At 45.2% G+C, this 244,009-nt stretch overlaps 1 protein-coding gene, 1 non-coding gene and 1 pseudogene across 2 annotated transcripts; all 3 read left to right on the forward strand.

Annotated features, from left to right (window-relative positions):
* Positions 1-7,543: 7,543 nt before the first annotated feature.
* LOC144505512 (uncharacterized) lies at positions 7,544-8,662 on the forward strand (annotated as a pseudogene).
* A 76,005-nt stretch (positions 8,663-84,667) lies between these two features.
* On the forward strand, positions 84,668-225,938 carry LOC144505513 (shootin-1-like). Its single transcript, XM_078231636.1, has 17 exons — positions 84,668-84,751; positions 101,372-101,432; positions 168,668-168,762; positions 169,413-169,569; positions 170,799-170,896; positions 181,822-181,903; positions 185,142-185,236; positions 193,364-193,510; positions 196,025-196,178; positions 197,210-197,375; positions 198,391-198,461; positions 200,092-200,192; positions 201,434-201,451; positions 207,480-207,539; positions 213,683-213,803; positions 216,728-216,875; positions 225,761-225,938. Exons 1-17 carry the CDS (start codon positions 84,668-84,670, stop codon positions 225,936-225,938), a joined length of 1,836 nt encoding a protein of 611 aa, XP_078087762.1.
* A 16,654-nt stretch (positions 225,939-242,592) lies between these two features.
* Positions 242,593-242,665, forward strand: trnaa-agc (transfer RNA alanine (anticodon AGC)). The gene has a single exon. It is a non-coding gene; the product is annotated as a tRNA-Ala (tRNA).
* Positions 242,666-244,009: the final 1,344 nt, after the last annotated feature.

The raw sequence follows: 244,009 nt of genomic DNA on the forward strand, positions 1-244,009 counted from the left end.
GTTGACAGTGGAAGCAGCCCAGGTTTACTGACAGAGACCTTGTAATCCTAGTGCAGATGGTGAATGAGAACAAGGACAGTACCTTCCTGCCTGGCTGCAAGCCTTCCCCCATCGACACCAGGAGGGGGTGGATGGAGATTGTGAAGGTGGTCCGTGCCTTGGGGGAGAACTGGCATGAATGTGTGCAGTGGCACACCCAGTTCAATGACCTTCTGCATTCCGACAGGTTTGGTGACTGGATTATAGCCTGCAACATGCAAAGCATCTGAGGCACACATATAATATTCCTCAGCTTAGGAGGAGAGTGTGCCCAGGTCACTGATGCAGTGCCCAGTGCTAATGGGTAAGGCTGCCAAAGAGGTGATGCTCTTCCAGAGCAGGTGGAGGAGAATCCCTTTTGTGAAGCAGCACAGAACAGTCTCGCCGCCCTTGCCATAAGTCCTTGCAGGTGAAATGGGTGTACAACACTCAGTGGAGGGGAGCCAACTGGGGCGGGCGGTGGGAGGACACGACGAATCCTCCTGCTGAAGGCCATACCAGCTATGGAGGAGAGGGCCATAGATTTGCAAGGGCAAGTTCCATGGTGAATCCCACCTTCCATTTGCACAGGAGGTGGCATCCTCGGGTGTGCTGTCATGGTGGTTGCTAAGAGGGTGGATCTTTGTGAATGATGGTGCTGCATGGTATGGGGGAGGGGCTGTGTGGTGGTGAATTTTGATAATTAAGGGGTGGCACTCAATCCGCCAGGGGAGTTTAATCTGGCAGTATGCTGATCAGTGGGCGCAATGTGCTGAGATGACGGTAAGTCCGAATGAAGCTCTGCATGTCATCCTTTCAAACACTTCTCTGGTTCCTCCCACTGATCCCAGCGGTGTGGGCCCACCCCCTGAAGCTAGGCAGCACCTCGGATAACAGGAAGTGGAAGCATTGTTCAAGGAAGCAGTGTCACACCAGACTAGGCCATCAGGCACCAGGGCAGGCACATTCATCTTTGTGTGCACACTCTCAGAGCATTGTGAGACAAACACAGCACCAGTGTGCAGAGGGAGCTGTCTGACACAGAGACATCTGTGAACAAGGCCTCTTGGAGAGGGGAGAGCAGTCACAGGGACGCTCCACAAGGCAGTGAGCAAGGGTCTCAGCAGTCACATTTTGGCGACCTGCCAGTATTTGGACCTGCAGCAGCAGATGTGTGACCACGTGGAATAGTTCATTGAGACATTGTGAGCTCATGTTCTGTGAAGGAAGCAGTCCACTGTACAGAACGGCACGGTCATATTTCAGGGTTTTGAGCATGTGAGCTCCACCCATGAGCGGCGAGCCTCATGGAGAGGCACGTGCACGCAGGAGCATTGCCCTGTCAATCGCAGAGTGTGCGGCTCACTCTGTGGCCTGGACCGGTAAGTTAGGTCAGCGCCAGATTGCTGATGTCCATGGAGTAACGAGGAGCTGCTGTCACACGTGGTCCAAGGGTGGCTGGTGGAGATGCCAGCTGTGTCCCAGCAGCAGCCTCCTTCCAGTCAATGGGAGAGAGTGCAAAGTGCTGAGAATGATGCAAGGGAAGGGGTGAGGACTCCTCCCCTCTGGACAGAATCAACTCAAACTTGTCCCTTATTATTTCTATGCAGGGTTTTAGCATGAGGGCACCTGGGGTTAGAAGCCACCTTCTGAGAGGGGTGGAGAGGGTGAATGTTTGCTGTGGTGAATGGGGTACCATCAGAAAGTCCAACAGCTCCTCTTACCTTCCCATGGAGCATGACCCCACACCTTTCCATCAATCCATCATCTCTGGGACTGTCACCTTCCATTTGCACAGGAGGTGGCATCCTCGGGTGTGCTGTTATGGTGGTTGCCAAGAGGGTGGATCTTTGTGAATGATGGTGCTGCATGGTATGGGGATACCATGCAGGAACTCATCTCCTCTGGAGATCTTCCCTCCGTGGCTTCCCATCTCATAGTTCTTCAGCACTGAACAGGCCACTTCTACCTCCTTCCCAAAATCCACAGACAGGATAGTGAACGGTCATTGATCTGCAATGCTGGCTTTCTTTCTCTCTCCACAGATGTTGAATATCACTGGCATTTTCTGTTTTTAATTCAGATGCCCAGCATCTTTTTGAGCTTGGCTAGGTGAGAGAGGTAAAGAGCTGGAGCCACCAGCTGGGGGGACGGGTGGAATCAGAGGCAGGGTTTTATAGGCCAGAGGCATGGGACTGTCACCTGGGGACAGGGAGATCAGGGTCTGGGATCTAGGGGTCAGATGAGGGGTGGGTGGGATGGAGCCAAGTTTGGGGGGGAGATCAGAGGTTGGGGTTAGAGCTTGGAAGCCTGGGTTAGAGATAGCAGGACTGGAACCGGCAGCAAAATGCTGCTTCAGAGATAAGTAATGTCTGCTCTTCGTTGTGGGCATTCTGCCGGGTTGGTATCCTTGAATGCAGTAGCCTGCCTAAGGAGAGGCCAGTCTTGCAGTGGGGAGCAGATGTTGGGTCCTTTATTTGCCTTTGTAAAGAGCTTAACACCTGATTCAGAAAGGGGGGCAGGGATGGGGGGGTGTTGGTGAGGTTACTGAGGTGGCCAGTACTGCCTTAACTTTAGACAATACAAGACTCATGAAGCCAGTGACTCATGTTATAACGCAGAGGTTAATCCCCTTTTGAGAAGCCACGCCGGATCCCCCAAAGATGACTATCTCGCTTTGTGATCTGTTAAAAATGTTTGGGAATGTTTGGGAAGGTGTGAACTGTTCTTCATTAACATTTAGAGGTTCATTAACAGAAAGACCTGACACTCACTTTAAGTGAATAATTAACAAGTTATTTATTTAACCAACCGAGAATTTTAACTAGACAAGTAACACATCAATTAAAGTAAGGTTCTACTGGAATGCTGTTCAAATAAATGGAAGGACCATTCATAACCAAAATAATAATAATAATAATTTAGTCACTCTCAAAAATATACAAACAGGTTTTGTGCCTTTGGAAAAAACCTTTGGAGTTCTTCTGGTGATTTGATACCCTTTTGTTAGATAGATGGAGAATTCTTTAGCTGGTAGAGAGCTGCTCTTCCCTCTTTCAGTGTTGAGAGATGGTAGCCATTCAGCTGAACTGCCAGCAGGTGATTGAGTTCCTCTTTATAACTCTGATGACCTATCAATTTTCCTACACCAGGACTGGTCTGATTTTGTCAACAACAGAAAATTCAAATTTGATAGGTTCCTGATAGCTGAGTGACTTCTTTAAATTGATAGGCTGTCAAAATGCAAAAGCTTGCAAAGCCTGTTACCAAGGCAACCCCGATGCCTGTTCCTCATTACAAATGTTGCAATCTGTGTACCCTGTAGACATCTGCATTTTAAACATCCAAGCACTGACACAAAACCAGCTTTGAAAGGGACCACACTTCACAAACTCAACGTCACAACACTCAGTTTAAAGACATAACTTTATTTTGACCAGCGGCCACTAGGAAACAATCAAAAGGATCAGGGCAGCTCTGAGTTAGAGCAGCAAGACCTCTCCAGGGTAGGGGGGGGGGGTGCAGGGGGGGCAGGGGGGGTGGGGGGGAGGGCAGGAGGACGGGGGGGGCAGGGGGGGCAGGTGGGGGGGGGAGGTGGGGGAGGTGATATGGGCCCAATAATGAGATGCAAATATATTCAACTGAAGGTCCTCATGTTAAACGGTGGAAAATATGGCCTGCCACTGACGGGGCAAGGGGACGATCACAGCAAACTTTCATGCTGATGTAAAATGCGACTTTGGCCTTCTCACAAGATTATCCGTTCCATCGTGGAACCCACCCCGCGCTAATGGGAATTAAAAATCCCAGCCTATGGCTCTGTAATTCTACATTCAACTAGGCCAGTTCGACATGAGTTAAAGAAATTATCCTTTCAAAATCCATGCAGTCTTTCTCCAGGTGCTGAGTCACCCTGTCCACAACAACAGATTCTAGTAAAGCCCCTACAAAAATTTCAGCCTCGACTATCAATCGTTTCCTAGTTTCTCTCACCACCCTTCTGACACAATGGAGAGATATCGGCAATTTGTCTCTGTGAGAGGAATATTCCTGAATTAAGGAAAGAAGAATCCTCAATTTCCTCACTTGCTTCTCTCAGCACCCCAGAGGGGAAACCATCGGAAGTGGAGTTTTGTCAATTTTCAGTCTCACTATTTTCTCAATTTTCATTATTTTACTTATAAGCATTCAGTAGAAGCGAATTTGAGTATTGCTGGAAAAAGAGTTGTCAAAGCTTTTCATCTTGCACTCATTAGCACAATCTCAAGAATATCAATGTTACTGGAAACATATGTTTTTATATTAAATCTGGTATGGCCCTCCCTTAGTTTGTTTTTAGTTTTCATATCTCAGCTATCTTATCCTCTTCTTCTATTGATTGATACAAAGTATTTAAGTGAGCAATCCCCAACGCCTGTCCATCATCTACAGAACATAAGTCAAGCATGTGATGGAATACTCTCCACTTGTCTGGATGAATGCAGCTCCTACAACACTCAAGAAACTTGCCAGTATCCAGGGTAAAGCAGCCTGCTTGATTGGCACCTTATCCAAAGACTTAAACATTTATTCCCTTCACCAACCATGCAGAGTGGGAGCAGGATGTACCATCTACAAGAGGCACTTCAGCAACTCACCAAGACTCCTTCAACAGCATTCATAACCAAACAAACCTGTGATCTCTAGTACCTAGAAGTGGTATGGGAACAATGCCATTTGCAAGTTCCCCTCCAAAATTTAAGATCATTTCCGATATTTCCGCTCTGCTTATTGGCAACTGTGATAAATTGTTGCAAGAGTTGCGTACAATAAACTGTTCTCACCATTTTTGTAAAGACCTTCAAAATATGGATTCAAAAATGAGCAGCAATTATAAAAGGAAAAATCTACCCAGTATGGGTATGACCTGAGAGAATCAGGCTGATGTGCGGCCTGCATGTTAAGGCCCATTAAGTAGCTGTTGCTGGTGTGCCATCTTTGGATTCATTCAACGTTTTCTTTGAGTCCATACCATGCCCAGGATACCGGAACATCTCCACACCATTCTGACTTGGAATAATATCGCCGTTCCTTCTCTGTTGCTGGGTCAAAATACTGGAACACACTCACTATCAACACTGTGGGTGTACCTATACCACATGGACTGCAGTGATTCAAGAAGGCAGCTGACCTGCACCTTCTCAAGGGCATGGGCAATAAAGTTTGGACTAGCCAGTGACTCCCACATCCTGTGAACGAATGAATTTAAAAAGAACTGGTCTGTAATTCCTAGGTTTCCCTCTTAACCTTGCTTGAATAACAGAGTGACATGATCAATTTTCCAGCTTACAGTAACAGTTTCTGAGTGAGAGAAGATTGGAAGATTAAAATTGGGGAATCTGGAATGTTCTCACTGACTCCTTTTAAATGCCTGAGATGGAAACCACCTGATCCAGGGAGTTTGTCACTCTTTAGGTACCATTACTCTCGCCATTACTGCTGCTTGCCTTAATTTTGTTGATTCACTGTCCCTAATTCAATATTAGTCCCCTTGGGATGTCTGGCATACTGACCTCTTGTAAATACTGTTGAAAAGCAATTCTTTAATATTTAAATCATTTCCTTATTTCCTTATTTCCATTAACAGTATCACTACTTTCAATTCCCAAGAGACCCACATTGCCTCCAACCACACACTTTTTCCCAATGTAATTGTAATTTTTTTCCTGCTTTTTATGATATATGCAATTTCTGTTTGTATTCCTTTCTGTAGCTCCGATGATCTACTTTGTCACCCTTTGCTGCTCCATACCTTTCTCAATTGCTTGAATTTGTGCTTTTGTTTGCGTCTATGTCTGATTTTTTTCATTTGGTTTTGTGTTGTTCCATACCTCTTTAATTGTACAACCCTTTAGCTTCTGTTTCTGTATCAGATTAAATTCTTTTTTTGAACACCTACCAACCTTCTGTTATTTTACTGATTACAGATTTGCCCAGTATATTATTGTGAGTGTTTTTTGCCTCATCCCATTTGAAGTTAGCCTTACCCTAAATGTATCTTAGCTCAAAGCAAGTATGGAGTCATCCAGACTCGAAACATTACCTCTGTTCTCTCTCCATAGATTCTGTCAGACCTGCTGAGATTTTCCAGCATTTTCTGTTTTTGTCTATAAAATCATAGAATCCCTACGGTGCAGAAGGAGGCCATTCGGCCCATCGAGTTTGCACCGACTCCCTGTCAGGGTATCTTACCCAGGTCCTTTCCCGCCCTATCCCCGTAAACCCACACCTTTATTACAGCTAATCCATCTAACGCACACATCTTTGGACACAAAGAGACAACTTAGCAGGGCCATCAGCCTAACCTGCACATCTTTGGACTGTGGGAGGAAACCGGAGCACCCGGAGGAAACCCAAGCAGACACAGGGAGAACGTGCAAGCTCCACACAGTCACCCAAGGCTGGAATCGAACCCAGGTTACTGACGCTGTGAGGCAGCAGTATTAACTACTGTGCCACCGTGCCGTCCTTAGCATCTGTTTCACAATTCTCCCTTTTAAAAGTTACATTGAACCTGAGTTTATTGCAATCGCTTTGAAATATACATTCCTGCACCATTAATGCTGTCAGGTAAATCATTACTAAATTGAGGATGGCTTGTCTGTCTGACTGTCACTTTGCTCAGAATCAATCCTACTTTAAGAATGTCAGAGTTTAATGAAGTGGCAATGGATGTAGTGATAATCAAGCACATTGTCATTCTGACAGAATGTCTGGGGTCAGTCAGTAGCTATAATAGCCTAACACAGTTTGTTCGGGGTATTTGTGCTGTAATCAATCAATTGCAATCCTTATCTAACAGAAGTTTAAACACAAATCAATCAGTCAGCATTGACCTGGCTCGACACAGTGTGAGGTGGGATATAAGACAAATTCGGAATAGCAGATGGCATCAGATCAGTCAGGAACTGATGATCGGATGTGTTCAGAAGAGATCAATGAAGCGATCAATTCATCTTGTCTCACTTTTATTTGAATGTATTCAGAGTTAGATTGTGCTTAACAGGGTTTCACCCCGTCAGGCGATTCACGCATTCTTTGCAATGTGGGATTTTCTGTAAACTCTCGTTATTGACTTTAAAAGTTAACCATGTTGTGATGTGGAATAGATGATGCTGCAATCATAAATTCAAGTTGTGCCTTTCTGACATGTTAACTAGTTGTTACATTGTTCTGTCCAAACTCTTGCAGCCGTGGCATAGCTCATGAATGGAGTTGGCTGATAGGTAATACTTAAGTGGCTCATTTCCCTGATCATCTGGCTGCCCATTATGGCATCATCATCAGAGTAATAATCTGAGCGGTTTAACCCCCTCCCCCTTAAGCGATGACTGCACTGACTGCAGTTGCCTGTGCTGAGGAAGCAAATATTAATTGACAACCACACACCCACCCCCCCTCCCAAAGATTATAGAAATTTAAAATCAACCAGTGCCTTTTCTCAACGTGTTTTGCATATCATTGTGTGTCTGCAAACATGATCAAAATGATGTCTAACCCCGCTGTGATCATTGACAATGGATCTGGACTCTGCAAATCTGGAATAGTCGGCGACAGCATCCCTACATCAGTTATACCCTCCATTGTGGGCTGCTCCAAATCGACAAAGGGATCACGTAATGCCAACCTGAAAGACTATTATGTTGGAAAAGCCGCCCAAGCCAGAAGAGATGTCTTGTCTTTGAAGTATCCGATAGAACGTGGCATAGTGACTTCTTGGGAGGAGATGGAGATGTTGTGGAGATATATATATGGTTTTGAACTGCGTGTGAAATCCAAAGAGAGGCCAGTTTTATTGACTGCTGCCCCATTGACTCCTTTCTTCAATAGAGAAAGAATGGTTGAAATCATGTTTGAAGGATTTTCCGTGCCGGCTATGTTTATTGCCATCCCAGCTACATTAGCACTTTATACATCGGGCCGCACTCGAGGCATAGTCTTGGATAGCGGATATGGAACAACTGATGCCGTGCCCGTCTACGAGGGCTACTACCTTCCAGATGCTGTGCAAAGGCTTAACCTGGCAGGAAGCGACATCACCGAAAATCTTTGGAGGCTCATACTGGAAAATGGGCACTCGTTTTCTGAAAAACTGGAGAAAGAGACTGTCCAGGAAATCAAGGAAAAACTCTCCTATGTTGCCCTTGATCCTAAACGGGAGAACAGGAAGCCAGCTGAAGAACTCCAGCATGAGTACCAGATGCCAGATGGCACTCAGATTGTGCTGAAAAATGAACTGTTTGTTGCACCAGAGTTGCTTTTTATGCCTGAGAGTATGGGATTGAAGGAAACCGGAGCTCACAAGTTAATGCTAAGCAGTATCACAAAATGTGAGCAACGACTACACAAAGAACTCTTTAATAACATGCTGCTATGTGGTGGCTCGACCCTCTTCCCAGGAATGGAGGAACGCTTGCTCAGGGAGATCAAGCTGCACACTCCCAGTGGAGTGCAAGTCAAAATCATCGCTCCACCAGAGAGGAACTATTCTGCTTGGGTGGGAGCCTCAATTTTAACAAGTTTGGCATCCTTCAAACATATGTGGATCACCCTCAATGATTACAATGACTTTGGGCCATCTGTGGTGAACAAGAGGTGTTTTTAAAAACTGATTTCCCAAAATGTGACTATAGTGATCAAACTTTAAAATGTATGTGATCAAATATTGGTTCATAGCACACGATGCCTTGAGTGTTGGTCAAATCAACAAAAGATTTGGAATTAATATTTCTTGCGGGTAATTCTGTTTTGGTTGTATTTCTTGGCACCCTTTTCTTTGTAGAAATGGGACCAGTCCTGTTCGGTAGACAAAAGAAAATTGAGCTTATAAACTATCTGTAATAGAAGCCACTAGGTTGTAAAATGGACGTGCAAATTTGCTTTGGGCCTTTTCTTCATTGTCAGATTGTATGGTTAATAACCAAAGTGGTACAGGGGTCCCACAACTTTGCTTTTAACCCATTTCCTCCTCAGCTTCCTCAGTCAACCTCTTATTTGGTTACCATATACCATGGAGTACTCTGACAGGTCTTCACTATCATTGTTCTTGAACATTGAATGGGGAAGGGTCCATTGTGTAAAACTAATCAAATTCCAGATTTTCTGTGGAGCTGAATGACCCTAACTGCACAAGTAGGATGTCTCAGGTTTGATTTACATGTGGTGTTGGGTGATTGCAGCCAGGTCTTCACTTCAGCTGTTACTCCTGAGCAATGGAGGAGACAAACCAACACATTGTGCAGGATTTTCCAGCTGCGCTCACTGCCAAGTCCGGAAAATCCTGCCCAAGATCAATGGACCTTTGCATGGTCCATGTCCCACCCACTACGATTCTCGCAGCGGGCGGGATGGGAAAATTCCACCCATTGTTTCCACTTCTGATTGCAATCTGGTGACGCTTGCCAGAAAATGGGCCCATGGACAGAAACTACTTTGGGTGAGTAATAGATGAGTTTTAATTTTGATACTCTCCATTGCTCAAGGGTCTGCAAATGTATCTCACATTTGTAATATTGTTATTTGAGAAAGAACCTCGATGAGTTTGAAGATTTGGTGTAAAAATAGAGGTAAATATCTGTTTATAAGTTGATTAGGGATGTTTTAAGCAAAGGTTAAATGAGCGCTTTGTGTTTAGAAATGTAAAAAAGGGAACAGGATAAAATGAGGAGGAAGGATACTTTGGGTGTGGAGTTTTCAATCTTTTATCCTCCATGTCCCTGAAAATTCCAGCAATCTCCTCACAGCAGAGTTCGTGATTGATAGTGTCCTACATCCGAGAGATCTGATATTTCAGGGAAAGTAAAACCTCTGGTTTGAGCTCAGCTGATGACCTCGGGATTAGTCACATGTCTACATCATTCATGCTGTGATATCTTTGCCGGCCGTAAAGAGACTGGTGCCTCAAGCACCCAACTGAAACTAGTTTAATCCAGCTTTGGCTTATATACACCCATACACAAGAGGATGCTATTAAACTTCTCCCTCAATGAAAAAGTTGCACAACGTTTGCATCCCATATAACATATATAAATTTCTTATTTTTAATTCATTTACAGATCAAACTTAACCACTAGTTTTCTATTTTATAAAATTCTAACAGGGTTAGACAGGGTAGATTCAGAAAGAATGTTCCCAATGGTGGGGAGTCCAGAACTAGGGGTCATATTTTGAAGATAAGGGGTAAACCTTTTAGAACTGAGGTAAGGAAAACTTTCTTCACCCAGAGTGTGGTGAATGTGCGGAATTCACTACCACAGAATGTAGTTGAGGCTAAAACATTATCTGATTTCAAGAAAAAATTATATCTAGCTCTTGGGGTCAAAGGATATGGGAGGAAGGGGGAATCAGGATATTGAATTTGATGATCAGCCATGATCAACATGAATGGTGGAGCAGACTCGAAGGGCTAAATGGCCTACTCCTGCTTCTAGTTTCTATGTTTCTATGTTACCTCTAGGAGGATACCTCCTTTCTTGACCCAAACTTTCAGAACCTTGATTCATTTCAGCCTGAATCTGAGGAGACGTTTTCTTCAACAAAGGTTGATTTTTCCCTTGTCCTTCAACTAATTTTCCACTTCATCAGACATGTCTGATTGACTCTGACTCGGACCTGAACTGGTTTCAGGCATAACTTGCGATGGTGTTCTACTTGTATCCCAACTATCTAAATCATCACTCATTTGATTCTTCCCAACTCCCTTTGTGAACCTCTGATGGTAAAATATGATCGATATGTACGAACCTTTCCACTAACAAACACCTTGAGCAAATATGTGTGAGGACCACTTATTTTCATGAACTTTCCTGGTAGTCACTTCAAATAATAATGATCTTTCACCTCAAACTTTTGGTTCAACTTCAGGCTTCTTTCTCTCACTCTACCCCTATCGTGATTTTTTTCAGCCTGGATCTTCTACTAGCTGTGCTAAGTGTGCCTTCAGCAATGAAAATCTTATTCTAGACTGGTTTCTAAGAAACAATTCAGCTGCCACTCTGCTGGTAGTAGTGTGAGGTGTGTTATAAACAACAAAAATAATCACCAATTTGTGATTCAATGACAACAGGCATTTCTTCCAATTTGTGTCTAGAATTTATTTAACAAGAGCATGCTTAACAATTTGTACTGTGTGCTTGGCTGCTCCATTTGAATCAGTGGCATAGGGTGGAATTCTAATAGGTTTTATCCATTATACCTCTTAAGAACATAAGAACTAGGAGCAGGCATAGGCCATTCAGCCCCTCAAACTTGCTCCGCCATTCAATACGATCATGGCTGATCTCATCTCAGTCTCAACTCCTCTTTCCTGCCCGTTCACCATAGCCCTTTGTTAACTGAGACCCTTGCTCCACTTAATTGAAAAACTCTGGGTGGAATTTTCACAAACAAATTTTAAGTGTCACACAAGTCTGAAACGTCAACCCACCCCCTCCTCAGGCTCCACATCCCTGGCACCGCCCGGTGCCTGATGGGCAGCACCATGGTGCCCAATGGGCAGTGCTGGGTGCTAGGTTGGCACTGCCAGGGTGCTAGGCTGGCATTGCCCAGGGCCCACTGCCCACCCTTTTCCCCCGACAATCTGGGAGGGCTTCAATGGCCTCCGGTCCCACCGGTGAGGCCATCACATCAGGTCCCCATTGGTGGGGGCCATTTGCAATCCTCGCCCGTGAGGACCTGGGCGAGGTCGAATAGCTAAGTGAACCTGGTCTATCAAGCCCCAGTGTCATATTCAGATCTAAATAAGCCTATAAATTTCTGCCCATTCTGCTTCTTCCCGGGTGCAAGCCTGACTGCGTTGTCAAAAATGGCCTGTGAGGAGCAGGAACAACCCAACACCAGGCACATTTCATGTTTTTAGTTTCGTGCTTAAATTTCCCACCCTGTTATAGTAATCGACCAGCGCAGCAGGGCAGTAAGACTGCACCCTCTATCCTTAAATCAAATCACGTCCTTATTAGGAAATGGTAAAAAAAACATAAATACTTATGACTGCTACACGACTGTCTCTTACACTGTATCACAGTTAAATACTTCCATTCCCCTATAAATCTACAACAATAAGTTTACAAATTTAGATTTTAACTACTTAGCTAATGGACCTGTAGGGGTGTCTCGATCCACTCGTGCTGGGAGGGCATGGGGAGTGATCAGTTTCCATCAAGCTTACAGCTTGAGGTTCCTGTCTTCTTCTGTGTTTCTTCTCTTCTCTTCTGATTCTATTCTTCAAAACTTCAATATTTATTCGTTGAGACTGGCTGGAACACATGCAGCTCTGCACATAGGCATTGACCATAGGCATATCATCCACATTGCTTTATTGCAGGCTGCCTGGCCTTAGGGGGCAGTGTCCCCAATTATCTTAGTTACTTAAAACCAGCCTTCTGGCTCCATTTTTACCTGTGTCCTGTCCATTTGATCGATTAGAATGACTTTATTATCAGAAATCCTGCTGATTTGTCATCCTCAAACTTTCCCTTGAAAATGTCCAGTATCTTGCTGACTTTATCACCCATCATAAAACCAGAGACATTTGTCGCAAGTAAACAGAGAAATCCATACATTCAACTTGGAGTTAAAACCTTTAGTCCTGAATGACCTTTCCCATTAGGCTATAGAAGTGTCCTTTTCTTTGTTTGACCATTTTTAATTAGACAATAAATTGCGTGCTGGTTACACCTTCAACTCATTACTAATTAAAAATCTGTCTATCTCCTTCTTAAATTTACTCAATGCCCTGGCATCCATCACACTCTGGGGTAGTGAATTCCACAGATTCATGACTCTTTGAGAGAAGTAGTTTCTCCTCATCTCTGTTTTAAATCTGCTACCCCTTATTCCAAAACTATGACCTCTTGTTCCAGATTGCCCACAAGAGAATGTGTCCATTCTATGTCTTCTTTGTCAATACATTTATCATCTTACATACTTCAATTAGATCACCTCTCATTCTGCTAAATTCTAGAGAGTATAGGCTAAACTGCTCAATCTCTCTTCGTAAGACAAATCCCTCATCTCCGGAATCAATACAGTGAACCTCTTTTGAACTGCCTCTAATACCACTACATCCTTCCTCAAATAAGGGGATCAAAACTGCACACAGTACTCCAGGTGTTGTCTCGTCAACGTGTATAGTCACATCAATACTTCCTTACTTTTATATTCTATTCCTTTACCGATAAATGCCAACATTCCAGTTGCTTTCCTCATTACCTGCTGTACCTGCATATCAGTTTTCTGTGACTCATGCACTAGGACACCCAGATCTCTCTGCACCTAAGCACCCCGAAGTCACTCTCCATTTAGATAATAAGTTGCCTTTCTATTTTTCCGACCAAAATAAATAACCTCACACTCATTCACGTTAAACTCCATCCGCCACATTTTGGCCCACTCACCGAACCTACCATCCATTTGTAAATTTCTTATTTCCTCACTGCAACCTATTATTGCAACTATTTTAGTGCCATCTGCAAATTTGGCTATTGTACCTTCTATCCCTATATCTAAGTCATTTATATAGACTGTAAGTGGTTGGGGCCTGAGGACCGAACCCTATGACACCCCACTAGTTACAGAAAAAGACCCATTTATCCCAACTCTCTGCCTTCTGTCAGTTATGATGTGGAGATGCCGGCGTTGGACTGGGGTAAGCACAGTAAGAAGTCTGAGTTTGTGTCTGTACATGCCCTGTTTGTGAACACAAGTCCTCACTCACCTGATGAAGGAGCAGCGCTCCGGAAGCTTGTGCTGCCAAATAAACCTGTTGGACTTTAACCTGGTGTTGTGAGACTTCTTATTCTGTCAGTTAGCCAGTCTTCTATCCAAGCTAATAAATCATCCCTAACCCCATGTGATCTTACCTGTGTATCAACCTTCTGTGTGGTACCTTTTCAAATGCTTTCCTGAAGTCCAGATCTACAGGATCCCCATTATCCACTTGGTTTGTTACATCTTCAAAGAACTTTAGCAAATTGATCAAACATGATTTACCCTTCATAAAACCATGCTGACTCTGATGGATTGCGTTTTGACTTTCCAAATGTCCTGTTATTACTTCCTTAATAATGGATTCTAATTTCCCAACAACAGACATTAAACTAACTGGTCCTACTCTCTGCGTCCCTCCCTTTTTGAATAAGGGCATTTTTCCAATCCGCTGGAAACTTTCTCACACCCAGGGAATTTTAATAATAATTTTAATAACATTATAACTAATGGATCCACTGTCTCTGCTGCCCCTTTCTTTAATACCTTAGGATGTAGGTCATCAGACCCTGGGGACTTATCTGCCTTCAATCACAGTAGTTTGTTGGGTACCATTTCCCTATTGATGATGGTTGTTCTAAGTTCCTCCCTTACAATTTCCTCTGCATTACCTGTTACTAATGGGATGGCACTAGTGTCCTCCACCGTGAAAACTGAGACAAAATATTGATTTAGTGTCTCCGCTATTTCTGTGTTCCCTATTATTCCCCATGGTGTGGCATGGTGGCACAGTGGCTAGCACTGCTGCCTCACAGCGCCGGGGACCCAGGTCCGATTCCCAGCTCAGGTGACTGCCTGTGAGGAGACTGCACATTCTCCCCGTGTCTGCGTGGGTTTCCTCTGGGTGTTCTGGTTCCCTCCCACAAGTCTGAAAGATGTGCTGGTTAGGTGCATTGGCCAAGCTAAATTCTCCCTCAGTGTACCCAAACAGGTGCCGGAGTGTGGCAACTAGGGGATTTTCACAGTAACTTCATTGCAGTGTTAATGTAAGACTACTTGTGACACTAACATTTAAACAAACAAACATGTAAACTGTTAACTCCTTGGTCTCATCCTCCAAGGGACCAATTTCACTTTAGCTACTCTCTTCCCTTTTATATAGTTATAGAAGCTTTTGCTATCTTTTTTATATTATGTGTATTTATCTTTCATAATTTACCTTTGATATTTTTATTACTTTTTACTAACCCTTTGTTGATCTTTTAAAGTTTCTCAATCTTCCAGCTTGCCACTGGCCTTTGCAATATAGTATGCCTTGGTTTTTCTCTTTATGTTGTTTTTAACTTCTTTGCTTAGCTCTGGATGTCTTTTTCTCCTCTTACAATCTTCCTTCCTCGCTGGAATATATTTTAGTTGGAAGGAATTGAATATCTCCTTAAACAACTGCCGTTGCTCATCAACTGTCCTACCTTTTAGCCTTCCTGCCCAGTCCACCAGGACCAAGTCTGTCCTCATGCCTACGTAATTATCTTTGTTTAACTCCAAAATGCAGGTGTGGGACTCCAGTTTCTTGCACTCAAACTGAATTTTGAATTCTATCTCTCTTCCCTAGAGGATCCTTAACTATGAAGTCATTAATTAATCACTGCTCATTACACAATTTCAAACCCAGAATAGCCTGCTCTCTACTTGGTTCCACAATCTCTCATACATTCAATGAACTCCCCCACGAGGCTATCCTTGCCAATTTGATTAATCCAGTCTATATGCATATTAAAATCACCCATGTATCACCCATATAGGGGCGGCACGGTAGCACAGTGGTTAGCACTGCTGCTTCACAGCTCCAGGGTCCTGGGTTCGATTCCCGGCTCAGGTCACTGTCTGTGTGGAGTTTGCACATTCTCCTCGTGTCTGCGTGGGTTTCCTCCAGGTGCTCTGGTTTCCTCCCACAGTCCAAAGATGTGCGGGTTAGGTTGATTGGCCAGGTTAAAAATTGCCCCTGAGATTCGTAGGTTAGCGGGTAAACATGTTGGGGTAGGGCCTGGGTAGGGTTGTGGTCGGTGCAGACTCGATGGGCCGAATGGCCTCCTTCTGCACTGTAGGGTTTCTATGATTCTATTCTATGATTGTTGCCGTACTTTACTAATAAGCTGCCAGTATTTCCTGGTTTATACTGTGCCCACTGTGGAACTACTGTTTGGGGACCTATAGATTACTCCCACCAGGGACTTCTTTCCTTTGCTATCATTTCTACCCAGTCTGATTCCACATCTGGATCTCCAGTGCTTGATGAAGTTTGGCAATTCTTCTGAGCAAAACTGTTGTCTGTTGTCATGCCATTTCCTCTGGGACTGCAGAAGCCACTTCAAATGACTGCCCATCACAATGAATAGCTGTTGTCTTTCAAATCCTGAAAAATCTATGTCACACTCTAGCTGGTTATTTCCATAGTTGCAAAGGTACTGTTGATAGCTTCTTTTCTGTAGCTTGATACACACTTTCACTGTGCCTCCTGTGTCCTTATCAAACCCTGACCATCAAAGATAACTACTCGTTAGACTCTTTGTCAAGCTCATTCTTGAATGTTGAACATGGGGATTGCATAGCACTTTTCAGGGATTAACCACTCTGCCTCCTGACATAAACCAACCTTCATCAACTGATAACTCCATTACAAAGGAGGAAGTGTTAGGTTTGTTAGAGAATATAAAGACTGACAAATCCCCAGGGCCTGATGGAATCTATCCAAGGCTGCTCAGGGAGACGAGAGGTGAAATCGTTGGGCCTCTGACGCAAATCTTTGTCTCGTCACTGGACACAGGTGAGGTCCCAGAGGATTGGAGGATAGCCAATGTAGTCCCATTATTTAAGAAGGGTAGGAAGGATAACCCGGGTAATTATAGGCCGGTGAGCTTGACGTCCGTGGTGGGGAAGTTGTTGGAGAAGATTCTTAAAGATAGGATGTATGCGCATTTAGAAAGGAATAAACTCATTAACGATAGTCAACATGGTTTTGTGAGAGGGAGGTCATGCCTCACTAACCTGGTGGTGTTTTTTGAAGAAGTGACCAAAATGGTTGACGAAGGAAGGGCCGTGGATGTTGTCTATATGGACTTTAGTAAAGCGTTTGACAAAGTCCCTCATGGTAGGCTAGTGAAAAAGGTTGGATCCCATGGGATAAAGGGGGAGGTGGCTAGATGGGTGGAGAACTGGCTTGGTCATAGAAGACAGAGGGTGGTAGTGGAAGGGTCTTTTTCCGGCTGGAGGCCTGTGACTAGTGGTGTACCGCAGGGCTCTGTATTGGGACCTCTGCTGTTTGTGATTTATATAAATGATCTGGAAGAAGGAGTAACTGGGGTGATCAGTAAGTTTGCGGACGACACAAAACTGGCAGGACTTGCAGATAGTGAGGAACATTGTCAGAGGCTACAGAAGGATATAGATAGGCTGGAAATTTGGGCAAGGAAATGGCAGATGGAGTTCAATCCTGATAAATGCGAAGTGATGCATTTTGGTGGGAATAATGTAAGGAGGAGCTACACGATAAATGGAAGAACCATAAAGGGTGTAGAGACGCAGAGGGACCTGGGTGTGCAAGTCCACAGATCTTTGAAGGTGACGTCACAGGTGGAGAAGGTGGTGAAGAAGGCATATGGCATGCTTGCCTTTATAGGACGGGGCATAGAGTATAAAAGTTGGGGTCTGATGTTGCAGATGTATAGAACGTTGGTTCGGCCGCATTTGGAATACTGCGTCCAGTTCTGGTCGCCACACTACCAGAAGGACGTGGAGGCTTTGGAGAGAGTACAGAGGAGGTTTACCAGGATGTTGCCTGGTATGGAGGGGCTTGGTTATGAGGAGAGATTGGGGAAACTGGGGTTGTTCTCCTTGGAAAGACGGAGGATGAGGGGAGACTTAATAGAGGTGTATAAAATTATGAAAGGCATAGATAGGGTGAACGGTGGGAAGCTTTTCCCCGGGTCGGTGGTGACGTTCACGAGGGGTCATAGGTTCAAGGTGAAGGGGGGGAGGTTTAACACAGATATCAGAAGGACATATTTCACACAGAGGGTCGTGGGGGCCTGGAATGTGTTGCCGGGCAAGGTGGTGGAGGCGGACACACTGTTTCGATCGCCTCAGGGGGTCGGAGAGGAATTTCCCAGATTTTTTTTTCCCCATATTGGCCCTGGGGTTTTTCACTCTGGGTTTTCGCCTCTCCCTGGAGATCACATGGTCTGGAATGGGGGGGTGGGGGTGAGTTAATAGGTTGTAATGAACAAAGCATCGTAGCTGTGGGGGACAGCTCGGTGGATAGGATATTGGTATGTAGATAGGCTGGAAAATTGGGCAGGGATCCTGGATTCAGGATTCAATCCTGGACCGGGGAGCGGCGCGGGCTTGGAGGGCCGAAGGGCCTGTTCCTGTGCTGTATTGTTCTTTGTTCTTTGTTCTTTGTTCTTACTTATGAAACAATGGCATGATTTTTAAATTGATTGGCCATCCATTTGCGATATAATTGTATTTCCTTGCCAATCCAAGGTTCCTACAAGCTGTTCTACTTAATGTCATCTGCTGTGACTGCCAACTCATTATTGTGCTAAAAGAAAGAATACTCTTCCCTGTTGGGCTCTACCTCTGATAAGGACATCACATCACCATGGCAACGATCTTCCAATTGCCTGTATTTAATGTCATACTTATAAGCAGACAACATCAATGTCCATCTCTGCATTCAGACTGCAGCTAATGTGGGAGCCGGAGACATTAGGTTTAAAATAGCCATCAGTGGCTTATGATTTGATTATGAAACTATGACCATACAAGTATTGATGAAATATTCTTACTCCAAAAATCAAAGACAATGCTTCACGTTCTGTCTGCGCTTTTTCTTCTTAGGCAGTCTCTCAGAGTCGAGGATGATTGCTTCCATGCTAAAAATGAGTTCTCAGGTGATAAGGAGTCCAATACGTGACCTACAATCTGCGTCACATGTGGAGCAGACATTGGTTGGAGCAGCGGGTGGGCGGGGTGCCCGACTTGCCAAGTGCTCCTTTTGCTGAAGATGTTTGGCTTCATCTTGACAATGAAACACGGGGTGTTCAACTCCTTCCCAGATGCTTTTCCTCCGCCTCAGGTGGTCTTGGGCCAGGGATTCCCAGGTGTTGGTGGGGTGTTGCACTTTGTCAAGGAGGCTTTGAAGGTGTCCTTGAAGTATTTTACCTGACCACCTGGGGCTTGGTTGCCATGTTGAAGCTCCATGTGGAGTGCTTGTTTCGGAAATCTCGTGTCAAGCATGTGGACAACATGGCCTGCTCAGCGGAGCTGATCGAGTGTGGTCAATGCTTCACTGTTGGGAATATTGTCCTGAGCGAGAACACTGACTTAGTGTACCTATCCTGCCAATGCAGCATACATTCGTTCACTGACGGTGAGGATGCATGAAGCAGGTGCAATAAATCTCTCCTCACCATTTTCCAATACATCAGCAGGCACAGCACCTTCTCCATATTGAGAGGCATCGCATGCTAGCTTATTCTTTTTGGACAGATCGTAACGTACAAACATTGTACCATCTACCAATTTACTTTTACACAACTGGAGTGCCTTGTCACACTCCCTTGGCCAATTCTATGGAACACCTTCCTCAAGAGTTAGTTCAATAAATGCAATAATGTTGCCACATTTGGTATGAGTTTACCACAGTAAAGTTGGGTGAGTTATCTTATGAAGGAAGGTTGGACATGCAGGACCTGTATCCACTGAAGTTTAGAAAAATGAGAGGTGATCTTTTGAAACATACAAGATCCTGAGGGGACTTGACAAGGTGGATGCTAAGAGGATGTTTCCCCTTGTGGGAGAGACTAGAATAAGGGGACACAGTTTAAAAATAAAGGTCTCCTAGTTAAGATTGTCATCAGTCTTTTGAACTCTCTTTCCCAGAGAGTGGTGAAGGGAGGGTTATTGAATATTTTTATGGATGAGGGAGATAGATTCTTGACTAACAAAGGTATTGGGGGTAGAAACAATGTGGAATTGAGACAACAGCCAGATCAGCCATGATCTTACTGAATGGTAGAGCAGACCCTAGGGGCCAAATGGCCTACTCCCACTCCTAATTAGTATGTTCATACGTAAGTTCACTAAGCCACAAAACAGATCTGAGTCCAAGAGATATTTTGAGGGTGTGGATATTTATTATTGCTTGGGCATACTCTCTTCCACCTTCTTCCATCAGGAAAAAGATACAAAAGTCTGAGGACACATACCAACCCATTCAAGAACAGCTTCTTCCCTGCTGCCATCAGACTTTTGAATGGACCTATCTCACATTAAGTTGATCTTTTTCTACACCCTAAATATGACTGTGACACTACATTCTGCACCATCGCCTTTCCTTCTCTCCTATGTACTCTACGAACTGAATGTCTTGTCTGAATCGCACGCAAGGAACAATACTTTTCACTGTATCCCAATGCATGTGACAATAATAAATCAAACCAATAATACATCCAATCAAATCCTCTGGGTCACTGACACATATATTCTTGGTCCTTTTTTTCACTTCAGTTCAAACAGTTATGTACAGTGCATCTGCTTTAGTGAGGGAATCACAGAATAGTTACAATGCAGAAGAGAGCCATTCGGCCCATCATGTCTGGCCCAGCTCTCCAAGTGAACAATTCACTTGGTGCCACTGTCCTGCCTATTCCCTGTAACCCCACACATTCTTCCTTGTCGGATAAAGAATTGTCTCTAATGAGGTCAAGAAACTAATGTGCAAAGTATTAAGTTGCTAAAATGTTCTGTTCTCTATGTATGCTATGGTTTGTCTGTATAATGTGTTAAGAAACATTACTTTTCACTGTATACCGATACATGTGACAATAATAAATCAAATCAAATCAAATGAAATCTTGGTAGGATATAACCCATTTTGTCTACCCTGTGATCCAAATACTCTACAGAGTTTTGAAACATTTCATGTTTGTGGATCTTTGAACTCCAGGCTTTTTCAAATGTTGGAGCTCCTTATTCAGCCTGACATCATGGGTCTGCCTGTGTGGAGCTGAAATAAGTATGTCATTCCAATAGTACACTACTCCCAGGACTCTTTGCAAAATTTGGTTCAACACCCTCTGGAAAATTCCGGAGGCTGAAGAAACACCAAATGGCAGCCAATGAAACTGAGATAGTCCCACATGTGTATTAATAATAAAATGTGACTTAGGCCAACTGAAATTGCAGACAGGTGTTTGTCAGGCCCAATTTTGAAAAAGAAATATGACTTTCTGACAACATTATGAACAGATCGTCCAAGTTTAGCGAAGTATTGGGTGGGTTACGTTCCAGCATTTGATTTATGGTTAATTTCTAATACATCTACTACTGCCACCGGACTTTGATCCTACCATTATGGGAGTAGCCCAATTACTCTGTTCTACTTTAGAGGTAATGGCCCAAAAATTCCTGAGTGTGGTAACCTCCAGCAGATTGCCACTCTTGATGGACTTACCCATGTCAAGATTGCAAAGTCCCAGTCTTGCCCAACCTTCCTCACTCAGGTTGGGTGAGACCGGAGCAGTGAAGCGCACCCCCTGGCAGCATCAGTGAGGAGTAACTGGGTTGCAGGGAATAAAGGAACGTCCCTTTTTATACGGGACTAGCGGCCATAAAGGAGAGTTTAAAGGCACAATTTAAAAGGAGAAAGTAAGTTACAAAGGTAAGTGGTTCAGACAATTGGAGGGAGACTGGGAGGGAAGAGGGGTGGGCGGCAGAGCCATGGGGTTGAGGTGGGGGATTGGATTGACATGGTGGGGGCTGGGGCCAGACCACGGTGAGGTGGGGGGGGGGGGGGCGGGTGGGATGCGTTACGTCGGGGCCAGGTGGTGTCGGTGGATTGGTTGAGGGGGTCAGGTTGACAGGGGGTGAGGATGGGGGGGTGGATTTGGGCCTGAGGTTGGGGGTGAGCGAATTTGAAAGAGGGGGGGGGGGACAAGGTTGGATCAGACCAGGAGGGGGGGGGCTGGGGAGGGGACAGGGGTGGCTGGGCGTGGGTCTCGGGTTAGGGGTGGGGATGATGTGGGCATCCATTGGGTGGTTGTGTGTGTGCGGGGTGTCCTGTGTGAAGCTGACTCTGGGAGTTTAAATAGTTACTCTGGAGTGAGAAAGGATTTTTTTTTCCTGCTCTGTCAATGTTTACATTTTAAAAATAATAAAACAAAAAACAATCTTCCAGCTCTCACCTCTCATCTCCCTTACCATTCTCAGACACTCCCTATCACACCTAACTATGTCAAGCCACACTTCCTATCCAGCCCGCTAAGGACCCTCATTCCCCATCCCATTAGTGCCCCTCTAGCTGCCCTTTGCCCTAACCCCCTCTATGTCAGTTTGCCTAGTTTCCTTTGACACATTCTGGACAGTTTTCATACTTCCTGGACAGCTTGACAGTTCCTTGACAAATTGACACTTCTTGGACATTGTCACACTTCCTGGACAACTTGACATTTCCTGGATAGCTTGATAGTTCCATCGAGATTGTGCATAAAAAGTGCACAGTCATGTTTAATGCTTATAAGCCGCAAAGGTTCCTTATCTCTCTCAAAAGGTGTCTTACCTCATGGTAAAAATCCAGGCCTTGAACTACAATGCCCTGTGAATTTCCACTGAGCAACTTTGTGATTCAAGATCTCAACTGTCTCTTATCATCCTGGTGCTGGTTGACAACCACATGCAATGAGTGCCATTTCATCCGGCCAGCATTTTCTCCATTTACATTCTTTCGGCACGCCTTGGTAAGATGACCCTTCTTCTCACAGCTGTGTCCAGTGTTCATCTAAGCATCAGTAACAGGATTTTGTTGTACCTCTGCTGCTACTAACTGCTGTTGTTGGGGCCTTCTGCTTTCTCAGCTGTAACTTATTTACTTCAGCAGATGACTGGTGGTATTAGTCCTGACCTCTCTTGAGTCATGTTTCGCTATATCCATGGACAACACTTTTTGGCAAACTGTGTTAACAGCTAACTCTGGCAGGGTCAGCAACTTACTATGAACGCTTTCACATTTTAAACTTCACATAAGTCTGCCCCGCAATGCTCCCTCTTGAAATTCTCTATAATTACGATGAATGGACATTGTTTTCAACGCCACAGTCAACTCTCCAAAAATTCCTCTTGGGCAACTTATTTCTTGTTGCAACCAATTGTTTTCCCCAAGATCCAATGATATGGGAATATAGTGATGATCAAACTTACATAAAATATCTGACAGTGACATGTCTTTTGCAGGGGCGAACAAATTCTTGAATGTTTCATACTCTTGTGGACCTGTTTCAGTCCAAAGTATAATCCTTTTCCTTTACCCCAATTGCCTGATTTAGAGCTGGATTATCAGGAATATCAAGGATATTATTAGCAATGAAAAACACCTCTCACCAACCCACACACTCACGAAAAGACTCAACCATGAATACTTTCTCCCAGTCACCCAATAATACCTGTTGATGTAGCCATCTTCAAAAGTCAGTCCAGCCTTTTTCTCAAAAACCAGTTTAAGCCTATTTCTCAGCAAAGAAAAAAACACTTAGTTCATTTTCTGGTTTGCCGGTAACTTTTCCAAACAACTTTATTCAGCTTGAAAATTTGTTTCCTGTCCTTATTGCCAGACTGAGATATCTCTGCAGGACAAAAATAGGATGGTGGCTTGCATGTGGAGTTCAAGTACCCAACTGCGACTAGTTTAGTCTAGTTTTGGTTTATATACATATAAACAAGTTAAAATACAAATGGGAATTCTCCTAACAGTCCTCTTCTGCCCTGTGTACTTCTGGCCTGAGTATCCAGTCTATAGTCTGTTACAGACTAGCATTTCAAAACAAAGAGAGCCCTTTTTATGATTGCACCATCCTGTGGCTGGAGTCACTTGGGCTTGTCTCAGACGCTGTGGGGATGTTGCAGGGAGTCTGATGCAGGGACAGTTTCCTCTGCCTGCTAACATTGGGCGGGTTGGGATTTTCCAGTCTCGCTGTGGTGAGACCTGCTGGGGGGGAGGAGGGGCTGCGTGGATGGGGCGGCCTAATCATAAGTCCATTGATTTTCAGTGGGACCAAGTAATCCTGGAGGTGATCGAGGTTGGAAAATCCTGCCCGTGGTTTTGAATATATTATAAAGTTTGTAATCTGTGATATATAGGATAATACTATATAAACTACACAAGTGTAATACACTTTATTTCAGGGGAAATATTTTATATTATACATTGTAAACTTAATAGAGGCATTCCATTTCACAAGGGATTTTGATAGTTACTTCTGCAGTGCAATCATCATTGTCACATGAGCATCTAATGAGGCGATGACCAGTAAATCTGATTTTGGTCGTACTCATACCAAATAGTTCTGCATTCTCTTTGTAATGAAGTGGTTCTCTGAACCACATGATATAGCTCATGGAGAAATGTTCATATTAATTAAATAGATTCTTTCAAAGGTCTCATAAAAGTCACTAATACGTCTTGGTTATAAGTGACTGTTTTTCCAAATGGAGCTAAGAATAAATCATCCAAAATTGTAAATTGGTTTAACGTAACAAGTACTAAATATGATGGAATAAAGACCACTTTATGAAGGAGGAATGTTGTTCCAGTCACTGAGAAGTCCTTCCTCTTCTTTGAACAAACTAAAGTCATGTTGCCACACTTGCGAAATGTTTTATTTCTTTGCATTTCTTATGATTGACCCGCTGTTAAAATTTGTTGCTATTTATGATAGGACTTCAATTGTATGAATCAGTGCCAGCCTTACATCAAGAATTACCTACCAGTTGAAGTGATATCTTCAGACAAACACAGATCTCACATCTGTTATACAAAAATACTAGAAATAGGACCGGAGTAGATGAACTAGTCCAACAAGGCTGCTCCAACATTTAACACAGTTCTTGGTGTTCTTGAGTTTCAAATCCATTTTCCTGCCCTCTGCCCATATCTCTTAATTCCCTAAGGGACCAAAAATCTGTTTATCCCAACCTTAAATGTATTCAACAATGGAGCATCCACACAACCCTCTGGAGTAGAGAATTCCAAAGATTCACAACCCTTTGAGTGAAGTAATTTCTCCTCACCTCAGTCCGAAATGATCAGCCCTTTACCCTGTGTCTGTGCCCCAGTGTTTTAGATTCCCTGACCAGCGGAAACAATCTCTCAGTGTCAACCCTATCTAACCCTTCAGGATCTTGTGTGATCCTTACAGCACTCCACTATGTCTTGCTGCAATTATATAGCGCTTTGGTAAAACCACACCTGGAGTATAGTATACAGTTTTGGTCTCCTTATCTCAGGAGGGATATTCTTGCCATGAGGGAGTGCAATGGAGGTTCACTAGACTAATCCCTGGGATGGTGAGATTGTCTTATGAGGAGAGATTGAGGTAACTATTCTCTAGAGCTCCAAGAGGTGATCTCATTGAAATTTACAAAATTTGACCAGGATGTGGCAGGGTAGATGTAGGATGTTTCCTTGGTTAGGGTAGTCTATAACCAGGGAACACAGTCTCAAAATAAAGGGAAGGGCATTTAAGTCTGAGATGAGGAGGAATTTCTTCACTCAGAGGATTGCAAATCTTTGGGATTCTATCCCAGAGGGCTGTGGAAGCTCAATCATTGAGCTTGTTTAAAACAGAAATCGAGATATCGGAATACAAATGGCCTCAGGGGATACAGGATGCTGGGGGGAAATGGAGTAGAGGTAGATGATCAGTCATTATCTGTTTGAATGACAGAGCAGGCTTTACAAGAAATATAGCCTACTCCCATTCCTATGTTCCTATTTACTACCTGCCAACTTGAAAATGCCCCATTTATGCCCATTCTCTGCTTCCTGTCGATTAACCAATCCTCTATCCATGCTAATATATTACCCCCAATTCCATGAGTCTTTATCCTTTAACACTTTGTGAGGCACCTTATTGAATGCCTATTGGAAATCCAAGGTTTACAATATAGGTTTCCCTTTATCTACCCTACTAGTTAAACCCTCAGAAAATCCTAATTTGTCAAACAGGATTTCCCTTTCGCAAAACCTTATTGATTTGCTCTAATCAGACATTGCTTTTCACAGTGCATTGTGAAGACTTTCTTAATAGTAGAATCTAGCATTTTTCCAATGACTGATGTTAGGATAACATTAGATGGGATAGTGTGTTACACTGTAAAAAGGCATGTCGCACCATTGTTAATCGTTTACCTTAAATGGGTTGGTGTCTCCCTGGAAATGCTGGTCAAAATAATTTGATGCAACCATATCAGAGAAATTGAATTGGATACATTTTTAAAATAGGCCTGAGGATCTCAGTATTCAATTATAGCCCACACCTATTCATTGCATTGTGCATTGCTGGTGCTAAATTTGTGCATCAGCATTCATTTTCACATGTGATCCAATGACTGATCTATCTATCTCACTACCACTTCTCACAACTGTCTCTAAGTTGTCTGACTCCTTATTCGACATCCAGTATTGGATGGGCAGAAATTTCCTTCAGCTAAGTATCAGGGAGATAGATCAAAGTCATTGTCTTTGGTTACCATGGCAAACTGTTCCCTAGCCACCAACTCCTCCCTTTTCCTGCTACCTGTCTGAGGTGGAACCAGACTGATTCACAATCTTGGTGTTGTGTTTGATCCCAAGTTAAGCTCCATTCACATATCATGCCATCTCTAAGGCTGCCTATTTCCAGCTCTGTAACTGGACTGCTCCCCTGCCTCAACTCATCTGCTGCTGAAACTATCATCCATGCTTTTCCTACCTCTAGACTCGGTTTTTGCAATGCACTCCTGACTAGTCCCCCATATTTCACCCTCCCCACACATCCAAAACTCTGCTGCCCATGTCCTAATTGGTACCAAGAACCTTTCACCCCTCACCCCTGTGCTCACTCACCTACATTAGTTCCCGCTTGAGCAATGACTTCAATTTAAAATTCTCATCCTTGTTTCCAAATCCCTCCATGGTATTGCCTCCCTCCGTAACCTCGTTCAGCCATATAAATCTCTGAGCTAGCTTTACTCCTCCAATTCTGGCCTCTTGTGCATCATTGATTTTAAGTGATCCTTCACTGGTCGCCATGCCTTCAGTTGCCAAGGCCCCAAGCTCTGGAATTCCCTTCATTAACCCCTTCACCTCTTTACTTCTGTATGCCCCTTTACGAGGCTCATTAAAACCTACCTCCTTGGTCAAACATTTGATCATCTTCTGGAATAACTCTGTAGGTGGCTCGGTTTCAGATTTTGCTTTATAATACAGTTGATTGTGGTTTTTGCTGCCTGCTATTTGAAAAGTCTGTTACGTGCAGAGACTGCTACTTGTGCTATTTATTGGTCACATACATCAGTAGGGAGCCAGAAATCAGAGGTGACTCGTGCTGTTTAAAGGCAGTCCGCACTTCTTGAAGGGCAGATGCACTGTGGCTGCCAGATGTGATGAAACCCATTTCAAAACTGAATCTTGTGCGGTGAAGTTCAGCTGAACTTGCGGGACAGTGCGAATTGAGTTTATCTGAGAGTATTTTTAAGGTCTTGGTGCTAGATGTGGTGAGATGCAGGGAGCTGCTGGATTCAAATACCTCCACAGGCTTTCAGTCACCTTTCCCCCCCCTCTGATTCCCCCTGGCTTGATAACAAATAAATACCCACTGCCAGGAAAAATTAAGTAAGAGTTTTAACAACACCAGGTTAAAGCCCCTAGAAACGTGATGTCTGTGTCGATATGCGCGATCTTCTTGGAGATCCTCTCCACTTGGAACCGGCAGTTTGCGGTGTCGATGGTAGTCATGATGTGGAGATGCCGGCGTTGGACTGGGGTAAACACAGTAAAAACTTGTTAAAACTCTTACTGTGTTTACCCCAGTCCAACGCCGACGTCTCCACATCAGGAAAAATTAAAGCAGGGCGACCTGGCCAATTTTCTCCCTGTGTCTGTGTGGGTTTGCTCCGGGCGCTCTGGGATCCTCCGACAGTCCAAAGATGTGTGGGTTAGATTGGCCATGCTATTTTGCCCCTTAGTGTCAGGGGAGGACTAGCTAGGGTAAATGCATGGGTTTATGGGGATAGGGCTTGTGTGGGATTGTGTTCGGTGCAGACTCAATGGGCCGAATGGCCTCCTTCTGCACTATAGGACTCTATGATTCACCCCCAACATTTCTGCTGGGGGTTGCGAAGAGTCCAGCCTCAATGTACAATCCCATCCATAAGGTAGTATGACCGAGGATTGGAGGAGTTGAGAAATTAGTAGCGTTGATTAAAAAGGGGAAAAAATAGAATGTGGGAGTGAACTGGTCAGGAATAATAAAACAGATTATCAAGTATTTAAAAAGAAGAGCGGCTAAGATAATCATAGCTAAAGTAGAGTCAGAGACAGGAAAAATTATCATGGGGAATGAAGGGATGGGACTTCAAAGAGTTTAAGTTAATAAATATTAACAGTGAAATAGTATTATAGAACAGAGGGATGAATTTTACACTCCCCATTTGCTGGCAGCGGAGGGGGTGGGGGGGAGGGGGTCCTGTAATTCCCCAGATGACTTTTCCATCGTCTTCCCATCCAGCCAAGCCTGTCTGCAATTTTATACTCTATGGTGGAACAAGCAAAGGTTAGGCCAGCTCACTCACCTTGTGACCTTTAAGTGGTGCACTGTCACATTTATTTTGTGGGCGACAGGTTGGCATAATGCTTCCTCACAGCGCCAGAGATCTGGTTCATTTCCTGCCTCGGGTGACTATCTGTGTGGAGTTTGTAGGTTAGGTTGATTGACCATGCTAAATATGGTTATAGGGGTGAGGTGGGGGTTGGGGGGTACGCCTGGGTAAAATGCTGTCAGACTCAATGGGCCAACTGTTTTCCTTCTGCATTATAAGAGCTCTATGGTATTCTGTGGTATACGTTTTGTGCCTTCTTGTCACACTTCAGTTAGCATTACCGAATATACTGTGCCAGGTTATTGCCTTATCCTTTCTCTTTAGCTTTCCAAGTCCCCCCCCTCACGTGAACCCTCCCCCACATTATTTTGTTTAAAGCCCTCGATACAGCCGCAGTTATACAAGTCATCAGGACACTGGTCCCGGCATGGTCTAGGTGGTCCCAATGGTGCGACTTCCTCATTTTCCCCAGTGCTGGTGTCTAGGAATTGAAACCCAAAGTTAAATGTCCTGCAGGAAATACTGAACATAATCATTCACAGTTAAACTATTCTATAACAGCATTTCAATTATGGAAGGCCATTGAATGATTGTAGAAGCCTCAGATATCAGCTGGTAAAACCGCAATGGAAATCAGTAACTCTGTTTGAATGGCAGTAAGTCTCAATAAGACAGTCTCGAGTTAGTCAATTAGAATTTATGGTTGCCAGCACGTTACGCAGCACACCACAGCTCCAATTTTGGAGCAGAAATATATCTACATCTGTAGGCTGCTGCAGTTCAGTTCAGAATTGGAGTCACTGGTGCACAAAGTTAATTGGCACAGTTTATCTCTAAAATAAAGTAAATGAACCAAATTAATTACAGAAGTCTGTATGGGGACTAGAGCTATCAGACATTTTGAAATTCAGAAGTATGTAAAGCTGGGTGACTATGATATTGGTAAATGCTTCCAAAACAATTTACATTTGAAAAAAAGAAATAACCAGAGTCTATAATTATCTCCTGGATAGCACGATCAGACTCATCAAATACCATCTGTCAGCATATTTACAGCAGTTTGCACATGGTTAATCTATTCTTAACAGCAGCTGAGCTACCACAATAAAGATAAATCAATAAAAGGAACAGCTTAAAGGAAACAAAAATGATATCGTGACCAGGATGGGCACAGAAGCAACAGGACTCCACCATGGTGTTTGGCCGCCTCCCGCAGCTGCCTCCCCATTGTCACTCTTCCACTTTGCTTCTCCCATACTCAGTCCATTCACTTCAGCTTTGGACTTCCGGATCCTGCTTTCTCATTAAGATCCTCTCCTCTAAAGGTACGAGTGGTCACTTGTAAGCTATCCTTGACTTTTCCCAAAATTGTGACAAGTACAGGAATTCTGTCTTGTTCTGTTTGTAAATGTGCTTAAGGCTGCTATAACTTAATTCGAAACCTTTTTTTGAAATGTAAAAAAATAGGAATGATCGGTCTCTCTTACAGCCTCGTAACCTTTTGACCCAGGCATGGATTGGATTGTGCATCTGTATTTTACATGGGCTGGATTAGCTTTTCATCAGTAGTTGACACAATGGGCGGGATCCTCCAGTCTCATCTGTGGTGGGACCTGTTGTGAGGGAGAATGGAAAATTTGGCTAAGTTCCAGCCAAAACTCCATTCACCTTCTGAGATACCAGAAAATCCCAGCCACGAACAAGGACAGAATATTTCAGCCACTGTGTGAATGGGAAAATTGCCTTTAGATCCTTAAAATTGAAAGCCCCTCCTCCTCAATGTTTTCTGTCCTCTTAATTAGCAGATAGCATCATTCTCACATTTTGTTCCAATAGGATGCCTCTTTGCCTTCACAGAATTTGATTCTATCATTGTGATGGAGGAAAAACTGAATTGTGTACAGAAATATTGGACTTTAAGTAAGACCTGTGGATTTTAAAAGAAAAATGGAAATTAGAGCCAAAGATTCCAAGTTAGTCATTGGCTGAATTGCTGGTAGGTGATACTAAAAGAGAGACAATGGAGCCACAACCATCCACATGTGGGGGTAATTTATTAGCTCGGATAGAGGATTGGCTAACCAACTGAAAGCAGAGTTGGGATAAATGGGTCTTTTTCTGGTTGGCAAGATGTAACTGGTGGGATGGCACAGGGTCTGATCCTTGGGCCCCAACTATTTTTAGCCTATATTAGTGACATGGATGCAGGGATAGTAGGTACCATAGCCAAATTTGCAGATGACACTAAAATAGGTGGGATAGTAGTTTCGATAATGGATATGGATAGGTTAAGCAAAATTTGGTAGATGAAGTGTAACATAGATAAGTGGCGACTAGGGCGGCACGGTAGCACAGTGGTTAGCACTGCTGCTTCACAGCTCCAGGGACTTGGGTTCAATTCCCGGCTTGGATCACTGTCTGTGCGGAGTTTGCACATTCTCCTCGTGTCTGCGTGGGTTTCCTCCAGGTGCTCCGGTTTCCTCCCACAGTCCAAAGATGTGCGGGTTAGGTTGATTGGCCATGCTTAAAAAAAAAATTGCCCTTAGTGTCCTGAGATGCGTAGGTTCGAGGGATTAGTGGGTAAATATGTAGGGATAGGGCCTGGGTGGGATTGTGGTCGGTGCAGACTTGATGGGCCGAATGGCCTCTTTCTGTACTGTAGGGTTTCTATGATTTCTAGGGGATTTTCACACCGCAGTGTTAATGCAAGCCTACATGTGACAATAATAAATAAACTTTAAATTTTAACTTTATGAATCACAGAAACCTAGTATGCAGGTAATAGGGAGGACAAATGGAATCTTAGCATTTATTGTTAAAGGAATATTATAAAAAAGTAGTGAAGCATTGCCACTACTGGACAAAGCATTAGTGAGAACACACTTAGAATACTGTGTACAGTTTGGGTCCCCTTAATTGAGTAGGGATGTAGTTGCACTGGAGGTGGTTCAGAGGAGGTTCACTAGATTGATTCCAAAGATGGAGGGTTTGTCTTAGGAGGAGAAATTGGGCAATTTAGGCCTTTAATCCCAGAAGTTTAGAAGAATGAGAGGAGATTTAATTGAGGTACATCAGGTGATAAGGGGGACTGACAAAGTAGATGTGGAGAGGAGTGGTAAGGGGGGCAGGGGATTTGAAAGGTTTAGAATATTACAGAATAATTGTGATATTACCATTCCCAGCTGATTCCACATTACTGAAATGATGGTTAAAGCATTGAGTGATGGAGGACATAAACAGGTGGACGTTCCAAAGAAAGTCCTCTTTTAGGACAAACTAGAACAAGAGGTCTTAGTTTTAGGATAAGGCGTAGCAGATTTAAAACAGGTGAGGAGAAATTACTTCTCTCAAAGGGTCATGAGTCTGTGGAATTCACTACCCCTGGAGCATGGTGGATGCCAGGACATTGGGTATATTTAAGGAAGAGGTGGACAGATTTTTAATTAGTAATAAGTTGAAGGGCTATGGTGAATGGGTAGGAAAGTGGAGTTAAGGCCAAGATGAGATCAGCCGTGATTGTACTAAATGGTGGAGCAGGCTTGAGGGGATAAATGGCATACTCCTGCTCCTAGCTCATATGTTTACCCTGTTCCCAGACAAGGATGCCTACCTTAAGCTATGGAGCAAGCCATACAAAAACTGACGGCCATCTCCTGTGGAGATAATGGGAGCTAATTATCTTTTCAGCGAGAATGATTCAGTGAACCATGTCGCAGACAGGGTTGTGAAACTCACCTGCCAGGCATATAGAAAGGCTGGGACAAAAGTCAATTGCAAATCTTGATCAGATGTAGACTATTGCTGGGATTGTCAGAGTGTGTGTGACACGGAAGCAAAAAGCCTGCCAGGTGCAGACACCCCAGCATAAGTTTTTTTGCAGGCAACTCTCTCTCTCTGATTGCTGAGGGAAGAAAAGTCATCAAAGCCAAAGTTGAAAAGGAAACAAGGCAACTTCTCAATCAAAATGCAGAACGTTGGAATCCTGAAACCAACTATTCACCAGCTGAAGGCAGCACTACTGGAATCACGAATTGCAATGACCACAATTTTGCATCAGCTAACTCAGGGACAGGTCAAGGACTGTTTCATATAATTTTTTTTAATACCTACTATGGACTCAATTCTCATTTCTAATTTGTGTGAATGTATATGCGAGCGTTTTATAATTTCCTTGTGTTTGGTAGTTAATAAACTCACCCTATCTTTAACTCAAGAAAATCTGGTCAAATTGACCCCTTTTAAAACTAAATATATTGGACTGGGAAACCTTATAAACAAGGGAAGGGATCCTTTTAGATTAATCTTGTTGCGACCAACCAAGGGGGTTGAATAAAGAAAGAGGTCCAGTTCATCCCTCCTTCGTCTGTGAAATAACAATTTGGGGGTATCCCGGCCAGCTGTTAACAAATTTGGGGAATCTCACCTGGGGACTGGCGGTAACAACTCTCAACACCACACAGAAAACAAAAATGCTTGGCGTTAACCTCAAAAGTACGCTCTTATATATCCCCAAATGCAGTTTATCGTTGCCGGGGCGATTATTATATTCTGCCAGAAATACTTCCAGTTAGATCAATGCATCTCCTCGTTGGTTATAATCTTATATACCCTGCCAAGTAAATAAACTCATCATAGCTCCCCTCACCTCGCCATCAATGACCACCTCTTTAGTGTGCTTTCCTGCTCCTGGCACTTTTCCCATATCATGAGTATAATTTTTATCCTTGGAAACCCCACCTATTTATGCCCTCCACCACTGAATGCTTTAACCATCATCATTTCAGTAATGTGGAATCGGCTGGGAATGGTAACATCACAATTATTCTGTAATACCCTAAACCTTTCAAATCCCCCACTTACCACTTCCCAATGGTCCCAAATAATAGCAAAGTGGGTAATAAGATACAGACTTCATGCATTCAAAATCATTCTCCTCACAAACAGAATGGCAGGCAACTAAAATTCACCACAACATATGTGAATGCGTCACCATTATCCTGTTCATGGTTAGAATCATAGAATCATAGAAACCCTACAGTGCAGAAGGAGGCCATTCGGCCCATCGAGTCTGCACCGACCACAATCCCACCCAGGCCCTACCCCCACATATTTTACCCACTAATCCCTCTAACCTACGCATCCCAGGACTCTAAGGGGCAATTTTTTTAAACCTGGCCAATCAACCTAACCCGCACATCTTTTGATTTGATTTGATTTATTATTGTCACATATATTAGTACACAGTGAAAAGTATAGTTTCTTGCACGCTATACAGACAAAACATCCCATTCATAGAGAAGGAAAGGAGAGAGTGCAGAATGCAGTGTCACAGTCATAGCTAGGGTGTAGAGAAAGATTATCTTAATGCGAGGTAGGTCCATTCAAAAGCCTGATTTTAAAAAAAATTCACTTATGGGACATAGGCCTCACTGGCTGGCCAGCATTTATTGCCCATCCCTAGTTGCCCAAGGGCAGTTGAGAGTCAACCACATTGCTGTAGGCCTGACCAGGTAAGGATGGCAGATTTCCTTCCCTAAAGGACATTAGTGAACTAGATGGGTTTTTCTGACAATCGGCAATGGTTTCATGGTCATCAGTAGATTCTCAATTCCAGATTTTTAAATGTTTTTAATTGAATTCAAATTCCACCACCAGCCTTGGCAGGATTTGAACCCAGGGCCCCAGAACAATAGCGGAGTTTCTGGATTAATAGTCTAGCGATAATACCACCAGGGAGCAAGTGGCTGAGGCTTGAAGTGAGAATCAAGGACTTCACCATGTACTACACCACTCCCTGTAGTCATCACCATCTTTAAACAGCAGTACAGACCTCCAAACACCTCTACTAACTCAGCAACAGCCAGCAGAAATTAATCAACACCTAATCTGAAGTGGTTATTGATCACTTGAAATAGTGTTGCGGGGGCTTCATTCCTGCTGCTGAGTAGACAAGGTTAATTGGAATGCTAGCTTGAGAGATCTGCAGAAATGGCACCACTACAGGCGAATCACAATCTGCCGACTCTACATACTGATGGCACATGTGTCTTGTCCTGGAATAACCAGGCATTTGCTGCAGCCCACATCAGAACCATGCACACGTTATACAAACAGCATTTTGTACATGAATCATTCTGTAAATTAAAGCACTGTAAGTGTTAGTTATTTATATTCTGATGTCATCTCCCTCATGCCTTTATGTTGTTGGCTTCATTCTATCTAGATTGTAAGGAGTTAACTTGAAGTAGCTATATCAACTGTGCAGATCTGGTGACTTATGTGGTAACCATAGCAACTGCACTGTGGTCTCCTTGTTCCTTTGACTTGGAGGTGCCATCAGATTCAATTGCTGCTCTCACTGTGACTGGGTTAAGCTCAGAGACAGAGGCAGTCATGGCAGACCCAAGCTGATCTTTGAGGGACTTACTGATTGTGCACCTTCTAAACTCTGCTTTCTGGCAGCACCCCTCTCCGCTGTAAATATGCAACGGTCAACAGAATAAGCGTTATTAACAGGAAGGCACTCCCAAGCACAAGGCTGAAATCTTCCTTGCTGCCCCATTCCAAGGAAAGTAAGGTTAATAGCAGGTAAAAGTGTGAGGAGAAGCAAACCACTGTCACTTCATCCTGACTTTCCCCCCATGGTTCCCATTCCCCTTCTGTTCCTCCTCTTATTGTTGCCCCTGGGCCCAGCAGGTTAAAGGTGATAGATCCTAGTAATGGCTGCCTTTCCTTTACATCTGCCCCAGTTTTTACCCTCTAAACCTTCAGAGAAATATTTTCCCCGGTGTGTGAGTCTCTGTAGACCTTTGGGAGACATCTTCCAGATATTCCTGGACACCAAATTTAGGCATCTAATTTGTGGTGGGATCCCCTTTGGGAACCAGTCATGAATATATATATATAGCTTTTAAATTTATTTTTATGGGATATGGGTGTCGCTGGCTAGACCAGTATTTATTGTCCATCTCTAGTTGTCCTTGAGAAGGTGGTACTGAGCTGCCATCTTGAACCGCTGCAGTCCCTGAGGTGTAGGTACATTCACAGTGCTGTTAGGAGGGAATCCCAAGATTTTAACCCAGCGACAGTGATGGAACAGCGATATATATTTAAGTCAGGACAGTTAGTGAACCTCCAGTGTTGGTGTTCCCAGGCACCTACTGCTCTTGTCCTTCTAGGTGGTAGTGGTTGTGAGTTTGGAAGGTGCTGCCTAAGGAACCTTGGCGATTTCCTGTAGTGCATCTTGTAGATGATACACACTGCTGTTACTGTTCGTCAGTGGAGAAAGGATTGAATATTTGTGGAAGGGGTAACAATCAAGTGGGCTGCTTTGCCCTGGATAGTGTCAAGCTTCTGTTGCTGGAGCTGTACTCATCCACGCAAGGGGAGAGTATTCTATCACACTCCTGACCTGTGACGTGAAGATGGTGGACGGGCTCTGGGGAGTCAGGAGGTGAGTTACTCGCCACAGGACTCCTAGCCTTTGACCTACTCTGATAGCCACAGTATTTATATAGCTAGTCCAGTTCAATTTCTGGGCAATGGTAACCTCCAGGGCATTGATAATGGACGATTCAGCGATGGTAATGCCATTGAATGTCAAGGGGCGACAGTTAGATCCTCTCTTGTTGGAGATGGTCATTGCCTGCACTTGTGTGGCATGAATGTTACTTAGGCCCTTACACATGAAACAGGCTGAGGCTTCAGCAGTGTCAGGGGAGCAGGTGGAATCCTTGCTTCTCCTCTTCTTCCGGTTTATTCTCAGGGTATGAACATCACTGGCAAAGACGGCATTACCCAGCCTAGTTTCCCTTGAGAGGATGACGGTGGTCCCATGCATGTACTTTACTTGACAACCTGGGTTGAATCTAACTCAGATGAACAGGGGAAAGGTCTCCACCTTGCTTCTTTGTGACATACACCTGGGATATTTGCAGTGAGATTTCTCAGATCTGTAATTCAACACAAAGGGGGAGGAGTTTTCCCGTCCCATCCTCCATGGGAATTGTAGCAGGCGAGGTGGGGGGTGCAGACCTCGGGCACGATTTTCCGGTTTTAGGGAAAGCCGGGCTGGAAAATCCCTCCCAAAGTGGTGGAGGTAGGAATGGAAATATAGGCTAGGTGCTTCCCAGCCTCTTTCATCATAACTTTGTTAGAAGTGCAGTAGAAATATGCCTACATGCATAAACATCATGGGTGCAATCTTACTGGCCATTCATGCCTCACTTCCGCTGCAATTGGGGATGGAGAATTTGGTGCTCAGCCAAATATCTGTTCACTATAGCAGGACCAGAAATTCCCGCCGGCATGAACAGCCGGAAGATTGCCCCCCATGTATTTTTAGTGAGCTAGGACAGTGGGACTGGAGCACTAATGAAGTGGAAATGCTATTCTGACTGGGACTCATTGTTGTATGGGTTTTATCTTACTTCTTACCTGTCCCTCCAGCAACCCTGGTCTAGAAATGGACTTTGGGATGGTGCAGAGGGAATATTTACTGTATAACTAACGCAATGTGAAAACACTTGACACTAACACTGGAAATCAACCAGTTGAAGATTTCACACTTACAGCATTGGCATTGCTTTTAATTGCTCCAACCAATTACTTCTTAAATGCTTTTCTTCCATGGCTAATTTGAGCACAGCAAGGTGTCTTAAACAACAAAGAAGAAGAATGTAAATCATCTGCATTTTGTCAGTGTTGGTTAAATGTTGGCCACGTAGTGTCATCAGTTCTTTTATACCTACTTAATGACCAGACCCAGCTGATAGGGCTTCAGTTTAACATTTCATCTAAAAGCCGGCGCCTCTGATCATGCAGCCGTTCCTCACTATGGCTTTGTAGAGAAATAAACTTTCATGGGGATTGATTTATTGTGATATTATCTTGTTTAGCAAAATACAAGGTTCCCGTTCAACTGGCTGTGGATTTAACTTCAACGTGGCGTGAGGTTAGAAGCAGTCAAAGCTTTTGTCCTTCATGTTGTACAAATCCAGTCTTTTCTCTTGCACAGTAACGTGATCTACCTCTGTCTCTAATGCTATCTGCGTTTGTCTCAATCTCACTAATTGATTTTTGACTGACAAGCTGCCCTCTACCCCCTAGGACTCATTACTTACCTGACAGTATTACAGTGACTATATTACAACTCTGAATACACTCCTTCATCTTGCATTTAGAAAGACAACCAATTTATAACGGTTGCTTAACCATACTTAGATTGTTTAGTCTGCAGGCAATTCAAAAACATATATTAGACTACCGTCACTTAGCTGCTGGGATATTGGCCTCAATACAAACTAAAGTAATAAATATATTGGGATGGATACTCTTTGTAGATTTGTGGGTTTACCAATAAAATCGTTTAACATTTGCAGAGAACCAGCTTTCCTTGGTGCACCCTCATTAAATGTTCATGGCTGACTCCCAGGACTATTAGTTCATTCCAAAGGGAATCTGACTGGGAGGAGCAATTCGGTGTTGCTCCAGCAACAGAAAGAGCTAAGGCAGCCATTTTGAACCTGTAGCAATCGAGCCGAGTGCAATGTCCAAGGCTAGCTTATAGGGCAGCGGACATTTGAAACCTCTTCAATTGAGCTGTTAATGTCTATAAACTGGTAAAGGAGTATCCAGCTTTTTGTTGTGAGGGGTCAGTGCCAAATAGGAGAACGATCCAAGCCCACAGAAGGAGGAATGAATGATTTCCACTTCTAAAATTCATTCCCTCCTGGCTCCTCAAGGGCAATGATATGAGATGGTCATGTCTAGTGCACTGTAAGAAGCACATTTCCTAATTACAGCCACCTTGCTTTCTGTTTGGAACACCATCTGGGACTGGTCACCCAGATTCACATGATGCAACAATATCCTTCATCCCTTCTTAAGCAAGCATTTCTTTATTCACAGCAGCTGAGTGTGTAGAAAAGCAGCGGGAGGCTCACATGATTGGCACTTCATTGTCAGAGAGTTCCATGTGATAACGCATAGAACACCTTCATTACCTCTTAGTTCTTGTTAAAGGATAAAGTGCCCATATTCAAAGGAAATGTCACTTCAATCTCCCAAAGCTACTATTTCAAGTTATCAGGCAGTCAACCCAGAACCTCTTGCTATTGTAATAGAAGCAGTAGGATACTATTAAAGGGCAGACAAACATTGGGTTGTTACTTGTGCAGCCTGGATGGGTTTAATGTATAATAACGCTGACATATTGGGTCGGAATTTTACCATCCCGCCCGCCACAGGAATCAGAGCGGGTGAGCGGCGGACCACGGGAAGGTCTGTTGACCTCGGGTGGGATTTTCCGGACTTGAGGCGAGCGCAGCTGGAAAATCCCGCCCATTAAATTTGTTTTTTTTTCAGTAGTAACATAACATGAAATTCAAGCACCCAAATTGTCAAAAGGTTGAAAAAACACAAATCCTTTCTTCCATTCGTATCAAATCTTTATAAACATTAATGAAAAAGTGGAAGGATGGAGCATTTATGTTTGGGATTGAGATGCAGCCATTTAATAAAGGTCCTACCTGGCTTGTGGTCATGTGACCTCTGCCATGAGGCACAGGCTTGGGGCAGCCATGTTACATTCAGTTCGAATGAAGACATTGTACTAGAAACAATATACTCATTGAACCTGTAATAATGTACAATGTATATTACTGATCGACATTTCAGATCCACTAGGAGAATGTTGCAAGCTTAACTCCTCATCTCTAATCAACCGGGTAGCAGAGTTTAGTTGGTGAAGCTTCTATCACTAGTTTCCTGTGATTAAATGAGCCAGGTTACCTCGTCTGCCAAACATGAAAGGAACCTTCCTCTCTGTGGGGTTTCTCGGACTCAGGGGTGTTGCCCAGTTAGTCTGACTAGGTCTCCAGCAGCTATATCCATTCCACTTCCCGGTTCTCTAGCCATCATCAGAAGTTTCGAGCTGCCCTATTCATGGCCTTGGCTCTTACCACATGCAACTCAAGTCTTGGAGCTTCTTGCTGCTAGCTCCCACACATCATGGCATTTTGGCTCCACCCTCTCAGCCTGCCAAGGACACAGCTCCCTGCACAGAGGAACCCACAGGGACCAGGCCAGATCCCCTGCTCGGTGCTCTACCCACATAGAATCATAAAATGGTTACAGCACCGCAGGAGACCGTTTGCCCTCTTGTGTCTGTGCTAGCTCTCTATAAAAGCTATTTAGCAAGTCCCACTCTTTCCCCTTAACCCTACATTCTTTAAGTTTATGAAGATCTTCTTGTAATTTGTATCTATCACCCTGACTATCGCAATCGTCTGCTGCAAATTTAGAAATTATGTTTTTGATTTCAAGGTCTAAATTGTTAACAGAAGTTGTGAGCAAGAGTGGTCCCAGCAATGGTACTTGTAGGATTCCCGCTCTCTCTTTCTACCACACTGAATAGATATCCTTTACTCTGATGCTCTATTTTCTGTCTTGTAACCTGTTGTGACCAGTCCTCACCTGGATCTCCAGGTGAGATCACTCAAGTTGTTACCATCCGGCTGGGATATCCCAGACTTTTATGCCCAGGGTGAGGAGGGATGAACCGGCTTTCTTTTTTTATTCAACCCCCTCTGCTGGTCACAACAAGATTAATTTAACAAAGGACCCCCCCCCTCTCCCCCCCACCCCCTGCCCCACAAACACACACACCAGGCCCCCTTTTCCCAGCCCCAATATTTATGATTTAAAAGGAACCAGTTTAACCAGGCTTTCTTGAGTTAACAAGAAGGTGATCTGATTAGCTACTAAAAGTAACAACATGATGAAACACATGCCACATGCATATACATTTGCAAACAAGTGAGAATTGGTCCGAAGTAAGTTTAAAAAGAAGGTATATTGTCCAGTCCTTGACTCATGGGGAATAGATGATTGCATGTTGCAGCCATTGCGATTTGAGATTTCAGTAGTGCATCCAGCAGGCAAATAGTCGGTTTCGAGATTCCAGCATTCCTCAGCTTGGCGGAGAAGCATTCCTGTTTCCATTTCAGCTGTGGTCTTTACTGGCTTGGCTTACCTCAACAATCAGAAGCAGTGATAAAGATATACCTGTAAAACACTTTTTCAGGTGCTGCTGGCTGACGTTTTGCTTCTTTGTCACATACCCTCACCACCCCAGCATACACACATGAGGCTATGTTTCAGCTGGCTTTTATCCTAGTATTTGTATATTCCTGGAAGGCAAAATCCACAAATCCGGCTGGACATTATGCACAGAATAGCTCTTGATGAGATGATATTCATCTCCCATTATGTCCCATTGTCTCCACTGGAGATGACAATGAATTTAGAAGTACTTTGTCTGGAAACGGGATGGTCCCATTGCCTCTCAGAGTAATATCCACCAGCAATTCAGCCAATGACTGACTTTACATTCTCAGCCATCTTTAGCTTGTATGTCCATTAAAAAAAACACACAGATCTTATTTAAAGTTCAATACTTTTAACATAATTTCGTATTTTTTCTTATGACAAACCAGATAGTTATCCAGATCACCACTGTCTCCTGACTCTGCATGCACTGCATGTTACACAGACCCACTGCAAACAAAATATTTATTTAATGGGAATTTAGATAAACACATGAGAGAGGAACATAAGAACATAAGAACTAGGAGCAGGAGTAGGCCATCTGGCCCCTCAAGCCTGCTCCACCATTCAGTAAGATCATGGCTCAGCTTCACTTACCCGCCCGCTCACCATAACCCTTAATTCCTTTACTGTTCAAAAATCTATCATAGACTTAAAAGCATTCAATGAGGTAGCCTCAACTGCTTCACTGGGCAGGGAATTCCACAGATTCACAACCCTTTGGGTGAAGAAGTTCCTCCTCAACTCAGTTGTAAATCTGCTCCCCCTTATCTTGAGGCCATGCCTCCTAGTTTTAGGTTCACCCACAAGTGGAAACAACCTCCCTGCTTCTATCTTATCTATTCCCTTCATAATCTTATATGTTTCTATAAGATCCTCCCTCATTCTTCTAAATTCCAATGAGTATAGCCCCAGTCTACTCAGTCACTCCTCATAAGTCAACTCTCTCAACTCCGGAATCAACCTAGTGAATCTCCTCTGCACCCCCTCCAGTGCTAGTATATCCTTTCTCAAGTAAGGAGACCAAAACTGTACACAGTACCCCAGGTGTGGCCTCACAAGCACCTTATACAGCTGCAGCATAACCTCACTGTTTTTAAACTCCATCCCACTCGCAATGCAGGACAAAATTCCATTTGCCGCCTTAATTACCTGCTGCACCTGAAAACCAACTTTTTATAATTCTTGCACAAGGACACCCGGGTCCCGCTGCACAGCAGCATGCTGCAATTCTTTTACTACTTAAATAATAGTCCATTTTGCTGTTATTCCTACCAAAATGGATGACTTCACATTTACCAACATTATACTCCATCTGCCAGACCCTCACCCACTCACTTAGACTATCTATATTTCTTTGCAGACTTTCAGTGTCCTCTGCACACTTTGCTCTACCACTCATCTCAGTGTCATCTGCAAACTTTGACTCATTACGCTTGGTCCCCAACTCCAAAACATCTACATAAATTGTAAACAGTTGCAGTCCCAACACTGATCCCTGAGGCACACTACTAGTAACTGATCACCAACCAGAAAAACAACCATTTACCCCTACTCTTTGCATTCCGTTAGTTAACCGGTCCTCTATCCATGCTAATACATTATCCGTAAAGTCAGGTACCTTTACCTTATACAGCAGCCTTTTGTGTGGCACCTTGTCGAATGCCTCCTGGAAATCCAGATACATCTTATCTGAAGAAGGCTATCCTTGCTATAGAGAGAGTACAGTGAAGGTTTACCTGGGATTCCTGGGATGGCAGGTCCATCATATGAGGACAGACTAAATTGGTTAGGATTATATTCATTGGAGTTTAGAAGAGTGAGAGGGTATCTCTTGGAACTTATAAAATTCTAACAGGGTTAGATAGGGTATATTCAGAAGGAATATTCCCAATGGTGGGGGAGTCCAGAACTAGCGGTCATAGTTTGAGGATAAGAGGTAAACCTTTTAGAACTGAGCTGAGGAGAAATTTCTTCACGGAAAGGGTGGTGAATGTGTGGAATTCACTACCACAGAATGTAGTTGAGGCCAAAATATTGCCTGATTTCAAGAAGAAATTGAATATAGCTCTTGGGGCTAAAGGGATCAAGGGATATGGGGGGATGGGGTGATCAAGATATTGAATACGATGATCAGTGATGATCAAAATGAATGGCGGAGCAGGCTTGAAGGGCCGAATATCCTACTCCTGCTTCTAGTTTCGATGTTTACCACATCCACCAGTTCCCTGTTGTCCACCACGCTCGTAACGTCCTCAAAGAATTCTAGTAAATTTGTTAAACCATGACCTGCCTTTCATGAACCCATTTGCTTCTTCTCAATGGGGCAATTTCAATCCAGATGCCTTGCTATTTCTTCCTTGATGATAGATTTAAGCATTTTTCCCACTACAGAAGTTAAGCTAACTGGCTTATCGTTACCTGAATAAAAATTGAATTTAAATTTCACCACCTGCCATGATTAGATTTGAACCTGGGTGCTTGGATCTTACCCAGAGTTATTGGATTACTAGCCCAGTGAGAATACCATTACAGCACTGCCTCCCCAGAAGTTATCAAGTGAAATGCCCACAAAGTCACCCCTGAGATTTGAACTCAGGATCTCTTGTGTACTAGGCAGGCACTTTAACCAACTAACCCATGGCACCTCATGCAGAGTTATGCTAACAGGGTTAGATAAGAAGCTGTTGTCATAGATTTCAGGAAGGGAGCCATGCTCCCTGACTGGATTGATAATTCCCAGACGTATACTAGATGGCAGAATTAATATGCATCTTGGTGCAAAACCTGGGACCCCTTGCAGACCGCGATTTAACTTGGAGATGTTAAAAGAAAAGTTGGGCTGCTTTAAAATACAAACAGGTATGCAAGAGAGAAATAGAATAAGCATCTATGTATTTGAACACAATCAGAGTTGACTTGAAACTCGGGGTGCTGGGAGGGGTTATAGTTATGGGACAGGGAAGTGTATATAAATTGACAATGGATGCACATTAATATTTAGTGGATCTTGTCTCTGTATGTTAGCAGCTGATCGGGAACTATTAACATGTAGCCTAGACCTATTGAAACTGGAATTCTGCTCTGTAACATCACTGAATATGTAGAGGTAAATGATCTCCGAGCATTGTGCACGACCTCCTGGAAGATATGTTTCAATGGGACAGTTGCACTATAAGAACTCGATAACGGCCTCCCTCTGCAGAGGTGGCTCTCTCTGAGAGTTCATGTCTCTCATTGCAATATTAAAATCTACAATAATTCTGCATCCAGTCAGGGTCTCATCGTTGTTCCTCTGTTTTTCTAGGTCACCCTCAATTCAGCAAGTTGTAGCCCTCTCTAAATTATAGACCCTAATAGATTTTCCCCATAATAGAGCGATGTGAGGACATTTGAGTGGAGCATAAACACTGGTGCATGGACCCGTTGGGTTGAATTTAGGCTGGGTCTCTGTGTTATCATTCCATGTAATTCTATGTAATTATTCCCCAAAGGCCCAATCGGAGGACTTCAGATTTATGTGGGTTTCCTCCGGGTGCTCTGGTTTCCCACAGTCTAAAAATGTGCAGGTCAGGTTGAGTGGCTGTGCAAAATTGCTCCTTAGTGTCAGGGTAAATACTTGGGGTTACATGAATAGGGTCTGGGTGGGATTGTTGTTGGTGCAGGCTTGATGGGCTGAATAGCCTCCTTTGACACTGTAGGGATTCTATGATTCTATGTGTTGATATTAAGATCTATCCATAGCTACTTCTATCTTTTGGAGAGTAATGTTGTGGGAGTTGGATTCAGCCATTAGCAGGTGAAAGGTGTGGATCTACATGATCAAGCATAAGTAAGTATTGAGACGCATTTCTGGGTGCGGTTTGTGGTTAGGGAAAATAAGGATGTTTACTGAACATTGCATGCTAAAATGTCAAGAACTCTGTATATAGCGATAAATATGCAAACTAAGGATTGAAAAGATGCTGAATTGTATTGGTTGAAAGTGCACACCAAATTATAATGCTATTGCTGTTTTAATTGGCGTGTATTGGCTGCAGAATGCTATGATTGAAACTGTTTTACAGAATCTGGTCAGAACATCATAGTGACACCCATTGTTTTGTTCTCCTTGTGCACAATCAATAAAGGCGTAGTTTTTAAGTACTCCCGTGCATTGTCTGGTTAATTCTCAACAATATCACTGCATCACTCTCCCACTTTCACATTTGAACTCAGGCATTGCTCTCAATACATGCAGTGTGATTTGCTTTCATACAGATGTCTGCAGGCAGGAACCATTGGGACTGATTGCCTGCTATATATTTATGGCCATTGGTGAATACATTGTTCTCAGGAAAAAGGAATCAGCCTTATTCATATTATGAGCTGCAGTGGTCAGTTGTGACCTGGTCTACACTCACATATAAAAACTTATTTTACAAATACATACAGGAAATCACAACCGCTGAACTTGTATACAAGTTCATGACTTTTCAGCCAAGGCAGTCCATAGTTTTCTAAACCCCACTCTATGGTAGATAAGTACAATGTGGTTTTATTAATTTTAATCCAGCTTGCCTACACTGCCAGACTGACTATAGCTCCTCCTGACTGTGTTAACCCTGTGGTGTTCTCCCCATGCAGATGCCGTCAGCTGAGTTTTACAGCATCCTTTGTTCTTGTTTCAGATTCCAGCATCCGCAATATTTTGCTTATTCCTGTGTTAATTACCATCATTTCCAGACCTGAGAGTGTAAAATGGTTCATGAATGAGGAAACTATCTTCTGTCTCTCAAGCGCTCTCGTTCATCACCTCGCTGATTACAGGGGGACAGATTCAGGGATGTTCGCAGGGAAAGATCTGCATTCGTTTCATGGAATTGTTCCATTTGTGTGTTGTCTCATGCTTTAAGCTGGCCGGTGTTGTGTGAAAAGCTTTGGCTGCTCAATAATAATGGATGATTGTGTCAATAGCCTGTAATCTAGCAACATACATCTGTCTGCTGTCCACAAACATTACCTTGCCCTATTTCCTGGCATCAGAACAGATTTCCTTATTAGGTAGGCCAGTTTCATTCATTGTGCCAAACCGATACAATTTCCCTGATTGAAGGTTGCTTACCTTCTTTGTGACCCACTAAACACAAACATTATCAGTACAAGCTAATTATAGAATCTTACTGCCTGGAAGGAGGCCAGTTGTCTCTTTGTGCTTTGTAACAGAGCTATTCAGTCAGTGCCCCATTCCTGCTTCTTCTCAATTAGCCCTGCAATTGCATCTGTTTTGAGTATATATCCATGTTGCTTCGCATACATGGAAACTGCTCGCCAGTTGGTGTGGCGTTTGTCTCAGTTCCCCACTGACCCTGCCATCCGAGTAAAGGACATTCTGCCTTGGTTTGTAAGGGGTGGACAGAGGATCAATTAATGACTGGAGGTAAAGGCAGTGACCCACTGTAACTGGCTCTCCCTCATCTCATTAAGGGTTCTATTAATCGCCTGCTGGAGTAACGGCGGGAGGCTGTCAAAATCCCTACATAATTGTAGAACATTTAATTGTGAAAAATCCTGTTCGGTGGTTAATCTTAAGAAAATACTGGGCATGACTGACATTAACCAACTGTGAATTTATGTTCGGGTGCAGTAGAAACTCTACATCTAAAATGTCCTTTAGGGAGGGAAAGCTGTCATTCATACCTGATGTGATCGATATTGGATTCCAGACCCACAATAGTTGGTTAAAGCTCAATTGCTTTCTGAAATGACCGAGCAAGCCACTCAGTTGCAATAAAAAAATAATGAGAATAAAACTGGACCGACATTGACCTGGGCACCAGAAATGACTAAGGCACATATGCTGGAATTTTACCGTCTCAAGGTTCATAAGATCCCGCCCAAAGCCATTGGAGAATGCTGTTCTGCAAGTCGGAATCAGGACAGGCGTGGTAGTAAAATTCCAGCCATACTGTCCAGTCTTTCCGGCAAAATCCTCGTCATTAACGGCTGGGATTTGTATCCAAACTTGCGAGAGTTGTCCCATAGACTGGTTAAGCAACTGCAGAATTATACCTGTCAGTCAATGCCCCAGATTCCTCTATCTCACCGGCAGGACAGACCCACTAGAAGTGGAGACACAGCGATATTCAGTTGGGAGGGAGAGCTGTGTTGACATTGATATAACTGTCTGACTGGAGTTTGCACGCTCTTCCCATGTCTGCGTGGGTTTCCTCCGGGTGCTCCGGTTTCCTCCCACAGTCCAAAGCTGTGCAGGTTAGGTGGATTGGCCATGCTAAATTGTCCCTTAGTGTCCAAAGATGTGTAGGTTAGATGGATTAGCCATGGTAAACACGCAGGGTTATGGGGACAGGGCAAGGGAGCCTGTGTAAGATGCTGTTTTGGAGAATCAGGTGTAGACTTGAAGGGCTAAATGGCTTCCTTCTGCACTGTAGGGATCCTATGGATTCTATGACACTTTACCCCATGAAATCTTGTGACATAAGTTCAAACACAGGCAAAGAAACCTCCTGCTAACAGTCATCTACTGTTAATTGTACATTAACTAGATTTAATTATAGGCAGGTGTTGGTGTTGCCACCACCCCCAGGTGAGGTTCCCCAATTTGTTGATCTGAGTGAGACCCCTCAATTTGTCATTGTCTGGCTGAGATACCACCAGATTGTTACAAACACGTGTGAGGAAGGGTGAACAGGTTCCATGTGTTTTTTTAACCCCCACTGCTGCTAGCAGCAAGCTTAAATCTAACAAGGTTCCAATTCCCTTGGATACCACTCCCAGTCCCAATAGTTACGTTTTTAAAAATGAGTCAATTTAGAACATAGAACAGTACAGCACAGAACAGGCCCTTCGGCCCACAATGTTGTGCCGAGCTTTGTCTGAAACCCAGATCAAGCTATTTCCTCCCTATCATCCCGAAGTACTCCATGTGCCTATCCAATAACTTCTTAAATGTTCCTAAAGTTTCTGACTCCACTATCCCTGCAGGCAGTCCATTCCACACCCCAACCACTCTCTGAGTAAAAAACCTACCTCGGACATCCTTCCTATATCTCCCACCATGAACCCTATAGTTATGCCCCCTAGTTACCGCTCCATTCACCCGAGGAAATAGTCTTTGAACGTTCACTCTATCTATCCCCCTCATCATCTTATAAACCTCTATCAAGTCTCCTCTCAACCTCCTCCGCTCCAAAGAGAAAAGCCCAAGTTCCCTCAACCTTTCCTCATAAGACCTACCCTCCAAACCAGGCAGCATCCTGGTAAATCTCCTCTGCACTCTTTCCAATGTCTCCACATCCTTCTTGTAGTGAGGTGACCAGAATATTCCAAATGTGGTCTCACCAAGGTCCGGTACAGTTGCAGCATAATCCCATGGCTCTTAAACTCAAACCCCCTGTTAATGTACGCCAACACACTATAGGCCTTCTTCATGGCTCTTTCCACTTGAGTGGCAACCTTCAGAGATCTATGGATATGAACCCCAAGATCTCTCTGTTCCTCCACATTCTTCCGAACCCTACCTTTGACCCTGTAATCCACATTTAAATTTGTCCTACCAAAATGAATCACCTCGCATTTGTCAGGGTTAAACTCCATTTGCCATTTTTCAGCCCAGCTTTGCATCCTATCTATATCTCTTTGCAGCCTACAACAGCCCTCCACCTCATCCACTACTCCACCAATCTTGGTGTCATCAGCAAATTTACTGATCCACCCTTCAGCCCCCTCCTCCAAGTCATTTATAAAAATTACAAATAGCAGAGGACCAAGCAGTGATCCCTGTGGCACTCCGCTGGTAACCGGTTTCCAGTCCGAAAATTTTGCATCCACCACCACCCTCTGTCTTCTGTTAGATAGCCAGTTACCTATCCAATCGGCCAAACTTCCCTCTATCCCACACATTCTTACTTTCCTCATAAGCTGACCGTGGGGGACGTTATCAAACGCCTTACTAAAATCCATGTATATGACATCAACTGCACTACCTTCATCTACACACTTAGTTACCTCCTCAAAAAATTCTATCAAATTTGTGAGGCAAGACTTGCCCTTCACAAATCCGTGCTGACTATCCCGGATTAAGCTGCATCTTTCTAAATGGTCGTAAATCCTATCCCTAAGGACCTTTTCCATCAACTTACCGACCATCGAAGTAAGACTAACCGGCCTATAATTACCAGGGTCATTTCTATTCCCTTTCTTAAACAGAGGAACCACATTCGCCACTCTCCAGTCCTCTGGCACCACCCCTGTGGACAGTGAGGACGCAAAGATCAAAGCCAAAGGCTCTGCTATCTCATCCCTTGCCTCCCAAAGAATCCTAGGATATATTTCATCAGGCCCAGGGGACTTATCAACCTTCAGTTTATTCAAAATTGCTAGTACATCTTCCCTCCGAACATCTACTTCCTCCAGCCTATCAGCTTGTGACACCCTCTCTTCCTCAACAACATGGCCCCTCTCCTTGGTGAACACCGAAGAAAAGTATTCATTCATCACCTCTCCTATCTCTTCTGACTCCATGCACAAATTCCCACTGCCGTCCTTGACCGGCCCCAGCCTCACCCTGGTCATTCTTTTATTCCTCACATAAAAGTAAAAAGCCTTGGGGTTTTCCTTGATCCGACCCGCCAAGGACTTCTCATGCCCCCTCCTAGCTCTCCTAAGGCCCTTTTTCAGCTCATTTCTTGCTAACTTGTAACCCTCCATCGAGCCAACTGAACCTTGTTTTCTCACCCTAACATACGCTTCCTTCTTCCTCTTGACAAGACATTCCACCTCTTTTGTGAACCATGGTTCCCTCACTCGGCCATTTCCTCTCTGCCTGGCAGGGACATACCTATCAAGGACACGCAGTATTTGTTCCTTGAAAAAGTTCCACTTATCATTAGTGCCTTTGCCTGACAATTTTTGTTCCCATCCTATGCTTCCTAATTCCCGCCTGATTGCATCATAATTACCTCTCCCCCAATTGTAAACTATGCCCTGCCGTATGGCCCTCTCCCTCTCCATTGCAATAACAAAAGACACCGAATTGTGGTCACTATCTCCAAAGTGCTCTCCCACAACCAAATCTAACACTTGGCCCGGTTCATTTCCCATTATCAAATCCAATGTGGCCCCACCTCTTGTCGGCTTATCCACATATTGTGTCAAGAACCCCTCCTGCACACACTGCACAAAAACTGCCCCATCCGAACTATTCGACCTATAAAGGTTCCAATCAATATTCGGAAGGTTAAAGTCCCCCATGACAACTACCCTGTGACCTCCACACCTATCCATAATCTGCTTAGCAATTTCTTGCTCCATATCTCTATTACTATTTGGTGGCCTATAGTAAACTCCTAACAATGTGACTGCTCCTTTCCTATTCCTAACCTCAGCCCATATTACCTCTGTAGGCAGATCCCCTTCGAAATGCCTTTCTGCAGCCGTTACACTCTCCTTGATTAACAGTGCCACTCCTCCACCTCTTTTACCAGCTTCCCTACACTTACTGAAACATCTATACCCCGGAACTTCCAACAACCATTCCTGTCCTTGTTCTACCCATGTCTCCGTAATGGCCACAACATCGTAGTCCCAAGTGCCAATCCACGCCTCAAGTTCACCTACCTTATTTCGGATGCTCCTTGCATTGAAGTAGACACACTTCAACCCACCTTCTTGTCTGCTGGTACCCACCTTTGACCATGATACCCTCCCCAGTACCTCACTACACTCACTGACCTCCGGACTACAACTCCTTTTCCCATTCCCCTGACAAATTAGTTTAAACCCCCCCGAAGAGCCGTAGCAAATTTCCCTCCCAGGATATTGGTGCCCCTCTGGTTCAGGTGCACCCCGTCCTGTTGGTACAGGTCCCACCTTCCCCAGAAAGTGTTCCAATTATCCACATAGCTGAAACCCTCCCTCCTACACCATCCCTGCATCCATGTGTTTAACTGCACTCTCTCCCTGTTCCTCAACTCGCTATCCCGTGGCACCGGCAACATACCAGAGATGACAACCTATTTTGTCCTGGCTCTCAGCTTCCACCCAAGCTCCCTGAATTCCTGTTTTAAATCCCCGTCCCCTCTCTTACCTATGTCTTTGGTGCCGACATGCACCACGACTTGTGACTGTTCCCCCTCCCCCTTTAGAATCCTGAAGACACGGTCGGAGATGTCACGGACCCTGGCATCCGGGAGGCAACATACCATCCGTGAGTCTCTATTGTTGCCACAGAAAATTTAACCAGGCTTTCATGAGTTAAAGATAGAGTAAGTTTATTAACTACTAAAATGGCAAGACAAAAAATGGTAAAACACATGTATATACATTCCTAGAGATTAGAAGTGAGAATTGAGTCCAATAATAAATATAAAAAAGAATATACAGAACAGCCCTTGACTCATGAGGAGTAGATGATGAAGTGTGAAGTTATGATTTGATTCCAGTGGAGTTGACTTCTGGATATGAATAGTTGGTTCTTTGATTCCAGTGTTCTGTGGTTTGGCAGAGAAATTTCAGTTCTCTTTCCAGTTGCAAGTTCGTAGCCGGCAGGGTTGACTTCCACTGTCACAGAGAGAGAGATTCGAGTCATATCTGCAAAAAAATGGTTATCTTCGCAATGGCATTGCTGGTTGCTTCTGTTAATAGTGCCCCACGCATTCAGTGTGAAAACTTCCAGCTGTTCGTCCTCACAGAGCAGAGATAATGTTATGGTGCGAGATCAGAAACCCTAAGATATATTATGAAGTTAGACTACATGCCAACTATTTGCTATTTTGGCATTAATGTGAGGATAGCATGTTTCACTCCAGTACAATTCTATTGACACACTAGAAATCTTTTATCAAAACAAACTTTATTTAAAAACATAGTTTAACTATAACAAATTAATTAGCTTAACATTTAAAACTTGAACAATACTTAAACATAACAAGATACAATTCATAACTGTGAACCTATCTCTATTAGTTCCAATTCAAGCAATATTCCTCATACAGACTCAAAACCCCTCTTCAAAATCAGGTAGCAAACACAGGCTTACATGCTTGTAATTAGGTTACCAGTCCTAGAGTTCTCAGGGCAATCCTGGAGAGAGAGACAGAGAGACACGTTTTGCTTTTTTTAGAACCAGGCACTAACTGACTGTTTTAAAACACTGCCTCTCCTGCAAGCTTAGCTTCACCCATTAACACATTACTCTGTCTCCATCAATCAACCTAATCAAAACCCTACTCTGAAACTCCAAGTGAAGCCTAGGTAAACACAAATGCATTAACTATGTTCTTATGTTCTATGTTAAGACAACCACACCGTTAGCTAAAGTCAGTCATTATCCTGCATTCCTAACATGGAGTTGCATGTTTTCCCAGACAAATTGGCACCTTGTAAAACAGAGCTTTTAAAATATTCCCCTTACAAGAAACATGATGAAAAATTCATTTCTTAAAGGCACAGTATCATCCCAATAACAAGGTGCAAGTTTCTTCAAAACAGCCAGATAGTTTCTTTTACTCAAGGGTCACAGATAAACATAGATTTTGCCATTTTAAAAGATTCTTTTCCAATTTTTAAAATCTTAGAAATAGCCAAGAGGATATCTACATCTATTTTATAACAAATATATAGGGTGGGGTCTTAGTTCCCTCACATTTTCTAGAACATGTCAACTACTGCCCTCCCTCAGCTGTTGAATCAGTGATCCTCCTTATTAACCACTGCTTGGAAGAAGCACTGAGGGTGGCAAGGACACAGAGCGCACTCTGGCTGGGGGGCTTCAATGTTACTGGCAGTGTTATTGAGAGTCACTCAGTAACACCATTACTGACTGGGCTGTCCAAGTCCTGAAGCACATATCTGCCAGATTGGGCCTGTTGTATCTGTGAAGAAACCCAACATGAGGGAAAAATCTACGTGACCTCTTTCTAACTAATCTGCCCATTGCAGATACATCTGTCCATGACAGTACTAGTCGGAGTTACCACCACAAAGTCTTACGGAGGCAAAGTCCCATTTTCACACAGAGGGTTCCCTCCTTTCTGTGAAATGGAATAGATTCAGAGAAAATCTTGCAGCTCACACGAGGCAAAGTGGACCATCAGCAGCAGCAGAATTGCATTCATTCAGAATCTGTAACTTCACTACCAGAATAACCCTCACCTTTCCATTATCATCAAGCCAAGGGATCAAGCTTGAGGAGTGCAGGAAGGCATTCCAGGAGCAACAGTAGGCATTCCTAAAAATAAGGTGCCAACTGGTGCAGCTACAGCACAGGACATCATGCATGCTGAAGAGTAGAAGCACCACACAATAGAGAGAGTTAAGCAAGCCCACCATCAATGGATCACGTCAACACTCTGCATTCCTGTCACCTCAAGTTGTTGATGGTTGTGAAAAATTAAACAGGAAGCATCTGAAAAGGAGGTTCCATGACCACCCCTATACTCAAAACCTGGCCTGAGTGCCAGAGACAAGCATTTGTAACCATCTTCACCCAGATATGCCAAGGGGATGATTTATTTCAATGTCCTCCTGAGTCCCACCATGACAGAATCCAGTCTTCACTCCATGTGATGCCAAGTTATAACGGAGCACATCGGATGCAGCAATGGCTATGGGAGCCAACAGCATCCCAACTGGAATGCTAAATGCTTATGCACTAGTACTGGTGCCTCTAACCAAGCTGTTCTCTGGTGCAGCTACAAAACTGGAATCCAGCAGTCAAATTGGAAAATTGCCCAGGTATGTCCTGCCTTTAAAAGCAGGACAAATCCACTCCATCCAATTATCGCCATCAGTCTGCACTTAATCATCAGCAAAGTGCTAGAAGGTGCAATAACAGTGATATCAAGTGGCACTTACACAGCAATAACCTGCTCACCGATGCTCAGTTTGGGTTCTGCCAGGATCACTCAAATCCAGACCTCAGACATGAAGAAAAGAGTTGAGTTCCAGAATGTTGCATTCTAGAAAGCCAGTTGGTGAAGGATGATACATTATTTGCCCAGTCTTACATTTATTTACAAAATGAATCAATACAAGCATAATACTTCCTAACTTAACCGCACCATTTTCAGTAGGTTTCTTTTTATATGTGCGCAAGTAAAACTCCAATTAATGCTCTCCACCCGCATATAATTAAACACAATTAATATACAATTCACACAGAGAGTGACTGTTCTTGGCATCAGGCAGTTGACGAAGTCTGACATGAAGGAGTCTGAACAAAACTGACATAAATAGGATTGTGTAGATACTCTCTGGAACCAAACTCAGTTCAAAGGAAGTGATCATGGTTGTTAGAGGACAATAATCGCAGGCCAGATATTATGTTTTCATCATTTCCAATCTAGCAGACCCTATACATGTGTTACTAAGATAACAAATGATCTTTTATTGTTGTTCCTCGCTGGTCTCCATTACTCATCCCATAATACATTGGCTTGAGATTTTCTCATTCCCATCTTCAAAGCCCTCCATTGGCTTGTTCCACTCTACTTATTTAATACTAAGACCATCCCACACCACCCATTGCTCCAGTCCTGGTTAGCCGTGCATTACCCACTCCCTCCACCATAATCCTGGTGGTGCAGCCTTCCAGATACGTTGGGAACAGAGGAAATCTATTAAAATCATGACAGGAATTCAATGTCAATCCAAACTGTAAGTTTCAGACACCTTAAACAAAAACAGAAGATGCTTAAGATCTGGTGCCTCCAACTTCAAAGTTCAGCAACATTTCAGCATCTTTAATAAATCAAAATGTTTCAGCGCACTTTACAGTTCAACAACAGACAAGAGCAGGAATCTAAGAAATGATGGAAGATGTGCAAGATAGAATAGAATCTAGAATCATAGAATCTCTACAGTGCAGAAGGAGGCCATTTGGCCCATTAAGTCGGCACCGACCACAATCCCACCCAGTCCCTATCCCCATAAACCCACTTACTTACCCTGCTAGTTCTCCTGACACTAAGGTACAACTTAGCATGGCCAGTCAACCTAACCTGCACATCTTTGGACTGTGGGGGGAAACCGGAGCACCCGGAGGAAACCCACGCAGACACGGGGAGAATGTACAAACTTCACACAGACAGTGACCCGGGGCCAGAATTGAACCCGGGTCCCTGCAGCAATGCTAACCACTGTGCCACCTGTGGGGGAGATTGTGGGGGGAAGGCAGAGGAATGGCGAAAGGTAAATTTCTCATTTTGAGAGTCGGTGTGGAGAAGATGAGCTGAATGGTCTCCTGTGCAGTAACGATTCTGTGTTTTGATTCTGTGACAGGATGAAATTCTGTTGGAAGAGTCAGGTTTAAGGATTCCTTTGAAGGTGGTGATGGATGTAGGAAGCTGAAGGAATCTAGAGACAGAATGGACTGTGACTGGAAGGCTCCACAACCAGGATTATGGTGGAGGGAGTGGATACTGCACAACAAACCAGGACTGGAGCATTGAGTGGTGTGGGATGGTCATAGTGTTAAATAAATAGAGTGGAACGAGCCAATGGAGGGATTTGAAGATGGGAATGAGGAAATCTCAAGGCAATGTACTATACGGGATGAGGATCAGCGGAGGCCAGCGAGGAACAGGGACCGAGGCAAGCAGAATAGCTTTGTCAGCAATGGAGTTCTATTTGAGTAAGGGGTTTATGGAGAATGGGGTTCATGATGGCATTGGAAGATTCTAACCTGGTTATAAAGGAATGAATATGCACCGGCAGTAGGAACATGCAACGTTGCAGGAAAGCAGTGTGTCATTGCCAGAGTATTACATCCAGGTTGCCTACCCACACTCTTGGTTGAGGATAGATACAGTATGGAGAGGGAGGGGGAAGAGTAGTACAGTTCCATTTCCAAAGTTTGAATTAAGCTTCTTTACCGGACTGATATTCCTATGGGAATGGGGTTGAAAAGGTGGTGTGTGCACACATCTCGTCTTTATCAAGTTTGCACACTTTCTTGGGTCATGAATGGCATTTGCAGACAGAGGATGAAGCATAATTTTGTACACTCAGAATGCAGCGTGTTGAGATAGTGGAGCTTGAGTCATTTCTAAGAGTGTGAATGCAGTCCAAATCAGCTGATTTTTATAGCTTTCCATTGTTGCCTTTCTCAGCCATGATGATTAATATCAAGTCAATTAAAAAGGACTGTCGAGCATTATATATATATAGAATAATCTCAAAGTTTGCAAATGATACAAAACTCCTAATGGTAATAAATAATGCAGATGATAGTTAGAGACTTGAGAAGGACATTGGTGTGCTGGAGAAGAGAAAACACTTTTTTACACAGTGAGCTGTGACCTCCCATCCATTGCCTGAAAGGGTGATGGGAGCAAATTCAATGGAAAGAAATTACCGCTGAAATCTTGCTACCATTCACACAGGTGGGATCTTACAGTCCCACGGACGGTGCACCCTGTCATTGGTTTCCTGGCAGTGAGGGATGCGTTCAATGTAAAACTCCGTTGATAACGGCACGATCTCGTCGCCATCTCCTGCTGCCGGGAAACACGTCATAAAGTGGGAGAAGAATCCTGCCCTTGAGATCTTGAGGAAAGAGCAGGGCAGTGGGAATAATCAGATAGCTTTAGTAAAAAGAGCTGGCACAGGCATGGAAGGGGTAAACGACCTCATTCTATATTGTGCCATTCCATAACTCTGTGAAGCCTTCACGATGAACAGAAATGTACATAATGTTCTCATTACTGAACTGAGAACCTCAGGTTAGCAGGGTGGCACAGTGGTTAGCATTGCTGCCTCACAGCACTAGGAACCCGTGTTCAATTCCAGCCATGGATGACTGTCTGTGTGGTGTTGGCACATTCTCCCTGTCTCTATGTGCTTTTCCTCCTGGTGCTCTGATTTCCTCCAACAGTCCAAAGATCTGCAGGTTAGATTAATTGGCCATGCTAAATTGCCCCTTTGTGTCAGAGGGATTAGCAGGGTAAATACTTGGGGTTACGGGGACAGGGCCTGGGTGGGATTGTTGTCGGTGCAGGCTCGAATGGCTGAATGGCCTCGATCTGCACTGTAGGGATTCTCTGATCTTGATCTCTGGAGAAAGTGTGAATATTTAAGTTTAATAAGTTTATTTATTAGTGTCACAAGTAGGCTTACATTAACACTGCGATGAAGTTACTGTGAAAATCCTCTAGTCGCCACGCTCCAGCGCCTTTTCGGGTACACCTAGCAGCCAATGCACCTAACCAGCACGTCTTTCAGACTGTGGGAGGAAAACAGAGCCCCTGGAGGAAATCCACGCAGATACAGGGAGACTGTGCGGACTCCGGACAGTCAGTGACCCAAGCCAGGAATCGAACTCGAGTCTCTGGCGCTGTGATTTGATTTGATTTATTATTGTCACATGAATGATTGTACAAATAAAAGTATTGTTTCTTGCACACTATACAGACAAAGCATACCATTCACAGAGAACGAAAGGAGAGAGTGCAGAATGTAGTGCTACAGTCATAACTAGGGTGTAGAGAAAGATCAACTTAAAGCGAGGTAGGTCCATTCAAAAGGCTGATGGCAGCAGGGAAGAAGCTGTTCTTGAGTCAGTTGGTATGTGTCCTCAGACTTTTGTATCTTTTTCCCGACAGAAGAAGGTGGAAGAGAGTATGTCCGGGGTGCATCGGGTCCTTAATTATGTTGGCTGCTGTTCCGACGCAGCAGGAAGTATAGACAGAGTCAATGGATGGGAGGCTGGTTTGAGCGATGGACTGGGCTTCGTTCACGACCCTCTGTAGTTTCTTACGGCCTTGGACAGAGCAGGAGCCCAGACCAAGCTGTGATACAACCAGAAATGATGCTTTCCATGGTGCATCTGTAAATGTTGGTGAGAGTCATAGTGGACATGCCAAATTTCCTTAGTCTTCTGAGAAAGTAGAGGTGTTGTGGGGCTTTCTTACTATAGTGTCGGCATGGGGGGACCAGGACAGCTAGCAGTGAGGCAGCAGTGCTAAACACTGTACCATCCGCCCTGCCCCATATCATTGCACTTTAACTATTATTTCAATTTGAAATGTTTTGTCATTTGTTTTTCTGGTTTTACATGAATAAAGTGTAATTATGCAAGAAAGAAAAATATTTGTCTTAAATGCACAAATCTGGCTGCTGGCATTCTCAACCCTGCCTCGTGAGTGCCTGTGAGGACAGGCAGTCGTGTTGCTGCCAGCCCAGCAATAATGAACAGTCTTCGCTGACATTATTAGCGCAGTGACGGGCTAAGTGGACTCTGGCATCAAGCCACTAATTAGAGAATGGTTTTTAAGGTCACTGGCTGCTTCTGTTACTTTGTTGAGGTGGAAAGGAAGAATACATGAGACTTGTGAATTTCCACTTATTATTATTTCCTATCGACTGGTTAGATGTAAATTCGGCTCTTAGGATATCGGACTAGCCCGAGATGTGAAACCCCCCCAAACCTACAAAAACCGTCCACAAATAATCGGATTTTATATTTCATTTGTATAGGCTGAATACAAATCTAGCTGTCAGAATTGATTTTATTGCTTTTTATATAAATCTTGCCTTCTGACAACAGGATGTTGCAGCACACAATGGATTACACTGTCTCTTCCCTCTCTAGAAACAGCAGGCAGTGTTTGCCATTCCATTTGAAGCTTTTTCCCCCCTTGGGAAGCAGGGAGGGTACCAACGAGATGGGCATAATACCTGTGATCTTGCAAAATGCTGCAGCTTCACAAAACTGTGCCAGCAGGCAGAATATCAGTAAGCTGGTAGAATATTGGCGTGCTGGGAGAAAGAGTGCAAAATAAACAATGCAAGCGCAGAATCATATCTAAGTGAAGAGGTGAATATTAACTCAGCCACACAATGCTGCCTGTGAGATTCAGTGTAATCAGCCTGCTTCCAAACTCCACGACTTCACTTGTATGAAAGAACCAGATGTCTGGAATGAGAGAAGGAGAAACAATTTAGAGTAAGAGGCAGAACAAAACATTAAAGAAAGAGAGAGAATTTTTGCATCCCCTTCAGAACATTGAGTAGGAGCGGCACTGCAGCTTTCACCTGCTTGGAAGGGTACATTTTAAATTCACTTTATGAGATGTGGCGTTCCTGGTCTAGACCAGCATTTATCACCCATCCCTAGTTGCGCTTGAGAATCATAGAATCCTTACAGTGCAGGAGAGGCCATTCAGCCCATTGGGTCTGCACCGACTCTCTGACAGAACCAGCACTAACCAATCCATCAGCACCATCAGAACCAGCACTAATCGATCCATCACCGTCAGAACCAGCACTAACCGATCCATCAGCACAATCAGAACCAGCACTAACCAATCCATCAGCACCATCAGAACCAGCACTAATCGATCCATCACCGTCAGAACCAGCACTAACCGATCCATCAGCACAATCAGAACCAGCACTAATCGATCCATCAGCACCATCAGAACCAGCACTAACCGATCCATCAGCACCATCAGAACCAGCACTAACCGATCCATCCCCACCATAACCAGCACTAACCAATCCATAAGCACAATCAGAACCAGCACTAACCGATCCATCAGCACCAACAGAACCAGCACTAACCGATCCATCAGCACCATCAGAACCAGCACTAACCGATCCATCACCATCAGAACCAGCACTAACCGATCCTTCACTGTCAGAACCAGCACTAACCGACTCATCAGCACCAGAACCAGCTCCAACTGACCCATCACCATCAGCACCAGCACTAACTGGTCCACCACCATCAGAACCAGCACTAACCGGCCCATCACCATCAAAACCAGCACTAACCGACCAATCAGCACCATCAGAACCAGCACGAACCAACCCATCAGCACCAGAACCAGCTCCAACCGACCCATCACCATCAGCACCAGCACCAACCGACACATCACCATCGGAACCAGCGCTAACCAATCCATCACCATCAGAACCAGCACTAACCAATCCATCAGCACCATCAGAGCCAGCACTAACTGATCCATCACCATCCGAACCAGCACTAACCGACCGATCAGCACCATCAGAACCAGCACTAACCGACCGATCAGCACCATCAGAACCAGCACTAACTGATCCATTACCATCAGAACCAGCACTAACTGACTGATCAGCACCATCAGAACAAGCAATAACCGATCCATTACCATCAGAAGCAGCACTAACTGACTGATCAGCACCATCAGAACAAGCAATAACCGATCCATTACCATCAGAAGCAGCACTAACCGACCGATCAGCACCATCAGAACCAGCACTAACCGATCCATTACCATCAGAAGCAGCACTAACTGACCGATCAGCACCATCAGAACCAGCACTAACCGACCGATCCGCACCATCAGAACCAGCACTAACCGATCCATCACCATCAGAACCAGCATTAACTGACCCATCACCATCTGAACCAGCACTAACCGACCCATCAGCACCATCAGAACCAGCACTAACTGGCCCATCACCATCAGAACCAGCACTAACCGACCCATCAGCACCATCAGAACCAGCACTAACTGGCCCATCACCATCAGAACCAGCACTAACCCACCCATCACCATCAGAACCAGCACTAACCGACCCATCACCATCAGAACCAGCACTAACCGACCCATCAGCACCATCAGAACCAGCACTAACCGACCCATTAGCACCATCAGAACCAGCACTAACCAATCCATCAGCACCATCAGAACCAGCACTAACCGACCCATCACCATCAGAACCAGCACTAACCGATCCATCAGCACCATCAGAACCAGCACTAACCGATCCATCACCATCAGAACCAGCACTAACCGACCCATCACCATCAGAACCAGCACTAACCGACCCATCACCATCAGAACCAGCACTAACCGACCCATTAGCACCGTCAGAACTAGCACTAACCGATCCATCAGCACCATCAGAACCAGCACTAACTGACCCATCACCATCAGAACCAGCACTAACCGACCCATCAGCACCATCAGAACCAGCACTAACCGATCCATCAGCACCATCAGAACCAGCACTAACCGATCCATCAGCACCATCAGAACCAGCACTAACCGATCAATCAGCACCATCAGAACCAGCACTAACCGACCCATTAGCACCATCAGTAGCAGTAGCAAGAACAGCATTGCCCATCACCACAACCAACTGCCACTCCACAGGACACAAAACTCTGGCTCATAGGAGGCAATAGCTTCAACACAGGGCGCACAGGAAGCGGAACAGCTCACACAATGTGAAGGAGCAAAGTGCCTCAGGAGGCTCAGACTCTCACAGCAGTCATTGCTGACATCAGCAGCCGCCTGGCACAAGGCCTCCTTCGAAGTGGACCAAGTTCACTCACATGCTAGTGACTCTTAAGGTCACCATAGTCTGGAACCTCTTCACCTCCAGCTCCTTCCAGGGGTCTGCTGGTGCCATCTGCAGGATTTTACAATCTGCTGTGTACAGGTGCCTCACGCAGGTGACCAGTACCATGGTTTTGCCAGTGCCACCAATGATGTCCACCTTGTAACAGAGCAGTCAGATAAAAGTGCCTTTGGGTTTATTGCCGCAGGCACAGGGAGGCTTTGATGATATTCATGTGGTAGCCAAGGTGTCCTCAGGTCAATCAGGACTGTTAACTGAAAGGGATTCTACTCCATCAGTGTTTAGCTGCTGTGTAGCCCCTGGGCCCATCGGAGGCACTCCCCTCGCAGGTTTTTCTTACTTTAACCCTTCCCATGTTTCTGCAAATCCACGACCCCATCCACACTACCGGCCCCCTCCCTCCTCCTCCAACCCCATCAAAACCCAGATCCCGGATTTCTCTGGGCTCTTCGGTACGGGGAGACTGCCTGTAACCTCAGCAGTGGCCATTGCTCCCTTCTGGAGCTGCTGGGACTACAGAGTTTCTGACCATCCGATTGGCCAGCAGCTCCCTAAGACTTCCTCCCAAGGAAGGGGCAGAAGTTTCTTGTAGGGAAATTAACCCTGATCCAAGTTTAAATCGCAGTGAGGCAGCCGTCTGGATTGTGGCCGTGCTCCCTCCTGAGGTTTTAGTCAGTTGTTGCGAGGCCATAGTGCTTGTAACATCCAGCCCCAGCTATCTGGGAGACCTCCACCCATCCTTCCATCGCCAACAGCCAGGCTTTTCACCAGCCTGCTGATCTCCAAGGTTCCTCCTTCACTGTGGTCAGGCTGGCGACAACAGGAGGGCGACCCCACCCGATTTTTTGTTCCTCCCTGGAGTTCTGCACTCTTTTCTCCTGCAAGGAGAGAAAGCAGGGAGTTCTGAGTGTGAGGAATGAATGCTTTGAGAGGATGGAAGGACAACACTTGAGGAGGGTCACCATGAGGGACGTGTGTCAGGTGGCTATGAGATTGAGTGTCAGTGTTGTCTGTTCAGATGGGGAAATGAGGAAGGAGCTTCAGAAAGAGGAATGGATAGGCTTGTTGGTCTGAGGTAGGCTGTATAATGGAATGATGGGGGAGTCAGAGTGAGGGACACGGCACTCGTCCTGGTGAGGTAAATGAATCTCTTTTGGTGCTGGATTTATGAAGACGGGCATTATCCTCTGCCTCATCTCTTCAACCACTTCCAACCATGTCCGGTCTCAAAGGCTGGCCTCCTCCCCCTGTCCGCTGAGAGGAATATTTTGCTGCAGGCCCTTACAGCTCACAACATTACCTCCAGGGATGCCTCAGAGAACCCGAGGGCAGCATTCTTGAGGCACCATTAGTAGTTACTGCCTCATCCTGATCATTATCGAATCCATCCGTCTTGACTCACTGCCAGGATCTTTTTAAGGAACGAGGCTTGAGGAGTGAGATTTGGGTCATTACCTCACCAGCCCACACTAATTGGTTGGGGAAACTGGAAGTCGGGGTGGCAGGGGCACAGTGGTTAGCACTGCTGCCTCACAGCACCAGGGACCAGTGACTGGGTGGAATTTGCACATTCTCCCCATATCTGTGTGGGTTTCCTCCGGGTGTTCCGGTTTCCTCCCACACTCCAAAGATGTGCAGGATTAGGTGGACTGGCCATGCTAAATTGCCCTTAGTGTTCCAAGACATGTAAGTTAGGGGGATTAGTGGGGTAAATACTTGGGGTTACAGGGAACAGGTCTGGGTGGGATTTCCCCTTACGTGGGGTTACAAGGATAGGGCCTGGGTGGGATTGTGGTCGGTGCAGACTGGATGGGCCGAATGGCCTCCTTCTGTACTGTAGGGATTCTATGATTCTATGAATGCCATCGCTGGGTTTAAATGTGGAGACAAAGCGCACTCCATGATACCATGGGTTCCTGACCAACCTGCAGCCGCTCCCTCAGATCTCAAGGCTAAAATCCTGCCCATTTTCCTGATTTCAGCAGCTTTCCAGAGTCTGATATGTTCAGTCTCTGTTCAGGCTGGCTAACTCCAGGGTACATGTTGTAGGTGATTTTGAAAGTGGTCTTCAGATTGGACCTTTCCAGGCTGCTGTGTGTACTAGAAAGATGTTCCTGATTGACTTCTGTCCACTTCAGAACTTAGGGTGGAATTTAATGGTACTGGTCCACCGCCTGTCCATTAGTTGGAGAGCTGGTGGCAATCCAGCACGGACATTTCCAGGAACCCGACTGGGATTATGACTCAGTTGAGATTCACCGTTCCATCAGAAGCAACTTCTTGCCGGTCTTACTCGTGAAGGGCAGATGTCCCGCCTCTGAGTGCTGCCTGCCAATCAGAGACAGGCAGATCTCTAGTAACAGCAGCACCACATGGAGCGGTGGGCAGTGCCAGTACTGCAGGAGGCACAGGGCTGTGGATCACCGTTGGAGCAGTCAGGAAGGCTCTCGTTGGGGTGGGAGGGGATCGGTATAAAGGACAGTGGGGGGAGAAGTCTTCCACTTGATCCCTCATTTGTGGGCCTGCATCCTCTCTCCCATGAGGTCACAAGTATACCTGCCAGGATTTACCTAGCATGACCTGGACTTAATTAGGAGGAGTCAGAAAGATGGCGAAGTCTCCATCTCACAACTTTCTGCCTCATTTTGCAGAATTCCTCCTCAATCCCCATCTCCCAGTAGCTTTTACTGTGTCCAGTAAATCCAGACACTTCTCAATGTCACCTGGAGTGAACCAAATTCACTGGACATGGACCAGTATGATGGTGACTTGTGATTCAGACTTAACCTTCCACTCAGCAATTTTTGGCTCAAGACACTTGCAAACACAAGGATAGCCAGTGGCATATTGGTAATGTCATTGACTAGTAATCCAGAAGCCCAGGCTAATGTTCTGGGACATGGGTTCAAATCCCACTATGGCTGGTGAAATGTGGATTTAATTAATAAATCTGGAATTAAAAGCAGTAATGGTGACTATGCATTCACTAATGCCCTTCAGGAAAGTAAATCTGTCATCCTTAATTTGTCTACATGTGACTCCAGAATCACACTAACATGGTTGATTTGCACTGCTGCCTCACAGCGCCAGGGACCCCGATTCGATTCCCGTCTTGGGACTCTGTCTGTGTGGAGTTTGCACATTCTTTCCGTGTCTGCGTGGGTTTCCTCCGGGCGCTTTGGTTTCCTTCCACAGTCCGAAAGACGTACTAGTTAGGTGCATTGGCCATGCTAAATTCTCCCTTAGTGTACCCGAACAGGCGCCAGAGTGTGGCAAATAGGGGATTTTCACAGTAACTTAATTGCAGTGTTAATGTAAGCTTACTTGTAACTAATAAATAAAATTTAACTTTAACTACTTTAAGATTCTTAAATGCCCTCTGCCACTCCAGTTGTATCAAACAACTACAAAGTCTAAAAGAAATGAAACTGGATGGATCACCTAGCATTAACCTAGACACTGGAAACCGGAAATGACAACGGCAAACACAGCTCTCTCAACCCTGAAGGGTCTAACATCTGAGGGCTTGTGCCAAAATTGGTAGAGTTTTCTCACAGAATAGTCAAGTCATACTCACGGAGTTGTACCTTACAGATAATGGCCCAGATGCCACCATCACCATTCCTAGGTGAGTTCTCTTCCAGTGGCAGGGCAGACCTGGCAAAGGTGGTGGCACAGTGAAATACGGTTGGGAGGGAGTTGCCCTGGGAGTCCTCAACATTGACCATAGACCTCATGAAGTCTTGTGGCATCAACTCAAACATGTGCAAGGAAACCTACTGCTGATTACCACAGACCATTCCCCTCAGCTGGTGAATCAGTACTCCTCCATGCTGAACACCAATTTGAAGAAGCAATGAGGATGGCAAGGGTGCAGAATGTACTCTGCCCATCACCAAGCGTGGCTCAGGAGCACCACTGCTAACCAAGCTGGTCAGGTTCGAAAGGACAGAGCTGTTAGACTGGGTCCGCAGCAGGTGAGGAGGGAACAAATCAAAGGGAAAAACCTACTTGACCTCTTCTTCACCAACCTGCCTGCCACAGTGATGGTATTGGTGACCACCCACAGTTTTTGTGGTGACAAAGTCCTGTCTTCATATTAAGGATACCCTTCATCATGTTGTGTTGCACTACCACCGTGCTAAATGGGATAGATTTCAAACAGATGTAACGACTCAAAATTGGGCATCCACGAGGCACTGTGGACTATCAGCAGCAGCAGAATTGTACTCAACCACAATCTGTGACCTCATGGCCTGGCTTGTCACCCACTCTGCCATTACTATTGGGCATGATGTGGAGATGCCGGCGTTGGACTGGGGTGAACACAGTAAGAAGTTTAACAACACCAGGTTAAAGTCCAACAGGTTTATTTGGTAGCAAAAGCCACACAAGCTTTCGGAGCTGCAAGCCCCTTCTTCAGGTGAGTGGGAATTGTGTTCACAAACAGAGCATATAAAGACACAAACTCAATTTACATGAATAATGGTTGGAATGCGAATACTTACAACTAATCAAGTCTTTAAGAAACGAAACAATGTGAGTGGAGAGAGCATCAAGACAGGCTAAAAAGATGTGTATTGTCTCCAGACAAGACAGCCAGTGAAACTCTGTGGGGGTTACAAATAGTGTGACATGAACCCAATATCCCGGTTGAGGCCGTCCTCGTGTGTGTGGAACTTCGCTATCAGTTTCTGCTCAGCGACTCTGCGCCGTCGTGTGTCGCGACGACGCAATAGAATTACTATTGGGCCCAGGGATCGACCCTGGTACAATGGAGGGCAGATTTAGGCACGCCTAAAACTGAGGAGGTGTCAACCTGATGAAGCTACAATACAGGACTACTTTGCATGGCAAAAATGTAGAAGCAGCATGGGATAGGCAGAGCTAAGCAATCCCACAAGCAACACATCAGATCTAAGCTCTGCAGCCCTGCCACATCTAGTCATGAATGGTGGTGGACAATTAAACAACTAACATGAGGTGGATGCTCCATAAATATCCCCATCCTTAATGATGGAGGAGTCCAGCACATCAATCCAAAGGATAAGGCTGAACCATTTGCAACCATCTTCAGGCAGGAGTACTGAGTGGATGGTCCATCTCAGCCTTCTCTGGAGGTCCCCAGCATCACAGATACCAGATAGCCAATTCAATTCACTCCACTTGATATCAAGAAATGGCTGAAGGCACTGGACATTGCAAAGGTTATGGGCCCTGGCAACATTCCGGTAATAGTCCTGAAGATTTATGCTCTTGAACAAGTCACACCCCGAGCCAAGCTGTTCCAGTACAGCTATAACACTGGCATCTACCTGACAATGTGAAAATCTGACCAGGTATGCCCATAAAAGCTGGACAATCCAACCTGGCCAATTATCGCCCCATCAGACTTCACTGACTAGGCCAGCATTTATAGCCCATCCCTAATTGGCCTTGAGGAGGTGTTGGTATGCTGGCCTCTTGAACTGCTACAGTCCCTGTCCACTCTCAATCATCAACGTCACTAACAAGTAACCCAAAGCCACATGGTGAGTTAGGGATGGCCGGCTATACCCACATCCCATGAATGAATATTTTTAAAAACCTGCTCACTGATGCTCAGTTTGTGTTCTGCCAGGGCCAAAGAATAAAGAACAAAGAAAAGAACAGCACAGGAACAGCTCCTCGGCCCTCCGAGCCTGTGCCGATCATGATTCCCTAACTAAACTAAAAAAAAACCTTCTGCCTTTACTCGATCCGTCTCCCTCCAATCCCTCCCTATTCATATACCCATCCAGGTGCCTCTTAAACGTTGCTAATGTGCCTGCTTCCATCATCTCCTCTGGCAGCACGTTGCAGGCACCCACCACTCTCTGCGTGAAAAACTTCCCCCACACATCTCCCTTAAACTTTCCCCCTCTCACCTCATCACTCACTCCTAGCCTTATCATAGCCTTGATCCAGACATGGACAAAAAAAGCCGAACATGTGAAGTGTGAGTGGCTGCCCTTGACACCAAGGCAGCTATTGATCAAGTGTGGCATTAAGGAGCCTGAGCAAAAGTAAAGTCAGTGGGAATCAGGGGGAAAGATCTCCACTCCAGGTATGGAGTCATAGCTAACACAAAGGAAGTTGTAGTCAGTCCCAGGAAATCACTGCATTTTTTCCTCAGTGTAGCCTCCTAGGCCCAACCTTCTTCAGCTGTGTCATCAAAGATCTTCCCCCTAATAGAATGGGGGATGTTTGCTGATGATCGCATAATATTCAGAACAAGCTGCAACTCCTCAGATACTGAAACAGTCTGTGCAGCTAGACTTGGACAATATCCAGGCTTGCACTGATAAATGGTAAATAACATTCACGCCACACAAGTACCAGGCAATGAATATCACCAACAACAGAGCATCTAACCATCCACCCTTGACATTAAATTATATTTCCATCACTGGATCCCCACTATCACCATCTTGGAGTTACCTTAACCAGAAACTAAACTGGACCAGCCACTGTGACTATAAGAGCAGATGATGTGGAGATGCTGGCGTTGGACTGGGGTAAGCACAGTAAGAAGTCTCACAACACGGCGGCACAGTAGCACAGTGGTTAGCACTGCTGCTTCACAGCTCCAGGGACCTGGGTTCGATTCCCAGCTTGGGTCACTGTCTGTGTGGAGTTTGCACATTCTCCTCGTGTCTGCGTGGGTTTCCTCCGGGTGCTCCGGTTTCCTCCCACAGTCCAAAGATGTGCGGGTTAGGTTGATTGGCCATGCTAAAAAAAAAAAAATTGCCCTTAGTGTCCTGAGATGTGTAGGTTAGAGGGATTAGTGGGTAGATATATAGGGATATGGGGGTAGGGCCTGGGTGGGATTGTGGTCGGTGCAGACTTGATGGGCCGGATGGCCTCTTTCTGTACTGTAGGGTTTCTATGATTTCTATGATTTCTATGAACACCAGGTTAAAGTCCAACAGGTTTATTTGGTAGCACAAGCTTTCAGAGTGTTGCTCCTTCTTCAGGTGAGTGAAGAGTTGTATTCACAAGCAGGGCATACATAGACACAGACTCAATTTACAAGACAATGATTGGAATGTGAGTCTTTACAGGTAATCAAGTCTTTACAGGTACAAACAATGTGAGTGAAGAAAGGGTTAAGCACAGGTTAAAGAGGTGTGAATTGTCTCCAGCCAGGACAGTTAGTGAGATTTTGCAAGCCCAGGCAAGTCGTGGGAATTACAGATAGTGCGACATGAACCCAAGATCCCGGTTGAGGCCGTCCTCATGTGTGCGGAACTTGGCTATCAGTTTCTGCTCAGCGATTCTGCGTTGTCGTGTGTCGTGAAGGCCGCTTTGTTGAATGCTTACCCAAAGATCAGAGGCTGAATGCCCGTGACTGCTGAAGTTTTCCCCGACAGGAAGGGAACACTCCTGCCTGGTGATTGTCGAGTGTTGTTCATTCATCCGTTGTCGTAGCGTCTGCATGGTCTCCTCAATGTACCATGCCTCGGGACATCCTTTCCTGCAGAGTATCAGGTAGAAAATGTTGGCCGAGTCACAACAGTATGTACCGTGTACCTGGTGGATGGTGTTCTCACGTGAGATGATGGCCTCCATGTCAATGATCCGGCACATCTTGCAGAGGTTGCTGTGGCAGGGTTGTGTGGTGTCCTGGTCACTGTTTTCCTGAAGGCTGGGTAGTTTGCTGCGGACAATGGTCTGTTTGAGGTTGTGTGGTTGTTTGAAGGCAAGAAGTGGGGGTGTGGGGATGGCCTTGGCGAGATGTTCGCCTTCATCAGTGACATGTTAAAGGCTCCGGAGAAAATGTCGTAGCTTCTCCGCTCCGGGGAAGTACTGGACAACGAAGGGTACTCTGTGCACCGTGTCCCGTGTTGGTCTTCTGAGGAGGTTGGTGCGGTTTTTCACTGTGGTGCGTCGGAACTGTTGATCGATGAGTCGAGTTCTTCCACAAATCCCAAGAGGCCAACAGCGAACACAATGAGACAGCCAATGAAATGGAACAGCCGACATAGAGATCTGCGGTGCAGCAACTGAAGAGGAAAGAGTCGAATTGGAGTCCTCCAGACACCCTCTGCCTTCGACTCGACATGTATGCCCAAGCCGTCAGGAGGTGCGTCAATGCCAGATTTATCAGCCGCGCTCACAAGAACGTCCCTGAACGTCACCCAAGCACAACGCAACGACATCCATGCTCTCAAGACCAACCGCAACATTGTCTTCAGACCATCAGACAAAGGACAAAGCAGAGCCACTGTCATACTGAACAGAATGGATTACTGCAAAGAAGTGTACCGACAACTGAACAACCAGGAACCAGGACAACCAGGATAGTTACGCGCAGATCCGACCAAAGAACACACCCGTCAACTCAACAGACTGATCAAAACCTTTGATCCAGACCTTCTGAGCACCCTCTGTGCTCTCATCCCACATACTCCCCGCTTTGGAGATCACTACTGCCTCCCATCGTATCAGGCAATGGGACCCTGTGTGAGAACCTCTCCGGCTATGTTGAAGGCATCCTGAAACAAATTATACAAAGAACCCCCAGCTTCTGTCGTGACATTACGGACTTCCTACAGAAACTCAGCGCACATGGAGCAGGAGCACTCCTCGTCACAATGGATGTCTTGGCACTCTACACCAGCATCCCCCACAACGACGGCATTGCTGTAACTGCCTCAGCACTCAACACCGACAACTGCCAATCTCCAGATGCATTTCTACAACTCATCCGCTTCATCTTGGACCACAACGTCTTCACCTTCAACAACCAGTTCTTCATCCAAACACATGGAACAGCCATGGGGACCAAATTCGCACCTCAATATGCCAACATCTTCATGCACAGGTTCGAACAAGACCTCTTCACCGCATAGGATCTTCAACCGATGCTATACACTAGATACATCGATGACATTTTCTTCCTTTGGACTCAATGGTGAACAATTACTGAAACAACTATATGATGACAACAAGTTCCATCCCACCATCAGACTCACCATAGACTACTCTCTGGAATTGGTTGCATTCTTGGACACTCGCATCTCCATTAAGGACAGTCACCTCAGCACCTCACTGTACCGCAAGCCCACGGATAACCTCACGATGCTCCACTTCTCCAGCTTCCACCCTAAACACCTTAAAGAAGCCATCCCCTATAGACAAGCCCTCCGTATACATGGGATTTGCTCAGATGAGGAGGATCGCAACAGATACCTACAGAAGCTGAAAGACGCCCTCATAATAACAGGATATGGCGCTGGACTCATCGATCGACAGTCCCAATGCACCACAGCGAAAAACCGCACCGACATCCTCAGAAGACAAACATGGGACACGACGGACAGAGTACCCTTCGTCATCCAGTATTTTCCTGGAGCGGAGAAGCTATGACATCTTCTCTGGAGCCTTCAACATGTCATTGATGAAGACGAACATCTCGCCAAGGCCATCCCCACACCCCCACTTCTTGCCTTCAAACGACTGCACAACCTCAAACAGACCATTGTCCGCAGCAAACTACCCAGCCTTCAGGAGAACAGTGACCACGACACTACACCACCCTGCCACAGCAACCTCTGCAAGACGTGCCGGATCATCGACACGGATGCCATCATCTCACGTGAGAACACCATCCACCAGGTACACAGTACATACTCTTGCGACTCGGCCAACGTTGTCTACCTGGTACGCTGCAGGAAAGGATGTCCCAAGGCATGAGGCCATGCAGACGCTACGACAACGGATGAATGAACACCGTTCGATAATCACCAGGCAGGAGTGTTCTCTTCCTGTCGGGGAGCACTTCAGCAGTCACGGGCATTCATCCTCTGATCTTCGGGTAAGCATTCTCCAAGGCGGCCTTCATGACACATGACAGCGCAGAATCGCTGAGCAAAATCTGAAAGCCAAGTTCCGCACAAATGAGGACGGCCTCAACCGGGACCTTGGGTTCATGTCACACTATCTGTAACCCTCACGACTTGCCTGGTCTTGCAAAATCTCACTAACTGTCCTGGCTGGAGACAATACACATCTCTTTAAACTGTGCTTAACCCTTTCTCCACTTACATTGTTTGTACCTGTAAAGACTTGATTACCTGTAAAGACTCACATTCCAACCATTATCTTGTAAATTGAGTCTGTGTCTATGTATGCCCTGTTTGTGAACACAACTCTTCACTCACCTGAAGAAGGAGCAACACTCCGAAAGCTTGTGCTACCAAATAAACCTGTTGGACTTTAACCTGGTGTTGTGAGACTTCTTACTGTACTATAAAAACAGGTCAGAGATATGGAATTCTGTAGAAAGTAGCTCATCTTCTGACTCCCAAAGCCTGTCCATCATCTACAAGGTGCAAGTCAGTTGTGTCCTGGAATACTCTCCACTTGTCTCTTAACACTCAAGAATCTTGACACTATCCAGAACAAAGCAGACTGGTGCCACATCTACTATCTGAAACATTCATCTCTCCACCGACACACAGTGGCAACAATATATATCTACAAGATTTGTTTTTCTTCATTCGTGGGACATGGGCGTCGCTGGCTGGCCAGCATTTATTGCCTATCGGTAGTTGCCCTTGAGAAGGTGGTGGTGAGCTGCCTTCTTGAATCACTGCAGTCCATGTTCTGTGGGTTGACCCACAATGCCATTAGGGAGGGAATTCCAGAATTTTGACCCAGCGACTGCGATATATTTCCAAGTCAGGATGGTGAGTGGCTTGAAGGGGAACTTGCAGGTGGTGGTGTTCCCATGTATCTGCTGCCCTTGTCCTTCTAGATGGAAGTGGTCGTGGGTTTGGAAGGTGCTGTCTAAGGATCTTCAGTGAATTGCTGCAGTGCATCTTGTAGATATTACACATTGCTGCTACTGAGCATTGGTGGTGGAGGGAGTGGATGTTTGTGGATGTGGTGCCAATCAAGCAGGCTACTTTGTCCTGGATGGTGTCAAGCTTCTTGAGTGTTGTTGGAGCTGCACCCATCCAGGCAAGTGGGGAGTATTCCATCACACTCCTGACTTCTGCCTTGTAGATGGTGGACAGGCTCTGGGGAGTCAGGAGCTGAGTTACTCGCTGCAGTATTCATAGCCTCTGACCTGCTCTTGTAGCCACTGTGTTTATGTGGCGAGCCCAGATGAGTTTCTGGTCAATGGTAAACCCAAGGATGTTGACAGTGCAGGTTTAATGATGGTTACACCATTGAATGTCAAGGGGGGGTGGTCAGAGTGTCTCTTATTGGTGATGGTCATTGCCTGGCATTTGTGTGGCGCGAATATTACTTGCCACTTGTCAGCCCAAGCCTGGATATTGTCCAGATCTTGTTGCATTTGAACATGGACTGCTTCAGTACCTGAGGAATTGCGCTGCATCAACTCAGCAAGACTCCTTCGACAGCACCATCCAAACCCATGATCTCTGGCATCTAGAAAGCCAAAGTTAGCAGATGCATGGGAATGCCCCCATCTGCAAGTTCCCCACCAACGCATCTGCCATCCTGACTTGGAAATATTTTGCTGTTCCTTCAATATTGCTGGGTCAAAATCCTGGAACTCCCTTCCTTAACAGCGCTGTGGGTGTTTCTATACCACTGCAGTGGCTCAAGAAGTTGGCTTACCAAGACCTTCTCAAGGGAAATTAAAGACAGGCAATAAATGCTGGCTTAGCCAGTGGTGCCAACATCCTGTGAGTGAATAAACTTTTTTAAAAAGCCGTGTCTCTTGCACTCATGTATTGATCTTTCCCATGATTGAGAATGGGAATGCTTGTGGAGACGGAACCTCCTACTGATTAGTTGTTCACTGCAAGGAGTCTAACAACACCAGGTTAAAGTCCAACAGGTTTATTTGGTAGCAAATACCACTAGCTTTCGGAGCGCTGCTCCTTCGTCAGGTGAGTGGGAGATCACTGTTGTTCACTGCCATTCTCTGGCTAGGATGTGTTTGGGCTACAGAGCTTTGCACTGATCAGTTGACTGTGGGGTTTAGTTTGTGCTTTTATAATTATAAATAGGCACCAATCACTCATAAGGTATTGAGCAAACACGCTGTGGATTCATTTGTTGAGACTTGGCACATGAACACGGTAGAAAGCTTGAAGACATCAGCAGCAGAGTTGGGTGTGCTGTTTCTACTCACAGACCAAAGTGAAACTGAAATTGGGTTCCGTGACACACTTCCCTTCCTGTGATGGCATACTGCTATCTCTTAAAGACACATTACAACAGTGTGCAGGTTGTCCGATGTTGAGTTTCACTAGCTTTGAACTTCTACACCTTTCTACACTCCATTTACTCATGAGATTTACCGCATGAGATTAAATCATGAGATTAACTCATAAGGTAAATCCTGCAGTGCACTTCACACCAAAAGTCTTCTTGTGAAACGAAGCTGAGAACAGAATTTATAAAAATTAAATTTTATAAAAATTAGACTGTAAAAATACAGTCATTATCATGGAGATTACAACACTGGTGTTTCACACAAGGACTTTGAAGTTTTGGGGTTTAAAATATATATTGTTATGTCAGACTTTGAAGAGGCTGTCATGATAAAAGATCTGAGACTAAAACTTAACAGGTCACATTCAGGGCAGCCAAGATGCTGGTGAAACCTGTGTAAATTAATAGTGATGTGTTTGAACAGTGACAGCGGTACAGTGACACATAGGCTGATTATGAGATTGCACACTCCAGATCTATTAGATTGGTCGCAAATCCCTCAAGAGCAGGAACAACTATGATGTGAGTTGCAGCCTGGAGCAATGAACCTAACGTTGCCTAGGCAACAGAAACTCTTCATGAACTTCAGAAGAGAAAGTGAGACAACATGGGAGCCATAGCCCGATGATAAAACTAACATCTCCATGGCTATCAACACTCTGTACAAATTTGATTTTAAAGAAGTGATAACTGTTCTCCAAGTATATTTCCTTTCATTGGTTTAAACAGCTGTAAACACACAGGAAGGGAGGCACACTAATATTTTGCATGATTCTACATCCGTACTGCACCGTACTATAATTGGCATTGAAGAAATGTTCCAACATTAGAATGCCGGTAGTGTAAGGGTTGGATGAGTTATGTACATGAAAACTCAAAGGCTGGAGTGAATAATGCATGGCTGCATCATAGAGTGTTACAGCTGAAGGTAATAAATGGGCTGGAGTGTTGTGGATTGAGTGTGCAACTTTATGGATGGCTGCAGGCAGAGTTTGATAAGCCCCTCACAAGGCAGCAGAGAGGCTGGGTACGAAGTATTACATTGGATAAGGACTGGTTTGTGCAGTAATGCACACAGAAGGAAGTTGCAAGCTGGAGTTAGATTGGGTTCAGTTGCAGCACAGTGACACATCTCGGGGTTTCAATGACATGATAATCCATGAAGATTAGCCTTTCCGGTTAGCCAAATTAGCCACAAATTTTTAATCCTCGATTGGGCAATTCCTATTGAAAGCGTACTATAGTGAGCCTCAAACATTTAAATCTACAAAATGATGGGCCATGGCATGTTGCAGCAGAGCAATGAATGATTTGCACCATTAGCTCGGTATGTCCATGCCCATATAATTGCCAAGGTCCTTTATGCCACGAGTCGATGAAAGTGTGAATGGGATAACGTGGCTGCAAGAGAAACAGGAATCGGGAGCTTAAGTGTACAGGGCAAGTATCGTGTGTCCTTAACCAATGAGAAGGAGGTGGGTGAATTCAATGTCAAATTAGGTACAAAAAGAGAAACAAAAAAGGGGGCAAGAAAGATTGAGAGGCAAGAGTAGAAGAACCTGCAAAATATTCTCAATGGGGCATATTTTATGGAGGTGAGGGAACATGCCACTACTGATGCCAAATTGTCTCTCCTTCTTATTCTGAGGATAGACATACAGGTATATGTGGTGCAGTCGAAGGTGCCCCAATACCACCGGGAATCTCATTTTCCTGGCAAAGCTATGTGCCTTCTTACCCTGCTTGTAGCATCTGAATGAGAAGGTCATAAACTCCCCTCACCTGATAAAGTTAAAGTTTATTTATTAGTCACAAGTGTGCTTACATTAACACTGCAATGAAGTTACAGTGAAAATCCCCTAGTCTCCACACTCCGACACCTGTTCAGGTACACTGAGGGAGAATTTAGCGTGGCATAAATGGCCTCTGTGACTTCCTGGGCGATGAACTGGGAAATGTTAGCAATGTCTCCAAACCTTGCCTGGAAGGGCTCGGAGACATAAAGATCGAGGGTGACATTGACCATGGTAGAGCTGTTCTTGCCCAGGTCAGATTAAAGGAAACGACACAGCTCAGCAACCACCTGCCTGTTCAACCTGAATCACATCAAGCATTGCTCCTGGGTCAGATAAAGTTAGGAGAGCAGCTCTCTCGAAAACCTTTGGTTGGTTGGGCCTTCCATAGAGAGTATTCTTCTTCCTCCCTCTTTGCAGAGCTCCACCTCTCTACATCCTCTACTCCACATGCTGGTCATATTGTAGACCCAGAGGCACTGGAATGATTTCCCCCATACCTCTATTATCTGTAACTGCAAAAAACAAAATTCTATAAAAAGCAGAACAATACTGAGACAAAGTCAGCCTACAACTTGTTGAATGGCTTTTTAAATAGGCACTGGTGCAGAGTCCACCTTGCAGTTGAATCCTTGACCTTTGTGGACCTGTGAGCTCCACATTTAGTAGATAGAATCATAGAAAAGTAGATAGAATCATAGAAACCCTACAGTACAGAAAGAGGCCATTCAGCCCATCGAGTCTGCACCGACCACAATCCCTACCCCCATATCCCTACATATTTTACCCGCTAATCCCTCTAATCTACGCATCCCAGGACACTAAGGGGCAATTTTAGCATAGCCAATCAACCTAATCCGCACATCTTTGGACTGTGGGAGGAAACCGGAGCACCCGGAGGAAACCCACGCAGACACGAGGAGAATGTGCAAACTCCACACAGACAGTGACCCAAGCCGGGAATCGAACCCAGGTCCCTGGAGCTGTGAAGCAGCAGTGCTAACCACTGTGCTACCGTGCCGCCGAAGGTGGGCCGAAAGGTTGTGTGATGTCAGGATAGCGCCGAGTCAATTGCACTTGATGCAGGCAGAGGAAACTGGCACTTGAATCCTTCTCAAGGAGCTGCGGGTCACTCTCAGAAGCAGCTGGCAGCACAGGGGATCCCAGCAAAAGGTCACTTGGCATCTGTAGCACCATCTCGAGCAGCTCTGCACAAGCCAAATTTGCACCCACTGACTTCAATGATTATTGCATACAGAAACTGATGCCCAAACAGAAAACAATACTTATCAGCATGGAGAATAATTAACAACTTAATCTTACTAATTAGTGGGAACGGATTGAACAGCCAGAGCATCCCTGCAAACTAGTCTTATTGTGACATTGTTGAAAACAGTGAATAGAAGAAAATGTGTCAGCCTCGGCTCAGTGGTAGCACTCTCTGCTCTGTCGGTTCTGGGTTCAAGTCCCATTCCAGCAAGTGAACTTGGCTACATGTCAGTGCAGTATTGTGGGTGTGTTATATTGTTGGAGGTGCCAGATTTTGAATAGGGCATTAAACAGATGGATGTAAATGACCCTGTGGCATTATTTGACAAAGAGGTTGGGAGTTCTTCCTGGGTTCCTGGACAATATTTGGCGGCACAATGGCACAGTGGTGCCATCTTCCACCTTCTTCCTTCGGGAAAAAGATACAAAAGTCTGAGGTCACATACCAACCGACTCAAGAACAGCTTCGTCCCTGCTGCTGTCAGACTTTTGAATGGACTTACCTCTCAGTAAGTTGATCTTTCTCTACACTCTAGCTATGACTGTAACACTACATTCTGCACACTCTCATTTCCTTCTCTATGAACAGTATGTTTTGACTGTATAGCGCGCAAGAAACAATACTTTTCACTGTATGCTAATACATGTGACAATAATAAATCAAATCAAACAAAATTAAATCAAAAAACTATTTAATAGGCTCTCAAGCATTTTGGCATATCCTGGGGCCAAGAAAGGCGTTATCTAAATGAGAGTCAGACTTCATTTCTTTCTACCATGGAACCATAGAACCATAGAAAATTACAGCTCAGAAACAGGCCTTTTGGCCCTTCTTGTCTGTGCCGAACCATTTTATGCCTAGTCCCACTGACCTGCACTTGGACCATATCCCTCCACACCCCTCTCATCCATGAACCCGTCCAAGTTTTTCTTAAATGTTAAAAGTGACCCCGCATTTACCACTTTATCCGGCAGCTCATTCCACACTCCCACCACTCTCTGCGTGAAGAAGCCCCCCTTAATATTCCCTTTAAACTTTTCTCCTTTCACCCTTAACCCATGCCCTCTGGTTTTTTTCTCCCCTAGCCCCAGCGGAAAAAGCCTGCTTGCATTCACTTTTCCTGTTCCACGTATATTTTAAGATGCACGAGTTGGTGAACCAAGGGTGCAATGTTGTGTCCCAGTCATAGCTTCCCTACACGGAGCATGGGCTCAGTGAAGTTATTCTGTAATAAATAACTATCATTCAAAAATCAGTGGAACTGCTTTGTTTTCTAGGAAACAATGTGAATTATGGGACTTTAATAATGAGAATGATTTATGATTCTTGCCATTTACTTTGCTCGTTTATTACAATTTTCAAAGTAATTGGGGTGTGAATAGTTTTTCTCTGATCAGTTGCGTTAGTTTCTTTGCTCCTGGCTTCACTTGCTTGAAGGCTGAGTGGCTTCATATCATAGATTCTACATTCAGTACCATCAACACTGATTTAATTAGACCAGGATCAGATCTGTGCTTCACACAACTTCAATCTTATTTCTATTTGTGCCTTCATTTGCACAGTAAACATAGAATGGTGGTTCAGCTGTAATTCACTTAGAAGGCAATTAAACATATCAGACACATCAAATGAGGTTCACAGTCGACGTTGCCTTACTTACAATGCACAAAATTTTAAACTGAATATGAAATGTTGACTCTAGGTGGAACAGCACTGAGTTGATAAGTTTCTCCAAACTAGTCCTAAATCTAAGCTGCATGCTTAGATGAGACATAATGCAGACTTTCTCAGAACAAAGAACAAAGAACAAAGAACAGTACAGCACAGGAAACAGGCCCTTCGGCCCTCCAAGCCTGTGCCGCTCCTTGGTCCAACTAGACCAATCGTTTGTATCCCTCCATTCCCAGGCTGCTCATGTGACTATCTAGGTAAGTCTTAAACAATGTCAGCGTGCCTGCCTCCACCACCCTACTTGGCAGCGCATTCCAGGCCCCCACCACCCTCTGTGTAAAAAACGTCCCTCTGATATCTGAGTTATACTTCACCCCTCTCACCTTGAGCCCGTGACCCCTCGTGATCAGGACAATGCATTATTATTTCTTTGAACACAAACTATTTTTCCCGCTTGTGGTTTCACAAAAAGGGTTTATTAATTTCTTTGCATCCTTGCAGTGCTATCATTTGAATATTTGCCTAATCCAGATTTGCGCTCCTTACAGTCTCAATTCCAGCCTCACCATGGCTGCTTCCCACTGCCGCCAAATGTTGCAAAGATCTGTTCAGATCCGTGTAAAACCGGAATGCAAGTAAGAAAACAGGATGGTTTCCAGATCTCGTGCTGTAACAATTGTATCATCGCCTTCACCCCACACCCTCCCCTCAACCTTGGAACATGAGTGTTCTCGATCCTTGGGCGGAATTTTCCGGCCGCGCTCCCCCCCCCCGAAACCGGAAAATCCCACCTGAGGACAACGGACCTTTCCATAGTCCGCCCCTCGCCTGCTACGGTTCCCATGGTGGACGGAACAGGAAATTTGCCCCATAATTAACACAAGTTGCAACTTAGATGTGAAGATTTTGAAATTGCCACATGTCCCAGCGAGGTTTCAATGGATTATATTGGGCAGATGTGGAGTGGACAGTATGTCACAAGCTGCTTGGACCTATAACCATGAATTTCTCAAATCCATCCCCTTCGCTCAATCTACAGCATGATACTTCATCAAGCAAACATCTCCTTGCTACCATATAGCCTTGCTTCTAGTTATGAACCATCTTCTCTAGTTCCACTTTCCCTGACGAATTTGCAGGTTCTTTGGCAATAGAGAAGTCAGAGGGTGATTGAGGATGCAGCATTATTCACTCTCACCTCACTCTGAAATTTGCTCTCATGACCTTTAGATGGTGACCTGGTGCACTGCTCAGGGCTGATGTCAAAGTGTAAGTGTGCAGCAGCAAGGACAGAGGGAGAGGGTAGCCGGGGACCATCTGGTGAACTCACACCCTGCAATAACTTGAGGATGACTCATTGTGACTTCAAGAAGGATAAATATATATACACAAGCAATGGAGAAGTTACAACTACACTCTCTGCTCCCCAGCTGAGATTCCTCACCAGCCCCAGACACGCAGCCTTGCTGCCCACTTGTTCGTCTTCCTGCGCTGGTTCTCCAAAGGGTCCGGCCCAATCATGTGACCCTCAGGGATTGCCCCCTTAATGTTTCCACATTCCTTTCCTCTTAACATCAAAGTTTACATATGAACAAAACAGAAAGAACATCATTAAACATAAGCAAGCACAATTCAACAAGACAAGAGAGGGAACCATCAGGGAAAACCCATCACAGATTCTATCTGTCTGGAGTTTTCCTGATTCTGGAGAAACATTTTGATTCAGTATTCCGATCTCCAGTGAGTAAGGGATCTGGGCAAGCTGTTGCTAACGGTAAACTCATTAGTTTAGGGTCGAGCCCTTCTTCAGTAGCTGCTGTCTCCTCATTTTCAGTAATCGCTGAGTGTCCCGGCTCCAAACCTATCACAGCAACCCCTGTATCAGCAACTGCTGAATATGTGATCCCACAGGAGAAGCCTGTTAATCCTCAGTATCGACACAAACGCTTCCTCAAATGACCTACATGTTTTTTAGACCTTGATCTTGTACCTCTACAACCGGTCCAGTTCGTTCCACTATTTTCCCAGGTACCCAGGTCGGCCGGTCTTGCTGCAAAGTTCCTGGCTAAAACTAGATCATCAACTTGGAAAACTATCCTTCTTCCTCGAATCATGGTTTGGCTTCTGGGAAGCTTGTGTAGCCTCCATCCACCCCGCCAAATCCGGAAATACTAAATCCAACTGGTGACATTCCATCAGTAGTTCAGCTGGCGTGACCCCTGTGGCTGCATTTGGCGTGGTGTTGTATGACAGTAGGAAAATTGCTAAACATAAAGGCAATGGCCTATGCGCTTGCTTCCTCATTGATGATTTGAACGTTTGTACAGCTCGTTCTACTAACCCATTAGAAGCATAGAATCGTAGAATCATACAGTGCAGAAGGAGGCCATTTCATAGAATTATAGAATTCCTACAGTTCAGAAAGAGACCATTCGGCCCATCATGTCTGCACCGACCACAATCCCACCCAGGCCCTATCCCCATAGCCCCATGTATTTACCCTAGCTAGTCCACCGACACTAAGGGCAATTTATCATGGCCAATCAACCCGAGTCGCACATCTTTGAAGAGTGGGAAGAAACCAGAGCACCCAGAGGAAACCCACGCAGACACGGGGAGAACGTGCAAACTCCACACAGACAATGACCCAAGCTGGGAATTGAACCCGGGTTCCTGGCACTGTGAAGCGGCAGTGCTAACCACTATGCCACCGTGCCGCTCCACGGGTGGGTGATATAGTGCTGAGCGAACATGGCGAATACCATTTGACTTTACAAATTTCTGAAATTCGTCCACTGTAAATGTGATTGGGATCTGGATGGCTCTGTCTGAGAGTGTGGTAGAGGTAGCTCCAATCGAGGCATTCAAGAGGAAAGAGGATTATGAACTGAAAAGGAAAAAATTTCAAAGCTATGGGGAAAGACAGGGGAGAGGCACTAGGTGAATTGCACCTTCAGAGAGCCAGCACAGTCATGATGGGTCTAATGGCCTTCTTGTGTCCTGTCAGCATTCTATCATTCTAATGAATTAACCCCTCTGTATGCCAAAGACATATAGCATACAGCAGACAATGATGATCCTCAAGACTCTCTGGGTAATGCTGCAGGACACCTCCAGACCCTTCCAGGCAGCAAATAGGTCTCCTCTACAGACTGTTCTATCTGGGTTTGATTGAAGTCATGGCACTGAGTATACCTCATGTCTGTGTGGTGCTCGAGTGTGCAGGTCCCCACAGGATAGCCTTTCTCCCGGAGCAGTAGGCTGGCACAGAATGATGGATGGCTACAGCTCCAGCAACACTCAAGCAAATTGACACCATCCAGGAGAAAGCAGCCCACTTGATTGGTGCCCCATCGACAGAAATCCAGTCCCTCCACCAATGATGCACAGTGGCAGCCGTGTATACCATCTACATGATGCACTGAAGAAACTCACCAAGTTTCCTTAGGCAGCACCTTCCAAGCCTATGACCACTACCATCTAGAAGGACAAGGGCAGCAGATGTGAGAACATGGCCACTGGAAACTCCCCTCCAAGCCACACACCATCCTGACTTGGAAATATATCACCATTCCTTTGCTGTCATTGAGTCAAAATCCTGGAACATCCTCCCTAACAATATTATGGGTGAACCTACACTACATGGACCATAGTGGTTCATGTAACAAGCTCACCACCATCTACTCAAGGGCAATTAAGGATGGGCAATAAATGCTGGCCTAGCCACTGACACTTGTATCCCATGAATGAGTGGACCTGGTAAGGGTATAATTTGAAAATATCAGTCCTGGAGGTCTTCTCATCCCGATGCATTTGGGATAGTTTGCAATTTTCAAAGGGTTGGCGGGGGAGGGGGGGGGGGGGGGGGGTGATGGTGGCGGTGGTTTGCGGGAGGGAGGGGTGGAGAATGGGAAACTTACTTTCTGCCAATTCATTGTCTATTAAAGGAGCTTGTTAAAGGGCCCACTCAGTTGGAAATGTGGGGGGCAATTCTCCCATTGTGACCCGCAAATTTTCTGGCAGGTTTGGTCTGGAGAATTGCGTGTCGGCCATTTTGCGGGATTTGCGCACGTATTCCCAATGCATGCACGTCTCCCAGAGCCAGGAAACAGGTGCAGTCGGGACCACGCTGGAAACCGGCCGGAAGAGAGATAAGTGATTTAAATTTTTAAAAATGTATTTTAAATCTATTTTACATGTGATTATCGGGCCCGGCACGGAACTTGCCAGGCCCGATAGCATCTCCCACTCCGCCAGCAGTACTTCATACAGGCAGAGTTTAGATAGCTCCCCACGTTGGGGGAACTAGAGGGAGACCCCGCCAGAGTCAAGGGGGGACAATAGGGGCTCTCCATGGGGATCGGGTGGCGGGAGGGTGGTGCCACCTGGATATGGGCACTCTGGCAGTGCCAGCCTGTGTCCCCTGGCACTGCCCAAGGGGCAAAGTGCCCATGTCCAGGGGGCACCTTGGCACTGCCCAATGGGCATCAGGCAGGGCCAAGGGGGCAGGGCCTATTGTGGGCGGGGCCTAGGGGCAATTGGTGGGAATGGGGGATCCCGCTGCCACTCTGCATGGGGATCGGTGTGTGCTGGCGGGAGGCCAGCGATCGGGGTGTGCTGGGGGTGGGTGCGGGTGTGGGGTCTGCCGGGGTGGGGGGGGGGGCGGTGGGCCCTGCCTCCCGGGGAGGTTCTGCCTCCCATCGGGGGGGGGGGGTCTGATCCCGGGGGGGTGGGGGGGGAGCGGTCAGCGAGGGAGGGAGTCTGCTGGGGTGAGGGGGTGGGGGAATCGCCACTGCTGGGTGCGGAGTGCTGGACATCGGGGCGCTCTGGGAGAGGGGGGGGTTGAGGCTGGCCCGGGAATTGTCGTGGGGGCCACGATTGGGCGTGGGGAGGGGCTGGAGGGGCAGCATTGCGGGGGTCCCAGGCTGGCGAGCGATCGAGCTGGCCAGCAAACGAGGAGACTGACAGATCGGGGCCATTGCACATGCGCACAGTTCCAGAACTGTCAAACTCCAGCGCGAATAGGCCCCGCCCCCCCCGGGTTTTTAATGATATTCATGATTGTGACCTCTGCATTGCACAGAGTGGGGAGATTCGGCTCTGAAGTTGCACTGAAAAAACAGTCATGATCTAGACTAGTTTTCTTGCCAATTCAGCACTTTTGGGAGAATCGCCCCAGCAATTTTTAATCTTTGTTTCACTGAACCTGAGCAGTACTGTGTATGCTAGTGTCCATGTGTGAGGTTCATTACAGGGCCATTGGAACGTTCATTTGAATTTGTGTAAAACCAAAGTGTAGTGGACCAATTAATGCTGGGCCCAGTGCTGTGCTTTTTCTGTGTCTGCATGGCTATTCTCCCCCAGCTCCCTGCCTCCTTAGACAGTGATAGCAGCAGCAGGCCCCAACATGGCTGCCACCTGCTTTTGCGCCTGCCTCACGAGCGTGCTCGGTAATTCTAATTGGACACCAAACTCGCCTCCTGTCCAATTAAAGCATTGGAATTTAAAGATAGTGCCATGAAAGAGATGGCATGGGGTTGGAACCTGGAATTCATAATTTAACAACCCTGATCCCTGGGCTGCAGGGATTGCCTGATTCCTAGAGCAAGCACCCTGCAGTCCAACAACCAGCAATAACTTTCCCTGCTAAACCTTAATCTGCTGGACAAAGAGTGCAAGTTTCACCCCACTGAATGAACAGGCGTTCTTTATGGCAAAGCAACAATTACTGTGATGAGCACTGTTGGGGTTACCTTTTAAATAGGTTTCCTTTTTATTAGGAATGATTGACGGGGTAGTATTAATTGTCACTTCAGTGGCACATGTATGGTCAGGGATCACAGAATACAAAAAATATTGACCTCATTATAATGCAGTTTTCAAACTTCCTTGTCAGCTTATCATTGTTGAATGATATTTAGTATGACAAACATCATTAGCTTTGGTATTTAACCGCCTCCATTTGCACCTTATTCTCAATGGAAAATTGCTGAGATTTTCAGAATCTGTCTCCACCCGCAGAATAATGCCTCTGTCAGGGATTTTCGGAGCTCTCCAAGGTCCGATTATAGTGCAATCTTTAAGATACCCCTGAATCCACAATGTTATAAAGTCAGGGTCAGAAACAATTTGCAGAATTATTGCCCAGTATCCTTTTTTTTTAATTCTTGCTAATATTGAGAATAACAAAAGAACCAGAAGTCTGCCTGTAACAGGAATGGGAATTTTGAACAGTGGGAGAGAATGCAAGTCTATAATTTCACAAGGCAAACAGTATCCTTGAAGCGGCAATGAATTAAATATCTGTAGAATGAATGAACATGCCAGCGGCCGTTCCCTCTTTGCAACTGAGCCAGGTTTTATTTAGGTGGGAGGATCTGTCCTGCGAGGACGCATCATGGTACCCCGAGCAGCTGTTGAGTAAATTATATAATGTATCAGTTGTACAATGCGGGAGAGAGACTGATTAATGCCGCTGAATGTGCTCATTAATAGAAATGAGGGAGGGAGCTCCTGTTCAGAATGCGTCAACGTGCAATCCATAAGGAATCCCAAGAGATGACATTGGGTGTGTGTGTGTGTGTGTGTGTGTGTGTGTTGTGGGTGGGGTGGGGTGGGGTGGGGGGTGGTGGTGGGGGGGGTGTGGGGGGGGGTTAGTGGGAGGGAGCCATTCTCTCCGATAGGGGCCAGCTATTATCAAATGGCAGAGTAGAAGAAAGTGCTGATGCACCACACATGCTCAGTGTGCTCTCTGCTGTCTCATGCAGCTGCCGGCTGCAGTCTGTTCTGGTCGTGGCTCGCTATCATGCTGCCTTGTCCGTCTACCCCAGCAATCAGAGAGGAACAGGAGGAGGAAGAACAGAATGAAACTGGCAAAATGAAAGTGGAGGTAGGTTAAAATGAGATTATGTAGTCTGCCTTGTCCCGTCTCTTAACAATAGGATTACACATTGTTTGAGACCTTGGGAGACCTCAGCCTAGTATTGAATGAAAATAATCTTTTATGACAATAAGATCATTACTATATGTAGCAGTGATTCAGTAAAATGATGGTATCTGATCTGCTTGCATGTTAAACACAGAACGTATCAATATTTCTTGTTTTACCTGGGTCCATATATTCTGTCAATGAACGAAAGGCAGCTCATCTTATATACTTTCAGCTAACACTGCATTTAATGTCTATAATTTTTAACATATTTTGTAAGCATAATGCATATTAAAAATCAAAATTATTTGGGAAATGTTCATATTCCGAAGCATTGAGTGTTTTTTTCCCCCCCCATTTGAGTAACAAGGACAGATTGAGTTACTACTGAAGGTTGATTAAGGTGTGTACCAGGGAGTCGCCTGCCTGCCTGCCTGCCTGCCTGGCTGGCTGGTCAGTCTCCCTCTGGCAAGTGCTGGACACAACACCTTAATCAGGACAGGCTGGCTGCTTTACAGCGACTCTGCAAGCACCCTGGGACACAATCTACAGATCACTATTCGAGGGTGGGGTGAGGAGGAGAGTGTGTATGAGGGAGAATATGTGAATAGGGAAAGGGCAGGCAGCTAAGCAAAATTACTATTCACAAAAAAAAAGCAAGACACCGGATCTATGAGTAAATCTTGGTCAAATGGAAACGTTTTCATGAAATCACTAGTCAGAATAAAAGATTTCTTTTAATGGGTAGGGGCTCTGTTACTTTTGTTCTCTTGATCCCTGTAATAGGAGAAAGATCGGCAGCCATATAAACTGCACAATGAGAATCTGTGAAATAATTATTAGGAGAAGACATTAATACCTGTAAAAGGAAGGGGAGGAAAATGCATCCTCTGTCTACACAAATTCTAATTTAGGGAGCGGAGGGGTTCCCCTTCACCGCCCGCACTATTGTAATAAATGCACTCTATAGAGATGAATTTTTTTCTCTTCGTTAAGAGGTGTTTCTTTTCCAAGTTTATGGTCAGTCTTACAGGTTACAATACAAAGGAAGCAGCTTTGATCCCAGCTGCTGCATTAGCTGGAGGCTGGGCAACCAGTGTGATGGAACAGTCACATTCAGACTCCTGTATTTAGGTGCTGGGAGCAATGAGGCCACGTTTTAATGGTTTGTTATTCGGGGTTGTGTGTGTGTGTGTGGGGGGGGGGTGGGGGGGGGGGGGGATGGTGGTGGGGGGGAATGCTTACTGAACAACAATGAACATTCTGCCTATTGCATTTTTTTATATTTTGGAATAATATAAACATATGGGGACAAAGCTAGGGACCTTTTCTCACTGTAAACCTTTTGACTCCTTAATTCGGAATCTTTTTTATAGCTTTCAAATCATTGCAAAGAATTACATAGATTTTACCGAATAGAAACAGGTCATTCAGTTCTATAATCCTTGCCCGTGTCAAAACACCCCACAAGCCTTCTGCCACCCTACTTCATCCAGCCTATCAGCATAAATCTCTATTCCTTTCTTCCTCATGCACTTATCGATGTTCCACTTAAAGCCATCTATGCTATTTACCGTACCGACTCCATATACTCGGGAGCTACACACTCTGTCCATTCAGGTTTTGTCTGAATTTGCTATTAAATTTATTCGGGACTGTCTTGTGTTTCTGAACTGATCACACCAATCCGACAAAACCCTTTCATTATCTTAAAAATCTCTATCACGTTACCCTTGAGCGCTATTTTCAGGCCTTTCTGCAGCTTGTTTTTCAGCAACGGATCTTCCAGACCTGCCAATGTCCATGGCGTTTTGCGGGTTCGCCTGTCCTACCAGAGGGGAACCCACTGTCTGAGGGGAAGGGTGAGGGGGGTGAGGTTGGGGGGGAGGCTGGGCTGCCTTTAGTGGGACCAGAAGATCCTGTCAGCAGAAGGACCAGGAAATCCCACACTTTGGGGGCAATTTTAGCATCTCGCCCTGCTGGCCAATGGGCAGTGCAAGCCAGTAAGATCACGAGAGAGCCGAGAAATCAAGTCCGTGCCCGATTTCTCGCCTCTTGTGATCTTATCACCACCGAATATCTGGCGCGATCAGCCTCCTGCCCTTTTTGGACACGAGACTGATTGTAATATTTACATTCTATCCAAAATAGAATTTAAATATTACAAGTGAGCCTGGGATGGAATCGCCTGGACTCACTTGCCTCTGCGGCCTTGCCGGTGAAGATCCACATCGGCGAGGATCACGTATGGTCTGTGATCTATCGTGATGGCCTCACTGGAGGGACTGGGTCCATGGCTCCAGTGTCAGTCTCTGACACCCTGGCACTGTCATCCTGGCACACTGGCAGTACCCACTTGGCACTGGGCAGTGCGAAGGGGGGGCCAACTCAGAGGGCTTGGCCTGAAGCGCTGGGCCGATTGGGGGGTGGCGGATTCTGTGCACTCTGCAACCACGATTAGGGTGGGCGGGGGGGGGGACACACTGAGTGCCCAGCAACCAGTGATTGGCCAGTCCGAGCATGATGGGGGGAGGGGGGATGCAGTGTGCGGTGATCAGTCCATGCGGGAGGGGGATTGGTCATGGAGCTCCGCAGTAGCCGGGGGGGGGGGTGATTAGCCATGGACACCAGTGGTAGCCGGGAGGGGAGGCAGTGACAGACAGATCTCTGTGCTCATAGCATGCATAGATCCGACCACACGCGATTGCGCCCTCTGTTGTAACCTGCCAGCTTTCGCCAAGCTTAAGCCCCACCCCTGGTCCTGCTGGCAGGAAACAGATCTTGCATTATTTTTTTCACAGAGTGAGGTAAGATTTTTAACTCGCCCAAAAAACAGTGTGATTCCCTCTCGTTTTCACACTCGTTCGGCACTTAGAATTTTTTTGGTAAGATTGCCCCCTTTGTTTTTTTGGAAGAAAGGATCCGCAGCATGTTCAGTCCTTCCCGAAAGTTATAACCTCTCCTCTCAGTTCTGGTATTATACTGATAAATCTTTTTTTGCAATTTCTCCAGTGCCTCGATAAACTTTTTGTCACATCAATATCGGAACTAAGCAGAACATTTCTGTCAGTCTTTAAGAGTCTTTATGTTGTTCCTTTAATTGAGATTCCAGAAACCTGTGATATGCCACCTAAGTCCCAACATTTGTTTTGTTAAATTGGGTTACTGTAGATTAGATGAAACTTTCACACTGCTTCATCGAGGTCTGCCTCAGTTGTGGCCACCTGGCCTAATGGATCAATTGTCTGACTTTGGCATACATTGTGATGCTATCGGAAGGTTGTAGGATTGAGTCCTGTTCAGTGCCATTTGAGAGAGCATGTGAGATAAACTTGAATGGTACTGCTGTAGGTCATTCTACAAAGAAATTGACTCTAGGTATGCCTCTGGTCAGCTTTAACAACATAACCATCAAGTATGCTGGGCTCCAGCTATCTAGGGTTGGTAAGGAGCTGTTCAAGGGGATTGGGTATGAGGTAAAGAGAATCTTTCACCAATAAGACCTCAAGCTCTTCCCCCGCCAGTAGCAACCCTAGTCTCAAGTTACCAGTGGACATGATCTCACAACACTAGCCGACCCATAACTCGCAATCTGACTGAGAAACATTCTGTTAGTTTGCTACAGGTTTGTCCAACCTTTCTGAGCGAGGAGCCACGTTTCACATTTTTTCTCACTCAAGGGGCCACCGAGCAAACTTGCGAAAAGATAAATTTTGGCATTGCTCAACCTAGCTCGAAACAACAATGGTACACATCTTTTTCCTAACTTGTGACATTAGATTTTGGAAGTCAGTTACAACTCCATCATGAGTTGTCATCTTCCGCTTTCAAGCATCTCAATGGTTTAGTTACAATCAACATTGTAACTTTGAAAGATAGATTTCATTATCTAAGAAATACTGGCTTGAGACAATTCACACCTCTTTAACCTGTGCATAACCCTCTCTCCATTTGTATTGTCTGTATCTGTAAAGACTTGATTACCTGTTAAGACTCGCATTCCAACCATTATCTTGTAATTGAGTTTGTGTCTATATATGCCCTGTTTGTGAACCAAATCCTGCACTCGCCTGACAAAGGAGCAGCGCCCCGAAAGCTCGTGCCACCAAATAAACCTGTTGGACTTTAACCTGGTGTTGTGAAACTTCTTACTGTGCTTACTCCAGTCCAACGCCGGCATCTCCACATCATGAGAAATACTTGACTGCATGGATACCATTTCATTTCAGTGTCTCCAGGATACTTTCTTTGGATATATTTCTACCCATCAAATATTAACAAAAGACACACAGAGCATTTAGTGAAGGCACAAAAGGAACCAGACTTAATTTGCTTCAAGTTTATCTCACATGCTCTCTCAAATGGTACTGAGATTCTTACTGTGCTCTGCTATGGTAACTTAACATTTCTTGCCAGCACTTTAGCAATAAAATGTCTTTTACTCCTAGAAGACCCTCAAGAGACTGAAACATCTGATGTTGCTACTTCTTTAAACTCAGGGCAATTGCAGAAGACATGATCAGTCACTTTTAAAACTTTCAGATGTTAAAGGTCATCAAGAAACTTGAAGATTTGTCCTGTTTAATTTGCCAGAACCCAACTTTGGCATCAAGCAGCGAAAGTTTGGCAATAAAATTGTTGGTGGTGGGTAGGGAGACCTCCTAATTGCTCAGCTGAAATCTTGAGGATTGCACAGCTTATTCCACTTCACAACTGTCATCATATTTATATTGTCTTTCCGATGCTCCAGGTATAGTAGCTTCCTACCTCTGTGACAATGCCCGAGTCTGCCCCTGTCTCCGCTACCATCATTCATGCCTTTGTTACCTCGAGACTTGACTTTCTGACATGCTCCTGGCTGACCTCCCGCATTCTATCCTATGTAAACTTGAAGTCGTCCAGAACTTTGCTGCCCATGTCTTAACTCACAACAAATCCCATTCCCCTATCACCCCTGTGCTCACTGACCTACATTACACTGACCTACACTGACCTATAAGCAACATCTCGATTTTAAAAATCTCATTCATGTCTTCAGATCCCTCCATGGCCTTGTCCTCCCTACCTCTGGAATCTCATCCAGCTTCACAACCCGCTGACGTATCTGCATTTCTTTAATCCTGGTCTCTTGCGCATTCTCGATTTTAATTATTCCATCATTAGTTGCAGTCCCAAGCTCTGGAGGCTCCTCCCTGCACTTCTCTGCCTCTTCACCTCATGTCCTCCTTTCAGACACTTCTTAAAATCTACCTCTTTAGTCAAGTTTGGTCACCTGACCTAATAACTCGTTATGTGGCTCAGTGTCATACTTTGTTTTATAATGATAGGCAGTGCTAAGGTGCCCCCTGGGCATTTGCACTTTGCCCCTTAAGCAGTGCCAGTTGGCACAGGCTGGCACTGCCAGGGTGCCAATGCCCAGGGGCAGCCCTCCCCCCCCACCCCCCACACCGCCTGACCCTCTGGGGGAGCCCCGAATGCTCGCCCTTCACCCCAGCAGGGTCGGGCCATTAGTTCCCCGTCAGTGGGGAACCACTGTAATCACCACTGGAGTGAAATACTCTAGCAGGGTGGGAGATACTTGTAGGCCTGGAGACTTCAGTCCCAGGCCCGCTAATCATATTTAAATTAGATTACAATGATCATGTAAATGGTCTTTGCACCTCCCCGCCGACTTCTGGCACGGAGCAGACGCCACCAGAAATCCGACACCAGGAGATGCAAATGGGGCGTGAACATTCACACAAACCCTGCGAATCGGCCGACGCGAGGATCTCCCAGTCTGCTGCACTAAAAAAGTAGCACAGCGGGGTGGGAGAATCGCGGCCAATATGCTTGGTTAAAAAATGGGCTAGCAGCAGGAAAAAATGATTTGGAAAGTTGAATTCTTGTTTTAAAAAAACTCAATTGGTTCACCAATGTGTTTCAGGGAAGGGAACCCACTACCTGTAACTGTTCCAACCTGTGCATGACTCCAATTCCAAACTATGTGATTGGATTCTTTATGCATTCAGGCTATTAGAAGTGGGTCATAAATTTTACCTTGCACAGGGTGCAGAGAAGATCTGTGTGAATGCTACCAGACATGAGATAATTCAGTTGCATGGAGAGACAAGAGAAGCTTGGATTATTTTCCTCAGAGCAAAGAATGTAGGTTATGAAGGGCTTTGATAAGTAGACGGGAGGAAACTGTTTCCACTAGCAAGACAAATAGCAATCAGAGGACACAAGCTGTGTCACTATTATGATGCAATTTTAAAATGTAAATTATTTAATTAACCTCCATGGATGGGAGCTGCCTGCTTGCCAACAATCGCAAAGGTTGGCAGTGGCCATATTCAGTTGCCTTACCAATTGAAACTGGTAGCTCAGGGGGATGGTATGGAGTTGTTTGGAATTCCATAGTATGGAATTAGAGTCATGCACAGGTCGGAACAGTTACAGGTAGTGGGTTCCCTTCCCTGAAATACATTGGTGAACCAATTGAGTTTTTTTTTAAACAAGAATTCAACTTTCCAAATAATTTTTTTCTGCTGCTAGCCCATTTTTTAACCAGACATATTGTCCATAATTCTCCCATCTCCCATCCAGGAGATTCTCGCGTCAGCCGATTTGCGGGGTTTGCGTGAGTGTTCACGCCCCGTTTGCGTCTCCCGGTGCCGGATTTCCAGTGGCGTCTGCTCCGTGCCAGAAATCGGCAGGGAGATGCAAAGATCATTTACATGGTCATTGTAATCTAATTTAAATATGACGAGTGGGCCAGCGGCCTTGCAGAAGGTGGTAAAGGCTAGCACTCAGGATTTAAAACAATTGGCAAAAAAAAGAAAAAATTGTTTGCACAGAAAGTTGTATGATCTGGAATCTACTGACAGAAAGGATGGCGAAAGCAGATACAGATAGAGTACCTCAAACCCAACAACCTCAAATAAGTCCATGCCAGACTTTGCAACTTGCCAGTTTTCCGAACCACCCGCTGCCCGTCCCCCACCCCAGAAATCCTGTGACTGCTGAAGTGTTCCCCAACAGGAAGAGAGGCATTCAGCCACTGATCTTCGGGTAAGCGTTCTCCAAGGTGGCCTTCATGACACACGACAACGACAGCAGAGACTGATAGCCAAGTTCCGCACACATGAGGACGGTCTCAACCAGGATCTTGGGTTCATGTCACACTATCTGCAACCCCCACGACTTGCCTGGGCTTGCAAAATCTCACTAACTGTCCTGGCTGAAGACAATACACATCTCTTTAACCTGTGCTTAACCCTCTCTCCACTTACATTGTCTGTACCTTTAAGACTTGATTATCTGTAAAGACTCGCATTCCAACCATTATCTTGTAAATTGAGTTTGTGTCTTTATATGCCCTGTCTGCGAACATGACACCCACTCACCTTACGAAGGAGCAGCGCTCTGAAAGCTTGTGGCTTGTGCTACTAAATAAACCTGTCAGACTTTAACCTGGTGTTGTGAGACTTCTTACTGTGTTCACCCCAGTCCAACGCCGGCATCTCCACATCATGGCAAAAAGGGTAATCAGGGATGGGCAAGAAACATTGGCTTAGACAGCAATGCTCACATCCCATGAAAGAATTTTTAAAATTTGCCTGTGGAACCTAATGGCTTTTGGGAATTATGTGCAATGTTTGAATTTAAGCCTGTGGGCTTCTATTCGAGTGGCCTTAATGAGGTCAAGATTCAAAACAAATACCCTGTACTGTATGAAGAATAGACATATGTACTGATCCCAAGTAGAATACATAGCTAAATATTCTACCTCATTGGGTTATTTTGTTCTTCTTGGGTGAGATGAACTGTCTCTGCCCCAACCGCAGGTGGGGCCAAGGTTTTAGCTTTTTTAGTTTTCTCTTCACTTTTTTTTCCCATAAAATCCTTACAGTGCAGAAAGAGGCCACTCAGCCCATCGAGTCTGCGCTGACTCTCCGAAAGAGCATCCCACCTCGGTCCTACCCTCTACCCTATCCCCCACACATTTACATTGCTAATCCCCCCAATCTACACATCTTGGGGTACGGTACTAAGGGGGAATTTAACATGGCCAAGCCACCTAACCAGCACATCTTTGGACTGTGGGAGGAAACCAGAACACGCAGAGGAAACACGCTGACATGGGAGAATGTGCAAACTCCACAAAGACAGGGAGGAAACTGGAGCACCTGGAGGAAACCCACACAGACTCAGGGAAAATGTGCAAACCCCACACAGTCACCCAAGTTCAGAATTGATCCCGGATCCCTGGCACTGTGAGGCAATGGTGCCAACCACTGTATCGCCCCTGGAGTATTGGAAACATCAGGTGCGTGAAGCAAATCTATTCTCAGCAGCTCCCCGGATGTTTGCAAGCTGGGTTGGGTGGGATCAAAGTTCACTGGCGAGTCGGAAAAGGAATGTCTGGTCATCAGTCACTGCTGGTTTGCGGTTGGCTGGATTTGCAAAACTCCCCCTGTAAAATAGTACTTTTCAAAAGAGAGGTAGATATTTAAAAAGGGGGAATGACATGGCCATGGGCAAGATCAGAGGAAAGAGACTAAGTGGTTAAGTCTTTCAAAGAGCTAGCATGGCACGATGACCCTTCTGAGCTGCCAGACCTGCCCGCTATATGGACTTACTCACAGGAGGTCCACCTCTGTTCCAACAACTCTGCGACTGGATCCTGAACTTCCCAACTCACAGACCACAATCAGTAAGGATAGGCAACAACACCTCCTCCACGATCATCCTCAACACCGGTGCCCCACAAGGCTGTGTTCTCAGCTCCCTACTATATTCCTTATACACCTATGACTGTGCGGCCAAATTCCCCTCCAATTCGATTTTCAAATTTGTTGATGACACCACCGTAGTGGGTCAGGTCTCAAACAATGACGAGACAGAGTACAGGAATGAGGTAGAGAATCTGGTGAACTGGTGCGGCAACAATAATCTCTCCCTCAATGTCAACAAAACCAAAGAAATTGTCATTGACTTCAGGAAGTGTAAAGGAGAACATGCCCCTGTCTACATCAATGGGGATGAAGTAGAAATGGTCAAGAGCTTCAAGTTTTTAGGTGTCCAGATCACCAACAACCTGTCCTGGTCCCCCCATGACGACACTATAGTTAAGAAAGCCCACCAAACCCTCTACTTTCTCAGAAGACTAAGGAAATTTGGCATGTCCGCTATGACTCTCACCAACCTTTACAGATGCACCATAGAAAGCATTCTTTCTGGTTGTATCACAGCTTGGTATGGCTCCTGCTGTGCCCAAAACTGCAAGGAACTACAAAAGGCCGTGAATGTAGCCCAATCCATCATGCAAACCAGCCTCCCATCCATTGACTCTGTCTACACTTCCTGCTGCCTCAGCAAAGCAGCCAGCATAATTAAGGACCCCACGCAACCCGGACATTCTCTCTTCCACCTTCTTCCTTTGGGAAAAAGATACAAAAGTCTGAGGTCACGTACCAACCGACTCAAGAACAGCTTCTTCCCTGCTGCTGTCAGACTTTTGAATGGCCTTACCTTGCATTAAGTTGATCTTTCTCTACATCCTAGCTATGACTGTAACACTACATTCTGCACTCTCTCGTTTCCTTCTCTATGAAGGTATGTTTTGTCTATATAGCGCGCAAGAAACAATACTTTTCACTGTAAATACATGTGACAATAATAAATCAAATCAAATCAAAAATTCTATACAACCACTGGTTTCTCCATTCAATCTGTTTCAAGTCAATGCTTCATCAAATAGTTTATTGCTAATGGTATTGTACATATTGTAGTGTTGCTGTAGTGGTATTGTCACTGGGCTAGTAATCCAGAGACCCAGGATAACATTCTGGGGACCCGGGTTTGAATCCCAGCACGACAGATGGTGGCATTTGAATTCAATGAAAAATAATCTGGAATTGAAGGTCTAATGATGATCATGAAACCATTGTCAATTGTTGTAAAAACCCATCTGGTTCATTAATATTCTTTAGGGATATTACAAAGGGAAGGAAATCTGTCACCCTTACCTGGTCTGGTCTACATGTAACTCCAGACCCTCAGCAATGTGGTTGACTCTTAAATACCCTCTGAAATGGCCCAGCAAGCCACTCAGTTCAGGGGCAACTAGAAATGGGCAATAAATACTGGCCCAGCCAGCGACGCCCACATCCCCTGAATGAATCAATAAAAAAGATAACAGTATATCAGCTCCTGGCAGATTTCAATTATGACCCAGTTCTGAACTCAACAATGTTGGAATATCTTTATCTACAAGTTGAAACCCATGATTGGATCTAACTCCTTCTCTGGTGATTCAGTCTGCATTGCAAATTGTGAAATAAATTTGACTTAGTTTAGCCAATGGAGATGGAAATTTCCCACAGCATTGATTCGGTCTTTGAAAGATTGCAAACAGCAATGCAACCTAACCGAACAGCTTCATTATCATTGTTCTGTATTGCCATTTAGAGTTTTAAATAGTTTTTCATGTTCACCACTGCTTCAACTGACATGCATTCTTATAATCTATTAATCTGGTCCATAAACACAGCTAATAATGGATTAATAACTGCATTTATATTACATAGCATGATGCTGTGGCATCTTAATCTACAGCAGTCACTCTGAAATCAGCAATGTCACATAAACAGCAAGAATTACCACACATAGAATCATAGAAACCCTACAGTGCAGAAGGAGACCATTCGGCCCAATGAGCCTGCACCATCAACAATCCCACCCAGGCCCTATCCTGTAACCCCATGTATTTACCGTGCTAAGCCGCAGACACTAAGGGGCAATTTATCATGGCCAATCAACTTAACCTGCGCATATTTGGACTGTGAGAGGAAACCAAAGCACCCGGAGGAAACCCACGCAGACACGGGAAGAATGTGTAAACTCCACACGGACAGTGACTCAAGGCCAGAATTGAACCCTTGCGCTGTGAGGCAGCAGTGCGAACCATTGTGCCAGTGTGCTGCAGACATGGTGACACTGAGAGTCACGCTTGACACTGAGTGTCCAGTGATTGTGAAAAATGACCTAACCAGGAATCACATGTCTTTTCAGAGAGGAAGAGAGAAAACTGGCTGAGAAAATCAGGAACTTAAACAAAGGAGCAGTGCGATGTGCTTTAAAAAAAACTCAATGAATACAGTTTCACGCTTTATTGGAGAACCTCTGCTATTTTCTTAAGGGAAGGCTCGAACGTCTGTATGTCGAATCCTGACTTTAGAGCTGCTTCCATGAGATTTACTCCAGTGGGAGTGAGGCAGATAGTGCTTAATTACACTGCCTGCATGCCTCGTAGGAGCAGTTCAGGAGCAGACTATTGTCTGGCTGTTAATCTCAGTGAAGCAATATTGTTAGGCTGGTGGTTGTTATTGACAATTCTCAGGAGAAAAACTCTAGGGATTGGCCTTGGGGGAAGGGATGTGGGGGGTGGGTGGGGCCAAGTGTTGACTTGCTCCACCGAACGCACACCTGAGCCATATTCTTCCCCTCGCTGTCTAACAGCGCATGATACACGACCCAGTTTCTCCACTGTTTTTTTTTCGCGTCCAGTGGAGCTGGGTTTTCCTGTAACAAAGATGCCTTTCTGTGTGGACGGATCATTAGCATGGCCAGGGGGACTAGGTGTGATGGAGAGGTCACCATTCCACTCGCATCAGGCGCAAGTGCCCCGGTGGATGTCAACCCAATATTAAGAGGCCAGAACTCTGGTCTATGGTCTTTGATTGCACTCAGCAGGCAGCCCGCTTGTGCCAGAGCTGTTTCCCCCCTCCAAACAGAGGCAAACAATCCAGCAACAATAGAAATATCACCAGAATTCCCGTCCCCAAAAAAAAAAATTTCAACTGGTTCGGATCCAAAGAAATTGTTTGGGGTCAAGGGTGTAAGACTAAGCTTGGATGACAGGAAATTTTACTCTGCGGAGAAATACATTAAATTTACTCTCTGTTTTTCATATCCTTAATGCCATCTTAAACACTTCACAGCCAGTTAAATAATTCTGAATTGTGGCCACTGTTGCAGGGAAATGTTGCAAGCAATTCCCACAAATAACCATGATAAATGACCAAAATATCTGTCTTTCCTGATGTCGGATAAGAAATGGTTTGCCAAAACACTGGAAAAATCCCACTGCTCTTCTTTGAATATTGCCATCTTTTAAATCTCTGTGAGAGGGCAAACAAACCCTTGTTTAGCGTCTCATCAAAAAGATGGCGCCTGTGACAGTGTAGTACTCCCTCAGTAGAATCATAGAATCATAGAAACCCTACAGTGCAGAAGGAGGCCATTCGGCCCACCGAGTCTGCACCGACCGCAATCCCACCCAGGCCCTACCCCCACATATTTTACCCGCTAATCCCTCTAACCTACGCATCCCAGGACTCTAAGGGGCAATTTTTTTTTTTTAAACCTGGCCAATCAACCTAACCCGCACATCTTTGGAAGGAAACCGGAGCACCCGGAGGAAACCCACGCAGACACGAGGAGAATGTGCAAACTCCACACAGACAGTGACCCGAGCCGGGAATCGAACCCGGGACCCTGGAGCTGTGAAGCAGCAGTGCTAACCACTGTGCTACCGTGCCGCCCCAGACAGAGCAGTACCAGAGTGAATGCCCATCTAGATTACGTGCTCAAGTCCTAGATCGGGCTTGACTCTGTGACCTTCTGACATGAAGGGCTAAGCTCCCACTGAACCAAGTCGGACACCTCCCGAGTTCCTTTGTCCTGATTGGCACGGGAGAAAAGACAAAGTGAAAGGCTGCCTGTGGAGACAATGGTTGTCATGGTGGGGGCCTGGAGGGCGTGTGGGGGGTTGGGGGGAGTTGGTGTGGTGGAGGATATGGAGAAGGAACCAGTCATAGATGGTATTACTCTCCAAACTCACAGGCTAATGAGGTCAAGTTGGCTCGACCTCCCCTGCGAGAAAATGTTAATGCACTGTCAGGACTTATTGTAAATTCCGACATGCATTTCAGATGACTTTCTCACCATGAGGGACAATGATATTTGGAATATCATGCCTATGCCTAGATCTTAGATGTGTGCACCAGGCGGGCAAGCTTCTCCAACAGAGCAGAACATTGGAACTGCTCCATACAGGTAAACATTCAGACAGCTGAAAGCTTTCATCTTTCATGGAATCCCTATCCATTGTATCTGCACCAACTCTCTCACTCAGGCCCTCCCCTCCACCTTATCTCCGGAACCCTGCGCATTTACCATGTTCAATCCATCTAACTTGCACATCTTTGGACTGTGGGAGGAAACCAGAGCACCCGGAGAAAACCCATGCAGACACGGGGAGAACGTGCAAACTCCACACAGAGGCTGGAATTGAACGCGGATCCTTGCCGCTGTGAGGCCTGACTGAGATCATTTCACCAAAGCAGTGTTCCTGAAATTTCTAGCTTTGTTTGATTTTGATACTCACTGAATAAACTTGCTAATCTATCAGAAAAGTTACCGTATTATTTAAATGGTAAAAATTGCAGCATGCTGCTGTGCAGAGGGACCTGGGTGTCCTTGTGCAGGAATCTCAAGGAGTTGGTTTGCAGGTGCGGCAGGTAATTAAGAAGACAAATGGAATTTTGTCTTTCATTACTAGAGGGATGGAGTTTAAAAGCAACGAGGTTATGTTGCAGCTGTATAAGGTGCTGGTGAGGCCACACCTGGAGTACTGTGTACAGTTTTGGTCTCCTTACTTGAGAAAGGATATACTAGCACTGGAGGGGGTGCAGAGGAGGTTCATTAGATTGATTCCGGAGTTGAGAGGGTTGGCTTATGAGGAGAGACTGAGTAGACTCGGGCTATACTCATTGGAATTCAGAAGAATGAGGGGAGATCTTATAGAAACATATAAGATTATGAAGGAAATAGATAAGATAGAAGCAGGGAAGTTGTTTCCACTGGCGGGTGAAACTAGAACTAGGGGGCATGGCCTCAAAATACAGGGAAGCAGATTTAGGACTGAGTTGAGGAAGAACTTCTTCACACGAAGGGTTGTGAATCTGTGGAATTCCCTGCCCAGTGAAGCAGTTGAGGCTACCTCATTGAATGTTTTTAAGGCAAGGATAGATAAATCTTTGAACAGTAAAGGAATTAAGGGTTATGGTGAGCGGGCGGGTAAGTGGAGCTGAGTCCATGAAAAGATCAGCCATGATCTTATTGAATGGCAGAGCAGGCTCGAGGGGCCAGATGGCCTACTCCTGCTCCTAGTTCTTATGTTCATGAAAGAAAGTGAATGGAGATTAGCAGCAATAGCTTGATCGAGTGCGAACAGTTCCTGCTCCTTCCACAACAAGGTAAGTAAAATGCCTTGGGCGGCACGGTGGCACAGTGGTTAGCACTGCTGCTTCACAGCTCCATGGACCTAGGTTCGATTCCCGGCTTGGGTCACTGTCTGTGTGGAGTTTGCACATTCTCCTCGTGTCTGCGTGGGTTTCCTCCGGGTGCTCCGGTTTCCTCCCACAGTCCAAAGATGTGCGGGTTAGGTTGATTGGCCATGCTCAAAATTGCCCATAGTGTCCTGAGATGCGTAGGTTAGAGGGATTAGTGGGTAAATATGTAGGGATATGGGGGTAGGGCCTGGGTGGGATTGTGGTCGGTGTAGACTCGATGGGCCGAATGGCCTCTTTCTGTACTGTAGGGTTTCTATGATTCTATGATTTCTATAAAATAGTTGAAACTAAATCCATCAGTGGCAACTTATGGCACTCCCTTGAAGGCTGACGGTTTGGTTGCCAAGTACCTGATGAAACTGGTGGTTGCATAAACTGATTGTATAGTTGTTAAACCTTTATCTGCATCTGCAAGGAGATAACACTTGTTTCAAGTGTATGTCATGGACATCTAAAAAGGAGTCTTTACAAAATGGCAGACAGTACTTCCATTGCAGAATGAGTGAGCCTTTGACATGGGTGCAGCATGTTTCAATATCTAGGCCGGTTAATCAGCATCCGATAATACTGATCATGATGGATCTTCTGCAGTTTCTAATCTGTTACTTTCAGGAGTCCTAGAGAAACTTTACTTTGGATTTTTTCTTCAGGCGATTATATAAACTGGTGAATGTCACCTCATTGAAAAATGGTCAGATATAAACTGAATGGCAACCATTCAGTTGGCTATATCTCTAAGCTAAACCAGTGGCTGAGGTTAAAGCCACCAGGTTGAGTATCCTGAGGCAGTGCAGAGATCAGGGGATGGAAGCTCTGAACAATCCCAAGGATTAAAGCCACCAGATCCCATCTGTAAAGATTTTGGATGACAATTTACACAAAGGCCAGAATTTTATGTTGCCACCCGAAAGTGTGTGAGAAAGCTTGATAAGACACCAGCGTGCATCTGGTCTTCATCGCGCACTCACGCAATATTTTGGTCGGTGAGCGTGTGTGTGATTCAAAAGTGCACCCACTGACAATCAAGCGGGTGATTTAGCCCATTAAGGGGCCAATTGAATGCAATTTTACATGGCCCATCTGCCTTTACGGTTGCCAAGCGGGTCGATTGGCCAGGCGGCCTTGAAATTTTAGCAGCAACTTCAATCTTTGAAGGGTGAACTATCCAGGCCAAAGTAAAATTTCAAAAGGTGCCTGCTGACTGAGGTTTGTATTTGAATGTGCTGCCTAGACACACTTTGCATAGTTTTTCTATTGCAATTTATCTTTACAGGTCAGCGGCTCCCTGAGACAGCTCCCCCAGTGCAATTTGTAGTATTTCACCACCAGGAAACACTCAACAAAGTGTTGGAGTAACAAAACTTAGGTCAGAATTTTTCATCCGTTAGGTACATCCATTGGATAGCCTGGAAGCAGCCGCAGTGGCTGTCCCCCTGAGGGAAGCACCAGCCCATTTCTTGGCATATACCCTCTTCCCATCCTCCCTTACAGTGCTGAGCCTTTCCAAGTGCGTGTTTCACATTGGCTGCCCGTTAACTGGCCAACCAGTGCGAAATGGTGTTCTGGGGCCAAAAGCGCATTTTGTGGCTGTTTCCGGCCTATCCAATGGATGTACCCAACGGATGAAAAATCCTGACCTAAATTTTGTTACTCCAACACTCCGTCGAGTGTCTCCTGGTGGTGAAATACTACAAATTGCACACACAGTTACAGCATGGCCAAGGGGAAAATTGGTGGGCAGATAACCTCAACCAGCATGTACACAGAGCATGCATATTCACCACAAACACATGACGCATTTAGTCCAACACATGTGTTTTCACACACACACTCACACACACACACTCAGAATGTCAAGTATGCAAACACAAAGAAGAGAGCAATAGCACTATAGAAGTGTGTCCGTGCCACAGTAAGAACCCTGATAAATAGATCAGGATTAGCATTTTCCCTGCTGGAAAGATTATAAACTGAGTAAACTTCAATTCCGATCACTGCCTGCATAACTCATCCTGCCTGTGCTTGAGCAGACTGATTTTCAGAGATATATTGTGGCCCAGCTGCTTGAGTAAAGCCAGGGCTGTCAAAAGCAAGATGATGCTTACTATCAATTTAATTAGTCAATACACGACCGGGTCACTGAAGCACTACCCTATTTGTGTTTGTTTTCCTACTTTAGTGCAAGCGACTGGCTCGTGAACGAGATGAGGCTGAGAGGCAGCTGAAACAGATCAAGCGAGGTAGGTCTATTCCTCTTCCCCTATCCATCATTCTTTAATTTAATTGCTGCAGATGAAAATGTTACAGCGAGCAGCCAGTCTGTCATGGTTTTTTTTTTAAATCCAGCATTCGGGACAGCAAGACAATCTATTCTGAGGGAATCTTCATTTTTCAGCTCCCGATGACAGTGCTACGTCATTACTTTGTGATAAGCTGCCTATTTACAATCCATGCAGGGCTGCTGAGAAGAAGGCTCATTGATTGGGGTTGTACAGGTGGATAGATATTCTACTCATGAGTAAAGGCTCTGTTTAGTCATTACCAACTGTTCACCCATGTCCTCTAGAGCTCTGCATATAAAGAGGCACACAGTCCCATCAACAGCAACGAGTTTGAAGTCTTCAGTACAACGTCAGCATTGATCTGTTCAGTGTTGGCATGTTTCATTGTTGATATCATGAGAGCCATTGATGGTACAGAGTTTAAGATTATTTATAATCTTTCCTGGCAATGAACATCCGTGATCACTTTGGATTTAAAGATTTAGAATATTCCAAAATGGCCCAGTTGTTAACATTACGATGCTGAAGGTTTAAAACATGAATTCCATTTATTTACCTTGCATTTTATCACCAAATATTAATGCTTCTTCGCTATTGACTATTGTCTATTTTGAAGAAAATGTTGGTTTAATTCCTTTGCTATGCTACCAGTCATCAAGGACATCTCAATCACTCACAGCCCACCAGTTCTGTCTACATTTCAAAACTGAACAAAGACATTGAGGCTGAGTTCCTGTAGGAGCTTTCCCAATAATATGCTGTTTCTTTGGATTTTTCATAGCTTTTCTGCAAAAATCATAAAAACATAGAAAATAGGAGCAGGAGTAGGCTGTTCAACATATTAATGGCTGATCCTCTATCCCAACACCAAATGCCCACACTCTTCCCATATCCCTTGACATCTTTAGAGTCAAGAAACCTATCTATTTCCTTCTTAAATATATTCAGTGACTTGGTTGCCACAGCTTTCTGTGATAAAGAATTCCATAGGTTCACCATCCTCTGAGTGAATAAGTTTCTCCTCATCTCAGTCCTAAATAGCCTACCCCGTACCTTGATACTGTGACACCCCTTGTTCTAAATACCCCAGTCAGAAAAAACAACATCCCTGTATCCAGTCTTTCCAGACTTATCAGAATTGTATGTGTTTCAATTAGATTCCTTCTGATTCTTCTAAATTCCAGTGAATGTAGGCATAGTCAACCGAATCTCTCCTCGTATGACAATCCTGCCAGCCCAGGAATCAGTTTGGTGAAGCTTCACTGTGCTTCATTTACGACCAGTGTACTCTTGCTTTGGAGACCAAAACTATACATAATACACCAGGTGTGGTCTCAGCAAGGCCCTGTACAGCTGTAATAAGACAACATTGCTCCTGTACTCAAATCCTCTTGCAATGAAGGTCAACAAACCATTTGCCTTCCTAACTGCTTTCTGTACGCGCATGCTTGCTTTCAGTAACTGCTGTACTAGGACACCCAGCTCCCTTTGTACATCAACATTTCCTAATCTATCACCAGCTAAATAATACTCTGTCATTTTGTTTCCCAGTCTGAAGTGGATAACTTCACATTTATCCACATTATACTGCATCTGCCATGTATTTACCCACTCACTCAACTTGTCTAAATCACCTTGAAGCCTCTTTACATCCTCCTCACCAGTTACATTCCTCCCTGGTTTTGTGTCATCAGCAAACTTGGAAATATTACTTTTGGTTTGAGGCAGACAATGAGGAAAACTCTTGCAAAAAATAATTCTCAATAGTATCATAGAATACTATATTTAAAAATAATTCATGCCATCAAGTCTGCACCAGCATTCTTCTTCACATGAACTGTTTAATCTAATCCTACTCTCCCATACATTCCCCTTTCCCTTGAACATTCCTCTTTCTCATTGCATTGTTACTTTTCAAATGGCGAATGAATTGTCAGTATGTGCAGTATTATAAAAACAGAACAAAAGTTATCATCCAGAACAATGTTCAGATGCCATGGGGTACAAGTTCGATGCTTATCTGGTGTTGACTACCTCTCAGTTGTGCTGGTATTAAAAAAACTGAACCAAAGCCATGCTTGCTCATGGAGAAAGGAAATTTTTCACATATAAATGGTTTGCTCCATTGGAATTCCAATCTATGGAATTGGATTGATTCACTGAGATTCTGTACAATGGGCATTATCGAGAAGAGATGTGGTCTACTTCTGTTTCATGCAATGGGAATTTTGTCCGTGGGAATTTCACACAATGGAAGGGAACAAGAGGAAGTGTATTCCACTAGAGTGTTGGCTGAAAGATTGATTTCGCGTTTCATCAATAGAGATGGAGAGCAGAAGGAAAACGGAATAAATGTTAGTCAGATTTTCTTACAACATTTTGATGTATAGACTGTCTCCAAGTATTGTGCCAAGTCCATATGTGAATCTAAGAAATTTCCTCCACGTCTCAGGATAATTTCTGCAGGACGGTTGTATTTAGGTGTTTTAATATTATTTCTCAAGTGTTTCAATTTGGGTTATGAAAAATAGGGTGAACCTCTCAGGAAATTCTTCGCCCTTGTTACCGTGTGTAAATTGCCCGAGTGGAGTATTGGCACATTACTGCAACAATGCTCGGTACAGATTTTAATGAAGTGTCGGCGTCAAAACTGTACTTCAGGAGCTGCATAAATGCTGTCCTGTCCCCTTGGTGGCACGTCGTTAACAGCATCCGCTGCTACTAATGGAGTGGGATGAATAAGTTACATTGTTTGTGCACTGTGCGATTGCATTAATGCAGTGAAGCACAGAACAGACGTAAGTGTATTCTGGTACGATGAGAATAGACTGGAGGTCAATTTATCCTTGTAGAAGGCAGTGGTGAGAGATTCCACATAAATCAGAAATTATATTCTGACGAAACCAGAACAAAAAAAAGGGACTGAAACAGAAATTCTCTACATCTAATTGGATTAGCAAATTTGGGTTATCAAACTCAGGTTAAATTATATCAGATTCAGTCTCCGAGTTCATAAATAAATTATTTGCACAGCTTTTGTAATAACAGAGTAACTGTATTAGAGAAGGGAGTGTTTCATTATTTTAGTGAATAATTCAGTCTGAATGTCAATAATTCAGTACTGGATGCTTTGACAGGAGTGTCTTGTGTTACCCACAGACATTTGCAGCTTTTTATTCATTTTGTTTTGGAAATGCACACACTTGAGAAAATATATTTTTATTACCTTTTATTTAAGTTACATTCTTTCCTCTTTTTCTTGGGGCTTCTCCAACCCACTAGTTACATGCCATGCAAACATTCTGTAACCTCCATCTAACTCACTAAACTGTGGTGTGGGTTCTGTTACTGGGCTGTGCCCCTTTATTTTTGAAAATATGATTTTTCGATGGACTGGTCATTTTGGAATTGGAACCGAGACGCAGCAAACTACTTAAAAATGCAAGGCCACTTCCCAAGGTGAAGGTGAGAAACAACTAAATCACTCTCAAGGGAATGTGAAAAGAGAAACATTTCCTATAACCCAGACACCCATTGAAAGTCATAACTGTCTGGGGAATAGATATTAAAATGTGAAGTACTCGATGTTGAAACAAGAGCTGCAACAGATAGATGCCCTCAAAACCTCTTGAAATACTTCATCCATTGTGTCTTTCCAAGGCAAAGCTGCTAGCCACTAGAGAGAAAGATTGCAAGTGACACAGGTGGTGTCAAGAAAGCATTCAGCGGATGAAACAAGCTGAGGACTTTCACTCTTTCCTGCGCTCTCTTTTGAAATAAGTGTGTCACCAGGTTTGAGAAGCCAACCCTACCATAATCCTACCAGAGAACTTGTAATAACTGCAACATCTTCTATATCTGACATAATAAGAATATAAGAATATAAGAAATAGGAGCAGGAGTAGGCCATCTAGCCCCTCAAGCCTGCTCCGCCATTCAATAAGATCATGGCTGATCTGAAGTGAATCAGTTCCACTTACCTGCCTGCTCCCCATAACCTTTAATTCCCTTATCGATCAGAAATCCATCTATCCGTAACTTAAACATATTCAATGAGGTAGCCTCCACCACTTCAGTGGGCAGAGAATTCCAGAGATTCACCACCCTCTGAGAGAAGAAGTTCCTCCTCAACTCTGTCCTAAACTGACACCCCTTTATTTTGAGGCTGTGCCCTCTAGTTCTGGTTTCCTTTCTAAGTGGAAAGAATCTCTCCGCTTCCACCCTATCCAGCCCCTTCATTATCTTATATGCCTCTATAAGATCACCCCTCAGCCTTCTAACCTCCAACGAGTACAAACCTAATCTGCTCAATCTCTCCTCATAATCTACACCCCTCATCTCCGGTATCAACCTGGTGAACCTTCTCTGCACTCCCTCCAAGGCCAATACATCCTTTCGCAAATAAGGGGACCAAAACTGCACACAGTATTCCAGCCAAGACCACAGCCAAGAAACCAGTTAACCTAAATCAACTGCAACATGTGCATGTGTGCATGTATGTGCGTATGTACATGCATGTGCCCTAAGGCCTGCTTGAGGGCTGAATGCTTGGTGTCACATTTTTATTATTTCCCTCAGGTTTAGTGTTTAATAGGTTAGCTCTTTCTGTGGCGCAAGAAAACCTAGTTTGATGCCTTCTTATTGATCAAAGCATAAATAGTTACATAACTTGCTATTTGAAAAAGGGATTTCCTTGTTAAAAAAACCCTGACCAACCGAGGAGATTGAATAGAGGGGAGTCAATTCATCCCTTCGCACCTTGTTGGAACTGTGCCCAGTAATGACTCTCCTGCCCTCAAAATGAGGAGATATCTATCCTCTGCATTTAAATGAACCCAGAGAGGCATAGTTGTAATTAACCCCTCAGCATGTGGATGCTCTATCTTATCTCTCCGTAGCGCAGGTAAATTGGTGCTCTAGATTTTACAATATGTTCAGACAAATGTTAGTAGAAATTTTGTGCAGTCTTTCTCCAGAGGCTGTATGTAGATGTTGGGTCACTTGATGTTTTCAGGACTGAAATCTATAGATTGTTGTTAGGTAATGGGAGTGATCCACTCCTGTTCCTGAGTTCTCCAGTCTTCCTCCCTAGGATAAGTGGGAAGAGGAGCAAAAAGTCTTCCTTCCTGGGATAGGTGGAAAGAGGAGCAAAAAGACTTCCTTCCTGGGATGTGGGAAGAGGAGCAAAACGTCTTCCTTCCTGGGATAAATGGGAAGAGGAGCAAAAAGTCTTCCTTCCTGGGATAGGTGGAAAGAGGAGCAAAAAGACTTCCTTCCTGGGATATGGGAAGAGGAGCAAAATGTCTTCCTTCCTGGGATAAGTGAGAAGAGGAGCAAAAAGTCTTCCTTCCTGGGATAGGTGGAAAGAGGAGCAAAACGTCTTCCTTCCTGGGATAAGTGGGAAGAGGAGCAAAACGTCTTCCTTCCTGGGATAAGTGGGAAGAGGAGCAAAAAGACTTCCTTCCTGGGATAAGTGGGAAGAGGAGCAAATTTAATGTAAAGTTATCAGGAGACACAAGCTGAACCAATTAAGCTGAACCCAATCCTCCTTCAGGCAACATGGCACCTTTATTGAATTAAGTCGAAACGAATGAAATCATACAGCTGTACATTTTGATTATGGATGAAAATACTTTCTGGCAATTTAATATTGCCTAGCCAATAAATAATATTGTGATAATGCATTCTGCTGCTGATAAATTATTCTGTCTACTGGGAAATTAATTGAAATGATCCTGAATTAACTGCTTTAATAATCAGGGAGTTCATCTGAGCAAATCAACAGAACTTAATAGCAAGCTGGTGGTTTAAGGCAGAAACCGATTTCTACTGCAAAGTTACACGAGCAGACTACATTTTGACAATGATGAATTTATTGATATACAGCAATTACATACTAGAAAAATGGAGGATGTCAAAAGATCTGCCTTATCACTGTACAAAAAAGGTAATACGGTTTCTGGAGCTCAGTGTAGGGCTGCAAGATATTGAGTAGTAATTTGATAGTAGCGTGGCCCCTTTAAGGGGAAGTTTGTGGGTCACATGACCCTCCTGAAACCGATGGTAGTTATGATGTGGAGATGCCGGCGTTGGACTGGGGTAAACACAGTAAGAAGTCTCACAACACCAGGTTAAAGTCCAACAGGTTTATTTGGTAGCAAAATCCACTAGCTTTCGGAGCACTTGCTGCTCCTTCGTCAGGTGAGTGGGAGTTCTGTTCACAAACAGGGCATATAATGTGCCCTGTTTGTGAATAGAACTCCCACTCACCTGACGAAGGAGCAGCGAGCGCTCCGAAAGCTAGTAGATTTTGCTACCAAATAAACCTGTTGGACTTTAACCTGGTGTTGTGAGACTTCTTCCTGAGGCCTACCAGGAAGAAGTGCACAAACAGTCACTTATTGGGTGTGGGTCCTCGTGAGAGGGAACTTCATTGTGAGCCCAGGAGTTTGTAGGACTAGACCTGTATCTGTACTGAGCTTTTTGTATTTTGGCAAAAATAGGAAGGCAGATTATTATTTGAATGGGTGTAAATTGAGAGAGGTGGATACTCAACAAGACCTTGGTGCTCTTGTGCATCAGTCGCTGAAAATAAGCACAAAGGTACAGCAGTAAAGGCGGCAAATGGTATGTTGGCCTTCATAGTGAGAGGATTTGAGTATAGGGATGGGGATGTTTTACTGAAATTGCATAGGGCATTGGTGAGGCCACACCTGGAGTATTGTGTGCAGTGTTGGTGTCCTTATTTGAGGAAGGATGTCCCTGCTACAGACGGAGTGCAGTGAAGGTTTACCAGGCTGATTCCTGGGATGGTAGGTCTGTCATATGAGATATGACTACATCGGTCAAGATTATATTCATTGGAGTTTAGAAGAGCGAGAAGGAATCTCAAAACAACTTAAAATTCCAACAGGATTAGACAGGGTGGATTCAGAAAGAATGTTCCCAATGGTGGGGGAGTTCAGAACTAGGGGTCATTGTTTTGAGGATAAGGGGTAAACCTTTTAGTACTGAGGTGAGGAGAAATCTCTTCACCCAGAGGGTGGTGAATGTGTGGAATTCACTACCACAGAAAGTATTTGAGGCCAAAATGTTATGTGATTTCAAGAAGAAATTAGATATAGCTTATGGGGCTAAAGGGATCAAAGGATATGGGGAGGAGGTGGGATCAGGGTATTGAGTTTGATGATCAGCCATGATCGTAATGAGTGGCGAAGCAGGCTTGAAGGGCCAAATGTCTACTACTGCTTCTATTTTCTGGGTATGCTTCTATGTATATGGTTTTATCTTTTCTTCAATAAATCATTGTTGTGATTCAAGGCTTCCTCATTGTGATACCTGCACTAAAATAAGTTTAATGCAAAATATAATAAAAATAGGACCAGTCTGCAGTGGTAGTATTCCACTCGACTACCAGCTACCAGCTATAGACCTGGGACATATGCTTCAGGGCTTCCCGAAACTCATCCGTCATTTCACTGGTGTAATTGGTCTTTGTGTAGATTGCTTGAGAAATCATCAGTTGTATTCTTCGAAAATGTCTCTCTCATCTCCTATTGTACATGTTGTATTTTTATAAATTTTCTGTTACAGCAGCAGCTTTTTTAAATCCTCTTTTCACTCCTATTTCTGCATTGATAGATTAAAGTGATTCAGTTCCTGCTGGTGCAAAAATGTTACAATTGCCAAGTTTCCTCAAGTGCCCATTCACAACACTGAAGTAATGTGCAAGAGAACGTGGATAGGATTGGATACATATTGCACTGAGCAGTCAGTGTGGGCGATGATTAAAAGAACCACGACGCTCTCCATGTTGTTTATACATTAAATTTGAAGGGTTTAGTTCTCACCGCTTAAGCGCTTTCTCACTTGCTGCATCAAGCAGCTATTCCCCTTCCTCATGTCTTAGATTCTGTCTGGCTATTCTGCTTAGTTCAAGCTTTTTTATAACCACAGAAGCTAGTGTGTCTGAATTCACAACCTCTGGACCTGGCCCTGCTGCCTACATCTATGACTCCTATATCTGTTCAGAACTTTCCTCCAACAAGGTCTCCTGCTTTTTCTTTCTCAGTCTCTCTCCCTCCCATTCCCTGACTCGCTATCAGTCTTTGTAGAATAGTCAGAGTGCAAGGAATGGGATATAAAGTGATTGGAGCTTGGAAAGAAAAGTACGGAACACCCTTTTCCTTGAAAGGAAATGACCCAAAGTCACCCAAAAAATTGGTTGTTAAGAATAAAATTGAACATTTAGGCCTGGATTCTCACTTCTTCATTATGAAAATTATGAGATCTGGAAGTCCCACATCTGAACACGGCACCTACCATTTTCCTGGGGGCAAGAACTGGACCAAGTCAGGATTTGCGCACAAGCGTTTCATGGAGGCAGCTTCCTATATAAAACAGCATCTGCCTCCAGCTATGTTTGATTTACATTAACCAGGAATGGGACACACAAGGTAGGCATATTAAATCTGGTGGGAGCATGTCTAAACTGTGCAATTCTTTGGAGAGGTGAGGCATCCTTTCAGAGGGGTAAGGTACCTCTTTGGATTTGGTTCCAGGACGTCTTTGAGGGAGGTCAGGTGCTATTTAGAATCATTAAAAGTGGACATGAATGTGCATAAAAAATGCATAAACTCATTGAAACCATCAATAGAGCTGGCAAGAGGAACTGTCAAAAGTGTCAAAAGCAGCTGTAAAGGGCTATGGGAGTGTGTAGAGGGCATAGATTGGCATGGGGATGAGGGACCAGGGAGTTGGGTGGAGGGCATGATGTGACTGACATGGGTTGGCAGGGATAGGAGAGTCTGTAGTGGGGAGGAGAGAGGGTGAGGATTGGAGGGCTAGCTTTTTTGCTTTAGCCCAGGAAATTACCAACCGGTGAGTCTACCCTGAGTGGTTGGTAAGCTGATGGAGAAGATCCTGAGGGACAGGATTTATGAGCATTTAGAGAGGTTTAGTATGCTCAAGAATACTCAGCACGGCTTTGTCAAAGGCAGATCGTGCCTTACGAGCCTGGTGGAGTTCTTCAAAAATGTGACTAAACACATTGTCGAAGGGAAAGCGGTAGATGTGGTTTATATGGATTTTAGCAAGGCGTTCGATAAGGTCTCTGTGGTGAACCATCGTTGGTTACCACTGTGGGGTTATTCCAATGTTACTGTTGGGTTAGGGTGTTGCCACTGTGGGGGTTGTTATAATGTTGTTGGGTTAGGGTGTTTACCTGTGGTAGATGTTGTTATGGCACATCCCGGTCGGGCCCCGCCTCCTGGGGAGAGGTATAAGACCCTCTGCTCAGGCGGGACCCCTCCAGTCTGAATTGGTGTACTCGTGTTAGTTAGTTCCATTGTTTGCTAATAAAAGCCTTCAATAGCTGAAGCCTTGTACCTCGTGCTTGATTGTCGCGCATCAATTTTATTAGCAAACATAAAACTCTCGACAGTAAAGGGAGTATGGAACAAATATTAAAACCAGAGCGTCTGACGTTGGACCCACGTGCGGTCGGTGCCTCTAACACCTTTGACCACTGGTGGAAGTGTTTCGAGGACTACCTGGCAGCCTCTGCAGCTGTTACTACGGACGACGACAAACTCCAGGTCCTCCACGCGAGGGTAAGCGACACGGTCTATCTTGCCATTCGTGCGGCCACCACTTACCCGAGGGCCATCGAGCTCTTGAAGAAACGATACACGAGACCACCCAACGAGATCCATGCTCGTTACCTCCTCGCTACACGACGTCGGCAGTCGGGCGAAACCATGGAGGACTACGCCAATGAGCTCTTGCAGCTTGCCAGGGGCTGCGACTGCAAAGATGTGTCGGCTGAGCAATATATGTACGACCTCGCCCGAGATGCGTTCGTAGCAGGGGTAGGGTCCTCGTACATCCGGCTTAAGCTATTAGAGAGAGGGAACCTCAACTTGACCCAAGCGATGGAGATGGCTGAGATGCTGGAGGCAGCGTCGAAAAGCTTGGCTCTGTACCCCGAAGACCACGCGGAGACAACGTGGCAGGAGCAAGCACAAATCCCTCCTCGCCCCACGGGCTCGCGCTCCCATATCGATCCGACGACGGCGGCAGCTCCAGGCGGCCAGCGATGCTATTTTTGCGGCGGAGCCAAGCATCCATGGCAACAGTGTCCTGCAAAAACGGCGATCTGCAGTCAGTGCGGTAAAAAGGGGCACTATGCTAAAGTTTGCAGGTCGAAGCCCAAGAACGGCAGTGCAGCCTGTGACCCTCCAGAGCGGAGACAATCTCCTTCGACGTCGTGGTACCCGCGAGGCCCGACCACGTGCGAATCCAGGACGGCGCCATCGTGGCTGACGGAGGAGGAGGAAGACCACCAGGAGTCGCTACGCTTGGCGCCCTCACCCACGTGCGATTCATGGGGGCGGCCATCATGGTCGATGACGACCAGGAGCGACCAGCAGGGGTCCTCAGTATCAACCTCGGCTGCATGCAGTGATGCCCAGGGGCCAACGGTGGCGTCGATCTCTCTGGACCAGACGAAGCATCACAGACTTGACTGTTCCATGATGAACATCAAGGTAAATGGTCGTACTGTGTATTGTCTGTTTGACAGTGGGAGCACCGAGAGTTTTATTCACCCTGACACTGCAAAAAGGTGTGGACTCCGGGTTCTACCTGCCAAGCAGACAATTTCCATGGCATCACGGTCCCGGTCTGTACCGATCCAAGGACGTTGTATGGTAACCCTAGAGGTGCAGGGCACAATTTACGAGCGATACAGGCTCCTTGTGTTACCGCACCTTTGTGCGCCAATTCTCCTCGGACTAAACTTTATGGTCCACATGAAGAGTGTGATCCTACAGTACGGTGGGCCACTCCCTTCACTGGCAGTAGGGAATCAGCCGCAGCCTCCAAATTGACCAAAGCGCCCCGCATGCAATCTTTCCACACTAAAGATCACCACACCTTCTTTATTTAAGAATCTGGTACCAGGCTGCAAGCCCATCGCTACTAAGAGTAGGCGTTACAGCGCTGAAGACCGGATCTTTATCAGATCTGAGGTTCAGCGGCTCCTCAAAGAAGGGATCATACAGGCCAGTGCTAGTCCGTGGAGAGCGCAGGTCGTGGTGGTTAAAAGCGGGAACAAACCTCGGATGGTCATCGACTACAGTCAGACCATTAACCGTTATACGCAGCTGGATGCGTATCCTCTCCCGCGCATATCTGATATGGTCAATCAGATTGCGCAGTACCGGGTGTTCTCCACCATAGACCTTAAGTCCGCCTACCATCAACTCCCCATCCGCCCAGAGGACCGACAATACACGGCTTTTGAGGCGGATGGTCGTCTATACCAGTTTCTTAGGGTTCCATTTGGTGTCACCAATGGGGTCTCGGTCTTCCAGCATGCTATGGACCGAATGGTGGACCAGAACGGGTTGCGGGCTACCTTCCCGTACCTGGATAACGTCACCATCTGTGGCCATGACCAGCAGGACCATGACACGAATCTCCAAAACTTTCTGCGCACTGCATCTCGCCTGAATCTGACCTATAACAGGGAGAAGTGCGTATTCCGTACGCGCAGGTTAGCTATCCTTGGATACGTGGTGGAAAACGGGGTCATCGGCCCTGATCCAGACCGTATGCGCCCCCTTACTGAACTTCCCTTGCCCGCTAGCACAAAAGCACTGAGGAGATGCCTCGGCTTCTTTTCGTATTATGCGCAGTGGGTCCCCAACTACGCGGACAAAGCCCGTCCACTCATCAAGTCCACGACCTTCCCACTCACGCCGGAGGCCCAATTGGCCTTCAAGGCTTTGAAAAGCGACATTGCGAAAGCCACGATGCACGCGGTGGATGAATCCATCCCTTTTCAGGTGGAAAGTGATGCATCGGATTTCGCCCTGGCCGCCACACTAAACCAGGCAGGCAGGCCCGTCGCGTTTTTTTCCCACACCCTTCAAGGTCCCGAAATTCGGCACTCAGCGGTGGAGAAGGAGGCTCAGGCCATTGTGGAGGCCATCAGACACTGGCGCCATTACCTGGCGGGGAAGCGGTTCACCCTGATCACGGATCAACGATCCGTGGCGTTTATGTTCAGTAATACGCAGAGGGGCAAGATCAAGAATGATAAGATCTTGCGGTGGAGAATTGAGCTCTCCACCTATAATTACGATATTATGTATTGTCCAGGGAAGCTCAATGAGCCCTCGGATGCCCTCTCACGCGGAACATGCGCTATCATGCAGGAGGACCGCTTGAAGGCCCTCCACAATGACCTGTGCCATCCTGGAGTCACCCGACTCTACCACTTCGTAAAAGCCCGCAACCTGCCCTACTCGGTGGAGGATGTCAGGTCAGTAACAAGAAGCTGTCGGATTTGCGCGGAATGCAAACCGCACTTTTATCGACCGGACCGGGCACAATTGGTCAAGGCCACTCGCCCCTTCGAGAGGCTGAGTGTGGATTTTAAGGGCCCCCTTCCCTCAACGGACCGGAATGTCTATTTTCTCAATATAATAGATGAATACTCCCGGTTCCCGTTTGTTGTCCCCTGTGCGGACACGTCGACTGCCACAGTGATTAAGGCATTCAGTGATCTTTTTACCCTGTTCGGGTACCCCTGCTACATAAATAGCGACAGGGGCTCGTCGTTCATGAGTAACGACTTGAGGCAATTCCTGCTCTCATACGAGATTGCCTCTAGTAGAACCACGAGCTACAACCCTAGGGGTAACGGACAGGTGGAGAGGGAGAATGCTACAGTCTGGAAGGCTGTCCTACTGGCGCTGAAATCCAGGGGCCTTCCAGTCTCCCGTTGGCAGGAGGTCCTTCCAAATGCGCTTCATTCCATTCGCTCCCTCCTGTGTACGGCAAGCAATGCTACTCCCCACGAGAGGATGTTCTCATTCCCTCGGAAGTCGTCCTCGGGGATCTCCTTACCAGCCTGGTTGAAGTACCCAGGACCCGTCCTTCTGCGGCGACATGTGAGGGCCCGCAAGTCCGACCCCTTGGTCGAACCGGTCCAACTCCTCCACGCCAACCCTCAGTATGCCTATGTGGCATATCCTGACGGGCGAGAGGACACAGTCTCGATTCGAGACCTGGCGCCCGCAGGGGACGTAGCAACTCCTGTCGCTCCCATACCCCCTGTCACGAATCCCCTATCACTTATTTCTTCCCCAGACGTGGCGCGGTCAGCACCGGGACCAGTGCATAACAGTTATACTCCCATGTACAGCTTGCCTGAGACTCGGAGATCAGCGCCACCACAGAAGGTTCCAGGATCCCCTGCACCATTGCCTCACCAGGGTCAACCGGCCCGGGAGTCCTCGAGGGGACAGCCGGACGCTGTTTTGGAGAGAACGCCACCGCAAGCACCTGCTCCGGTGTCGCAACCGGTGTTGAGGAGATCACAGCGACGGTGCGGTCCTCCAGACCGTCTGGACTTGTGAATTTTGTATATATGTGACCTGTTTTCGCACCCCGCCGGCCTTTGTTTTTAAAGGAGGGGTGAATGTGGTGAACCATCGTTGGTTACCACTGTGGGGTTATTCCAATGTTACTGTTGGGTTAGGGTATTGCCACTGTGGGGGTTGTTATAATGTTGTTGGGTTAGGGTGTTTACCTGTGGTAGATGTTGTTATGGCACATCCCGGTCGGGCCCCGCCTCCTGGGGAGAGGTATAAGACCCTCTGCTCAGGCGGGACCCCTCCAGTCTGAATTGGTGTACTCGTGTTAGTTAGTTCCATTGTTTGCTAATAAAAGCCTTCAATAGCTGAAGCCTTGTACCTCATGCTTGATTGTCGCGCATCAGTCTCCCATGCAAGGCTTCTAGAAAAAGTGAGAGGGCATGGGATCCAAGGTGCTGCTGCCCTGTGGATCCAGAACTGGCTTGCCCAAAGGAGGCAGAGAGTGTGTATAGATGGATCTTTTTCTAAATGGAGGTCGGTCACCAGTGGTGAGCCCCAGGGATCTGTTCGGGGACCCTCGCTGTTTGTCATTTTCATAAATGACCTGGAAGAGGAAGTGGAGGGATGGGTTGGTAATTTTGCCAACGACACGAAGGTTGGTGGGGTTGTGGATAGTTTGGAGGGATGCCAGAAGTTACAGAGGGACTTAGATAGGATGCAAGACTGGGCGGAGAAGTGGCAGATGGACTTCAACCCAGATAAATGCGTAGTGGTCCATTTTGGCAGGTCAAATGGGATGAAGAAGTACAATATTAAGGGAAAGACTCTTAATACTGTAGAGGATCCGGGTCCATAGGACTCTAAAATCGGCCCCGCAGGTGGAGGAGGTGGTTAAGAAGGCGTATGGTGTGCTGGCCTTTATCAATCGATGGATTGAGTTTAGGAGTCCGGGGATAATGATGCAGCTATATAAGACCCTCGTCAGACCCCACTTGGAGGACTGTGCTCAGTTCTGGTCGCCTCATTACAGGAAGGATGTGGAAAAGATTGAAAGGGTGCAGAGGAGATTTACAAGGATGTTGCCTGGATTGAGTGGCATGCCTTATGAGGATAGGCTGAGGGAGCTCGGTCGTTACTCCTTGGAGAGACATAGGATGAGAGGAGACCTAGTAGAGGTATATAAGATGTTGAGAGGCATTGATCGGGTGGACTCTCAGAGGCTTTTTCCCAGGGTGGAAATGGCTGCTACGAGAGGACACAGGTTTAAGGTGCTGGGGGGTAGGTACAGGGGAAATGTTAGGGGGAAGATTTTCACACAGAGGGTGGTGGGCGAGTGGAATCGGCTGCCGTCAGTGGTGGTGGAGGCAAATTTAATAGGGACTTTTAAGAGACTCCTGGATGAGTACATGGGACTTAATAGGATGGAGGGTTATAGGTAGGCCTAGAAGGTAGGGATATGTTTGGCACAACTTGTGGGGCTGAAGGGCCTGTTTGTGCTGTAGCTTTTCTATGTTTCTATGTTTAATGGCTTTTAAAAAAATCTTTGACAAACTGCTGGTGCACTGAGGCCGGTCTTTTGACCAGCCTGTCTCTACAGCTGGCAGCCCCCAAACATATTCTGGAGTCTCCCGGCCTGATTCTCCGAGAACCCCACTACTCCAGAATGATCCCAACTCCAGGAGCACTTCCCTTGGGTCAGGTTTGCAGACTGAGTGATGACCGCACTCTGTGCTCCCATCCTAGGAGCTAATATTCGGGCCAATAAAGTTTTACACTTATAAAATAATACCAAAATGGTACAGAGATTTGATTTATTATTGTCACATGTATTAACATACAATGAAAAGTATTGTTTCTTGTGCGCTATACAGACAAAACATACCGTTCATAGAGAAGGAAACGAGAGAGTGTAGAGTGTAGTGCTACAGTCATAGCTAGGGTGTAGAGAAAGATCAACTTAATGCAAGATAAGTCCATTCAGAAGTCTGACAGCAACAGGGAAGAAGCTGTTCTTGAGTCAGTTGGTAAGTGACCTCAGACTTTTGTATCTTTTTCCCGATGGAAGAAGGTGGAAGGGAGAATGTCCAGGTACGTGGGGTCCTTAATTATGCTGGCTGCTTTGGTCAATGGATGGGAGGCTGATTTGTGTGATAGATTGGGCTACATTCACAACCTTTTGTAGTTCCTTGTGATCTTGGGCAAAGCAGAGCCGAATCAAGCTGTGATACAACCAGAAAGAATGCTTTCTATGGTGCTTCTATAAAAGTTTGTGAGAGTCGTAGCTGACATGCCAAATTTCCTTAGTCTTCTGAGAAAGTAGAGGTGTTGGTGGGCTTTCTTAACTATAGTGTCGGCATGGGGGGACCAGGACAGGTTGAAGCTTTCGACCATTTCTACTTAATCCCCGTTGATGTAGACAGGGGCATGTTCTCCTTTATGCTTCCTGAAGTTGATGACAATCTCCTTTGTTTTGTTGACATTGAGGGAGAGATTACTGTTGCCGCACCAATTCACCAGATTCTCTGTCTCTTTCCTGTACTCTGTCTCATCATAATGTAAAGATACTTAAAGATTCTGCTTTAACGAATCTAGTTTGAAATGGTGGGCCCTAATATATAAAACTTGTAGGTAGCAGCAAAAATACTGCCACTAAACACCTGGACAGAATGGCACAGTCAAATTACCAACAGAATTCCACGTCTTGTCTAAAATTACAGTCATACCTCCGGATTCTCCAGCTGCGTTCACCAGAAAACTGGAGATTCCGTCCCGACTTCAATGGACCTTTACATGGCCTGCATACCGACCCCCCCCACCACCCCCACCACCACCCCCCCCCACTCCCCCCCCACTCCCCCTCACCCCCCCCCACTCCCCCCCCACCCCCACTCCCCGCCCCCGCCCCCCCCACTCCCCGCCCCCACCCCCCGCCCCCCCCCACTCCCCCCCCCACCCCGCCCCCCACCCCCACTCCCCGCCCCCACTCCCCGCCCCCCCCCACCCCGCCCCCCCACCCCGCCCCCCCATCCCCACTCCCCCCCCCACTCCCCCCCCCCACTCCCCCCACTCCCCCCCCCCCCCCACCCCCCACCCCCCACCCCCCACCCCCACTCCCCCAGAATTCCAGTAGCGGGCGGGATGGGAGATTTCCGGCTATAGAGTTATTGTGCACTTAGACACTTCAACAACTCCACAGTGGTATATAATTATGTACTGTTGATGGAATCCTGTTAAGATTATAAAGTGTTGGCTAATTAAACAAAGATAGAGAAATGGCAGGACCTAGAATAAAACCACTGTGCCCAGGATTTAGTGTCATATAGCTGAGTTGAGTAGAAGATAATTGGCTCCCCTGCTTTGAAATAGAACATGAGAAACACTTTATTTTTATTTGTTCATGGGATGTGAGTGTCGCTGACTGGACCAGCGTTTGTTGCACATCCCTTAGGGCATTTAAGAGTCAATCGCAATTCCGTGGATCTGAAGTCACATGTTAGCCAGACCAGGTAAGGACAGCAGATTTACTTCCCTAAAGAACTTGGATAAGGAAGTATCTAAGAGTTCACATCACCTGATGGGGTCATGGTTTTCATTGATTAGATGCAGCCAATATTTCCTGTACAGTTTTCCCTAATATAACAAAGTGAATGGAGACTGTGCATATTGATGAGAATGGAACTTGACAATGTCACATCGGGGTATAAATAGGTACTCCAGCTTGAAATTTGTTGTCTCTGGGTTAATTGTTTATTAATTGGTCACTATCAATATGTCAGTGTGAATTATTTAAACAATTTCTAATCATTGTATATAATTTATCAGCCATGGATAATGTTTAGATAGTTTTACGTTCCAGCAAAGTATAACAGAATTAGTTGTCTGTGTGCCTCTGCATAAATTACACACTCAGATGAAGAGGAGTTTGTGAGCTTACAGTAGGTAAAGAGCCATTAACAATTTCAGAATTGTCCAGAGTCATGGATATCTGTTCTCGGCACCAATTAAAAACTGAAGGATATTCAGTTAGAAAGTCTGCGCATTGACCTCTAAATAGCTGTCATTATTATAGGTTGTAAGAGGAATTTTCTGAGGTGTCCCACTGGAGTGCCCTGTATTTAGTTGACCTCACTCAGCCAATGCATACACTACGAAGATAATATATAGTTAAAAAATGAAAAGGAATTTATTTGCTAATGCATGCATCAGGAGGGAGGCACAGTCAGAGGGTTGACTGTCCTCCCGAGCAATTACAAAATTATTATATTATTCTGAACATTTCAATAACCTGCCCAGCCTCGTCAATCAGACTGGAGGGTCCAATTAAAATATTACACATTATTACCTTAGCCAATAACATTCCACCTGTCAACAGGAATAGGAGATCATAAGCACATTGTCCCTGTATGTTCCTCCCCTGTTACCTAGGAAATCTAACACATGTCAATTCCGGTAACGAAGGCCAGCACTTGCAGCTACGAATCTTAGTTGGCAAAAGGAGTCATTCTCTGCCCAAATCTGGCCTCTTCTTATCAGCTTGCGAGACTTCTCCAGCCTTGCTACCCATGAACGAATTCATTCCCTTACATACCAGGTCTATTAAACATGCTTTTGCATATCCAAAAACAGATCAGAGAAGCTGCCTTTCCATGCTCCATTGTATTAAAATAAGTCGGTCTGTCTACCACTGTGGGCCCTATTTTACCACTTTGATTCTAAGTGCTGGGCGGACTTGAAACTGGGAGTGTTTCAGATGTGACTTTTAGACCCGTTCTCAGGTGCCCCCATACGCGCTCTGTCTGCAAAAATATCAGCGAGTCCAAATCGCACTGCACAAGCTTGTGGGTGGGGCTTAATGCGCCCAAAACCCTGCAGCTCCGATTGGCGCCTCCAACTGCACATGCGCAGAAATAAAATGATAGAATGCTGCTCCCCTGCCACATATCTCCCGGGCCGGATAATGCTCCCCTCTTCCCCCGGTCCCACAGACATTGCCCCACCCGCCCAACATTACTGACCACCTCATTCCCCCCACCCCCTCCGCCACCCAGACCGATCGCAGGCCCCTTCCCCCTCCTTCCTCCCCCACCTTTCTCAGGCAGAGTGGCACCGGACCCCCCTTCCCCCCCCACCGATCTCAAGCAGAGTGGCAGCGGACCCACTTTTCCCTCTCCCCTATCACTCCCCACCGATCTCAAGCAGAGAGCCATTGGATGCTAGGCACTTACCTCCTAACTAAGCCTCACTAATGAAGTGCCCGAATCGGACTTCTGTGGAGCATGTCTGTTTCGCGCCGATTCCGGATGGGCAAACGCGGTGGTAAAGGGGGGAGTGCCGATAAAGTTGAGCGTGCAGCCCATTAAGTCAATTTAAATGCATTTAAATGGCTGTTGCGCCCGATTCGGGCGCGGTCCCGATCACGGCCATTTTCGGGCCTTGGTAAAGGAGGAACCGACGCAGAGGTGGGTGCGGAGCGTGCTACTCGCCTCATGCCCGACTTGACCAAGTTTTTGCACCCAAAAACAGGCACAACGCAATGGTAAAATTAGGCCCTGTGTTTCCCATCATGCTGCATTCAGAATGAAGTTGGCCAAGGCACAGAATATGTATATATTGAAAATACAGTTTAACTTTATAATACTTGGTTAATTTGTGGTTATACAATTTATAATACCATTGCAGTTTATAATACCTTAGCATATTTTGTTCCAGGCACATTGTGAATTCTCACTGTATATAAGGCACTTTATAATTACCTTAACCTAGTCTACTTATATAAAACTAAAATGAACAGGCCTCATACTAAGAATTCTATACAACCCTCCATCATAGGTACTGGAACTGAATGTTACTTGTAGATTAAGGTTGGTTTGCATTGTCGTTTGAGCATCTGTCTCTGCGCTGATAGAATTCAAAACTGGTTTCTCAAAGCAAGTGGTGTTCTAATGCAGGAGTCTGTCACTGTGTGCATCTTATAGATTACATTGAGGCCTTGTTTATTAGATCCTATTTACGCTGCAATAATTGAGATTAATTTGCCAGAAACCAACTTTGGCTTATGAGCGAACTGCTGCTTAACATTCCTAGGCAAATGCTTAATTACATAAAGCATAACCTGCTTCAACCCATTTGCTAAGGAACACTAAGACAAATCATTTTACATGTGTATTCCCAGGAGTTAATTACGCAGCATTATAACAATACTCGTGGCATTCTCCATGGACTCGTGCTTTTTAAAAATTAGGCCAAGGGGAAGTGCTGAGGCTTGTACAGTGGCATTGAGAAGTCCAGCTATGGAAGAGTGGGATATGGTTCTAAACTGGGACACTAATGCTTCATCATCAGTGTCATAGGGGAAGCTCTTTTAAAGTCTCCTTGTTCTTCTTGCTGCTTTCTTTTCTGGTTTTAATTCCTCTTTTTGAGTATTAGCTTTTCTCTGTCTGATCTTTACTTCAAAATATTGGATCCACAGACACCGCAACAAGCAAATGCATGTATATCTAATACTGAAGGGTAGATGCATGAGAGGCACTGAGCTAGTAGGCCATGTGTGCCTGGGAGCATGAGCGACATTGTGACCCAAGACCCAGTCCAAAGACCAAACACCTGGAACAGAGCAGAAGGCAAACCCTGAGAACTACTATTATTTTCCCTATAGGGTCTCTCTATCGCAGACCATTTAATCGTCCTACCAGAATACCAACCCATACTATCTTCCCATTCAGATGCCCATTTGAACAGACCTTGGTTGAATGTCTCATCCAAAGTATGTCAGTTTAACATGAGACATCATTGATTCTCTTTGTTTCATATCGCGTTTGTGAAGCTTATATAAACACTGAGCAATTAGTCTGTGATGCACTATCAATTACGACACGAAGACTCCAGTGAGTGAGGGAAACTAATAGGCTTTTATTCACAGAGAACAGGAGCACACCCTTGTAGCTGACCTGGTCTAGACTGAGGCGAGGAGGAGGGACCATTACCTTTATACCCCACTCTGGGTGGAAAGGGAGGAGTCTCAGGTAGAAAGGGAGGAGTCTCGGGCCAGGTGCAGCATGGGTGTGTCCAGGCATATACATGTAGTAACAGTGGTTCACCACAGTCTGCTCTTTGCATTACTCTATTCTAAAAAGAACCAATACCTGGTGGCATCCAGGAATATTAGTGCCATACATTGCATTGATATGGTGGTCTCATCTGGATCTGAGATAGGAGGTTGGATTCTCCAACCTCACTCGCAGCTGGGATTCTCCAGTCCCGCTGCTGGGAACGGAGATTTGGCTGAGCGCCAAATTCTCTGTTCACCCTGGCAGCAGTAGTGGGGAGTATGAGACCAGAGAATTCTGGCCAGACCTTTGGATATCCATCTTCATATAGTACAGTCTGGGGATCCCTTCAATATCATCTTTTCTCTCAATGTCCAACAGTTGTTCCCATAACTGAATGTTTTGAAATGTTCATCATTATCATAAATCCATTGCATGAATTATTGTATATAATATAATTTCTAATCAGGCAACCAAATTCTCTTCAACATGATGTTTCCTCCTCTTAACGTGAATTATCAGTTAACTAAAAAAAAAGCTACCAAACATTGATGTGTTATTTGCTTAATTCAAATGTTTGGAGAATAATTACATGCAAAGTTTTATTCCTATTGAGACCAGAGTTTTACAGACTAAAGCCACAAATTACAATAGTTGCAACGAAATTGCAAAATAAAGCACCAGAGTCTGCAAATGTTAAAAATGTAACATAAGTAGAACAAAATCATTAAGACAATAGGAGATGGACATAGCTAATAACTTACAAGAAAGGTTCCTTATTTAGTTCAACGGACCCAGTTAATTCAGCAGGCAAAGATTTGATGGTTTTATAGAGAATTTAGCTGTTTTGACTGCCAGCATCTTTCTCCCCAATCTGGAATGTATTTCTGGGCTCTTCCCCACTCATTCTAGCAGCTTTTGAGAGACTCCTATGCAGTGTCAGAGCCTGTATTTTTTTTTATTCATTCATGGGACATGGGCATCACTGGCTGGCCAGCATTTATTGTCCATCCTTAGTTGTCTGAGAGCAGTTGAGAGTCAACCACATAGCTGTGGCTCTGGAGTCACATATAGGCGAGACCAGGTAAGGCAAATTTTCTTCCCTAAAGGACATTAGTGAACTAGATGGGTTTTTCCGACAATTGACAATGGTTTCATGGTCATCAGTAGATTCTTAATTCCAGATTTGTTTTAAAAATTCAAATTCCACCATGGTGGGATTCAAACCCAGGTCCCCAGAATATTAGCTGAGTTTCTGGATTAATAGTCTAGCGATAATACCACTAGGCCATTGCTTCCCCGTAAGGTATTTTGAATACCTCATGTGCCAAGAATACCACCGCCAGAAATTCCCAAATGTATAAATTCTGAGATGAATCAAAGATAGTTCATGTGGCTTCTTGCCATCCAGAACAGGCAGTTTTGCAAACAAATCAATGTTCTGTGTACGAATCCAATTAAATTGTACAAATTCTTACAATATGCAAGGTTTGAGATTAATCTATTTGTACATACTAAATAGGATTGTTAGGTAACCACTTAAAACTCTTCCAATAAACTAAGTATTCTTAATATATCTGTTAATTAAATTAATGAGGCTCTGCTGAAAGCAGTTTCCAGGCTCTGCCAAAGGGAAGGGGAGTCCTGTGCTTTCTTTCAAATGACTTTAGATGGAGGTTTAAAAATATGCTTGTGAATTGTGCATCTTGAAAATATTCCCTTTTTGCTTTTGTGTCAGAGGAGAGGTTAATACATAAATCAATTCTCATTCATCCACATTTTCAATGTGAATAGGCTGGCCTCCTCTGTTGCTGTTATTTGCCTTATTCAGAAGTGACATGGGTATGAAATTTTAATGTTGAATGTTTGCTGGCTGGGAAAATTGATTAATTTATTGGCTTTCGTGTAACAGGGGATTATCTTTGCAGGAAGACGGTTAATGTCTCAACATTAACATTCTATGAAACAAAATCCTTCGCTTCACATGAACATCAGTCCATAACTGCTCGTCTTTAGGCCAACTTCACATCCTTTCTGGTCTCAGTTTTAGTTTCTAAAAGTAACCTTTCCCACTGAGTGGGAATATCGTCTCGTTCATGTGTAAATCACAAATGGGGAAAGCCTACAAAAGGACAAATTTTTTGTTTGTGTTCGATAATATTTTGGCTTCTTTATGAGGTTTTAAACTAAAAGGGAGACTGCGCTAAATCTATGGGAACATTTTCCCATGGAAGCAGTGAGCGACCATGTTGCGAGGATCAGTGACATGTTGAAACATAAAGCAGAGGAAGCATCTTTGGTTTCTTTAGTGCTGGTCATGGTGGGCACATAGGGTTAATGTTGTCTGTTGCTACCTGTTGCAGGAGTATATGCTACAGTCTGGGATGCATTATTCCTTAAGGTCAATGCTTAACAATGTTGTCAACTTAATACCTTGGTATGATCAAGCTGAAGAAATATCATTACATTGGAATGGGAGATTTAACAGTAATGGCTTTAATAGGTTCATATTTTAGAATAACTGAACTATTTAATTCAAATCTATTACCACGCAAAACGTCCAAGCTTTGAATTATAGAATCCCTACAGTGCAGGAGGAGGCTATTCGGCCCATCGAGTCTGCACCGACCACAATCCCATCCTGGCCCTATCCCCATAACCCCATGCATTTACCCTAGCTAGTCCGCCTAACATTAAGGGACAATTTAGCATGGCCAATCCACCTAAACCGCACATCTTTGGACTGTGGGAGGAAACTGGAGCGCCCGGAGGAAACCCACGCAGACACAGGGAAGAATGTGCAAACTCCACACACAGACAGTGACCCAAGCCGGGAATCGAACCCAGGGTCCCTGGGCGCTGTGAGGCAGCAGTGCTAACCACTGTGCTGCCTATGTTTGCCTGCATTTGAACATAGAGAGCAGCAATTAATCTGGTATCCTTGTGAGAGAGTCTCTGTCTTTACAAGGCTTGGTTCTGATATATCTTCATAGGATTGGCAATGGTGTCTTTGTGGCTGATGCGATTTCAGTTGGCAGTCAGCCAGTAAATTTCAAGGCAAGAGGGACTGAGCGAGATCTGTCTCAGGGGGTAGTGTTCCACAGTGGAAGAAATGAGAGACCGCGTTGGAAGGATCAATGAAATGTTGAAAAGTAGAAGGGAAAATGACTTTATTGTTTGGACATTTCAAGCAGATTAGTAAAGTTTGTAACTGCTGTAAATATACAGTTTGTGCCAAACTGTTCATTCATCTCTCTAATGTTAAGCACATTTATCTGTTGGTTGATGCCTCGTCTTTTGAAGTGTAAATTTATCTTTGAAGTGACGACAAACACTAATTATATTGCTGCAGGTCCGGAGCAAGGTATTGTTGTTATTCCACATTGGGAGTCACACTACACTCCTAATGCTAAGCAGCCGAGTATAGTATCAGATTGTTCAGGGCTAACAGAATTGGTATGTGGGACTGGAAAAACAGTTCCACCCAAATGATGACGAGTCACATGACTAAGAGTCTAGAGGAGAAAGCCCATGGCTGAGACTGAGTAATAGCTGTAGTCTTGTACATCTGTAAATTATTTTCTTACAAGAAACCAGTCATTGTCCAAACATCCCTATATCTCCACCACTATTCCTTTCACCAGTCAAAACCAGCATGCAACAAGGAGGACACGATCTGGTTCATAGGGGATATGAGGTTCATTTACAAGCGTGGTTGCTAAGGCTCAACCCAAAAGGAGGATTTCACATTAAAACATAACAAATCGTTTTAACTTCAAGATTGTTGGAATGTGTAGGAAATAGTTATGGAGGGGATATTTTGATCTCTTATATTGATCATGTTCTAGTATCAAGAATTGAAGGAGTAAAAGTTGCAGGGGTATGGGATAGAGTGGGGGGGAGGAGGAGGTGGGATTAACTGAATTGCTCTTTGAAAGAGTCACTCAGACTCACTGATTCAAATCACCTTCTTCTGCGCTGTATTGTTCTATGGTTCTATTTATACTAGTGGTGACTTGCTGTGTATTTCTCCTTCTGTATAATCATCTTACATGAAAAAAGTGTGACTGTTAGTCTTAGCCTGATTGTAATGGCACTTAGCAATGTTCAGTGTAAAGAGGAGAACATATAAAGCATACTTTATGGTCTTCAGTGCATTCTAGTATAATTCAAAGGCAACTGTTGGTGCTGAGAGATGCTAACAGTACATTCTGAGATATGGGTTTTGGTTCACAGATACATGAGGGAGGATAATTGTTTCGGGGTTGGGTTCCTAACTTCGGGATCAAATGTGGGTCCTGACCCTGTCCCCTGTTGGAAATAGTTAGCTGACACAATTTTCGAAGGAACAACCACATGGCCAAATGGAACACCCACCATACAATTCAGATTGGCAAGTGGGCTTTCAATGCTGGGGGCCCAATAGGTGGCCCTCCAGCATTAAGTGAGCAGTACCCTGTTGATGCAGGTAAAGGGGAGATTGGGAGAGACTCAAGGTGGACATACATTCTCAGCTTTTTTAAAGGTTCAAAAGTAAAATTGGCCAGAAATGCCAATTCATCATCGTGGAGAGGATTCCTCGACAGCTATGACCGTTTTCTTTTTGCACCCACAGCAGGTGGAATGCTGGCTCCTTTAGCTGGTCTACCACTGGGAGGCCGCCTCCTTTCACTGCCCATGTTTTGGCCACTGGTGGAGGGGTGTTGGCTGTTTGGTGCAGGAGGGTGATGGGAGGGAGTGAGGCCTGTCTGTGACTGGAAAATTCTAGTCAAAGCAAAAGAGGCTCCACTATAGTCCTCTTAAAGGTGGGTAGCTGCGGAACTGGCTGCATTGAAAATGGCCCAGAGGATGCTTGTAAACTGACACGCCACTCTTCCATAGCAACTGTTCTTCGGTCAGTATCTGGTCTTGTCTCTCATGGTCATTTGAAAATCCAGTCGTTGGTTTGTTGTAAACACGAGTTAAAATATTGGGAGAAAGCGCAAACTACAGGAGATGCTTCCTGCTATTGAGTCAAGCTGGCAAACAATTCAAATGTCTTATAATAGATGTCAAAACAATCAAAAACCTGCCAACATTCTGAGATTGGAAGAATATCTATTTTTAAATGTAATCTGTAAACAGAAAAGCTTATCTGGCGAATATGGATTGGTCCCCAGAGTGGGTGCTGAAGGTTTCAGAATTTTAGTTCTGTGCTGGTTTTCACTGTGATGTGAATGCCTGTCACTATTCTGAATGTCAGTGCAAGAGCCCCAAGGCTGCTTGAGATTAAACATTGCAGCAAACGAACATGCTGTCTCTTCACCTCTGAGACCTATGTTCCAGTTCTGCCCCGACTGATGGGATAAAAGTTTCATCTCTGCAGTGACTGCAAAATTCTTATGTAACATGAATCAGAATTTTGTCAGCCTAACTCTCGTGCATTGTGCAAGAATCATTCTCACATTAACAAAAATTGGAATTAATATGATTTAATGTGCTCGGCAGATAGTATATTTACACTAAAGACCCACGAGGGAATATTAACCGTGACATCCTTGTACTTGGAATGAGCATTCTGGCCTCAGGTTCCATTCAAAATTGGTCAGTGCCAGGGCGGCACAGTGGTTAGCACTGCCTCACAGCTCCAGGGACCTGGGTTCAATTCCAGCCTCAGGTTACTGCCTGCGTGGAGTTTGCATGTTCTCCCCGTGTCTGCGTGGGTTTCCTCCAGGTGCTCCGGTTTCCTCCCACAGTCCAAAGATGTGCGGGTTAGGTTGATTGGCCATGCTAAATTGCCCCTTTGTATCAGGGGAGTAGCAGGGTAAATATGTGGAGTTATGGGGATAGGGCCTGGTTGGGATTGTGGTCGGTGCAGTCTTGATGAGCCAAATGGCTTCCTTCTGCATGGTAGGGATTCTATGATTCTTTTTCAAGAGTTTGTCTGGGCCAATCTTTGGATCCATTCAGCCAAATCCAAATGAGAGTTTGGTTTAGTCAACTGCTCCATTTGTGTTGAAAGTGAAGGATGAGTAAGCAGCTTGGCCTAGAGGGAGGAAACGCATGGGTTTCAGCGATTATGGAATTAAGGTCACGGTAAAGGTATTTTGGAGGCATAAATTAGAACTCTTGATGTACAAGAGATAGGATTTTACAGTTTAGTTTAGGGTTAGTGCAAACATTCAGCATCATGATCAAACAACAAAGAGAGGAGGATGGAATTTTTGGCAGGGGCTGAACAAGATGGTTATTGTCTTGGCGGAATTGTTAAATTCTTCTCATCTCTGATTGCTGGACAAGTCAGTTGCCAGTACAGTGATAATTACGGAGTTGATAATGCTGACAGAAATGGTATCAGTGGAAATAATGCCGAAGTCGCCTTATTTTCCTGAGATGACTGAAGGGTAACAAAGGAGGGAGGTGATGCTAGGGCAATGGATTCACTGAGATCACTATACAGAGGCACAAATAGGAGACATTCCTAATCCCAGATGACTAAAGTGGGACAGATAGGACTGGAACCAAATAAGGGTGGACCCACAGAACTAATCATTCTCCAACATACTCAATTGCAATTGGAATTTTCTGGAATATAATGTTCTCCCTTCTTCCACACTACATTGTCAAACTTATCCAAAATTCTGTCTCCTGTATCCTAGCTCAACCAGTATAAGTAGCATTTTCTACAAGGACATGTATGTACTATTGATGAAACTGGATTTGTCAAAATTAAGAAACAAGTGAAGCTAAGCAAGGATTTGAAGACTGAGGAGGTAATTTGTTTATTGAACCTGCGCATAGCCAAAGAGCCAACTTTGTCAGTGGCTAGATGGAGTTATTTAATCCCACCTTCAAGTTTAACCAGCAAAGACTCCTCAACAGTGTTTAATCATTGTTTGGGGCTACCAGCGATCAAGTGGCGGAAATTGGTTTGACTGGATTATTTCGCAGAAGGCCAGCATGGACTCATTGGGCTGAATGGCCTCTTTCCGTTTTGTAAATGTCATAGAATCACTACAGTACACAGGGAGGCCATTCAGCCCATCAAGTCTGTACCAACCACAATCCCACCACCTATTCCTGTAACCCCACACACTTATCCTGCTAATCCCCCTGACACTAGGGTCAATTTAGCACGGCTAATCAACCTAACCCACACATCTTTGGACTGTGGGAGGAAACTGGAGCACCCGGAGAAAACCCACGCAGACACAAGGAGATGATACAGACTCCACACAGACAGTGACCTGAGGCCAGAATTGAACACGGGTCCCTGGCGCTGTGAGGCAACAGTGCTAACCACTGTGCCGCCCTCTGTCTCTGTCTCGCTGTGGTTGCACCATAGCTGCAGCCTGGATGTCTGCGGCGACCCAACTGCTGTGGCTGCACAGAGGAGCTTGGGAAATATGAACAGTTCCTCCCTTCTCAGGACAGCTGCAGTGGGAAGATCTTGACAGATCAGAAGCAGATGAAGGAGAATATGTTGTGGCACTAAATATGTTAATTGTTACTCTCCAGCTTAATTAGTCTCCATCTTTATGGAAAAGAATATTGTCAAGGCCATTTGCTAAGGTAGCTGTTAAAGTGTCTTATCGCGTGGATGTGATGTCAGTGCTATGGAGAATACACTGAATCACACAGCTGCTCTTCCTTTCAAGGCCACTGCCTTTGTAAACTCTGACCACCATTATCAGGCCTGTGACTAATCGGGGACAATGAGAAGGGAAGGAAGCAGTTGTCTGTGTTTAATGGGAGACTTCTAAAGCTCCAGTGAACCGGAAAATTAGTGTCTGTAAAAATGGAGATAGATTAGAAAATTACAGAAAATGTTAACAGCATGAATTTATTCACACAGTATTGAGAGTGGATTTAGATTAATGCGGGGTTTAAGTAGCTTACTCTTTCCCTAAACCAAGCAGCTCAGATTTGATTGATTCTGAATGGATCTTTGTGATGGTAATTGTTTGATAATGTTAGTTACATCGTTTGGTACTGGCATGAATATGGTTAACTAGCCTCCGCACTGTTCACAGAAACACACAGCAATATTAAAAATGTGCTGATGCATCGGCAGAGCATTTGTGGCAGTTTTGATACATCTTACCAGCTTTTACATTGAAACTGACCACTACTTCAGGATTTAGCACAGGGACAGATGAGTGCAGTTAGGGTCTGTCATTCACTCTACAACTCCCACCTCAGCCCAGCATGCGCAAGCTGTCAGTGAAATTAATTGGTATGGTAAGACCACCCCCCTTTCCTACATACATGTCACAGATAGAAACCCCATCAAGCATTACGCCTGGTTTATTGAGATGTAACTGGGTTTTTAATGGTGATCTGACCAAACAGAATTGGCTCTGAAAAAGTAATTTTATATTGTGGAATGTTGCTAAATGTCTCTCTCCATCATGATTTTACTAGTCCATTTAGATTATATTTTTTAAATAGTTATATATTTTTAAATTTCAGCTTTATGTATGTCCTAATCTCTATAGGGACTCTATTATTAGTACTTGTAATTTCCTGGTGGGCTGTCTGTGAGAATTCTTTAATGTGATTGGCTGCTTGGACAGCTTGATCACATCACTGCAGCTTGACACTTGTGGTGTAATTTTACCGGCATGACCGCCCGAGGCCAATGGAGAATGCCGTTCTCTGAGGCTCGCCCACCCCGATTCCGGTAAAATTCCGGCCTTGGAATCCCCATTAAGGAATCAATTGCACTGTGAGAGAGTTATAGTTCACATCACAGAGATCACTATATCTTCAAGGCAAGCATTGTAGCTGCTTCACCACTGACAACAAAATCTGGACCATTATGATTCCGCTTTCATTATATTTAAATAATGCCTTTAACACAGCAAAATGTCTCAATGTGCTTTACAACCAGGGTGTTAGGGCAGATGATCAATAGCTTGATTGAAGGGGTAGGTATTAAGAATCATCTTAAAGGAGGAAAGACAAATAAAGAGTCAGAGAGAGAATTTCAAGGCCTTGCAGCTCAAGGTATGACATCCAGTGGTGGAGTGGTTAAAATCAGAGGCCAGGGTAGGAGAGAAGGAGGATTTTAAATGGGAATTGAGAACATGTTGAACTGCTCGAAGGAGAAAACAGTGCCAGAGGATAACAGGGACAGATCAAGGTGTGATTTGGTGATAAGAACTGCACAGATGTGACAGTCTGGGTATAACCAGGTGTAGCCAGGCCTGGAAGCTTTGTTTAGGGGCAAGTGTCATCAGCCCTCAATCAGATTTCCCTCAAGGCGATCGATGCCAAGGCTATCGCCCACATTAAGCTCATGAAGGGCCTTGCTTATGAGTGCATGGACATTCTGAAGGGAAATGCAGAGAGGAGCAGTGGAAGCTGATCCAATGGCAGAGTCTATTGAAGCAAAGTGTCAGCTGTGGTTAGGTCTCACATTTGTCAGCCTTGGTTTAGTGGCTGCAGTCTCAGCTCTGAATCAAGCAGCTGTAGGTTCAAGTCCCACTGTGCAATTAAGATGCCAGAATCAGGATTGTTACTCCAATTAAATTTTAAGTTTATTTATTAGTGTCACAAGTTGGCTTACATTCACACTGCAATGAAGTTAGTGTGAAAATCCTCTAGCCGCCACACTCCGGCGCCTGTTCAGGTACACTGAGGGAGAATTTAGCATGGCCAATGCATCTAACCAGCACGTCTTTTGGACTGTGGGAGGAAACCCACGCAGACACGAGGAGAACGGGCAGACTCCGCACAGACAGTGACCCAAGCTGGGAATCGAACCGCGGTCCCTGGCACTGTGAGGCAACAGTGCTAATCACTGTGCTATCGTGCCGCCCAGGGAATGCAACAGTGTTGGACGTTCTGTCTTTTAATGAGACACTGAACAGAAGCATGTCTGTTCATCAGAGACCCTATGATGGAGTTCAACATAGAGCAGGGGAGTTATTTTGGTGTCATTATTAATATTTATCTCTAAACCAATAACCCAAACAGATGAATCTGATCATTAACACGTTGTTATCTGTGGGAGCTTGCTATGCGTAAATTGGCTGCATTGTTTCCCACATCACAACAGTGACCACTTCAAAAGTACTTCATTACCTGTGAAATATTTTAGGATGTCCGAATAATAACATTGCATAACACCTCATGAATGGTGTTTTACAAATGTAAGTTTTTTTCTTAGCTTGGGAAGAACTGAGGGCACAAACAAAGGGCTGAATTTGATGTACCGCGGGCAGGCATGTTTCCCATGGTGGGGGGCGGGTTAGGTGTGGGACAACATGTAAAATGGAATGGGCGCCCATCCCAACACCTTCCTGCCCAGCCCTGAGCTCACCCCCATTTAAAAAGAAGGGGGCGGGCGGGAGGTGGGTGCTCAAATCGGCAGCCCACCCACCATGTTTAATGAATAATCAAGGGTCACTGAGGCTTTTTATCAAGCCAACTGGCCCTCATAATAGACAGCCCACACCATAACATGTTTGGCATGGGCAGCGGGGCAGGAGCAGGAAGTCCATATTTAAATGTAAGGGCGGGAAGGAAGAGGGAGGTCGCTCTTCGGGGACTGCCCCTGGCTAGTTGAAGGGCTGCCCCTTTAGGTCGAACTACGCCTTCTTTCTACCCCTCCATTCCTTAAACCCCCCCCCGTCCTCACCACTCCTGCCCCTCTGCCTAACCTACCAAATCCTCCCAACCCAAGACCCTAGACTTAGCTGCTTTGAGGGGTCCAAAAGTCTGATGTTCGGTTCCGGCAATGTCCACTGATGTCTTGCTGGCCAAGCTGGGACTGATGGGGGGGCGGGGGGAGAGTCCCACTTGGCCCTCGTTAATCAGTCCCGTAGCACTTTGTGTCCCCATCCCGCAAACCCAGCATGTTCCACCCAGCAGCGTCTCTGTGAGCTATACGAAGAGGGGATGAGCTTCCATTTCAGGCAGCATTGTCCTGTCAGGACCAAGGTGGAAATGTCGTAATTTGAATAAAAATGAATTTTCTTTATTCTTTCAATCAGGCAACAAGGTTATAACCAGCAAGTCTAACCTGCAAGTGCTTCATTTTGTGATTTGGTTTTCTAATCGGATTGATTTTTGCTAAGTGATTGCTGAACCTGGCCAAAGCGCACGGTCACAACTGACCGGACTCCACTGTCAGAACTGACTAACCAGAAATCCAGCAAGAAGCCTGAATTTAGTCATAATTTTCAAAGGATGTAAAACTTGTGACAAATTGGGTGGAATTTCCAACTAGTGGAATTAGTTGGGGGCAACCCCATTCATTCATATCACCAACTATTAGAGAGATAAAACCTCCATCCTATCATTCGGTGTGGCATTTGAAAGCAGGTGTGCTGAGCAACACTCCATTCCAAGTCATCCTGAATTTTATTAATTCCCCAGTGTCGCTCGTGGGTATTTGGCCCGGTCTGAATGGAACTGGGAACGAGTTACTCAAGTTGTGATAATCCCAGTGACTGGGTACAGGTTGAGGATTGTGATGGTTATGAATAAACAAAGGAAGTTGCAGGAGTGGCAGGAACGGCAAGAGCACCTGATCTCTGATTGTAGAGCCACTTTCCCAGACTCCCAGCTGGTTTGTTACCTCAGTGGATTTGTATAGCAGGAAGGATGTGAAACTTACTGTAATGAGAGCTGCCAGTCACAGCACACAGTATAAATCTGTAAAAAAAAGATTCGTGAAATAGATTTAAAAATGCAGAAAATTGGAGTGTTTAAAATGTGTGTGTGTGTGATTGTGGAAAAGGAGAGAAAATTATCACAAGAGATGGAGTATTAATGAAAGATTCACATTTATGGCGTGCTTTTCACCACCTCAAAACACTTTAAAGCCAATGGAATTGTTTTGAAGTGTAGTCATTGTGGTAATGTAGTAAACATTACCCTTACGAAAGGAGACTGCTGGCAATGGTATTTCATAACGATACGTGGGGGTAAACTCTGCACAAATTGTCTGCTCCCAGCATATCCCACCTGGAGATGCACCAGTAAATGTATGTGATGTCAAGATTATTGGAATAAGCAAAATACTGCAGATGCTACAATCTGAAACAAGAACAGAGGATGCTGGAAAAAGCTCAGCAGATCTGGCACTGACAAGTCCAAAAGGGACTCGAAACATTAGCTCTGTCTTCTCTCCTTCTAGATGTGGCCAGACTTGCTGAGATTTTCCAGGATCCTTTGTTCTTGCCCGCTTTGACACATTGCCATGGCCTCCTAAGCAATGTTCCCTATTAACTGTGCGTTGTGATGACCTATCAATTTTCCTACAACGGGGTTGGTCTGATGTTGTCAACAAATTCAAATTTGATAGTTTCCTGATAGCTGAGTGTCTTCTTTAAACTGATAGGCTGAATTTAAAAGCCTGCAAAGCCTGTTACCAAGGCAACTCTGATGCTTGGTCTTGGCTATAAATGTTGCAGTCTGTGTACCCTGTATGCACCTGCATTTAAACCTCCAAGCATTGACACAAAACCAGCTTTTAAAACTTTGCAACAGTGTGCACGGTGCCAAGCAGTAATTCGGAAGGCATTGTTGCAGGCCACTCATTAGATAGATGGACAATTGATTTATTGAAACATCATCTTGGCTGCAGGTACTGAATTGTGGTGATGATAAAACAAGTAATGATAATTCATAACACATTACAGGCAATCATTAAAATTAAAGAATAGGATGGACTGGAATCTCTGACCTCACCCACAGCTGGGGTTCTCCAGTCCCGCTGCTGTGAAGGGAGATTTGGCTGAGTGCCAAATTCTCCATTCTTGCTGGCAGTAGTGACAGAGTGTGGACGGCCAGAGAATTCCGGACCATATGTCCCTATAGGATGTGGGGAGAAAGCGAGAACAGGTTACTGAGTTGGACGATCAGCTATGATCATAATGATTGGCAGAGCTGGCTCGAAGGGCTGAATGGCCTCCTCCTCCTCCTCTTTTCTATGCTTCGATTGAAGGATTGCACAATTATCATCATTTCAGTATACAAATAATTGTAATACTTACAGAATACTGAGAGACTTAGATAGAGTGGATGTGGAGAGCATGTTTCCACTAGTGGGAGAGACTAGAACTCGAGGGCACAACCTCAGAGTGAAGGGACACTCCTTTAAAACTGAGATGAGGAGGTATTTCTTCAGCCAGAAGGCGGTGAATCTGTGGAATTTATTGCCGCAGAAGGCTGTGGAGGCCAGGTCATTGAGTGTCTTTAAGACAGAGAAGGTTCTTGATCAATAAGGGGATCAAGGGTTATGGGGAGAAGGCAGGAGAATGGGGTTGAGAATCATATCAGCCATGATTGAATGGCGGTGCAGACTCAATGGGTTGAATGGCCTAATTCTGCCCCAAATCTTATGGTCTTATGGTAATGTGTTGCAAAATGTTTACAATGGTTTCAGGGATGAGAAACTTCAGTCACGAGGATAGATTGGAGAGGTTGGGACTTTTCTCCTTGGAGAGAAGAAGTCTAAGAGGAGAATGAATAGAGATGTTCAAAATCATGAGAGGGCTGGACAGAGTAGATAGAAAGAACGTGTTCCCATTTGTAAGAGGATTGAGAATGAGAGGGCACAGATTTAAAGTGATTTGGAAAAGAAGAAAATGTGGCGTGAGAAACTTTTTTCACACAGCGAGTGGCTCAAATCTGGGATTCACTGTCTGGAAGTGCAGTGGAGGCAGGTTCAATTGAGACATTCAAGAGGGCAATAGATGACTAGTTAAACAGAAACAATGTGCAGGGGTACAGGACAAAGTCAGGGGAATGGCACTAAGTAATGATGCTCATTTGGAGACCCGATGCAGACATGATGGACCAATTCTGTGCCATAGCAATTCTGTGAAAATACAGAATGGAAATGGAATGCTTACTATACTCTGCATTTTGGAGTACCGTCCAGTGATCATATGTTGTCAGGTTGAGTTCATAAATTCTCAATGCTTTATGAAGTAGGGGACTGACCTGTCTCAAAGTCTGTTTATTTGATATCTTACTCCTGGATTGGTGTCTTTTCTCCTTTTTGCCAGCGCATATTTACTTTAATGTGGTTGTGACAAAACAAAATAGAAGATGGGATTCAAGAGTTTTCTTGTGAAGTCTGAACAGCATTCTTAGCAAAGGAACACATCCAGTTATTCGATTGTCAGAGAAGCTTTGGTACATGTTACCTGGGACCAGTTTCTGTGCTCATTACTAAAGCGCTTTCGAGTTTGCTCTCAGGCTCTCTGGCAATTCCAACATTCCAAACTAGTAGCCTCTTTAAGATATTGCACGTGTGAGTCTGTGCAAAAATGTTTCAAGGTACCACATATTCGAATGAACAGATTACACACAGCAAAGAAAATTGACTTAGAGGGGACATTGCCCACAAGTAGCATGCCTGCTTGCTGTTGAGACAACATTTAGCCAAACTTAGCATTCAAGAGGGCGGCATGGTGGGACAATGGATAGCACTGCTGCCTCACAGCTCCAGGGGCCCGGGTTCAATTCCGGCCTTGGGTCACTGTCTGTGTGGAGCTTGCACATTCTCCCTGTGTCTGCACGGGTTTCCTCCGAGTGCTCCGTTTTCCTCCCACAGTCCAAAGGTTAGGTTAATTGGCCATGGTAAGTTGCCCCTTAGTGTCAGGGGGATTAGCAGGGTAAATATATGGGGTTACAGGGATAGGGCCTGGGTGGGACTTTTGTCGGTGCAGGTTCAATGGGCCGAATGGCCTCTTTCTGCACTATAGGGATTCTATGATCCATTTTAGTGTTAAAAATGAGCACAATGCCACACATTTCGATGAATTTGCAACGAACCACACTTTTTTTTTATTATGAATCTCACTTCAAATATCTCCCATGGTAAAAAAGCTGTGGGTTTATTTAGCTGGCGCACAATACCAAATGGGTCGTGTCTGTTTAAGCAGAAAATGAAAGCAAAACTGAGCTGGAACAGAGCGCAAAGTGTTGACAATTTTAGTCTAATTACACCCCTTCACACCAAAACGTCACAACAGACTGCCACCAGATTGCAGGATAAAGACTGCAAAGGTCACCTATGTTTTCCTGTTTGCCTGCCCTTATTCTTGGCATGCTGCCAGGGAACTTCCGCTCTCACAAATAAGGGATTCAGCTGCCATATGCGAGTGGAAGATACAAATTACATTCAAGATGAACGAAGAATGATGATCTGGTCCCTCCCTTTCAGCCAATGACACAAATGTTCAAATTGTGGGTACATTAGACCATTTTCTGTTGCTGCTTAAGTGTGGTGTGGAGTTCAGTGCATCTGACTTGTATTCCACGAAGTTTTCTGTCTCTCTAGCTTTATCTGACGAAGCTCTGACAGAGGTTTTAAAATTTGCCTCATATATGGATCTCTGGGCCTTATTGAACATTTGAAGTCTGCAATACAATCTGAGCAACGTTAAGTCCCAGATTGTATTTGTGTTCCATTTTCTGTTAACTCACACCGGGCAGAATCCTCCCATCGTTTCTCAGTCTCAGGTTCTGACTGAAAACTGGAATGTTTCTCTCCAGATGCACTTTCCAGACCAGTTTTTCTGGCACTCAGTGCACAGAGAATCTGGGGCCATGGTTTAACGCTGTCGGTCTGGCGGAGTGGGGCCTGATGGAGCTGGCAAGACCGGCGCTAAAGAGAGCCGGGCACCAACTTTAAAGGGTGCCCCGATCTGCACTGAAAATAAACGTCCCCCTCATGGACAGGGAGGACCCCCACCAACAAGCATCGGGGTGAACCCCCCTCCACCACACAAGTGTTGGGGACACTCTACTCCCCCCAACCCCTCGGAGGCATCAACCCCCCCCAACACACATAAGGGGAACCCCCTCCCTCCACTATAGGGCTCCCCAGAGGACCCACCCCTGGCACTGCCAGGGTAACAGGGCCAACCTGTGCTAGGGGGCAATGGCAGGGCACTGTTTGGGCATGTGTCCCCCCCCCAGGGCTATACTTATCTTGGTGCCTCTGGCAGCTTTCCTTCAACTGATTCCCATTTTTATATAGTTATTCTAAACATTGACATCACGTTGGCGAGGTATAAATATTCAGTGAGGGGGATCATGTGGCTAGGAAGTCCTCTAATTGGACTGAAATTTGTTAAAGTGTATGGAATTGAAAGGGCGGGAACCTCGATACGTCACCTGCAGGGGTCAGGGCAAAGCAGGAAACAAGATGTCGCCAGCGAGAATCTCATTTCCTGACTTTTGCGGGATTTTGCACCCACGTCACTGTTTGCATTTCTATCGCTTCACTGAGAATATCTTTGAGAAGTCATTACAACCACCCCCCCCTCCCCCGCTGCCCCGATGTCCTGAACCCCCACACCAAAGGCCAGCCCCGATCGCTAGCCTCCCTCCCTCTGTCACTTATCCCAAAGTGCAGAGCGGCAGCGGGACCCACTAGACCCCATTGATCGCCTCCTCCATAGGCCCTGCCCCCTTGGCATTGCCCAATGCCCAGTAGGTAGTGCCAAGGTGCCCCCTGGGCATTGCCACTTTACCCCTTGGGCAGTGCCAGGGGGCCCAAATTGACACTGCCCAGCTGACAATGCCCAGGGGGAACCCTCCCCCCCTTACCCCTGGCCCTCTGGGGGTCTCCATGGCCTCCCTTCACTCCAGCGGGTTCGAGCTGCCAGCTTCCCGCTAGTGGGGAGCAGTTGTAAACCCTACTGGAGTGAAACATTCCTGGTGGGTTGGGGGGGGGGGGGGGGGAGGCTTCAGTCCTGGGCCCGCTAATGATATTTAAATGAGCATTAACATAATTTATTCACCTGTGCCCCGATTTCAGGCGCAGAGCTGACAACGGTGGAATTCCGTCAGTTGGAGACATGCAAAGGCAGTGGTGCCCAGCGGGAAGCCCACTACACGGCCTCCGCTCGAGTCTCCCGGCCCACTGCACTGCTCTAGCAGCACAGCGGGCTGGGAGAATCACCCCCAAAGTCTTTCTTTCAACGCTATTTAGTAGATGCATTAACTCATTTCTTTTATATGGCATGGACATGGGAAGAAGAGGTGGTGATGGAGGCAGGTTGCCTCACATCCTTCATGAAATATCTAGATGAGCACTTGGCACATCATAACATTCAGGGCTGTGGGCCAAGTGCTGGCAGATGGAATTAGGTGGGAGTTCAGGTGCTTCTAATGTGTGGGTGCAGACTCGATGGGCTGAAGGGCCTCTTCCGTGCTGTATGATTCTATGATTCTAAGATTGTTCAGAATAACTTGCACCCTTAAATCTTGATGTTACGGAAGAAAAGTTGTTCCTATAACTCTCATCTCTCCAGTTCTACTATCACCCCACCCCCACACTGTGACTCTGACCTGTTGGTACCACTCTTCCCCCTACACCCATCCCCCACACCTGTCCCCCCCCCCAATCCTTAGCCCCTGTTTTAAGTGGTCATGCCTTCAATTGCTTTGACCCATAAGTTGGAATTCTCATCCTAAGCCTCAATCATTTTCAGACCTTCCTTAAACATCATCTCCTTGATTTTACATTTGATCAGACCTCCAAAGCTCCTTTTTAGCAGTTTTGGTTTGGTTGTGTCTCTATGAAGTATCTTATTAGGTGGGGTGCTTTTCTGCACTAAAGGAGCTATATAATGCAGTTTAGTGCTGTTTTAGCCACTTGCTGCTTGAATTATATCTCCATGCATTAAACGTCTTTTCAAGGGTCACTCTGAGGGGTGGCATGATGGCGCAGTGGTTAGCACTGCTGCCTCACAGCACCAGGGACCTGGGTTCGATTCCCGGCTTGGGTCACTGTCTGTGTGGAGTTTGCACACTCTCCCTGTCTCTGGGTGCTCTGGTTTCCTCTGGGTGCTCTGGTTTCCTCTGGGTGCTCCGGTTTCCTCCCACAGTCCAAAGATGTACAGGTTAGATGCATTTGTCATGCTAAATTCTTCCTCAGTGTATCCGAACAGGTGCTGTGGTGACTAGGGGATTTTCACAGGAACTTCATTGCAGTGTTAATGTAAGCCTACTTGTAACTAATAAATAACTTTAACTTTGAAGTGTAATAGTAGGTTAGAACTGTCAGGGAGATAGCAGCTGAGATTGGGAACTCACTGTGGTTGGAACACAGAAGTGAGCTCCATTTTATGGTGTGACATTGCACAGTTCCTTGACACTGTGTGTAATCGATAGGATAACATATGGCACTATCTTTACTGTGTTCAATAATTTTTAAAAGCAATGATATTACCAAGGGTCAATGTAAAGTCATTTTTTTCAGTTGCCTTAAAACTGGCTAATATGTTTACAAGCAGGGATTTCTGGATTGCAAGTATTCAATTCCTTAATATAATGCACTTTGCATGTTGCAGTTGGGTCCAGTTAACCTCATTTAGATTTTTCTTAGTCAGACAGTTGCCATAATGACCATAATTGAGTTAGAGCATTCTACTGTGCAGACTCCTTGCTGCTTCTCAGTGAAAGATTGTTACTTTTATTTGCTGTAATTTCGCTGCTTTTGAAAACAGCAGATGTCATGAAAAGATATGGGGGACAGTTTTGGCTGAACACTTTAGTCACTAAAGAGGTGGCCAATAGAATCTTAAGGAACAATGTCAGTTTACCTTAGTGTAAGATCCTGTCTTGGTAATGCAGTTGAAACCAGTACTAGAAACAGCCAGGAGATTCATTAAGGGACTGGCAATTAAATTAGTGCATTTTAAAGGGGCTGCGTACCATTTGGTGGATGTTTAACAATCTCCTCAGTAACAACCACCTGAATAGGAGTAAGCAAGTTATTGCTTGGAATTAGAACTACGTGAAGGTGTATCGCCTCCCCCACAATCATGCCTGATACTTTCTTTCCCCCTTTCAAGATTCACTAATTACAGAAACGCCCTGCATCTTTTAAGTGATCCCACTCTGACTATTAAACAAACCAGAGAATACAAATATTACTTCATCAGCATCGTACAATATTGTTACCCATGATGTGGAGATGCCGGCTTTGGACTGGGGTGGGCGCAGTAAGAAGTCTCACAACACCAGGTTAAAGTCCAACAGGTTTATTTGGAATCACGAGCTTTCGGAGCGCTGCTCCTTCACCAGATGGGTCACCTGATGAAGGAGCAGCGCTCCGAAAGCTCTTGATTCCAAATAAACCCGTTGGACTTTAACCTGGTGTTGTGAGACTTCTTAATATTGTTAACATGACTGGAAAATATCCTATTGGTCACTTATAACACTGTACAGGTGATATCACTGACTTCCATGACTGCCTCAACCTTCATTAACATATTCTGTGCATTATCTTATTGAATGACCGTATTGAATGGCGGGCCAGGCTTGAAAGGCCTGGTGGCCTATTTCTGCTTCTATTTCTTGTGTTGTACCATATCAACATGGTCAGTGGAATTTTCCACGCTATGGCAGGGATCTGGGAATGTTTTCTGCCACAGAGGCCAGTGGGAATTTGTGCTGTATTGAGGGATGTTGGCCTAATTAATTATGCAGTTGGAGGTTTCTTGACATTTCACATGGCAGGACAGGCTGGATGGTACACGCCCTGCTGTCATATCCAGGCGCCAAATTTAAACAGCACCCAGACTTCAACTTACCCATGGTTGAAGGAAGATTTGGGACACCATTCCGAGCAAGCTCTGGGCTCCAGATTCATTGTTGCATCCCTCAAAGCGCTTTCACGATTTGTTCCTGATCTCATGCTCTCAGGCACTGATAGAATAATTGTTTCAAATGTGAACACACAGTTTAGAATGGCAGCAACCATTATACGTTCACAGGTGAGGCAGTCACAGCTCAGGGAGTGAGACACTAAAACCCGCTGCACTCCTTGGCTTAATTCTTTCACTATTTCATTCAATTATCTATGGTGATTCAGAACTTGGAAAATGAGCGGCGTTATGTGAAGCCAATCTGATCTCCATGTTGATAGGCATGAGAAAGATCACCTGAAACTTTCTGCATAGAGGAAGAAGCATCTGGAATGGTTCTGACAACTTTAAAAACACAAAGTTTGTGGGAATACTAACGTGCCCCAGTCCAACTGAAAGACAATGATCCTTCATTGGAGAACGGAACTGCTTTGATGTTTATCAACAGAGGTTACGGATGTGACTCCTCAAATTCATCAATATGTAGCTGAAAGCCAAACAGCAACACAATACTCACAAGAAGAGCCACTGGATCCAATTCCCATCTCTTCTGGCAGTAAGCAGGACACCTGTGCTAGTCACATGACAGGACTAATGGACACTTGAGAGCAGTGTGCAAGTCACTGAAAGGGCAGCTACTCCTGAGTAATTTTGGGGAAGTTGAAAGGTCATTTGCAATTATGAAGAGTAATATCTGGGCAGAAAAGCCTCCTATCTGCATAAAGCTGTCAAAGGGATTGAAATGGCATTATACATTTTGATCCACTTTCCAGCTTAAATTTCAGTGCTAATGATGTCTATTTATTAAAATGTAGATTAAATCCAATAACCACAGTTCAGTCAGTCTAATGTCTGTGGTGGGGATACTTTTAGCATGCTGGGACAAAATTCATTGCCACTTTGAAAGATGTGGGCTGATAAATGACAGCTAGCATGGAGGTTTTTAAAGGCAAATTGTGTCTGACGAGCCTTTGATGAAACAGAAGCTTTGATATGGGGTAGCAGAATTGATGTTGAGTGTCTGTTGTTCAAAAAGAGTTTGATAACACATAATAGACCTAATAGCAAGATTGAAGCCCATAGGATTAAAGGAACAATGACAGCATAGATCTAAAATTGGTGACGGGACGGACAGTAGTGATGAATGGTTGTTTTTCAGACTCCAAGGGTTGTGCAGAGACCTCCCGCTGGGATTGGTATCAGCACAACAGTTCTCTTTTATACATATTAATGACCTGGACTTAGGTATAGGCAAGGCATAGTTTCAAAGCTTGCAGCTGACACAAAACTTGCAAGTGTAGTAAATGGTGAGGAGGGCTTACATGAGGACTTAGGACAGAATAGGCATGCAATTGAAATTGAACATGAAGAAGCGTGTAGTAGTACATTTTAGAATGAGGAGAGGTATCATAAATTAAGTGTTACAAGATTAAAGTGGATGCCGGAACCGAAGATGTTGCATAATTTGTTTGCATAGAGTACCCACTTTTTCATCACAATGACTGCCATTCTTGCTGCAAAACAGTATCGGCACCATACCCGTACACATCTGGTGTGGCCTGGGTAAGATGCTCTTTTGGAGAGTCGGTGCAGACTTGATGGGCTGAATGGCCTCCTCCTCCTGTACTGCAGGGATTCTATGAAATGACCACGTCAAACCCAGTCCTGTCGACTCTGCAAAGTCCTCCTTACAAACATCTGGTGGCTTGTACCAAAATTGGGAGAGCTGTCTCACAGACTAGCCAAACAGCCTAACATAGTCATTATCACGGAATCATACCTAACAGATAATGCCCGAGACACCACCATCACCATTCCTGGATGAGTCCTTTCTGAGTGGCAAGGTCGACCTGGCAGATGTGATGGCACAGCGGTATACAGTCAGGGGGGAGTTGCCCTGGAAATCCTGAACATCAGCCTCTGGGCCCCATGAAGTCTCATGGCATCAGGTCAAACATGGACAAAGAAACCCCCTGCTGAATACCGCATACCTCTCAGTTGATGAATCAGTACTCCTCCATGTTGAAGACCACTTGAAGGAAGCACTGGGGTGGCAAGGGCGCAGAATATATTCTGAGTGGGGGACTTCAATGTCTATCACCAATAGTGGCTCGGTATTACCATGAAAGACCAAAATGGCCAGGTCCTAAAGGACATAGCTGCTAGACTAGGTCTACACCTGGGGTGAGGGAACCAGCAAGAGAAAAAACATACAACCTCATCCTCATCAACCTGCCTGCCACAGATGAATATATCCATCTTCGGTAGGAGTGCTCAGCACACAGTCCTTGTGGAGACAAATTCCTGTCTTCACATTGAGAATACCCCCATTGTGTTGTGTGGCACTACCACCATTCGAAATGGGATAGATTGAGAACAGATCCAGCAACTCAAGACTAGGCATCCATGAGGCGCTGTGGGCCATCAGCAGCAGCAGAGTCAGACTCTATCAATCTGTAACCTTATGGCCTGACATATCCCCCACTCTACCATTACCGTCAAGCCAGGGGATCAATCCTGGTTCAATGAAGAGTGCAGGAGGGCATGCCAGGAGCAACACCAGACATACCTAAAAATGAGGTGTCAACCTCAGCTCCAGGAAATCACTACAGGAGTCTCTCAGGGCAGTATCTTAGGCCCAACCATCTTCAACTGTTTCATCAACGACCTTTCTGCCATTATGTCAGAACTGGAGATGTTTGCTGTTGACTACACAATGTTCACCATTATTCGCGACTTCTCAGATGCTGAAACAGTCCATGTCCAAATGCAGCAAGACCTGGACAATACCCAGACTTGGGCTGACAAGTGCAAGTAACATTCATGCCACACTAATGCCAGGCATTGACCACTTTCCACAAGAGAGCATCTAACCATTACCCCCTGGCAATCAATGAAACTGATAGCCAAGTTCCGCACACATGAGGACGGCCTCAACCGGGATGTTGGATTTATGTCACATTATCAGTAACCCCCACAGCTTGCCTCCTGGGCTTGTAGAATCTCACTAGCTGTTCTGTCTGGAGACAATACACATCTCTTTAACCTGTGTTGAATGCTCCCTCCACCCACGTTGTCTGTACCTTTAAGACCTGGCTGGCTGTAGAGATACGCATTCTAATTAGCATTTTGTAACTTGATTTCTGTGTCTGTGCACTGTTTGAGAGCAGATATCCACTCCATCTGACGAAGGAGCAGTGCTCCGAAAGCTTATGGTATTTGCTACCAAATAAACCTGTTGGACTTTAACCTGGTGTTGTGAGACTTCTTACAATCAATGACATTACCATCCTGAATCCCCCTCAATCTACATCCTGGTAGTTACCATTGACCAGAAATTGAACTGGTCTAGCCACATAAATACTGCGGCTACAAGAGCAGGTAAGAGGTTAAGAATCCTGTGGCGAGTAACTCACTGCCTGACTTCCCAAAGAGCCTGTCCCCCATCTACAAGGCACAAGTCAGAAATGTGATGGAATACTCTCCACCTACCTGGATCAGCGTGTGCGTGTATGTGATGGAGAGGGTGTGTGTGTGTGTGTCTGTGTGTGTGTGTGTCTGCATTACTCCATGTCTCAAGTTCTCACTCACCCTTAGCCCCACACACCAATTCTCACAGTGGGTGAGGGTGAGTGAGTGAGCTGGACACACACATACACTCCCTTTCACCATTTTATTGGTCAATTTTATTAATTATTTTTCTAATTTTAATTTATTGCTATGACATTACTTTGCTTTTGCTCAGCAAGTAGTTTTTTTTCTTCATATCTCAACTCTTTTGGAATTCAGTTTAATGTTATGTCAAACCTTATCTTCCTGGAATTTGCTCATTGGCCACCTGAGTGAGAATAAAATGGAACTGTGGGGCCCCGAGCAACATGGTTGGACACCTGTTCTACTTGAATCACAGTGCAAAACTGTGGGCCTGATTTTACCATCAAGTTGTGCCTGTTTTCAGGTGTGAAAACATGGTAAAGTCAGGCGCGAGGCGAGTGGCGATTGCCTCCGTGGCTGTTTCCCCATTACCAATGGCTGAAAATGGCGGCGATCGGGACCGTGTCCAAAACGGGCGCGACGGCAATTTAAATGCATTTAAATTTAATTAATGTTCTGGACGCCCAACTTTACCAGGACCTCCCCCTTTACCACGGCGTTCGCCCATCCGGATTCGGCATTAAACAGACATGATTCGCAAAGGTCCGATTCGGGCGCTCCAGCTTCTGAGGAGGTAAATTCAGAGCTTCTGGCAGCTCTCTGACTCAGATCGGTGGTGGGGGGGGGAGGAAGGCTGGTCAGATCGCTCTCTGGTGGGGGGGGGAGGCGGGTCAGATCGCTCTCTGGTGGGGGTGGGGGAGGCGGGTCAGATCGCTCCCTGGTGGGGGAGGCGGGTCAGATCGCTCCCTGGTGGGGGTGGGGAGTTGGGTCAGATCACTCTCTGGTGGGGGTGGGGGAGGCGGGTCAGATCGCTCTCTGGTGGGGGTGGGGGAGGCGGGTCAGATCACTCTCTGGTGGGGGTGGGAGGGCGGGTCAGATCGGTCTGGCGGGGGTGGGGGAGGCGGGTCAGATCGCTCTGGTGGGGGTGGGGGAGGCGGGTCAGATCGCTCTGGTGGGGGTGGGGGAGGCGGGTCAGATCGCTCTCTGGTGGGGGTGGGGGTGGCGGGTCAGATCACTCTCTGGTGGGGGTGGGGGAGGCGGGTCAGATCGCTCTCTGGTGGGGGTGGGGGAGGCTGGTCAGATCGCTCTCTGGTGGGGGTGGGGGAGTGGGTCAGATTGCTCCCTGGTGGGGGTGGGGGAGGCGGGCCAGATCGCTCTCTGGTGGGGGTGGGGGAGGCGGGTGAGATCGTCTCTGGTGGGGGTAGGGAGGCGGGTCAGATCGCTCTCTGGTTGCGGGGGGGGAGGGAGGTGGGTCAGATGGCTCTCTGGTAAGGGGGATGGGGGGGGTCTGCTGCCACCCTGCGTGCGAATAATGTGGGGTCTGCTGCCACTCTGTGTGCGATCGGTGGGAGGGAAAGGGGAGTCTGATGCCACTCTGCGTGCGATCGGTTTGGGGGGCAGGGGGCAGGGGGCCGTGATCAGCCTGGGTGGGGGGAGGGGGGAGGTGGGGGTGTGGGGGGATAAGGGGGACAGTAATGTTGTGGGGATGGGGCAATGTCCTGGGCCGGGGGGAGGCATTATGCGGCCCGGGAGCGATGTGGCAGGGGAGCATTTTTCTATTTGTTTTTTACTGTGCATGTGCAGTTGAAGGCTCCAATTGGAGCTGCAGTGTTTTGGGTGTGATATGCCCCACCCACAGGCTTCTGCAGTGCAATTCGGAATCGCTGATTTTTTTTTCAGGCAGAGTGTGTATGGGAGCGCCTGAGAACAGGTCTGAAAGTCGGATCTGAAACAATCCCAGTTTCAAGTCCGCCCGGCACTAAGAATCAAAATGGTAAAATCGGGCCCTGTGTGTCAGACATTTCCAATACACAAAGTGGCACTCATTGAAACCTGCCACCTGTTGCTGCCATAACTGGCCTCAGACCAGGGCAAAGATGGCATTGCCAGAAGATACAAAAGTGACTGTGCGCATCATTCTTTATGTGTCGGGTTCCATCCACCTGGTGCAGGTGGTATTTACACCTCCCTGCTTTCCATCCACAGTCACATAAGAGAGATCAGCGAGGCTGTGTAATACACTTCATTCTCTCTTGCCAGAAAGAAGCAGATGGAGCGGGCACACAGCAACATGAGGATAGCAGACTTCCTCATAGTGCAGGCTGCCATTAACTGCTTCGTCGATGCCACATATCAAATCGGAGATCCAGTATTACCAGAAGGGAATCTATCCTCTGAGTGCAGCTCGAATGTGACCATACTCAGCACATTGTGCTAATCAATGCACTATATCCTGGCAGCAGTCATGGGTGCGGCAGTCTGCTGTACCATCTGCATTGGAGCCACCATGACAGACCAGAGGTTGGTAACTGGGCATCAAGTCACCATATAGCTCATTATCCCATTGCACAATGCATGCGTGTGTGGGCCTTTTGTGTATAATGTGAGGCACGTCACTTTACAAAATGCGATCAGGAAGAGCACTGCTGTGCTCAAACAATACTGCTGCTGCCTGGACTGCACAGGACGGGCCCTGCAGTACTGAGTGAAGCGTATGTTAAGACAGGTCATGGTCCTTAGCTTGCTGCACTACCTCACCATCATCAGGGACAGCCTTCACCTGCAGTGACCAGCTGAGGATGGTGGGAGGAAGAGCTCGGATGGAGGACGAGGAGAAAGAGAGGAGGCACCCAACACATCCCCTTTCTGGCTGGGCTGTTGGAGATCAATTCATCTGTTTGCAGAACTATTCTCCATTCGCCAACAATCCCATACTTGCTATCCCTCTGTTTCCATCATCAGAGCATCCTCCTGGCTAAAATAAAAACCACCCCAAAACATCATTCCAAACCAAATTTATAAATTAAACCATCTGATATCCATCTATCTATAAATCAACCAAACACCCTGTGCATTCCCTCAGTGCCTCTTCTGTTTGTATTTGCCTGTCTGAGTGTGGTTATGATGTGGAGATGCCGGCGTTGGACTGGGGATTAGTGTGGTTATACAGTCCTGCCCCAGTGGCTGTAGCATTGCTGGTGAAAGTAGGCTGACTATTTGTGACAGAGACTGCAGATAGCTTTGGAATATGACCTTCAGCAGCTCTGCCCTTAGGCCCGGCTTTGTTCAGCACCATGCCAGTCTGGACGAGCTGGCTGACAGGCAACAACAAGGGCACTGCTGCAGTGACGGTGGTGGGAGGACATGCTGTCATCCTGACAAACTTTAGCAGGTTCACACTCCTTGGAGACACTGCCACGCCCAAGGGTCTGCGTCGTGAGTTAGAGGGAAAATCGCTGGACAGCTATTAGACTCTTTGAACACTGATATCCATAGCCATGATGGCAGCAAACGGAGCTTATTTAACTTCAGTCTGAGCTTCCGCTATTGCACCCGCGTGCTGTGTGGTTTCTGCTCCAGTAGAAGCCCAGACACTGCATCATAGATTATGGACCAGGCCACAAGTTCTACACTGGAGAGACGGGCTTCAAGCTTTGCACAAAGTCTTGCACCAAGTTGATGTTGGACTCCTCCATATTCCTTGACATTGATCACAGGATTTCTGACAAGCCAATGTACTAAGCATTTCATTGTGCATACCCGTCAGCCTTTTACTGTAGGCCACTACATCAAAGTCCTCACCCGGGTTCTCTGCTGTAGAGTTCACGTGTGACCTTGACCTCCGGCAGGTTGTCACTTGTTCGATCCTTTTCCCCTGCCCTGACTGTAGTCCATTCATGCCAGGCATCTCGCCACATGCAGATCCTGTCTCCAAACAACCCTCTCAAAGTCTCTGCAGTAACAGGATCTGAGCACAGGTGGCTGTGAGTGTGAGAATGAGTGACAGTGTTGCTTCCTTATCATTGGCTGGAATTTTACATGGAGGCAGTGGCCCCACCCCCTGGCTCGGCCATGACAGGGCCGAGCCCCTTTCCAGTTGGCCGGGAAGCCCTGGACCGGTTTTACAACCAAAACTGACAGATCTTTGAGCTCCAAAGGAAATCCAAGGGTTTCACCATGAGGTGGCAAAGTGGAATTGATGGAGAAGATCAGCTCTGAATGGTGGAGCAGGTGCAAGGGGCTGTATGTACTGTTCCTGCTCCTGTTTCTCATCATCTTCTTTGTGAGAGTTTGCTCTGTGTTTGAATCAGAGTTAATAATTGTACTGTGGAAGAGAGATTCTGGGCGCGATTTTACCATTTTCATTCTTAGTACTGGGCGGACTTGAAACTGGGAGAGTTTCAGACCCGACTTTTAGACCTGTTTTTAGTCCTTCCCCCATACACTCTGCCTACAAAATTTTGAGCCCGTCAGATTCGCGCTGCAGAAGACAATGGGTGTCCGAAAGCCTGCAGAGGGAGGTAGAGCGCATGTGCAGGCTACTGATGCTGCACATGCGCATTAGTAGTAGCAGGGGCCTGACAGACAAGAGAGAGCTAACAGTCCCTTGCTATTGCAGGCTGTCTGAAGCAGCTCCCTACCCAGCAATCACAGGGGCCTGCGGCCTGAGATGCAGCCCCTGCTGACCCACTGGCCAGACTGATCGCGGACCTCAATCCCTCACCAATTGTGGACCCGCAGCCCTCCCCCACTGATTGCTGCAGAGTGGCAGCGAGCCCCCTCTCCCTCCCTCCCCCCCCCCCCCCCCCGATCCCTCTAGAGTGGCAGTGGGACCCCTCCTCTCATTAGCCCCTCCCCATTGGTCCTGCCTCCTGGCACTGCCTCATGGGCATGGCCCAGGTGCCAGACTAGTATTGCCTGAGTGGTACTGCCAGTCTGGCACTGCCCAAGGGGCACTCCCCTCTTGCCCTCGGCATCCTCGGGGGGGGGCTTCAATGGCATCTGGTTCCATCGACAAGGCCAAGCCGAATGCTCCCCGTTCATGGGGAGCATATCTATTCCTCGCCGGCATGAACCTTTCCTGGAGAGGTCATAAAGGGAGGCGGAGCCCGGACAATTGAGTGCCGGGCTCGCTAAAGCAGATGCAAATGTCCATTTTAATAGATTTAAATATATTAAGCTGCCTCTCGCCCATTTCCAGCGAGAGACTGACCGCATCAGATATCCGGCGCTCGTAAAATGGTGCAGGTCGTGAAAACCGGTGCTGATCATGCTCAGTGTTTTACGGCCCACTTTACCACTGCCTGAAAACGGGTGCAATGCGATTGTAAAATCATCCCCAATGTGCACTGTTTTGTCTCAGTTATGCTGTTACATCTATTACAAGACACAGTGACATTGCATATTAGTAATGAGCATGTTAATGTGTTTACATGAAGTTCATTCTCTGTGATGTTAACAGTGGCATTTGCTGAGGAGGGTAGCACCTCATTTAAAATAGCGAAATGGCAGGTGGAGGAATTTCACAGGAATGGATCACCATGTCCCTCAGTAATATCACACAGTCATGCCATCACATTCCAGTCAAGCGGAATGCTGCAGAACCATTCATTTCAATTCAATAAAAAAACATAGTTTCAAGCAGAGAAACATCAGGAAACTTGGGTGGCAATAAATTTTTGCCATAGTAAATATATCCTCGGTGCCCATTTTACACCTCCATAAACTTGAGAGCGTCCAAAACTCAATTAAAAACAAAATATCTGCCCTTGAAATAGAATCTGACCTGTGGCTCCAATTACTGCCCGCTATACACAGCACCATCATTATCCACTAGCAGCTAAGTTATTCCTGCAGATAAATAGTGAGGATGTGGGGTTGGCTGTTCATTTACACTTTTGAGTAAAGAGCAACTTCTTACACTCAACTTCATGGATGGCAAGGTGGCACAGTGGTTAGCTCTGCAGCCTCACAGTGCCAAAGACCCAGGTTCGATTCCTGGCTCGGGTCACTGTCTGTGTGGAGTCGACACGTTCTCCACACGTCTGCGTGGGTTTCCTCCGGGTGCTCCAGTTTCCTCCCACAGTCTGAAAGACGTGCTGGTACGTGCATTGGCCATGCTAAATTCTCCCTCAGTGTACCCGAACAGGTGCCGGAGTGTGGCGACTGGGGGATTTTCACAGTAACTTCATTGCTGTGTTACAATTTTGGGCCTCGGCAGAACTCATTATTTAAAACTTTGATCAGCTAGCACTGTAGTTCCTGTTCAGGTGGGTTCGATCTGCAATGTCTTCCATTTGGGAGATGAAGGCTGGATTGTCATGCTGGAAGTGGGGAATTTCCCGGCTCCATGCGCCCCTCTGTAGGGAAAAGATAAAGATAGGATTTTCATTGTGGGGGTGAGGGAGGTGGGGACGCAGGCTCCAGTTGAGCTAGCCAATCCCAAAAATTGCTCATACACCAAGGCTGTTGTATGCTGAGGTGGAATGTGCTTTTGTGCTGCAGGACTTCGTCCCAGTTATAATATAAACAGTCAGGCCCTCACCACGCACCTCCACATACTCCAGTGCACCATCCATGCCACCTCATGCTCCTCCACCCAGCCCCATGGCCCCCTCTTACCCCCCCAGCCAAGCTATGGCGCTGTTATGCTCATGCACCTACTGTACAGAACCCATAAAACCTGTAGTGACAATAGGATATGTTAAAAACACAGTCATTCATAACATCCCATTTTCATAACACAAAACTCCTTTCACGACACGTCAATGAAAGTGTCAATCATCTGGACCCGTTAAAGTATCAATAACTGAAACTGCAAGTACTTGAAACCTCTTTATCTTGCATTATACAATTGACAGAAAAATCAGAGAGGCAGAGCTGTCGATCATGAAGTGTTTTTCCTGGGCTCAGTTGTTTGGACAACCTGATGGATATCTGGCCCAAGAATGCATAATGCGTTAGATATTGGGGGCGACCTCACCAGAATTTGGCAGAGTGTTGGATCCGGCAAGAAAAAATGGTGTGTTTCTCCCCAGAGAAGCAGGTCAGTTTTCTCTCCAGATCTTATCCCACTCTGTCAAAAAAGACCAGTTTCATGTCGTCATGCGGGGGATGGGGTGAGGCCTAAACACACTGGCAAAGCCTGGCTGCACTGAGATCAGGATGCCATGTTCAAAGGACACCATGATCAGAACATGAATTCGGCATTAACCCTCCCTTCGAGTCAGCACTTCTCTCCCCCAACCCCACTGATTGGAGTGGCGCAGTGTGGGTATACGGCAAGTGGTTGGTATTTGGAGGGGGAATCATATTGAAATTCATTCAAACGTAGGTAAATCATTTTCATGCCCACTGTAGGGGTGAACCTGATTACATTGCCGGCGAAAGTCACGAAATCGCCCGCGAGATCTGCGACTTCCAGGTTTCACCGTCTCTTGAACCCATGCGGGCAATCTTGTGGACGGTGAGAGTGGGCTCAAGATCTCACCCATTGTCTGCAATTGATGAAGGAACTATGTACCAAGTTGGAATGTGAAGCAAAGTCAGTGAAGAAAGTTTTCCTCTGATATATCTAGCTGTGTGTGTGGAGAGGACATGTAATGTTGGTCCCAGTCTGACAAGTGCCTCAGATATTGATAAATTATTATAGTTGTACCTGTTAGTTCTTTCATGACATCCTCTTCCCATACCCACATATCTTCTTTGGAATTCTCAAAAGAAATAATAATCGTACCACTTTTTCTGGTGTAATTTAAGTGACAGCAGCAAAGAAGGACAATGAAGGAAAGTATAGTCAGAATCAAAACCCCAAAAAACTGTGGACTACCAACAATGCATTGAGCAAGTTACAGCAAAAAGTCTTTTAAAACCCATAACAAAACCACCAATGTGTACACAGCAACCATCATTTCACTTTAAACAGCCTACTTAGCACTGCTGCCTCACATCGCCAGTTCTCCCTGTGTCTGTGTGGGTTTCCTGCGGGTGCGCTGGTTTCCACCCAGTCTGAAAGACGTGCTGGTTAGGTGCATTGACCCGAACAGCCACCGGAGTGTGGCGACTAGGGGAATTTCACAGTGACTTCATTTCAGTGTTAATGTAAGGCTAACTTGTGACTGATAAATAAATAAACTTTATACTTCAGCAGCAAGGTCCCAGGGTTCCTACACTTCAATTTATCTGGTGGAAGTGCATCATGTGAATGTTCCCTAATCTGAAGCCTGGTAGTTTAGTTTTAAACAATTGATATATTTAAATGGAGCAAATTGATACTTTCCCCATCAGGTGAACACGGATGCTGACTCAATTTTAAACCTCACACATACTGAAGAGAGACGTTCATTTATATAGCACCTTTTACAGCCGCAGAATGTCCCAATGCACTTTACAGCCAATGAAATACTTTTGAAATGTCATCATTGGGGCCTCAAGAAAATGGCCTCATAGAAACTCTACAGTGCAGTAGGAGGCCATTCGGCCCATCAAGTCTGCACTGACTCTCCAAGAACACCCCACCCTATCCCCGAACACCATGTATTTACCTCACTTAACTCCCTAACCTACACATTTCTGGACACTAAGGGGCAATTTAGCATGGCCAATCCACCTAACCTGCATATCCTTGGACTGTGGGAAGAAACTGGAGCACCCAGAGGAAACCCATGCAGACACAGAGAGAACGTGCAAACTCCACACAATCACGCAAGGCCGGAATCAAACCCGGGTCCCTGGTGCTACAAGGCACCAGTGCTAACCACTTTGCCACCCATGGAGTGAAATTTTCTCCAACACTGTTGCCATTCCTTCTTTGTGTGTGTGCCCTGAATATCTGCCCCTGACTGTAAGATTATAGAAGTGGCTGTGCCCTAATACGTTCTATCTGTCAAACACTGTGACATTGATGTTACTTCGTCAGGAGCACAGGAAAGGACAGTGGTAATAACCAGTGTGGTGGCGCTTGGTCTCTGTAGAGTACACAACATTAATTCCCTCTCCAGAATTCTCTCTCTGCAAAGGTTAAGACTTTGAACCTGTTAGGTGTGCAGTATGCATTTGAGGTCCCTGCCACTTTGCTCCAGAACTTCCAGACATTCCGATTCTAATAATAGATTTTTCTGGGATCAATAAATAGTTAAAGTTAAATATGTGCATATTTTAAAATAATTACATTTAACCAAGCCAACTGAGACAAGAGCAGATGTAGTAATTGCATCAAATTTGATGCAGTGGGATTTGTTTTAATAGCGTATGACCATAAAAGCAATGAAATATGACTGGGCTGCAGGGTTTGAATTCAGATTGCACAACTCAGTGAAATTGCTGTATAGTCTGAATTAGGCCGTATCGCTTCTCGGCCTTCTGGCTAAGATGAGGCGTCTGATCAAGCCCAAGCTAGGGTGCAGTGCCTCATCTTGTCACCTTGGATTTTGTTTGTCTCTCTTGTCAGGACCATGAACTGGATTTTGAATTTGGTTTTTGGAGCAGGCAGGGAATGGATTTGAGTTTTCCCAGACCACTCGAAGTAAGCATTGGTTTTGTAACTTTAAGGATGGAATAATTTTTTTTAAAAATACCACATGAAGTCAAGGCTTCAGTTCAGAAACAAGAAGTGTAATGGTGTGGGCATTCTCCTCAATGGCCCCAATGAGTTATTGAATTGGATTGTGGAGAATGAAGAAAAATTCAGACGATTGAGTCCACCACTGCCTCACCATTCTGACCCAGATTCCCCCCACCATCTCTTTCTCCATTGCCCCTGGCCTCCCCTGCCTCTCTGCAGCACCCTTGGGATTTTCCACCTTGGCACTGACATGTAGCCACAATGGATTGTACTGCCCAAATTTATTTTCTATACCAGTGATGGACAACCTAGGCTAAGTGAGTGGGTCTCATGTGTGACCCTCCTTCATCTCAGTGGGCTGAAAGATTCAAAGAACAAAGAACAAAGAACAAAGAACAGTACAGCACAGGAAACAGGCCCTTCGGCCCTCCAAGCCTGTGCCGCTCCTTGGTCCAACTAGACCAATCGTTTGTATCCCTCCATTCCCAGGCTGCTCATGTGACTATCCAGGTAAGTCTTAAACGATGTCAGCATGCCTGCCTCCACCACCCTACTTGGCAGCGCATTCCAGGCCCCCACCACCCTCTGTGTAAAAAACGTCCCTCTGATGTCTGAGTTATACTTCGCCCCTCTCAGCTTGAGCCCGTGACCCCTCGTGATCGTCACCTCCGACCTGGGAAAAAGCTTCTCACTGTTCACCCTATCTATACACTTCATAATTTTGTACACCTCTATTAGGTCTCCCTTCATTCTCCGTCTTTCCAGGGAGAACAACCCCAGTTTACCCAATCTCTCCTCATAGCTAAGACCCTCCATACCAGGCAACATCCTGGTAAACCTTCTCTGCACGCTCTCCAATGCCTCCACGTCCTTCTGGTAGTGCGGCGACCAGAACTGGACGCAGTACTCCAAATGCGGCCTAACCAGCGTTCTATACAGCTGCATCATCAGACTCCAGCTTTTATACTCTATACCCCGTCCTATAAAGGCAAGCATACCATATGCCTTCTTCACCACCTTCTCCACCTGTGTTGCCACCTTCAAGGATTTGTGGACTTGCACACCTAGGTCCCTCTGTGTTTCTATACGCCTGATGACTCTGCCATTTATTGTATAACTCCTCCCTACATTATTTCTTCCAAAATGCATCACTTCGCATTTATCCGGATTAAATTCCATCTGCCACCTCTCCGCCCAATTTTCCAGCCTATCTATATCTTGCTGTATTGCCTGACAATGCTCTTCGCTATCCGCAATTCCAGCCATCTTTGTGTCATCCGCAAACTTGCTGATTACACCAGTTACACCTTCTTCCAAATCATTTATATATATCACAAATAGCAGAGGTCTCAGTACAGAGCCCTGCGGAACACCACTGGTCACAGACCTCCAGCCGGAAAAAGACCCTTCGACCACTACCCTCTGTCTCCTATGGCCAAGCCAGTTCTCCACCCATCGAGCCACTTCTCCTTGTATCCCATGAGCCTTAACCTTCTTAACCAACCTGCCATGTGGGACTTTGTCAAATGCCTTACTGAAATCCATATAGACGACATCCACGGCCCTTCCTTCATCAACCGTTTTTGTCACTTCCTCAAAAAACTCCACCAAATTTGTAAGGCACGACCTCCCTCTTACAAAACCATGCTGTCTGTCACGAATGAGATTGTTCCGTTCTAAATGCACATACATCCTGTCTCTAAGAATCCTCTCCAACAACTTCCCTACCACGGACGTCAAGCTCACCGGTCTATAATTTCCTGGGTTATCCCTGCTACCCTTCTTAAACAACGGGACCACATTCGCTATCCTCCAATCCTCAGGGACCTCACCCGTGTCCAAAGAAGCGACAAAGATTTCCGTCAGAGGCCCAGCAATTTCACCTCTCGTCTCCCTGAGCAGTCGAGGATAGATGCCATCAGGCCCTGGGGCTTTGTCAGGCATGTTCAATAACCATGACCCTATGAATAAGATTAGATACATTTAATACATACTGAATATTTCATAACAGTAATAATAGAAAATGTGGGCGGCACAGTGGTTAGCACTGCTGCCTCGCAGTACCAGGGACCCGGGTTCAATTCCTGGCTTGGGCCATTATCTTTGCGGAATCTGCATGTTCTCCCCCTGGCTGCGTGGGTTTCCTCCGGGTGCTCTGGTTTCCTCCCACGGTCTGAAAGACGTGCTGGTTAGGTGCATTGGCCATGCTAAATTCTCCCTCAATGTACCCGAACAGGCATCGGAGTGTTGCAACAAGGGGATTTTCACAGTAACTTCATTGCAGTGTTAACTTGTGACACAAATAAATAAATTTAAACTTAAAAATGTAATCGTTTCTATATTCATGGAACTATCATCAACTTCAAATGGTAAAACAAAATAAATATTTATACTTTGGATGCAGAGGGAGCGCACGGCTCTCACAGTCAATGTTGTGAGCAATCAGTATGCACCTCACTTCACTTGCCCTTGCTTTACATGCTTATCACTTCAGTCATAGTGGTGGGAGAAAAGCTATGCGGATGGAAATCAGTGGGGCGTGGCAACACTGCACATGGGCAACAACCAACAAAATGTCTTGTGGAACACACTCAGAACCCAGATCCGTATGTGGCCCCTGGGCCACAGTTTGCCCACCACTGATCTATACAGTCCCGACAGCCAACGCAGTCAAAAAACTACAATTGTTTCTGGCAAAGATCAGGTTCAAGGAACTATGTATCGGCTCTGCTCACCCAAAATCAACAGGCACTGACCTTTCGCAGTTTAATTGCTGGAGTCTCAGGTGGCCAGTAAGCAATGTGTGATTATTCAAGGCAGGAAACAGGTCACCTTGCATGCCCTTGAATATCTCAGCAGTCACTTCACTGACAGATATGAATCATACAGTCACAGCGACTGGCATTTTAATTGAAGCTGCAACAGTGAGTGCTCAGCACCTGAATAATAATAACGTGAACTTCTCAGTCCAGCAGCTTGATTCATGTGCTTCAGTGCTCCTGGTAACGTTGCAAAGCTAATGAGGAGGATGGTTACCACCTTACCACTGCATGTTCCAAATCTTCAACAACAGCACTTTGTATTTGCATAGCACCTTACCATAGCGACAAATTCCAAGGTGATTTGCAAAAGCATAATCAGACCAAAATTGGCACTGAAGCAAAAAGGAGACATTAGGACAGGTGATGGAGGGAGGTTTTTACAGCAGGGAGAGAGATAGGGAGTAGGGAGAGAGGGATAGAGAAACCAAGAGGGTCAGGGGCGGAATTTCAGAGCTTAGGGCTCAGATGGCTGAAGGCATTGCAGCCAGTGGTGAGTCAATAGAAGCAGTGGAAGCACAAGACATCAGAGTTTGAGGAGCGCCAAGTTCATAGTGTGGCTGGAGGAGGTTACGGAGATAGGAAAGAGAGAGGCCATGAAGGAATTTGAACTTCAGGATGAGAATTTTAACATTGTGGTGTTGGTGGACCAGGAGCCAGTGAAGGTTAGTGAACGCAGGGTTGAATTGTGATCAAGATTTGGTGTGAGCAGTCATGATGTGGAGATGTTGGCGTTGGACTGGGGTGGGGACAATAGGAAGTCTCACAACATCAAGTTAAAGTACAACAGGTTTATTTGAAATCACCTGATGAAGGAGTAGCGCTCTGAAAGCTCATGATTTCAAATAAACCTGTTGGACTTTAACCTGGTCTGGTGTGAGTAAGGACATGGGCAGCTAGGCTTTGAATTAACCCATGCTTATGGAGGATGGACAGTTTGATTCCGGCCAGGATATTGGATGCTAGCCCAGTCGAGGGTAATAAAAGCATTGTGACAATCGCTGGGATATGTCAAATGCATACTGCATGAGACTGCGGAGGTCCAGCTGCTATTAATAACATTCATATGAAATCTTGTGAATTTGGAAGATTGAGCAATGAATTGGAGTGAGTAATGCCAGGGTATTTATGCTCCGGTTGGTAGCATTCCATTGCCATGACACCTCTCAGACTTTCTACGTGGATCATAACACATCAAATAACATTTCTTTTCAAAAAAATTAATTCTCTCATTCAATTTATAAAGAGTTTTAAAAAAACAATGATGCACGAAGGCACTGGCCACCAGTAGATTGCCGTAAGCTAACCCTCTGCCTCTCACCATATCCAGAAGTGTAGAAAACAGTGCAGCTGAGTGCTCTCACTGTACTGTGCATCTTCTTGTCTTGATCACTCAGGGTTGAAGTGATGACTTGCAATACAGAACAAGATAACATATGCAGTACACTGAATCACTCAGCCAAGTGATACATGCAGCCAATGATAGATGAAGAGCAGACAGACTTTATTAATATTTCCTTGAAAAGAACAGAAACAGATTTATTAGTATGCAAGCTGCAGACATGCTGTCGTTTGCAGAATGGCTCAACTTTGCTGTGCTTTCTTTGTTACTTGCAACAGAATTGAGGGATGAAAGCTTCCCTGGGATGAAATAATTTTCTATTCTACATCGTGGACCTCTGTGGACCTCTGCTGTGTGAAGAATGGCACAGAATGTTCCTCCCTCGGGCATCAACTGCTATGTTTCAATTCATGCTTTCCCTCATTTCCTGCAGCATGATTTCAAATGGCCAAAATATTCATTTCTCTGACTGTCTGACAACTTGCATTTAAAATAACTCGCGAATGTGCAAACACACTCCCTCGCTAAGACTCTGCTGGTTGTCAGACTGTTCTTGCAACTGAATTACTCGCGCTTTCCCGAAGAGGCGTGAGAGACATCAGATCTATTTGGCATGTTCTCCTGAACAAACAGCCAGATTCTGCCTTACTCTGTCACAGGGCAGGAACAGCACAAACAAGATGGGGAGTAAAGCTCATTTTATTCTGTCTCCACAATGACTTCACTCCTTCCCCACTCAACTTCAGAGGAGTTCCCAATGCCGCACCAATATGATATTATTGTTTTACCCAACATTAACTCCCATGGCTTCTTGGAGTGAAAATACCCGATTTCTTGAATTTATAGGCAGAACAATCAATCAAATTCAATTCAGGTTATCCCACAATGATCTTACCTGGGAAGAAGTCCTTTCAGAGAGAGGAGAGGTTTGAGATTAGTGCCCACTTTCTTTGTTCTTTTCTAGGAATGTAGGCTTCTTCGGCAAAGCCAGTGTTTATTGTCCATACCTAATTGCCCTTGAGAAGGTGGTGGTGATCTACCTTCTTGAATCACTGCAGTCCCTGAGGTGTAGGTACACCCACAGTGCTGTTAGTGAGAGAGTTCCAGGGATAAATCGAGCGACAGAGAAGGAACAGTGATATATTTCCAAGTCAGGATGTTGAATAGCTTGGAGGGGAACTCGCTAGTGATGATGTTCCCGTGCATCTGCCACCTTTATCCTAATTATGTGAGAGAGGTCATGGGTGGAACTTTACGAGAATGATTCGAAGTGTCCAGCTAGCGTGAAAATGGGGAAGTTGCAGATCTGTTTTTTGAGTGAGTTTTCACTCCCGACCCTATGAGCTTAGACATTGAAAATATAGACTAGACCATTTCTAGCTGCAACAGGCAGTGGGCGGGGTTTAATTCACCAGCCAACCTGCCGAGGGAGCTATTGCTCTTGTGCAGACCTCTGCACATGCGCAATAGCAACAGCAGAGGGAGTTATTGTGCATGTGCAGACCTCTGACTCTGTACTTGTGCAATAGCAGAGGTCTGACAGAGAGAGAGCTATCAGGCCTCTGCTGTTGCAGGCAGCCTGAACACAGCCTCCCAGCCCCCGGGAGCTGCAGCCAATCACAAACCCCAGAGCACCCAGAAATGCAGCCCCCGCTGCCCACACAGCTGCCCAGACTGATCGTGGGCTCCCCTCCCACCCCATACCGATCGGACTTGCAGAGTGGCAGCAGGTCTCCTCCCTCCCTCCCTGATTTGGTTGCCCTCATAGACCCCGCCCCAGGGCACTGCCCAGTGTGCATTAGAGTTGCCAGGCTGGCAGTGTCCTCTTGCACTTGGCCTCCCCAGGGGGCCTCAATGGCCTCCGGTCCTACCGACAAGGCCAACACGACTGCTCCACATTTATAGGGAGCAGGTTTTTTCCTCGCCAGAGAGAACCTCTCCCAGTGAGACCACAATGGCACGTGAGCCCGGACGATTGAGCGCCGGGCTTGTTAATGCCATGTAAATCCTCATAAATATATTTAAATAATTTATTCAGCACCTTGCCCATTTCCGGCGAGAGGCTGATCTCGCCAGAAAAGCAGCTCTCGTAAAATCGCGAGAGCTGAGAAACTGGGCGTGATCCTGATTTCTCAGCTCTTGCGTGATTTTACCGGCAACATTCTAAATCCCAATTTTACATTTTGTCAGCTGCAAAATAAATGCAAGATTAAAAATGTTTGAATGTAAAATGTCTCTGCTAATGGCTGTACAACATGATGAAGCAGAGTTTAAACTAGAAAAGATGGCCAGAGAGTAAATTAAAATCCAAGACGATTATTTGGGGCGGCATGGCGACACAATGATTAGCACTGCTGCCTCACATCGCCAGGGTCTCAGGTTCAATTCCAGCCTCGGGTCACTGTCTATGTGGAATTTATGTGTCTGCATGGATTTCCTCCGGGTGCTCCGGTTTCCTCCCATAGTCCAAATGTGTGACGATTAGGTTGATTGGCTGTGCTAAATTGCCCCTTAGTGTCAGGAGCATTATCAGGGTAAATACATGGGGTTAGATGAATAGGACCTGGGGGGGAATAGTTGTCTTGATGGCACTCTTGATGGGCTGAATGGCTTCCTTCTACACAGTAGAGATTCTATGATTTTAGATTTCATTGGTTCATTTCTCCCAGTATAATTTTCTGTCAATATATATCTTGCATTCTCCTCATTCATTGTGCTGCATCCCAAAAATGAAAGGAGCAATATGGTGCAATGGCTTTTCTCCTCAAATAGTGGGCATGAACAGCCAGGGTTTCCATTTCTGAGTTATACCGCGAGGCTTTGCTGGAAAGTGATGTGGGTTGGATGACTGGTAGGCTGTCATCACTAACAATAGCGAGCCAACACGTGCTAATTTGTTAACTATTCTGTGGATTGTTTTAATGCAGATGATTTACTGGGATAGGAAAGAGAAATATTTTTTGTTTAATCTCTTAAAGTGAATTAGGTTCATGACCAACAAATTATTAATTAAATCATAAAATGTTGGCATTTATAGGCTTTGTTCCGACTGGTCCCCTGTCAAGATCCCTCAGTTTGTTATGATTCCGCATGGCCTACCACCAAATGTTTATACTCCCAGGTCAGAAGGGGGGGAAGCATACCAATCTTTATTTACCACCCTTTATAAGTTACGACAAGAATAATTTTGGTCCCTCCCTCGTGCATACATTTTCCCAGTCCAAATATATTTATGCTTAAGGAGCCAATTTAACCAGGCTTTTTTGAGTTTAAGGAAAGAGTTATTTATTAGTAAAATGCAAGAAGAAAATAATAAAATGCAACAGACATACACATAGATTAGAAATGAGACGAGAGTCCAGAATTAAAAGTTCTCTAAAAAAAATACGAAACAATCTTTGGCTTGTCCATGAGGAGTAGATGGTGAAATGTTGTGGCTGTTAAGTTGGGTGATTCTGGTAGCATTAACTTTGGCAGTTGAACAGTTGGTTTGGAAATTCTTCATTCTGCAGGTTAGTTGAAAGGATTTGTCCGGTTTCCTTTCCGACTGTGGCTTGTTCCAGCAATCAAAGAGAGAGAGGGACTTTACCAGTAAGCAACAGTCAATGCTCTTCAGCTGTGACTGTCACAGCACACACTAGCACAGTGGAACTTGGCCAGAGACTAGAGTTACAGTTAGTTTTGAAATCTTTTTCTTGTCTATTTATGGAAGGGGAAAACCGCAAACATGTGTGGGATATGACTCACCCGCTGGTAGTAGTTTCTGCTGAGATGATAATCAGCTTTCATTATCTCCATAGGGGATTACAGTTCAGTTTCTGCATTACCTCTTTCTTTGAAATGTATCTCTCTTAAAAAAAAAAGCTGCGACATTCTGTTGTCTCTTTTAGGACTGAATATAATCCACATAGGAATTCCAGCATGTGGTTACTTGCAGTCTAGTTTTTGTTTGTATGTCCTTAAAAGAAAACCACATGTCTTATAAATAAGCTCAATATCTCTGTACGGAATTTGGAGTTATGATCCATCATCATGACAGCTTGCACATGAAGTCTGAACTGGCATCAAAGTGAGCTAGTACAGATGCTGCTCCAGTTCTTGTTTTATTGCATGACGATGGCACTGGTTCTTCATTTTATCACTCCTTCACCTTCCCTATCCTCCTCCTCTACCATTCCAGCCATCCTCCTCACCTTTCCTACTCTCCTCCCTCCCCTCCAATCACTTCCTCATCTTCCCAAAACTCATCTTCACCTTCCCATCCCTCCTTCTTGAATATTCCTAAAGCTGCTTGATATTCCAGTCAGTTTCGGTTTTCTGTAAAATGTGAGTCTCATTCTGGTTCATTCAAATCAGTAGTGACGAGGGCAAATTATGATGACAGACAGAATTACCTCAGGAGTTAACAGTACTGAGACCAAAGCAGTTTCTTTCTGCTCCAATTTACCAGCCACTCTTGGGATGTGTTACCTGGCTTTGTAGTTAGCCAAGTAGCCTGAGAGTAGCCAGACATTCATGAGCACTCTGGCTTTTCCTTCTTATCATCCCCTATTCTCTATGGAGAAGAAAAAAGGAAATGTTTCAGTTTCATTACCGATAGAATGAATATTACAAAAATCTTCAAGTAACAAGTATCAACAATGAAGAAAATCAGGACAGTTCAATGGAAAGTGTATAATCCACCTAGCTAATTCCAGTAAGGTCTTTATGACTGCCAGGCCATTGTACCATTGTGCATGTAACATATTTTTTGTATTTGATTACTCCATTTTATATTGCTTCACAAATTAGTTACTATCTCTACATCCACATTCAATTTGTTGCACTGAGTGGGTCATAACAGAAGAAAGATTTTCACTCCTCAGATGGAATCAGAAACTGGAATTGGGAAAAAGTGCCCAGACAGTCGGATTTTCATTCCAGTGATAACTAGAGTCAGGCCCCCAGCCTGTGATGGTCACGGAGCTGCAGGCTATCTTAAAGAGTTGTGAATCTGTGGAATTCACCGCCCAGTGAAGCAGTTGAGGCTACCTTGTTGAATGTTTTTAAGACAAAGATAGATAGATTTTTGAACAGTAAAGGAATTAAGGGTTATGGTGGACGGGCGGGTAAATGGAGCTGAGTCCACAAAAAGATCAGCCATGATCTTATTGAATGGCGGAGCAGGCTTGAAGGACGAAATGGCCTACTCCTGCTCCTCGTTCTTATGTTTTCATATCACCAATTTGATAATGGAGATAGAAGACGCACATGGGAGGGTAGTAAAAGATGTTTAAACTCACCTGATGAAGGAGTAGCACCCCGAAAGCTCATGATTCCAAATAAACCTGTTGGACTTTAACCTGGTGTTGTGAGACTTCTTACTGTTCCCACCCTAGTCCAACGCCGGCATCTCCACATCAATGATAAATCAAATCAAATAAAAGAATTGAAAGGGCCAGGTAAAGTGGTAGGGACAGATGGCAAAGTAGTAATACTACAACATGGTAACCAGACAGTGTGAGCCCACTCTTCGAGAGTAGTGGCGATTGATTATGCATTTGGAGCATCTGAACAAGATGTAGAAATACAGGAAGCACCTTGAGCAACTATGATGATCAGACAGCTTTAGACGAGAGGGAATCTGATGATCAGCTAAGTAACAGTGAGGCATGGAATGAAGCTGTTACTTCAAAGGTTTAATTACCCAAAGTGGGCACAGGGTATCATACATACCCAAAGGGTCAAGTGAGTGGAGGGATGCCACTATAATCGGAAGAGCAGGAAAACCCTCAGGAAAATATAAACACTGGATTAATGTCCAAGAGCAAGGGCAAAAAGCGAAAGCTTTGGGAAAGATTGGGAAACTAGGGTGACAGGATGGAAGCCGAAAAAGCAAGATTTACGTTCTGAGGATGAGTCAATGAGCACTTGTGAATCCATGAACACAGGAAAAAGTCACGAATCTGTGACTGAAGTTGTGTTAACATGGAACAGAGGTCTGAGAGTAGCAGCCCTTACAGGGACAGACATGGCAGTAGAGGCCGGAGTTTAATGAGGAAGGCTAGGAATCAAACCGATGACGGTAATAGGAGTAGAAGTCCCCATGATAGGGAAGTGTTGGTGGTTGCCAATAAAATGAAGTTTATTGAATTAAGAGAGGCCAAACAAAGAGAATTGGACAGTTGGAAAGATTTTGGGGTGTACACCGAGGTACCAGTTGAAGGGCAGCCTGCTCTGTCCCAATGGTGGGTTTCCACAGAGGAAGTTTTTGCAAGATGGGACTTATAAAGCAAAATCCGGATTAGTAGCCAGTGGGTATGAAGAACACTTGGAGCGGAGAGACATTAGGGTTGTTTCACTCACAGTGGGGAAAGTAAGACTGAAATTCTTTTCGCTGTCCTAGCATCTAATAATTGGGAATGAAATTCGATAGATATCAAAACAGCATTTCTGCAGGGCGAAACATTTCAGAGAAATTTAGTTTGAAGCTACCCAAAGAAGCAGGTAATACACAGGGACAGTGGTGGAAACTCAACAAATGTGTATACGGATTGAGTGGTGCATCAAGGGTTTGGTATTTTTCTGTACGATCTGTATTGCTGAAGGCTGGCTGTGTCCAGTTAAAAGCAGATCTTGCAATGTTCTATTGGAAGTCTAAAGGAAAATTGGCTAGAGTTTGAAGAGAGGGTAATTATTAATAGCTAAAAACAGAATTTAAAGTAGGGAGTCAAGCAGCCGGTGCTTTTCGATATCTCGGTCTTGATATCCGACAAACCAAATCTGGGATAACGATGAATCAACAGGGCTACCTAGACAGCAGTGACCCTATTCCCATAACCAGAGAGAGGTTGATGGAAAACGAGAAACAGAACCGTTGAGGAGTATGATAGGACAGTTCAATTGGCTATGCACACGGACAAGACCAGATGGGAGCTACAATGTCTTAAAGCTCAGTAATATGCTGAAGTGTGCTTCAGTCAGAGACCTTACAGGCAAATAAAACTTTAAAAAAGCTAAAATTAAAGGAGTGTGTAATTAAATTCCCAGCACTGGGAGAACTGGAAGACATGAAGTTAGTTGTGTTTAGTGATGCTTCACATGCTAATCTACCAGATGGATATTCGAGCTGTGCCAGATTCATAATATTCTTGGTAAGTAAGGAAGGAAAACGTTGCCCCTTGGTCTGAGAAGCAAAGAAAATATTAAGGGTAGTCAAAAGTACATTGGCGGCTGAAATCCTAGCATTAGTGAAGGTGATAGAGACGGGGATATATCTGTTTGACAGTATAACAGTTATTTCTCATGGCAATGTCGAGAAAGAAGGTACCAATTGAGTGTTGTGTGGATAATTGATCTTTATGTGGACAATGTTCACTCGACAAAAAGTGTAACAGATAAACAACTGAGAATTGTTTTGGCCAGCATTTAACAAATGCCGGAAAACAAGGAGGTTTCAAAGCTCAACTGGATTGGTGCAATTCTACGGTTATCCAACACCTTTACCAAAAGGGATGCAGGTACTGGAAAGTTGTTAAGAATACTGGAGGATGGTTACCTTAATTTGGGGAAAAAAAAGATAAAAGGGGAATCTGTTATAATGTAACCAATGGTAAGATGCTGTGAGGGTCAGCTGACCTGGTAGACAATGTAACCAATGGCAAAATGATATGGTGGTCAGCTGACCCAGTATAAATAGGAAGCAGATGGGAATTGTGGGGAAGCCTGTATGGCCCCAGGTGTTGGAGTAATTAAGTTTCTTTATTAAACCTTTTTCTTTGATTTACTTTCTGAAGTTAGTTCTTTTATTACATGCAACTGAATTACCCCTACTGCCGGATGAACAATAACCTTCCCCTTTCTACAAAAGATAGCCGTGGGGTTAGTGGGTGAGGTGGAGGGCTGTTATAGGCTGCAAAGAGACATTGATAGGATGCAGAACTGGGCTGCTTCAATTCAACTTCAATATCTTTCCCAATAATAAAATTCCACAACAATATAATAAACAAAGAGTTATTTTAAAATTTGACACAGTAAACACTGACCAGCATTAGAGCTTTCTTCATTATAATGATCTGTGGTCACTTCTCTCTTTCTCTATCTCAACCTTTCCCTCACAAATTTGTCATTCTGTTTCTTTCCCTTACCAATTTCCCTTTGACTTTTCTCATTTTACCGGAATAGAACATAGAACAGTACAGCACAGTACAGGCCCTTTGGCCCTCAATGTTATGTCAAGATCAAGCTATCCCACTCCCTATCACTCTGGTGTGCTCCATGTGCCTATCCAATAACCACTTGAAAGTTCCTAAAGTGTCCGACTCCACTATCAAAACAGGCAGTCCATTTCACACCCCAACCACTCTCTGAGTAAAGAACCTACCTCAGACATCCCTCCTATATCTTCCACCATGAACCTTATAGTTATGCCCCCTAGTAACAGCTACATCCACCCGAGGAAATAGTCTCTGAACGTCCACTCTATCTATCCCTCTCATCATCTTATAAACCTCTATTAAGTCACCTCTCAACCTCCTCTGCTCTAAAGAGAAAAGCCCTAGCTCCCTCAACCTTTCCTCATAAGACCTACCCTCCAAAACAGGCAGCATCCTGGTAAATCTCCTTTGCACCCTCTCCAATGCTTCCACATCCTTCTTATAGTGAGGTGACCAGAACTGCACATAATATTCCAAATGTGGTCTCACCAAGGTCCTGTACAGTTGCAGCATAACCCCACGGCTCTTAAACTCAAACCCCCTGTTACTAAACGCTAACACACTATAGGCCTTCTTCACGGCTCTATCCACCTGAGCGGCAACTTTCAGAGATCTGTGGATATGAACCCCAAGATCTCTCTGTTCCTCCACATTCCTCAGAACCCTGCCGTTGACCCTGTAATCTGCATTCAAATTTGTCCTACCAAAATGAATCACCTCACACTTATCAGGGTTAAACTCCATCTGCCATTTTTCAGCCCAGTTCCGCATCCTATCAATGTCTCTTTGCAGCCTACAACAGCCCTCCACCTCACCCACTACTCCACCAATCTTGGTGTCATCAGCAAATTTACTGATCCACCCTTCAGCCCCCTCCTCCAAATCATTTATAAAAATCACAAAAAGCAGAGGACCCAGCACTGATCCCTTGATGCTTTGAGTGGTAAGGAGAGGTTGGATAGACTGGGACTTTTTCCCCTGCAGCATAGGATGCTTGGGGGTGATCTTATAGAGGTCTATAAAATAATGAGGGGCATAGATAAGGTAGATTGTCAACATCTTTTCCCATAGGTAGGGGAGTCTAAAACTAGAGGGCATAGGTTTAAGGTGGGAAGGGAGAGATATAAAAGGGTCCAGGGGGCATTCTTTTCACGCAGAGGGTGGTGAGTGTCTGGAACAAGCTGCCAGAGGTGGTAGAGGCGGGTACAATTTTGTCTTTTAAAAAGCATTTAGACAGTTACATGGGTAAGATGGGTATAGAGGGATATGGGCCAAATGTGGGCAATTGGAACTAGCTTAGTGGTTTAAAAAAAAAGGACGGCATGGACAAGTTGGGCCGAAAAGTCTGCTTCCATGCTGTAAACCTCTATGATTTTATGATTCTATCTTCATGACTTTGAATCTCTTTCTCACCTGTTTTCATATCTGTGACATTTTGACTCTTGCTTTTGTTTTCTCTTCCCTGTCTTCCTCTGATTTCTATCTCTCCCTATTTACCTCACCAACCAAACAGAAAAATAAGTTAGTTATGGAAATGAAAGATTCTCATATCAGTCCCAATAATTGATTGTATTTCTGCACCATGTGAGAGCAGTTCTGCAGGACACGTACCATTGCCTGGATAATACACTGTGATGGAGAACAAGCACATCAGTGTATTTCAGAGATAGGTGACATCAGGACTGATGCCAGTCACTGTTACTAATGGACAGTGGACAGCATAAGGTAGACTCCAGTCAAGATTTCACTAAGAAGAGATGGAGTGCATGTATGATTTTGATGAGTTGATCTTTCCTTTCTCCCAGTTTCACAGATGGTTATCGAAGAAGTGAATGCTTTGCACACGCAGCTGGAGATTGAGAAATCTTGTCGGGAGAATGCGGAAGTCTTAGCCACCAAGGTAACAATGCCTCTCAGAATGCCTGGTGCTTCTGTGGGGGCCTGGTAGCACAATGCAGACAATATTCACTCAACTCCAATTATGATCAAGAGTCCCAACTAGGGCTAACTGGCTCTCAGATCCTCCAGGCACATCGGGATGAGTTGGACTGTTCTCCTGATAACCAGGAAACGAGAACTGGGCCATAATGTACCATTCAAATGAACATGAATGTACACCATTGAAATGGTGTCAGTGTCCACATTCCGCACCACCAGTCGGGATCATTGAGGTGAATTATACACTCTTACTCAGACATTAACCCTTTTCTCTTCAACGAGGAAGATAGTGCTACTGAAAAAGACACTGTTAACGACAGCAAATTTCAGATTCACTAGAATGTCACTGAATTTACCATACAAGGTTTGAACAGTCTTTGTGCACTGTTAGCTGGACATGGGTAGAAAATTGGCATTAAATGCCATTTATTTATCAATTTCACATTCACAGTCTATGACGACAGGGAGTATGGGGAACTATTTTTAGTGATTCATTGAAGTATACGAATAGTGGGGTATAAGGTGAAATCTTGCTTCTTTGACTGGGGGTGCTTTGTCTTGTCAGAACTTTCATACAAAGATTGGCTGAATCTCCTTTACTTCTCGTCACAGCTCAGTCATGAAAACAAGAAGCTGAAGTACCTCAGTCTAACATCCCGGGTTTGTCTTGATGACTTGCTTCCCAGTATTTCGGATTGTGGAGCTGCAGATGAGGAGCCACAGGACACCAGCCCTGACCCCTGCATTCAATATCAGCAGCAGGTCAAAGGTGAACATTTAATGGCTTGCATAAGTGAACTCTGACCCTGAACCTGCATGCCTCAATTACTGGTGCCCACAGTGTCAGAATCTGCAACATCATTATAGTCATCACACAGTGTATTGCAAAGTAGGGATAAAGGTACACTTAACTAGTCGGCACAGTGGCACAGTGATAAGCACTGCTGCCTCACAGGGACCTGGGTTCAATTCCAGCCTTGGGTGACTGTGTGGAGTTTGCACATTCTTCCCGTGTCTGCGTGGGTTTTCTCCGGGTGCTCATGTTTCTTCCCACAGTCCAAACATGTGCAGGTTAGGTGGATTAGCCATGCCAAATTCCCCTTTCATGTCCAAAGATGTGTAAATTAGAGATTAGCTATGGTAAATGCACAATGTTACAGGGATATGGCTGGTTGCGTGGGTAGGAACCGGACAAAATGCTCTTTTGGAGAGTCGGTGTATACTCAGTGGTCAAATGGCCGCCTTCTGCACAGCAGGGATTCAATGTTTAATTTGACCACAGGAGGAAACTTTCAACCTGGCAGAATAAGAACTAACAGCATTAGTTATTGTATCATCCATGTTGGAATCCAGTGTCAATTATCTTGTAACACAATGCAGCAAGGAAAATCAGGTTCCATTTTCTAGTAATCTTATAGCGGACACATTACAGGATGAGGTGTTAGTGTCATAAATGAAAGCTTTAAAATGAGGACAAGGTGTGTAACAAAGATAGTATTACAACTGAGAGCCTCAATGTCTCCCTTGCACAGCCCGCTCCATACTATAAGGTTCACAATATTCTTTGTTCCACAGCATAAATGGAAAGGGACCCCAAAAGCTAATGGTGGAGTTACGTCCTGACTGTTTTTTCTATTTGTTCAGAAAGATGGGCGTCACTGTCCTGTCTAGACCAGCATTTATTGTCCATCCCTAATTGCCCTTGAGAAAGTTGCGGTGAGCTTTCTTCTTGAACCGTTGCAGTTCATGTGGTGTATGTACACCCACAGTGCTGTTAGGGAGGGTGTTTCATGACTTTGTTGAAGAACATTAACAATCCATGGTGCTTGCAGTCGAGTCTTTTCCTGACCCAAGCAAGATCTTTTGGGTCTTGGTTTTCAAGGTTGCTGAATAAACCAGGGGGGGGTCTTGTGATGAGTTCGCAGTGAGTGGGTGGGTGACGTTTGGCTGAAAGGGAAGTTTGCTTGTTTTTGCAGCTTAATCCCTATGTGTCCACAGATCTGCAGGAGACAGTAACACAGCTGTTGGAGGAAAAGAAACAGTTTGCTGGCCAAGTGCAAGAATTACAGAGCAACATTGAGGAATTAACCACCAGAGTAAGTGTCTGTTCTATTTGCCCGACAGTGAGAGGGCTCTACAACCACAAAAAAACATAGTGAAATTTCTCCCATTGTGCATGGAAGATTATCACATCCCAGGGTTATGAAAAACCAACTAATGAAAGAACTAAGGTTAGCAGGGTTGGATAATTGAATGACTTGAAGTTTTCAAACTATGAGTTGTGTGGGTATTAATGAGGTGTCAACTGGCCTCCGAGCTGCCAGTGTTCTGCTGAGCTCTGCACCATGTTCTACATGTTTAGAGTACTAATAATGGATCTTGTAAGAATGCTGTGAACAGTGATCACTGTCAGGAATATCAATCAGATAGATCTATAATCCCTTCGCAGCAACTCATTATCAAAGGACTGGCTGGAGATTTATTATCTATCTTCAAACATTGCTTTCATAGCACGTTTATGATAATGTGGTTAGCAGCATCTGAAAATGAAACTTGAAAGAATGCTCGAGACAGATGCTAATAACTAGCAGAATTGAAAAACTTCAATGCATCTCACACACTCAACATCAGCCAGGGTTCTATCTAATAACAAAATGAAATTACTTTCAAATGTCCAAAATTAGCAGAAGGTTCGCAAAGGTAATTTATGTTTAGAAGTAAAAACAGAAAATGTTGGATAAAATCAGCGAGTCCAGCAGCATCTGTGGAGAGAAACAGAGGTAACATGTGGAATTCTCTCCTTCCTCCCCAGCGGCATGTTTCTCGGCAACAGGGGGCAGCTTGCTGTTGGCCAGTGGTGGGATCTTCTGATCCCACAGTCAATGGGGGTTTCCCATTGAATCCATCCCCACCCCATCCCCCAACTGGGAAACCTAAGGTGGGGATGTGCTGTCGGTGGGACCTGGAGATCTTGCTGGTATGAAGAGCCAGAAGATCTCATCCAACGTTTCAATCTAAGTTACCCTTCTACATAAGAAGGATCAGTTAAACGTGAAACATTAACTCGGTTTCTCTCTCCAGAGATACTGCTTTTCCTGTTCAAATTTCAGATTTTCAGCATCGCAGTAAAGATGCGAGTAATGATGGTAAGCAATGGTTGAGATTCAGTGGCACATTCATCAATAAATATGCTCGTGAAAGATCAGTCTTGCTGAATTTATGTTAACCTGATAATCCAGCAAACCAATCTTCAGCTAATGGAAGCGGATATTGAACAGTACAGAACATTGGATTTATGGTTGTTTTGAAATCACCACAAATACAAACTGAACTATTTGGTTTCATGATAGGTACTATGAGAAGTAGCCCAGTCACTTGTTGTAACTGGTTCTAACACACCAGCATTAACAAGTCGTATTAATTCTTCTTTGACCTTGGGACGATTGCATAGTCTCCTGCTCTGAGACTTTTAGTTGACAATTAGGTTTTATCTTGAGTTTCACTTGAACTCCCTTCGTTGAGCCAAGTCTCTCTTTGAATACACTCTTGTGCTTATCCAGAGGGTGCTCTAGGTCAGTTTTGACATCAACCAATCTGTTGACAACACTCCAGTTAAGCTTTATCTTCTCCAATCATGATCTCCCAAATAGAGCTGGAAAATTACCGTAAAGCACATAGAGAGGCAGTTCTACTGTTTGTCCACTCAACTCAACAATTACCATAATATAACCTTTTAATGGCACAGCACCAGTATCACTCTCCATCCTAATAGATTGTCCATTTAACTTTGGAATCACCCAGAATCTGAGATTCACTCTATGGATAAGATGTTCAGTTGACGCTCTTCATAATATTTCTGGATATTCTCTTCTTCACAGTCATTATTCTTTTCTTCCATGGTGTAAATTATTTTTGTAGAATACAGTTTGTTCTTCTTCTTGAATGTACACAGATTGTTCTTCTGAATATTTTTCTCAGTGGAAGTTGGTCTTGTGCAACAAGTTTTTACAATGTGACCCATTTTGGCACAATTCTTGTGTTGACTACCCTTGCTCCAGCATTTACTTGCTGAATGGCCCATTTTGGCACATCTATGACATGCTTGTTGCTGTTTGACTTCTTATGGGCAGCTCCCAATTTGTCTTCATTCTTGCGTGAAATTGTGAAGTAACTTTAGCAGCCAGTTCAATCAACACTGCGATTTCTACTGCTGTCTTTAAAATCAAAGCGCATTCAGTAAGCAATCTTCTTTGGACAGCCTCATTTTGGAGACCACAAACTAGACGATCTTGAAGAGTATCTTCTAAGGGCTCACGAAACTCAAAATGTTGTGCCAGCCTTTTTAAGGTTGTCACAAATTGAGCAATGCTTTTGCCTTCCATTGATTCCTTTGGTGGAAACTGAACTGAAGGTTTTAATTCCTATTATACTGAGAAAAGCGAGTACGAGCAACTTGTGTGCAATTTTATTTCCTTGTACAAAATGCCGGAAATGCTTGGCATAGGAACTCCAGGATTCGTCTTCTTAATTGAAAGGGCCTATGGATCCTAATTGACCTGCCATTTTTCTTGCAGGCACTAGTGACTTGAGACTGCTCAGAATATCTTTTTTTTTTACTGTCTTCCCAGTATCTTACCCATGTAACTCTCTAAATGCTTTTTAAAAGTCACAATTGTACCCACTTCTACTACTACCTTTGGCAGCTTGTTCCAGACTCACCTTCTGAGTGAAAAAAATGCCCTTCTGGATCCTTTTGTATCTCTCCCCTCTCACCTTAAATCTATGCCCTCTAGTTTTAGACTCCCCTGCCTTTGGGAAAAGATGCTAACTATCTACCTTATCTATGCCCCTCACCTCTATAAGATCCCCCTAAGCCTCCTGTGCTCCAGGAAAAAAAATCCCAGTCTATCCAGCCTCTCCTTATAACTCAAACCATCAAGTCCCAGTAGCATCCTAGTAAATCTTTTCTGCACTCTTTCTTGTTTAATAATATCCTTTCTATAATAGGGTGACCAGAATTGTACACAGTATTCCAAGTGTGGTCTTACCAATGTCTTGTACAACTTCAACAAGATGACCCAACTCCTGTATTCAATGTTCTGACCAATGAAACCAAGCATGCCGAATGCCTTTCTTCACCATCCTGTCCACCCGTGACTCCACTTTCAAGAAGCTGGTTTGATCTACCAAAATCATCACCTCACATTTATCTAAATTAAACTCCATCTGCCATTCGATTCGTATCTGCCAGATACAATAGTGGCTTTTAAGGGGTGTTTGGACAAATACATGAATAGGATGGGAATGGAGGGATATGGTCCCCGGAAGGGTAGGAGGTTTTAGTTAAGTCGGGCAGTGTGGTGAACCATCGTTGGTTCCCACTGGATAGTACTGGGCCAGGGCTGGCCAGCATTATAGGAATGTATATAGGTTACTGTGGGATTGTACTAATGTTGTTGTTGGGCTAGGGTGGGATTGATACACCTGTGGTTGCTACTGTTGTGGCACATCCCAGTCGGGCTCTGCCTCTTGGGAGAGGTATAAGACCCCCTGCTCGGACGGGACCCCTTCAGTCTGGGATAGTGTGTTAAAGTTCTGATAGTTCCATTGTTAGTTAATAAAAGCCTTCTTTTACCGAAGCTTTGAGCCTCGTGTCCAATTGATGCGCATCAATTTTATTAACTAAAATTAAACTCTCGACGGAAGAAAAAAAAGAAAGGAGAGTATGGAGCAAATCCTCAAGCCAGAACGGCTGACGCTAGATCCACGTGCGGTGGGCGCTTCTAACACCTTCGACCACTGGCTGAAGTGTTTTGAAGATTACCTAGCAGCCTCCGCAGCGGTCACCACAGATGATGACAGACTCCGGGTCCTCCATGCGAGGGTAAGCGACACAGTCTACCTCGTGATCCGTGCGGCCACCACTTACCCGAGGGCCCTCGAGCTTCTAAAAAAGCGCTATACGAAACCTCCTAACGAGATCCACACTCGTTACCTCCTCGCTACACGACGTCGGCAGTCGGGCGAAACCATGGAGGACTACGCCAATGAGCTCTTACAGCTAGCCAGGGGCTGTGACTGCAAAGCTGTGTCGGCTGAGCAGAGCATGTACGACCTCGCCCGAGATGCGTTTGTGGCCGGGGTCGGGTCTTCATACATCCATCTCAAGCTGCTAGAAAAGGGTAATCTCAACCTGACCCAAGCCATGGAATTAGCTGAAATGCTCGAGGCGGCTTTGAAGAGCTTAGTCCTGTATCCAGAGGACCACGTGGAGACAACGTAGCAGGAGCAGTCGCAAATCCCTCCTCGCCCCTCGGGCTTGAAGTGCAGTGTTATGGCGTGCTCCCATGTGGGCCAGACGACGGCTGCAGCCCCATGCGGCCCGCGGTGCTACTTCTGCGGAGGAGCCAAACATACCCAACAAAAGTGTCCCGCTAAAGCGGTAGTCTGTACCGCATGCGGTAAAAAGGGGCATTATGCGAAGGTGTGCAGATCGAAGCCCAGGAACGGCAGTGCGGCCTCTGACCCTTCGGAACGGGGATCATCACCATCGTCGTCGAAGTACTCACGGGGTTCGTCCACGTGCGAGTCCAGGACGACGCCATTGCGGTCGATGGAGTCGGAGGAGGATGACCACCAGGGGTCGCTAAGTTTGGCGCCCTCACCCATGTGCGATTCATGGGGGCGGCCATTTTGGTCGACGATGACCATGAGCGACCAGCAGGGGTCCTCAGCATCGACCTCAGCTGCCTGCAGTGACGTTCACGGACCAACGGTGGCGTCGATCACCCTGGACCAGGCTAAGCCTCACAGGCTTGATTGTTCGATGATGGATATCCAGGTAAACAATCATGCGATTTATTGTCTGTTTGACAGCGGGAGCACTGAGAGTTTTATCCACCCTGACACTGTGAAGAGGTGTGGACTCCAGATTCAACCTGCCAAACAGACAATCTCTATGGCATCAAGGTCCCGGTCTGTCGCTGTTCTAGGACGTTGTGTGGTAATTTTGAAAGTACAGGGCACAATTTACGAGCGTTTCAGGCTCCTTGTGTTGCTGTATCTTTGCGCAACAATTCTCCTCGGACTAAACTTTATGGTCCACATGAAGAGCGTGATCCTACAGTATGGTGGGCCACTCCCTTCGCTGACAGTGGGAGAACAGCTGCAGTCTCCAAATTGTCCAAAGCGCCCCGCCTGCAATCTTTCTACGTTAAAGATCACCACACGCTCTTTATTTCAGAATCTGGTACCAGGCTGCAAGCCCATCGCTACTAAAAGTAGGCGTTACAGCACTGAGGATCGGATCTTCATCAGATCTGAGGTTCAGCGACTCCTCAAAGAAGGGATCATACAGCCCAGTGTTAGTCTGTGGAGAGCACAGGTTGTGGTGGTCAAGAGCGGGAACAAACCCCGGATGGTCATTGATTACAGTCAGACCATTAACCGATATACGCAGCTGGATGCGTATCCTCTCCCGCACATATCTGATATGGTCAATCAGATTGCGCAGTACCGGGTGTTCTCCACCATAGACCTTAAGTCCGCCTACCACCAACTCCCCATTCGCCCAGAGGACCGACAATACACGGCCTTTGAGGCGGATGGTCGTCTGTATCATTTCCTTAGGGTTCCATTTGGTGTCACCAATGGGGTCTCGGTCTTCCAGCGTGCTATGGACCGAATGGTGGACCAGAACAGGCTGTGGGCTACCTTCCCGTACCTGGATAATGTCACCATCTGCGGCCGTGACCAGCAGGACCATGACACAAATCTCCAGAACTTCTTACGCACTGCATCTCGCCTGAATTTGACCTACAACAGGGAGAAGTGTGTATTCCGTACGCGCCGGTTAGCCATCCTGGGATACGTGGTGGAAAACGGGGTCATTGGCCCTGATCCAGACCGTATGCGCCCCCTTGCTGAACTTCCCTTGCCCGCTAGCGCAAAAGCACTGAGAAGATGCCTAGGCTTCTTCTCCTATTATGCGCAGTGGGTCCCCAACTACGCGGACAAAGCCCGTCCGCTTATTAAGTCCACAACTTTTCCACTCACACCAGAGACCCAATTGGCCTTCAAGGAATTGAAACACGACATCGCGAAAGCCACGATGCACGCGGTGGACGAATCCATCCCTTTTCAGGTGGAAAGCGATGCATCTGATTTCGCCCTGGCCGCCACATTTAACCAGGCAGGCAGGCCCGTCGCGTTTTTTTCCCGCACCCTCCAAGGCCCCGAAATTCGGCATTCAGCAGTGGAAAAGGAGGCCCAGGCCATTGTGGAGGCCGTTAGACACTGGCGCCATTACCTGGCGGGAAAACGGTTCACCCTGATCACGGACCAGCGGTCCGTGGCGTTCATGTTCAACAACTCGCAGAGGGGCAAGATCAAGAATGACAAGATCTTGCGGTGGAGAATTGAACTCTCCACCTATAACTACGATATCATGTATCGTCCAGGGAAACTCAATGAGCCCTCGGATGCCCTCTCGCGCGGAACATGCACTAGTACTCAGGAGGATCGCTTGAACGCCCTCCATAATGACCTGTGCCATCCTGGGGTCACTCGGCTCTACCACTTTGTCAAAGCCCGCAACCTGCCTTACTCGGTGGAGGACGTCAGGTCGGTGACAAGGAGCTGTCGGATTTGCGCGGAATGCAAACCGCACTTTTACCGACCAGACCGGGCACATTTGGTCAAGGCCACTCGCCCCTTCGAGAGGCTGAGTGTTGATTTTAAGGGCCCCCTTCCCTCAACAGATCGGAACGTGTACTTTCTCAACATCATCGATGAGTACTCCCGGTTCCCGTTTGTTGTCCCCTGCGCGGACACATCGGCTGTCACGGTGATCAAGGCATTCCGTGATCTTTTTACCCTGTTCGGGTACCCCAGCTATATCCATAGCGACAGGGGCTCGTCGTTCATGAGCAATAACCTGAGGCAATTCCTGCTCTCATACGGGATTGCCTCTAGTAGGACCACGAGTTACAACCCTAGGGGTAATGGACAGGTGGAGCGAGAGAATGCTACAGTCTGGAAGGCTGTCCTATTGGCGTTGAGGTCCAAAGGCCTTCCAGTCTCCCGTTGGCAGGAGGTCCTCCCTGATGCGCTTCACTCTGTTCGCTCCCTCCTGTGTACGGCAACCAATGCTACTCCCCACGAGAGGATGTTCTCATTCCCTCGGAAGTCTTCCTCGGGGATATCTTTACCAGCCTGGTTGCCGTACCCAGGACCCGTCCTCCTGCGGCGACATGTAAGGGCCCGCAAGTCCGACCCCTTGGTCGAACAGGTCCACCTCCTCCACGCCACCCCTCAGTATGCCAATGTGGCATATCCTGACGGGCGAGAGGACACAGTCTCGATCCGAGACCTGGCGCCCGCAGGGGACGTAGCAACTCCTGTCGCTCCCATACCCTCAGTGACGAATCCCTTATCCCTTATTTCTCCCCCGGACGTAGCGCGGACAGCATCGGGACCAGTGCTTAACAGTTTTACTCCAATGCACAGCTTGCCTGAGCCCCGAAGATCGTCGCCACCGCAGAATGTATTGGGATCCCCTGCACTACCGTTTCATCAGGGTCAACCGGCCTGTGAGTCCGTGGGAGAACAGCTGGACGCCGTTTTGGGGAGAACGCCACCGCAAGTGCCTACTCCGGTGTCACCGCCGGTATTGAGGAGGTCACAACGACGGTGCGGTCCTCCAGACTGTCTGAACTTATAATCTGTTGACATTTTAGTCTGTTTTCGTACCCCGCCGGCCTTTGTTCTCAAAGGAGGGGTGAATGTGGTGAACCATCGTTGGTTCCCACTGGATAGTACTGGGCCAGGGCTGGCCAGCACTATAGGAATGTATATAGGTTACTGTGGGATTGTACTAATGTTGTTGTTGGGCTAGGGTGGGATTGAAACACCTGTGGTTGCTACTGTTGTGGCACATCCCAGTCGGGCTCCGCCTCTTGGGAGAGGTATAAGACCCCCTGCTCGGATGGGACCCCTTCAGTCTGGGATAGTGTATTAAAGTTCTGATAGTTCCATTGTTAGTTAATAAAAGCCTTCTTTTACCGAAGCTTTGAGCCTCGTGTCCAATTGATGCGCATCAGGCAGCATGGTTGATGCAGGCTTGGAGGCTGAAGGACCTGTTCCTGTGCTGTAATTTTCTTAGTTTGTACTCCCCTTTATGCCCCGGAGACCGTTGACTTTGTTTTTTGTTTCAAACCACCCCAGCCGTACAGCAAGCATTCCTCCTTTTACATATGCCAGATACTGCCTGGAATGTCACCCTTCACCCCTCTCTTTTAAAACAACACAGGGAGCTTTTTTAAAAAAACTTGTCTTCCTGCACTGGCGCTTCAATCTTCAATCCTGTTGTTGCTTCTCCCCAGCCTTCTAATATTCAAAGTGTGAGGACCCACAATGTTTTTCTTCTACTTAGGATCTTTTCTTGGTGTTTTTGATGAAACAATATCCTGACTCATTGCCAATTTTCTTTTGGTAATGGTCTAACTACGTTAGAGGTTGTGGGTTTTAACAAAAAGATAAGAATGTGGTTTGCACACATAGCTTCAAAATAATAACAGATTTATTCTAGGAGTTTTCTTGTACAGAGGACAAACTGACAGTAAAACAGCAGCCTCTGCAACAACCTAATGATATAGCCATGAAATCATGTCACTGGCTCTTAAAGCAACCATGCAACCATTTAAATACACAACAAAACTTGAGGCCATTCAAACCCCTGCTGCCCGCATCCTAACTCGCATCAAATCCAGTTCACCATCATTCCAATTTTAATTGTCATGCTTATTTTCAAATCCCTCCATGGTCTTGCTCATCCCTCTCTCTGTCATCTCTTTCAATCTTTCAACCCCACATGGTACTTCTGCTCCTCCAATTATGTTCTCTTGAGCATTCCTGATTTAAATTGTTTCACCACTGGTGCCCATGCCTTCATCCAGCATTTCACAGCACCTTCTGCCGGGTGGAACATTATGGTCCTGCCAAACTGAACAGAGACTTAAATGGCCCACCACATTCGCCTGGGAAAGACACATCGCAGCGGGGCTGTAAAATCCTGGTCCTGGAAATCCCTCCTCGCATCTTTCCACCTCCTTACCTCACTTTCTTCTTTTAAGATGCTCTATAAAACCTAAGGCTGGGATTTACATCCCATCCCACCCCACAGTGAGCCATGGAAAGCACCATCCCCTTCGGTGGGATGGGAAAATAGTGCAATTGGAGGGCTGGAAAATCCTGACCTAAGTCTTTGATTAGGCTTTTGGCCATCTGTGTAGGCCTTTTGGATGTTGGATTTTGCTTTCGAACAGTCCTGTGAAGAGCCTTGGATATCTTATTATATTCAAGGCGCTGTACAATGCAACTTATTGGTGTAAAGTCCAATTCAGAGTATAGTTGATGCATTTGGAGCTTCAACAACATAAGTGGGGCGGCACGGTAGCACAGTGGTTAGCACTGCTGCTTCACAGCTCCAGGGACCTGGGTTCGATTCCCGGCTTGGGTCACTGTCTGTGTGGAGTTTGCACATTCTCCTCGTGTCTGTGTGGGTTTTCTCCGGGTGCTCCAGTTTCCTCCCACAGTCCAAAGGTGTGCGGGTTAGGTTGATTGGCCATGATAAAATTGCCCCTTAGTTTCCTGAGATGTGTAGGTTAGAGGGATTAGTGGATAAAATATGTAGGGATATGGGGGTAGGGCCTGGGTGGGATTGTGGTCGGTGCAGACTCGATGGGCCGAATGGCCTCTTTCTGCACTGTAGGATTCTATTCTATTCTATTCTAAGTCCTTGATCTCTGAAAGCCCATTCTACCAAGTCAGTGTAGTGCAGTTGGATGTCTCGCTGCCCTCTGGTCATTTGTATGTCTCTGGGGGTGTCAGCATGATAATTCTCTGTCTGCCAATGCGGTATCCATTTCCCAGTGGATGCTCAGCACCTTCCAGGTGAGACTAATCTTATCTTCTCAAGTTCAGAAACATAACTCTCTGAAGCTGTGAACCTCCACTCCCTCTGACTGTCTTGGGTCTTCTATATGAAAACTGGGTAGCATGGAGAAGGCAGTAAAGATGATGGACTTACCCATTTTATTCTTGTCATTATCTGCCAGCAAGAATACAGACCAGAAACCTTTGGGGCTTTTATAAATATGGTCTCCAATTATTACTTTTACTGTCGCCTGAGTGGGGCAGTATGGTATCTTTCTCACCAAGTCAGCCTGATTGGGAATAGGAACGAGAGCTTCGGAGAGGCCCAGTAAGGAGAGTTTTAACAAACATTGTAAGGTTCCCTGTAAGTTGGGGGAGAAATGACAATCAGGAAAGATGCATAACTGGTGAAATGTTATCATCCATTTCATAAAACAACAAAAGATTAAAATGGTTATCCCTGGTTGTTGAGACAAAATACCCTCCCATACAACTGTTTGGTGGGTAAACTTGCATCTTTCTAACTGAATGTCAATTCCCAAAGGTAGGAGAGTCTAAAACTAGAGGGCATAGGTTTAAGGTGAGAGTGGAGAGATACAAAAGTGTCCAGAGGGGCAATTTTTTCACACAAAGGGTGGTGAGTGTCTGGAACAAACTGCCAGAGGTAGTAGTAGAGGCGGGTACAATATTGTCTTTTAAAAAGCATTTGGATAGTTACATGGGTATGATGGATATAGAGGGATATGGGCCTAATGCGGGCAATTGGGATTAGCTTAGGGGTTTCAAAAAGAAAGGGCGGCATGGACAAGTTGGGCTGAAGGGCCTGTTTCCATGCTGTAAACCTCGAAGACTATGACTCTATGACTATAAAAACAAACGAGAATTTGGAGTATTAAGATTGGATGCTTGTCATTCAGAGTGACATCATGTCACTCTGTGTACCAATATGCATCAATGCATTAATGATCTGTATCAGGACCTGGTTCATGGTAGCTCAATGCTGTCGGGATAGGACATCTACAAACTCTGGAGATGGGTAATTCAAAACTAATGTTGTGACCTTTTTCTGTGTGTGCAATGTTTTCAGCTGGAGAGGGAACAGGCTGAAATGACTGAACTACAGAAAGTGCTCGACAAACAAACAAACACCATAAAAAGTTTCAACAGAGGTGAGTTCAAACATAATTGTCGCTGTTCTAGAGAATGGCCTTCATATTTAAATGAACCTGTTTGTAACACTCATCTGTCATTGTATTGGTAAACTACCCGACTTCCTTGATGCAATTTGTAGCTCCTAGTATCCATAGTTTGCTAGATAGGGAATGGATGAATTATTTAAGATGACTTGCTCCAGGATTTAAAAAATAAAATGAAGTGATCCTTCTCAGAAGCACGTGGAATAAGAAAAGGAATAGCAGTCAGGCTTTAAGAGGTTGAAGCAAGGTCCCTTTGCTGTTTCTTGACAATCTCATAGCTTCGGGGCTCTGAACTGTGCACAAAAACTAAAGGTTCCCCATATCCTTTTGCAGACTGACGTTGGGGTTCGGGTGGTGGGGGGTGGGGGGGGGGTGGGGGGAGTGGTGGGGGATGGAGTTCAGGGCGTGAATGGTGAATGGTTGGCAGAGCAAATCTCACATGTGACTTGAAAGGCAAAGCATACTGCAAGAGTGAGTTCAGGGGCTGTGGACAAAGGCAGCAGGGAAAGAAAGCCAATCTGTGAGGAAAATGTAAGAAGGGCAATTAGCAAACACGTGACAGACAAGCAGCCTCAATTGCACTATTAAAGTCCAAATCATAAACCATGTCATCTGGCCGACTGCTATATGTCCCCTGACAAATTTGCTCTTAAGAATGGATAGAGATTTTGACACTTACTGGTCATGTTCTGGGAATAGCGCCATTATCCAGGGAAATCTACCGATTCCTCCATCTGGACTCTGCTGGGAAACCAGCAGACTCCTTGTGGAAATCTCAGCCCTTGAACAAATACAGAATGTGGAATTGAAATATCTTTTTTCGATGATTCTTCATTTCTATGAAGTTTTAATCTAAAACAAGTCCAGATAAAATGAACGATTGAAACATTTGCAGTGTTTTAAAAAGATAGTGAAATATTACCTAATCGCAGCAATACCCTGATCTAGGGCGGCACGGTGACACAGTGATTAGCACTGCTGCCTCTCAGTGCCAGGGATCTGGGTTCGATTCCCGGCTTGGGTGACTGCCTGTGCGGAGTCTGCATGTTTTCCCCGTGTCTGTATGGGTTTCCTCCAGGTGCTCCAGTTTCTTCCCACAGTCCGAAAGATATGCTGGTTAGGTGTGTTGGCCTTGCTAAATTCTCCCTCAGTGTACCCAAACAGTATGGCAACTAGGGGATTTTCACAGTAACTTCATTGCAGTGTGAATGTAAGCCTACTTGTGACTAATAAATAAACTTTAACTTTTTACCTTGGTACCAGGCACTGTTGGGGACTGACTGCTATCCACGCAGTCAGTGAACAGTCCTAGTAGCGCTGCTGAGACTAAACCCAAACCCATGACCTCTACCATCTAGAAGGACAAAAAAGCAGAAACCTGGGAACACCACCACCTGGAGGTTCCCCTCCAAGTCACTCACCATCCTGACTTAGAAACATATCGCCATTGCTTCACTGTCGCTGGGTCAAAATCCTGGAACTTGCTCCCTAACACCAAGGACTGCAGTGGTTCAAGAAGACAGCTCACCACCACCTTCTGAAGGGAAGCTAGGGCAATAAATGCTGGCCCTGCCAGTGATGCCCACGACCCATAAATGAATAAAACAAAATTAAAGTACTCTGTCGGCCATTTGAAGATCTCGGAGATGGAACTTCTTCTAAATTGGAGAGTGGGGTGGGATTGCAGTGGTGGCAGAGGTCTCCCCTCAAGCCAACTAACAGGCTGATGACCATAAAATCACTGCAGGGCAATCCAGCCAAGTAGAGGTGAGCTCGCCCCTGCTTTTCATCCTGGAACCGAGGCTACTGTCTCCGCATAAAAGTCAAAACGATTGCGTGTACTTGCATTGCAAAGAGGTGAACTGGAAGCTGTGCTAGTTAATAAATTAGTATGAGCATTTGGTTCGAGTTCTGATTACTAAGCTGAATGCTCACATACTATTCTGTATTCTTTGAATGAAATACCTGGGGCAATATTCTATTTTTTATGGGGCTCTGGAGGCCTAATAAATTTATTTACCAGTTAGTGAGAAAAGGGCATAAATTATTTTAACAAGGTTGGTCTGGTAAATCCATGATCAGACACTGGCATTATTGTCCTAATTGTCCAAGCAAAGCATTTTCTTTCAATACAACAATCACTACACTTCAGAAGTACTTCATTGCCTGTGAAGTGCTTTTCACTGTCCTGAGGTTATGAAAGATGCTTTGTAAATGTAAGATTTGCTTCCTCCTTTAATTGTGTCTATGGGTTGCAAGCCCACTTCTACCATTGCAACTCTTAATATTTTATTCATGGTCAAGTGGCAACAAGAAAATTGTCAAAGAATTTCTTACATTATTTTTTCTAAAAGCTACATGAAACTAAAACAAATCTCAGAATATGGGGTAGGTCATTTATGACTGAGAATAGGAGGAATTTCTTTACTCCCAGAGTGGTAAATCTTTGGAATTTTCTACCCCTGAGGGCTGTGAAAGGAAGATAGCGATAGTATAGTAGAGTGTGGGATCTGTCAAGACAGCACAGCAGAATAGAGTTACCTGGCCTTAGGGACAAATCATACCAGAGGATGGAGTCCTCTCTCATGCAAAATCATCGAACAGCCAGGTAGTAAGTATGTAGGAACTGGGGATCTGCCCCAAGACAGCCTTGGCTGCTATTCCCTGTACCTCATTTCTCTTTATCAATAAATACCTTTAATTCCTAATGAAGCCCAAAGTGTCTTGACATCGCTGAGAGGTGCCACACTATTACAGATAGGTTTCTAGATAGTAAAGACATCAAGGGATATGTGGATAGTGCGGGGAAATGGCACTGAGGAAAAAGAACAGGCATGATCCAACTGAATGTTGAAGCAGGCTCAAGGGGCCAAATGGTTTCCTCCTGCTCCTATTTTCTATGCTCCTGGGGAACACATTAAATTAAATTTTAAAAAGCTGTGAAAATTATTTTAATATCAATCCAAATTTTCAATGTAAAATTCAAAACTTTCCAGGTAAGGGAGGAATGTGCACCCACCCCTCCTGGAAAGCACAACGCAGACTGGAGCAGAATTTGGAAGGAGTATGTGCAATTTTAGAATTGACTTTTAATGATCCATAAGGATTTGCTTCCTTCCGTGCAAACCTCTGCCTTCCTGTCCCAAACCCCCACCTTACACTTAGAATTTTGTTAACAATCTATAAGTGACTGTAATATTTCCTGACCTAGTTTCCATGATGGCAACTCAGGAGTATGAGGATCTTAGACAACAGCTAGACTTGGAACAGAGCCTAAGGCAGAAGGCCGAATCCTTTGCTCATGAGGTACGTGTACGAGGGCACTCTGTAAGTAGTCTGCACCAGGGAAGGTTAAGTGACTTTTGTTGAAACATTGCTATTGCGAGTGTTATTCTTTTATTAAATATTCTTGCCTGAACCCATTTAAACATTAAGTATTTATCATATATCTGATCAGAGAATATTGATGTTGTTGGTTCTCCAGCTGCACAATGTTTGAATCACCAGTATAGCACTGTTCTACTGAATGAATGTGCCATCGCTGACCCTTTCAGTAATGGAGATTGCAGTCAATTCCACTTCAACTCATAACTGAAATATTATTGCAACAGTTATTATAGCATATTTCCACATACACTATCTGTAACTATTGGAGAGTGCAAGAAGACACCGATAGTATTTAAAACATATACACACAGCAAAGTGTGGGCGGTTCTGTACTCAGTCCCACATTAACCCACTATATACACAAGACCCTGATACTACACCTCCCCCCAGCGTTTTATCCCATGGATGTAGAGTTACTTTAGTTAACTTAAAGTTTTGCATTGTTATAAGTCTTACCTTATTGTTACAATCTTGATGTTATTCCAGTAGTAATATTAACAACATTTTCATTACCTCATCATACATTTTCAAGTCCTTGAAGTTAGAGGTTTAGGTTGTCCGGAGGCCTTATAACACTTCCAGATCTCATTCGCTGTTCTGTTGAAAGAGTGGCAGGCTCTGTTGGTTCCGGTTCTTGTTATTGGCTCAGAGGTTGGACTGGCACCTGGGTGTCCTCTCATTCTTTTCTTCCATTGCTTTATGCTGAACCAGGCCTGGTCAGTTTGGCTGTTGTGTTATCTATGGTTGCTGTTACTCTTGATCATTTCTTGTGGGGTGGACGAACATGATATTCGTTTCCTTGGAGCTGCTTTTTCCTCTTCCATCTCTGTGTGGGCCGTCTCAAAACCTCTGAGGTTGAGGAAGAGCATTTCTGTGGTGAGGAGATGGTTTATTGGTATGCTCACTTCTCCTTTTTGCTGTCGATGACGAGAGCTGGCTCCATGTTCCAGCATCTATTGTGGTTGTGGCATGCTGTCTGGAAGTTGCAGTGTGGGCACAGTGGCTACTGTCTCAACCAGTATTGGAGTTAGGGTAGAGGCTTCTCAGACTGCTGATCAATCTCTGCTACCACTTCCATCTTGTGGGCAGTATGTTCGTCTGACCATTTGGGCTTTCCAGAACCTGGAATGATAATGGACAAACCTGCTCCACAAAGGGAGAACAGAGCTCGAAGGTGAACTCCGAGTCTGAATATCTTTCAGGGTGGAATTCTCTGTTTTTGAGACTAAGCAAGGTGGCAGGTGGCTCTGGTGATGTCTTCCCATTGGCTACAATGGCAGGATCCCACTCCAGATTCTGCACTTGGAACATTATTAATTATACACAGGCGAATTCCCCTCCGAATCTCCTGGTGGGCCAGCAGCTGATTCGTCCGTCTGCTAGTCCAGCACACTCATTTCACTCTCTCCAGCCCACCTGTCTTCCCCAGACCGTGCAGGATGTCCAGAACCCAAAGGAAAAAGGCAAGGAGCCTCAGGAAGAAATCTGTTCCTTGATTCAACCACTCACCTTGAGCCCTCCACCTGCGAGGCCTCCATGCCCCACCCACTGAATTTGGAGTCTTTATGCATCCCCTTCCAGTAATACATGTGCTATCCCTTTGACTCCCTTGTTTGCGAGCTTTTCATGCAGCCTTGTTGGGGTCCTGCCTCTGTCACCCCAGTCTTCCCTCTGTCTTCCATTGTTCATCATCTTCATCCACCTCCTTGCCCCTCTGCCTGACATCGTGAACCCCCGCCATTCCCCCCACCTCCTTGCACAGCCCTCCTTCCACATTGCCCCCCTTTGTCTTTGTCATGCTAACTGTTTTAATGAGCATTCATAAGATGCAAATGGCCGTCACACCACCAGCCAATGGGAAGGCTGACCTTCTATTAACCTATCATTAGGAACATTGCAATGCGATTTTATGGCGCAGGTTTCTGACTTGTCCAATGTCTAGGCAGCATATTCAAACACACATCTTAGTCCCCACACATCTTTTTGAACTTTACTTCAGCCCTGACATTTCATCTGCCCTGGATCATAGAAACCCTACAGTGCAGAAGGGGAGGCCATTCGGCCCATCGAGTCTGCACCGACCACAATCCCACCCATACCCTACCCCCATATCCCTACATATTTACCCGCTAATCCCTCAAACCTACGCATCTCGGGACTCTAAGGGGCAATTTTTAGCATGACCAATCAACCTAACCCGCACATCTTTGGATCAATGGTTGCAGCTCAAAGGTAAAAGGCACCTGGCCAAGGGGCCTGCCTGCCCACCAAAAAACTAGATGGGCGATGTAAAGTTCGATTGGCCCTTTAATGGGCTAAATTGCTTGCTTGATTGTCGGTGGGCGTGCTTGCTCTTTTCATGCCCACCAATTGAAACATCGCGCAAGTGCTTGATGATGTCAGGACGCGTGACTGACGTCTTCTCGCACAATTTCATGCGCTTCTGGGCTGGGCATGTGTCCACCTGAGCAACATAAAAATTCAGACTATCAGCTCTGAAGCTGGGAGGAAGTGGGTTGTTTAATAGGAAAGAACTGTATCATAAAGGCCTAGTTTCGGGAGCAGTTCGGAGGAGGAGGAGCAGTCTCTGGGTGAGTATAAAAACCTAACGGTAACTTCCTGTTTTCCACTTTTTCTTTCTTCAAAAGTGACGTCAGAGGGAAGCTGTGATCTGATTGGTTGATAGCAAATCTGCCCCAAATTTAAAAAAAACACAGCTAAACTCATAAACTTAAATTAAACTAATTAATTAATTAGAGATGGCTGGTCAGGTGATGTGCTTGAGCTGCTTGATGTGGGAGCTGGCAGATCCCATTGCGAGCAACAGCGACCACATCCGCAGTAAGTGTTGGCTGCTTGAAAAACTCCGGCTCAGAGTTGATGAGCTGGAGTCTGAGCTTCAAACACTGAGGCACATCCGGGAGGGGGAGACTTACCTGGACACTGTGTTTCAGGAGGCAGTCACACCTGTCAGAGTAAATAGTTTAAATCCTGCCAGTGGCCAGGGACAGCAGGGTGTGACTGCAAGTCAGGCGGGTAAAGGGAACCAGCAGTCAGGAACTCAGGAGCCTCAGCCCTTGACCCTGTCCAACAGGTACGAGGCACTTGCTCCCTGTGTGGATGGCAAACAGGGCTGCAGGAAGGATGAGTCAGCTGACCAAGGCACCATGGTTCAGCAGGCCATTCAAGGGGAGGAAGTAAATAGGCAAGTTGTAGTTGTAGGGGATTCTATTATCAGGGGGATAGATAGGATCCTTTGTGAGCAGGATAGAGTGTCCCGCATGGTATGTTGCCTGCCCGGTGCTAGGGTGCGGGACATCTCTGACCGGCTTGAAAGGATACTGGAGAGGGAGGGGGAGGATCCAGTTGTTGTGGTCCATGTTGGTACCAACAACATAGGCAAGTCTAGGAAAGAGGACCTGTTTAGAGATTATAAAGAGCTAGGATTCAAATTAAAAAACAGGTCCTCAAGGGTCATAATCTCCGGATTACTGCCCGAGCCACGTGCAAATTGGCATAGGGAGGCAAGAATAAGGGAAGTTAACACGTGGCTGAAAGAGTGGTGTGGGAAAGAAGGGTTCTTTTTCATGGGACACTGGCATCAGTTTTGGGGCAGGGGGGACCTATACCGTTGGGATGGTCTCCACCTGGACCGAGCTGGGATCAGTGTTCTGGCGAAGAGAGTAAATGGGGTGGTCAATAGGACTTTAAACTAGAGATTGGGGGGGAAGGGAAAGTCAGGGAACCAAGAGGTGAAGGAATCAGTGGGAAGCGTAGCTGCTTAGGATTACAAAAAATCACGAAAAGACAGCACTCAGGAGAGGTTACGATAGTCCCCATCTCACAAAATATGACACAGTGTCTGGAAAGGCTCAGTAGACCAAGGTCCACCACACTACGAAAACAAAAAGGGACGGTCAATAGGGAATTAAAGGTGCTATATTTAAATGCCCGCAGTGTCCGGAACAAGATAGATGAGCTTGTGGCCCAGATTGTGACTGGCAGGTATGATGTGGTAGGCATCACAGAGACGTGGTTGCAGGGGGTTCAGGACTGGCAGTTAAACATCCAGGGATTCACAACCTATCGAAAAGACAGAGGGGTGGGTAGAGGGGGCGGGGTTGCCTTGTTAATTAGAAATGAAATTAAATCAATAGCACTAAACGACATAGGGTCAGACGATGTGGAGTCTGTGTGGGTAGAGTTGAGGAACCACAAAGGCAAAAAAACCATAATGGGAGTTATGTACAGGCCTCCTGACAGTGGTCAGGACCAGGGGCACAAAATGCACCACGAAATAGAAAGGGCATGTCAGAAAGGCAAGGTCACAGTGATCATGGGGGATTTCAATATGCAGGTGGACTGGGTAAATAATGTTGCCAGTGGACCCAAAGAAAGGGAATTCATTGAATGTTTACAGGATGGCTTTTTGGAACAGCTTGTGATGGAGCCCACGAGGGAACAGGCTATTCTGGACTTAGTGTTATGTAATGAGCCAGACGTGATAAAAGATCTTAAAGTAAGGGAACACTTAGGAAGCAGTGATCATAATATGGTAGAATTCAGTCTGCAATTTGAAAGAAGGAAGGCAGAATCAGATGTGAAGGTTCTACAGTTAAATAAAGGTAATTACAGGCGCATGAGGGAGGAACTGACAAAAATCGACTGGAAGCAGAGCCTAATGGGAAAGACAGTAGAACAGCAATGGCAGGAGTTTCTGGGAGTAATTGAGGACACAGTGCAGAGGTTCATCCCAAACAAAAGAAAGGTTATCAGAGGGGGGATTAGGCAGCCATGGCTGACAAAGGAAGTCAGGGAATGCATCAAGGCAAAAGAGAGAGCCTATAATGTGGCAAAGAGTAGTGGGAAGTCAGAAGATTGGGAAGGCTATAAAAACAAACAGAGGATAACAAAGAGAGAAATAAGGAAGGAGAGGATCAAATATGAAGGTAGGCTAGCCAGTAACATTAGGATTGATAGTAAAAGTTTCTTTAAATACATTAAAAACAAACGGGAGGCAAAAGTAGACATTGGGCCGCTCCAAAATGACGCTGGTAATCTAGTGATGGGAGACAAGGAAATAGCTGAGGAACTTAATAAGTACTTTGCGTCAGTCTTCACAGTAGAAGACATGAGTAATATCCCAACAATTCAGGAAAGTCAGGGGGCAGAGTTGAATATGGTTGCCATCACAAAGGAGAAAGTGCTAGAGAAACTAAAAGGTCTGAAAATTGATAAATCTCCGGGCCCAGATGGGCTACATCCTAGAGTTCTAAAGGAGATAGCTGAAGAAATAGTGGAGGCGTTAGTTATGATCTTTCAAAAGTCACTGGAGTCAGGGAAAGTCCCAGAGGATTGGAAAATCGCTGTTGTAACCCCACTGTTCAAGAAGGGAACAAGAAAAAAGATGGAAAATTATAGGCCAATTAGCCTAACCTCAGTTGTTGGCAAAATTCTAGAATCCATCGTTAAGGATGAGATTTCTAAATTCTTGGAAGTGCAGGGTCGGATTAAGACAAGTCAGCATGGATTTAGTAAGGGGAGGTCGTGCCTGACAAACCTGTTAGAGTTCTTTGAAGAGATAACAAATAGGTTAGACCAAGGAGAGCCAATGGATGTTATCTATCTTGACTTCCAAAAGGCCTTTGACAAGGTGCCTCACGGGAGACTGCTGAGTAAAATAAGGGCCCATGGTATTCGAGGCAAGGTACTAACATGGATTGACGATTGGCTGTCAGACAGAAGGCAGAGAGTTGGGATAAAAGGTTCTTTCTCAGAATGGCAACCGGTGACAAGTGGTGTCCCGCAGGGTTCAGTGTTGGGGCCACAGCTGTTCTCTTTATATATTAACGATCTAGATGACGGGACTGGGAGCATTCTGGCCAAGTTTGCCGATGATACAAAGATAGGTGGAGGGGCAGGTAGTATTGAGGAGGTGGGGAGGCTGCAGAAAGATTTAGACAGTTTAGGAGAGTGGTCCAAGAAGTGGCTGATGAAATTCAACGTGGGCAAGTGCGAGGTCGTACACTTTGGAAAAAAGAATAGGGGCATGGACTATTTTCTAAACGGTGACAAAATTCATAATGCTAAAGTGCAAAGGGACTTGGGAGTCCTAGTCCAGGATTCTCTAAAGGTAAACTTGCAGGTTGAGTCCGTAATTAAGAAAGCAAATGTAATGTTGTCATTTATCTCAAGAGGCTTGGAATACAAAAGCAGGGATGTACTTCTGAGGCTTTATAAAGCACTGGTTAGGCCCCATTTGGAGTACTGTGAGCAATTTTGGGCCCCACACCTCAGGAAGGACATACTGGCACTGGAGCGGGTCCAGCGGAGATTCACACGGATGATCCCAGGAATGGTAGGCCTGACATACGATGAACGTCTGAGGATCGCGGGATTATATTCATTGGAGTTTAGGAGGTTGAGGGGAGATCTGATAGAAACTTACAAGATAATGAACGGCTTAGATAGGATGGACGTAGGGAAGTTGTTTCCATTAACAGGGGAGACTAGGACGCGGGGGCACAGCCTTAGAATAAAAGGGAGTCACTTTAGAACAGAGATGAGGAGAAATTTCTTCAGCCAGAGAGTGGTGGGTCTGTGGAATTCATTGCCACAGAGGGCTGTGGAGGCCGAGACGTTGAGCGTCTTCAAGACAGAAATTGATAAATTCTTGATTTCTCGAGGAATTAAGGGCTATGGGGAGAGAGCGGGTAAATGGAGTTGAAATCAACCATGATTGAATGGTGGAGTGGACTCGATGGGCCGAATGGCCTTACTTCCGCTCCTATGTCTTATGGTCTTATGGTCTTATAATAAAAATTGTAGTGTTAATTATTTACTATCTCTCAAAGATGTTATGTGTCCATTGTATTCCATTTTGTGGTTGCCTTTACTTGTATAGAACGTTGAGAGAAGTGGTATCTTTTACAGGTTAAGTAAAGATTTGAATAATGTGTTCTATCTGGAAATGTTTGCTTTGCATCAGGAAAGAGTTCAGGGCACAAGACACTGGACTGTACCAGTTGATTCAGGTTTTTCATTTCTTTATTGTCCCGAAGTACACAGGGGACTGACTCCCTGTGTACCCAACTATACACTCTTGGACTAGTTAGTGGGTAATGGGTAATGACAGTTTATCTCAAGTGCAAGGTCTCCTCTGCTGAACAACCTCATCTTCATCTCGATGTTGTCACTCTGTGGTTTTCTACGAATCATCTGTTTCCGGGACAGTAAGAGGCGAAAGAATGAAGGTATGGCTCAAGGATGGATGTCCCGTTGATTATGGGTTAATATCCACTGCAGAATTCTTTCCTTTGTATTGAAATCCTATGATAGGAAGAGGGAATGATGCAAGTACTGAGTCCTCCACAATCATCCTTAATCCTTCATCACCTTCTATATTGGAAATCTTTGACTCACCATCACCTCATACGGAATTTCTACATTTCCCCCATTGCTGAAACTGTTTCCAAGGAGTCTGTTTTCCTCTTGTGTATTAAACATTTACTTTTCTTTCAACAGTTATAAACTTTAGGATTTACATCTGAAGGCTTATCGAACACAACTTACACATTGCTGGACAAGATAGCAAATGGTTATCATCTGATAGAAGCTCTTTCTTTCATCTATTGCTTCCTTTGTATTTCTGTGTGCCACCATCTTTCTGTTTTATTCTTCCTGCTTTGATTATTGCTCTGTATCGTTACTCCTCCCTGTGTCCTTGAAAACTCATCAACAATTTCCTACTTTAAATCCTTCTTTCCAAAGTCTCCAGGCTTGCAGGTCCCCCTACTTTTCTCTTCCTCTCATTTACTGCAAGCTTTTAAAGCAAAGCTTAGTGATTTAGTGCTTTCCTGGCTTACTTCTCCTTGGCCTTCACCCAGGTTTCTCAGTGAAGACAAATGTTAAGGCTGAAAGTGGGGTTGGGCTGGGCTGGGAGGGGAGCAGTGGGGGAGCAGTGGGGAGGGGGAGGGGGGGTGCGGGGGGTGGTGATGAAGACTCACTGACCAGTTTTACTATTGTTGTATTTTGACTCTGTTGCAGATGCTGATTAAGCAGAAAGAGGTGAACCGGCAGAGTGCAATCCTACTGCAGCAGGTAGATCCCAACATACAGCTGCTCAAAGCACTGGAGGAGGTCGCCACCATCACCAAGACCCTGGAGGAAGAAAGGCTCCAGCATCAAATAAAGGTAATGATGAAGGTTCCGATCGTAATGTCGCTGTTTTCTTTAGTGTGGCTGGTGGGCAGGGGGAGTTTGGGGAGAGGTGGTGGGCGGAGTGGGGTACTCTGATCTGCAGCTAAGGAAATTCCCTCATCATTAAGTGATATCAGAATTGGAAAGCAACTTCAGGAGCACCCTATTCATTCCATATTGTTATCCTGCTGGCTAAATGACCGGACTCACTCACACTGTTTACATGGTCTTGTGTAGCAACATACATCAAAATTTGTGGAGTTATTTGTGTTTCCATAAATAAAAATGAGCGATGGAAGCTCCTTCAACGGGCACGACTAGTGAGGGCATCAAGGATGGTTCAAGACCATGCCCCCACCAGCCCTTCCCCCATCCAAACAGAGCAATGTTATAACAACCAGACAATCTGCTTTGGCAATGTTAGCTGAGGGATGAACATTGGTCAAAGTGCCAGAACAAACTTCTGTACTTTTCTTGAACGTGGCGCCATGGGATCTTTTACATTTACCAAGGGAGGGCCAATGAGTCTTCAGTTTAACATCACTTCCAAAAGACTGCACCCCTGACAAATCCACTAAGTACACTAGATGGAATTCTAGCCCTACACCCCCCACCCCTCCTCCCACCCCTTCACCCAAACCCTCTGCCCATACCCAGGGCAGTTCTGGTTTTAACAGATGTAGATTGGAGAAGTGGCAAACAGCTCTCACAAGCTGTGTCGGTCTTTAAAATACTTTAAGGAGCTTCCATGTATTTAATGTATTTTTAACATCCGGAGATCGGTTTCCTGGACCTCTGGAAAGCCGGCAGATAAAAGGAGGCATTAAATGCCAGATCAATCAGGTAAGTGCCTTCTTAGCACTGCTTATAGACTAGATGGAACAAGAATGTTTATTCTAGCCCGACAAGCCAATATGTAAATTGGCACAACACTCTGCAGCCCTCCCCCTGCCACATGATTGTCTAAATCCCCTGTAATGTGTCCAACTTCTCCCTTGTCATCTGTCTGCCTTCTTCTTCACCATGATTACCCCACATCCCCTACCCTGACCGCGATCTGTCCAACTCCCACCCTGTGACTGCTCTGATTCCCTCACAAAAACCCACTTCCTCATGGTCATTTACCCCATCCGACGGCCTGGTTTCACAGACCTACCCGTACGACAGATAGCCTTCAATCTGTCTGGCTGCATCTGAAAAGTAGTCTTTTCAAAACAAAATCAGTCAAAAAATGTTTGAAATCTCCTTTAAATTTAGTTCTTCTGTTAAATTCGGCTGGATTCTAGAAAATCAGATTTCCCAGCTGCTAAACCACTCCTCCTCCTACCCCTTGGCTATCTAAAGCTCATCCTGCTATTCTGAGATGATATATTTTAATTCTTGCAGGTCGGAGTTGGTTGTAATGCATGTGATTTAAACATAGACATAGGGGACAATTCTCTGACCTTGCCACGCCTGAGGCAAATCGTGCCGATTCTGGAGAAAAGTGTGTGGGCCTAAAAATTGGTTTTGAACCTGGCGCAAGGGCGATTCGCATATTTAAAGTAGTATTTAAATATGCATAGCCTATTTAAATCCCCACACACGGAATTCTGTGGTCTTCCGGCATGGCATGAGAATGGTGGGAATAGCTACTGGTCTTCACCAGCGGAGACCTGGTGCAATGGTCATGCCAGGAGGCTCAGGGACCATTGGAGCCCCTGGGTGGTTGGGGGCATGGCTGGGCAGTGCCCACCTGACATCACCCACCTGGCGCACCAGCAGTGCCCACTGGACTGTCCCGCAGTGGTCACTGAACAGCCTGGCGATGCCAGTTGGATGATGTGGCAGTGCCAGTCAGGCACCACTGATGTGTCAGGGACAGTGTTGAAGGATTAGGGCCTATATGGGGGCCATGGCAGGGCGAGGGGTGGTGGGTGGCTGTGATGGGGGGTAGGGGGGGGTTCTGAAAGGGGCTGTTGTGCAGGGGTGGACTATGAAGGTGGTCATGATGGGGGGGTGTGTTGGGGGGTCAGGCAGGGACACTCATTGGGAGGTCCCTGATACCAGCAGGGAAGCAGTGGTGGTACATCCTTCCAATAAATGGAGGGGTCGGTCTTGATGTGTGTGGGGGAGAGAGTCTCACAGTGCACTGACAGATCGGGGCGCCCTTGTGAAAGGCACTTGGGCGCTCTGAAGCCAGGCTGACTGGCATGTTTAGCCACCCCTCCCCTACACTGGTGCGAAACTCCCAATTCTCCAAAAAAGTGACTGAGTGTGGGAGGATTGCGGTGCAGAGCGCACCTGAGGGACTGGCGTGGATCACTCCAGTTTTCTTGCTGTTATGATACTTAGAAAATTTTTGGGAGAATTCTGCTCATAGCTGTGGTGCTATAACTCAGCTGAACACCATTATGTACCATCTGGTTCTGAGCTAGTGGTCTGTACAGCACCAGCTGAAGGCAAACTGAGGCACCAAGAGCCTCCATGTCATAAATAAGTAATAATTTCCAAGCCCTTCCTCCATAGATTCAAGAGCTAGAGTCACGTCTGGATGAATCGGCACTGCAGAAGGAACTGGGTACGCTACAGAGACAGCTGGAGATGGTTGAGGAGGAGAGACGGGAGTCAGAACAACGGGTGCAAGAGGTGGAGCAGAGCAACTGTGAGCTGGAGGAGCAAGGTGTGAACTCAATGTAAAGAAGGAATAAACTTCCATTCATATAGTGCCTCAACCACAGGATGTCCCAAAGTGCTTGTGCTACTTCCAAGTATAAGCAATGTTGTAATGTAGGAAATGGGGCAGACACATTGGCTGAAATTTTTACAGCCTTCCTTCCAGCAGGATTTTCCTGTCCCGCCAAAGTCAATGAACAATTGAATTGCTCGCTGCATATGGCAGAGGGAATCTGCCGCGGTGGAGACAGAAAATTCCGGCCATTGTTTATAATGGACATCCCCAACAAAGAACCGCAAATAACTGAGAAACCTTTTTTTCCGATTGCAGAATATCGTGAGGCTTGGGCATTATTCCAACCGTAAAACCGTACAAGCTTAAAATTACTACTAGTGATATTAACAGAGGGTTCAAATGCTCATAAACCAAGCTTTTTGTTACTATCCCAATACCTTCTTATGTAATTTGGTGTCAATTTTTGTTTGGTAACACTTCAGTGAGTGGCACGGTGGCACAGTGGTTAGCACTGCTGCCTCACAGCGCCAGACACCCGGGTTCGATTCTCAGCTTGGGTCATTGTCTGTGTGGAGTTTGCACGTTCTCCCCGTGTCTGCGTGGGTTCCCTCCGGGTGCTCCGGTCTCCTCCCACAGTCCGAAAGACATGCTGGTTAGATGCATTATCCATGCTAAATTCTCCCTCAGTGTACCCGAACAGGCGCCGGAGTGTGGCGACTAGGGGATTTTCACAGTAACTTCATTGCAGTGTTAATGTGAGCCTACGTGTGACACTAACAAATAAACTTTAAAACTTAAACTATGAACCTTGGGACATTTAACTATGTTAAAGGTGCTATATGAATGCACTTTGTCGTTGCTGTAGCACAATTTCTCCTTCCAGTTCCAGACGGAATGTCTATGCTTAACCTGAGAAAACACATTTCTTTGATGAAAACCAGATTTCAGAATGAAAGCACTACATATGGAGAGCAGCGGGAATTATTCTGAGCACTAAAATGCATCTTGTCATCTTTTTGCAGTGAAGGAACTGAAGGAGAAGATAAAATTTCAAGTGATTGAATCAGCTCCTGCCATAGCACCACCTCCACCACCTCCACCTACTCCACCCCCTCCTCCCCCTCCTCCTCCTCCACCCCCTCCTCCCCCTCCCCCTCCACTCCCATCCACACGTTGCAACCCAATTAGGTATGTACCCAGAATCCTCCACAAGTTAGCCATGAGGAGGAGGTTGAAGGAGCAGGCGATTGGTCTGATGGATGAGGAGGGTACAGGGGGAACGAAATGAGAGAAAGATGGAGGTTCGAGGGAGAGGACAGGGAGAGTGGCAGGGGAAGGATTAGCTTGGTGCACAAGGGTAGAATGGAAAGCAATAAAAAATAGCTGAATGAGTGCACTTCATGGGCAGCAAGGTGGCACAGTGGTTAGCACTGCTGCCTCACAGCACCAGGAACCCGGGTTCGATTCCTGGCTTGGGTTACTGTCTGTGTGGAGTTTGCACATTCTCCCCATGTCTGTGTGGGTTTCCGCCGGGTGCTCCAGTTTCCTCCCACAGTCCAAAGATTGCGGGTGAGGTTGATTGGCCATGTTAAATTGCCCCTTAGTATCCCGGGATGTGTAGGTTAGAGGGGTTTGTGGGGTAAATACATGGGGTGACGGGGATATGGTCTGGGTGGGATTGTTGTTGGTGCAGACTTGATGGGCCGAATGGCCTCCTTCTGTACTGTAGGGTTTCTATGGTTTCATCTTAATGCCAAGATCCATGAATACTTGTGGTAAGGGGTGATGGCGAACAGTAGAGAGGGTAAGGAGTTAGCAGAGTAAAGGAGGCTGGGGTTATCTTTGTCACTAAGATGAGCCTCGCGTATTGAGAGAACATGGAGACGCGTTGCAGCTGAGCTTGATGTGGTCCACTCAGATATGGTGGACAGGCTGCTAAACTAGTTGTGAGTCACTTCAGTTGGACTCAAGACAGCAAAGATATGCACCACACCACAGGAATTGCAGAGGTGGGAGATCAAAACGGTTTTATTGGGCATCAGAAGAGACGAGGGTCAGTGGTTGAACAAATTAGCAGCTGCAGAGTTATTGCGGCAAATGGACAACCAAAGATTAGACAGTTGGGGTTTAGAAAGTTTTGATTGCAGCTGTGAAGAGGTGGTTTGTTTTGTCTCTGTTGGGACTCATGTTGTATCTCTTACAGTTCCCTCATTGCGATAGTGCGGAGATCGTCCAAGAACTCCAAGACACAGCCAAAACCTGAACCTACCAACAGTAAGTACTCAGTCTCATGTTCTGTCAGAAGTGGGTTTCAATCATCAACGTCACAGGCAAAGTCTGTTGGGATGAAGTTTTCAGCACCTTTCCAAAACAGAGAAGATATCACCAACCCCGCCCCGCAGCTGACACCCATCCGATTTTAGCTCCCATTAGCATTAGGCAAGTTCAGTTCAAATTGGCACCAGACATATAGGCCTCATTTCTTTTCTTGTTGGGCGCATGCACTGGGCAGGCCCAGAAGCAGGAGTGACATTCCCTGTATGACCGTGATCACGATTTCATGCTGGCTGGCCAATCAACAGGCTGGAGAGGGCTGAGCGCTGTCAGGGAGGGCGGGCACTGAGAAAAGGGAGGGTGCAGGCTGATGTTTCTATTGTGGTCCCTCAGGGAGACGGCCGCTCCAGAGTGTGAGGGAGCTGCAGCCCTGTGAAAAATAAACAGCAATGGGTAAACGCTGCACAGAGGGTCTGGGCAGCACAATCAAACATGAATCTCAGTCCACAGACAAATTTAAAATTTTATTTTAGCCCTGACATTTCATCCCACCCTGGATAGAGGTTGAAGCTAAAAGGCGGGAATTTCACAGTAACTTCATTGCAGTGTTAATCTAAGCCTTACTTGTGACTCATGAGTAAACTTTAAAGGCTGCCTGGCCAATCGGCCCACTCACTAAGCCTAAAAGCAGATGGGCCATGTAAAATCGTGTTCAATTGGCCCCTCATTGAGTTCAATCACCCGCTTGATTGTTGGCAGGCACACTTCAGACCCTCGTGTGTGCCTACCAACCGTGATATTGCTTAAGTGCCCAATGACGTCAGGACGCATGCATGATGTCTCATGTAATTTCATGTGTTTCCGGGTCAGGTGCGTACCCACCTGAGCAACACAAAATTCTGGCCATAAACTAAATTTTCTGTGGTTTGACTCGCAGCTGCTCCATTCTGCAGAGTTTTACTCCTTGCAAGAAATATTGAAAAGACAGCAAAACCCCTATGAGGTTTGCAAGCTGAACATGAGAGCCCCTCCCCCTTACCAATATAACCCTCACTGATCAAGCTGAGCTCTCCACAGTTGCATTCTTCTTTCAGTGGATCTGAAATGGGAAGAAAGATTCTGGGGTCGTGATTCTGGGATCCTGTGGGTCTCAGACTGAGCAAGGAGACATTCTCACACATTTGTCTGCTGGAGGAGTTGGAACCTGAGTATCTCACTGTTACAGGTTCAGTACTGGAGTGCAGTAGTTAGTGAATCCAGCCCTGGTTCAGTGTGGTTTTTGAGTAGGATTGATGTTGGACGGCACGGTGGCACAGTGTTAGCACTGCTGCCTCACAGCGCCAGGGACCCGGGTTCGATTCCTGGTTTGGGTCAATGGCGTGCGTCCTGACGTCATTGGGCACTCACTTTGTATGGAGTTTGCACATTCTCCCCGTGTCTGCGTGGGTTTCCTCTGCGTGCTCCGGTTTCCTTCCACTTTCAGAAAGGTTAGGTGCATTGACCCGAACAGGTGCTGGACTGTGGCAACCAGGGGAATTTTGCAGTAATTCCATTGCAGTGTTAATGTAAGCCTACTTGTGACTAATAAATAAATAAACTTATTGTTTTTTCTCTCTCTTATTTGCTCTAGACCAGACTGGCATTGATGATGTGAAAGTGAAAGCTGTGAATGAAATGATGGAACGGATAAAGCATGGTGTCATGTTGCGGCCTGTGGCCCAGGTCTCAAAGGTAAGATCCCTGAGAGTTTCATGCATACAATACCCCTGCCACCCATAGAGTAGATATCTACATCCTTCGGCCTTGCCTGTGGCTACGATTCTCCAGTCTCACTGCAGTGAATGGAGATTTTGACTCAGCGTCAAATTCTCCATTCTTGCTGGCTGCAGTCGTGGGGCATTCGAGATCGGAGAATTCCGCCCTCTGTCCTGGCTGAGGTCCACTCCCAAGACCCCACCAAGAGAGAGATGACAACAATGTTTCATTGCTCTGTTGGATCACCGATACAAATATGGTAAAAATAATGAACAAAGTAAAAAACTGACATAACGGCCGGGATTTTATGGCCTCGCTCGGGCGAGGCTGAGGCCAATGGAGAATTCCGTTCTGCGAGCCGCCCCCGCCCTGATTCCGGGGCGGACATGGTGTTAAAATTCCCCAAACCTCTCCAAACAACTGAAAAATCTAAATCCTCCCAATGACATGTGAACAATAGAAGCACCAAAATCCAACATACAATTTGAATTTGAATTGGTTTTTGGAGCAAGTAAGATGCATTAAGGGCTTGCCCTGGCCACTCTGTGCATTGACTTTGTAACTCTGGGAAAGGAATATAATGCCCCAGGCAACTGTAGTCAACATGGAAAGCATATTATACATTCCCTGTCAGGGCAGTCAGAAAATCTGAAGGGCACCAGGAGTTGGTGGAATGGCTCCCCACCCAATTTTCTGACCCTGCCAGCTCCAATTTTACTGGGAAGCCGACTTACCTCAGCAAGCAAGGAAAAGTTAGAAAGCCTTGGACTCTTTCAAAAGGAGTGACAGAGAAGACTTATTTGGTGAGTATCAGATATCATCTGGGATTGAAAAGATTGACCCTAAGCACTGTTTCCAAGTTAAACAATTAAACTACATTAAAAGTGAAGACAGATACAAACTGGTTAAAAAGAGGCAAGATTAATATCAGAAAACATGGGTTTCTGGGTATGGTATTGGAGGTAAAGACTCAAATCATGCAAGAGGCAGCTAGATGCCTTGATGGTGGTTACCAAAGAACTGAATGACCCTATTCATCTGTACGTATTTTTATGATCGATTCTTATGTATTAATATGATTGAGTTTCAACTTTAAATGTATTTTGGCTCCTGGGCAGTGTATCATTGTAGATAATACGATATGAGACTTTACACTTATAGTCTTTCTCTCTCTCCTGTTCTTTCTTGCTGGCTGTTCGGTCAATTCCATTCTGAAGAGGAAAGTTATTAACAAGGTAGGATTCCTCCTCATCATCTCTGATCTCCCCATCCCCTCTACTCCCACCACCCATGCATGTTTTGGAAACTCCTCCTAAAGGTGTATAACAGAAATCACAAATTAAAGGGATTGTTTGGTATTGTTTTTTCAAAAATGTTCACTAAACCTTTAATAAATAGGACGTAATGATTTTCCCGACATTATAACATTCACTACACTTCAAATGCACTTAATGAGCTGCAAAACACTCTGAGATGTCCGATGGTCTTGAAAGTCGCTATATAAATGCAAATCTTCCTTTGGTAGGTAAGTTGGGTTCTGATTTGTGTTATTCAAGGGGAAGAGTTTAATTTTGGACTCAAACCTTCCTGCAAATCTAGAGATATAAACGGGATCTGATTGAAGGTTAGGCTGGCAAAAGTTGGAATTTTGGTTGTGATATTCTTTTTGGGAAGTCCAAAGGAAAGTTTTCCATCTGCTGGCCTAGTTAGCCTCCCTCTGTATGGTAGAAGCTAGCAGAAAGGGTCAATGAATCAAGATTGTCTATCGCACTTGTGATTGGGTACTAATGGAAGTATGAATACTCTTCCCAGGATAGTTTTCATCTTGGACTGGAATGAGCCTGAGCAGGGAGGACATCATGTTACCAATCTCTTCTGCAATGATGGAGAAGGGGGGAGGCTTGTGTTTTTAAAAAAAATAAAATTGAAATTAAAATTGAATAACATTGAAGTGTGCCAGAGATTGTTTAAACATTAATAACTCAAGGAATGAATTACCAGCTCAGGCTTTGCCTGCTGTCATTGAAATATCTCCTCTGATAGTCTGAGACATGAGAAAATAGCATGTCGCCTTTTTATAATTCATTTATGGGACAGGGGTGTCGCTCGCTGGCCAGTATTTATTGCCCATCCCGAGTTGCCTGAGGACAGTTGAGAATCAACCACATTGCTGTCGCTCTAGAATCACATGTAGGCCAGACCAGGTAAGGATGGCAGATTTCCTTCACTAAAGGACATCAGTGAACCAGATGGGTTTTTCCGACAATCGACAATGGTTTCATGGTCATCAGTAGATTCTTAATTCCAGATTTTTTTTATTGAATTCAAATTCCACCATCTGCTGTGGTGGGATTCGAACCCGAGTCCCCAGGACATTGGCTGAGTTTCTGGATTAATAGTCTAGCGATAAAACCACTAGGCCGTCACCTCCCCATCCCTTTCAGCACCTCAGAAGTAGACTAGCACTGATGCCACTTCCCTGACTCTGCACTCCTGTGGTTTCTGATTGCTCTGTTCCAGAAGGCTATTTTTCCCTTTCTACTCCCTTTCCGTCCCTGAAGATGTTAATCCCTGGGGTATAATGCCAAAGCACTGACTGCTTTCTTCTATTCATGATGTGGAGATGCCGGCGTTGGACTGTGGTAAGCACAGTAAGAAGTCTCACAACACCAGGTTAAAGTCCAACAGGTTTATTTGGTAGCAAATACCATAAGCTTTCGGAGCGCTGCCCCTTCGTCAGATGGAGTGAAAATCTGTTCTCCAACAGTGCACAGAGACACAGAAATCAAGTTACAGAATACTAATTAGAATGCAAATCTCTACAGCCAGCCAGGTCTTAAAGGTACAGATAATGTGGGTGGAGGGAACATTAAACACAGGTTAAAGAGATGTGTATTGTCTCCAGACAGAACAGCGAGTAAGATTCTGCAAGATCAGGGGGAAAGCTGTGGGGGTTACTGATAATGTGACATAAATCCAACATCCCGGTTTAGGCCGTCCTCATGTGTGCGGAACTTGGCTATCAGTTTCTGCTCAGCGACTCTGTGCTGTCGTGTGTCGTGAAGGCCGCCTTGGAGAACGCTTACCTGAAGATCCAAGGCTGAATGCCCGTGACTGCTGAAGTGCTCCCCCACAGGAAGAGAACAGTCTTGCCTGATTGTCGAGCGGTGTTCATTCATCCGTTGTCGTAGCGTCTGCATGGTTTCCCCAATGTACCATGCCTCGGGACATCCTTTCCTGCAGACAACGTTGTCTACCTGATACGCTGCAGGAAAGGATGTCCCGAGGCATGGTACTGCAGCGAGAAAGGATGTCCCGAGCCATTCACTGCAGCGAGACTGGAGAATCCCAGCTGAGGGCGAAGTCAGACAATCCAGCCTGGGGTCAGTCTTCTTGCTTTGAGTCCAGACAACAGAGTGGCAGTGGGTAATTCAAACATGGGGGGAAAATCACTGCTCAACCCAAGTGTTGCTCTCACCTCACACCCAAGGATGTATTTTCCCAGCAGATTTAAGAGGGGAATGGGAACTCTGGCTGATTCATCCCCCTTGTCACCCTCAGCAAATGCAGAGGACCTTGATTAATCTTTTGGTCTCCCTGTCCTATTTCGCTGCACTTACCATCAGTGCCACTGGGGGAGTCTACTGACATCAACTTTAGAATTAATTACATATTCGTATGAATCATTACACAGAAACTTCATTGCAGTGTTAATGTAAGCCTACTTGTGACACTAATAAGTAAACTTTAAACTAATAAAGTTTATTTATTAAAGTTTAACTTTGAACTTTAAATAATTTTAAATTGAAAGTGTGTTTTAGCATTCCACATTATGGGATGCCGATTCTCTCACTACATCCGAGGTGACCATCTTCAAAATCCTCTTGGTAAAGATGAAACTGGGGTCTAAATGCTATTCTTTTGACAAGGGAGTCTGGAAGCTGCTAGAAATACTGTGCTAACATTTGAGGCATGATCTCCTGTGGCTCGGTGAGGTAGGGTTATGAACTCCAACTGCGTGGGTGCCCTGAGGAGATAATGAACTGTGCCGTACCAGCTTGGGCTCAGCTGTCCAGACAACCTCCGGGAGCAGTGATAGATGCTTGAGCAAGCCGCTGCCTTAAGCATGGTCTACTCTTAATGTGAATCAATTGAGGGAATATAATCTCTGACATCACTCTTGCTTTGATATTGTTTCCATGGTTACGCAAGCTCCAACATATGTATTTTTAAAAATTAGACCAGATTGGTCGGAAGAGACCATAGTCATGAATACCTATAACTAGTGAGCTGCTGCATCTTTAAGTGCATGATGCATCTGAGCAATCTTTCCCCGTTGCTGGATAATTACCAGATTGTTTTTTTAAAAAAGTAAACATTCAGTAGTTTCTCTGTGTAAAAAATTAGGCAAATCCGATGTTGATGATTATTTCATTCACAGGCTGTGGGCATTGCTGGCATTTATTGTCTGTGCCTAAACCCCCGAGTAGCTTGCTTGGCCATTTCAGAGGGCAGATAAGAATCAGCTACATTGCTGTAGATCTGGAGTCACATGTAGGCATGATGTGGAGATGCTGGCGTTGGACTGGGGTGAGCACAGTAAGTCTCACAACACCTGTTGGACTTTAACCTGGTGTTGTGTCACATGTAGGGCCAGACTGGGGAAGGACAGCAGATTCCTCCCCTAAAGGATATTAGTGAACTAGAACTAACTCTAGTTTCAAGGTCAGCATTACTGAGAGTAGCCTTTTATTCCACATTCATGTAACTAAATTCAAAATACCCAGCTGTCCAGTGGTGGAATTTGAATTCATACATCTGAAGCGTTAATCCAGGTTTACTGGGGTAGTGGCACTGGTGAGGGCGGGGCGGGGGTTACCCAAACAACAATTACTGTGTTTCAAAGTCATTTAAAACTTTTTAAGAAGCTTCTGAGATCTGCAGGAAATGCAGTTCTTTGTTCCTATATGATTCTTGATGCGTAAATACTGGCCCCAATATTAACAGGGAAAAGCCATGATTGGGGGGTGGCAGAGGGGTGTTGGGTGAAGTCTGAAGGTACAATTTAGCAAAGCAAAACCCAGAAATAGGGATTTCAATCAGGCCCTGCTGAATTATTTAATACAGGACCGATTACCATGTTTGGACCTTACATCCCATCACGCTGCCAGCCGAAATGAAAGGCTGACTTATTCATTCCAATAATTCTATGTTGAGGAAGAATGAATCTGAAGTGAGCCCGTAACTTAAAGCAGGTTTATTTCCAAGACAGTAAAGTCACAGACTCTCCCAGTTCCTCTCACTCACCCAGAGTGAACAAATTTATATACTGTTGCAATGATTCACTAACCATTCCTCGACTGCGGACAGTTGGAATCCATTGAATTCCTGCAGTGCAGAAGGAGGGCATTTGGCCCATTCAGTCTGCACCGACTCTCCCAAACAGAATTTTATCCAGCCACCACTCCACCCCCCCCCCCCCACCCCTGTAATCCCATGCATTTACCATGTCTAATCCATCTTTGGACACTAAAGGGCAATTTAGCATGACCAGTCCACCTAACCCACACATCGTTGGTCACTCAGGCCAGAACTCTACCAGCTCGTCTGCCATGAAATCAGAGCGGGCGAGGGTCTGACAATGGAAATCTCTGTTGACTTCAGGCGGGAATTTCCCATCTTGTCTGAGTGAGGCTGTAAAACCCCACCCTAACGGTCATTTTAACATGGCCAATCCACCTAGCCTCCTCATCTTTGGAGTGTGGGAGGAAACTTGGAACACCCAGAGGAAACCTATGCTGACACTGGGAGAATGTACAAACTCCACACAGATAGACCCCCCAAGGCTGGAATTGAACCCAGGTCCCTGGTGCTGTGAGGCAGCAGTGCTAACCACTGTGCCACCGTTCCCAACTTAAAGCATGTATTTTATTACAGCATAAATTCAACATTAAGCTGTCTGGCTGTTGGGCAGCCTGAGGCTGTGATGGGGCATGTGTCTCAGGGAGGTTAGAGAGTTTGGGTTGCTTTGATCACTAGAAGAGGGGATGCTGTGATTAATCCGATCAATGAGAGGTTAAGAGGGTGACAGCCAGAGGAAATCACTCCTCCTGCTCCTGACCCACAAGCAGTGTTTGAAAGGAACAGTGTTTGTTCCATGCAGCGGTCTTGTCTCCCATCAGCTTCCGGGTTTCCTACGGCCAGCCAGTGTTAAAACTAAACCAGAAAAAAAAACATTTAGAAAAGCAAATATTTCAATGAGGGACCCACCTCCTTAGATCTTGTTGGTCACCTGTCTCCAGTCCTGCCTGAACAAAAGCTGAAGTGGACAGGTTGGTTTTGGTATCAGAATTTCTGAAAATCTATTTTCAGGGGTAAAAATTCTTTGACTGTGTCTAGAAGGTGAAACAATGGGGTTGAGCGGCATACTTTTAAAAACTGACTTCAGGTGGGTTACAACTGCTGATAGATGGGCTGGAGTTGGAGGGGTTGGTGGACAAGAGAAATATGAAGAGATAGCAGACTGGCTAAAACAGAAACCACTCTTCCCATCAAAGCCATTTGAGTTGGCAAAATGGCCAGTAATCCCATGCCTCATAGAACAGTGTGAGAACCAGCTTGCAAAACTTCCCTTCTTCCCCTGCATAAAGCAATTATCATAGAATCATAAAACCCCGACAGAGCAGAAGGAGGCCATTTGGCCCATCGAGTCTGCACCATCCACAATCCCACCCAGGTCCTATCCCCATAACCCCATGCATTTATCCTAGCTAATCCCCCTAACACCAAAGGGTAATTTAGCACCTAACCTGCACATCTTTGGACTGTCAGAGGAAACCGGGTCACCTGGAGGAAACCCACGCAGACATGGGGAGAATGTGCAAACTCCACACAGACAATGACTAAAGCCAGGAACCGAAGTCGGGTCCCTGGTGCTGTGAGGCAGCAGTGCCAACCACTGTGCCACCATGCCGCCCTTAGATCCAATTGTGGACAATGTTAACAATGAACAGGACTGTCTGATTAAAACTCTGGAGTATAGTGCCCAGGTATTTATAGATGGAAGGAGAAGACTCACGTTTGCTTATTTAAACTGGGTTGGCAGATGGGAAGCAGCTGCACTTGGTAAGACTAAGATACTAACTTGCCCCAGGGATGCCGGAGCGGCTGAGTAGACACCATGTGCTGTGGAGCTGAGGGGAAGCAGCCTTGCTGCAAACACCATTATTCATACCTGCTGTGTGTTTGTTTTTACTCCGACAGCCGCCACCAGTGGATGAGAAAGCACAAGAGAGTGCCATGGATGAGCTGAAGGGGATCCTGGTAATGTAGAGAACAAATTTAACTCTTTCTTAACAGCCACAATTTTAAACACTGTCAGTAAAGGTAAAACAACACTTGCAGTGCTGGTCAGAACGGATTAGTCTTGTCTGCATGTATCAAGTGGACATTAAAATTCCCATGGCAACAAAGAGAATTGCTACCCGCCCCTTCACATTGAGTGGTCTCCTCTGGGCTTCCTGTGACTGCATTGTTATGCTGCTTCTACTTGGCTTCCAAAGGTGGTAATCTTGCCACTGGAGGCAACCCTGTAATTAAGAAAAAAACAAAGAACAAAGAACAGTACAGCACAGGAAACAGGCCCTTCGGCCCTCCAAGCCTGTGCTGCTTATTAGTCCAACTAGACCATTCGTTTGTATCCCTCCATTCCCAGACTGCTCATGTGACTATCCAGGTAAGTCTTAAATGATGCCAGCGTGTCTGCCTCCACCACCCTACTTGGCAGCGCATTCCAGGCCCCCACCACTCTCTGTGTAAAAAACATCCCTCTGGTATCTGAGTTATACCTCGCCCCTCTCACCTTGAGCCCGTGACCCCTCGTGATCGTCACCTCCGACCTGGGAAAAAGCTTCTCACTGTTCACCCTATCTATACACTTCATAATTTTGTACACCTCTATTAGGTCTCCCTTCATTCTCCGTCTTTCCAGGGAGAACAACCCCAGTTTACCCAATCTCTCCTCATAGCTAAGACCCTCCATACCAGGCAACATCCTGGTAAACCTTCTCTGCACTCTCTCTAAAGCCTCCACGTCCTTCTGGTAGTGCGGCGACCAGAACTGGACGCAGTACTCCAAATGTGGCCTAACCAGCGTTCTATACAGCTGCAACATCAGACTCCAGCTTTTATACTCTATACCCCATCCTATAAAGGCAAGCATACCATATGCCTTCTTCACCACCTTCTCCACCTGTGCTGCCACCTTCAAGGATTTGTGGACTTGCACACCTAGGTCCCTCTGTGTTTCTATACTCTTGATGGCTCTGCCATTTATTGTATAACTCCCCCCTATATTAGTTCTTCCAAAATGCATCACTTCGCATTTATCTGGATTAAATTCCATCTGCCATTTCTCCGCCCAATTTTCCAGCCTATCTATATCCTGCTGTATTGTCCGACAATGTTCATCGCTATCCGCAAGTCCAGGCATCTTCGTGTCATCCGCAAACTTGCTGATAACACCAGTTACACCTTCTTCCAAATCATTTATATATATCACAAATAGCAGAGGTCCCAGTACAGAGCCCTGCGGAACACCACTGGTCACAGACCTCCAGCCGGAAAAAGACCCTTCGACTGTTACCCTCTGTCTCCTGTGGCCAAGCCAGTTTTCTACCCATCTAGCCACCTCTCCTTGTATCCCATGAGCCTTAACCTTCTTAACCAACCTGCCATGAGGGACTTTGTCAAATGCCTTACTGAAATCCATATAGACGACATCCACGGCCCTTCCTTCGTCAACCGTTTTTGTCACTTCCTCAAAAAACTCCACCAAATTTGTAAGGCACGACCTCCCTCTTACAAAACCATGCTGTCTGTCACGAATGAGATTGTTCCGTTCTAAATGCGCATACATCCTGTCTCTAAGAATCCTCTCCAACAACTTCCCCACCACGGACGTCAAGCTCACTGGCCTATAATTACCCGGGTTATCTCTGCTACCCTTCTTAAATAACGGTACCACATTCGCTATCCTCCAATCCTCAGGGACCTCACCTGTGTCCAATGAAGAGACAAAGATTTCCATCAGAGGCCCAGCAATTACATCTCTTGTCTCCCTGAGCAGTCTAGGATAGATGCCATCAGGCCCTGGAGATTTGTCAGTTTTAATGTTACCTAAAAAACCTAACACTTCCTCCCTTGTAATGGAGATTCTCTCTCACGGGTCAACACCTCCCTCTGAGACACTCCCAGTCAACAAGTCCCTCTCCTTTGTGAATACCGATGCAAAGTATTCATTTAGGATCTCCCCTATTCCCTTGGGTTCTAAGCATAATTCCCCTCCTTTGTCCCTGGATGTGGGATGATTTCCTGGTCATAATCAATTTAACTTCCTCATTTTAAGCAAGTTATTCACCTCACTGCTTTTTTTTGGATCTTGCTGTGCAGAATAAGCATTGCTACGTTTACCTACATTAGGACATGAACTGTGCTTCACAGTAATTCAGTGTCAAAAGTGCTGGGATGAGATATGACAAAATGTCATGCGAAAGCATGTTTATTCCTTTCTCTGATACTTCAATCCAGGTAGTCTGCGATTTCTGAATGCTAAAACATTGCCTACCACCGGCACTGAATCCCATAGAATCCCTACAGTACAAAAGGAGGCTATTCGGCCCATCGAGTCTGCACCGACCACAATCCCAACCAGGCCCTATTCCCATAACCTCACATATTTACCCTGCTAATCAGGGTAAGTCAGGGACTTGAGTAGGCTGTGGTCACAGCCTGCCTGTGTAGGCCAGCAATACATTGTTAGCTGTGCATTCCACCCTCAGCCAGCCTCCCTCAGGGGAAACCAGAGCCATATTGGCTTTTTTTTTTAGCTGAGTGTGAGAATCAGACACGCATGGTTCCATTAAAGCCACACTCATGCATGTGCAGCCCAATGCACCACAAAGAGAGATTCAGCAACAATGGAGCTGGAACAGATTAAAGCATAGCTTCCATTGGAAGCAGTTGTCAGTATAAGTGGAATATGATGTGGCTCACTCTGCCTCTGGCACCTCATAGCTTAGAAATGATGCAGAAAGGCTTTTCACAATGCCCCTACGCTGACACTTCTGATATAGCACACCACTGACTCCAGCAACAACAACTTGCATTTTATTTGGTGCCTTTATAAAGAGTAAAACATTCCAAGCCACATCACGGGTGTTAACAAACAAAATTTGACACTGAGCTGCAGAGACAGATGTTTGAACACAAGAAAGTGGGTGGATTTTAAGGAGCATTTTAAAAAGGGAAAGAGAAATAAAGAGATGGGGAGGATTAGGAATTAAATTCTAGAGTTTGGAGCCGTGACAGCCGAGGGCACGGCCACCAGTGGTGAATCCATGAAAATTAGAGACAAGCAGGAGGCCAGATTTGGAGGAGGACAGAGATCCGGAGGGGCTGTAGGACTAGAGGAGGTTATAGAAATAGTGAAGGGGCAAGACCATGGAGGGATTTGAAAACAAGGATGAGGGTATTGAAATTGTTGCCAGGCCAGGAACTAATGTAGGGTCAGAAATCACAGGGATGATGGGTGAACGGGATTTAGAGTTAGACATTATGGGTGAGCACCGGTTGACAAAGGTGGGAAGGCTGCCCTGCGAGCTTTGGAATAGTCAAGTCTGGAAGTTACAAATGCCAAATAAGGATTTAAACAGCAGAAGAGTTGAGGCAGAGCAGTGACAGGCAATGTTTCTGGGATGGGTGGTCTTGGTGACGGAGAGAATATGGTGTGAGAAGCCCAGGTCAGTGTCAGAGAGGAGACCATGGTTACAAACAGTTCTCATTCAGCCTCAAACTTTAATCGTTCCCTCACAACTTCACTTGTTGCTTAAACAGACATGCCAGGATGGTCTGGTAGGTTATTCTCACTTAGGTGCTGTAGTGTTTGTGAAAGATTCTCAGAAACACATTTACAATGTTATCCATGGTCTGTTCACATCTTCTCCCAAAGTTACAGCGATTAAGCAGGAGAACCTGAGGAAATGCTCAGAAACATTATTTATGACTTCCTTATTAGCAAAACCATGTAAAATCCTCTCTATTGTCAGCATCCACAGTTCAAGAAACCCGCGACAATGGGTTATTATAATGCTTCCCTCTCTATAAAATAATCTTTGATTGTAAGCTGTTTTATTATTGCTGTCATATAAAAATCCCCCTTAGTATAATTCACCTTATCAATTTTTGTTAGTTCACATAACAAGAGTTTTTAAGTGAAATCAGCAGGCATTGCTTTGTTTGAATTGATTTATTATTGTCACATGTATTGGGATACATGTGAAAAGTATTGTTTCTTGTGCGCTATACAGACAAGGCATACCGTACACAGGGTATATAGGGGCAAAGGAAAGGAGAAGGTGCAGAATGTAGTGTTACAGTCATTGCTAGGGTGTAGAGAAAGATCAACTTAATATAAGGTAGGTCCATTCAAAAGTCTGATGGCAGCAGGGAAGAAGCTGTTCTTGAGTCAGTTGGTACGTGACCTCAGACTTTTGTATCTTTTTGTCAATGTCAGAAGGTGGAAGAGAGTATGTCCAGTGTGCGTGGGGTCCTTGATTATGCTGGCTGCTTTTACGAGGCAGAGTGTTTGATATTTGCCAATTTCCCTTTCTATTTTTCAGCAGAATGCTTTAAAAATCAGGAAATCCCTTGAGATTTGGCATTAGAGTGAGCGAAGACTACTTTCTACTGGTTTCTTTTCCCCCTCCACTCAGCCTCTGAAAACAGGAACCCTGTATCTCCGGCCATTTAAAATTGAATATCACCCCCCCGCTCCCGCCCCCCCCCCCCCCACCGCCCCCCCCCGCAGCCCACGTCACTCACATAATGCACTCTTGATTTTTAAAACATAATTTGGATAAATTAGTAAGTAAGTAAGGAACATCACCCAGACTCGACTCAGGTTGTGACTTGGTGTTCTGTTGTGAGTGCGGCAGACACAGTCAAGTGAGAAATAGGAGCTGAATTTTTCTGATTTGAGCTTAATTACTGTGGTCAGAAAAAGAGGCAAATTGTTGGTGAATGCAAGGTCAAGAGACACAGGCAGACCTCCTGTCAAGCATATGTTGTATTAACCAATGATGGGTTGCAGTAAATTATTCACATGATTACTTTGGTAGAAACTAATCTTTCCACTTATATTCAGTTAGATATATATTGCTGCTTAGAAAAATACTCTTAAATAGCCTGATCATTTAATATTTGTGAGGAATCATATAAAATACTCCTGATTATAATGCAGACTAAGATAATACACCCTTCATAATAATAACACTATCTGAAATAGCACATCCTTTGTTGTAGCAGATTGATATATTCTTTTAATCCTTCTCAAATAACACGCCCCTCTTTGCAGTAAATCTTTGTATGACTGTATCTTACAAGTGTTATACGCACTATAAGACATATCTTGCTCTGATATAACACATTAAAAATATAGCCTTAATTGTCACACACTGACATTATGCCTCTTCATTTTAATCCTAATATATCCCATATCTCTCATTGTAACTCTGTCTAATAACACAATCCCCTCTGTAACACTGTGCAGAATTTGATTTTGGTGATGGTTGTCTCTTCCGCCAAGGCCTGTTTCTCCTTGGGATTCAGGGCTCTGGGGATGGAAATCCCACCTGCTGAGAGCTGCTGGCCAATCGGATACCTCTTCGTTGCCAGCAGCACCACTGGCAGGAGTGGCTGCTGCTGCTAAAGCATCTAGGGAGAGGCCTAGGATTGCCAAGGGACACAGGTACAAATGATTGAGGTGGGATAGGGAGGGCAGTCGCTGGCTAGGTGGGGGGAGAGGGGTCAGAAGAAAAAGTAGGGAGGTGGTTTTCAGCAGGGTCTTCCCAATATTGGTCCCTAATAAGGCATGCTAATTCTGCACAATGAGGTCAATCAAAAAATAAGTGCCTTTTTGGAGGCAAACTCCAGCAATGTTTTTTGAAACAGCTAGATAGCTGCCACAACCAGTGAATATTGGTCACAGCACTTTTCAAAGGGGGTGTCAAACAGGCATTAGGTCCCTCCTCATTCAAATATGCAAAGGGTCTAATGCCTGTTTCAGGCATTGACCAATGTACAAGACCTTATCAATATCAGGCATTGTAATTTCTGTCTAAAATGAGCATGCATAGGCACTCATTTAACACCTTTAAAACTGGTACTGCATCATCAATATGCTAGGCCTATGTCCTTGTGCCATAACTAAAGAACTGCACTTATACATATTTACAAATTTAAGTTATAACTTGCGAGTTAAACTTCCAAGCTTGAGTTTGATGCCAATGAATCGTGTGAATTGAGGTTGGTTGCACTTAGTGTGACATTGGGCACAGAAAAAAGGCTACTTGGTCCATCGTGTCTGTGCCGACATATAGGGCACCTGACTTCCCTCCATCTACTTACAGGATTCGATGAAGAAGAGTCCAAGTCGGGGGTTTCCAGATGTAAGTCAGAACAAGACAGAGAATGAGCTGGAAGTTGTCCTTAGACGGAGGCGGAAACAGACTTCCGATTACAGTCCGAAAGGTAATGAATGCCCAACACTGGATGTTTGCTTTTTTCCTCAGTTTTCAAGTAGTTAACTTACAAACCCAGTTATCCTTGACTGTAGGTTTAAATATCAGTTAATTTCACCATGCATGAGAACAGTGTTTGTCATGGTTGCTGCAATGGTTAAAGAGGAGACATCACATGCAATATACAAACTTCTAGCGCACAATTCCATTCTATGCTGAGTTAGCTGCATCACCAGCAGTTGCAAAACTGCAATTGGCCTCAGTACCCCTAGGCTAGGAAGTGGGTGAGGGTGGAGGGGTGTGGGGGAAGGACCAACTCACATTTCCTCTCCTGAACATTATCAAAGAACCAGCCATGGATAGTGCAACGGGCGCGATTTTACCACTTGGGCGGGGCAAGCCGGGAAAATCGCAAGAGCACCTGATATCTCGCCTCTCACGATCCTACCGGCACCGGATATCTGGCACATTCAGCCTTCTGCCCATTTTTGGCGAGAGGCTGAATAAATTATTTTAATTTATGTTAAAACTAATTTAAATTAAATTTGCAAGCCCGGGACGCAATCATCCAGGCACACTTGCCAGCTTACTCGCTGGGAGAGGTTCTCTCCAGTGAGGAAGATACCTGGTCCCCATGAACAGGGACCAGTCATGATAGCCACGCTGGCAGAACTGGAGGCCATTGAGGCCCCCCTGGGAAGTCGAGGGCAAGAGAGGGGTGCACCTTGGGCAGTGCCAGCCTGGCACCTTGGCACTGCCCACCAGGCAGTGCCAGGGGTTGGGGCCTCAAAGGGGCAGGGCCTGTAGGCAGCGGGGCCTGAAGGTGGGGGGTGGGCTTATCGGGTCGGGAGGAAGGGCCCACTGCCATGTGATCAATGGGGTGGGGGGGTCTTGCTGCCAATCTGCACGTGATCAGTAGGGGGGGATAAAGAGGGGGCGATCAGTCTGGACGGTGATATTTCTGGGCGGGGGGTGCTCACAATCAGCTGTGGGCCCCCGAGATATCTGGAGGGTGGTTCTTTGTCGAGGCTGGCTGGCAGATCCCCGAGACCAGTCAGCTCTCTGCTGGTTGCCATTGCGCATGTGAAACCACATAGATTTACACATGCACAATGGCTCCGTCTGCTGCTGCAGCAGCCATCCTGGTGATTTAAATCCCACACCCCTCCCTCTAGAGACTAGAAATTGTCTAGTCCATGTTTTGCTACTCTTGAGTGCATGAGATATGCAATTTGGACTTGCCCAAAAAATGGATCTGAAACTCTCACGTTTTCATGCTGGCTCAGCACATCGAATTTTTCTCATAAAGTCACCCCCCCCCCACCGCCCCCCCCCGCCCCCCCCACCCCCACGCCCCCCGCCCCCCCATGTGTACATCTGTTGGGTCAAAATGGAGTCAGGCTCAGCTGTATGGACACAGAGTCCACCAACCTTCACTAGCATGTAACAAGGAAGGAGCCTTCTGGCCTATAACACCTATACCAGCTTTCTGAAACAGATATTTACTGAGTCCCATTCCCTGTCCTTCCCCCATGTTTAGAAGCGTGAGAGGGGATCTCATAGAAAATTATAAAATTCTAACAGGATTAGATAGGGTAGATTCATAAAGAATGTTCCTGATGGTGGGGGAGTCCAGAACTAGGGGTCATAGTTTGAGGATAAGGGGTAAACCTTTTAGACCTGAGATGAGGAGAAATTTCTGCACCCAGAGAGTGGTGAATGTGTGGAATTCACTACCACACAAAGTAGTTGAGGCCAAAACATTTGTGTGATTTCAAGAAGAAATTAGAAATAGCTCTTGGGGCTAAAGGGACCAAAGGATATGCGGGGGAAGGTAAGATCAGGATGATTGAATTTGATGATCAGTCATGTTCATAATGAACGGTGGAGCAGGCTCAAAAGGCCGAATGGCCTACTCCTGCTTCTATTTTCTATGTTTCTAAGTCATTTGAAATAATTATTTTAAATCATTTGTTCACTTCCCTATTAAAAACAATATAGGTGGGATTTTAGGGCCACACTCAGGCGAGACCAGAAATGCCCGCCCGAGGTCTACAGAGATTTCTGTTGTTGGACTCTCGCCCGCGCCAATTCTGTGGCGGGTGAGGTGGTAGAGTTACGGCAAATGGCTTTTGTTTTTGAGAAATTTTGGTACAGATCTTTGGTGTCCTACTAACATTGCATTAAAAACATTCTCCTGCCGCTCCTTTCATTCTTCTGGCGATTATTTTAACGTTATTTTTTTTAACAGTTAGTTACTTTCTATGTGTATCTGATTGAAACTCAACCTCCAAATTCTGACACCACCATCAGATTTTCTCTTAACCTTTTGCGTCCAGATGAAAAAAGAGTCCCAGTTGCTCGAGTGTCGCCTCCTAACTGACCTGCTTAGATCCTCCTGAAGTTCCTTGCAGACCTCTTCACAGTTAACTACTCGCTATTTTGGTTTAATATTGTGCCCCGTTATTCCCAAATCCATTTCCTATAACACCACCCTTAAATGCTCTAATGTTTATATCTCTGTAGTCCAAAATACATCAATCTTCACTTTCTGGTCTTGAATCAACTTCCTTACTTTGATTTTGATTTGATTTATTATTGTCACTTTTATCAGTATACAGTGAAAAGTATTGTTACCCCATATTCTTTTTAATACTGTGCACAATAGTTTTGTCACCAAGCTCACTATGCAGCAACTTATGTACCTCTTGAAAGTCCATATACATAGCATCCGCTACATTTCCTTTATCACATATAGGGATTCTGTTCTTTGTTATTTAAAGAGAAACTTCAATCCCTATGATACTATCCTATTAAACTACAAACCTAAAGACACAAATTGGCTCCCTAGACAGAGCTTATAAGTAAGAATATGTGTTGTTAATTGTAATACTGTATGAATGAGGAGAGCCTATGCTATCCTACCTCTGACAGATGGAAATGAAACCGATGCCAGCGATGTTACCTCTTCCAAATCCCTCAACCTGAAGGAAAGCGATGAAAGAAAAAGTGATAACCTGGAGCCCAGTCCTGTTCACCAGGCTACAGGAGCAGAGGACCGAGATAGCAAGGAGTCAGGAAGGTAAAGCTTGGCAATGCATCTGAACTGTAACTGTTTGTTCTCTTAATGGAGCCCAGAGGCACATTAAATTAGGCCCTTATTTAAACTAAAGTGATGGTCATACCTAATAGGTGAACCTAGGCAGCTAATGTCCATTGCCAGCAAAGAGCTTTCAGTCTGTACCAGACTTTGGGTAAAATTTAAAACATCTTCCTGTGTACTGTCAAAAATTTAACAGTCAAGAAAAGTCACATATTATTCAAATTGTGGTGTTATGCTCGGTAATAAATGCATTCTGTTTCAGAGTAAATTGTTAATTTTAATGAATTATTCTGAGAGAGCAGGGGCCCTAAAATTTTGAGAAGGGCCAAAACAGAACTCCAGATAGGGGCTGGAAAATGAGGTAGAATCAGGGTGGGTTTGGAAAATGAGGTAGAACCAAATTGTGATTCGATTCCACCCCACATTTTTGCTGCTTCCATTTTCTGGTAGGCTATCTGCATGAATCCCTTATGTCGTGAGGCAAGTCAGTGGGGGTTCTCCAGCTTTTACCCTTTACTCCATTCAAAGAGCACTGCCAGCTAAGACCTTCAGGAAAGATCCATTACCTTGCTGGTACTAAGGTCCTGGCACAGGTAAGGAGATTTTAGGCTTCTTCTGTTTTTGGCCTGAGAATAGACTCGGAATTGTCTTACGGGGAATGGTTGAGCACTGCTCCAGCTATTGCTGGCAGATTAGGATGGGAATCTTGAATTGCTCTTACAAATGCAATGCATTCATTCCAGTCATGCTAATAATCCCTTCTGTTATAAACGTTATACTATCTCTGAGCAATGCCAAGATGACAGTAGACTTTACATGTGCAACAGGTTTATTTACAAGAGTTGTAAAATATTTCTGCAATCACAAAATATCTACACTCACAGCTCAGCTTCTCAGTCTTTATGTCCTGTCTGTTTACTTTAACTCTGAGGAAACATCCAGGCAAGCACTCTGAGCATGCATCAGTCATCAGACTCACATAATCAAACACAGATCAATTAAACCATTGAACACGCCACCTTCCCAGAAATTTGGGTTAGAGTCAGCAACATTTGCTTTGAGCAAAAATGGGTTCTGTACTCCTGCCCACCAACATTTGCAAGTTGGAAAACATTCACCACTAGGAGAAGAAAAATCAATGCTGATCGAGGATGTGAAGTGAATGGAGCATATTTAAATAGCATTAACGTGTGCACACAGAAATTTCTGTCTTGCACTCCCTTGCAAACTTGAGTGGAATTCAGGTCTGGGCATTCAGGCACAGTCAATAATTATGATACTCCCCTAATTTATTGTGAAAAGAAAGAACCCGGTTTTACTATACCATTGAGACAATGGAGGGAATGGAGTGTATTGTTCCATGTGCAATTGTTGCTGTAAATTCAATTGATTTGCTTCCTCTGTTCAACAATAAACAAGGGGAAAACCTTTACCTCTTCCAAGCAGGGCTTGAATTCATCTCAAGTCTGAGGTAAAAGGCCAGGGAACGTGGACATTGGGTGCCCACAGAAAACTCGCCCATGTTGTTTGCAGTTCCACATTCAGCAATTCCAATAAGCTCCTGCTAGCCACCTTCCCGATCCACAAGTCATCCAAAACTCTGCTGCTCATAATATTTCCACAGCAGTTTATTCACCCGTAACCCTTGAGCTCGCTAGTCTACACCCAGACACAAAACAAAACTCTCATACTGGTTTTCAAATCCTACCATGGTCTCTCTCTCTCCTCCTCCCCATCTCTATTACCTCCTCCTAGCCACCAGCCTTATGAGGTATCTGCACGCCTCCAATTCAGGCTTCTTTTGCATCCCCAATTTTCCTCATACTATTGGTGACTGTGCCTTCAGCTGTTTAATCCCTAAGCTCTGGAATTCCCTCCCTAAACCTCATGACCTCTCCAACCCTTGCTCCTTTAGGCATTCCTTAAAACCAACCTCTTTAATCCAGGTTTTGCCCACATGCCCTGTGAAGTCGGTAAATATACCTCTTGAGGCTGGTATGAGTCAAAATACAGTCAGGCTTTATTCTCACAAGTTTATGGGAGAACTTGACCCCTTGAAAGTGGAAGCCAAAGTTCTCTCTGAACACAAGAAGCGTGGACCTTTATACATCAGGGTTCCCAATACAAGTCATGAAGCAAAGTCCAGTTAACAGTTCTTGATCGTAAATTATAGTTCCTTTAACAGTTGAAGTCAAGATGCCACCTCTGGTCCCCTGCTCTTCCCGCAGCTTTTCCTTTGAAGTGACTGTGTACGATTGCAGCTGTCCCAGTGGGAGTCCTCCTTCAAACGGCCATTCTTGCACTCTACCATTTGGTAGCTGCTTCCTTTGTTTAAATCATACACAAGCCTACGGAAAAAGTAAGACTTACAACCCTACATCTACATTTAACTGTCTGTTTTATCAGAATGATATAAACAAGCGAGGGAACGATGAACAAATGGCTTATACTACTAAAAGTAAAAGATGAAACCAAGAACAAATGGCTTGTGCTACCAAAAGTTAAAGATGAAAGACATGAACAAATGGCTTATACTACTACCAGGAGCAATATAAACAAAGGGGAGACTAGCCATAAGGAAGGGTTATATTTATGATATATTCCAGGTACAAAGTTCAACCTTTTAGGTACAAAATACAGTGAGTACAAAAAAAAACATTAACCCTTTCCCTTCTTCACCCTGTTATCTTTTTCAGTGATTCAGCAACAAATGTTCTTTAATTATTGCTTCCATGTAACTTATTGAAATATTTTACTATGTTACAGGCACCATATCAATGTAAATGGTTGTTGTTAAAGTCTACTTTGCTCTGACTATTGCTTCCTTTCCCCACACCATTGGCAGCCTTGATGTCAAGTGCCTTACCCCCGCGGTATAGAATTCCTTCACTAAAACCATACATCACTCTATTCTCTCTCCTCTAAGACCCCTATTAAACCCAATCTCTTTAAAAAGCATTTGGTCAACTACCCTAATTGCCTCTTCCTGGCACAATCATTTTCTTTAATTACACATCTATGTCGTACTTTGCTTTTTTACGTTTCGATGATGCATACAAGGCAGGAAGTACTAACTTTGCTTGCATTTCCTTGACTACTGCATAGAAATGTAAAGATGATCTAATTGAGGTGATTCAATTGAGTAGATAGAGAAACAGGTGCTTTCAATAATCTTTGTCTGACATGCCGAGTGGAGCATGCCTCCCCTTGAGACCTCCATCATCACAGAAGCCAGTCTTCAACCATTCTTTGACTTGCTCCAATCGCTACCATGAAACCGCTGAAGGCACTGGATATAGCAAAGGCAATGGGCTCCGAAAAGAGCCTGGCATGTACTACCAAAGACTGGTGTTCCAGATCTAGCTGCACCCTCAGTGAAACTGTTAAGGTACAGCTACAACACTGGTATCTCCCCAACAAGACGGAAAACTACCCAGATACATCCTGTCTATGAAAAGCAGAACATAATCAGTCTGGCCAATTACCGCCCCATCAGTCCACTTGCAAACAGCATGATGCTATCGACAATGCAATCACCGATCACCAATGCTTAATTTGAGTTCTGCCAGGGCCGCTTAGTTTCAAATGTGGACCTTGGGTCCAAACATGGATAAAAGCTCTGACTTCGAGAAGGGAGGTGAGAGTGAGTGCCCTTGACATCAAGGCAGCATTTGACCAAGTGTGGCATCAAGGAGCCACAGTAAAATTGAAATCAGAGGGAATACTGTGCACTGTTTCAAATCATACCGAGCACAAAGGAAGGTGATTGCTGGCTGCCAATCATCTCAGCCCAGCACATCGTGTAGGAATTCCTCAGAGCAGTGCCCTTGGTAAAACTGTCTTCAGCTGCTTCATCAATGAACTTCCTTTGATCCAGTTTAAGCAGGGTTTCACTTGCACCTCTTTCAATTTGGTGTATTGCTCCCATTGTGGTCTCCTCTGTATCGGAGAGACCAAGCGTAGACTGGGTGATTGCTTTGTTGAGCACCTTCGGTTTGTGTGCAATCAAGACCCTGAACTTCCGGTTGCTTGCCATTTTAACTCACGATCCTGCTCCCATGCCCACATGTCTGTCCTTGGCCTGCTGCAATGTTCCAGTGAAGCTCAATGCAAACTGGAGGAACAGCATCTCATCTTCGGGCGAGGCACTTTACAGCCTTCTGGTCTCAACATCGAATTCAACAACTTCAGATGATTTGCTCTACCCCACCTCGACACCTTTGTTTTCATTCTATTTTATTTAATTTTTTACTGTTCCCTACCTTTTATTTCTTTATTGTCTTTCTTCATTTTTCTTCCCCCCCACTCTTTCCCCCTACTTTATCCCCCTTCCCTTACCTATTCTCCCCCTTTGCTTCCCTTTTATTAAATTTTACCTCTGTCCCATCCATACCACGCACCCCCCCCCCCCCCCCCCCCCACCCCAACTTCTTCATCTGTCACAGTTTACGCTCTCATTTTAGCTTCTCTGCCATTTGGCCATTCACACCCTTTATTCTCTCTATGGGCAGCCATTAACAGCCTTCTCCCCTGGTTTCTATGGCTATGACTCATCTTTCATTCCCTCAACCTGCAGTGTAAATATCGCCCACTTTCTATGCCTTTTAGCTTTGACAAAGGGTCATTTGGACTCAAAATGTCAGCTCTTTTCTCTCCTTGCAGATGCTGCCAGACCTGCTGAGATTTTCCAGCATTTTCTCTTTTGACTTCCTTCCATCATCAGGTCAAATTACAGGTGTTTGCGGATTGCCCAGTATTTACATAGAAACATAGAAAACTACAGCACAAAACAGGCCCTTCGGTCCCACAAGTTGTGCCGAACATATCCCTACCTTTTAGGCCTACCTATAGCCCTCCATCCTATTAAGTCCCATGTACTCATCCAGGAGTCTCTTAAAAGACCCTATTGAGTTTGCCTCCACCGCCACTAACGGCAGCCGATTCCACTCGCCCACCACCCTCTGTGTGAAAAACTTCCCCCCAACATTTCCCCTGTACCTACCCCCCAGCACCTTAAACCTGTGTCCTCTCGTAGCAGCCATTTCCACCCTGGGAAAAAGCCTCTGAGAGTCCACCCGATCTATGCCTCTCAACACCTTATATACCTCTATTAGGTCTCCTCTCATCCTACGTCTCTCCAAGGAGAAAAGGCCGAGCTCCCTCAGCCTATCCTCATAAGACATGCCAATCAATCCAGGCAACATCCTTGTAAATCTCCTCTGCATCCTTTCAATCTTTTCCACATCCTTCCTGTAATGAGGCGACCAGAACTGAGCACAGTACTCCAAGTGGGGTCTGACGAGGGTCTTATATAGCTGCATCATTATCCCCGGACTCCTAAACTCAATCCCTCGATTGATAAAGGCCAGCACACCAAACACCTTCTTAACCACCTCCTCCACCTGTGGGGCCGATTTTAGAGTCCTATGGACCCGGACCCCAAGGTCCTGCTGATCCTCTACCGTACTAAGAATCTTTCCCTTTATATTGTACTCCTTCATCCCATTCGACCTGCCAAAATGGACCACTACGCATTTATCTGGGTTGAAGTCCATCTGCCACTTCTCCGCCCAGTCTTGCATCCTATCTATGTCCCTCTGTAACTTCTGACATCCCTCCAGACTATCCACAACCCCATCAACCTTCGCGTCGTCGGCAAACTTACCAACCCATCCCTCCACTTCCTCATCCAGGTCATGTATGAAAATGACAAACAGCAAGGGTCCCAGAACAGATCCCTGGGGCACACCACTGGTGACCGACCTCCAATTAGAAAAAGACCCATCTATACCCACTCTCTGCCTCCTTTGGGCAAGCCAGTTCTGGATCCACAGGGCAGCAGCCCCTTGGATCCCATGCCCTCTCACTTTTTCTAGAAGCCTTGCCTGGGGGACCTTATCGAACGCCTTGCTAAAATCCATATAAACCACATCTACCGCTTTCCCTTCGTCAATGTGTTTAGTCACATTTTCGAAGAACTCCACCAGGCTCGTAAGGCACGATCTGCCTTTGACAAAGCCATGCTGAGTATTCTTGAGCATACTAAACCTCTCTAAATGCTCATAAATCTTGTCCCTCAGGATCTTCTCCATCAGCTTACCAACCACTGAGGTTAGACTCACCGGTCGGTAATTTCCTGGGCTATCCCTATTCCCCTTCTTGAAAATAGGAACCACATCCGCAATCCTCCAATCCTCCGGCACCTCTCCCGTCTCCATCAACGACGCAAAAATCATCGCCAGAGGCTCTGCAATCTCTTCCCTCGCCTCCCACAGTAACCTGGCGACTTATCTATCTTGATGCCATTCAAAGATTCCAGCACAACCTCTTTGTTAAAGTCCACAAGGTAGGGATTTAGTTCCATTTGCTGCACCTCGTAGAATGAAGCAGTACGTAACCACATACAGCAAGACAGACAACATTCACACTTGAGCTGACAAGTGGCAAATAACATTCATGCCTACAAATGCCAAGCAATGATGATCTCCAACAACCTTTCCCTTTAACATTCAACTGCATTGCCATTGCTAAATCCTCTACCATGAAAATCCTGCGGGTCCATTGACCAGAGATTTTATGGGATAAACCATATAAATACTGTGGCTACAAGAGCAGGTCAGAGGCTAAGAATTCTGTGGCAATTGACTCACCTGCTAACTACCCAAAGCAAGTTCACCATCTACAAGGCAAGAGTGTGATGGAATACTCTCCACTTGTCTGGATGAACTCCAACAATACTCAGGAAGCTTGACACCATTCAGAACAAAACAACCCACTGATTCAGCACCCCATCCACCACTTTAAACACTTAGGCCTTCCAGAACCAATGCACCGAACCTGTGGTATGCACCATTTTGATCATCAAGATATCTATTTTGTTTCATTACTTTAAATAACAGGCATCAGTTGTAACAACCACAGAATCAGGTCTTTAATGAGCTCATGTTATACAATCCAGCATGAGAACTCGGATAAATTCTACCACACAACTCCAGTATAATTCTTTGTTGAGCTCACAATTCACTATAAGAACTCAGGTATGTCACAATCTGCAATCCAATATGACTATAACGTTCAGTAATTCATACAAAACTCTTACACCAATTCTATATTTGATCTCAATATTTCACAACTTTTCTTCAGTTCTCTCCTAAAGGCAGAGGGGGTGATCTTGCCAAAATAATTCTCAGTGCTGAACGAGTGTGGAAACGGGAGAGAATTGCATTCATTCTTTGGGCGAGCTCCAAGATACTATCTTTTCTGATTCTCACTCGTCGGGAGAAATGGGCGAAGTCTATTCACACCAGGAAGCCAGCTGAAGACTACTAGAGGGCACTATTGTGCATGTGCCCCAATCTCCCAGCGCACTGTGGACAAGTGTGCACAGTGCACTGGGAGATCACTCACTCCTCACCACTCCTCCCCCTCCCCCCGATATTGCATCCTCACCCCCCGATGACTACCTCCCCACAATCACTGCCCCTGATTCCCCTCTCTGCCAATTGCCATCCCCAATGCAGAGTATGCAGCCCCTCCAGAGCTCCCCATCCCCTTCAGGCCCCTTCCCCTTCAAGCACCCCTTCCCTTAGGTCCTGCCCTTTGGCACTGCCCTTCCTGGGCGCAAGGCTGATTACACCGGGCAGAACAGGGCTGGTAATATCGCGGGAGGTGACAAACTGGGTGTGAACTCGATTTTTCTCCTCTTGTGCAATCTTACCATCTCACCATGCGGATCGACCAGCATGACAAGCCGATAAGATCGCCTCCAGGATCTTTTGCCAAACCACAGCAATATGCTGTGATTTTTACTCCAGATAGGCCATGAATCTATCTCAGCCAGAATGGGGATCGAATCCCTTGCAGTGCTGATCTGATCCACTCACCAGCCATTTAGCCAACTGAACTAATCGGTCCCCATTTCGTGCATGCTGCCACTGCAACAGAATACATCAAAGGACAAACGAAAATAACATCAAAGTAACAAAATAGGAGCCAGAGATAAACACTTAGCTCATCTCAACCTCTTTACCATAACTATATGATCCATTTAAAACTCTTCAGTCACTTTATTACTATAAACACAGTGACCAGACCAACATCTTCCAAACCTTCAAGGCATGGATGAATGATTTTCACACATTCCTTTAGTTGCCGATCCTTGCCCCAGGCCTGCTTCACAATGAATCCCTGTTCAACAGGAAGTTGAAATCTATTTCAACTCATCGTGTGTTGATACCAAAAGCAACCCAAGGCATTGAGATACACAGATAGTGTGAATACACATTAGAATACAAAACCCATGACCTCTACTACATAGAAGGACAGGGGCAGCAGGTACATTGGAACATCACCACCTGCAAGTTTCCCTCCAAGTCAGACACACCATTGTGATTTGGGAACATTTTGCCTTTCCATGAACTGAAGGTGTTTCACCAAACCCTCCTCAAGGGCAATAATGCTCATATCCGATGAATAAATAAAAAAAGCGATTTACTCTGGTGGGGAAATTCAGGACAAGAGGTCGTAGTCTGAAATTTAGAGCCAGACCACTCAGGAGTGAAATCAGAGAACGTTTCTTCAGCCAAAGGCTAACAGAGATCTCAAACTCTCCCCCCGAAAAGGATGTGGGTGCTGGAACACTTGAGATCAACAGATTTTGTGGGGTAAGGGTATCAAAGGCAATGGTGGGTAAACAGAGTTAGGTTACAAGTCATGCCATGATCTAATTGAATGGCAGTGCACTCTCGAGGGGCTGAATAGCTTCCTCTTGTTCCCACATTACCATTAAAGGTGCTATATAAATGCAAGTTGTTTTTATTTCTGCCATAAATTTATTACCGTTCTCCTTGCTTTCTTCTTTACAGCTCTGAAGAATTGAAGAGAAAATGTTCAAATAAACAAGAAAACGCCCAACCCCAGGGGATCCTTATAACCATAAGCAGCCCGTCAGAAACACCTGACCAAAGAATCGCTCCCGCTCAGGTCCAGAACAAATCCAAGAGTCAAAATGCGATTGATGAAAGCACGGATGCGGATTGTTAACGGCAGCTGGGAGGTCGTGATGTCAAGGAGTTTGCAGTCATTGTTGAAACACGATAATCTCTCCGTGTGACCAGAATGCCTTTAGCCAGGGCTTCGAGTGAAATTCCCGACATGCATGAGCTGGGGTGGTAGCCTCCTGAGAACCTCAGGCTTCGCTCACCCAATCCAGCACAAGGACAGTTGTAAAGCCATTGGAGCAGAAATGCCTTTTTCTCCACTCACTAACCTCACTTTTCACCTTCATGAAAGTGAATGGGTAGAAAGTGAGGAGCTGGCGAATGCAGAAGGGGAATTTTGATTGCTTTGTCTGAAGATAGAACCTTTTCACTTCCTTTGTACCACTAATTGTGATACACTTGACATCACTGCCTCATGTGAGAGAAGTTTTACAGATGCATTAAAAAATCTATACAAGGGCCACAGTAGATCTTTTAGTTACAGTCTCTTAGCTCTTTTTCTGTTTACTATTGCAATGTAATTTATTCAACTTTACTTACAAGAAGAATTTAGGCAGCAAGCAATAATAATGGCAACTAATAAAGATTCATCCCACCTGATCATCAAAAGAGCTGACTAAAATATAGGCCTCAGAAAGCCTAGGGCTTAGTCTGGTCCATATTGTTATCCTTCCCACTTGCCTCTTAACCATAATCCAAGATTTGTCAATGTCAAGGTTGTTTTGAATACAAAAACATTCCTATTTTCTGATATCTGGCTTTATACTGAGCTAAGACTCTCTCTCTCTCTCTCTCTCTCACTTCCTCGCAGCATTAAAAAAAAAACATCCTTTTGTTCAATGGAGTTCACCTGTCAGCATGATATACAGCCAGCACCAATGCAAATCAGTTACAAACTCCTTACAGTAACAACTGTGGTGTCACAATCTAACTTCCCTGTAATATTTTAAAAATCACTTTGATTGAGCACAACTTTATAAAAGATGGAGGATTGAAGCGGCAGAGCCGAAGTAGTAAAAGGAAATTCAGCAGAGATAGATTTCAGATCCTTCTCCTGTGGACATTGCGTGTGAAGGACTCAGACCAGGGCCTTGATTTATATGCCTTGCTGGGGCCTGGTATGGAGCTGGGGTAAAAATCATTCTAAATAAAATAAAAGCAAATTACTGTGGATACTGGAATCTGAAACCACAAGAGAAAATGCTGGAAAATCTCAGCAGGTCTGGCAGCATCTATAAGGAGAGAAAAGAGCTGACGTTTTGAGTCCAGATGACCCTTTGTCAAAGTTTTGAGATTTTCCAGCATTTTCTCTTATGGCTAAAAACCGTTCTGCTGGCCAGCGTTCCACCCTCAGGCTGTTTTCCAGGTGGCGGGTGGGTAACTCTTCATCTCATTAAGGGCTATTTAAGGCCAATTAAAAACGGCTGATTGAGACACCCCAATCGGCCTCCAGGTGCACGCAGGTGTCATTGGCCAGATTATCTACCGAGAGGCGGCCTCCTGGTGGCAGGCTAGGGGACAGCATTCCAGGCCAGCCTAAGGCCTTCCCTGCCTTCCTGCGTGTAGTTGTAGACTGCCCTCTCGATTGGTTCTCTCCACCCCCCCCCCCCCAACCCCCCCCCCCACCCCCCACCCCTCTTCCACCACAGTGTGGCCAGTCTGCACTAGACATATCCTACTTTAAATTCAAAAAACTTGGAACTCCATTTTGAAGCACCCTCCCTTACTGCCTTGTCATCACAGCCTGCTACTCCCTTTAATCTAGAAGGCCTTTGATTTCCCGATCAGCTTTGAGAGGCTGGTCACGTCTGTTGGCCACCCAGGGGGTAATCACATTAACTTATTGTTTTCCATACAGGGTTGAAATCTACAGACCTATGGGGGTGTAAAATTGGGCACCATGAGAGTAGTGCCATGCCTGTTGCTTGCCACCCCAGTCAACCCTGTGGGTATTTTGCCCAAGACTGGGGTGACATTGAGTGGCCCCTTTCCTGTGGGTTAATGGAGGCCCTTACATGGCCAATTAATGTTCACTTTAATGGCCTCTCTCCACCTTTTCTTGGAATGTTTCTGCAGTGTGGGAGGTACATGACAAGCATCCAGGCCTCATAGTAAAATCTGGTGGCTGGGCTGGAAGAATGTCTGGCTCCTGTTTAGACAACTTATGCCCATCCGATTCCCACCCCCCCCCCCCCCCCCGCCCAAAGTTTTCCCCAACACTGCGATTCCCCTCACCCCTGACCAGTCAACCCTGGACCCCTCCCCAATCTTCCTCTTTGGGACCTGCTAGCATGGCCCTGGCAAAACCCCAGACTCACCTTGTTCTAGGTCCCATGGCTCTTCTTCAAGGTACTGCCTTGCACTCCCATTGGTGGCCACTGCCATTTGATTGATCGGCTGCTCTCAAAAGCGGGACTTCCCCTTGGATGGGAGCAGAAGTCCCTCCTTGAGCCAATTAAAGGTCAAATAGTAGTTAATTGGTTGCTGGGCAAGGCAGCCAAGTGCAGGCAGGATTGTGCCCAATTTCACACCAGGGTGGGGAAGCTGACCACCACATAAAATTCAGCCCAGTGTCGTCTTTTCACACGCACAAGTCTGACTGTGAGGGAAAATCCTACCCCATGTCAATCATGTCACACAACATTCTCAGTTGAGAGGAATTACAGCCATCAGCAGACAAAAAGGAAATTTTACATAGAAATAGGTTTACTCCTTGTACATAGATGTAAAGACTGGAATGAGTTAGTAAATTAAAAATAGTGAATACTGCTGCAATATCAAAATTAAGGCTGTTTTATTCAAATTTCTTATCGTAACACTGCTGAATTCACAGATGGTGCAATTAAGCCATTTCTTGATGGATGGTCTGGTTATATTTTATCACCACCTGTATAACAGCTGGAACCAGAGAATATTCTACATAATGGTATCACAACATTGTGGTGCAGATTAAAAAACTACCTGGCTGATTTAGCAGTGCCTGGTGTATAAGACACAAGTTTGGCCTCAGCTGGAGTATTGTGTCCAGTGCTGGGTGCCGCACTTTAGAAAGGATTTGAAGGCATTGGAGAGAGTGCAGAAAAGGTTCATGAGAAAGCTTCCAGGGATGAGGAACTTCACTCGTGAAGATAGTTCGAAGGAGTTAGAAAAGAAGGCAGACAGGAGATTTGATTGAGGTGTTCAAAATCATCGAGACAGAGTGGTAGGGAGAAACTGTTCTGACATGTTAAAGGATTGCAAAAGAGAGGACGTAGATTTAAAGTAAATATCAAAAGAAGCAAAAGTGACATAAGGAAATTATTTTTAATGCAGTGAATGGTTACGTTCTGTAATATACTGCCTGAAAATGTGGTGGAGGCAGGTTCAATCAAAGCATTCAAAGGGGAATTAGACTGTTATGTAAAAAGAAGGAATGTGGAGGGTGCTAGGGAAAAGGTGGGAGAATGACACTAAGTGAATTATTCATTAGGAGAGTCAGTGTGGACACAATGGACGAAATGGCTTCCTGCACTGTAATAGTTCTGTGATTCCGTGAGACCCGCAACAGAAGGGCAATAAGCGGATTTATGTGGTCAACATAAATGTATGGGCACATTACATGACAGTCCAAGCACAGTAATGCACTCAGCATTGAGGGAAAATGGAGGGTCACCTCTATTGCCTTGCATTGTGAGATGACATAGTTTGATGTTGTTCATTGATACTGGGATGGAATTTCAACTTGCTGTCCAGGTATTTAAACTGGAAATATAGAACATAAGAACATTGGCAGCGGAGAATCAGAGGTCAATCGGCCCCTTGAGTCTGCTCCGCCATTTCATAAAACAATGGCTGATCTGATTGTAATCTCAGCTCCAGCTTAATGGCCCAGCCTCTACTGCTCGCTTGGGAAGAGAAAAGAACTAATGATCTTCTGAGAAAATAAATTCCTCCTCATCTCCATCTTAAATGGAAGACCCCTTATTTTGAGACAGTGCCCCTCAGTTCTAGATTCCCCCACCAGGAGAAGTATCCTCTAGCATCCACCCTGTCAAGCCCTCTCAGAATGGTATATATGTTTGAATAAGAGGAGATTCACCAGGATGTTGCCTGATTGGAGCATTTGAACTATGAAGAGAGAATGGAATGGGTTGGGTTGTTTTCTTTAGAGCAGACAAGGCTGAGGCAAGGTGGGGTGGGGAGGGAACTTGATTGTGTATAAGATTGTGAGGGATATGGAGAGGATGGATAGGATGCAGCTGTTTCCCTTAGTTAAGGGTCATTGACGAGGGGGCATAATTTTAGGTGAGGGTTTAGAGGGGAATTTGAAGAAATGTTTTTTTTCACCCAGAGGATGGTGGGAGTCTGGAACCCTCCTGCCTGGGAGGGTAGTAGAGGCAGGAAACCTCACAATCTTTAAAAAGTACTTGGATGAGCACTTGAAATTTCACAACATTCAAGGCTATGGGCCAAGTGCCAGAACGTGTGATTAGTGTAGATTTAGTGTCGCTTTGTCAGTGCAGACGCAATGGGCTGAAGGGCCTCTTCTGTACTGTATGACTCCATGACCTTTCATTCAACTCCAATGAGTATAGACCCAATCTGCTCAACCTTTCTTCATAAGATGAACACCTCATCTCAGGAATCAGCTTGGTGAACCTTCTCTGAGCTGCTACCAATGCAAGTATGTCTCTCCTTAAGCAATGTGACTCAAACAGCACACATTTCTCTTGGTGTAAAACTGACCAGTTTTCATTTTCGCTGTGTTGAAAATCTATCCGACTGTCTCCTTGAGTGTTTCAGTGCTAAACTTAAATCTCATTGTATGTAGCAGGAGGAGGACTGATCAAAGGAAAATTACTTAACCACTTGTGGGCGGCATGGTGGCACAGTGCTTCGCACTGTTGCCTCACAGTGCCAGGGACCCGGGCTCAATTTGGACCACTGTCTGTGTGGAGTTTGCACGTTCTCCCCATGCCTGCGTGGGTTTCCTCTGGGCACTCTGGTTTCCTCCCACAGTCCAAAGATGTGCAGGTTAGGTTGATTGACCATGCTCAATTGACCCTAGTATCGAGGGATTAGTAAGGTAAATATGTGGAGTTACGGGAATAGGGTCTGGATAGGATCGTGGTCGGTGTAGACTCGATGGGCTGAATGGCCTCCTTCTGCACTGATCCAGATTTGTTTTCAACATGGAAATGTTACCGCTCCAGTCATTTTTATTGACAAGCAGAGTTAGGAAATTTTCCAACATTTTCCAAATCATTGGAAGAGTTCAATGCTGCAAGCAAAACATCAGAGATAACTTGTTGCAGAATCATGGAAATGCTAATGTTAGTTCTGTGATGGAAACTCAAGTGTCAAACCAATGGTTGAATTGTCAAATGGGAAAATGGGAATAGCACAGGATGATTCTTCCTTTGCTGGGAGGAAGTAGTGGATAGTGTAGAGAATAGATATAATCTACTAAGCCATATCAATGGGTTGGTGGAATGGGTAGTAGATTTTAACATAGAGAAGTGTGAGGTAATGCATTTAGGGAGATCAAACAGCTATAAGGAACACACAATAAATGGGAATATACTAAGAAGGGTAGATGAATTGAGAGATCTTGGCATACAAGTACACAGGTCCCTAATGACAGCAGATCAAGTAGACAAGGTTGTAAAGAAGGCATATGGAATGCTCTCCTCCATTGGCAGAGGTATAGAATATAAAAATAAGGATATAATGTTGGAATTGTATAAAACACTGCTGAGGCCACAACTGGAGTATTGTGTGCATTTCTGGTCACCGCATTACAGGAAGGACATAATTGCTCTGGAGAGAGTGCAGTGGAGGTTTACAAGAGTGTTGTCAGGACTAGAAAAGTGTGGCTATGAGGAGAGATTGGATAGGTTGGGGTTATTTTCTTTGGAACAAAGAAGGCTGAGGGATGACTTGATAGAAGTGAACAAAATTGTGAGGGGTAGAGATAGAGTGGACAGGGTTAAATTGTTTCTCTTGGTGAAGAATTCTAGAACCATGGACATTGATTCAAAATAAGTGGCAGTAGGTGTGTAAAGGAGACATGAGGAAGAACCTTTATATGGTGGGTGTCCGGAATTTTCTGCTGGAGTTGGTGGTGGAGGCAGAGAGACACTAAATGATTTTAAAAAGTACCTGGATCTGCACCTTAAGTGTTGTATGCTACCGGACTATGGGCCCGGTGCAGGAAAGGTGGGACTAGAAAGGGCACCTGGTGTCCTTAGGCTGGCATGAACAAGATGAGCTGAAAGGCCTCCTTCTGTGCTGTAACGTTTCTATGGTTTCTATGGAAGTACTTGTCCTCAATCTGTGCTTCACCATCTGGCACTGTTAAAATAAGGAATTCACAAGTGTGGGTGCAGACCTGCAGATACAGCGTGATGTTGCTATGACGATTACTCCAATGTGTTGTATGCGCAGGGTCCTCTTGCATTTGGGAAGGCTACAAGTCTTATTGGTAGAGAAACTGTCACTCAAAATATCTTGTATGTAAATCTACCTTTCACTCTCTCACACAGGTGCTATTATTGTGGTTACTCTTTCAGCACAAAGCATGATGTTGATTTGATTGAAAGTTTAATGCTGGGTTTTCAACAAAGGTTGATGAATAAAGGAGTAAAGTAAACTATGATTATCTCTCATCCTTTTTTCACCATTCAATAGGTTGTTAATGACTAAACAAGTTTTATTAATTGATGAAAAAAACTTTTTTTTTAGCATGCTTCCACCAAGTATTTTATGGTGTTGCTTTGGTGGTAATTTATAGTGTGTTATAATCTCTGTGAAATTGATAACGTTTAAAAAGAAATTGGAATTTCCAGCTGAACAGCTGAAAGGATGACACATCAAGATTTCACATAATAAATGTTTCCTTTTCACTTATCACACATCACACTCTCCACAGAACTACAGTTCTTATAGAAAACAGTTCTAGTTGTTTCCGGCTTCCAATCTGTTACCTTTTACTTTCCCAGTCAGTTAACTTCTAATCCCAGAATTGACTTTCACTGTTAGAGTTACAGTGTAGATTCCTTGCCCTAGCTGCAAGCTAGGCGAATCTTCCAGTCTCCTTTAAATCCTCACAAACCTGGACTTCAGTCTGAGCATGAGTACCCACCCACACTGGTGAACACTAGAGACAGCATTTCTTCTGCTTCAGGTGCAGAACTGCCTGCTTCTATCTCCTTCTCTCTACCTCTTGGTTGGCTGCTAGATCACACAAGACAAATCCACAAATTTCTGAGATGTTAATGGATTTATAGGCAAACATGTAACTCAGATTCAAAAATGGCTTCCCTTACCCTCTCCCCCTGGCAATGGGAAACACATTTGGTGGGATTTTCCTCCCACACTTGCCCTATAACCAGAAAATCCCGCCTGAGGTCAATGGACCTTTGCATGGTCCCCCCCCCCCACTTTCCCCCCATCCCACCTCCTCCTCCCCCCACTACGATTCCCGTGATAAGTGGAACAGGAAAATTCTGGTAATTAGCTTTGAATCTTATTAGAAATGCATATTAGCTATCATTGATATCCATTCCCTTTCATCTAAGAAATACATAGATTACAGCACTACAATCCAATATCTATAATGACTTCTTGAGACTTTGGGAAACTCAGGTTCTTCTCATTGGAAACTCAGGAACTGTTGTTATTGTCTCCAAACATACATATCTTGCACCTTCTTCTCAGTAAAACAATCTAAGTCTTCTTTTGATTGCTAACCATTAAACAACCCTACTGTTAAGCAGATTCCAGAACTGGCTACATCACCCTTCATTTACCCTAAACTTAAAGATACAAATCACATAATTCTTTAAGTGGCAGGAATATTATGCTATAGAAGCAGGAGTAGGCCATTCATTCCCTCAGTCCATATCTAACATTCAGTCAGATCATTATTGATCAGTACCTCAATCCATTTACTTACCTTTGCTCCATATCCCTTGAACCAGTGACCAAAACAAAAATCTAACCACCTAAGTCTTGAGAATTCCAATTGTCCTATAATCCATGGCCTTTTGGAGGGAGAGGATCTTGGATTTCTACCATCCTTTGTGTAACGAAGTGCTTCCTAGTTTAGCTCCTGAATGTCCGAACCATAATTTTAGGATCATGTCCCATTTTCTTTGATTTCCCCACCAGAGCAAATAGTTCATCTGTATTGACTCTGTCAATAGGCTCCAATATTTTAAAAGCCTTAATCAGTTCACCTCTCAATCATCCATACCAAAATGAATAGAACCCAAGTTTATGCAATCCAAGATTTGTTACTATGTAACATACTCTGTTATTCTGCTGCTAAGTGCAATTATTTTTAAACTAGCCTGTCCCTTTAAGTCCACAAAGATGAATTGCACTTGCAGACCAGATTGCAGAGTGAAAGAAGAATGACTGAAAAGTGCCACAGGAATAAAGTATTGTAATTATTTTGGTACCAGATGGTAACATGATAATACTTGCATGCAGAAAGAGGCCTTAGGTCTGTCTAGCTCACTTATCCACGGTATTTCCTGGGTGCATGTCTAAAACCCTGAAACCCATTTGTGGATGAGAACCTGTCTAGTTCCTAAATGAAAGAGAAGATGGTGGCATAGTGGTAAAGTCACAGGACTAGCAATCCAGATGCCAATGGTAATACTCCGGAGGAGTGGGTTTTCCACCAGGCAGCTGGAAGAATTTAAATTTAATTAATAAAAACCTGGAATTGAGAGCTAATCTCAATAATGATGACCATGGAATGATCATTGTTGCAAAAATCCATCTGGTTCCCTTTAGGGGAGGAAATCATAGAATCCCTACAGTGCAGAAGGAGGCCATTTAGCCCATTGAGTCCGTACCGACCACAATCCAACCCAGGCCCCATTCCTGTAACCCCACACATTTACCTTGCCAATCCCTGACACAATCAACCTGACCTGCACATCTTTGGACTGTGGGAGGAAACCGGAACACCCGGAGGAAATCCATGCAGACTCCACACAGACAGTCACCTGAGGCCAGAATTAAACCTGGGTCCCTGGCACTGTGAGGTAGCAATGTTAACCACTGTGCCACCAACCAAAGTTTTGGAGTTGTAGTCAAGTGGCTTTATTACCAGTGTTAATAGGAATAGCAGAGGATGGTTTCGATCCATCGACCTCTGGGTTATGGGCCCAGCCGCTTCTGTTGTGCCACTCTGATACACCTTCAATCCTTGCTGGGTCTGGTCTACATGTGACTCCAGATCCACAGCAATGTACTTGACTCTTAACTGTCCTCTGAAATGGCCCAGCAAACCACTCAGTTCAAAGCCAATTAGGGATGGCAAATACTAGCCAATACTAGCTTTGCCAGTGACACCCATATCCTATGAAAGAATGAATTAAATCCATTAAAGTTGCTTGATCCACCACATGTGTCAGTAATCTGTTCCATATCCTTTTAGTAAAAACCATTCCTCCCTGTGTTTCCATATATTTTTTGCTGTATGTTTAATATGTATTTACGACCCTTAATGCCTAAATTCTGTTCATGGCAGACAAGTTTACCTAGATCTAATTTTGCATAATTGTAAATTCCTGACATATCCTCTCTCAAGAGAGAAAAGACCCAGGATAGTTAATCTTTCCTCTTGAATCATTCCCTTAAATTTTGGGGTTAACTGTGTCTATTTTCTCTGTACTCCCTTTCCACTAAAAGGGGCCCGAGAGCTGTATGCATTAGCTCAGATATGGTGATCACTTCAAGGTCAAATATAGTTTTAAAATCACTTCTGGATTTATACATCAAAACTTTTTGTATGCATTCCAACATTGTTTTTGTCTTTTTAACAGCTTGACATTCACTGGAATGCCTGCATAAAAATGTTTCCCTATAAATGCTCTTGAGTTTCATTGGATTACCTTATCGCTGGTTCATGGGTTGTTGTTGCTTCACGAGTACAAATGCCTGCCCTGTTTTCGTTCATGTTCTTATGAAAGACCTGCACAGACACATTGCCATCTACTGTTCTGATCCTGGGTGGGATCTTTCAGTTGCGCTCGCCCCAAGACCGGAAATGTCAACAGACCTTTGCATGGTGTGTGTCCTGCCCACTGCGATTCCTTTGGCGGGCAGGATGGGAAAATTCCGCCCTGTATGTCACAGTGTTGCATGAATTTTTTTCTATGGGTCTTCTCGGCATTACAACTGATAAAGAGAAACAGAAAATGTTGGAAATGCCCCTCAGAACTCTGGAAAAATCTATACACAAAATACCTACTCTTACTCTCCAGGGGCAAGCTGGAATGCCAAAGAACTTTACTCTCAGGTTGGCGGCAGCAGCAACATAAGGGAGACTCATTGTGAAATCTTATATATTTGTACATGAGATGGGAGCGTCACTGGTGAGGCCATCATTATTGCTCATCCCTTAAAAAGGTGCTGGGGAGCCACCTTTTTGAATGGCTGCAGTCCATGTGGCGTGGGTTTGTTTCTATAATCTAAAGGACTATCTCGTAAAACATCCAAAAGTTCATATTTTATGTTTCCATGAGTGAATTTTTAAAAATGAATAGATACAATCTGAAGAGATTACTAATCTAAAAGAAAATACTCAGTAAGTCAGTCAATGTTTGTGGGGAGAGCAACACAGTTAGTGGTAATGACTAGTGATAGTTAGTGGCAGTTAGTGGTAGAGGTAGCTAGGGGTAATGCTAGCGGCACGGTGATACTGATGCCCCACAGTGCCAGGGACCTGGGTTCAATTCCAATCTTGGGTGAATGTCTGTTTGGAGTTTGCACGTTTTCCCTGTGTTTGCGTGGGTTTCCTCTGGGTGCTCCAGTTTCCTCCCACAGTCCAAAGATGTGCAGGTTAGGTGGATCAGCTATGGTAAATTGCCCCTTAGTGTCCAAAGATGTGTAGATTAGGTGAATTAGCTATGGTAAATTCCCCCTTAGTGTCCAAAGATGTGTAGGTTAGGTAGATTTGCTATGGTAAATGTGTCGTGTTATGGGGGTAGGGTGTGAGTAGTGGGGGGAGGGGGAGGGGGAGGGGGGGGTTGGGCTTGGATGGGATGCTCTTTCAAAGAGTCGTTGCAGATCTGATGGATCGGATGGCTTCTTTCTGCATTTATAGGGATTCTATGGTTCTATGAAAAGCAAATTACTGTCGATGTTGGAAATCTGAAACAAAGGCAGAAAATGCTGGAAAAACTCAGCAGGCCTGGCAGCATCTGTGGAGCAAAAAACAGAGTTAATGTTTTGAGTCTGTATGACCCTTCTTTGGAGCACAGTTATTGTGGCCTGGATTTTGCACAAATGACAGTACTTGCTACTGACCTCAAGGAAAGTTGTGGAAAATTTTGTGAATTCCCCCTTTTTCAGATGTCAGTTTTTATCTGGCTTCAAGCTAAAGGGATCGCCATCACCCAGCAACAGTGATGTCATCAAGCATTGAAGAATTCTTTGAGCCTCCAAAAGCAGGTTGTAAAAGGCACTGATAACCATTCACTCTTAATTACATTTTACAGAAAGGGAAATAAATGACTGGGACATACATGTGGGATTAAGATTGAAGCTGTAATGTCATTTTACAAAATTGCTCTAAAACTGTGGTTATGTTTATCTTCATGGAGAATTTAACATTTCACAGATATAAAGATTGTTTTCCAGATCCAGAGAGATTTTTCAGCAGTAATTACGAACTTAATTCACTGTTAAAAAACCCAGTTACACTTCATTCAATAGGAGTTTTTAAAGGTATTTACAGCAACCAATTCTGTAACAGGGAAATCTCTCATCAACTCAGTAATTTCTATTTGATTTCTGATGGGGGAGGGGTTTCAACAGCGCACCTCATGGAGCAACATGGAATCATTGACAGCAACCTCTGGATTTCCATGTTTAACCTCGCACGTATGGATTCCAGATGTTGCTGACAATTTCAGAGGAGCAATCATAGTGAACCCTGACACTTCCACTAGCATTACCATCGCAAAATCTGGGTTAAAAACAGAAAAAGCTCAGCAGGTCTAGCAGCATGAGTGGTGGGGGAAAACAAGAGTTAAGAGGCAAGACTTTATGGCCTCGTTCGTCCTGAAACCATAAAATCCTGCCTGAGGTCAATGGACGCTCCCATTGTTCACTCCTCGACTGCTCTGATTCCCATAGCGGGTGGAACAGTAAAATTCCAGCCAACATTTTGAGTCTCTGTGACTTCTTCAGGGTCATTCCAGAGCTCTTCTTCAGAACACTGAAGCACAACTGTCAAAGACACAAAACGAGGTGATAAAGAGCAGCGCCCCGAAAGCTCAGGATTCCAAATAAACCTGTTGGGCTTTAGCCTGGTGTTATGAGACTTCTTACCATGCCCACCCCAGTCCAACACCAGCATCAACACTTCAAAGGCTCAAAACATTCACTCGAATTTCTCTCTCCACAGATGCTGCCAGACCCACTGAGTTTTTCCAGCATTTTCTGTTTTTGTTTTTTGTTTTTATTTTAATGCAAAGCCTCGAGCATCTGTTTCAGGTTGATAATTTGGCGACTTGAGGATTTTCACAATAACTTCATTGCAGTGTTAATGTAAGCTTACTTGTGGCACTAATAAATAAACTTAAAACTTTAATTGACCATTTACAATATAGGTTGGCCAAATCTGCTCCACAATGCCACTTAGTGATGAAAGTGTATAACTGCAGACAGACCTTTCTGACTGGAAAATGAAACAAAGAATGAACTGAGTGCTCTAACTGGGTAGAATGTAATAGGAGCATTTGCTTTGTGGCGACCCTTTGCTAATGCTGGGATTTGCACTAATACTGCCTACCTAACCTGGTCAAATTGGAATTTATATGATTGGAAAAAGACCATTTGTCATATAAAAATCGTTCATACAATGGCCCGCAGAAGTACAGATCGTAAGAAATCCCACAACACCCGGTTAAAGTCCAACAGGTTTATTTGGTAGCAAAAGCCACTTGTTTTCGGAGCGCTGCCCCTTCGTCAGGTAAGTGGGAGTTCTGTTCACAAACAGGGCATATAAAGACACAAACTCAATTTACAAAATAATGATTGGAATGCGAGTCTTTACAGGTAATCAAGTCTTAAAGGTACAGACAATGTGAGTGGAGAGAGCGTTAAGCACAGGTTAAAGAGATGTGTATTGTCTCCATACAGGACAGTTAGTGAGATTTTGCAAGCCCAGGCAAGTCGTGGGGGTTACAGATAGTGTGACATGAACCCAAGATCCCGGTTGAGGCAATCCTCATGTGTGCGGAACTTGGCTATCAGTCTCTGCTCAGCGACTCTGCGCTGTCGTGTGTCGTGAAGGCTGCCTTGAAGAATGCTTACCCGAAGATCAGAGGCCGAATGCATGTGACCGCTGAAGTGTTCCCCAACAGGAAGAGAACACTCTTGCCTGGTGATTGTCGAGTGTTGTTCATTCATCCGTTGTCGTAGCGTCTGCATGGTCTCCCCAATGTACCATGCCTCGGGACATCCTTTCCTGCAGCGTATCAGGTAGTCATGATGTGGAGATGCCGGCGTTGGACTGGGGTAAACACAGTAAGAAGTTTAACAACACCAAGTTAAAGTCCAACAGGTTTATTTGGTAGCAAAAGCGACACAAGCTTTCGGAGCTCCAAGCCCCTTCTTCAGGTGAGTGGGAATTCTGTTCACAAACAGAGCATATAAATTTATATGCTCTGTTTGTGAACAGAATTCCCACTCACCTGAAGAAGGGGCTTGGAGCTCCGAAAGCTTGTGTGGCTTTTGCTACCAAATAAACCTGTTGGACTTTAACCTGGTGTTGTTAAACTTCTTACTGCGTATCAGGTAGACAACGTTGGCCGAGTTGCAAGAGTATGTACCGTGTACCTGGTGGATGGTGTTCTCACGTGAGATGATGGCATCCGTGTCGATGATCCGGTACGTCTTGCAGAGGTTGCTGTGGCAGGGTTGTGTGGTGTCGTGGTCACTGTTCTCCTGAAGGCTGGGTAGTTTGCTGCGGACAATGGTCTGTTTGAGGTTGTGCGGTTGTTTGAAGGCAAGAAGTGGGGGTGTGGGGATGGCCTTGGCGAGATGTTAATCTTCATCAATGACATATTGAAGGCTCCGGAGAAGATGTCGTAGCTTCTCCGCTCCGGGGATGTACTGGACGACGAAGGGTACTCTGTCCACCGTGTCCCGTGTTTGTCTTCTGAGGAGGTCGGTGCGGTTTTTCGCTGTGGCGCGTCGGAACTATCGATCGATGAGTTGAGCGCCATATCCTGTTCTTATGAGGGCATCTTTCAGCGTCTGGAGGTGTCTGTTGCAATCCTCCTCATCTGAGCAGATCCTGTGTATACGGAGGGCTTGTCCATAGGGGATGGCTTCTTTAACGTGTTCAGGGTTGAAGCTGGAGAAGTGGAGCATCGTGAGGTTATCCGTGGGCTTGCGGTACAGTGAAGTGCTGAGGTGACCATCCTTAATGGAGATGCGTGTGTCCAAGAATGCAACCGATTCCGGAGAGTAGTCCAAGGTGAGTCTGATGGTGAGATGGAACTTGTTGCTGTCATCATATAGTTGTTTCAATGATTGTTCACCATGAGTCCAAAGGAAGAAAATGTCTTCCCCGGAGCGGAGAAGCTACGACATCTCCTCCGGAGCCTTCAACATGTCATTGATGAAGATGAACATCTCGCCAAGGCCATCCCCACACCCCCACTTCTTGCCTTCAAACAACCGCACAACCTCAAACAGACCATTGTCCGCAGCAAACTACCCAGCCTTCAGGAGAACAGTGACCACGACACCACACAACCCTGCCACAGCAACCTCTGCAAGACATGCCGGATCATCGACACGGATGCCATCATCTCACATGAGAACACCATCCACCAGGTACACAGTACATACTCTTGCAACTCGGCCAATGTTGTCTCCCTGATGCGCTGCAGGAAAGGATGTCCCGAGGCATGGTACATTGGGGAGACCATGCAGAGGTTGCGACAACGGATGAATGAACACCGCTCGACAATCACCAAGCAAGAGAGTTCTCTTCCTGTTGGGGAACACTTCAGCGGTCACGTGCATTCGGCCTCTGATCTTCGGGTAAGCGTTCTCCAAGATGGCCTTCACGACACACGACAGCGCAGAGTCGCTGAGCAGAGACTGATAGCCAAGTTCCGCAAACATGAGGACGGCCTCAACCAGGATCTTGGGTTCATGTCACACTATCTGTAACCCCCATAACGACTTGCCTGGCTTGCAAAATCTCACTAACTGTCCTGCATGGAGACAATACACATCTCTTTAACCTGTGCTTAACGCTCTCTCCACTCACATTGTCTGTACCTTTAAGACTTGATTACCTGTAAAGACTCGCATTCCAATCATTATTTTGTAAATTGAGTTTGTGTCTTTATATGCTCTGTTAGTGAATAGAACTTCTACTCACCTAACGAAGGGGCAGCGCTCCGAAAGCTAGTGGCTTTTGCTACCAAATAAACCTGTTGGACTTTAACCGGGTGTTGTGAGACTTCTTACTGTGTTTACCCCAGTCCAACGCCGGCATCTCCACATCATGAAGTACAGATCAGCAGGCAGGTGGAGAGAAAGCTGTGAAGTTGAGCAGAAAGAGGTCAGTGCTATAAGCTCAGCTGGCATCAGAGTGGAAGAACCTGCCTGCTGTAGAGCAAAACTCAGCAGCAGGCCAGATACTAGAACCAACTGGGAATAGAGTCTCTATACAGAATGCTGGAAGTTACTATAAGGTCGAGAAGCAGTAGAGAAATAGAGTGGAGAAATTGTTTAAGAGCAGTTTCAATTGGGTTTGGCACCCATGTGGAATCATGCAGGGAGAGTATATGGCATTAACTCAGCAGGGTGTGGAACAAATATAGGAGCACTGAAAACACAAAACATAAAATATTGTTTTATACATTATGGCTAAGCGTGTTATTCATCCATGGGTTTGCGAGCAACCAAAATGCTACTGAAAAGAACAGCAGGGTGAACAATGAGAAACTATTCCAGACTGTGGAGTGAGTGGTTTTGTTTCCTGGGAAATTTTGAGCCTACACATTCCTACCAAGGAGCAGGTGAAGGACATTCCTGCTTCTGAGGGGCCGAATGGCCTCCTCTTATGCTGTGTCAATTCTGTGATTATTTGACAGTGCACACTCCGACCTCCCAATTTGGATTTAGGAGGTAAATGCATTTTTTTTAAAAAGGCTGACTTAGGGAGTGAGAAACAGCAAAACGAGTCTTTTAAAAAAAAATTCAATTTAGAAACTGTTAGCCTTAGTCTGCGATGGGTATGAGTTGGTGGGTCTGGATTTCATCTCCCTGGGGTTCACATTCTGCAGCAAAGTCATTTGTATTTCGTGGACTTCATAAATGTCTACAACCCACGCCTAAATGTACAGGGGACCAGTGCACTGGTCAGACATGCTGTATGTTCAATGCCAGGTCTATGCTGACGGCTCCTCCGGTCCTGAGCTTCACCGCCCGCTCATAACCAGGGGGCTGTGCTTGCACTGACTGACAGGCAGGGTGGACCAATCAGGATGGTGCTGCTGCCTTCTCCCAACTCTGATTGGTTCACAATCAGCTCTCCCCACCCTCTGGAAGAATCACGACTGCTATTGGCTCAGTTCGATGTCAATCATCAGGAACACGCCTCGGCCCAGGCTGAGGAAACCAATCGCATTACAAAAAGAGCAGCGGAAAAAAAGGATACATGTGGCGGGGAATTAGCTCAAATGGTAGAGCGCTCGCTTAGCATGCGAGAGGTAGCGGGATCGATGCCCGCATTCTCCAAGGATCCTTTTTGTTGTCAGTAAATGTAAAATTAATATAACTGCCTGTCATTGAGTGTCTCCATTTTTTAAATTATATCATTTATTTATACTTTTCATTCCATTTAACATTTCTAAATCACAGAAGATTCACAAGAGTGGTTCCAGCGATGAGAAACTTCAGTTGTGAGTCAGTCCAAAGGTGTGCGGGTTTAAGCGCATGGGTCAGGCTAAATTGTCCTAAAATGTGTAGGTTAGATGGATTAGCCATTGTAAATGTGTGGGAGTTACAGGGCTAGGTAGGATGTGGTAAAGGGCCCGGGTAAGATACTCCCATCAGGTGCAGACTCGACAGGCCAAATGGCCTCCTTCTGCACTGTAGGGATTCTGAGGCCGGAATTTTAACATCCCGATCACCACAGGAATCAGAGTGGGCTGGGGCGCTAACACTGGAGAGGTCCATTGACCTCAGGCGGGATTTTACGGTTTCGGGAGAAGTGGGGACATAAAATCCCAGCCTCTGATCCTACGAAGGTAGATTGGCGGAGTTAGGACTGTTTTCTTTGGAGAAAGGAAGAAGGGTGATTTGATAGGGATATTCCTAATCATGAAGGGTATGGACAGAGTACCGAGGGGGAATCTATTCCCACTCATGAAAAGATCAAAAACAGGAGAGCACAGATTTAAAGCATTTATCAAAAGAAGCAAGAGCAATATGAGGAAAAACATTCTCATGCAACAAGTGGTTAGGGTCTAGTGAAGGCAGATTCAGTCTATACATTCTAAAGGGGAATTCAACTGTTATTTGCAAAGGAAGAATGTGCAGGATTAGGGGGAGAAGGTGGGAGAATAGTACAACGGAAAATGCTCCATGTCCCATTGGGAGTGTAGCTAAAGGGCTTTTTTGGAGCCTAACGCTACAATATAAAGAGCAATGCAATACTGGATATTCTAAGCATTATTTTGTGGACGTTTGTAAGATCTCTCTTTGGCAAGAGTTCTGCACACATGAAATCAGCATGATAACTTCTGCCTGTAGATGTGTCAGTTACCCTCCATAGTTGCTCTTCTTGCCTCACCCATTTTCGTCATCTATGTGATTGTAATGCGCAATATTGGAAAATGAAAATATTCTGATCACTAACTTCCAAAAAGCTGGCATCTCAAGAACACTCTGATGTGCAGAAACATGTGCAGGCAAGTTTGTGATGTTGCAATAGTGATGCCATTCCTGTGTTATGCTGCAGCAAAACAAAGCAGAGAAAGTTTGCAGAGGCAAATTCAATCCAATGGTACAAAACTGATGGTGCATTTCCAGATGGATCATGGATTCCACCACCGGCTCTCCTCCCACCCCTCCCACACA

This window comes from Mustelus asterias, chromosome 16 (genome assembly GCF_964213995.1).
Source record: "Mustelus asterias chromosome 16, sMusAst1.hap1.1, whole genome shotgun sequence".
NCBI classification, from domain to species: Eukaryota; Metazoa; Chordata; class Chondrichthyes; order Carcharhiniformes; family Triakidae; genus Mustelus; species Mustelus asterias.

Bases quoted from the DNA above. Each gene is read 5' to 3' on its own strand.
- LOC144505513 (XM_078231636.1), top strand. From the start codon at position 84,668: ATGCTGCCTTGTCCGTCTACCCCAGCAATCAGAGAGGAACAGGAGGAG. The intron at 197,376-198,390 runs GTATGTACCCAG...TATCTCTTACAG, and splicing joins ACACGTTGCAACCCAATTAG to TTCCCTCATTGCGATAGTGC. The intron at 198,462-200,091 runs GTAAGTACTCAG...TATTTGCTCTAG, and splicing joins AAAACCTGAACCTACCAACA to ACCAGACTGGCATTGATGAT.